Raw genomic sequence first — 242,261 nt, 5'->3', positions numbered from 1 at the left:
CTGGCCGTCGACTGCAGTAATCAGTATTCCATTAATTCGTATTTTGCCAGCAACTGAAATGAAATAATATGTCGATCATTCTGTTTTCGCAGTGAAATGACAAACATTGTGTAGTGTGATTCCCTACGTCTATGGCTCGTTCTTACGACAATAGGAAAGATGATTTAATTTGTAGCAATAAATATACCCTAAATGCTTCTCGCAATTAGATTTTTTTACGATAACGGAACAGACATTAAGATTTTGTTATGTATGTTCCTAATTCTGTGGCTACAGTCTTTAATTTCATGGCGTGAGAGAGGTTCCACTGAGTTGTATTCTAACAAATATTCGCAACTATTGTGCTCCCTTTTTAACACTGATGAAATATATCATCGGTTAGAAAAATGGCCAGAAATACGCAAGTCGCCTGACTACCTTTTGCTACGTTTTCTTGCATCAGTCATTGTGTAGGAGTTTCCTGTTAGGTATTACTTCCCACTTCTCCATGACCTTCCACTGTCATAGTGCCTGATTTTACAGTAGTAAACGTTCCACGTCCTTAGCAGAATATTCTGGGACATCACTATGAGGAATTTGGACAACATTTGCCCTGCTCACCTAGTACTTTCAATGTGTAAATCCACTTCCAACTGCAGGAACAATTTCATAAAAAATAAATAAGTAAATAGATTTCCAAATTCCACCGGCTTTAATTTGTATTGTTTTCTCCCATGGGGAGCCATGTGAATTGCAGCATCCTCTATCACTCTAGTATCATTTGGAATATTTGTCGAGAAAGTACTGCAACATTCACTATTAAGTTATGAAGTTTTGGAAAACTCATTCCAAGTGCCATGTAGTATAGAGTGATTGAAAAAGAGGCAGTTTGCTACCAGTAGACTGATTTACCACCCTTTCTCAATTGATAGGGCTGGAAGAAGCAACAGTTGCTTCCAAAATTATTATAAAACATATCTCGTAGCATGCCAAGTCACGGTCGCGGAAAGTGTCTGGCTATATGTAAGAGAGGACCTCTGAAGGCCCCAATATTGCCAGCTAAAGTAATAAGAGGAAATGGTCATAAAAACGTGTACAAAAAATCCATGGTAAATTAATATACTGTTAATAGAACTGTAATGTGAATGAAATTGCGATTAATTGTGATAAAAGGTCCACTGCTTTGATCTGTGAGTGATACAACCACAAAAAGGACATAAAAATTGTCTTATAGACATTATCTCTGTTTAGGTTTCTCTATTATATAGAATTTTTCAGCATACTCCCATTAGGGACAAGGCATTAAATAGGAAGTTTCTATAGATTACAATAAAATTAGAAAGGCACCTTTTTATCCAGCCCTGCAAATTGTCTTATTGTCAAGGAGTGTAAATACTAAGCTTGCAGCAGGATATAGACAACGTCATGAGGAATTTTTTTCCCCCTAAGGTAAGTCTTTCCGCTCCCAGGATTGGAAAGACTCCTTACCTTCTCCCTTAAAACCCACATCCTTTCATCTTTCCCTCTCCGTCCCTCTTTCCTGATGAAGCAACTGTTTGTTGCTAAAGCTTGAATTTTGTGTATATATTTGTGTGTCTTATCGACCTGCCAGCGCCTTTGTTTGGTAAGTCTCATCATCTTTGTTTTAGATATATTTTTCCCACGTGGAATGTTTCCCTCTATATATATAAAACAAAGATGCTGTGACTTACCAAACGAGAAAGTGCTGGTAGATAGACATAATAAAAAACTCACACTCAAATTTCAAGATTTCTCATCCCACGGTTGCTTCATCAGGAAAGAGGGAAGGAGAGGAGGGAAAGACGAAAGGATGTATGTTTTAAGGGAGAGGGTAAGGAGTCATTCCAATCCCGGGAACGGAAACTTACCTTAGGGGGAAAAAAGGACAGGTGTATACACACACACACAGATATCCATCCGCACATATACAGACACAAGCAGACATATCAATAATATATAAATAATGGTGGGTGCACGCGCGTTTATACCTGTCCTTTTTTCCCCCCTAAGGTAAGTTTCCGCTCCCGGGAATGGAATGACTCCTTACCCTCTCCCTTAAAACCCACATCCTTTCGTCTTTTCCTCTCCTTCCCTCTTTCCTGATGAAGCAACCTTGGGTTGCGAAAGCTTGAAATACAAAAGGATGTTGGTTTTAAGGGAGACGGTAAGGAGTCATTCCTATCCCGGGAGTGGAAAGACTTACCTTAGGGGGAAAAAAGGACAGGTATACACACACACACACACACACATATATCCATCCGCACATATACAGACACAGGCAGACATATATATAGGAAAACTTATTGTACTAATGCATCCAGTCAGATTTGATAATCAAGACCGGAAGATCTCATTGGTCTGTAATTTATTATATATTTTATTCCATTTTTTTCCATAGTTCACTTATCTCCAGCCAAGGACTCTGGGTGGAATATCCCAACACTAGAAAAGCATGGAATGTCACGGAACAGAAAATAAATTTTTACGTGAATATTTTTTAAAACAAAATGGCGATTTCTGTATATTTTTATTGCATGTTTTGTGAAATGCAAATTAATGGGTAAAATGTGTTTTAATTGATAGGTACTGAACTAAATATATTCTATGCTATTGTTTATCATATCTGTGTGCTATAGGAATCTCTTTGAACAGAGTTAAAACAGTACCGGTGTATACTATACCACCGATAACCCCGAAGGAAGTCCAAAATGCAATTAATGCCATGAAAAACAGAAAGTTGCCAGATTCGGGATTAATTCATATAGAACTGGTTAAAGCAGCACTGTCAAAGCTCTTTGAGATATTGGCAGTGATTTTTGACAAATGCCTTAGAGGTGACGAAGCCCCAAAGGAGTGGAAAAAGGTAACAATTACATCAATATTTAAGAAGGGCAACAAGAGAAATTGTGTAAACTATCGTGGTATTAGTGTGACGCCATCCATGGCGTGAGAGTATGGTTGTATCCTAAGAAAGGGGATAGAAGAAGAAATAACTGAATCTGAAGAACAAAATGGATTCGGATCTGCTCGCTCCTGTACTGATGGAATATTTACCCTTAAAATCCTAGTGTAGAAAAGGACAGCAAAGGGCCTTACTACCTACCCTGTCTTTGTAGACCTCCAGAAAGCTTATGACACAGCTCCACAGAACAAGCTATGGGCAAGTGTAATTGATAATGGCATGTCACCGAGCTTTGTGGAAGTTATCACACTCCTCTACCAAGAGTTTGAGGTGACAAAAGGACTACACCAGGGATGAACACTCGCCCCTACACTCTTTAAGATCTTCCTACAGGAGGCACTGAAATCCTGGAAAAGGAAATGAGGAGGAATGGGTATCTCCATAGACGAGATCTTGTTCAGTTTTTTTTTGCTGACGACCAAGTGTTAGTGGCTGGAGAGGAGGAAGATGCAAATTAAAAGAAGACTATGAAAAATGGGGTCTTGTCATAAACTTATCTAAAACAGAATATCTGAAAGTGGGAGAAAATGCTGTTGACGACTCGCAGCACAGTGCTGATACTGTTAAAAGGTGTCATAATTTTAAGTACATGGGAGTGACACTGTCATCCAATGGTAGAAGTATGCATGATATAGACAATAAAATTGGCCAGGGCAAGCAAGCCATAAAACAACTAAATGGTGTTCTCTGGAACAAAAACATGACGCACAGAACAAGACATACAATCTATCACACAGTTATTGAATATTATCTCCACATATGGGGTGGAGTTGTGGAAACTAATTCAAAGACAGAAAGATAGCCAGCTGGCTGTTGAGATGGATTTCTGGAGATGGAGTTGTGGATATTCCAGGCTTGATCATATTGGAAATGATAGGATCAGATAGGTTATGAATGTCGAAATCGCAATACTAGACTACATAGAAAGGAAGTGCCTAGTGTGGTATGGTCACTTACAGCGTATGCCAGTCACGAAATGGCCAAAACGTGTATGGCAATGGACTCCACATCAAAGAAGAAAGCGCGGTAGGCCTGTGAGATGCTGGAAAGATGCAGTCAACAAATCAATGGTGGTGAGAGGTCTTAATGAAGGAGGCTGGAATGACTGTGATCGATGGAGATTGGAATGTGAGAGGTGGCGGCAGCCGTAGAAACCTCGCTCATATATACATTGTTTATCGTACCTGTGTACCATAGCAGTGTCGTTGAACGAAGTTAAAACAGTACCATAGCAACAAACCACTCCATTTCGTCACCAGATAAACCCAACCCACCTCACACATTGCTCCCATCAGTATGTTATGTTTTCCCCTTTTCTTTCCTGCACATTCTAATATCTTACCAGTGAATATCCTCATATCAAAGAACAACTCTACTGCCCTCAGCACCATTTCTTATGGCCTGTTCACTCCCTGAACTCACACCTCATTATTCACAATTCCCATTACAATCACGTAAAGCTTCCATTTGTCCATTGCCCATGTCATTTCATGTTTTCTTAGCAACATCCCACCTCAAGTGGAGCTGTTCTCCACGTGTCAGTATCAGTTCAGGAAAGTATCACTATCCCTAGGTAAAACCAGTTTCACATACTATTCCTTAAATGCTGCTTGTGCCTTGGAAAATCCCCATCAGCCAAACCATAAAAATTCCCTTCTCTGAAACCTACCCCTTCTTTCATAATGATCTTCATGTTTTCGGATTACACCAGCCCCAATCCTCACAAACCTGGTACTGCAGAAACCACATTTTCATGGTGCAGGCATTCCAGAACCACCTCTGCTCCTCCTGGAAGACCTCATCAACATAGACTGAGATTGACTTTTTCCTGTAATTTCCATGATAGTTTCCTGCCTCTACCATGAATATTTCCAAAGAGTTGGTTTTTATGTGTAATGTCCACAGGTGGCAGCACTTTCGTATTGGTAGGTATTTTGTAGATACTCTTTGCATTTTGCATATCAAACAATCATTGTGACGTGAGAGAGGCAGTACAGCACAGTAAAGTTGTGTGTTTGCTAAATCATACAGCAACTGAAATTTACAAAAAGCTACAGCAGCTTACGATGAAGATGCATACCTCATACAACAGTGTTTAGGTGATTCAAGGACTTCAAAGAAGGCATACTTGTTTTGGTTAAGCAAGGCGGACCTGGTGTTTCAGCTTCTTCTGTGACTGAAGTCAACATCAACGCAACTGCTGTGATTGTCCATTGGGATTGGTAGATAACATTACATAGTGTAATGTTGGAAATTTCATACGGCAGTGTCTTTACGGTTATGCATGATCTCCATGTGCCTTGTGTTTGTGCCCAGGTGTGCCACATGTGTTGACTCCTGAACAAAAGACTGTGTGAATGGAGACAAGCTGTGAGATGCTATGTCTGTTTACTGATGGAGGGGATGCATTCTTGGAATTGGTTTTTATCTGTGATGAGTCATGGCTGCAGTGTTATGATCCTGAAGGAAAATGAGCTTGCACAGTGTGAAAATTGACAGGTTCTCCAACACCAAAAAAGACAAAAGTTGTTCCATCAACAGGGAAAGTGATTGTGATCACAGTTTTTAACTGTGATCCAGTCCCTCCTCACAATACTGTAACAGCAGCATACTACATGTCAGTATTGGCTACACTGAAGAACACATTACAAGGAAACGACTAGAGCTTTCTTGGACTGGGTGACGGCTTCATCACAACAGTGAGCGGCCTCATGTCGCAAGACAAGTCGTGCAGTTTTTGGTGCAATCCAACATTACCTGTGTACCGCACCCACGGCATAATCCCTTCTTGCACACTCTGATTTTTTTCCCCCAACGTCACTAAAGGCAATGCTTTGGGGCAAAAGTAAAGCTTTGGGGTAAAGACAAAGCTTTGGCAGAACTCTGAAGCAGTGCTCAATAAAGTGAGACAGTTCTCAAGGATTTGAGAAAGAATGGCCTGGATTATGTGTTTGACGACTGGCAGAGGCACTATAAAAAGTGCATTCAAATAGAAGGGGAGTACTTTGAGAAAGATCATATAAACATTCAAATGGAGTGATAAATATCTGTGGAAAAAAAATCAGTCTCTGTCTTCGTTACTCAGCCTTTGTTTGCATACTACATTTCCATTTCTTGCCTCCAATACCTGGAAGAGCACTCCAGGCACAATTTCCATAAAGTATCAAACTTCCTGACTTCCTACTGCTGCTTTGGAGCACAAGCTCCCATCAACGCCAATTCCACCCACAGTGAGCCCTCTCATCAACCCTAATAGCAACCCTATCCTGACTTGCTGATCTTTTCAGTTTGCCACATCCTTCAAAATTCCCTCCCACAACTACATGAAATCCAGAACCCAAACAAACCCAAAACATTGCCATTAATTTTTTCCTCAGAAATCTCAATCTAGAAGCTCTAGTCCTATCCAAAGGTCTTACTTTCAGCCCCCTTACCCAATTTTAACCATGCTGAACTCATCAGAAACCTATTCTCCCTCTCCTGTTCCTTAAAGGAAAACCCTTCTTTGCTACCAGCATCTTCAGCCAAAGCCAATTTAATCCCAACATTGAACGTTGCCTCTCCCAGTTCATACCAGCACCTAATTGTGACCCTTCCAACTAACCACTCCCTGGTCACCTTCCAGGAATTCCTTACATCCAACTTAGCCACACCATCCTTTCCCAGGCCCCTTCCCAATAACACTAACATCTCAACAGAAGAAAGGACAGTCATTCACAAACTCGAAACAGACCCCGATTTAAACATCCTCGCTGTAGTCGAAGGCTCCACCACTGACACGATAAGCGACAGTGATTACCTGTCAGAAGGCCTCTTTCAACTGTCTGACTTCACCAACATGCTCTGGCACAGTGATCCAATCCCAGAAGTCCAATATTATCACCAGTTCGTACTGAAATCCTTAGGACCAATACTGATTGCCTCCCCCGAGAACATCTCTCTCCTCATCCCACACAATCTACCCCAATCCTGTACAGTGCATTGTAGCTTATTATGGTGTTCCCACTTGTCGACCAATGCCTCCGATCAGTTGCCTGAACCCTAGCTTCTCATGTCAAGGACACCAACCAGCTCCTTCACTGACTCTCGACAATCCCCACCTCATTACCCCCTAGATCCCTACTGGTCACTGTTGATCCTACCTCCCTGTGCACCAACATCTCCGAGCTGATGGCCTTGCTGCTTTTGAACACTACATCTCTCACCATCCTTCCAGCTCCAAACCCACTAGGAAATAAGTCATACACCTTACCAACTATGTTCTCACACACAGCTGCTTCTCCCTTGAGGGGAAGGCATGTAAACAAATCTGTGGCACAGGCATGACCAACTGCATGGCACTCACCTATCCCAAATTGTTTATGGGCCACCTTGAGGAAACCTTCGTGACTCCCCAAAACCCAAACATCCGTGCTTGGTTCAGGTTCATTGATGAAATCTTCATATTTCAGACCCAGGCCCAAGACACCTCATCCTCAGTCCTGCACAACTTCAACATTTTCTCTCCCATCAGATTTATCTAGTCCTCAGCCCAACATGCCAACATGCTTGACATTGACCTCCACCTCCTTGATGGCTCTGCCCGCTCCTCCTACCATATTAAACCCACTAACCTCCAAAAGTACCTGCATTTTGACAGCTGTCACTCTTTCCACACCAAAAACTCTCTTCAATACAGCCTGGCCACCAGTAAATGATGTATTTGCAGTGACGAGAATTTCCTTGTCTGGTATGTTGGCCTCACAAAGGCCTTCACAGGCAACCACTATCCCCCAAAACGTAGTCCAGAAACAGATTTATCATTCCTTATCCTCACACGTCTCTAACTCTTCTGCGCCATGTGTGTTTAATATCTTTGTTGATATCGATTGTACTAGTGATGTGGCTTTTTGCTGGGCACTGAAAGGATCCTGGGCTTCGAGAGTGTGTGCATGAATGGCTGCAGTCAGGATTTGTGCCTGTGCTCGACTTGCTGTGGGGGAGTCACTGGTTTGCAGCAGTGGCAGTTGGAGATCTGTGTTGACTGAGGAAATGCGAGCACTCCGTGTTGGCCAAACATACTTGTAAGGCAGCCTCAATGTGGAGAATTATTGGTGCAATTGCACTAGTTGGGAACTTGACTACCTTCTTCTCGATTGAAGGAAGCGAGCCTGCCTGGAGAGCTTTGCATACCCGTACTGTGGACTATGGTCAGATCCTTTGGCAATGGCATTAATTTTGTGCATTCTGATTCTTACTGTATCTTCTTAATATTTGTGTCATTGCTTTGGTCTGAAGTTGTGGGTCAAAGCCATTCATTTGTATTTGATAACTAAGCACGTCCTTGTGGCTTGTGGAAAACGTGTTAAATAAAACAAAACTGTTGTCTGTTCACCACATTATTGAGCAGTGTAGTTGCCTTATGGTGTGTGTAAGAGGCACCTTCTGTTATATAATTTTGTAGATTACATGCCGTGTTCTCTGTATTGTGTTTGCCAGTTTTTTAATGTGGTACGTTGTTTGACGTTGAGGTTATACAGGAACAACACAGTATAGCTCAAATTCTTACAAGTGAAACAAGTATGCTCCTAAGTATAATTTTGGTTCTTACAAATATTTGGTTGTTTTTTACAAATGTGACAATGTGACATGGGTGTGTACCATGTTTTGTGTGTGTGTGTGTGGGGGGGGGGGGGGGGGGGGTGGGGGGGGGGGGGGGGGTGGGAGGTCTTGGGTATCATTGATCATTGTCTTCATTTGTTCTGTATAGCTGAAATGAAATATTCGATTCCAATTTTTTTTTCCGTTGGAGGAATTTTTGTGTGTTGTTTTTCGATTATGTGGTTCTCGACAAATGATGTTAGTCTTATTGTCATACTTTTAGTTTGTCCTTACCTGAAACCTCCTTATTCCTGCAGGTGTACTATTGCTTTCATTTTATTAGGTGACTGCAATATTTCACATGTTTTTATGTATGTTCATCGTCCTAATGGTCTGTCTTGCAGGTGCATCTTAAAGTATAAGTGGTCTGTTTGTAACTGTTTATAACAGAACAACTATAATAATAAATTTTTCAAAATAATTTTCAATGAAACTGTATGTCTATTAATCTTGATATGTATATCTTGTAATCTTCATAACTTATGAAATGAATTATTTATATATGTATTACTTTGAAAAGACAAAAAGTGTAACAGTTGTTTTTATGATTGTAAGTGACTGCACTATTCAAAGAGCTTAAATAATGAGTCAATTAAAATTAAATGCATTGCTGCGAAAGTCAAGGATTTTGATTGGATGATTCGCTTGGTGCATTTTATGGTGATGTGCGCGATAGTGGCAGGAAGCAGAATATAGTGAGGCTTTGAAGTGAGCGTATGCATTGTCATTGGCTGCAGATGTAAAATTAATACTGTGGTAAATTGGAGGTCGAAAATTCTTAAATTAGTATGGCATTTATTTGCATGCTATTAAGTTGTTTCTAAAATTCGCAAGTCACGGATGCAAGAATTTCTGCACTTTCGACAGTGTGGGTTTTTGTGAGCTATTGTGCCACTGGAATAATGGCCCCCGGTAGCTGAGTGGTCAGCGCGACGGACTGTCAATCCTAAGCGCCCAGGTTCGATTCCCGGCTGGGTCGGAGATTTTCTTCGCTCAGGGACTGGGTGTCGTGTAGTCCTAATCGTCATCCCCGTCGACGCACAAGTTGCCGAAGTGGCGTCAAATCGAAAGACTTGCACCAGGCGAGCGGTCTACCCGACGGGAGGCCCTCGTCACACAATTTAATAATATAATATGTTATTCGGTGTTAAATATTTGTCGGAGATGTGAAGAAGCTCTTTGAGATTACTGATCACCACTTTCTTGCAACACAACTATGATAAGGAGGACTTTTAATTTGTTTAGCAGACGTATACGGGGGTGATGGACATAATAGTGCAAGTGTGAACCTGAAAATAGCTTGTGTATTGCAGTTCATTATTAACACTGAATTGATTTTAATTTATCATATAGTCGAGTCACAGTCCTGATGTCTGTGTCATATACTGATCAGCCAGAACATTACGACCACCTACGTAATAGCCGGTATGTCCATCTTTGGCACGGATAACAGCTGCAACACGGGAGAGTGTGGCCTCGGTAGATCGCTAGGAGGAATTGGTAGCACATCTGCACACACAAGTCACCTAATTCCTGTAAATTCTGAGGAGGGGGTCGATGAGCTCTGACGGCATGTTCGATCACATCCCAGATGTGTTCCATTGGATTCAGATCTGGTGAATTGGGGGGGCAAGCACATCAACTGGAGCTTGCGAATGTCTTCCTCGAACCACTCCGTCAGTCTCTTGGCCTTGTGAAATATCACATTATCCTTTTTTAAAATGCCACTGCCATCAGCAAACATGATCGCAACCAGTGTACGATACTCCCTGGCTGTCATGTGCCTCGCACAATGTCCACTGGACCCACGGATGTCCACGCGAATGTTCCCCAGAGCGTAATGGAGTCACGGCCAGCTTGTCTTCGTCCCACAGTACAGGTGTCAGGGTGCTGTTCCCCTGTAAGACAACATATTCACGCCCTCCCATTGGCATATTGAAGAAGATATCAGGATTCGTCAGACTGTGCAACACAATGTTGCTGCACCAATGTGCGGTGCTGATGGCCACGTGCCCATTTCAGTCATTGTTGCCATTGTTGTGGTGTTAGCATTGGTACGTGCACAGGTTGTTGGCTGCAGAGGCCCATTGTTTGGAGGGTTTCTGGGCTCTGTGTTCAGGCACACTTGTGCTCTACGTAGCATTAAAGTCTGATGATAGTTCTGCCACAGTTTACTGCATTTCCTGTTTAACCAGTCTGCTCACCCTACGACATCTGACATCTGTAATGAGGAGTGGCCACCAAATCCCATGTCGTCCGGACATGGTTTCACATTTGTTTTGCCACATGTCGGAGACCTCACCTCGGCACTCTTCGAACACCCGGCAAGTCGTGCAGTTTTTGATGTGTTGGCAGAAGAGCCAACACTGTGGGGCAAGAGGAGGCCGAAATGCACGCGTCAACTCACACAGGTGCTTAAGTCTGAAACAGAATACGTAATGAATGCTATAAAGAAAAGTACGTAGCTTCTGGAATACTTAACTTTAATCCATCATTTGTATACAGCATTCTTGATGATACAAGTGAGACTCTCTCTAGAAATGGTTAATGGCGCCTTGCTAGGTCATAGCCATGGACTTAGCTGAAGGCTATTCTAACTATCTCTCGGCAAATGAGAGAAAGGCTTCGTAAGTGTAGTCACTAGCAAAGTCGTCGTACAACTGGGGCGAGTCCTAGTACGTCTCTCAAGACCTGCTGTGTGGTGGCACTCGGTCTGCGATCACTGACAGTGGCGACACGCGGGTCCGACTTGTACTAATGGACCGCAGCCGATTTAAAGCTACCACCTAGCAAGTGTGGTGTCTGGCGGTGACACCACAGTTTTTTAAATGATCGTTTTGAGCCTCCGGGCCATCAAAATCTGCCCTCTGTCAGACTCGGATAGATTGCGTGCCTTCCCCGTTCTACAGACAGACAGCACACTCACTGATACTACACGCACCGAACGTGTGTCTGACCAGCAGTCATTCCTCACCGGGTAATGCTGCTATCGCCTGGACAGATTTATATCGATTGTATGGTGGTGGTCATAGTGTTGTGGCTGATCAGCGCATATTGTAAATAATAACTAGTATTAAAATTATGATCTCAGAAATTGTATTCTCATCACTAATTCAAAGTATGAAGTTCATTTACAGTTCATTTAAATTGAACTATATTGAAGCTTTATCCAGTAGTCACCTTTGTTCGTCCATTTGCTGAAGTAAATTTACTAAAAGAAATTAACAGTTCAAATAAATAAATTTCAGTAATTAATTAAGTAAAATTTTTTAATATGGCTGCCTAATGTTGTGTTAAAAATAATACTGCTTGCTTCCATCTTGAATTTCTCAGTACAGATCACATTAAAAGTACGGATTATTAATTCACAGTAAATATCAGAATTAATAAATTAAATCAGCTCCTTCAGAGCTCGGTGACTGTAGAATGTAGTTGTAATATTTATTTCAGAGAGTTTAAAAAGGTGAGTCACAAATATCTCTTTTCCTGTACTAGCAGCAGAGAATGACTGTTCTACAAGCAGATCTAATCATAGAATCAAAATGACAGTGGAGGTAGGTAGTGTTCAGTTTGAGGCAGTACTTTTGAAATGGTGGATGAAATGTGACTGAGCCCCTATATCCACCAATTGCTGTGGTATGTCTTGTCATTTTTTTTATTATTTTTATTTATTTATTTTTGTAACAACAAACCAGTTAGAGTTGACACAGTTCAAGTTAGGTAAAGAGCGATTATTATCATTATTTGTCCTACTAATAATGGTACAAATACTCCAATGAGTGAGAGGTAAAGCTTTTATGTTTACTGCAGACTGTTGCAAACGCTAAACTTACGATCTACTTCACAGCCACAAGTGCACAGACAACCAGTGTAGCATCTGAATTCAGCATATAGTGGTAAAAAATGCATAACGGTGTCTTTTGTATCTCATAAAGGTCTTGGCTGATATTAATAAATCAACAAACAAAATTAAGACTAATTGGTCACACAGTATCAGTAATTCAGTAAATGATGCATAGAAAAATGATACAGTTGTGCACAATTTGTCGTATGTAAAATTACAAATAAAAATATCCTAAAATTGTGACGGGTCAGTCATGCACAGTTAAGCCCACATATGACGTCATGAGTCAAAGTGGACTGGTGGAACTGGAGCGCCCACTAATCCCGTAGCATTGCGTCACCTAGCCCACCTGCACAACATATTACTCCCAGTCCCCTCCTTTCATCAGAGAGGTCATATCCCTGGTGCGAGACCTATGCTATTCACTCACTCACCACAACCTACTTCAGTCCCGTCACAGGCTTATCCTATCCTATCAGGGGCAATGTAACCTGTGAAAATAGCTGTATTGCAATCACTGCACAGCATTTCATGTAGACATGACCACCACCCACCTGTCCATCAGAATGATTGGCTATTGCCAAACTGTTGCCAAGAACAGAGCTGACCACACAGTGACACAACACACTGCTGAGCTCAGTGGCTTCTTCACAACCTGTGTCATCTGGTTCCATCCTTCCAGGATCAGCTTTTCTGAACTACGAGGGCCTCTGAAACTTTTTTTGTGAAAAATCTTAAAGATTTTGAAATAAAACAAACTTTATTAGGGGTCTGTATCTTTATTCTTCACATCTAGATACTTATTGCTTAACATAGTCACCCTCGTCATGAATGCATTTCTCGTAACAAGAGACCAGTTTATTGACACAAACACTGTAGAATATTATGAGAATGTAAGTTGCTACTCGCCATATAATGGAGATGCTGACTTGCAGGTAAGCACAACAAAAAGATTTTCACACTGAAAGCTTTCGGCCAAAGGCCTTTGTCAACAATAGACACACAAACACACACACGCACACACACATGCAAATGCAACTCACACACACAACTACAGTCTCAGGCAACTGAAACCACGATGTGAGCAGCAGCACCAGTGCATGTTGGGAGTGACAACTGGTGCGGGAAAGGAGGAGGCTGGGGTGGGGAGGTGGAGGGATAGTATCGTGGTGATGGCGGACAGTGATGTTCTGCAGATTGGGCAGCGGGCGGGGGAGAGGTTGGAAGGGGTGGGTGGGAAGTAAGAGAAAAGGAGAAAAACAGAGAGAAATAAAAACAAAAACAGATGTCCTGTGCCTTATTTTTCCGGTCCCCAACACCTCCCAAAGCCCCACTGTCCGGCCACAGAGGAGCATTCCCCTCATAACTCAGCACCACCCAGGACTGGAGCAACTACATTACAAGGGTTGAAACTTTAATAGTGGCAACTATTTATTTACAGCTTGTACAAAATAGATATATGTTTCAAAGTTTTACTGACCTTCAAAGTAGTCACCAGCATTGAGGATAACCCTTTGCCAGTGATATGGAAGTCGTAGGATACTCTGAGCAGTGCCAATTGTGCTGACAGTTCGAGCAGCGCGGTCTATTGCCCGACAAATTTGTAGCAGTTCGGAAGTGAATGCTGTGAAGTGTTTCCTTCAGTTTAGAAATCGAGGGCTTAAGTCAGGGGAGTGCAGTAGGTGGTATAGCACTTAGCAGCCCCATCAGTCAAACAAATCAGTAACAGCTTGCACTGCACGTGTTTGAGCATTGTCCTGCAAAATGATGGTCAGGTCCTGCAGAAAGTGTCATCATTTCTGTCTCTATGCTGTTCATTTTTGGAACCCAACCTACGGCCAGCTTAGAGACAGAATGACACTTTCTGCAGGACCTGACCATCATTTTGCAGGACAATGCTCAAACACGTGCAGTGCAAGCTGTTACTGATTTGTTTGACTGGTGGGACTGCTAAGTGCTATACCACCTACTGCACTCCTCTGACTTAAGCCCTCGTGAGTTCAACTCGATTTCTAAACTGAAGGTAACACTTCACAGCATTCACTTCAGAACTGCTACAAATTTGTCATGCAGTAGACCTCACAGCTCGAACTGTCAACACAACTGGCACTGCTAAGAGTATCCTATGACGTCCTCATCACTGGCAAAGGGTTATACAGAATGCTGGTGACTACTTTGAAGGTCAGTAAAACTTTGAAACATATATCTATTTTGTACGAGCTATAAATAAATAGGTGCCACTATTAAAGCTCCAATCCTCGTACACTCTATACCAAGGTTTCGATTACCTCTCACCGTGCCTTGAAATGAGAACTGCCCTGCTCACTACCCTTCCCACCCCTCCCACAGTGGTATTCCGCCGTCCACTGAACCTACACAATATACTCATCCGTCCTTACACAACCCCTGCTCCCAATCCCTTACATCATGGCTCATACCCTTGTAGTAGACTTAGATGCGAGACCTGTCCCATACATCCTCCCACCACCACCTACTCCAGTCTGGTCACTAACATCGCCTATCCCATCAAAGGCAGGGCTACCTGTGAAACTAGTCATGTGGTCTACAGGCTAAGCTGCAACCACTGTGCTGCATTCTATGTAGGCATGACAACCAACGAGCTGCCTGTCTGCACGAATGGCCACCGACAAACTGTGGCCGAGAAACAAGTGGACCACCCTGTTGCCGAATACACGGTTTCCTTCATTTCCATGACTGCTTCGCAACCTGTGCCATACGGATCCTTCTCACGAACACCAGCTTTTCTGAATTGTGCAGGTGGGAACTTTCCCTGCAGTACATCCTACATTCTCGTAACCCTCCCGGCCTCGACCTTCTTCAGACACTGTCCTCACCCATCCAGCCCCTTCCCTGCTCCCATTCCAGTACTGCACAGCTATGATTCCACCACCACAACCAGTTTTTTTTAAAATTTATTTCTCTCTATTTTTCTCCTTTTCCACTACTGCCCCCTACCCTCCAACCAACCTATAGCACTTCACTGTCTGTCATCCCCACCATACTATCCCTCCGCTCCCTGTCCGAGCCTCCTCCTTTCCCCCACCCAGTTGCCACTCCCACAATACACTGGTGCTGCTGCTCACAGTGTGATTTCAGTTGCCCGAGATTGCAGTTGCGTGTGTGAGTTGCGTCTGCACGAATGTGTACGTGTGTCTATTGACAAAGGTCATTGACCGAAAGCTTGAAGTGTGAAAATCTTTTTGTCGTGACTATCTGCGACTCGGCACCTCCGCTATATGGTGAATAGCAACTTTCCTTCTCATAATATTGTTACATTCCAACACTGTATAGTGTCTGACTTTGTTGGTGGAGCCACAACCTCATTCCTGCTTGCACCACTTCATCACTATGAAAGTGAAGTCCTTGAAGGTGTTCTTTAAGTTTTGGAAACAGATGAAAATTGGATGGGGCCAAACTGGGACTGTACGGAGAATGATTAGTGACAGTGATCCTAGGGCTTCAGGTTATTGCAGATGTCAGAGCACTCGTGTTTGGTCTGGCATTGTCATGTTGAAGTAGAGGGTACTCCACGTGCGGACAAACTCTTCGGATTTGTGCTTTCAGTTTTCTGAGGGATTACAGCACACTGTTTCCCACACACTGAGGTAGTCGCGTTTCACACCGCCGTGTTACACGCTACAATTCAGAGCCTTCTACCGGCAGAGGATTGCAACTTGTGTCAGTGAAGGGGGAAAGTCGACTGAGTAATGTGCCCGACATGTAATCCTCATCCACTATTGAGAACGTAATAAAAAAATTTTAGGGCATTACTTTTCGGGGTGCCCTCGTACATTGATGGGAATTACCCTGGCGTCACATCCTTTACTTCTGTAAGCCTCCAGCTCTCAATATCCTCTAAGCCATTGTCCCCACACCCTCTACCCAACAATTCCTCCTCCTCTGTCCTGTCACCCTATCCCAATCCGCACTTCCACTTTCGTGCACTGCACCTCACTGCCCCTTGTACCCGTGTGTCACATACCTAGTCTGTGCAGCTGCCACAGCTCCTGCATTCCTATCCAGCACAGCTACCTCCCTCTGAGTAGCTACCTACCCATCATCAACTCCTCCTGCTTCCCGCCTCTTTCTCCCCTTACCCACCCCACCCAACACAACCCCACCACTTCAATCCGTCCACCGAACAGCTATCCTGGTACTGTCTGTGAGCTGGCTCAGTGTAGTTGCAGTGTGTGTGTCTGGAGGGGGGGAGATGCGCACACACATGCATATGCATGTGTTTGTGTGTATTCTGACTCATGAAAGAATTTCTTCCAAAATCTAGAAAACTCCTTTTTGTGCCTGTCGATGACTAACACTATTCAGTGTGTGGTCTCCTTTACTCCACACCTAAATTATTTACAATCTGCTGCAACTTTCCTTACTGTACTTAACAAATGCAACTTTATAATATGGGCAGCAAGAGTGATTGACATTCATGGTAAATTGAACTTGAATAAACTGCAAACAGATGATGATTTATTAATGACTGGTTTCACTACATTAGAGCAGCATCTTCAGGCTGTTTTACATAGGAAAGAAAGAATCTTTGTAATCTATTTATTAATGAGCTAAGGAAAGCTAATAAAAATATGCCTAAGTAAAACTACTTGCAGTAGTGTCACGTAGATAGGGACTCAGAGATGCCCCCAGTGTTCGTTGTCACATAATCCAAACCTATGAAGAGGGGAAGTGATCAACAAATAATAAGTGACAGAGTATAGGGGTGACCACTGCAGGGGATCAGGCACTGTGGCAAAAAGAACTGTAGTCAACATAACAAATATGATCAAAATGTGCTACAAGAAACATAAATAAGATGCATCAGTGGAGTGTCTGTCTAAGAACCGTAACCCATTAACCAGCCTTGTTAGTACAAAGGTAAAAATAAAACACCCCAGAAAGATAAAATTATGCAAGATTAAAAATTAGTGAGCCAGATGTTGATTAAGCTGTTGGGACTACATGTGCATCAGTGTGCAAATTGAATGTAGATGTAGGACTAACCTTACATCGTTATAAGCTTTATTTAAGCCGTTTACCAAAAACTAGTAAGAACTGAGAATAAACATCAGGTAATGAGGGACCCCATTTATAAACGCAAACTTAGGAACTGTAAGAACAGATTAATGAACCACCTACCATACCTTGAAAGTCCAAATATACCAGTACACGAAACTTACTTACCCTGTAATTGGTAATCACAAGGGTAAAGCACTGGAGGTGGTCAGCTGTATACTAATCCGGCAGCGATCACTGTATGACTGGAGACACTAGTGTGCAACGGAAGATGACATCACAGGATAGGCACAGCAGGATTTTGAACTCCGAAGGCCAGGAAGTGCCTTAACAGTAGAACACTAGATCCAGGAACCAAAGAACATAATAAGAACAAGACATGGCTATCACAGGACAGCTCATTGAATAAGTGGGAATGTTAGAAATATACAGAGTGAGCGATAAGGCACCAAAGTGGATACAACTAGTGTAAATAGTTTTATTTAGGTTTACTTTTATTGGCTATTCTTAATCAATTTTATAATATGTAGATTACAAGAATGCTTTCTTTCTATGTAGATCAACCTGAAGATGCTGCTTTAAGACAATGAAACTGGCCATTAATAAATCATCACTTAACAGATATTTGCAGTTTATTCAAATTCAGTACACTTAACAAAGCTAAGTAGTTTACAGGGATACACTACCCACCATCACAGTGTCATAAGCACTACCACACTGATTGTCCCCAGATACTAAAGGTGAATGGCAGCATGATTCCACTGCAAATAGCTCTGCTGATTTACTTACCCATCATTAATTTGAGCTCGTGCTTAATCTACAGTGAAGCCTTTCTTGAGAGAATGTGGCACCTAATCTTAGGCTTTATGCAGTCAGTAATTGTAATCACATTGTCTTTTAGAACACGAGATTTCTTTTGGCAGGAATGCAAGATACGTAGTGTCGAGTAATTGTTGGAGCCATTAGATCTGTTTGCTGTTAATGCCAATGTCATAATTAACCTTTATTTTCATATTTTTTGTATCTCTGTCCAATCCCAACCTTTGCTTCGATTTTAAATAACAGTCTTGGCACAGAGGGTGGAGGAACAGGAAGATCTTGGGAAACTGCCCATAAAGACATAATAATTAGGTATGATCAATGGCATTAGGATGCAGAAGGCAATGGAAACCACTGCATTAAAAGCACATAATGTATGCACACAGGACATGTGGCTCCTAATTGAAAAAAGTGTCACAACACTCTCTCTGATAACAAAAGATTTTGTAGTAACCCTCATTAAGATCTTCAGTAGGGGACTACCGAGGAGATGGGAGTTGGGAAAGGGGGGGGGGGAGGGTGACCAAAAGAAAAAGTCAGGAAAGTCAATGAAAAGATTCTACAATTGAATATCAGAAGTGTGATTTTGAGTACCTCAGTAGGCAGATGAGTTAAACAGAAACAGACATCTGTAAAAAAAACACCAACAATTGATAGACAGATAAATATAGATGCAAGCAAAGTAACTGCAAAAAAACCTTGGGTTAAAGGAGAAATGCTTCAATTGAGTGGCAAAAGAAGGAAATGGAAAAATGTCCAGGAAAAGCAAGGAATACATCAGCATCAATCAGTTGAGGATGAAATTGATAGGAAGTGCAAGAAAGCTAAAGTGCAATGGCTGCAGGAACAATATGAAGCAATTGAGAGGGAAATGGTCATCTCATCATGGGGGAAATGAATGTTGATTAAGATGACATATGAAAGTCAGAACTTTGGAAGATTTGTGATCAAACAAGGCAGAAGGGACTGGTAACATTCCATAGAAATTGGTTATGTGTAGAATCTATTAAACTGGAGACACACCACCAGATATCCAGTAAAATATCATCCACAAATTCCTGAAGAAAACTGTCACACAATCAGCTTGACAACAAACATATTCATGTTGTTGCCAATAATAATATGCAGAAGTGTTGCAAAGCAGTTTGATGATCTGTTAGATGTGATCAGTTTGACTTTAGGAAAGGTAAAGGTATCAGTGAGGTGGTTCTGATGAGCTCTATATTCAAGGCAGGACTCCAGAAAAATCAGAATACCATTGTAGGATTTGTCAGATTTGTCAACCTAAGGAAAGCATTTGACAGTGAAATAATGTAAGGTGGTGCACGAAAAACCGGCCCCGAGTACAGACTGCTCACTAATTATGCACGATTTGCAGACTGCTACGAGCAGAATAGATAAACATGTAATAATTAGGCAGTAAAGAAATAACAAATAAGCTAATGCAAACAACAGCTTCAGAACACTAGATGACGATTGACAGCCGAGAATGAGCAGTGTAGTACTCGGGGCCGATTTTTTGTGCGCCACCCTGTACCAACTGAAATAATATTGTAGAAGTTGTTATAATCTCTTTACAAAATGTGACACTGGACAATCGATTATGGAGTCTGGGCTTCATTTAGTTGTGAGTCGGTCTGCTTTCCATAAAAATGAACATGCTGTTTTACCTCGAATCAAAAAACAGACGGAAAATGGCCACTTGTGTGTGCTGTGCTGACTTCCTTTGCATGTGTAATAACAAAAAAACTTGCCTTTTTATAAATATGTCTTTTCCTGTTTATTGAAATAGTGAAGTAAGGTGATATTCCATTTTTTTACCTGAAAAGATGTATGAATTACGTACCACATAATTTTTATGTAACTTACATAATTATAAAATACATTTTAATTACCAGTCGTGGATGCTGATTAGAACACGAAAGGAACCAGAAATCCAGAGCTCAAGAAAGGTCCGAAACAGATCTGGAACGGTCGTGCACAGCGAATGAAACAAACAATAACTTGATACTGAGCTAACTCGGAGCAGTCGGCAGTGGAACTGCAACGAGTGGCCACGCAAAGAAGGACGAGTCTGGCCGAGGAAGACCGAGACTGAGACAGACAGGAACGGGACCGAGGCTGGAACGAGACCAGTTAACGTGCCGTTGCAGGAACAAGACTGACCATGTCTCGTTCCCGGGAACTATAAGTAGAGAGCCACAACTGAAGTGAACTGTGAAAGACCGTTCCTTAGAATTCGTTCCTCACTCCTTCCATTCATCCTGGGGAACTGTTACTTTGGACCCATTAGTTCGCAAACGACCCATCCCTACTATTGGTAAGATTCTTCTCGTTTCACACTGTTTCCAACTTCTTGAAGAGTATATGTTCTGAGAGTGAAACATAGTGGGAGGTCCAGTGATGATTTGGGCAGTCATATTGTGGTATTCCACGGGCTCTGCAGTGTCACATTACAGCCAAGGATTATGTGACCATTTTGGCTGACCAGGACCAGCCTGTGGTACAGTGGTTGATCCCCAGTGCTGGTGCTGTGTTCCAAGACGACAGAGCCCCTGTTCACACAGCCTGCATCATCCAGGACTGGCTTTGTAAGAACGAGGATGAACTGCAACAGCTCTCCTGGCCACCACATCTCAGTATTATTGAGCTTGTTTGGTGTACATTGGAGAGAAAGGTGCTTGATCGGTATCCAACTCATTGTTAACTGACCTTGCTGCTGTTTGCAGGAAGAATCTATAAGACTCCCTTGAAATCCATAAATGACATGTATGTATCCATTCCAAGATGACTGGAAGCTGCTTTGAATGCCACTGGTTTTTCCTACACCATATTAGGCATAGTAAAGTGTTCTGTTTGTGGTATTTCGATATTTTTGTCCGACCCCTGAATATCGTGACTCATTCCACATCCATGAAAGCTCTCCTTCATTAAGGAATTCAAGTAACACGATGTGCGAATGAGTGAATAATTCATGTTTTAATTAGAAATTGAGTTTACAGCATTGGAACAGGTCATTATTGGAAAATGACTGAGCATTGTAAAAACTGTAAGTGTAGAACAAACAGCACATGTTAGAGGAGTATACAATTTTCTTTATTTATCTCGGGGAGTCAGTTACAAGTTGCATGATATCCACATTGTATGCATATTTTTTCTATTAATAGCGAATCTGGTGATACAACTATAATAATCCAAGATTTTTGGCTAAATAGAATATTTGGTGCTAGGACTTTCCATTTCTTCTTGTAGCTTTCATATTTATTAGACTGAGTTCTGTGGATCATTTAGTAACAATAATAATGACTGTATAAATGACTGTATAAGATCTATTCAGAGAAATGACTTACACTGCACCTCAAGACTATTACATTTATCGGTGTTGGATGTTTGCAAAAGGTTTTTATGTAGAACAAAACATAACACCAATTTATTTATTTCATTATTCAGCCATCTAGGAATTATAACAGTCTTGCAACAGTGATAAGTATTTTAGTAAGAATTCAAACAGTGGAAACTCACTATTTTATTCAGTATTCAAACAGTGGAAACATCAGATTGGAAAAAGGATAGACTGCTATTCACCATAAAGAGGATATGTTGAGTTGCAGACAGGCACAACATAAAGACTGCTACACATTCAACTTTCAGCCAAAACCTTCTTCAGAAAAGAAAAAAACACATACACACCCCTTCATAAAACAAACAAACATGACCACCATCTCCAGCTGGTTGGACCGGAATAAATTTACAGAAAAATGCTTTTTGATGTAAATGATTCTTGCACTCTGAGAAGCTAATTCCACTTTTCTGGCTTTTGCTTTCAAGGCCCCTTTATATAGCCCATTGGCTGTAATCCTTTTGCCCATATATTAAAGCTGTTCATATATTTTGTTGTTGTGTATGTGGTGTTTGACTAGGTTGTATTGTTCTAGGTATTTGACATTGTTGCAGTGTCTTTAAAAGATATCTCAAATCTGTTTGTTCTGACACTTCTTTCCCTAACTTAAACAATGGAAAATCCAAGACGCAATGTAACCTTGTTATGAAAAGAAAAATTACTACTCATCATATAGCGGAGATGTTGAGTCACAGATAGGTGCCTGTGTGTAACTCAGCATCTCCGCTATGTGGTGAGTAGCAACTTTACTTTTCATAATATTATTATTTTCCCTAACTTAATTTGTTCTGTTACTGATTTAGAAACCTCCTGTCATTACAGATAAAACATCTGGAAAAGCTAAACATCCTATTTTCACACTGTTTTTCTTAGTCTCAAAGCTTAAAGTTTAAACAGATTTTGAAATTTTAATATCTTTTGGTATTGGTGTATTATTTTTTCCAATATACAGTTGAATGAGAGAGGTCACAGTCTGTCTTCCTCTTGCACTCCAGTTATAATTTCAAAAGTGTTATAGAAATGACCATGGAATTTTGTTTTGAATTTGTGTTCAGCATGGTTGCTCTTGTAGTTTTCCATCAAGTCCTTTTTCTGCCAGTATCGTAAGTAGACCATCACGGTCTATGGAGTCATATGGTTTTCTAAAATCTACAAAAGTAGATACATATTGTCTTCCTCCCTACTTACAATATCTCATTAATGTTTTCAGATACAGTATTGGTTCTACTGTTGTGTGACCTTTCGAGATTCCTGCTTGATGTTGTTTTATTTTACACTTAACTTGTTGTTGTAGCTGCGTTATGGTGAATAGTAGCAGTAATAATCTGCCAAAATAATTGTTCACTTATCTAGTTTTTCCTTTCTAATGCAAAGGATGTATCAAGACTATGCACCAGTCACCTTGTAGTTCTTCCTCCTGTCATATGTTTTCTGTGGTTTTAGGTAACATTTGTAACATATATTGTTTCTTCATTTGCAGGCTTCCATAATTCTGCTACTATCTAGTCTTTTACAGGAGCTTTGCTGTCTGTGGATATTGTATTTGTTGGCATTTGGGGAGGGGATGGAGAGGTGATGAGATGGCTCATTCTCATTCCTAGTTTACTGCTCTTATTGGATTAGTAGTTGTCACAATTTAAAAGTTTAATTAAATATTCTTTAAGGATTTCACAATTATCTGTATTTGTCATTGATAAGATTCTGCAGTTCAAACAAGAGGAAGTGGGTTTATTCACTTTTTAAATTTTTTTTTATTATTCATATCAATCATTTCTTTGATATTTTTGTCCTATGTTCTTCAATAGTTTGTTTTAATACCTGCACTACACACGACATATTTGCTTTGCCATTTGTGCCCATTGTGTGTGATGTATGTGCCAGTCTTCACCTTTCTCGGACATGTGCTACTTTCTCCAACATGATCCTTTGGTGCCTGTGCACTGGTATCATTTCACTATGCGTGTTTGTTTCTCTTCCTGATCACAATTTCAGTCTATAGCAGTGATAGTTTTGTACAGTCATAGTCTTTCTTGACCAGTTGACCTGACCAGTTGACCTAGATATCTCAATAAAAGAAAAGCACCAGTTTGCTTTTGTTCCACTGTATTACTTTTGTTGTGTTAACCAGTTTTTGGCTTACAAGACCATCTTCAGACATTTAATGGTGTTGTAAGCTGAAAACCAGTTAACACAGTAAAAGTAATAACTAAAGCAAACTTCATTTTCATGTACTATAATGTTGTTCTACCAAGAACCAATGGAAGATTTAGTTAACTAGGATTTCAATTTATTTTATTTTCCTTGCAGTTTCTCGATGTTGTATTCTGACACTTTTATTGTGTTGCTCTCTCCGTTGATGGAAATATCATTATTATTATTATTGTTGTTGTTGTTGTTGTTGTTGTTGTCATTTATCATCATCATCATCATCCAGATTCAGAATTCACTTCATTACTTAGCATTTGGAATCCTAATTAAAATGATACTGTACAGGTGTTATCATGAAAAAGTGTGTTATTGAAGATGTAGGATATTACGATGATGTTTCATTTGAGTGTGTAAATGACATATTGGAAAAAATTATCTTTCTTGATGTTTCTTGTTGCTATGCGGACGTGGCAGATTGTACAGAAACATGCAGGTTCCTCACTGACCATCCTGCCACTGCGGCAGTGGCTATTCTTAGGTGTGAAGGTCACACTAATGGGATAACTGAAGCCCGTCCAGTGGTCATGCAGACAATCCCCTTAACGGCATGACACACGTGACTGGCCTGGAATTTCACACATATATCAGGTCCCTATATTCAAGTCTTTGTGCAGTATATGATAACAAACTTTTTGTTTGTTATTCCTTTGTCTAACTAATTCCTATGGCCCCATAAACAAAGAAAAATAAATGGCTTAATGCTCCCAATCTTCTTTTGTGGTTGGGCCATTGAGTGTTTTTTCATCATTTCCAACTTTCTACCGAAGTTTGCTTTGTACAACCAGTAGAATGTCTTCCAACCTACAGTACTTGATAGAATGCCCCTACTACTCAAATACGTACACTGTATAATTGATGTGATCGGAAAACTAATTTCATATAAACTAGTTAAAGGAAATATGGTATGGAAAGTTCTGATAGAACGTAAATAATTTATGAGTAAAGCAACAAATCAAAGTTCTGGTAGAAATGTTGAGTCATTGATAGGTATACAAAAAGGAATGAAAAGTATTTTGTGATAATGAGAGGATAAAATTCTTTTGAACTGATTATTAGTAATTGGGGATATGGACAGTCAAGATCTTCATCTTCATTACAGTAATAAATTATTTTGTAACTCATTTTATGAGAATTTGAAGCAACAGTTTTAATGGAAGTTTGGCATATAATGATTTAAAAGTACTTGTGATTACATAAAATAAAGTCAGGTAGAAAAAATTATCATTTGAGAGATAATAAATGTCACTATGACTTCAAAATCTAACAGAGTTTTGTGGATTTGAGGAATACCAAACCTACTTACATCTGAGTAATATCACCAGCACTAAAAAAATATTCACGCGAGCCTAAAAGCACTGGGACATTCCTATTGAAGTTGTTACCTATATCCACTGCATCCCTAATATTATATTAGACCAAATTTATGGTACTTTGCAATTGAAAATATATTTGTTCTTTAAGGTGGTAAAAAAAATCTTTATTTTACAGAACAAATTAACAGCAGTACCTTAGTTTAAAAACATCTTATTTGCAATCTGGTGCTTATACACACTTTTCTAGTGTGTGACTATCACCAAGCAGTACTGGTTGAACAGAACCTTCACTGGTCAACTAGAGCAAAGTCTATGCTATTAATCTGGAAAGGACATATTAAATGTGAAAGATTGTTACACCATTAACTACACCTTATTTTAAGGCAGGGGGGATTCATTGAGGACTGAGAGAACTGAGTTATAAATGAAATGTAAAATTTTGGTGCACAGTATTATCAGACACTGCATGATACATCCACATACAGAGCTAATACACTACCCAGATATTCAGTACAGCTGCAAAAATTAGGTGAACAGGTGGAAGGGTAATGATATTGAACAGAAGGAAATAAAATTTAATCAAAAAGTATATATTATATCGAAGTGAACTTGTCATAGATCACAGATGATCCAAAAAAATTGATTTGGTTTGTAGAACTTAAAGTGGTACTACTTTACATGTTCATAATTTAGAACTGGTACTGTTTTTTAGGTATATTTGTTTTGCAAATTTTCTTTATCCTGTACTGCAGCTACATAATTTATTTGTGTCAGAACCTGTACAGAACTCTGTTCTACTCTTGAAAGAGAATTAACATTACATACACCATTTCAAATGTAGTTAAAATGGAAAGAAGTATCACCCATCAAGTTCATTTCCCATGCGTAGCCCCTCTATACATTCTTTTCACCTTTCAGCTGTGTTTACTAATGGTTTTCCATCTGAGCTCTTAATTTTCATACAGCCTAAGTACTGAACCCTGTGTCCATTTGAAGCTGCTTGAGTTTTGATCTTCCTCTGCAGTTTTTACCCACAGCTTTTCCCTCCATTACCAAATTGAAGATTTATTGACGCCTCAAGATGTGTCCCTTGCAGTCAGTTCCATCTTTTAGTCAACTTGACCTATAATGGCCTGTCTTGCCAATTAAGTTCAGTATCTTTTCATTACTTACCCAGTCTACCCATGTAAGCTTCACAATTCTTCTGCAGCATCACATTTCAAAATTTTCTATTTTCTTCTTGTCTCATTGCAAATACTAAAAAGCTGTATGTGTCAACTTTCATTTATTTCCACCATCTAGCCAAGTGTCTACACAACCTAGATCAAAAAATGAATGTGCCAGAAAATGTAAATGTGACAACACTTTTCGGTTTGTGGGTTCAATAGGACTTGAAAAATGGGACTTGCACATAAATAACTTGTCAAAGAAACTCTAATCCATTTGCTATGAACTAAGAATATTAATGTTTGACAACAAGCAGTGCTTGAGGCACACTGTAAACAGTTCCTCTTACTCCTCTGATGTGGACTCTTTATCTGGGGACATGCAACTCACAGCATAGATATTTCTAGAATTCAAAAAAGACCTGTAAGAATAATTTTGGCCTTAAATAGATGAAGTCCTCTAAATTTCACTTTAGTGCCCTTAGCGTTCTTAATGCCCTAAGCTTATTCATTTATGACACTCTTGTTCACTAATGACTATGTCTTGAAAATGGGCAAACTACTACAGAACAAGAATGTACACAGCTACTGTACCACCAGAGGAAAATCAAATGAACACCAGATATAGATAATTTAAGAGTAAAAAAAAAAAAAAAAAAAAAAAAACACTAACCAAATAACAGTTCCATTGAGCCAAGTATCCATTCTCTTTTGTATTTCTCTGTCAACAACTCAGTGCCTCTGCTATCTGCCTTTACTTCTAAATTATTTACATTCTGCCAAAATATTCCTTACTACAGATACACAATAAACATATTCAAGAACAACATCCTATCAGAGAAATGTAATTAAAGTTGGTGTCATACTATGCAATAAGATAAAACCAAGCAAAGAAGGGAAGCTGAATAGTGGAAGCCTATACAAGGGAAATGAACTTGGAAGGGCAGTATTATAGAAAGGCAAGAGGAAGTAGATGAAGATGAGATAGGAGATATGGTACTACGAAAAGAATTTGACAGAGCACTGAAGGACCTCAGCCACTGGAGTAGATGACATTCCCTCATAACTGCTGGTACCCTTTGAAGAACCAACCATGAAAAAACTGTTCCATCTGGTGTGCAAGATATATGAGACAGGGTAAATGTCATCAGACTTCAAGAAGAATGTAATAATTCCATTTCCTAAGAAAGCAAGTGCTAATAAGTGTGAATATAATGAACTATCAGTTTAATAAGCCACGGTTGCAAAATACTGACAGGAATTATTTGCAAAAGAATGGAAAAAATTTGTAGATGCAGACTTCAGTAGATATGTTAAAGAATGGCAGGTCTGCATTTATAGCTTTTGTAGATTTAGAGAGGGCTTTTGAAAGTGTTGCTTGGAATATACTCCTTGAAATGCTGAAGGTGGTAGTAGTAGTAGTAGTAGTAGTAGTAGTAGTATGGTATTCTGCCTTATGGCAGGTCTTGTCGTGGGTTAAGCCTCTTCCACTTTTATCTGTACATAGGTAGCAGTGGTAAAGGGAGCAAAAGATTGTACAGAAATTGGGCGGCAGTCATTAGAGTCAATGGGCATGAAAGGAAAACGGTGGTTGAGAACAGAATGAGCCAGGGTTGTACCCTATCACCAATATTCTTCAATCTGTAAATTGATTCAGCAGTAGATTAATGTTCAGGGAGAAGAAATAAAAACTTTGAGGTTTGGCAATGACTTTTTAATTTTGTCAGCGACAGCAAAGGACTTGGATGAGTAGACGAATGTAAGATGAGCATTGACAAAAGCGACACAAGGGTAATGGAATGTAGTTAAATTAGATGATGGAATTAGATTAGGAAATGAGACTAAAGGTAGTAGTTGAGATTTGCTACTTTGACAGAAAATAACATGATAGCTGAAGTAGAGAAGATATAAAATATAGATGCAATGGCAAGAAAATTGTTTTTGAAGAAGAGAAATTTGTTAACAGCGAATATAAACTTGAGTCTTTAGGAAGTCTTTCCTGAAGGCATTTGTCTGGAGTGTAGCCTTGAGTGGAAGTTAAACATGCAGTTCAGACAAGAAGGTAGCAGAAGCTTTTGAAATGTGGTGCTACAGATAAATACTGAAGATCAGATGGGTCGATTGCTTGACTGATGATGAGGTACTGGATAAAACTGGGGAGAGAAGAAATTTGTGATGTAACTTTGACTAACAGGAGGGATCTGTTGATAGGACACAGTCTGAGACATCAGGGAAGGGTCAATATAGTTGCAGAGGGAAGTACATAGGGTAAAAAGTTGTAAAGGGAGACCAAGAGATGAGAAGTAAGCAGGTTCTGAAGGATGTAGGTTGTAGTAGTTATTTGGAGATGAAGAGGTTTACACAGGTTGGAGCCCTCAGGGGCTCAGCATTTGTTTGCTGAGTATGGGCTTGGTGACCCTGGGAGACCTGAGCTGGGGACTGCTAACACCTCCAGTCCCACCACCGTAAGCTCTGGGCACACTTCAGTGACCACAGTATGACACTGCAGTGGAATGTTGTGTGTCACAGGGATTCGGGATCTTCACTTGACCACATGGATTGTGAGGATGGTAAAAACCTCTCTCTCTCTCTCTCTCTCTCTCTCTCTCTATCTCTCCCTTCACCTCAAAAAACTATCCAATCTCCTGGTTTCCCACCTCCGGAAAGGCAACTCACTCACCCTTCACAACCTTTCCAGCAAACCTCAACCACCTCTCATTGCACACAAACCCAGTCTCTCCAATCTACTCAATCTCCCACTTCCAGCTCCACTCCCTCCAAAACCTCAAAATTCCGATCAACACAATCTGGCACCACAACACCCTAATTCAGTAGTTAACCTTTCCTCCAAACCTCTCTCCCAATCCGAAACCTCTGTCCTATCCAAAGACCTCACCTTCAGCACCACTCCCAGATTCAACCAAACAGCCCTCGTCAAAGATTTACTGTCCTACACTCGTACTCTCTGCTGGAAGTATCACTTTGCCACGAAGAAAAATGATCCTAATCCTACCCCTAATGATCCAACTCCCCAAGACACTATCCAAATTGAACCCTGCCTGGAACAGTTCTGTCCTCCGTCACAGCGGGACCCACCTCCTCTTCCTCAAAATCACCCTCTCCAAACCTTCCAGGAATTTCTGACTTCCAGCCTTGCCTCTCAATCCTTTTTAAAAGACCTTAATCCTACTCCCAACATCACCACTGCTGAAGCCCAGGCTATCCGTAATCTGAAGGCTGACCGGTCCATCGTCATTCTTCCGGCGGACAAGGGTTCCACGACCGTGGTACTTGATCGTCGGGAGTATGTGGCTGAGGGACTGCGTCAGCTTTCAGACAACACCACATACAAAGTTTGCCAAGGTAATCCCATTCCTGATGTCCAGGCAGAGCTTCAAGGAATCCTCAGAACCTTAGGCCCCCTACAAAACCTTTCACCTGACTCCATCAACCTCCTGACCCCACCGACACCCCGCACCCCTACCTTCTACCTTCTTCCTAAAATTCACAAACCCAATCATCCCGGCCGCCCCATTGTAGCTGGTTACCAAGCCCCCACAGAACGTATCTCTGCCTACGTAGATCAACACCTTCAACCCATTACATACAGTCTCCCATCCTTCATCAAAGACACCAACCACTTTCTCGAACGCCTGGAATCCTTACCCAATCCGTTACCCCCAGAAACCATCCTTGTAACCATTGATGCCACTTCCTTATACACAAATATCCCGCACGTCCAGGGCCTCGCTGCGATGGAGCACTTCCTTTCACGCCGATCACCTGCCACCCTACCTAAAACATCTTTCCTCATTACCTTAGCCAGCTTCATCCTGACCCACAACTTCTTCACTTTTGAAAACCAGACATACCAACAATTAAAGGGAACAGCCATGGGTACCAGGATGGCCCCCCCGTACGCCAACCTATTCATGGGTCGCTTAGAGGAAGCCTTCTTGGTTACCCAGGCCTGCCAACCCAAAGTTTGGTACAGATTTATTGATGACATCTTCATGATCTGGACTCACAGTGAAGAAGAACTCCAGAATTTCCTCTGCAACCTCAACTCCTTTGGTTCCATCAGATTCACCTGGTCCTACTCCAAATCCCATGCCACTTTCCTTGATGTTGACCTTCACCTGTCCAATGGCCAGCTTCACATGTCCGTCCACATCAAACCCACCAACAAGCAACAGTACCTCCATTACGACAGCTGCCACCCATTCCACATCAAACGGTCCCTTCCCTACAGCCTAGGTCTTCGTGGCAAACGAATCTGCTCCAGTCCGGAATCCCTGAAGCATTACACCAACAACCTGACAACAGCTTTTGCATCCCGCAACTACCCTCCCGACCTGGTACAGAAGCAAATAACCAGAGCCACTTCCTCATCCTCTCAAACTCAGAACCTCCCACAGAAGAACCACAAAAGTGCCCCACTTGTGACAGGATACTTTCCGGGACTGGATCAGATTCTGAATGTGGCTCTCCAGCAGGGATACGACTTCCTCAAATCCTGCCCTGAAATGAGATCCATCCTTCATGAAATCCTCCCCACTCCACCAAGAGTGTCTTTCCGCCGTCCACCTAACCTTCGTAACCTCTTAGTTCATCCCTATGAAATCCCCAAACCACCTTCCCTACCCTCTGGCTCCTACCCTTGTAACCGCCCCCGGTGTAAAACCTGTCCCATGCACCCTCCCACCACCACCTACTCCAGTCCTGTAACCCAGAAGGTGTACACAATCAAAGGGAGAGTCACGTGTGAAAGCACCCACGTGATCTACCAACTGACCTGCCTACACTGTGATGCATTCTATGTGGGAATGACCAGCAACAAACTGTCCATTCGCATGAATGGACACAGGCAGACAGTGTTTGTTGGTAATGAGGATCACCCTGTGGCTAAACATGCCTTGGTGCACGACCAGCACATCTTGGCGCAGTGTTACACCGTCCGGGTTATCTGGATACTTCCTACTAACACCAACCTATCCGAACTCCGGAGATGGGAACTTGCTCTTCAATACATCCTCTCTTCCCGTTATCCACCAGGCCTCAATCTCCGCTAATTTCAAATTTCCGCCACTCATACCTCACCTGTCATTCATCAACATCTTTGCCTCTGCACTTCTGCCTCGACTGACATCTCTGCCCAAACTCTTTGTCTTTAAATATGTCTGCTTGTGTCTGTATATGTGTGGATGGATATGTGTGTGTGTGAGAGTGTATACCCGTCCTTTTTTTCCCCCTAAGGTAAGTCTTTCCGCTCCCGGGACTGGAATGACTCCTTACCCTCTCCCTTAAAACCCACATCCTTTCGTCTTTCCCTCTCCTTCCCTCTTTCCTGATGAGGCAACAGTTTGTTGCGAAAGCTTGAATTTTGTGTGTATGTTTGTGTTCGTTTGTGTGTCTGTCGACCTGCCAGCACTTTCATTTGGTAAGTCACATCATATATATATATATATATATATATATATATATATATATATATATATATATATATATATATATATATATATATATATATAAACTCAATTTCAAGGTGTGCTGCATGTTAATTGGATACATGGCTGTTGATGTGGAACAGGCATTAGTGGGCAACCTCCTCACCTCAATTGTATGAGTATTACCTAAGCACATGCGGATATGTCTAGATGGACATGTATTTCCCTTGTTGCGTGTGGGACCAAAATGGACCTTTTGAAACTCTCCCTTCCTCCTCCCTGTGGAAAGGTGGGCTACTGAAAGGTGCCAACACCCAGTCTAACAATAGGGCTCAGGTAGCCAGTCTTCCTGACTCAGTCAATAGTAACAGAATGCGTACTGTTTCTCAGAATGTGTTTGTTATAATTAAAAGAAAAAAGGTTAATTTCAATAAAGAATCTCCATTTTACATACAGAAAGGTTTAGAGGGCATTGCTGGAGCCTTAAAATCTGTTCAGAGGCTTGCACAATGGGACACTGTTTGTGGAAACTTCCAGAGCATGTCAGAGGAGGTTTCCTACACCTAATTGTATGAATTTATTTCCCAAACCCGATGTGGTGTTTTAAATGCCATCACTTTGGACGCAGTAATATTGGTTATGAAGGAGAGACTACTTGTGGCAAATGTGGTGAAACTGTCCACAACAGAGTTGGTTTTTCCTCTCCTCCCAAGTGTGTCAACTGCTCTGGGGATCACCGTGTGTGGAGTAGGGACTGCAGTGTTTTCCTTGCAGAATGGAAGATCCAGGAAATAAAAGTGACAAAGCACATCCCGTATGGTGAAGCAAAAAAGTTATATAAGGCCACGCAGCCACCCACATTCCCTGCCTCCTTTACTTCTGTTCTCAAACAGCCAGTTCAGAGAATCGATGCTGCTACACAAATGCAGGTTGCTAGTGTCAGTACTAATACCTGCGTTTGTCAATGCACTTGTGTTGCTGCAGTCCCTTCGAAGCGTGCCTGTCCTCCCCCAGAACTTCATAAAATGCAATGGTTGCCGACATTCTGGAACTCCCTGCCTCTCTGTAGATCAATTCTTGTTCACCGCCCAGCACAGCCACTATCACTTCTGAGGTTGTGGCTCCAAAGCCACCTCAGACAAAAAAATGAAGTCAAATGCAAAAATCACCAACTGACAGCCACAGGAAGTACACATTCGGATGATTTTGATGTCATCCTATCTGACATCTCTCTCAAATCTTCTTCAGAAGTAATTGGCCTCAATATCAGATTGGGGCAATCATCTCATTCCAAGACTAAGCCTCCACCCATTGTGGGCTCCTCTCCCTGACAGAAAGTCGGATGAAAAGTGCTACTCCTGTGATAGATAGCCGCTGTCCTCCAGTGGAATCTTAATTGATTCACGACACATGTGGAGGAAATTAAACCCCTAGCATAGGAATGCACGCTGTGCTTGTGTTGGCAGGAAACCCATTTTAAAGTGGATGGTGCCCCTGTACTTCGGGGCTATATGCTCTACCACAATGATGACCTGACTGGGGAAAGGGCCAATCAGGTGTTGCTGTGTTTGTTCCCTGCTCTTCCCCTAGCAATTGACCTGCAACCATTTACTGCTGAAATTAATGTGTGTCAGAGGATCACTATTTGTTCATAGTATCTAACCCAATAAGATGCAATAGACTCTGAGGCTCTCAAAGATCTTATGGAACAACTCCCCCAACAATTTCTCCTACTGGGAGATTTCAGTACCCATCATGTCTTGTGGACTCAACATCTACTTGACCTTGAGTCAGGTTTTGGAGAACCTCATGACATCTCACAAGCTGTGCATCCTCAACACAGGTACTCACACTCATTTCTGTGCAGATTCTGGGTCATTCTCAGCCATCAACCTCTCTTTCTGCTCTCCAGGCCTCGCAGGCTCTATTCAGTGGGAAGTCACTGATGAATTTCATTCCAGCGACCACTTCACACTCCTACTTCGCCTATGTCGGTCGATCGTCAGCTCAAAGCTGGATTATGGTAGCTTTTTATACCCCTCTGCATGGCCGTCCATCTTACGCCGCCTCAACTCTATACAACATCGTGGGTTACATCTTGCGATCGGAGCAGTCTATACTAGTCCTGTCGAGAGTCTTCATGCTGAAGCCGGTGAATTGCCACTCACCTACTGGCACAATATACTGCTTTGTCGGTATGCCTGTTGGCTATTATCAATGCCCGTTCCTTTTTTGATGACTCTCTTGACCATCAATACGGGTTGTATATACAGGGTGTTTCAAAAATGACCGGTATATTTGAAATGGCAATAAAAACTAAACGAGCAGCAATAGAAATACACCGTTTGTTGCAATATGCTTGAGACAACAGTACATTTTCAGGCAGACAAACTTTCGAAATTACAGTAGTTACCATTTTCAACAACAGATGGCGCTGCGGTCTGGGAAACTCTATAGTACGATATTTTCCACATATCCACCATGCGTAGCAATAATATGGCGTAGTCTCTGAATGAAATTACCCGAAACCTTTGACAACGTGTCTGGCGGAATGGCTTCACATGCAGATGAGATGTACTGCTTCAGCTGTTCAATTGTTTCTGGATTCTGGCGGTACACCTGGTCTTTCAAGTGTCCCCACAGAAAGAAGTCACAGGGGTTCATGTCTGGCAAATAGGGAGGCCAATCCACACCGCCTCCTGTATGTTTCGGATAGCCCAAAGCAATCACACGATCATCGAAATATTCATTCAGGAAATTAAAGACGTCGGCCGTGCGATGTGGCCGGGCACCGTCTTGCATAAACCACGAGGTGTTCGCAGTGTCGTCTAAGGCAGTTTGTACCGCCACAAATTCACGAAGAATGTCCAGATAGCGTGATGCAGTAATCGTTTCGGATCTGAAAAATGGGCCAATGATTCCTTTGGAAGAAATGGCGGCCCAGACCAGTACTTTTTGAGGATGCAGGGACGATGGGACTGCAACATGGGGCTTTTCGGTTCCCCATATGTGCCAGTTCTGTTTATTGATGAAGCCGTCCAGGTAAAAATAAGCTTTGTCAATAAACCAAATGCTGCCCACATGCATATCGCCGTCATCAATCCTGTGCACTATATCGTTAGCGAATGTCTCTCGTGCAGCAATGGTAGCGGCGCTGAGGGGTTGCCGTGTTTGAATTTTGTATGGATAGAGGTGTAAACTCTGGCGCATGAGACGATACGTGGACGTTGGCGTCATTTGGACCGCAGCTGCAACACGGCGAATGGAAACCCGAGGTCGCTGTTGGATCACCTGCTGCACTAGCTGTGTGTTGCCCTCTGTGGTTGCCGTACGCGGTCGCCCTACCTTTCCAGCATGTTCATCCGTCACGTTCCCAGTCCGTTGAAATTTTTCAAACAGATCCTTTATTGTATCGCTTTTCGGTGCTTTGGTTACATTAAACCTCCGTTGAAAACTTCGTCTTGTTGCAACAACACTGTGTTCTAGGCGGTGGAATTCCAACACCAGAAAAATCCTCTGTTCTAAGGAATAAACCACGTTGTCTACAGCACACTTGCACGTTGTGAACAGCACACGCTTACAACAGAAAGACGATGTACAGAATGGCGCACCCACAGACTGCGTTGTCTTCTATATCTTTCACATCACTTGCAGCGCCATCTGTTGTTGAAAATTGTAACTACTGTAATTTCGAAAGTTTGTCCGCCTGAAAATGTACTGTTGTCCCAAGCATATTGCAACAAACGGTGTATTTCTATCGCTACTCATTTAGTTTTTATTGCCGTTTCAAATATACCGGTCATTTTTGAAACACCCTGTATCTGCCCTGCTACCCCCTGGAGTTCATTTTTGTCGCCTCCTTCAGCACCTTGATTTTTCACCTCCTGCAACCTTTAGAGTGGGCGAGAGGCAAACGCCACCTTGGCTCCAGGCTCAGGTTCGTGTTCACCTTGACCTCAGCTCACTCCCAAAGGAGGTTACCCCAGCTTCGGTATACCGCTTGCGGTTTGTCGAACTTCGTTTGAAGTTCATTAATACGATCTTCATTTATACAGATGGCTCTAAGACCAAAGATGGTGTCGGGTGTTCTTTTATTATCGGGGCACACAGTTTCAAATACCGGCTCCATGGCCATTGTTCGGTCTTCACAGCTGAGCAATAGCTCTCTGCCAGGCTGTTCTTTACATCCGCCGCCACTGACATTCTGCTTACATCATCTGCTATGATTCCCTGAGCGCCATTCAGAGCCTCAGTGATCCGTATCTGGTTCACCCTTTCGCGCACCAAATGAAACACTCTCTTCAGCAGCTGGCAGACGACGATTCTCCGGTTACCTTTATGTGGGTTCCTGGCCGTGTCGGTATCCCTGGGAACGAAGCTGCAGATGCCGCGGCCGAGGCTGCGGTGCTCCAACCTCGGACAACTTCTTGTTGTGTGCCTTCATCTGATTTTAGCAGGGTCATTTGTCAGCACATTTTATCACTGTGGCATGCCGATTGGTCTACACTTACTGAAAACAAGCTTCGGGCCTCGAAACCTCTCCCCACGGCTCGGACGACCTCTTCACGCCCTTCTCGGCGGGAGGAGGTCATTTTGGCCAGGCTGCGGATTGGACACTGCCGGTTCAGCCACCACCATTTACTGACGGCTGTGCCGGCGCCATTCTGCCCGTGTGGGCAAGTGCTGACGGTATGCCACATTTTAACGTCCTGTCCGAATTTTAATACACTGCACGTTGATCTTGGCCTGCCATGTACTCTGGATGCAATTTTAGCAGATGACCCAGGAGCAGCTGCTCGCATTCTTCATTTTATCCACTTGACAAACCTGTCTAAGGAAATTTGATTATGCTGTTTTCTTTTAATCCCTTGCCTGTTAATGTGCCTTTTATAGTGTTGTCCTTTTTAGTTGCTGTTTTAACATTGTGCCTCGCAGTGCATTCATAATTTAGTCTGGGCGCTAATGACCACTGTAGTTGAAGCCACCAAAGTGGATGGTCTGTAGGACTAACTGGATGTTGTTGAGCCAGCTGGCTGTGTCCAAACACTGTAACAGTGTCCAGGAATGGGTGCACCACACCGTGCGAGTCATCTGTCGTGCTGCTGACTTTTCTGTCACAAAGTGTTCAGGTCAACTTAGGAGGTGACCTGTACCTCGGAGGACTGATGGGTGGATTCAGTGATCCAGGACAAGCGTGTGGCTCTTTGACAGTTTAACTGCCATCCAACAGCAGACAACCTTTCAGCCTTTCATATTACGAGAGCCGAGACTCGAAGCATAACTAATGAGAGCAGGGAAAGGTCATAGCAAGCATTCCCTGACTGTATCAACTGTTCCACTTGTTCTACAAAGTATTGGAAGCCATCCAGAAGTTTTCCAGTAAACAAAGACGTTTACCAATAGCAGCAGTGCTGTCTCTAGACAACACCTGGAGACATCTCTCAGGTGATGGCAGAGCATTTTGCAGCAATTATTGACAATGCTAGCCGGGATCTGGTGTTTTGCTCCTACTGTGAGACTGCAAAGATGGGCATGTTGGACTTCAGATCCAACAATTTTGAGCCTTACAACTACCCTTTGTCCATTTGGGAGGTGGAACTAGCACTGTCTGAGACTCGTGATACAGCACCTAGTCATAATCAAATCCAATGCTGCATGCTTCGACATTTACTAGCAGCGTTAAAGAAAATCTTCCTCAACTGTTTTGATCTTATATGGCAGATGGATAACTGTCCCAACTCGTGCAGAGAGGTGATTCTGATACCTCTTCTCGAACCGGGAAAGGGCTGCACATGTCCCAGTAGCTATAGGAGTGTGCATTAATGAGCTGTGTAGGAAAACCCCTGGAGCGAATGGTTAACTGTCATCTGCTCTGGTTGTTAGGGACCAGGCAACTCTTTAGCCAATCTCAGTGTGGATTCTGGAAATTTTGGTCCACTGTTGATAACGTGACATACTAGAGGCATTTATTCAGCAACTTTCCTGTGTAAACATCACTGTCTCGATATATTCTTTGATATCAATAAGGCTACTTGGAGACACAGTATTCCTGTGCAATGCCATCAATGTGGCTTTTGTGGCCACCTCCCCATCCTCCTACGGTCCTTCCTGACTAAGCACATTTTTAAGTTCCAATTTGGGGACGTGCTGTTGGATTGTTTTGAGCAGAAGAATGGTGTTCCTTAGGGCAGTGTTTTAAGTGTTACACTCTTTGCCATAGCCTTAAAGAGTATCACATGTACGATAAGGAGTCCTGTACAATGCTCCTTATTTGTGGACAATTTTGCTGTTCTCTGTTCCTCCTCCAGTGTTGCAACAGTGACCTGTCAGTTGCAACTTACAGGGCAGAGGTTAGAAGAGTAGGCTGCACAGATGGGTTTTCAGTTTTCTACAGGTAAGTGTGTGTGTGTGTGTTGTGTGTGTGTGTGTGTGTGTGTGTTCAATTTAATCATTCTTATCATATTTTTAATTTACCTGACTTGCATATGAGGGGCACTATTCTACGTTTCAGAGACTCAGTGAGGTTTCTGGGACTCATTTTTTACTCCAAACTGTTGTGGTTACTGCACCTGAGCGATCTGAAAGCTAGAATGCAGAAGGCACTGAATATCATAAAGTTCCTTAACTACAGGTCTTAGAGAGCTGACAGGATGTGTCTGCTCCAGTTTTGTATGGCTTTTGTGCATTCACAGCTAGTCTATGGCTGCACCATGTACTGGTCAGCTAGGCCATCTCACATGAAGATTATTGTCGCTATCCACCATGAGGGGTTTCGTCTAGTGATAGACGTTTACAGTCTCTGCCCTGAGGTGGGGAACTGCCACTCACCTTCAGGTGGCAGCTCCTCACGGTGCATATGGAATGGGAGTTCCTCGCTGCTCCGACTTCACTTGCATATCATACTGTTGCTCGTCCACCTCTGGAACACCTTTTCTGTAATTGTCCATAAGCAACAATGCCCTTTGGGATCCATGTGCAGTGTGTGCCAGAGACCCTTGGGGTGGATAATATACAGCCCCAAATCCAGGGTTTTAACTGCCTGCCACTATCGTTACTGCAGAGGCCCAGGGCAACTTTTGATTTAGTGCAGTACAGGAGAGATTCCATTCCTGCATACATTTTTACAGTTTATTTTCTGCCATTTTAACTTAGTGTCACAATTCTATAGCTGTCATTATGGACGGGACAAAACAGGCAGACCCTGTCGGTTGCTCTGTTATCTTCCCTGATCTTATCCTCAAGGTCTGACTGTCTCGAGAATTTACTATATTCATTGTGGAACTGTATGTGATCTTGAGGGCACTGGAGCAGATGGGATGTTCTTCGAGGGCTAAATTCCTTGTATGTTTCGATTCTGTTAGAGTCCTTCACTCTCTGTAACTTTTGTACCCATCAAATAAAGCAGTCCAAAATATCCAAGATGCCCCCTCCAATTACCATGACTAGGGAAGGAGGTGTCTTTCTGCTGCGTACCAGGGCACGTGGGTATTGTCGTTCTGCTGTGTACCAGGGCACGTCTTTACTGTGAGGAATGAAAGGGCGGATGAAGGAGCCAAGGAGGCTTGTAACCATCCTCAGTTACTTACTCCCTCTGCATGCTATCATTTCTCTGTTGAGGCACAGAGTCATGTGTCGATGGGAGATGAGTGGCTGGAAGTGACTGATAGTAAGCTGCATATAGTAAAGCCCACTACATGGCTGTGGCATACTTCCTTTCAGCCACGAAGACAGGATGAGATTTTGCTTACTAGTCTTTGCATAGTCCACATCCCAATCAGTGGTACGCACGTAACTATGTTTGCTGGTGACACAGATATAGTTGTAACAGACATAAATAGGGTACTGCCAACATCTGCAACCAGGGTTTTGGAATACGTACAAAACTGGTTTGAACAGAACAGGCTAACCTAATATTTCAAAAACTAATTATATACATATAGGAAAACAAAGTCTCATCCTGATGTGAACCTCAAAATTCAAAACAAACAAATTGAAAGGATAGCTGCCACCAAATTCTTAGGTGTGCAAATTGATGTAAATTTAGACTGGAAAGCCCAAATTCTCTACCTCAGTAGCAAGTTAAGCTCTGCTTGCTTTGCATTACTCATAATTAGTACTTTATGTAGTAGAGAGTGTAGCAGAACTGTCTACTTTGCTTACGTCCATTCTGCTATCACCTATGGCCTAACCCTCTGGGGTCACAATAGGGCAAATATGAAAACCATCTTCACCTTACAAAAATGAGCTGTTAGAATAATTTCAAACAGTAAAAGAGTAACACCTTCCAAACAGTTATTTCAACACACAAATATTCTACCCTTACCATCCCTCTATATAAAAAAAGGGTTGTTAATATAAAAATGCACGTTGATAATTACAAAACCAACTCAGATCTTCACTCATGCTATACAAGAATGTGCAATGACATCCGCATAAAAAGAGTAAACAAGGCTTCAACACAAAAACAAATCAACATTCAGGGTACTATTTTATACAACAAACTTCCAACTCAGCTAAAAGAAATAAGAACATTATCAACATTCAAGGAAGTAATATTTAAATTCTTAATGACCAACTGCTATTGTAGTGTAAATGAATATCTGCAGTAATCTTGTAGCAAGTAACTACATTCATTTACCACATGTTAATAGTACCATAAATCAAATGCTTGCCACAGCCTCAATGTTAATTTTTCTGTACAAACGTGTTAAATCAATTATGTACTTTTAATGTATTTCATGTAAAAGGGCCTGAACAAAAGTGTTAAATCAATTATTTACTCGTAACTTATTTCATGTAAAAGATCCTTCTCATACTTTTATATTATTACAGTAATCAAAGTTGTATTATGCAGGAAACTGTACACCCATATCTTATTTTTGTTATACTATGTTCTTCGACAAAATTTATACATTGTACATTGTTGCTGGATGAATAAACTACAACTACTACTACGACGACGATGACGACGACGCATGGCTTCTTGCTCCAGAGAGAGGAGCCCCCAGTGTGTGGTGCTTGTGGCATGCAGATCACTGTGCACCACATTTTATTAGACTGTGTTTTATTTTCAGATGAGAGGGCCAGTGGCAGATTTGGCAGCAGATCTGCCCTCTGTTTTAAGTGATGTTCAAATAGGTGTTGTTGGGCTTTTACGGTTTTGTGATTTGTCCAACCTGTTTCGGAAAAGTTTAGTGAGATGTTCTTAAATTGTTAAGGGGTGGCTGATTCACCCACTTTTTTGTTGTCACATAGTTGCATTTTCCATGTGTCTTCTTTACTAGGTCTTCTATGGTTTTAGATCTGTTTTAATCCTAGGTGTAGCACTTCTGCCCTTTTTTAGTTATCTTTAGGCCTGTGAAATAATGTAATTGGATGGCTCAATGTGAGTGATGAGTGAATGAGTGGTATTTTATAGACTTCCTCCTCACTGTGTAGGACTGAAGGCTGCAACAACAGCATTAAATATAGCTGTATCCTTATTTTGACTTGCCCGATATCAGTTGACAATTTGTGCTACATGATAAAACTTGACTGATAAAAAACAAATTGAACTGCTTATTGTGACATGTTTATTGATTGAACAGTCTACGGGTTTACTGCCAGTTCATAGTGTCAATTGGACACTATGGACTGACAGTACACCCATGAACTATTCAATGAACTGTTTATTGCCCACATTTCACTTCCACATAATCCTACGCTCTAGGTAAACACTTACAATAATAATTTCTTAATACTTAAATTTATATTAGATAATAACTTTTCTTGAGGCATTTATTTCTATTGAGAATTTGCATTTTATATCCTCTCTGTCTCTTTCTGAAAACAATAGATTGCTACTGACCACATGGAGGAGGCACTGATTGGCAGACAGGCAAAGTGAAAAAAACAACTGGAGTATTGGTGCTTAGTATGGGATCTTTACCAGATAGGATTGACAGAGAACACAAAAAAAGTTCAAATAATGGTACTTGTTTTGTATTATTGTGAAAAAGGGAAGATAGCATCATGGATATGTTATGTTAGTTGGGTCAGCAATCATTAAAATGCAGGCATTTCATGTTGTTGCAGGAGCTTTTCATGAAATTTCATTTGCTGATTATTATGTCTCCATGCTCGTAGTCAAATGTGTGGAGTCTAGGAATCCTATGTACTCAGTTTGCTGGACGAACAGTTCAATTAATGAGTTTTATTACAAAATGAAAAGATACAGTACTTAAGTTCGCTATTACACAGATGTGTTGCAAGCAAAGAGAGACCTACAAAATAATGAATCTCCTCCAGTATAACCAATTCCAAGTCTGTGCTACATAGAGTGTACAAGTGAAATAACTAGAGTTGATGCTTCTACCCAAGTTGCTAGTCTTTTTTTATTTAATAAAATTGCAGCCAAATAGCCATATACAGTTACTTTGCTTAACATTTTACATTTACATTTTACATTTTTGCATATTCATTTATCGATTTCACTCTTTTACTGCACAGTTCTATGCGATATCGTTCACAGGCATCGTTACACAGTTCACATACACATGTTGCGGTTGGGTCGTGGTAAGTTTTGTTTTTGCAGATTAGATGATGAAAGCCGTGAGTAGAAAGTCTGGTTACAACATGTCGCTGTTCAAAGTTTGGTGCTGTCCATGAGTGGTTCGTCATTGCTTCGGTGCCATAAAACTCCGGCCATATTTTTTCTCGTTTGTCCTCCATGATCTTCAGTTGCTTTCTGGAAGCCCTGGTGTGTGGCATCATATATTGAAGTCTGATGTCTTCAATTAGGAATGTCTCTCTCGCTAGCAGGTACACTAGTCTAGATCTTGTTGTCTTTGAGAGACCTAGTGCTCTTTTTAGATAGGTCGATTTTACCTTTTCTAGTGTTTCTAGATTTTTTTCTGTCAGGTGGTCCCATATAACCTCCATCCCATAGGCCAGGATTGGCAAGATTTTTGCGTTGAATAATTTCATGGCCGTTTCTAGACTGAGTATGTCCTGTATTGCTATTATTGCTTGGGCTGCACGTTCTGTTGTATGTTTTGTGAAGCATTTGGCTGTTGGTTGCAATGTCACTCCTAGGTATTTAAAGTCTGATGAGATTTTTATTTGTTGTCCTCTGATACTGATTTCCGCATTCTTGGGTGTTTTGCCTCCTTTTCTGAAAATTACCATTTCTGTCTTTGCTATGTTTGTGTGTAGTTTGTGTTCACTGCACCATCTGTCTATTTTCTCAATGATTCTCTGCAGCTTCTGTATATCTGTTGAACCTACGGCTATGTCGTCAGTGTATGCATATACATACACATCTTCTTCATTTTCTCCAATTCGGAGTACTTCTTCAGTGGCAAGAATGTGTAGCAAAGGGCTCATTGGGTCACCCTGTAAGACTCCGTTCGATTGCAGAATGAGGTTCGAAAAAGAGAGGTTGCTAGTCTTGAAGCTGCTATTCAACTGGGCCATCACCAAATGGTCACAGCACTTATGTATTCTTCACATAATGGCCACTGCTGTCATGTTGTCGTCCTGGAGAGGGGTCGGGCAGCGTGAGATTGGCTGACATCTTGTCACAGCCATCTTTTCTCTTTCATTCCCGATGGTGTGCTGGCACTTGCCTGTACATCGTACCACTGACTTTCTCCTTCAGACATGAAATCTATTCTTGACTCCCACCTACATAGGGAGAAATGACCATCAAAGTCGGAGCTTACACAGAAAGATTTAAATGTTCATTTTTTCCAGGTGCTACTCAAGAGTGGAATGATAGAGAGAGACAGACTGAAAGTGGTTCAGTGAACTATCTGGCAAGCACATCTTTGTGAACTGTAGAGTAGTCATGTAGATGTAGGAAACTAATAAATTTGAATTAGAATTAAAGTTTCATTTCAGGAGGTGAAATGTGTAGTACAGCCAATACACACATAAAGTAAAAGTGACTTGCCATCTACTTACATTTCTGAACAAACAGCTCCTTCCTTGTGGAGGAAGAAGGGTAGATAGAGGAAAGTTAAAGAGTGAAAGCAGGTTGCTCAACCCCAGTATGAGAGGGACTGACGTGTGATGTGGATGGTAGTAAACAAAGACTTAGATGGATAAGAAGAAGATGTTTAACTATTGCATATTTTAATCTTATGTATAGACTTTTCTGTTACTTCTTGGTAGAACAATGCCATATTTAAGGCTGAGTAACCAGTACATTGGTTTTGTTCTACTGGTACACATTTTAAGGTCTGGAAAAATTCTGTGTGCTGGTGATGCATTGCACTGGGCATGACTTATTTAATTAGAAGAACTCTTTACAATCCTGTTGAAATTCTATCAACATCTTACAAACTTATGTTTCTGAGAACTTTTATAATTGTATTAATTTCATTTGCTGGAATTGTTCAGAATGTCCTTCCAACAAATTGCAAACGGCTGTTGCACGATCACATGGCGCATCATTGTTTGGGAACATGAAGTCCGTTAATGGCTGCAAATGGCCACAAAGTAGCCAAACTTAACCATCTCCAGTCAGTGATCAGTCCATTTGGACCAGAGGGCTCAGTCCATTCCACGTAAACACAGCACACACCACAACGGAGCCACCACCAGCTTGCACAGTGCCCTGTTGGCAACCTAGGTCAGTGACTTCGTGGGGTCAGCACCACATTCGAACGCTACCATCGACTCTTACCAAATGAAATCGGGACTCACCTGACCAGGTCACAGTCTTCCTGTCATCAAGGGTCAACTAACACGGTTATGAGCCCAAGAGAGGCACTGCAGGCAATGTTGTGCTGTCAGCAATGGCATCAGCATCAATCATCTGTTGCCATAGCCCCTTATTGCCAGATTTCGCTGAACTATCCTAACAGGTACATGCGTCATACATCCCACATTCATTTCTACAGTAATTCCATGCAGTGTTGCTTGTCTGTTTCCACTAATAATTGCTCTCAATTGTTAAGTACAGGCTGTCAGCCACTGCGTTGTTCACGGTGAGAGGTAGTGCTCGAAATCTGATATTCTCAGCACACTCTCGACACTGGCTCTCAGAATATTGAATTCCCTAACAATTTCCAAAATGAAATGTTCGTGCATCTAGCTGCAACTCCCATTCTACATTCAAAGTTTGTTATTTCCCGTCGTGCAACCGTAATCGTGCAAGTCACCGGAGTACAAGTGACAGCTCCGCCAGTGAGCTACCCTTTTATACCTCGTGTACATGGTATCACCACCACCTGCATATGTGTGGATCACTGTCCCGTGGCTTCTGTCACCTCAGTGTAAAGCAGTAGTTCAGGAGGGAGTGAGGCACAATTGTGGCCTCTCTCAGATGTTATTCAATCTGTACCTTGAGCACACACTAAGGGAAACCCAGGAGAAATTTGGAAGCAAGGTTAATGTTCAGAGGTAGAAATAAAATTTTGAGTTTTGTCAACAATATTGCAACTCTATATCTCACTCCCTGTGGAGCTCCATCTGTCACCACAGAACAGAACATGTCCCACGGAAAACATGTTTTCAATGGGTTCACATACCACCTCAAATATATCAAGACACGTAGGTGTAACGTCTAATAGTTCCTCGTAAACCCGTTGTTTGGAGTCAACAACCTGCACTAATATTACAAGCTGTGCACAGTCTGTTACATCGGTGGTTTCATCAGGGGCTAATCAATAAGCAACCAAAGTCTGATCTTTCCACTTCAATTGGTTTTCCAGATTTGCATCCAAGTCTCGGATTCTACCAGAAACTGTTTCCTTGGAGAGGCAGACTCCTTCAGATTTCCTTACATCTCTTGGTGTCAAGCACTGTTCGACTGCCAGCAAACAGGATTTGAACAGGACCCCCATTGAAAATGGCACACCACTTCTTGCAGTGATGTGTTCAACTTTGTAGCTTGCTCATAATGCCGCATCAGTTGAGCACTCCTCCTCGTCAGCTGTCTAAAACTAATTACATAAAACGTGTGTAAAAATTAAAATTGGTGCATATGAAGAACACAGAAAGTCTACATTACAACTTTCTTCTGCTTCAGTATTATCTGTTGCTGTACTTTGCTCCTCAAGGTGGCAGCCGGTCGCTGTATTGCATTGCTGTCAACGTCATCAAACTGCACAGCATGAAGGGACACATAGTGACACTGGATGTACTTCTTCATTGTAGTAAGCATCCCATGACAGACTGTCTGTGGAGGCAATCCATCTTTGTCAACAAATGAAAATTGTTCTTCCTAAGGAAAGGCAAAGGGCAACAGGTTATTTCGAGATGTCATTGCTACAGCGCTACGTTCACTGCAAAGTGTGAAGCACTAATAAATTCTTAGATGCCAATTGTCAAGTGTGCACCCAATAGAGCACACTCTGTAGTCACGTAGTACAGTAGGAGTGCCTGACGGGTCGCGTGCCAAATCTGCGCCTGCCCGTGGGTCATCCTGTGCTTGGTGAGCCAGTTCTACAACCTGGTAGGGAGGATATGAATTGCAGACTGGCAGTAATAAGAAAAGCATTTATCAAAAAGGGAAATTTGCTAGCACAGAATAAACTTAAGTGTTAGGAAGTCTTTTCTGAAGGTGTAGCCTTGTAGAGAAGTGACACACGGGCAATAGACAGTTTACAATATTGCGCAGTGCCTATTTTGTTCATAAGTCAATGCAACATTACCTGAACAACACTATTGTTGCAATATCATATTTATCTGCCAAAACTGAGTGAGCAACTTTCAATTAAAATGTTTCCCCATACGGTAATATGCGTAATGGGTGTACGAGTGCAGGGTATAGAAAGGTGGTTGATGACATATGGAAATTTGGGTCTGGCTGTAGGGTACGCTCAGATAGCCTAATGGAAAGGCGATATGTGGGAAATCTGGGTGTGAGTCCCAGTATGGCACAATTATATATATTTGCAGGTGTGAATACATATTGTGTAATAAACAGTTTGGACAAGAAGAGAATAAAAGCTTCTAAAATATGTATCTATAGAAGAATGCTGAAGATTAGATGGGTAGTCTGAATAACTAATGAGTAGGTGATGAAATGAGTTGGGGGAAAAAAGAAATTTGTGGCACAACAAAACTAAAAGAAGCAACCGGTCAACAGGACACATCCTGAGACGTTGAGAAATCATCAGTTTGGTGTTGGAAGAAAGTTTCTGAGGTAGAAATTGTACAGTAAGCAGGTTCTAATGGATGTGGGCAGTTGCAGTAGTTATACAGAGTTGAAAAGGTGTGCACAGACTAGACTGTTGTGGAGAACTACAGCAGACCAGTTATAGAACTGAAGACCACAGTAACAACAATGTGATCTCTCAAGTTTTTGGAGCATGACTGATTTTCAGGAGTTCAGCATTCCCTGTAATGTTTCTTTAACATATGAAAGACCATATAATTTAAAATCTAAAGCCCTCAATCTCAGGCAGTAAGGTGAAAGTAATGGCAAACTGCATCTGAGTTATACACTGTGAAATACAGAAACCAGTGGAAAACCACCTGCTATCCTTAGAACAACTGTATAAATATTTATAAGTGTTGTGTTGTTTATGCTCATTACAGTTTGAAAATGATTTGAACCATTCTGCATTCAATAATTGTTAGATTCAGCATGATAAGTTTGATCCCCAAATAAAAAAAAATATTTCTTGAATTAAGTGATACAGTTGGCTTAGTTACAAATGATGGGTCAGTGAAAGTGTGTCAGTTATAAATTTGAGCATATCCAAAATAAATATTTTAATTTGTGGGGCCCACTGAAAATTCTCTCAAAGAAAGTGACTTACTTAGATTCTGCAAAAGCAACTGCTTCATATTTCACTAAATAATTTTCAGGAATGTTGTTAACAGATCCATCAATTATCCCTTCAAAAAATGTCAAATTTTTTAGCTTTTTACTGCTGTCAGTGTCTTATATATAATTAGTTTGAGGTTTAATGTGCTGTTGGGGTCCTCCAATGACAGCCAATAGCAAGATCTTTTGACATTCTACATCATTATTTGAGGGCATTGATCAAGTACCTGGGGAAAATATTGTAACTTTCAGTCATTCTTTCTGAAAAGGATACCTGAGAGCTTCACTAATGTCACCTTAACATTTAAAACAGGCCAGAAATTAATTAGCTGCAGGAAGTAGTGAAGAAGTTGCTGTAAGTATTGCCATGGACACGGAATCAGTCAGTGTGTCAAGCAGTTGTAACTTTTAAGTGTCAGAGAAAACACCGATCAGACAGAAAGAAGTACAAAAGAGAAGGCAGCATTAAGCGGCAAGGAAGCAATGGAAACTTGAACAGAAAAATGAATCAACAACAGAGAAGTCAAAGCTGGTGGTATATCCTTGAGTTTGGGGGAGGAGAGAAAGACAGAAACAATCAGAAAAACTGTAACACCCGAGGTCCAGGATCCAAGTAAGCAGTGTGGTCAGGAAGGTAGGTTAGAATATGTTGGGTGTTCAACTTACCTGCTTTCATAGAATGATTGTCCTTTTTTGATTTCATAATCATTACATGAGCACACAGTATATGAATAATTAAAATAAAAAGATAGTTAAGTTTGTAATTCTGAAAGCATTTTATTTAACAGTCAGCATATATTTTTTCTTTATCACAGTAATTCGTAAAACTGATTATCTTCCTTAATATTTACAGTTCTTACATGGACAAACAATAAATTTGCTCCTAGATTTTCCTAATTAATTAAAATACCATATAATATGGATTTATAATTTCAGAAACGTTTTGAGAACAAATTGTTGCTATTTACAGCTCTTGCCAGGAAGCCAACAGAACAGTACATTGCAATTGTCAATATTGTTAGAAGACATGGCACTGTTCCAACATCTTCTTTATGATGAAATCTCGGACAGTTGAGAATACTGCCTCAATGTTTTTTGTATCTGAAAAATGAAGAAAAGTGAAAATAACACAAACTGATAACGTAAATTCAGTTATTTGTATAAAGGTTGACTGGTTAATGCGTAGAGAAAGTGCAGATAATCTAGAGTTGAACATTACTATTTAATTTTTTTTTAATGGCTGGTGGTTTAGTCAATAATTAATCTCAAATTCTTTTTTATAGGAATGACCTGTGGAAACTGCATGTGGTCTCAACAGACGACTACAGGCAAATTCAGAATGTTAAGCCGTGCAGGCGACCATGGCCCTAGCAGACACAGCTCACATGACAACTGAACAGGCCAACAAGTAGCTCATAGCTCACCATTTGACTCTTAATCTCACAAAGATTCATACTGAGCAACTTCAAACAAGCAACAGTGACCTTTCTAGATGTTAATAACAAAAATCAATTTCAACTGAACTGTGGTATACAGGGTCACAAAACGAAGCACAAAAATAATTTTCACACAGGCTTTGATTTCTTCCTCATGGTCCAGAGTGGAGTTATGTGCTGTAGTGGAAAGACATTCAATGAACTGCTGTCTAACATACAGCAAGAAATTGGTAAATCATAGCAATTTAAAGAAAATTAAACACATACCTCATTATCTATTCTTTCTACAAATTATCTCAATATGTAGACTGAGGGACTGGAAAGTTCTATTAGCTACATCACAATGTTTGTTAAGAAGCTGCAAGACCACAAATAATCCATATCTATACTGACATGCACTGCTTGACAGTTGCTAAGGAACACAGACATTGTTCGATAGGAAGAAACACTAGTAATGATGGACAACGTGAAGACATATGTAATAGAGATGGAGTGCTATACTTATAATGGAAAATTGTCATGTGCAAGTAAGCCTCACGGACTGACGGTTCCACACAAACTTAATTATGAATACAGACAACCATCCTGGAAATCAAGAATTTCAACCATTTTTGCCTTTTGTTGACACAGATACCAGCAAGCTATTAGGAATTACAAAGACATTTGAGAATGTTATAATTTTAAGTTTGAGGTCAAGTAGCAAGTGACAAAATAAATTTTTTTCATGTATTATAACCACAAATTCACAATTTTTTTCCCTTCACATGTACCATACTGTGAAAACCTGCTTCTTGCCAAATTTCATGATAGTAGGCCAACGGGAAGTACCCTATAGGTTTTAATGAGTTAGTTTGCAAGTATCAAAATATGTGACATAAACGGCTGTATCTTTTGATTGCATTCAATTAGAAGCCTAACATTTTTACACCACCAAGGGACCATAAATTGTAGAATGTGATATAATTTTCAGCTTGATACATGTATCCATTCCTGAGAAGAAAGTGTCATAGCTGGCATACTGACAACAGGCAGTCTGGTAACAAATGCAAAAGAATTTTTTCCATGTGATATAATTACTAATTAAATTAAACAATGGAAAATCCAGGATGAAATGTAACAATAATATGAAAAGGAAAGAGGGAGAGAAAGACAGTGGGGGGAGCATGGGGGAGAAAGACGCAAAAGTACAGGGTGTGTCAAAACTAAAACTTCACAGGTTTGAAAATTAATACAAACTTATTTTTACAACATCTTGCCATCATTCTGTAAGAAAATAGTTCAAGTTTTGACTCACACGGGCAACGGCCTTGCCACAGTGGCTACACCGGTTCCCGTGAGATCACCGAAGTTAAGCGCTGTTGGGTGTGGTCGGCACTTGGGTGGGTGACCCTCCAGGCTGCCATGCGCTGTTGCCATTTTTCGGGGTGCACCCAGCCTCGTGATGCCAATTGAGGAGCTACTCGACCGAATAGTAGTGGCTCCGGTCGAGAATACCATCATAACGACCGGGAGAGCGGTGTACTGACCCCATGCCTCTCCTAACCGCACTCTCCCTGAGGATGACACGGTGGTCGGATGACCCCAGTAGGCCACTCGCGGCCTGAAGACGGAGTGCTTTTTTTTACTCACATGGTACACCAGTGCAGAATTATGCCACCGCAAGTGTTAGCTCCAGATGCAGCAAAGATGGCTGCAGTCCCAGGCAGGCTCACTACCTTTATGGGTGGCGTAAGTGTTTTATTGAAACTGGAATTACTGTAAGACACATCAGATCGTCGGGTCATACACAAGTGAAGATGTAGAGCAAGTGAGATGAAGCTTTGTGAATAGCCCTACAAAATCAGCCTGCATCTGAAGAGCTAGATGTCCCACAGGTGCCTGACTGGTGTGTGTTAAGAACACTGTTGCATCTCAAACAGTACAAGTTTACAATGGTGCAAGAATTAAAAGGCACTGACTTTTGAGTGGAAATGTTACATTGCTCAGATGAAGATTTCCTTGGAACAGTTACCTTTAGTGATGTGTTGACTTTTCACTTAAGTGGCAATGTTAATGAACACAACTGTAGGATTTGAGGCAGTGAAAATCCATAAAGATCTCTGGAACATGAGTGTGAAAGCCCAAAATTGAATGTGTTTTGTAACTGAGGAAGAGCAAAGTTTATGAACCTTTCTTTTTCCAGGTGAAAAGTATCAACAGAATAATGTACTTAGATGTGATGGTAAACTTTTTAATCCCCCATACTTGCAATGATGACCAAGATCACAGCATGCAGTTTATGCGAGGTGGTGCACTGCCATAATACTTCTCAAACACCAAGGATTTCCTAAATGCCGATTTGTTGTTTATTTCGGGAAGGGGCGTTCAACAAGAAGGTTATCGTGCGTGTCCACTTGTCATGTAAGTGGTCGGACTGAGGTGAGCCAATTTCACGGCCCCCTAAATTCACAAGAACTGACACTTGTTTTCTTTTGGGGAGGCATCAAGAATACCATGTTTGTTCGCCCATTACCAGCTTCTCTAACAGAGCTCAGAGCCAGAATCTGTCTCGTAACTGAAATAGTCACGCCTGACATGCTGCAGCAAGTTTGGCAAGAAATCGAATTCAGGTGGGATGTGTGCTGTGTAACAAGTGGAAGTCACATTGAACCTGTTCAGGTGTAAGGTAAAAAAGGTATTTTGCTATAGAAATGACACAAAAACCATGTCTGTAGGTTAAATGAATAAATCAATGTAAGTTTTCAGACTTGTAAAGTCCTTTTTGATACACTCAATACTGGTGGAAGTGAGGTGAGATAACAGAGGGAAGGGCACGTTATCAAATATTCTGGTTTATGAGACATTCAAAATAATACTATAAGCAGTATCCTGAAGAGGGAGAAGAAAGATAGTTTGTGTGAGAAAAAAAACAGTGCATATGATTTTGATAATAATAAAAATAAAATATATTAAATGTTTCAATGTAGGTTTCAATGTAGTAGTACTTTATTTACATCGGAGCTAAGTACACGGTTTTAGCATAAGGTCCAAGAAATTCTACAAGGTGTACAACTTTGCTTCCGCTGTTTTTTTTCCCCAACATTTGAGGTTTTAATGAAACAAATTGGTTACACATGTATCATTCAAAGTATTTACCATCACTGGCCACTACTTTCTCCAATCTTTTGGGCAGTGTAGGAATCCCGTTGTAACATTACATGAGTATGTCCTATATAGTCGGATCTACTTTGCGTCACGTGAGTGAAGGGGAGTCGAAACCAGTAGTGACCCATGACGTCATATCAACTTGGGATTTTTTTTTAAATACATGTCATTCATTTCATTTCTAAATTTTATTGATTATTTACAGAGTAAAGAATGTAATTATGTATGGTACAACATTCAATAGGCAATGAGTTTTAATGAGATAGATATAAATATGTTTGGACATAACAAATAACTTTGTTGCATTATGCCTGATATGTTTTCTCTTTGTAAGAACAAAAACTTCCGTGTTGCTCGAGTGCACGATCAAGAAGTCGTCGAGTGCGGATCTGCAGTAACTTTCATGAATGGGATTAGAATTGTCAATTTACAACCCGAAGTTGATTTAAAAATTATTCTAGGGAACCACGACCCGACTTTGGTGCAAACAAATCGCGCGCGGATTCTAAAATATCGGTGCGGAATTTAATATACGCGGCTGGATATCGGGCGTTATCGTCGCGTGTATGATTCAGTAACATTAACCGCAATTTACGGACATTAGCTTGATAATAACTATAAAAGACTTATATGAGTGGCATAGTAATCGTCTTGATGCTTAAAGCAAGCGAGAAGCGATTTACTGTCGGGACACGACAAGTATTAATCACTGCATAGTCAGCTTGTTGATACGTTGCTTGGCAACTGATAAACGGACAGTGATAGAATTACTGAAACTAACTTTAAACATCAATGACCGCTACACACACATCAGAAACTAATTACTCTAACTGTGAGTGACTTCTGGATTGGATGAGTCTTTTTTTTATTTCAGCTAATTGGTATTAATAAACTTCTTTTGAGGTTGAAACTTCATCAACGGTGTCGCGCTCATTCAGTTCAGTAGAACGATAGATAGTACTAGATACGCTACTATTTATAATGGTTCTGGCTCTGAGCACTATGGGACTTAACTTCTAAGGTCATCAGTCCCCTAGAACTTAGAACTACTTAAACCTAACTAACCTAAGGACATCACACACATCCATGCCCGAGGCAGGATTCGAACCTGCGATCGTAGCGGCCGCGCGGTTCCAGACTGTAGCGCCTTTAACTGCTTGGCCACCATGGCCGGCTACTATTTATAGTTTTAAAAGAAAAGAGTGCACATACGTGTTTTTCTTTTCAGAAATGTTCATACTTTAGTCATCAGTATTCTCAAACCAGAGGCACGAGTGACACTCCCTCACAGCACTACAATATCGTGAACCCCCACACACACATCGCCCCCTTCTCGCCACATTTCTGCATTGAAAACTCTGGGATATAGCAGTGGTACGAAGAAGGAAGAAAGAAGAGGAAAGATCAGCGAAAGAAACGGAGCAAAGAGAGAGAGGGAGGTCAGCGATCCACGAATCGATCCAATTTGTGATTTCTTCATGAGATCGTAAGTGTTGGTCAGCTAGGCCATGCGCCGTTGATCTAAACAGGTGACAGTCAGAAGGAGCAATGTCTGGAGAATACGGCGGGTAGGGTAGGACTTCCCATTTTAACGTTTCCAAGCATGTTATGACCTCTTTTTTTCAACGTGGGGTCGAGTGTTGCCATGCTGCAAAATCACTTTATCGTGTCTCTCACTGTATTACGGCCGTTTGTCTTTTAATGCTCTGCTCAAACGCATTATTTGCATTTGATAATGAGGACCTGTGATTGTTTCACTTGGTTTTAACACCTCATAGTACACGACGCCGAGCTGGTCCCACCAAATGCAGAGCAGAATCTTGGAGTAGTGAATATTCGGTTTGGCCGTCAACGTGGAAGCATGGCCGGAATATCCACATGGTTTTTTGCATTTAGGGTTATTGTAATGAACCCATTTTTCATCCCCGATCACAATGCGGTGCAGAAATCCCTTCCGTTCTTGCCTCAGAAGCAACTGTTCGCAAACACACAAACGCCGTTCAATGTCCCTTGGTTTCAGCTCACACAGGACCCAAGTTGTTCTTCCTGAATCGTGCCCATAGCCTTGAGACGTTTTGAAATGGCTTTCTGTGTCACTCCCACTAATCGTGCCAAATCTTCTTGAGTTTGATACTAGTCTTCACTCAGCAATGTCTCCAGTTCTGCATCTTCAAAAACATTCTCTCTTCCACCACTATGCCAGTCTATGACGTTAAAATCACCATTCTTGAAGTGTTGAAACCACTCACAACACGTTCTTTCACTAATAGCATCCTTATAATACGTAGTTGAGAGCATTCGATGAGACTCAGCCACTGTTTTTTTTCACATTGAAACAAAACAGTAACACCTCCCGCAAATGATGAAAATTAGGCTCGTAAATTGACATTTTCAATCAAGAACAACTTTCTGATGCAGACACTAATCCACAAATGTTTGAATGAGATTATATTGACCGAGGTCCAAGCTAACTTCCTGATGTCTGCGACCTGTTTCGTTCAACCACTACTTACCATTTTCGCCACCTATCGGCAAATGGCGGAAGCAAAGTTGTACACCTTGTAATTAAAAAAAATAAATAAATCAAAAATAAAAAAAGCATTTGAAAGGGATTCTTCAGAAACTTTGTAAAGTACATACACCATGTAGTAGATTTAAGAATCTTAATAGCTACATACTCTCACAACTTTGACCGTGTGACAACTACACGATATAAAATTGAAATGTGCACTCAGCAGTACCAGTAATTTTTAAGTATGAGGATTAGTATTACATGTGTGCAGATTATGGCTATTCAAGTGTGTCACTGAAGGGAATGGTGTTTCTTTCAGTTATATGAAACTTGGACTTACTCCATAGATGTACATCATAAGCTGCTAAATAAATAAATGAATTTCCGTCTTTGTTTGGGAGGTCAGTCTTCCTGTTTATCTCCCCACCGCCCCCCCACCCCCCCACCCCATCCCCTTCCCAGCACCAGCCCTGGTGGGAGACCCTTCTATCTGACTTCCCATACTCGGCTTTCTATGGTTTGCCAGTTTTACTGTTTGGCCACAATGGACTGACACTTCATGAGCATTGGCAGGAATGGTGGGGGACATGCCTTGCTCTCCATGAGGACAATTGAGGAGAGAGGAACACTGAAGGAATAGCAACACTAACACCTTTCTGCAGTGCTGGCGCTCTTACCTATGTTTTGTGCTTATATCAGGTTAGTGCATAAGTTTGTAGTGTTATTGTTTTGCATGTTGGTATTCTGGTTCCTATGAGTTTATTATCATTTGCCATTTTTTATTTGCAGTTCACTGCTACTATTTGAATTTACATTTCGTCCTTTGGCATAGTGAGCAGAGCTGTGGATGTGGTGTCACCGCCAGACACCACACTTGCTAGGTGGTAGCCTTTAAATCGGCCACGGTCAGTGATTGCAGACCGAGCGACGCCACACGGCAGGTCTAGTCTAGCGAGACTCCTGAGCACTCGCCCCAGTTGTACAGCCGACTTTGCTAGCGATGGTTCACTGACTACATACGTTCTCATTTGCAGAGACGATAGTTTAGTATAGCCTTCAGCTACATCATTTGCTACAACCTAGCAAGGTGCCATATTCAGTTACTACGTATCCTGAACAGATAATATTTTGAATCATGTACTGTCAAGAGCGGCGTTCATCATTAATGGATTAAAGTTAAGTATCTAACTAATTACGTCCGCTTTCTGAATTCTCATTCCTTGTCATGTTCCAGACCTCATGTCAGTATAGTTCTTCCCTCCTCATGCCAGCCTGCGTGAGCTAAAACGCGTGCATTTCGGCCTCCAGTAACACGGTGTTGGCTCTGCCAACACAACAGTGGATGCTAGAAAACCAAGTGCCAAGTGGAGGAATCAGAACATTTCTGACATATTCTTCTGTTTGGGTTCAATAGAGGGATGGCAGCAGTTGAGGCACAATGTATGACGATAATACCATTGGATAGAGCATGACAAGAAAATGGTTTTCTTATTTTAAGGAGGACTGTTTTGACATTGTGACTGTACACTGGGTTTGATGAAGATTGTTTGAATGTATTGATGCATAATGATCCATGTCAGTGTACCCAAAAACTGGCAATGTGATGAACTGTGGTCATTCCACCATTGTGTGACATTTGCATACAAAGAGAAAAGTGCAGAAATTGTGTATGTGAGTACCACATGGTGTAAGCCAAAATCAAAAAAATCAGTGGATGGCCATATGTGCATCTCTGCTGGCTCATGAACAACACCAACCATTCCTACCTATCCTGTGTCATTATTGGTGATGAGAAATAGCATCTTTATGTTAACATAAGGGAAATAAAGGAATGGCTGAGCCCAAACAAAGCAGAAACTCCTTGTATGAAAATCTGCGCACATCCACAAAAGATGCATCTAGTGGAACAACAACGGTGTGGTATACTATGAATTGCTTCCCAGAGTTATGACTATCACTGCTGACATTTACTGTCAACAATTCACACGTCTTGTAGATGCAATCCAAGAATAATGATTGGGAAGACTGTGTGAGGTAATGCTACTGCACAATAATGCCCTCCCGCCATCTGCTAGATTTACAAAAACACTGTATGGGAGATTGGTTGGGAAATCATTCCACACCCATGTTATTCACCTGATCTTGTGGCCTGAGATTTTCACTCTCTATCAATCTATCAAACACTCTTCCGGATGGATATGTGCTGCGAACAGCACTCTACAAGTTGTTCACCTCAAAACTCTGTGATTTCTATAGTCGCGGAATTGATAAGTTACCCCAGCATTGGCAGACAGTTGTAAATAGTGAAGGAGAATATATTATTGATGACTAAATTTTGTGTTATGTATGTATGTTGTCTTTATTAAACTTATGGAAAACTGCTCTGAACTTATGCACCAACAAAGCAGGGCTAGCACAAGTGGAAATCTTGGCAGCACTCTTCTGACTAGCATAAATTTTCTCCATTACTGGCAGCACCAATAAAATGGGTCAGCTTATTGTGATCAAATTGTACATGTGGACTGACGAATTGTGTCAAATTTATTGTTGACAGCAAATACCATCTGCCTCTGTTTGTGTGCCTTTACCCATTTGAAATATTAGTTGACAGACTGAAATCCCATCCACCCAGGCTAGCCCTCACTTGAGCAGTTGAAAAGTATTGTGTGTTAAACATACACTATGTGATCAAAAGTATCCAGACACTCCCAAAAACATATGTTTTTCATATTAGGTGCATTTTACTGCCACCTACTGTCAGTTACTCCATATCAGTGACCTCAGTAGTCATTAGCCATTGTGAGAGAGCAGAATGGGGCACTCCACGGAGCTCAAAGACTTCGAACATGGTTAGGCGGTTGGGTGTTACTTGTGTCATACATCCGTATGCGAGATTTCCAGACTCCTAAACATCCCTAGGTCCACTGTTTCCGGTTTGACAGTGAAGGGTCACATACACCACAAAAGCGTGCAGGCTGACCTTGTCTGTTGATTGACAGAGACCACCGACAGTTTAAGAGGGTCGTAATGTGTAATAGGCAGACATCTATCCAGACCATCTCACATGAATTCTAAATTGCATCAGGATCCACTGCAAGTACTGTGGCAGTGAGAAAACTTGAATTTCATTGTTGAGTGGCTGCTCATAAGCCACACACCACGCTGGTAAATGCCAAAGGACACCTTACTCGGTGTAAGGAGGGTAAACGTTGGACGATTGAACAATGGTAAAATGGTGTGTGGAGCAATGAATCATGATACACAATGTGGCAATCCAATGGCAGGGCGTGGGTATGGCGAATGCCCGGTGAACATCATCTGCTAGCATGTGTAGTGCCAACAGTAAAATCCTGATGCTGTGGTGTTATGGTGGGGTCGTGTGTTTCATGGAGGGGGCTTGCACCCCTTGTTGTTTTGCATGGCACTATCACAGCACAGACCTACAGTAATGTTTTAAGCACCGTCTTGCTTCCCACTGATGAAGAGCAATTCAGGGATGCTGGTTGCATCTTTCAACACAATCAAGCTCCTGTTCATAATGCACGGCCTGTGGCAGAGTGGTTAGATGACAGTAACATCCTTATAATGAACTGGCCTGTATAGAGTTCTGACCTGAATCGTATAGAACACCTTTGGGATGTTTTGGAATGCCGAGTTCGTACCAGACCTCACTGACTGACATTGATACCTCTCCTCAGTGCAGCACTCCGTGAAGAATGGGCTGCTATTCCACAATAAACCTCCCAGCACCTGATTGAACACATTACTGTAAGAATGGAAGCTGCCACCAAGGCTAAGGGTGGGCCAACACCATACAGAATTCCAGCATTACTGATGGAGAGTGCCACGAACTTGTAAGTCATTTTCAGCCAGGTGTCCAGATGCTTTTGATCAAATAGTGTATCTAGAAGTCCTTACCATTTGTAGACACTTTAGTTTTCATGCTACATTATTTCCTGAATGTTAGAAAGTTAACTGTGAAATCTGGAAACTGATGTCTAGGAGCATTTAAACCCTTACTCACCTAGAGCAAATCCATGTGGGTAACACAGCACCACATAACAGAAATCTCAGCATCCACAATAGCTTTCAAGCTCTAGCTCGTTTCTCCAACAATACTACACACCTTTACACACACATGCAAGTTTGCTTTTGGATGTCTGTGGCTTTGTGTGTGAATGTGTGTATTACTGGTGGAAAAAAGAACTAGTGCTCAAAACCTAATGTGAATGCTGTTTTCTGTTATGTGTCACTGCACTCCATGCATCTATCTGTTGTAGGTGAGTGGTTGCCATTCCCTTATTTTATGTGTTGCTCCATCCAGGAATTTCCACTATTGTTAAACTCTTCCATTAAAATGTTAATTGGGGAAGTGGCATCACGAGCTCACCCCCACCCCCACCCCCTCCCCTTCCTCAGAACTGCACCTGGTGAGAAGCAAGCAGGTGATCTGGGCAATACATCCTCCCATTTACTCCTCCATCTTAAATACTACTGATCTCTAGCACTCGAAGAAAAGCATATGTTAATATTGTGGTGTTCTTTTCTACACACATTTTATAAATACATCATTGTTTTCTCTCTGCCCTCTTATAACATACCATTGCTCCATTGTGCACCTCATATATTCCAGCTACTGTTGTACTGAAGGATAGAGAGTTTTCTCACCTGTCGCACAGGTGTAGCGTATGTAAACACCCTTGTTGTCATCGTTCCTTTCCTTTTCACAGCACTCCTGGAACTTATCTGCAATAAAGTTCTTTGCTGCTTCTGCATCCTGTTTGGGTCCTGCAACATATTTACTGTAAGTTATCTGCAGGTTTGCCAGAAAGACAGAGTTTTGTTGTGGAAGATGGTGTGATGTATTCTTATAAATGTGTGAAAAAAAGTCAGGTAAGTCATGGGTGTTTATTTATTTATTTATTTAACAGAGAGAAACTGTTCTGACTAAATTAGGACTTTTGACATGACCTGATGTTGAAGCAGAGCAAGCTGCTATTGTTGCTCTTCTATTAATAACTATACTTATATTTTTTCCCTTCTTTTCAATTTCAAGTCTAGTTATCTGTATCAGTATATGTAGTGTACACCCAAATCTGTCAAGATATTTTAGACAACATTTCATGCTAATGTGTTATTTGGATGCTACTTTTCAGTGTGCTGATTACAATAATGTGTTTAGTTTTAGTGAAAACCATATTGATTAAAAGTGAGGAATATTTTCAATTGTCATTACCCCATGGAATAGTAGTTGTGGATATACTGACACATACTATTAGAAACTTATTACTCCAGACTTAACAGCACATACTTTAAATTTCCAAAAACTAATTAACTTAACAGATAATATTGAACTCCACCCAAAATTACAATCGTCTTTTGTGCTGTTACACCTGTTGAATTCCCAAGTTCACCATCATTGTCTGGTTGCCCTAATTTATATGGAGGACCAAAAGACACCTATCATTAACCAGTTAAACACTAACTAGAAATTTTCATAATTTATTATTACTTCAGGTATGCGAACTATACTTGTAATTAGGTAATTCCGAGTGTAGACATACAAAATAGTTCCATAATCTTTTGTAATCTACCTACTTATTATGTGAACCAAGTCATTGTTGGAACACATAATGCAGCTACTATAATAGATCTCAACCTTACAGTTTTAGAACTCAATATGTGTTTTCCAAAATTCTAAAACGTCCCTCACACCACTTTATAAATATCCCTTCCAAACGAAAAATCCTCACTCCATGTGGAGCAATCTCACAAGTACTGTCTATGTACAAGAAGAGCACAAGAAAGCTCACAGAGGAGCAACAACTATGACATGAGTACACGCACCACAATCATTGTTTTAATATCTCCGTGTCAGTATCCACAATTTGTAAAGTTAGATCCTGGAAAATGCTTAGTTAATGTTTCAATGCAAGTTTGTGCTTATTTAGATCAAGTTTTGCAGTTTGAGATATAAAAGTCTGTCCACCATCTCCTGGCATTTTTCTTTTAACAATAAAAGTTAGTGAAATATTTTGATTGATACAAGTGTAAACGTTTACACTTGCATGAATGTCTGTCATGACCTACACAGAGTATCATGTTCATCTTACTATTTTGTATACACTGTCATTTGTTGAATGAAGTTTATGACAAATACTGCCACTGAAATTTCCTGATTGTGGAGTCTAGCCTGGGATTCTTGATATATGAATAGAAGTCTTAGGAAACTGGCCTTATCCAACAAGTCAATTCAAAATTAGTAAATGTGCAACCAAGTGAAATAAAAAACAATAGTGTTGTGCCCATTATTGAATATCCAAAAAGTTTTCAATTAGGAGGCAGTGAATTAATGCACTACCAAGAACCACAACATGAGGCTTGAACCAGTTTAGAACCTTCACAGTGTGTGTCATGCAAATAAGCTGATGCCATTGGTAGCAACTTTACTCCCGTATTTTAGTTTTAGATCTGAATATGGCCCAGTTTGGCCGAAACTATCGAGGTTAAATTAAAAATGTGATCTAGAATGTTTTCTTCGAACAGTGTAATCTTATCAGTTTATATCTAAATAGATTGCTACTCACCAAAAAACTGACATGTTGAGTTGCTGATAGGCATGACAAAAAGACTGGTGGACACTTAGATTTGTTGATATTTCAACCTGCAGTTTCCATTGTTAGATCTAAATAGAAGCATATGTAAGTGCCACACTGCTCTTAGAAGTTAACGAAGTGCGCAGAAGACATTAAACACTCCTTATTTTGAGACACTTGCTCTTCATATGAACACCCTGACCTTCCAATAAATTTGAGGCACTGATTTAAAGCATTGATGTGCAATGGCTATTCAGAAAATAACTTTCATTTTCATGTTTTTTGTTGACCTTGCAAACAATATTAATAGTAACTTTGGACTTTTTACAGACGATGCAGTTATCTGCGTGAAGTACCATCTGAGAAAACTGCAATAATATTTCAGAGTGGTGAAAAGCTTGGCAACTTGCATTAAATGTTCAGAAATGTGAAATTTTGCATTATATAAAACAAAATGATGTAGTATCCTGTGACTACAATATCAGTGAGTCACAATTGGAATTCATCAACTCATGTAAACGCTTGGGTATAACAGAGTATGGGTATATGAAATGGGAAGATTAACAGTATAGGACAAGATAGATTGCTACTTACCATAATGAATACACATCAAGTTGCAGATAGGCTTGATTAAAAGCTTTTGGCCGTAGCCTCCATCAGTAAAAACACACACACATACACAACGGGGAAGCGATGATAGGACATAGGGGGTGGAAAATGGTGGGTGGAGGGTGTGGAGACAGTATGTTACTGTAGGTTGAGGCCAGGATAATTATGGGAGCAGAGAATGTGTTGTAAGGACAACTTCCATCTGTGCAGTTCAGAAAAGCTGGTGGTGGAGGGAAGGATCCAGAGGGCTCCGGTAGTGAAGCAGTCATCGAAATCAAGTGTGTTACGTTCAGCTGCATATTGTGCCACAGGCTGATCTACAGAGTCCGCCAGAAAAAGGTATGCACATTTTTAAGGAACAAAAAGTATTACTTATGTGTTTATTTTACAATTAATAATTGATTACACATGTTGTACAACCTTCAGTTTAGGACACGGTTAGCTTAAATGTTCAAAATTTTCACTGTTGACGGCTATACACGTAACAGAACAATGAGCGGTTGCTACAACTACATCAGTCAATGTTACAGCGGAGATCACTGCAAATGTTGCTGTAATCTCCTGGAAAATTTCCTCCAGCAGGCACGGTTTACATCGATAGACATTATCCTTCACAGTTCCCCACAGTTAAAAGTCCATAGGTGTTAGATCTGGTGACTGTGGAGAGAACTCAATGGGCCCTCTTTGTCCAATCCAACGCCCCGGAAAATTGTCATCCAGGGAAGATCGTACAGCTAGGCGGTAGTGTGGTGGCGCCCCGTCCAGTTGGTAGATGACCTCTTCGTCAGTTCCATAAAGTGCACGTATACATTGCAAAATTGATGTGCGTAACATTTCAAGGTACATTTATCCAGTAACAGTAGCATCAAAGAAAAAGGGTCCTACTAAGCCCCTAGATGATAGTCCAAATCACATATGCACCCCTAGTAGATTGACAGCTTTATCCACGTAAACGTGCAGATTTTCCAGAGCCCAGTACAGACTGTTATGCCGATTCACGGTTCTGTTAAGTTTAAATTGTGCCTCGCCACTCGACACTACCTTCGACACAAATTGCTCGTCACCAGTTACCATTTGCTGATATCGTTCGCAAAACTGCATTTGGCGACCAGGGTTGTCATCATAATAGCGTGCAGTAAATGTGGAATGTAAACTTTCCACATTGCAGCTTTCAGAATTCTTCGTACTCTTGTACTGCTAACCCCCACTTCAAATGCACATTGCCTAGCAGACTTCTGTGGAGAATTGACAAACATTTCCAGCACAAGTGCCAATGAAGCTGGACTTGTAGCTGTACGCTGTCTTCCTGATCTTCCTTTGTGAATATCAGAAATCATTCCGTGCAATTCAAACTCGTCAGTGACGTATTTAATTATTAGGTGTGACGGCAGTTCTGTTTCAAACTCCCATTTCACAATACATTTTTGTCTCTTCAGTGTCAAGTGTGCTCCAGCCATCTCGTTTCTCAATAACAAGATGAAAGTACTAACATCTGTTGAGCCAATTACAATACACTCACAACTCAAATCGAATGACAATATCGATATCTCGATAGAGCCCGACAAAGAGTGAATACATTTTCCTGGCGGACTCTGTATTTTGCTCTCGGGCACAGTTTGGTGGCCGTTCATCCTGGTGGACAGCTGTTTCATAGTCGTACCAATATAAAAAGCTGTGCAGTGATTGCAGCAAAGCTGGTAAATAACATGTTTGCTTTCACAGGTGGGTAGGATAAACCTGTGACAGGACTGGAATAGAAAGTGCTGGGTGGGTGGATTGGGCAGGTTTTCTACTCGGGTCTTCCACGGGGGTACGATCCTCGTGGCAGGGGGTCAGGATTGGGAGTGGCACAGGGATTGACTAAGATACTGTCGAGGTTGGATGGGTGACGGAATGTGACTTTAGGAGGGGTTAGAAGTATCTCGGGTAGGATGTCCCTCATTTCAGGCACGCTGAAGGTAATCAAAGCCCTGGTGAAGGATGTAGTTCAGTTGTTCCAGTCCGGGGTTGTACTGGGCGATGAAGGGGACTCTCCTTAGTGGCTGGTTTTTGAGAGTGGTGGGAGGAGAGGCACAGGAGATCTGTCTGTGGGATAGTGCCTGTCTGTGAAGGCCTTGATGAGATTCTCAGCATACTGAGCAACAGAGTTTTTGTCACTGCACATACACCGTTCCTGGGTAGCCAGGCTATATGGGAAGGATGTTTTGGTCTGAAAGGGATGACAGCTGTCAAAATGCAGATACTGTTTTTACAGTTTCTAACTCACAATTCGACAAGAACCTATATTTTGATCAGACAGAATGGGCATATTATAAGCGAGACAGAACAGTTTGAGTTCCTAGGTGTTCAGATAGATAGTAAGCTGTTGTGGAAAGCCCATGTCCAGGATCTTGTTCAGAAATTAAATGCTGCTTTATTTACCATTAGAACAGTATCTGAAATAAGTGACAGTTCAACACGAAAAGTAGTCTACTTCGCATATTTTCATACGCTTATGTCGTACGGTATTATTTTTCGAGGTAATTCTTCTGATTCAAAAAGGTCGTTTGTTGTTAGCAATATTAGCTTATTCCCAAGAGTTAGCAGCTTTCACTCAGTTAATACTAGGCAGAAATCAAATCTGCATGTGGAATGCACTTCCTTGACTCTTGTGCAGAAAGGAGTGCAGTATTCTGCTGCATCCATTTTCAATAAGCTACCACAAGAACTCAAAAATCTTAGCAGTAGCCCAAACTCTTTTAAGTCCAAACTGAAGAGTTTCCTCATGGCTCACTCCTTCTACTCTGTCGAGGAGCTCCTGGAAGAGCTGAAATATTAAGCAAATTCCAGTGTTCCATTGTTGATTTTCTTTATTTAAACTTACGACTTGTCGCCTGAATACGTTTCTTATATTTCATTTTATCTGTTTCTACTATCGTGTTATAATTTCATGTATTGACTCGTTCCGTGACCGTGGAGACTTTTCCTTAATTTGGTCCCACGGAACAATAAATAAATAAACTGGTGGTTTTAATGTGGACAGAGGTGTGGATGCAGCCGTCAGAGAGGAGGAGATCAACATCTAAGATGGTAGCACACTGGGTTGAGGAGGACCACATCAAGTAGATAGGAGAGGAGGTGATGAGGTTGTGAAGGAACGAAGATAAGGTTTCTTGGTCCAGGGTCCGGATCATGAAGATATCACAGTGAACCTGAACCAGACTAGGAAAGTCTCCACTAGATGGCCCATAAAAAGGTTGAAATAGGACGGTGCCAAATCTGTGGAACAGCCACGGGCACTCGCATGGCACTACCTGGATCCTTCCCTCCACCACCAGCTTTTCTGAATTGCGCAGGTGGGAGTTATCCTTGCGACACACTTTCTGCTCCCATAATTATCCTGGCCTCAACCTAGAGTAACATACTGTCCCCACACCCTCCACCCAACAGTTTCCACCCCTATGTCCTATCACCTCCTCCCCAGTCTCAACTCCCATCCAGTCTATTTGCAGTCCTCTGTCAATGCATCCACCCATCTTTCCCCACTCCTCGCATTTTTTGTTCCTTTTTTCCCCACCTACCTGCCCCACAACCTCCTGACACTGCACCTGTTGGAGTCTAGTCCCTGCACACTCCACTAGACAGTGTTCGTCTCTCTCCCCACCCGTACACTTCTACCCCTTCCCCATGCCCTTCCCTTTCCTCTTCCCTACCATATCCAGATTGCTGCTTGCATCCCATGTCATGTTGCATTCCGGTCCGATATCTACATCTACATATATACTCCGCAAGCCACCCAATGGTGTGTAGTGGAGGGCACTTTACGTGCCACTGTCATTATCTCCCTTTCCTGTTCCAGTCGTGAATGGTTCGCGGGAAGAACGTCTGCTGGAAAGCCTCTGTACGTGCTCGAATCTCTCTAATTTTACATTCGTGATCTCCTTTGGAGGTATAAGTAGGGGGAAGCAATATATTCGATACCTCATCCAGAAACGCACCCTCTCGAAACCTGGACAGCCAGCTACACTGCGATGCAGAGCGCCTCTTTTGCAGAGTCTGCCACTCGAGTTTGCTAAACATCTCCGTAATGCTATCACGCTTACCAAATAACCCTGGGATGAAATGCGCCACTCTTCTTTGGATCTTCTCTATCTCCTCTGTCAACCTGACCTGGTACAGATCCCACACTGATGAGCAATACTCGAGTGTAGGTCGAACAAGTGTTTTGTAAGCCACCTCCTTTGTTGATGGACTACATTTTCCAAGGACTCTCCCAATGAATCTCAACCTGGCACCCATCTTACCAACAATTAATTTTATATGATCATTACACTTCAAATCATTTTGTACGCATACTCCCAGATACTTTACAGAAGTAACTGCTACCAGTGCTCGTTCCGCTATCATATAATCGTACAATAAACGATCCTGGAGTTGGTGGTCATATGTGTGCTGAAAGCTACATGTAAGTGTCTTTTAATTGTGCCTGTCTGCAACTTGACGTGCCTTCTTTATGGTAAGTAGCAATCTATCTTTTCCTACATTGTTGATATTCCTACCTGTTGTTTCCATTGTTTGAAATGGAAAGATTACATAGATACTGTTGTAGGTAAAGGAGGTCACAGACTTTGGTTCATTGGTAGAATACTAAGGAAATGCAACCAGAGATCGCTTACAAAATGCTTATACAACCCATCATAGAGTATTGTTCAAATGTGTGAGACTCTTACCAAATAGGACAAACAGGGTGTGATGTGGCAGTATGGTACAAGACAGCACAGTGATAAAACTAATACATACAAAAGGGAAACAAAGACAGATGAAAAAACTTTTGATGTAGAACCCTTTTATCAGTTATATCAAAAATATTTGAATGAGTTTGTTCACAGAAGATCATTCCACTTCTGAATGCAGAAACTTACAGACATGAAATTTTTAAAAAAGTGTGGTATATGGATGTTTGCAACTTATTTATCCACGTACCTGTGTACAATAAAAGTGATACATTGTCTTCTAGTCAGGTACTTACCAGTGTACTCTGGGAAGTAATTGCACAGATCATATTTCATTATCTTCTCATCAAAAACGTCTATTTTGTTCAGAAAGACAATGACAGAAGCGTATCTGAATGCCGAGCAGGTGAGCAGCACACTGAATAGCGCCAGGCTCACACTGAGACGATTCTGTTTTGGAGAAACATTGCAGTTAGTATGATTGTATGATGTAATTGGGTAGATTAAAAAAAATCTGCTCCCCCAACAGCCAGCAGGAGAACACACGTATAAAAGGTATCACAGTTCGAGAGCTTCTGAAGCCACTGATTTCCCTTTCTAGCAGAAGGGTTGAAGAGGAAGGAAGAGGGGTGACGGAAAAAGAACTGGTGGGGTTTAGGAAAAGGTTAAAAAGTCACCCAGAAGTCAGGGGAGACTTACTGGACAGGATGAGAAGGAAAGACTGATCAAAATGATTATTGTATGTTTTTCAGTATCAGCAGCTAGCTTCTCAAATACCTGTTACAGTTGTCTGATGAGCCAAAACATTATGAACACTTGCGTACTAGTGCACTGGTCTACCTTTGGAATATAATACGCCAACAATGCTACGTGGCCTGGATTTGACACATCCTCAGTAGTTTTCCTGAGTGTTGTAGTACATCTACATCTACATACATACATATATCTAAAAACAAAGTTGATGTAACTTACACACATATCCATCCGCACATACACAGACACAAGCAGAAATGTCTGCTTGTGTCTGTATATGTGCGGATGGATGTGTGTGTGTGTGCGTGAGTGTATACCTGTCCTTTTTTCCCCCTAAGGTAAGTCTTTCCACTCCCGGGATTGGAATGAATCCTTACCCTCTCCCTTAAAACCCACATCCTTTCGTCTTTCCCTCTCCTTCCCTCTTTCCTGATGAAGCAACCGTGGGTTGCGAAAGCTTGAATTTTGTGTGTGTGTTTGTGTTTGTTTGTGTGTCCATCAACATGCCAACGCTTTCGTTTGGTAAGTTACATCATCTTTGCTTTTAGATATATTTTTCCCACGTGGAATGTTTCTCTCTATTGTATACATACATACATACATACATACTCTGCAAGCTGCTGAATAGTGCACGGCATACAATACCCTGTACCTCTACTAGTCATTTCCTTTCCAGTTCCACTCACAGACAGAGCAAAGGAAAAACAACTGTCTGTATGCCTCAGTATGAGTCCTGGTTTATTGTAACTTACCTTCGTATTCCTTATGCAAAATGTATATTGTCTTTGTTTAATCTGACCTGGTGAAGATCCCAGACACTTGAGCAGTACTCACGAATATGTTGCACCAGCATCCTCTAAGTGGTCTCCTTTACAGATGAACCACACTTTCCTAAAATTCTCCCAAGAAACTAAAGTCAACCATTCACCTTCCCTATCACAACACTTAAATGCCCAGATATTTAAACTACACTCCTGGAAATTGAAATAAGAACGCCGTGAATTCATTGTCCCAGGAAGGGGAAACTTTATTGACACATTCCTGGGGTCAGATACATCACACGATCACACTGACAGAACCACAGGCACATAGACACAGGCAACAGAGCATGCACAATGTCGGCACTAGTACAGTGTATATCCACCTTTCGCAGCAATTCAGGCTGCTATTCTCCCATGGAGACGATCGTAGAGATGCTGGATGTAGTCCTGTGGAACGGCTTGCCATGCCATTTCCACCTGGCACCTCAGCTGGACCAGCGTTCGTGCTGGACGTGCAGACCGCGTGAGACGACGCTTCATCCAGTCCCAAACATGCTCAATGGGGGACAGATCCGGAGATCTTGCTGGCCAGGGTAGTTGACTTACACCTTCTAGAGCACGTTGAGTGGCACGGGATACATGCGGACGTGCATTGTCCTGTTGGAACAGCAAGTTCCCTTGCTGGTCTAGGAATGGTAGAACGATGGGTTCGATGACGGTTTGGATGTACCGTGCACTATTCAGTGTCCCCTCGACGATCACCAGTGGTGTACGGCCAGTGTAGGAGATCGCTCCCCACACCATGAAGCTGGGTGTTGGCCCTGTGTGCCTCGGTCGTATGCAGTCCTGATTGTGGCGCTCACCTGCACGGCGCCAAACACGCATACGACCATCATTGGCACCAAGGCAGAAGCGACTCTCATCGCTGAAGACGACACGTCTCCATTCGTCCCTCCATTCACGCCTGTCGCGACACCACTGGAGGCGAGCTGCACGATGTTGGGGCGTGAGCGGAAGACGGCCTAACGGTGTGCGGGACCGTAGCCCAGCTTCACGGAGACGGTTGCGAACGGTCCTCGCCGATACCCCAGGAGCAACAGTGTCCCTAATTTGCTGGGAAGTGGCAGTGCGGTCCCCTACGGCACTGCGTAGGATCCTACGGTCTTGGCGTGCATCCGTGCGTCGCTGCGGTCCGGTCCCAGGTCGACGGGCACGTGCACCTTCCGCCGACCACTGGCGACAACATCGATGTACTGTGGAGACCTCACGCCCCACGTGTTGAGCAATTCGGCGGTACGTCCACCCGGCCTCCCGCATGCCCACTATACGCCCTCGCTCAAAGTCCATCAACTGCACATACGGTTCACGTCCACGCTGTCGCGGCATGCTACCAGTGTTAAAGACTGCGATGGAGCTCCGTATGCCACGGCAAACTGGCTGACACTGACGGCGGCGGTGCACAAATGCTGCGCAGCTAGCGCCATTCGACGGCCAACACCGCGGTTCCTGGTGTGTCCGCTGTGCCGTGCGTGTGATCATTGCTTGCACAGCCCTCTCGCAGTGTCCGGAGCAAGTATGGTGGGTCTGACACACCGGTGTCAATGTGTTCTTTTTTCCATTTCCATGAGTGTACATACTCTGCAAGCCGCTGAATAGTGCATGGCATACAATACCCTGTACCACTACTAGTCACTTCCTTTCCAGTTCCACTCACAGACAGAGCAAAGGAAAAACAACTGTCTGTATGCCTCAGTATGAGTCCTGGTTTATTGTAACTTACCTTCGTATTCCTTATGCAAAATATATATTGTCTTTGTTTAATCTGACCTGGTGAAGATCCCAGACACTTGAGCAGTACTCACGAATATGTTGCACCAGCATCCTCTAAGTGGTCTCCTTTACAGATGAACCACACTTTCCTAAAATTCTCCCGAGAAACTAAAGTCAACCATTCACCTTCCCTATCACAACACTTAAATGCCCAGATATTTAAACTATGTGACTGTGTTCTATCAGAGCACTACTAACACTGGATCTGAGCAGTATGGATTTACTTACATTTTTCAACATTTAGAGCCAGCTGCCATTCATCACACGAATTAGAAATTTTGTCTAAGTCATCTTGCATCATCCTGCAGTCACTCATCTTCAGCATCTACCTGTACACCGCAGTATCATCAGCAAACAACTGCAGATTGCTTCTCACCCTGTTCACCAGATCATTTATGTATAAAGAAAATAATAGTAGTCCTATCATGGGGCACTCCTGATCATACTCTTGTCTCTGATGAGCAAGTGCCATTGAGAACATATTGGGTCCTATTACTTCATATGTCTCCTAGCCACTCACATATCTGGAGACCTATTCTGTATGCTCATATCTTGAGAACAACGTATTGGGTCCTATTACTTCATATGTCTCCTAGCCACTTACAAATCTGGAGACCTATTCTGTATGCTCATATCTTCACTAACCATCTGCAGCGGGGCACCATATCAAATGCTTTTCAGATATCTAGGTATATGGAAACTGCCTGTTGCCCTTCATCCATAGTTCACAGCGTATCATGTGAGAAAAGGGCAAGCTGAGTGTCACACAAGCAATGCTTTCTAAAATTTTGCTGATTCGTGGACATAAACTTTTTGGTCTCTAGGAAATTTATTATATGTGAACTCAGAATATGTTCAAGAACTCTGCAACAAACTGATGTTAAGGATATTCGTCTTATATACAGGAGTCACCTAACAACTGTTTATTTGCTCTTTCTGGCAGAAACGCTGTTGTAGCCTTCTCAACTGATTTATTAACTTCAGTAATTGTAGTCACTGTGCAGTCTATGTATAGGTCACGTAGCTCTTATAAATTAATTATAGGCTGGTGTCTTGTGGAAGTGGCGTCGGCATCTGTAGTGGCTCAAACACCAGCAGCCAGGACAACAGCTCAGCAACCAAAATCAGGCCATTTACCAACCAATACGCTGCCAGCTCATTGGCATTAGAAGACGTGGCTTCCACAACTGGCACTTCTGCGCGAGGGATGTCACGTGGACCCCCGTTGTGTGAGTGACTGACCTACCTATTACACTACACAGTACTGTCAGCCCCACTCCAGACATTTTGATGCAGCCTCAATACAGGGGAGGGGGCTTCCGTGGCAGTCAGCAGATGGAAGTGGGATTTAAACTGGCCAGAAACAGCCCGTCAGCAAGTCGTGACAGCTGGGCCGCCTGATGATGCAGAGTCCGTGTCGGTCGTAGCTGTATCTGTAACTCTGCCTCTACTGGGCCGCGAACCTGCGACCACTGCCCGAGTGTCCAACCTGGGCCCAGGGACATTTTCTACTGCCACAACACTACCCGACAGCCATCAGCTACACCTTCACACTGTAGTAGTGAGGCCACTGTTACCATTCTCGGGAATCGCCTGTGTCGGCACGGCTAAACCAGTGTTCTGGGGTCCAAATCACCTCCAATTGCCTGCAGTCTGCCTGTTACAGATATGATGGACTGTGCCTGTTTGTGATCATCAGTAAAGTGTTCTGTCAACTGACTCGCTACCTCCTTCACCCACTCCGTCACCAACCTCCAGCAGAGAATCCTCGATCACTCCTACCTCCAGTAAAAGCTGGTTTGATGAACCCTCTGCCAGACACGTAATTGTGAATTGCAGAGTAATCGTGAAGATGTAGGTGTAGTCTTAATGTGTTCTTTTCCAGCTACCACTAACATGGGCTACAGATGCTGACCGAACACCACCTGATCCAGGAACAGACATGTCTGGATTTTAGTTTCCAACTTTTATGTTAATCCTAAGAGCAGGGTTGCCTCTTCTGCCAGTTCGGGCATACCAGTGATATTCATCTCCATCTTCACTGTTATTGAGGACTTCACTCTAACCTTGACAAGGGGTAGTTACATGACACTGTCACCCAGGCCAGGTGATCTGTGGCTCTTTTGCGAGGTTGTTACTAATCTCCCTTCCTCTTCCATATCACTTGTGAAATGGGACCCTGAGCTTGAGACCAGCTCACTTAGTTGTTAAATAAGTTGGAATTCTAACCCCTCCAAATAAATTGCCACAAATGCCATGATCTTACAGCAGAAAGATTCTTTACAATGTTCCTTACTTCTGAACCAGGGAGAAACAGAAACACCTCACAAGAAAGATGATGAGATAAACAGAACCAATTACTGTGGTGTCACCGCCAGACACCACACTTGCTAGGTTGTTTTGTTGTTATGGTCTTCAGTCCAGAGACTGGTTTGATGCAGCTCTCCATGCTACTCTATCCTGTGCAAGCTTCTTCATCTCCCAGTACCTACTGCAACCTACATCCTTCTGAATCTGCTTAGTGTATTCATCTCTTGGTCTCCCCCTACGATTTTTACCCTCCATGCTGCCCTCCAATACTAAATTGGTGATCCCTTGATGCCTCAGAACATGTCCTACCAACCGATCCCTTCTTCTGGTCAAGTTGTGCCACAAACTTCTCTTCTCCCCAATCCTATTCAATACCTCCTCATTAGTTATGTGATCTAACCACCTTATCTTCAGCATTCTTCTGTAGCACCACATTTCGAAAGCTTCTATTCTCTTCTTGTCCAAACTATTTACCGTCCATGTTTCACTTCCATACATGGCTACACTCCATACAAATACTTTCAGAAATGACTTCCTGACACTTAAATCTATACTCGATGTTAACAAATTTCTCTTCTTCAGAAACGCTTTCCTTGCCATTGCCAGTCTACATTTTATGTCCTCTCTACTTCGACCATCATCAGTTATTTTGCTCCCCAAATAACAAAACTCCTTTACTACTTTAAGTGTCTCATTTCCTAATCTAATACCCTCAACATCACCCGACTTAATTCGACTACATTCCATTATCCTCGTTTTGCTTTTGTTGATGTTCATCTTATATCCTCCCTTCAAGACACCATCCATTCCATTCAACTGCTCTTCCAAGTCCTTTGCTGTCTCTGACAGAATTACAATGTCATCGGCGAACCTCAACGTTTTTATTTCTTCTCCATGGATTTTAATACCTACTCCGAATTTTTCTTTTGTTTCCTTTACTGCTTGCTCAATATACAGATTGAATAACATCAGGGAGAGGATACAACCCTGTCTTACTCCCTTCTTAACCACTGCTTCCCTTTCATGTCCCTCGACTCTTATAACTGCCATCTGGTTTCTGTACAAATTGTAAACAGCCTTTCGCTCCATGCTACCTTTAGAATTGCTACCTTTAGAATTTGAAAGAGAGTATTCCAGTCAACATTGTCAAAAGCTTTCTCTAAGTCTACAAATGCTAGAAACGTAGGTTTGCCTTTCCTTAATCTTTCTTCTAAGATAAGTCGTAAGGTCAGTATTGCCTCACGTGTTCCAACATTTCTACGGAATCCAAACTGATCTTCCCAGAGGTCGGCTTCTACCAGTTTTTCCATTCGTCTGTAAAGAATTCGTGTTAGTATTTTGAAGCTGTGGCTTATTAAACTGATTGTTCGGTAATTTTCACATCTGTCAACACCTGCTTTCTTTGGGATTGGAATTATTATATTCTTCTTGAAGTCTGAGGGTATTTCACCTGTTTCATACATCTTGCTCACCAGATGGTAGAGTTTTGTCAGGACTCGCTCTCCCAAGGCCGTCAGTAGTTCCAATGGAATGTTGTCTACTCCGGGGGCCTTGTTTCGACTCAGGTCTTTCAGTGCTCTGTCAAACTCTTCACGCAGTATCATATCTCCCATTTCGTCTTCATCTACATCCTCTTCCATTTCCATAATATTGTCCTCAAGTTCATCGCCCTTGTATAGACCCTCTATATACTCCTTCCACCTTTCTGCTTTCCCTTCTTTGCTTAGAATTGGGTTTCCATCTGAGCTCTTGATGTTCATACAAGTGGTTCTCTTATCTCCAAAGGTCTCTTTAATTTTCCTGTAGGCAGTATCTATCTTACCCCTAGTGAGATAAGCCCCTACATCCTTACATTTGTCCTTTAGCCATCCCTGCTTAGCCATTTTGCACTTCCTGTCGATCTCATTTTTGAGACGTTTGTATTCCTTTTTGCCTGCTTCACTCACTGCATTTTTATATTTTCTCCTTTCATCAATTAAATTCAATATTTCTTCTGTTACCCAAGGATTTCTACTAGCCCTCGTCTTTTTACCTACTTGATCCTCTGCTGCCTTCACTACTTCATCCCTCAAAGCTACCCATTCTTCTTCTACTGTATTTCTTTCCCCCATTGCTGTCAATTGTTCCCTTATGCTCTCCCTGAAACTCTGTACAACCTCTGGTTCTTTCAGTTTATCCAGGTCCCATCTCCTTAAATTCCCACCTTTTTGCAGTTTCTTCAGTTTTAATCTACAGGTCATAACCAGTAGATTATGGTCAGAGTCCACATCTGCCCCTGGAAATGTCTTACAATTTAAAACCTGGTTCCTAAATCTCTGTCTTACCATTATATAATCTATCTGATACCTTTTAGTATCTCCAGGGTTCTTCCATGTATACAACCTTCTATCATGATTCTTAAACCAAGTGTTAGCTATGATTAAGTTGTGCTCTGTGCAAAATTCTACCAGGCGGCTCCCTCTTTCATTTCTTAGCCCCAATCCATATTCACCTACTATGTTTCCTTCTCTCCCTTTTCCTACACTCGAATTCCAGTCACCCATGACTATTAAATTTTCGTCTCCCTTCACTATCTGAATAATTTCTTTTATTTCATCATACATTTCTTCAATTTCTTCGTTATCTGCAGAGCTAGTTGGCATATAAACTTGTACTACTGTAGTAGGTGTGGGCTTCGTATCTATCTTGGCCACAATAATGCGTTCACTATGCTGTTTGTAGTAGCTTACCCGCACTCCTATTTTCCTATTCATTATTAAATCTACTCCTGCATTACCCCTATTTGACTTTGTGTTTATAACCCTGTAGTCACCTGACCAGAAGTCTTGTTCCTCCTGCCACCGAACTTCACTAATTCCCACTATATCTAACTTTAACCTATCCATTTCCCTTTTTAAATTTTCTAACCTACCTGCCCGATTAAGGGATCTGACATTCCACGCTCCGATCCGTAGAACGCCAGTTTTCTTTCTCCTGATAACGACATCCTCTTGAGTAGTCCCCGCCCGGAGATCCGAATGGGGGACTATTTTACCTCCAGAATATTTTACCCAAGAGGACGCCATCATCATTTAATCATACAGTAAAGCTGCATGCCCTCGGGAAAAATTACGGCCGTAGTTTCCCCTTGCTTTCAGCCGTTCGCAGTACCAGCACAGCAAGGCCGTTTTGGTTATTGTTACAAGGCCAGATCAGTCAATCATCCAGACTGTTGCCCTTGCAACTACTGAAAAGGCTGCTGCCCCTCTTCAGGAACCACACGTTTGTCTGGCCTCTCAACAGATACCCCTCCGTTGTGGTTGTACCTACGGTACGGCTATCTGTATCGCTGAGGCACGCAAGCCTCCCCACCAACGGCAAGGTCCATGGTTCATGGGGGGACTTGCTAGGTGGTAGCTTTAAATCGGCCGCGGTCCATTAGTACATGTCGGACCCGCGTGTCGGCACTGTCAGTACTTGCAGACCTAGCGCCACCACATGGCAGGTCTAGAAAGGCGGACTAGCACTCGCCCCAGTTGTACGACGACTTTGCTAGCAACTATACTGACGAAGCCTTTCTCTCATTTGCCGAGAGATAGTTAGAATAGCCTTCAGCTAAGTCCATGGCTACGACCTAGCAAGGCGCCATTAGCCTTACATAGCAATTGATAATTATCGTCTAAAGCATGTCTCAACAAGAACGATGTATACCAAAAGGATGGATTAAAGTTAAGTAATCCCAAAGCAACGTTCTTTTCTTATTAGCATTCATTGAGCGTCCTGTTTCAGACTTGACGATATTCTGGGTGAGCTTATAGCGTGCATATCGGCCCCCTCAAAATAACACTGTGTCGGCGCTTCTGTCGACACATCAATTACATTAAGTAATTGCAATTAAGATTTATTGCAGATGTTCTACATAAATGCAACGGTGTACTGGATGATGCTCCATATTACGCAGTTCAAGGAAATAAAGCTCCTACCCTTATTTCCAGCAAAGAAAATTTGCTATTGTAGTTGAGAATAGAGAATTAGTGTGAATATGGTTTGATGAATCCTTTGCTAGGGACTTAAGTGTGATTTGCAGAGTAGCCAGTAACTGCAGATGTAAACGTAGATGAGAGTAGCAGTATCTCAATCACAGAACTCACAACCAAGTGAGAACTCCTAGAAGTTGTCATGGCAAACAAATGTAGGCTTGTTTACACAATGGAAAGGATTTTAAAAGGAAAGGGATTTTCTGTTGTACCTTACCACCCCACCACTGAGAACTAAATTCAGTTTAACTGCTAAGGATTGTAATTAAACAAAAAAGGGCAAGCAAAAAAAGTCAACAAACTCACATTAAAATCTTGAAGAGAGTTACACAAAGCAAAATAAAAGAAGCAACTGCTAAGGATGTGCAAAAGAGAGTGCACATGTTAAAGATACTGAAAAGACACACACTGTAATATTTTAACGGAGCAATAACTTGAAAAAGCTGTAATCAAGTTCATTTCTTGAAAGTAGTAATGAAGAAAGTGACCAACCACTGATGTTGTCACTTCCAGTTAATTACACATGAAATTTTTTTCATACACAACACAGTCTATTAATACCCTTGTTCACTGACACTGTGTTCTGTACATGCAATAATTAAAGAGGGTCTTCAGGGATGAGGATCAATGAAACAAGTTATACATTAATAGACAGAAGCAGCCACAGAAGCATTCTTCAGTAAAGTTTATTAACAACAAATTATGACTAGTGCTCATCTACCTACATTGGCAATAATGAGAATTATTTCTACATTACTTTATGTATATACACTACCTTAACAACTGCTGCTTCACTGGCATTTGCATAGTAATTGCAACAAAAATAATTTTATATACATATATTAGTCCTACAGGAAAATTAATATATTAAAAAGCTAATTCTTTTTCTATGAAATTCTGACAAAGGCAGTTGATCATGGTGACTGATAAATAGCTTTCTTTGGTTTAGTTCACAAATTATAACACCTTCCAAACCTTTCATGCTAATTAAGGCCATGGAAGCATTGTCTTTTCCAAATGTATTTCTCACCAAAAAGTGATTCTGATAGCTGCAGTCTGAGATTTTTTTAAATCTTGTTAATCCCGCCTTTTGCATTCACCTATTTATATTTCCATTGAAACTTTCATCCCATAATACATATTTCTTTATTTCCAACCAAGAAGTCAAATATCAATTTTCATAGCTGTAGCTTTAAAAATACTTTAGTAGATCTTTCATAATCATGTACTTAAAAAAAGGAAACAAAAAAGCACTTTCACCCACTGTTTTATCCACTTCGGAGCCAAATTTCCAGAAATGCTGCAACATGTGGTTTTTGTTTTTGGCTGAGAAACAAATACCAATCTTTGTAGATCTAGTTTCAAAATTGCCTTATTAGTGACATATTTTCAAAAAACCTTTCATCCCCTATTTATTAGTGGTGGTATTTCAAAAAATCCTTTCTTAAAATAGGCTACAGTATAAGATCAACACCAAATTTCAAGTTCCTATCCTTAGCAGTTTCGGCAGGCCCATAATATGTCTGCAGATCGATCAGGACAGTTCCTTTTATACACTGATGGAAAAAAAACTACAGCACCAAAGAATAATTAGTGTGGTGTAATGAAATTTCAGGTATGCATTTGTTTAGGCAACATATTTAAGCAATTAATGATATGAATATTGTGGTGTCACCGCCAGACACCACACTTGCTAGGTGGTAGCTTTAAATAGGCCGCGGTCCATTAGTACATGTCGGACCCGCATGTCGCCACTGTCGGTAATTGCAGACCCAGCGCCACCACACGGCAGGTCTAGAGAGACGTACAAGGACTCGCCCCAGTTGTACAATGACTTTGCTAGCGACTACACTGACAAAGCCTTTCTCTCATTTGCCGAGAGACAGTTAGAATAGCCTTCAGCTAAGTCCATGGCTACGACCTAGCAAGGCGCCATTAACCATGTCTAGAGAGAGTCTCACTTGTATCTTCAAGAATGCTGTATACAAATGATGGATTAAAGTTAAGTATTCCAGCAGCTACGTACTTTTCTTTATAGCATTCATTACGTATCCTGTTTCAGACTTAACACAAGCCGGCGTGAGTTGACGCATGCCCTTTCGGCTTCCTTGCCTTGTGTCTAGACTGTCTTGTCTAGACACAACAAATATAATAGAAGGAAACATTCCACATGGGAAAAATATATCTAAAAACAAAGATGATGTGACTTACCAAACGAAAGTGCTGGCAGGTTGATAGACACACAAACAAACACAAACATACACACAAAATTCAAGCTTTCACAACAAATGGTTGCTTCATCAGGAAAGAGGGAAGGAGAGGGAAAGACGAAAGGATGTCGGTTTTAAGGGAGAGGGTAAGGAGTCATTCCATCTCTGCCCAAACTTTTTGCCTTTACAAATGTCTGCTTGTGTCTGTGTATGTGCGGATGGATATGTGTGTGTGTGCGAGTGTATACCTGTCCTTTTTTCCCCCTAAGGTAAGTCTTTCCGCTCCCAGGATTGGAATGACTCCTTACCCTCTCCCTTAAAACCCACATCCTTTCGTCTTTCCCTCTCCTTCCCTCTTTCCTGACAAAGCAACCGTTGGCTGCGAAAGCTCGAATTTTGTGTGTATGTTTGTGTTTGTGTGTCTATCGACCTGCCAGCACTTTCGTTTGGTAAGTCACATCATCTTTGTTTTTAGATATATTTAAGCAATTAACATCACAAGATCACAGGTTAACATAAGTGTGAGATAAGCCATGAAATGCTAATACTTAAAAACTGGTGTAACTGGCAAAATGTTGAATACAAGCATGGAAATATGGAAACATGTGTTTTGCAGGTGCTAGTTGTCAGTTTCTGAGGTGGAGTCCCATGCCTGTTGCATTTTGTCAGTAAATACAGGGATAGTTAATGCCGATTGTGGACGATGCTAAAGTTGTCGTCCGATGATTTACTGTATGTGCTCGACTGGAGACATGTCTGGTGATCGACCAGGCCAAGGCAATATGTTGACACTCTGTATAGCATATTGGGTTTTGGCAGCAGTATACGGGCAAGAGTCATCCTGTTGGAAAATACCCCCTGGACTGTTGTCGACGAATGGCAGCACACCAGGTCGAATTGCCAAACTGACGTACAGATTTGCACTCAGGGTGCATCGGATAATCGTGAGAGTACTCTTGTTGTCATACAAAATTATGCTGCAGAGCATAACTCTAGGTGTAGATCCAGTGTGTTTAGCATGCAGTCAGGCTGGTTGCAGACCCCCAACTGGCCTTCTTCTAACCAACATACAGCCATCACTGGCATCGAGGCAGAATCAGCTTTTTAACAGGCTTGCAACCTGCCCTCCAATCAGCTCTTGCTTGACACCACTGAAGTCACAAACGGTAGTGGTTTGGGGTCAGTGGAATACTTGCTACCGGGTGTCTGCTCGGAGCTGTCCGCAAAGTAACTGATCTGTTACAGTTCATTGTGTCACTGTGAAGCCAGCTGCTGCTCAAATTGCCACTGCAGATTCAGTACGATGCACCAGAGCCGTGTGCCGAACACAATTGTCTTCCCTCTCATCAGTGCCGCTTGGCCATCTGGAACCCGGTGTTCTTGCAACCGTTGATTCCCGTGACCACCAATGGCACCGATCATGTACGCTGACTACATTCCTGCCGAGGCTTTCTACAATATCGCAGAAGGAACATCCACTTCTTGTAGCTCTATTGCTTGACCTTGTACAATCTCAGTGAGATGTTGACAATGGCATCTTGGTTGCCTTAAAGGCATTCTTGACTAACATCAATTCATCACATCCAATCTCAGAGGTAACTAATGCTCATGACCATTACAGCACGTATTTAAAGCACACCTGATCTATATCCTACCACTAGTGCCGCTCTTATGCGGCTGGTGTGAAATTTAAATAGGTGTCATCTTTCAGATGTAGTAATATGCCAGCCAACTTTTGTTTATTTCACACAACTCCTTCTTGGTGTTACATTTTTTTTCCATCAGTGGATATTAGGCCTACTGAAAAAATAATGTATTAAAGAGCTGTTCCTCTTTCCATGCAATTCTAACAAAGTTAATTTGTCATGGTGACTGTTAAATAGCTGTATTTTATTTAGTTCACAAATTGCAACACCTTCTAAACCTTCTGGTGATTTTGTAGCTGCAGTTGGAGGTTTATGTTAATCCTGCCTTCTTGTGGTGATATGTCTATAAGAAAACTTACATTCCCCGTCACTTGTTTCTTTATTTCTAATGAAAAGTCAATTACCAGATTACCGAGCGGGGTGGCGCAGTGGTTAGACACTGGACTCGCCTTCGGGAGGACGACGGTTCAATCCCGGGTCCGGCCACCCTGCTTTAGGTTTTCCGTGATTTCCCTAAATTGCTCCAGGCAAATGCCGGGACGGTTCCTTTCGAAGGGCACGGCCGACTTCCTTCCCCATCCTTCCCTAATCCGATAAGACTGATGACCTCGCAGTCTGGTCTCCTTCCCCAAACGACCCTCAATTACCAGATTTCATACACATAGCTTTAAAAATGTTTTAGTAGTTATTTAATAATCATTTCCTTAACAGTGTTTCAAACATGCAGTCAGGTTGGTTGCAGGCCCTCAACTTGCCTCCTTCACTGTTTCACCCACTTAGGGGTTGAATTTCCAAAAATGCTGAATTATGAATTTTTTTTTATTTCTGTCAGAGAAACCAAATACCAGTCTTTGTAGTTCTGGCTCCAAAATTGCCTTCACAGCAACATATTCTCGAAAAAGCCTTTCATTCCTTATTTACCCCCTTAGAAGTAGAATTTTGGACAATCCCTTCTTAAATGATGCCTACAGTATACAGTTAATACCCTCTCCAGATTTCAAATTTCTATCCCTAGCAGTTTGGGCTGGGCAATAACGAATGGGTAGACCACTCAGAACAGTTCGCTCGTGTAGATTTTATTATCTGAACAGATTTTCTGGTTTTCTTTAACTGATTTGTATGTTTTTATGCCAATTGCTCACATATCCACACTTCATCTCTGTGTAATCAGATGCTGCTGCACTGAGCTCGGCATCTGTACCGGCCACCGTGACAGAATTCTGCGGAGACAACCGTAGCCGAGTGTGCCCCCCACCCAGCGCCAGACGCTGTGCTTGTTCACCCGCCAGACTGCTGACAGTGTGACTCCATTCTGCTACCGTCTGCTCGGCAAGCTGACACTGAGGGAGTTGGCTGTGTCTTTGGAGGCCACATTCTAAGGTCAGCACCCTCACCGTACTCCAGTCCTGATATTTACACTGCTGGCTGTATTTTATGCATATACTGTAAATCAGTTAAATGATTTATTAGCAGACATCCACCCTACTCCCTGAACCCACTGCCTTGCTAATCAACTCCCCATGCCCATACAACTGTAGTAATACAACACACTTTTTCCCTTGGTCAATTTTGGTTGCAAAATTGCAGAATCTGTTGTGGGACATCGTGGAATATTCCTGCTTCAGCCTCTATAGTTGCACGACATTCTGATACTTGATGGCATTGTGCGTAGCCTTCAAAACAGTGTCTGTAACAGAGGTGTGTTCCAAGCAGGACTTTGTTTAAAAAACATCCACAACTCAGTTGCATGGTGAGATGGAAAATATCCACTTCACTTGTGACTTTGTTTTATTACAAACTTGACTGGTTTCAAAAATATTATATTCACAGCTTCAGATGTACAAACTTACTAGTACACACTATGGAACAGTGCAGCCTGGTGTCCACAGGTTGTGACTACATCGCAGCTGACTACTAGATTTGTAAACCTGAAAATGGGAATATACCGGGTGATCAAAAAGTCAGTATAAATTTGAAAACTTAATAAACCACAGAATAATGTAGATAGAGAGGTAAAAATTGACACACATGCTTGGAATGACATGGGGTTTTATTAGAACCAAAGAAAACAACCCATATTGGTAGCTGCCTGAAAGATCTCTTGCGTGCGTCATCTGGTGATGATCGTGTGCTCAGCCACCATTTTCGTCATGCTTGGCCTCCCAGGTCCGCAGACCTCAGTCGGTGCGATTATTGGCTTTGGGGTTACCTGAAGTCGCAAGTGTATCGTGATCGACCGACATCTCTAGGGATGCTGAAAGACGATATCCGACGCCAATGACTCACCATAAATCCGGACATGCTCTACAGTGCTGTACACAACATTATTCCTCGACTACAGCTATTGTTGAGGAATGATGGTGGACATATTGAGCATTTCCTGTAAAGAACATCATCTTTGCTGTGTCTTACTTTGTTATGCTAATTATTGCTATTCTGATCAGATGAAGCGCCATCCGTCGGACATTTTTTGAACATTTGTATTCTTTTGGTTCTAATAAAACCCCATGTCATCCCAAGCACGTGTGTCAATTTGTACCTCTCTATCTACGTTATTCTGTGATTTATTCAGTTTTCAAATTTATACTGACTTTTTGATCACCCAGTAATTTTCCTGAAATCTGTTGTGTTTGTAATAAAACAAAATCACAAGTGAAGCGCATATTTTCAATCTCACCTGCAGAGAGCTGTCATTGAGTGTCATTTGGCAGAAAACCAAATCATCACAGATATTCGTAGACACTTGCAGAATGTCTACAGAGACCAGGTAGAGAACTGAGTGTGACAAGTTACTGGGGAAGCATCTGTCAACATCACAATGAGGTCGCACAAAAGTGTCTGAGATCTCGTGCGCCATCCAGCCGCGTACAGCTGTGAGTCCTGCAATGTTGAAACACACGGGCATTCTCATTTGGGGTGACTGACAGCTCACTCAAACACCTCACTCCTCAGCCAGATGTCTCTGTTGGTAGTGCTGACACACTCAAGTGTGTGTTCCTGCTGGGTTCCTTACCACCTAACAGAACATCATAAAGAGCAATGGAGGACCATCTGTGCAGAATTTCTTGTTTATTATGGGGTCGAGTGTGCCAATATTTTGCCGAAAAAATGTGGGTTCATCATTTTGAACCGTAAATGAAATGGCGATCCGTGGAGAGGCACTTTACCACCTTTCCTCCAAACTAAAAGTTCAAAGCCGTACCCACAGCCAGTAAAGTCAAGGCGATGGTCTTCTGGGACTCTGAAGGTGTTATTCTGTTTCACGTTCTCCCATATAGTGTAACAATCAACTCCAAAGTGTATTGTGCTACCCTCAGAAACTCTAAGAAATGACTTTCACCCAAAAATGTAAATAAACTCCTCCTCCTCCACGACAGCATAAGGCGTGACATGTGTCTGTGCACCTGAGAGTAGCTCACACAACTTCATTCGTCCTCATCGACCTGTATGGCCTGGAACCCACACCTTCTGATTCCCATCTCCCTGGCCCAATGAATGATGCACTCTGTGGGAAGCAGTACACAGATGATGGGTAGATTACTGATGCAGCGCTATGTCGGCTCTGATGTCGACCAGTAGAGTGGTACCACAGGGGCGTGCACACACTTCCAGTCAGGTGGTGTAAGACAACTGCATTGAATGGAGATTATGTTGAAAAATAAGATTGTGTAGTCATTGGAGTGGGGGAGAATATGCTGTACTGGAATCCTTAAAAAAACATGTTTTCAGAAAAAAAGTACTGTGTCACTTATTGAACACCCCTCATAGTTACATTTGCCATACTGATCCACCTGCCTACAGTGGAAACAAAGCATTGCTCTGTAAATGTGTATTATGATATAATAGGTAATCAGTTGATTGTGTTTATTGTGTTGCCACATCATCTTACAGGCCAAATTATCTAGACTTTCTTGAAAACAATCTTTCAGCATTATTCAAAGAGGTTCCTTTTACTACAAGCATGGGTATGTTCTTCCAGCACGATGTATCCACTGAACGTTCTAGTGATCAGATGACACATCATCTAAATATAGCATTCTCTGGAAGATGAATCTGCAGAAATAGTCACATTTCTTGCCAATTGAAGTCCCTAGATCCTTCCCCTTTGAATTTTTGCCTTTGGGGATGATCAAAAGGGAAAGTCCACACAGAGAAAGTAACATGAGAGAAAAATTGACAGGACTATGTGCTGCCCGTATAAAAGTATACCGAGTTGATCTCAGAAGAATAATATGCGATGTTGTTAAGAGAATTTAAAAGTGACTTGAAGTCAGAGATGAAATTTGTTAAACCCAACTTTAAACTTAACCATTCACCTTTGCTTAACACCTTTTTGTGTTAGTTTCGGTTCCAATCTAACAGCTGTATCTTTCATAACAATAGAAACTGGACACATGTTATATGGAATGTTTTATCTGGATTGGTCTATACTATAAATATTTACAGTTCTTTCAGAAACAACCTTGGTACTGAGAGGAATGACTTGGTTCTTGTGTAATTTAAATATTCATTGCCAAAAAGGTGTTTCGTTTTAAATGAAGATGCAATATAAATGCAGGCCACATTTAGGTGTTTGATGTATCAGAGCATTGCAGGAAATGATGCCTGAGGCTGTGGTCTACATAAATCATTTCTGACTTTCTTCGTGTTTTAAGAAAAGAGGCTAACCAAAATGGAAATAACAGTGGCAAGTGATACAGCATGGAAAGGAGTTTAGTTTTGCTTCAATATTCTAACAAAATAGTGGTACAGCTAGAAGACTCTTCCAAGGAGGCATGTGATATAAAGTAATCAAAGGAGATTGGTTTATAGGGCTGAAGTGACAGGCTCTCCCACATCTAGTGCTCCAGAAGTTGATGCAGATCTCAGTCACATCTAATAAGGATGCCCTAAATATGATCCAGATTAAAATAAACCATGATAAAACCTTGAATAAATATGTAATCTATTGCCAACAAATGGTGAAACACTAACCAGTCAAACTAATCTCATAATTAACAGTTTAATAACATATTACCTGCAAGATGTAGATATAGTTTCTGATGCATCGAATAGTGAAATTTTAAAGTTATATATGAATAAAACACACTTTAAGGGGGAAAAAAGAAAACATTGCATCAAAAAGAAATTTTTCAAATGTGACAGAAATCAGTAGGTTTGATGTGCACATGCAGACAAACAAATGGTTACAGTTTCATAAAAACTGAATGATTTACTCAAGAGAAAGAACTCCAGGAAATGAGCAAGTCAATAACATGTTGCTCAATCTCTAGCCCTTATGCAAGCAGTTATTCAGCTTGGAATGAAGTCCGGCTGGTGGCTTACATCATCAAAATCCCAAGCTCTTTGAGTGTCCTGCCTACAATGCTCCAAGTTCTTTGAGTGTCCTGCCCAGAATGCTCCAAACATTCTCAATTGGGGTGAGATCCAACAAGCAGTTGAAACTTTCACCACATGTGGGCGGGTATTGTCTTCCTCAATGAAAGCTCAAAGTGGCATGCCACGAAGGGCAACAAAATGACACGGGGAATATTGTCGACATACTGCTGTGCAGTAAGGGAGTCATGGATGACAATCAAAAAAGTCCTGCTATGAAAAGAAATGGCAGCCCAGACCATCCCTCCTGGTTATCGGGCCTTATGACAGGTGAGACAGTCAGGTTGGTATCCCATCAGTGTCTGGAGAAGATCAGGGCACATCCTTATTGGTCATCAGGACTCAGTTTTAAACTGGACTCATCCCTGAAGACAATGAGATCTCAAGGCAAAGACATGTCTGGGTATGCCCTGGATAGTGGTGGGATACCAACCTGATTGTCTCCTGCCATTTAGCCTCTACAAACATGAGGGATGGTCTGGGGTGTCACTTATTTTCATAGCAGGACACTTTCGGTTGTCATCTATGGCCCCCTTACAGCACAGCAGTGCGGCAATGATATTCTACATTCCATTTTGTTGCACTTCTTGGCAAGCCATCCTGGACAGTTTCTACTGCTCGACTTCCTGCTTGCCAAACCCTACCTCGATCAGCAAAGTCACTGGATCTCTCCTGAATTGAAAACATTTGGAGCATTATAGGCAGGGACCTTCAATCATCTCAGGATTTTGAAAATCTAATGTGCCAATTGGACATTATTTGGCACACTATCCCTCAGGAGGACATCTAACAACTCTTTCAGTCAATCAACGCCAAGCCGAATAACTGTTTGCATAAGGGCCAGAGATCAACCAACACATTACTGATTTCCTCAATTTGTGAGGTTCTTTCTCTTGAGTAATGTATTAATGTTTTCTGAAATTGTAATAAGTGATTTTTTAAAAAATATGTAGTTTCATACTTAACCTAAATAAGCAGTTATAATGGCTGTAACAATTCCAGCAAAAGACCAATAAAATTACAAATTAAAGAAAGAATCTTTGTGGGAAATAACATTTCAAGTGAGCCGACACCCATGATAATATACAGAGAAAAAGAAACACTGCACATTGCAGCCAAGTGGAGCAGATAAAACTGTACAATGCTTGAAATTGTGGTCAGTTATTAGTTTTCAGTTGATACGATTATAAAACTCATATGTAATGTTCCTGATATGATTAATAATACAGATATCCTCCTCCCTTACTCACCTGTCCACGTTCATCCAGTTGGTTGTATTCACTTATTGCCGATATAAATATAAATGCGACACAGTTTTCAAAACAGTGAAGCCATTTGGGTCGTTCCGTTCTCTGTCCTCCCACATCTACAATGCTGAAATGTAAAAGTGGCCTGGTTAATCATGTTACTGATTATAGGAATGAAATGTCTGTACAAATATCCATGTTATAAATTTCAATGCCAGAAAAGAATGCAACACTCTAAAGAACAAAAACATTTAACTGACAAGTGATGTGAAAGGTAGTTCATCACTGTAGGTGTATAAGGTAAACAAATTCAGGCCTTATGAAATACATGCCACAATAAAGAATGCCCAGACAGTCACATCAATACACATTGTAGCTCCTCTACCAACAATGCTGGTGCTGATAAAGGTGTCAAATAGTATCCTGTGATATAGATTGTCCCAAGCATCTTGCAACTTTCATTGTAATTTGGCAATGGTTCTTGCAGGGCCCAGAGAATGCATAAGTTCCCACTTCAGCATGTCCCATACAAGTTCAGTTGACTGGAGAACTGGTGATCTTGCTGGCCAGGGCACTTTTTGCACACCACAAAGGGCACTTTGCATTGCAGCAGTTGTGTGTGGATGCATTGTTGAAGAAATGGAAGTAGCATGGGAATAACAGTGCGTGCAATGTAGTGGGCACTAGTTACTTTATCGTACAGAAAAATCAAATGTGGCTGTGATTTGTAATTGATGGCACCCCACAATATGAAGCCCGGAATGGGGCCTGTATGTCACGGGTAAATATGCTCTGGAATACACCACTCCCCAGGTCTACACCCTAAATGTGTACAGCCCCCACTCACATGCAGACAGAACCTACTCCTACATCGATACTCTGCAAATCACATTTAAGTGCCCGGCAGAGCGTTCATCGAACCACCTTAACAATTCTCTATTGTTCCAATCTCGTATAGCATGCAGAAAGAACGAACATCTTTATCTTTCTGTATGAGCTCTGATTTGACTTATTTTATCATGGTGATCATTTCTCCCTATGTAGGTTAGTGTCAACAAAATATTTTCTCATCCAGAGGAGAAATTTGGTGATTGGAATTTCGTGAGAAGATTCCATTGCAGCAAAACACCTTTGTTTCAGTGATGTCCACCGCAAATCCTGTGTCATTTCAGTGACACTCTCTCCCCTATTTTGTGACAATACAAAATGTGATGCCCTTCTTTGAACTTTTTTGATGTACTCCATCAATCTTATCTGGTAGGGAACCCACAATACCCAACAGTATTCTAAAAGAGGACAGACAAGCTAGTGTAGGCAGTATCCTTAGTAGATCTATTACATTTTCTAAGTGTCCTGCCAATAAAATGCAGTCTTTGGTCAGCCTTCTCCACAGCATTTTCAATGTGTTCCTTCCAATTAACGTTACTCAGAACTGTAATTCCTAGGTATTTAGTTGAATTTACAGCCTTTAGATTGGACTGATTTATCAAGTAACTGAAGTTTAACAGATTCCTTTTAGCACTTATGTGGATGACCTCAAACTTTTTATTATTTAGGGTCAACGGCCAATTTTTGCACCATGCAGATATAGTTTCTAAATCATATTGCAATTTGTTTTGATCTTCTGATGACTGTATTAGTCGATAAACGACAGCATAATCTGCAAACAACCTAAGAGGGCTGCTCAAATTGTCTCCCAAATCATTTATATAGATAAGGAACAGCAAAGGGCCTTAACACTACCTTGGGGAATGCCAGCAATCAATTCTGCTTTAACTTGGTCACTTTTGTCAATTACTATGAACTGTGACCTCTCTGATAGGAAACCACGAATCTAGTCACGTAACTGAGATGATGTTCGATAAGCACGCAATTTCACTACAAGCCACTTGTGTGGTACAGTGTCAAAAGCCTTCTGAAAATCCAGAAATATGGAATCAATCTGAAATCCTTTGTCAGTAGCACTCAACATTTCATGCCAGTAAAGAGCTAGTTGTGTTTCACAAGAACGATGTTTTCTAAATCCGTGTTGACTGTGTGTCAATAGACTCTTTCCTTCGAGGTAATTCACAATGTTCGACCACAATATATGTTCCATAATCCTGCTGCATATTAATGTTAATAATATGGACCTGTAATTTAGTGAATTGCTCCTACTACCTTTCTTGAATATTGGTGTGACCTGTGCAGCTTTCCAGTCTTTGGGTACAGATTTTTCAGTGAACGGTTGTATACGATTGTTAAGTATGGAGCTGTTGCATCAGCATACTCTGATAGGAACCTAATTGGTATACAGTCTGGACCAGAAGACTTGCTTTTATTAAGTGATTTAAGTTGCTTCACTACTCTGAGGATATTTACTTCTATGTTACTCATGTTGGCAGCTGTTCTTGATTCAAATTCTGGAATATTTACTTTGTCTTCATTTGTGGAGGTGTTTCGGAATGCTGTGTTTAGTAACTCTGCTTTGGCTGAAGACAACAGGTTGCCATTCCGCTCTCCAGTCAAGTCTTCCACCAGGCCAGTGTAGCTGTGTGTGTTGGTGTTGTGGTGTCAGTGTTAGCCTGGCCAGAGCCACATGATTGTAGTTTGCTGCAAGCATACAGTTCCTAATGGTTCATGTTGACAAAGCAGGTGCAACACGTGTCTATATTTCATCCCTGGATGATGTTCAGTCAGTCTCTGCTGCTCTCACATTGTGTCAATCTCGCCATGCGTCTGTACCGTGTGGATATATAGAACCTGCTCTGTGGATGGGGAATGTTCAGAGGCCACTGTCAAATGCAGCAACACACCACAGCCTGAAGTATGGAGCAATCTGTCGATACATCTGTCCAGTTTCCCCCAGGCACACTGTGTGACCATTTCAAATGGATTATAGCTGTTCGACAGGCGTATGTGCATGTGGTTGCCAGGGTTGTACCGATGATGATGATGATGATGTTTTGGTTTGTGGGGCGCTCAACTGCGTGGTTATCAGCGCCCGTACAATTACCCAATCTTTGCTCAGTCCAATTTCGCCACTTTCCTGGATGAAGATGAAATGATGAGGACAACACAAACACCCAGTCATCTCGAGGCAGGTGAAAATCCCTGACCCCGCCGGGAATCGAACCCGGGACCCCGTGCTCGGGAAGCGAGAACGCTACCGCGAGACCACGAGCGGCGGACAGGGGTTGTACCCCAGAGGAAATGGTGCAAACACTGTTCACCTCTAAACTCAGCACAGTTACTTCCTGCAGAGTCAAAACAGACAGCACACACATTACTTACTAAACAAACCCCATAAATATCACATCCAGGCTGGCTGGTATACCAGTTCTCACCTGTAATCTGTCAGGCATATTAAGGCCAGACCTGGTTCACCTCCCTCAGTCTCAGAAGTGACACACTGATGCACTTGGTTATTTGAGTGGCTCATTACCTAAGTACCGTAGTTACTCAAATCAAAGCCGCACTCGAATCTAAGCCGCACCTGAAAAATGAGACTCGAAATCATGGAAAAAAAATTTTCCCGAATTTAAGCCGCACCTGAAATTTGAGACTCAAAATTCAAGGGCAGAGTAGAGTTTTAGACCGCACCTCCAAATCGAAATAAAGTTGGTCCATTATAACACGAGACACAATTTAGGTCGAATGGATGATGATACAGCTACAGTAGTATGGTTCGAGTCGTAAGCTTAACAGTTAAGCTTTACCAAGTAGCCATTGCTATGCGTCAGGCACTCCGTCCGTATTTATATGGGTACCCTTCCTTTTTGACGTGCTTCGTCTGGTTTGAATCGATTGCTTTGATCTGGTAAGTGCCGTTCTCTTTGTTATAGGTGTTTACATCACTCTAAGCTGAAAATGCATTACTGTACTGTGTCATGCATTGATTGCACATTCTGATCATGAGTGTTTATGACCTGTTGTCACTCGTGGCATGGCTTGCTTTTGAAGCGCTACCGCCACTTACAATTAAAAAAAAGAGAGGAATTGTCTCATTAGCAAAGCAATGGCAACTGACTGCTATTTGTTGTTACTTACACTGCTGCTTTCTTTCATAATGATCAACAAGAACCGAATAATAGACTCCGTATGATAGAAGATGTTCTGAACGAGAGTTCAATTTTCTCCATTTGAAAATCTTTGCAGACGCCGCCTCTTTAATACACTACATTCTGCACAGAAATTAGAGTCATCTTAGATTTAAAAATCTAGTCAGTTGCCATGCATCATTTCTGACTGTATCACTATTCAGTATAAGAATAATACGAATATAAACATGACTTGATATGTATATTCTTCCGCATTTGCTGTTGTCTCACTCTAGTTTCGTAGTTTATTAGGCAGACAGAATTTAAATGAGATAGCAGCAAACACGAAAGAATAAATGGCATAATGTTTACATTCTTCTACCTTTTCTTTTAATTTATTTAGGCCTACTGATGCAGAGGTTTTGGCGCCAGTATTTATCTTTGTGCCTTCAAAGCATGCCTGTGTAGCGCTACATATATTTGACGGCAGAAGTTAGTTGTGGAAAAAAAAGTGCAGCTTAGAGTCGAGTAAATATGGTAAGTTTTTTTGGATCTGCTTTTGATTAACAATTTTTTGTCTCTGTGAGGATGTGATTTGTTTATTTGTTAGGTAAATCACCTGCTGATGTAATTTTGGAATAAACCATTAAATGTTGTTATAATATTAAACAGGAAAACACTTGCTAATGTTTGGAAAAATCATGTTTATTTGATAATATCTATCTTTCAGACTCTTATGCCATCATCAGGTGACAACTAAAGATGGCCTAAGAAACCAAAAGCCACTTCATGATCAGATAAACATAATTTTGCTGAACATTAGGACATGTTTTCCTATTTAATATTATTATAGTGTTCTGCCAAGCACCAACAGAAAATTCAGTTAATGTTAAACATTGTTATATATTTACACACTGGCTATGGTAGAAAAGACACAATGGCTGAACTTGCACTGACAACTCTACACAAACACTGCTGCTCTTGATCATTAAATGAAGGCTGTCAGCCACTGCGTTGTCCACAATGTGAGATAGTGCCTGAAATGCGGTATTCTCAGCACACTCTCAACGCTGTGAATCTCGGAATACTGAGTCCCGTAACGATTTCCAGAGTGGAATGTTCCCTGCATCTAGCTCCAACCAGCATTCCCCATTCAGAGACTGTTAATTACCATCATGTGACCATAATAACACCACAAACCTTTTCAAACGGATCACTGAGTACAAATGGCAGCTCCACCAATGCACTGCCATTTTGTACCTTGTGCACAAAATGGTACTGCCATCTGTATATGTGCATATCACTATCCCCTGACTTTTGTACAGGAGAGACATTTGATTCTGGCAGCTGTGTGAATACCTACCACGTTAAAGTTTCCTGAGATTTGCTTGCATGTGTGGCCTACATATCCATTTAATTCTGTGAAAAGTTAAATATTCTCGGTTTCAGTTATCTTTGGACTTATTTGCAAGAGAAACAAGGGCTGATGTGTCAGGATTCCTCCACTGTTATTGTGATGAGCACAGTCATTTCTAGTTATGCTATTATTTGAGAAGTCCTGTTTCATCACACGGTCTACAGTTATCACTGCCAACACTATTGGCAGTTGCCCCATAGTAGCAAGCTGCTATTTATGAGTGATTGTCGGATAGTTAAATGCCCAGTGTCTATAGAAATTCAGATTCAATACTCAACTTAAGAAGTGTGAAAGACAGCAGTCCAGACAGAACTCCATAGAGTAGATAGTACATTTCACTGTGTTAGATTAAATCAGGGTGTAGGACTTTAACAACCTCACTTAAAGTTAAGGGGGCTAGGACGTCAAACGGGCCACCTCGGAGCGGGAGAGGCATCACAGGACATTTTAATTTCCATTGTCTATACTTTTACAAATAAATTCATAAAACTTTGTCAGCATCACCAGGAAGGATTCAGGATTCACACTCATTGCAGCGGAAGTTCGAAAACGTAATGAAATAATTTTTTCTTATGTGCAAAATTTCATCATTTTTTCACTTACTAATGGCTGCATTTGTTGCTATAGGTGCACTTTTCTTCATAAGTTAGAGAGACTCTTTGATGAATTTTGCACAGCATACATACCGTACTTACAAGTGTACGAAACTCTAGAATTTATTTAATTTATGAAAAAATGAATGATCTGTTGTATTTTAAACTTCATGTTTAGAAAAAACACAAATTTTGTAGTTAATTACCTCAATTTTGACCACAGTTTTTAATAGATTTGGAAAAATATAGAGTTCCATACACCTTTAAGTATGGTTTGTATGCTGTGCAAAATTCATCAAACAATCTCTCTTACTTATGAAGAAAAGTGTACCTATAGCAACAAATGCTGCCATTAGTAAGTGAAAAAATTATGAAATTTCACATGTAAAAAAAATTTACTTCGTTATGTTTTTGAACTTCCACTACTATGAGTGTGAATTCTGAATCCTTCCTGGTCATGCTGACAAAGTTTTATGAATTTATTTGTAGAAGTATAGACAGTGGAAATTAAAATGTCCTGTGGTGCCTCTCCTGCTCCAAATCGGCCCATTTGACATCCTACCGTCCTTAAGCAGATGAGTGTATTTTATATTAATCAATGTTTATTATTTTTTATTGTTCAGTTTTCCTTATCTGCATCGTAGTCAGACTACCAGTAGGACAAATGTGGCAAGCATGCAACCCATATTACCTCGTACAGTGACGATATTTCTGTGGTAGGAGATCCATTTCCTTCAAACTCAGATGTCAGACACTAGACTTCCTTTACCAACTGAAACACTTTATCTCCCTTTATCCTCACAACATGTGGGTCTCTCTCTTCCTGCCCTTCCTAACCACGTACACTGTCAGGTGTCATCAGAATTCTACAGTAGTGTGTACTAGTGTGAATAACTAAAATATGCTACTGAAAATGCAACATCCACAGTGAAAATGAGGGCATGACATATCTGCTTACCAGAGCTTCCTATCGTAGTTCTCGACAGGCACCTTGTACTCGACGATGCTGGTTGTGGGGCTCCGGGACCTCACAACGTCCTGCACTGTAGGGATGTAACCGGCAGCCCCTATGATGTCGAGCCTCTCCATGTAACTGAAAAAAGGCAGATCTCCAAGTTCTTAAACTTTGGTCTTCAAATTACCTGTTATGTAATACACTAAAAAGAAGTGTGTGGAGGGGGGGGGTGGAGGGAGGGAGGGGAGGGTGTAGACATACACCATGAAGGAGTTATCTAAATGGGATGGAAATCAGCAAGTCCGAAATCTGTAATTTGATTCAAAAATTGAGCAAGTGAATAACTTGTTGGTTAACCTCTGATCCTTATATGGCTTGGCACTGATTGATAGGGTTGCTGGATGTTCTCCTGAGGGATACTGTTCCAAATTAAGTCCAGCTGGTGGATTAGAGCATAAAAATCTCAAGCTATTTGGAGGACCCTGCCCACAATGCTCCAAACATTCTCAATTGGGGAGAGATCCAGTGACTCTGCTGGCCAACGTAGGGTTTGGCAAACACAAAGACAAGCAGTAAAAAGTCTCACCATGTGCACGTGGCCATTATGTTGTTCAATGAAGCCCATGATAGCTTGCCATGAGGGGAAACAAAATTGGGCATAGAATATTGTTGACACAGCACTGTGCTGTAAGGGTGCCATGGATGACAACCAAAGAAGTTGTTGTTGTTGTGGTCTTCAGTCCTGAGACTGCTTTGATGCAGCTCTCCATGCTACTCTATCCTGTGCAAGCTTCTTCATCTCCCAGTACCTGCTGCAGCCTACATCCTTCTGAATCTGCTTGGTGTATTCATCTCTTGGTCTCCCTCTACGATTTTTACCCTCCACGCTGTCCTCCAATGCTAAATTGGTGATCCCTTGATGCCTCAGAACATGTCCTACCAACCGATCCATTCTTCTGGTCAAGTTGTGCCACAAACTTCTCTTCTCCCCAATCCTATTCAGTACTTCCTCATTAGTTATGTGATCTACCCATCTAATCTTCAGCATTCTTCTGTAGCACCACATTTCAAAAGCTTCTATTCTCTTCTTGTCCAAACTATTTACCGTCCATGTTTCACTTCCATACATGGCTACACTCCATACAAATACTTTCAGAAATGACTTCCTTACACTTAAATCTATACTCGATGTTAACAAATTTCTCTTCTTCAGAAACACTTTCCTTGCCATTGCCAGTCTACATTTTATATCCTCTCTACTTTGACCATAATCAGTTATTTTGCTCCCCAAATAGCAAAACTCATTCACTACTTTAAGTGTCTCATTTCCTAATCTAATACCCTCAGCATCACCCGACTTAATTCGACTACATTCCATTATCCTCGTTTTGCTTTTGTTGATGTTCATCTTATATCCTCCCTTCAAGACACCATCCATTCCATTCAACTGCTCTTCCGAGTCCTTTGCTGTCTCTGACAGAATTACAATGTCATCGGCGAACCTCAAAGTTTTTATTTCTTCTCCATGGATTTTAATACCTACTCTGTATTTTTCTTTTGTGTCCTTTACTGCTTGCTCAATATAGAGATTGAAGAACATCAGGGAGAAGCTACAACCCTGTGTGACTCCCTTCCCAACCACTGCTTCCCTTTCATGTCCCTCGACTCTTATAACTGCCATCTGGTTTCTGTACAAATTGTAAATAGCCTTTCGCTCCCTGTATTTTACCCCTGCCACCTTTAGAATTTGAAAGAGAGTATTCCAGTCAACATTGTCAAAAGCTTTCTCTAAGTCTACAAATGCTAGAAACGTAGGTTTGCCTTTCCTTAATCTTTCTTCTAAGATAAGTCGTAAGGTCAATACTACCTCACGTGTTCCAGTATTTCTACGGAATCCAAACTGATCTTCCCCGAGGTCGGCTTCTACTAGTTTTTCCATTCGTCTGTAAAGAATTCGCGTTAGTACTTTGCAGCTGTGGCTTATTAAACTGATTGTTCGGCAATTTTCACATCTGTCAACACCTGCCTTCTTTGAGATTGGAATTATTATATTCTTCTTGAAGTCTCAGGGTATTTCGCCTGTTTCATACATCTTGCTCACCAGATGGTAGAGTTTTGTCAGGACTGGCTCTCCCAAGGCCGTCAGTAGTTCCAATGGAATGTCGTCTACTCCGGGGGCCTTCTTTCGACTCAGGTCTTTCAGTGCTCTGTCAAACTCTTCACCCAGTATCGTATCTCCCATTTCATCTTCATCTACATCCTCTTCCATTTCCATAATATTGTCCTCAAGTGCATCGCCCTTGCATAGACCTCCTATATACTCCTTCCACCTTTCTGCTTTCCCTTCTTTGCTTAGAACTGGATTTCCATCTGAGCTCTTGATGTTCATACAAGTGGTTCTCTTATCTCCAAAGGTCTCTTTAATTTTCCTGTAGAGACTTTCCTTGGCTGTTCTGTGGTGTTCCCTGATCATGTTACCCGGATTCGCCTCCCTGCTGAATATACCGTTTTCGCAGCGGAGCTCCACGCGATCCTGACGGCGCTGGAGCAGATGCATCGTGTTCGGGGTGATCGATTTCTTCTCTGCTCCGATTTTCTTAGTGCCTTACAATCACTGCAGAACCTATACCCGACTGAAGAGATGGTCCAGCTGATACATGACCAACTGTACTTGCTCCAACGGTGGGGTAAAGAGGTATCCTTCTGCTGGGTGCCTGGTCATGTCGGCATATGGGGCAATGAACAGGCTGATCGGGCTGCCAAGGAGGCCTGCAGAGAGCAGGATGTGGTCCAGTGTCCTATCCCCTTGCAGTCAGTCATCGCTGCACTCCACAGGAAGTGCATGGAGTTGTGGGAGGACGAATGGCTGGCGGTGACGTCCAATAAACTGCGGTCGGTAAAGTCAACCACTCGGCCGTGGCGTTCCTCCTGCCGGCTTCTCAGGCGGGAAGAGGTGGCGCTCACACGTCTTCGGATCAGGCACTGTCCTCTGACACATAGCTATTTATTATGGTGGGAGGATCGTCCATTTTGTGATGCTTGAGGTGTGCACATCTCTGTCCGACACATTTTAACAGACTGCGTTTTATACCGTGATGCAAGGGCAGAAGCACAAGTTGATGGGGATCTGCCCTGTGTTTTAGCTAACGATGAGACGTGTGTGTCTAGGGTTTTTAAGTTTTGTGATGTGTCTGGACTCTGGCCTAAATTTTTAGGCTGGCGGTTTTAGTGTATTGCAGAGTGGCTGACTCCTCCCTTTTTTCCTTGCGGTCAGCCAGCCACTTCCATCTGCTCCATTGTTTTAGCTCCCTCTACCTTTTTCTTCCTGTGTTGTCCATGTTTTACTGCTGACGCCCTGCTTCATCCCACGCTTCGGTGTGGGTGAGCACATATTTTTTATGATTGTTCCCTGTGTTTTATGTTCCGTTTGATGTGAATGTTCTGAGTTTTTTTTTCTTGACACCCGTCTCACTATGATACTGAACGGGCGCTGAAGACCTTGCTGTCGTGCGCCCCCAAAACCCTTCTACTACTACTATTTAATTTTCCTGTAGGCAGTATCTATCTCACTCCTAGTGAGATAAGCCTCTACATCCTTACATTTGTCCTCTAGCCATCCCTGCTTAGCCATTTTGCACTTCCTGTTGATCTCATTTTTGAGACGTTTGTATTCCTTTTTGCCTGCTTCATTTACTGCATTTTTATATTTTGTCCTTTCATCAATTAAATTCAATATTTCTTCTGTTACCCAAGGATTTCTACTAGCCCTCGTCTTTTTATCTACTTGATCCTCTGCTGCCTTCACTACTTCATCCAAAGCTACCCATTCTTCTTCTACTGTATTTATTTCCCCCATTGCTGTCAATTGTTCCCTTATGCTCTCCCTGAAACTCTGTACAACCTCTGGTTCTTTCAGTTTATCCAGGTCCCATCTCCTTAAATTCCCAACTTTTTGGAGTTTCTTCAGTTTTAATCTATAGGTCATAACCAATAGATTGTGGTCAGAGTCCACATCTGCCCCTGGAAATGTCTTACAATTTAAAACCTGGTTCCTAAATCTCTGTCTTACCATTATATAATCTATCTGATACCTTTTAGTATCTCCAGGGTTCTTCCATGTATACAACCTTCTATCATGATTCTTAAACCAAGTGTTAGCTATGATTAAGTTGTGCTCTGTGCAAAATTCTACCAGGCGGCTTCCTCTTTCATTTCTTAGCCCCAATCCATATTCACCTACTATGTTTCCTTCTCTCCCTTTTCCTACACTGGAATTCCAGTCACGCATGACTATTAAATTTTCGTCTCCCTTCACTATCTGAATAATTTCTTTTATTTCATCATACATTTCTTCAAGTTCTTCGTCATCTGCAGAGCTAGTTGGCATATAAACTTGTACTACTGTAGTAGGTTTGGGCTTCGTATCTATCTTGGCCACAATAATGTGTTCACTATGCTGTTTGCAGTAGCTTACCCGCATTCCTATTTTCCTATTCATTGTTAAACCTACTGCTGCATTACCTCTATTTGACTTTGTGTTTATAAGCCTGTAGTCATCTGACCAGATGTCTTGTTCCTCCTGCCACCGAACTTCACTAATTCCCACTATATCTAACTTTAACCTATCCATTTCCCTTTTTAAATTTTCTAACCTACCTGCCCGATTAAGGGATCTGATATTCCACGCTCCGATCCGTAGAATGCCAGTTTTCTTTCTCCTGATAACGACATCCTCTTGAGTAGTCCCCGCCCGGAGATCCGAATGGGGGAATATTTTACCTCCGGAATATTTTACCCAAGAGGACACCATCAGCATTTAATCATACAGTAAAGCTGCATGCCCTCGGGAATAATTACGGCCATAGTTTCCCCTTGCTTTCAGCCGTTCACAGTACCAGCACAGCAAGGCCGTTTTGGTTATTGTTACAAGGCCAGATCAGTCAATCATCCAGACTGTTGCCCTTGCAACTACTGAAAAGGCTGCTGTCCCTCTTCAGGAACCACACGTTTGTCTGGCCTCTCAACAGATACCCCTCCGTTGTGGTTGTACCTACCATATTCCTAGATTTTCTAAAAGTGTTTGATGTGGTGGCCCACTGCAGACAGTTAGGGAAAGTATGACCATACAGAATAGGTTCCCAGATATGTGAGTGGCTCAAAAACTTCTTAAGTAAGAGGATCCTGTACATTGATCTCGATGGTGCGTGTTCATCAGACTGCAACGGGAAAGTGTGATAGAATCGCCATTATTGAAATATACATAAGATCTTGTAGGCAGGGTGGACAGCACTCTACAGTTATTTGCTGCTGATTCCGTGGTGTATGGGAAGGTGTCATCACTGAGTGGCTGTAGGAGAGTATAAGTTGATGTAAGACAAAATTTCACACCTGTGAAATGACATATGTCACATACCAGCTGTCATGTAAACACTGCTTGGCATTTTACATTTGCACGACTACCACCAAATTATCAATTAGGATGAATGGGCGTAGGCAGAGGGTGTACACTGGCAACGCGCAATATCCTGTTGCGGAGCATGCTCTACAATGTGAGAATTGTGACCTCCGTACCTGGTTCACCACACACACCGTCTGGATTCTTCCCCCAGACACCAGTTTCTCACTACTCTGCTGGTGCGAACTAATACTACAACATGCCCTCGGTTCTCGCCACCCACCTTGCCCTAATTTACATTAATTTCTTCCATCTCAGCATTTCTTCACAGTAACTACTATTTTCTTCATTCCATTTTAGTTTTCATCTTCCATTGTCTTATCCGTCCATTTTTCATAGCTCCCCCCCTCCCTCCCACCTATATGTACAATGCACTTAGCTTTTCACTCTTACCGCACAGGGTAGCCGTGCGGTTTCAGGCGTCTCGTCACCGTTCATCTGGCTCTCCCTCGTGGGAGGTTTGAGTCCTCCCTCGGGCACGGGTGTACGTGTTGTCCTTAGTGTAAGTTTGTTTAAGTTAGATTAAGTATTATGTAACCCTAGGGACTGATGACCTCAGCAGTTTGGTCCCATAGTCCTTACCACAAATATCCAAATTTTTTCACTCTTATTAATTCGTGCACGATGCTTAAGCAGTAATCTCTGTCTTGCATATTACCTTGTCTTCCATCTTTAAGCTCTCAGGTATTCAAACCTTGTCCAATGCAGTCCCCAACAATCAGTCTTTCCTTCTCATCCCGTGTGGTCTCCGCTGACCCGCAGACCTGGGTGACTTTCCTGAAATCTGTCCCTTTTCTTAGACCTCTCCAGTTCTTTTCCTTCACCCCTCTTTCTGCCCCTTCACCCCTTCTGCCCGAAGAAGGAGCCACTGGCTCCAAATACTTGCGTAGTCACAACCCTCTTTTATGTGTGTTTTCTGCCACCACTCGGTGAGTATATTTTTTATCTATCCAATTAAATTATTTTGTCACAAATTTGTAGTTGGTGTGATGAATGGCAACTAGCTGTAAATGTAGAAAAGCGTAAGTTATTGCAGATGAGTTGAAAAAATGACCTCACAATGTTTGAACACAGCATCAGTAGTGTGCTGCTTGACACAGTCAGGTCGATTAAATATATTGGCATAACACTGCAAACCAACATGAAATGGAATGAACATGTAAGGATTGTAGTGGGGTAGGTGAATGGTTTATTGGTAGAGTTCTAGGAAAGTGTGGTTCATCTTGTAACACCTCAGTTCAGTTTACAGCGATTAAAGCTACAGAAAGAATAATTTAAAATTAAGAATAGAATTTTTAGAGGGGAAAATAGTGTAGAATCAGAGTTCGGTAATTGAAGATCAAAATTATAGTATATCAGCAAGTAGTTTAACGCCTAAGTACAGCAAAGCAACGGAAGCTCCATCACGGAGAAGGCAGTGACATTAAACTCTTGTGATGAAAACCTTTAAAAAGGCCTGATTGTCATTATTGCCACCTTTTTTCCTCGATTGTTACATTAAAGGCCGGGGAACCAGTGTCATCAGCGAGACTATAATTAGGTTGGACTTTATCGTGTTACGGTTCACGATAAACTGTTAGAATATTACGGAGATTAAAAGTGATGTAGTGTACGATCTCTGACTGTTGGTAGCAATGGAGTATTAAGGGGATTTTAGGACTTTAGTGCTATATTGGAACTTTACGGACATATAGAGGACAGAAACTCAAATTATCTCCTGATACGAGTGAATTCAGAGGTACCGGGATTCAGATATTAACATGTGGACTTTTGAAAGTGTCGTGTGCGGTTAGTTGTGAATCTGGATGTATAGCGCGTGCATATTGGCATTTGCGGACTATTTAGATTCCTCCAGGCTAGGAACCTTTTAAACAGACCATCATCCATCACCATCTTTATCCTTGAATATAGAGTGAAAGTGAAATACAAAAGTGTTGTACTTATTTCATTTACCTAAAACTAATCAGTGAAGGTTTTACGGAACCAAAGTTATTCAGTAGTAATTCAGCACCATCTAGCGGAAAGCATAGGCATTAACTGACACGCTAATTGAAGTGAACGTTTACGTGTTTTACGGACTGCTGAATATGAACTTTTGTGGCTCTTTGACGTCCCACTCCCTCCGAAAGGTGGGAGAGTTTTAGCCAGGAAAATTAATAAATAAAAGTGATATTTACAAGACTCGCAGTAATAGCAAAACACAAGGCCCGCACCGGAAAACCTACCGACGATACGTATCTACGAGCAGACATCGACGTGGAGTACCTAAAAAGGGAACCACAAGAGAGTTGTGGATGCTTCAATCTGTAAAGGAGACTGTCTAGAGAACACTAGTGTGACCCATTAATGAGCATTTGGGATTGTCACTGTGTTAGTTTAAAGGAAGACATCACTGCAATTCAGAGTCTGGCTGCTAGATTTGTTATCAGTAGGTCTGATCAATAAAAAATTGTTATGGACTTGCTTTGGGAACTCAAATGAGCATCCCTGGAGATATGACAATGTTTTCTCTCTTTCTCTATCTCTCTCTTCTTCTTCTTCTTCTTCTCTCTCTTTTTTTTTTTTTTTTTTTTTTTTTTTTGAGGAACACTATTAAAAAAACTTAGACACTTGACTGCAGAATGATCCTACTGCCACCAATGTACATTTGCTTAAGGGCCACAAAGATAAGATACGAGAAATTAGGACTCTTACAGAGGAGTATAGACAGTCATTTTTCCATCACCGTGTTTGTGAGTGGAACAGGAAGAGAAATGACTACATAGTTGTATGCTGCACCCTCCACTGTGCACTGTACAATGGCTTGTGGGGTATGTATGCATATGTAGATGTAGATCTTACAGCAGCTCTGCTGTAATTTCTGTACAGCATTTATGTGGGCACAACCACCAACAAGCTGTCCATCCAAATGAATCGAACCACCAAACTGTGGCTGGGAGCAGACCTGACTACAGATCAGTGGAAACACTGCTAAACAAAAGTGTGCCAGGTTTAGGCCAGAGAAGATTGAAAGACAGACAGAGAATTAAAATTAAATATCAGTTAAGAGGAAGACAAATGGTGAGTGGAATGAATGATGAAATTAAAAACTAGGAAGAAAGTGGAGCAGTGGTGGGGAGCAGGAGGATCAAAGAAGGGAAAGAGAGACAGAGGGAAAGATGGAGAGGAAAAAGGTGATAAAGAAATAGAGTAAATAATTAAATTCTACCAACAGAGGGGAAAATAGGGGTTGGGGATACTAGGATATCTGTGAGCTCAAGTCTCCAGAGGCACTAGTATCAGGAGGTAGGATCTACATCACTTGTTAGCTGTCAGACTGCTCTTCTCTATTCACTCAGTTTGACTGTGGACATTACTATAGGAAATGCCATTTGGTGAAAACATATTAGTTAGTTTGTTTGTTTTTTCAAAAGTATCTGACAGCAGTACTTGAAATTTTACCTCCTGAAAATAATTATTGCTAAATAGTAGCATTACACTAATAAATTGCTGATGTTTGATGGGAGGGACTTGAATATGTTATCCTTGATCTCCAAACATCTATCTGTACAAGAAATGTACTTGGAATGTTATTCTTTTTCAGTCACACATCATCATTCATTTCTCAGTTGAATTCCGTAGATCCCATCACAATGGAGAAGCTGCAGGAATGTGATGGCAGTAACACAGAAAACTTGACATTATATATTTCTTGAACCCTACATTTCAGTAATAAGTCCTTTTATCTCCTCTGAGGAGCATGGAATTGTATGTAGATAAAATGTAAATGGATAGATAAAAACCTACTCACCAAGCATCAGCAGGAGAACACACATATAAATGTATTTAAATTTGCAAGGTTTCAGATCCAGTGGCTCCTTCTTCTGGCAGAAGGGTTGAAGAGGAAGGAAGAGGGATGAAGGAAAAGGACTGGTGAGGGTTAGGAAAAGATGGGGAGTTCAGAAAAGTCACCCAGAACCTCAGGTAAGAGTGACTTACTGAATGGGATGAGAAGGAAAGACCGATTGTTGGAGAGAGCACCAGATGATATTTGAAAACCTGAGACCTTAAAGGTGGACCGAGCGAGGTGGCGCAGTGGTTCACTGGACTCGCATTTGGGAGGACAACGATTCAATCCCATGTCCGGCCATCCTGATTTAGGTTTTCTGTGATTTCCCTAAAGTGCTCCAGGTAAATGCCGGGATGGTTCCTTCCAAAGGTCAAGGACAACTTCCTTCCCCGTCCTTCCCTAATCCGATGAGACCGATGACCTCACTGTCTGGTCTCCTCCCCCAAAACAACCCAACCCATCCCAACCCTTAAAAGTGGAAGATAGGGCAATACACAAGATAGAGATTACTACCAAAACATAGTGCATCAGGTAATAAGAACACAAAGCTAAATGCATTGTATGTGATAGACATGGGAGGGGACTGCAAAAACTAGACAGGTCAGAAATGAAAGATATAGAAAACTACAAGGGATTGAAGGAAGGAATAGAAACCGTGAAGAAATGCTAAGAGTGAAAATATTAACATAAATTAAAGCAAGGTGGGTGGTGAGAACAGAGGGTACGTTGTAGTGCCAATTCTCACCTGCGGAGTTCCGAGAAACGTGTCTGGGAGAAGAATCCAGATGGCACGTGTGGTGAAACGAGTACCGAGGTCACAACTGTCATGCTCCGCAACAAGATATTTTGTGTTACTAGTGTACACCAGCCTATGCCCATTCGTCCTCACTGATAACTTGGCGGCAGTCATGCCAATGTGAAGGGTTGAACAGGCTTTGCTTAACAGCTGATACACAATATGTGTTGTTCTTTCACTGGTGGCTCTCCCTTTGGTAGTATATGTTTTGCCAGTTATAGGGCAGGTATAGTTGGTGGTAGGAGGGTGCACAGGGCAAGTCTTACAGCAGGGACAGTCACAGGGGTAGGAGTGCAGAAGGAGCACAGAGTCAGACAAGGACACTGGCGAGATTGAGAGGGCGACAGAAAGCTATTCTAAGTGCGGTGGCCAAAATATCTTTCAGAATGGACCTCATTTCAGGGCACAATTTTTAGGAAGTCGTAGCCTTGTCGAAGTAGCTGATTAATACATTAAAGACCGGGATAATACAGAGTGATTTTTTTTATCCATCCAATTACATTATATTTTCAAAAATTGAGGATTTCGTGAAGAGAGATTTTTAAATTCTGTGGTCAAGTCTGTTAGAGCTATGTTAGTTTAGAAGGTTCAAAATATCATTATTAATAAGTAAACTTAGTTCTTCTTACTATTTTGTGGAATCCAGGAGGTATAGCTCATCTCGACGATCGTAGCAAATTTGTACGTTCGCATCGTTCCAGACCTCTCTGATAGCTGCCAAAAGTTCATCGTCCATTTCAGTCACATTTCCTACATTAATGTCCATGATTCTTCTTGCACATTCCTGTAAATATTTTACTTAATATTAGAGACATTAATTCATCAAAATGCTAAATAAATAAATTGAATGCAATGTTATCTGCAAGAAACTGCTGTTATTACAGTTTTTTTTTCACTTTTTAACCTTAGCTGGATGTTATCGGATACATCATTGTAGTTATTAACACTTTTCAGTGGATGATTTCATCACAATACCATCACCACCACCACAACCACCACTACTGCTAGCGCCAACAACAACAGTGAAGTGAAGAGTTTAGTTTTATGAGCACATAAGAAGAATGAATGATTCCAAGTGAACTGAATACATCTTTAACTCAAAACTGAAGACAAAGAATGCTGTGATAGATGAACGTCAAAAAAGATCTAGACAAAATTGGTGAACCTGTAGATTTGTGCCATCACGACATCTTCAGAAGAACTGTAGTGATGTTTCACACTTTCTGAGAAGATAATTGAGCAGATGGTGCCAAATGGTCAGATGAATGGTCTGCTTGATGAAAAACATCAGGGTAACAAAAACAAGAAAAACTGAACATCTGTCATAAAGGTTATAAGCTTATCACGGTCCTTAGATGTCAGAGTAATGAAGTAAATAATAATGATAACGACACTTGTGGTGTCACTGCAAGGCACCACACTCGCTAGGTCGTAGGCTTCAAATCAGCCGCAGTCCGTCAGTACACGTCGGACCCGCGAGTCACCACTGTCGATGCTAGCAGACCGAGTGCCACCACTCGGTCTTACGAGACAAGCTAGCACGTCGGTCGGTTCTACAGTCGACTTAGGAATGGTTCACTCATTATAGCTTCAGAGATCTCGTGTGCAGAGGCGCTAGTTAGCATACTCTTCAGCTAAGTCAGTAGCTGTGACCTAGGCAGGCACCACATACTGTTTATGCATTGACAATTGATCCACACGTGTGAAGCAATCAGCATTGTAAAGAAGTATTCACAGTTCAGTCTATAACTGCACTTGTAAACATTATTGTACAAAGTCAAGATTGACGTTCACCGCTGATGCTGAATTAAAGCCAGGTATTTAATTGTATTCCTGTCTACTAACTTTCTAATCGCCTAAGATGTTCCAGAGACATCCCATCAAATATAGTTCATTGATCCTCATGTCAGCCTACATGATCAGTGCTTGCAATTAATGGCCACACCTCGTGATCAGACTAAGAGTCAAATTGAATGAGTCAGCCAGGTCACCCTTTTTCCATGAGGCCCACAGTTTTGCCTCATACATAACATTGATGATGATAGTAAAGTTTTATTTTATACAAAATGCTTTCGAATATGCTGCACAAGCAAATACGCTGAGAGAAAAAAAATCACAACACGAAGAAGGATGTGTGTGACATAAAGTTGCTAGGCATATTTCTACATCTGAAAGATGATGACTATTCCAATTTTGCACCAGTTGCTCGAGGATGCAAATCAGGTTTGCCTTAAATACGTGTTGTAACATTCCGTACACTGTAGTTACCCCTGAGGTCGGTCACGGTGAGTTTACGTCAGTCAGGATTGCCATTGAGGTGACAAAGGCACCATTATCGACACCGCTTCGAACGAGGTCGTGAAATAAAACTACAAGGAGTTGAATGTTCTCCTGTGGTACTGCAGAGAGACTTACAGAATGTAGCCACCGTACACGATTGCCGGCAGCGGTGGTCGGAAGAACGTACAGTCGCGAGAAGACTGAGCTCCGAATGGCCGCGTGGCACTACCGAAATGGAAAACCCTCGTGTTCGGTGTACGGCTCTGGCGCACCGTACTGTATCTGCAGTAGCAATTTGCGCAGCAGTTGGCACCACAGTGACACAGTGAACCGTTACAAATTGGTTTCTTTGAGGACAATTGTGAGCCAGGTGCCCTGTAATGTGCAACCCACAGACCCCAAACCACCACCATTTGCGCCTTCAGGGGTGCCGAATGAGAGCTCATTGGAGGCCGAGGTGGAGGTCTGTTGTGTTTTCCAATGAAAGTCGGTTCCGCATCGGTGCCACTGGTGGCTGTGTGTTGGTTAAAAGCAGGCTAGCTGAGGGCTTGCAACCAGCCTGTCTGTGTGCTACACACACTGGACCTACAGCTGGAGTTACGGTCTGAGGTGCGATTGCGTACCACAGCAGGTGCACTTTCTCGATTATCCCATGCACTCTGACTACAAATTTGTTCCGACAGGATAACACTCCCCACATACCACTGTCGTAACCCAATATGCTCTACAGAATACCGATATGTCGCCTCGGAATGCTCGATCACCAGATCTGTCTCCAATTGAGCACGTACGGTACACCATCGGTCGACAACTCCAGAGCAGTATTCACACCCGGCATTAACCGTCCCTGCCTTCCTGACCGAGTGCAACAGGCCTGGAACTCCATCCCACAAACTGATACCCAGCACCTGTACAACACAATGCGTGCGTGTCTGCATGCTTGCATTCAACGTTCTGGTGGTTACACTAGTTATTAATGTACCAGCAGTTCACATTTTCAATGGCTTACCTCACACTTACATTAACCTGTCGTCTTGCAATATTAAACACTTAAATATGTTACGTAGACAAATTTATTCCTATAATTTAGTTACTTTACATTAATTAATTTTTTGGTGTTGCAGTTTTTTTCTGTCAGTGTATTAGAATCAACAGATATATTGTAATGTTTTGAATATGACATACAGTTCTTTAAATTATATGTAACTTATATAATTATTCTATCTCTCCAGAATGAGATTTTCACTCTGCAGCAGAGTGTACGCTGATATGAAACTTCCTGGCAGATTAAAATTGTGAGGGTGGGGCGGGAGTCATGCTTGGTTCGCTCAGATGGTCGAGCACTTGGCCGCAAAAGGCAAAGGACCCGAGTTCGAGTCTCGGTCTGGCACACAGTTTTAATTTGCCAGGAAGTTTCATATCAGCGCACACTCCACTGCAGAGTGAAAATCTCATTCTGGAAACATCCCCTAGGCTCTGGCTAAACCATGTCTCTGCAATATCCTTTCTTTCAGGAGTGCTAGTTCTGCAAAGTTCACAGGAGAGCTTCTGTAGAGTTTGGAAGGTAGGAGACGAGGTACTGGCAGAAGTAAAGCTGTGAGTACCGGGCGTGAGTCGTGCTTCGGTAGCTCAGATGGTAGAGCACTTGCCCGCGAAAGGCAAAGGTCCCAAGTTCGAGTCTCGGTCCGGCACACAGTTTTAATCTGCCAGGAAGTTTCATATCAGCGCACACTCCACTCCAGAGTGAAAATCTCATTCTGGAAACATCCCCTAGGCTGTGGCTAAGCCATGTCTCCGCAATATCCTTTCTTTCAGGAGTGCTACTTCTGCAAGGTTTGCAGGAGAGCTTCTGTAAAGTTTGGAAGGTAGGAGACAAGATACTGGTAGAAGTAAAGTTGTGAGAACTGGGTGGGAGCCATGCTTGGGTAGCTCAGGTGGTAGAGCACTTGCCCGCGAAAGGCAAAGGTCACAAGTTCGAGTCTCGGTCCGGCACACAGTTTTAATCTGCCAGGAAGTTTCTTATTCTATCTCTGTTCATTTCTTCTATTGAAGTTGATTTTATTGTTGTTGTTTCTTTCTTTTTTTCTTTCTTAGAAAGAGAAAATTACAAATACTTCATATCCAACAGGACTTTGTAACTAGCACTGTTCTTTTATACATCAAACAACAGTACTGGTCATCTGGGTTCTCACCCATTCTATTCATTCCATGTCAGATGATCTTATTTCCAACAATGCACTTCTCACCAGGAGAATCTGCTGAGATCTCGACATTCAGATGCTGAGGTAGAAAAACAATTTAAGCAATAACAGTGCCAACTGAAAGATCAAGTAGACTGAGTATATAGAATGTGGATGTTAGGTTAGTGGTGCCATTATCAGAGAAAACCAGCCATCCAGCAAACTAAGACATTTAACTACCTCAGCCCATTTATAATTTTGGGCAGTGATACATTCCCTGACACTAGAGCACAGATGAAATGGCACAAAGTCAGTGGAGAGCTGAGTGACAAGAAAAAATATCCCAACCATAAGAAGATGGTATCTGTTCTTTCGAACATGTCCAAAAGAATGGATACCATTGGTGACCGTGCATTTCTCTTAGAATGAAATGACAATTAAATCAAGACCCTAAGCTGTCAAACGGCATTGATATGCATCAATGGGGACAGTTGAAAATGTTTGCCCTGACTGCATGACTCAAACCTGGGATCTCCTGCTTACATGGCAGATGCTCTATTCATCTGAGCCACTGAGGGCACAGAGGATAGTGTGACTGCAGGGATTTATCCCTTGCACGCTCCCTGTGAGACTCACATTCACAACTTAATGTCCACACACTACATTTTTAGTGCCCCTGGTCATTACACTCATTACTCGTGGCAGACAATCTTACTGCATCCCGTAAGAGTCGGGCAATGTGCGTGCCTCCAGCACAGAAGAAGAAGGTCAATGGCCAGTTAGCCTTAACTATATGAAGATGGTATCTGTTCTTTTGGACATATCCAAAAGAACCGATACCATCGGTGACCGTGCAACTCTCTTAGAATGAAATGATAATTAAATCAAGACCCTAAGCTGTCAACAGGCATTGATATATGTCAACCGTTTTAAGGGAAAGCTTTATAGGCATGCCACCAACATGGAACATGCATAAGGCTATGTTGGGCAACAGTTGCAGAAAATAAAGAAATGTTACATTGAATGGAAATGAAACTGTTGCACTGGTCCGCATGTGTTACAAGTCTGGGCTGTACTAAACAAACGTGAGGAAATGGATGGGAGTGACTGCAATCACCAGCAACTTAAGATAAACATATTTTAGGTGGAACTGGCATGTCACCATAAGTGATAATAACCCCATGGCAAAAACTGCCCTCCCTTAGGAACCATTCTAGTGACAAAATGGAAAATCCATTGACATGAGTGACTTTGACAAGGGGCAGACTTTCATGGCCCGGCTCCTGGGAATGAGCATCTTGGGACAAATGATACCAGGTAGCTGTTTGCCAGCTACTGCAAAAGCAATGGCATCTTTGAGCGAGATAACTATCTGTGTCATGACAGCGTAATGGCATAATCATTATTCAGTGGTGTGAGAAGCATGATAATTAACTCATGTTGATGCCAGCCATCAAATTTGCATGTTACGGACCCAGCGGAACACGTCTGACATGCTTTTGTGCACCAGCTCCGCACCCGAAACCACCTGCCTCTAATTTATGGGAATTTTTTGACTGTCTGGTGCCACAAACATCTAGAAAATTACCAAGGACTTGACTCCATGCGACACAGCACCTCTGTCAGTGAATCCCATCTCATGTTTTTATGAATCAGTATTCCAAGAAATGTTACATTCAATTCTGTTTTCACCCCGGTTAACTATGCATACGTCCACACCATTGATTGTCATTTTGCCTCTTCATGTCTACAACTGGTATTTGGTGGGTGTCTACTCTGAGATGGAACTCATTACAAAATTTTAATTCATTGTATGCTTCACGTGCACAAACAATAGACATATGATCTGTGTATAGAACTATTTAGAACTAAAAAACAGTATTTCATAAAGTATATTAATGATGTCTCTCCTAAGAGCCATCAGGCACATTTTTTCTGCTGCTTTTGCAGTTATTTGCAATTTTGTTTTTGTATTGTTTAGCTGGAGTCAGCTGAAACAAATACTGGTCATTAGGTCTTTAATGATGGAAAACATCCATTTGTTTCCTGTTACAAACAAAATGTTTTTTGAAGAGTATTTCATGTGCCCTTTTGATAGAGCAGTCTCAGATTTGTCTAATGGAATATTCATTTTATCACTATGTACTAACAGACAGTAAGACATGAGGAATAACCAGCAGCAGTACTCCAGCACCTTCAGCACCATCCTGGCCCACACCGACTGCTACCACAAAGCATGCAGCGCTACTGAGTCGCTGCTGGATTGATGTTTATTCTTCATGTTTTACTGTTCCTATTAATACGTATTGCTAAACCAGATATAGCAGTAGACTAATTTGTGAGCACTCTATTGAATGGGCATGACAAATATGATTTTGTTTGTAATGAGAAACAAACCTACTCTGTATGCTTTCTGTTGACAATGGGAGTCATGTGAAAGGCGTGATGAGCTGTAATTGTTTGGGCTGGCCCCAGATACACAATACAAAAACAAAATTGCAAATAACTGCAGAAACAGCAGAGAAAATGTGCCTGACAACTCTTAGGAGAGACAACTGGTATAAAAAAGCAGAGTAGCCTGAGCACAGAAACATGACGCAGACCATATTTAATGTTAATGGTTTCAGATCTGTATTCATCATTTGATGTTCTTAAAGTAAAGTGCAGAATTCATCAATCTGAGGGTTGTTTTGAACACCACAGTGCGTTAACATGCACGATCCTGTCGGAGGTGGTTTACTGTTGCCTTTGTCTGACCTTTGAACTGACTCACCCAGCCACTTACAGGGGAACTAAAGGTTTAACCTGGACTCCAAATCATGATCCAAATTGGCATTATTCACATCAACAAACGTAGCCAGAGGTGAAAGTAGTAGTAAGTGCCAGAAAAGTTCTAGGACTGTCTGGGGATCAAACCTGAGACCTTTGGATTTGTAGTCTGGCGCTCTTATCACTGAGCTGCTACACCACAATCGATGTCCTCTTATTAGTCAGGTAATATTTTATCAGTTCACAGGTAGTACTTCTAATTCCAGAATTCCACAATTTATCTAGCAATATTGTAATACTGACCCATTTAAAAGCTTTTTCAAGGCTGAGATAGGATAATATGTCCTTTTCTTCCATGCCACAGATCAGTTCAACAAGGAATTGAGCAGCTGGTACACTCATGGATTTGTTTGTTAAAAACCATTATGTTATTCAAAAATTAAATTTTGATTTGCTCAGTAAATTTATGGCCTTATTGGTGATAGCCTTTCCTGTTGTCTTTAAGAAGACAGGTAGAAAAGAGATCAGCCTGAAATTTTCTTTTATGTTTGTCATATTTCTTAAAGAAAATGTGGTTACCTGAGATATTTTCAGTTTTTCTGGTATTGCACCAAAAGAAAATGGCACATAATATTAATAAAGTGGAGCATTGCACGGTAATTCACTTTCGGTAGCAGTCAAGGGCACCCATGCTCGGGGGAGGGGAGGCCGTGACCTACCCCTGGCTCTCAGGGAAAGAAAAAATACAGTGTAGTCGGGTGTTTTTCTTTCCAGAAAATGATTTAAAAGTCAGTATTATGAAGAGTTTTTCACAGGACCAGAACAACACTTTTTTGTGGCTACTAACAAGTTACCATTCAGCTTTCAAAATGTTAAAAATACTCCATACCCCCAGGTTTAGTTCCCCACCCCCCGCACCCACCCTCACAATACAAACTATCGTATAGGAGTCCTTGATAGCAGTGAAAATGTTGCAGCTGCATAGACCAATACAGAAGACTCCTTTAGCTAACTGGTTCAAACAGAAATAGCTTGGTACATTTCCACTGTTGCTGATAATGAATTAATGTATCATGCTTCACTTTATTAATGTGCTGTGTCACTTTGTTTTGCCACTCAATCAGTGCCTGATAGTACTGTGGTGTGGATAATTTACACACATCTCTAGAAAAAAAAACTAAACATTAATTATGAATTTTTTTTTCGATGTGATAATTACAACTTTATAACTACAGCATTGCAGGCTACCTCCTTTGAAGTAAATTTTGCTGTACCACCATGTGGTTTGACTTTGCCTTAAAAACACCATAGATGGCAATGTAGTGATACTCACAAATACTAATTGTGTCTTTGATGGCTCAGTGAATTACACATATATAAAAAAAAAAATTGCATCACCCCGGTTCCCAGAACTCTTGAAGACAGACATTGGCTGTGGATATTGTATCACAGACGCAGTCCCTTTTACTGTTCAGAGATGTAACTAAACCCACCCAAAGAAGTAAACAACTGTGCATTAGCAGCACTTATTAGACAGAAAGGGTCCAATGGCTGATCAGCTTCAGTCATTCCACCAGGAAGAAGGTACAATGCTCGTGTTGTCTGTAGTTCAACCACATCTAGACCATCAATACCACGGTTCAATCGTGTCCACATTGTTACTTTGTGCCAGGAAGGGCCCTCAACAAGGGAAGCCTCCAGGTGTCTCAGAGTGAACCAAAGCAATGTTGTTCAGACATCGATGAGATACAGAGAGACAGGAACTGTCGATGACATGCCTCGTTCAGGCCACCCGAGGGCTACTACTGCAGTGGATGGCCGCTACCTATGGATTATGGCTCGGAGGAACCCTGACAGCAACACCGCCATGTTGAATAACACTTTTCATGTAGCAACAGGACATCATGTTAAGACTCAAACTGTGCGCAATACGCTGCACGATGCGCAAGTTCACTCCCGACATCCATGGCAAGGCCCATCTCTGCAACCACGGCACCATGCAGTGTGGTACAGATGTGCCCAACAACATGCCGAATGGACCTCTCAGGATTGGCATCATGTTCTCTTCACCAATGAGTGTCACATATGCCTTCAACCAGACTATTGTCGGAGACGTGTTTGGTGGCAACCCAGTCAGGCTGAACGCCTTAGACACACTGTCCAACGAGTGCAGCAAGGTGGAAATTCTCTGCTGTTTTGGGGTGGCATTATGTGGGGCAGACGTACGCCGCTGGTGGTCATGGAGGGCGCCGCTACAATACGTGTATGCCATCCTGCAACCATATTGGCAGCATATTAGCTAGGCATTCGTCTCCATGGATGACAATTCACATCCCCATCGTCCACATCTTGTGAATGACTTCCTTCAGGATAATGACATCACTCAACTAGAGTGGCCAGCATGTTCCCCAGACATGAACCATATCAAACATGCCCGGGATAAAATGAAAAGGGCTGTTTATGTATGACGTAACCCAACCACTCTGAAGGATCTACGCCGAATCGCTGTCGAGGAGTGGGTCAATCTGGACCTATGATGAACTTGTAGATAGTATGTCACAATGAATACAGGCATGCACCAATGCAAGAGGACATGCTACTGGGTGTTAGAGGTACCGGTGTGTAGAGCAGTCTGGACCACCACCTCTGAAGGTCTCGCTGTATGGTGGTGCAACATGCAATGTGTGGTTTTCATGAGCAATAGAAAGGGCGGAAATGATGTTTATGCTGATCTCTATTCCAATTTTCTGTACAGGTTCCAGAACTCTCAGAATCGAGATGATGCTAAACTTTTTTTGATGTGTGTATTGTAGTTGTAATTTTTTGTGAGAGGTAGAACAGACAACAGAGTGCTTTCCGTGTTGTTCATGACCAATGTGTTTTCCACACCTGGTAGGGTGCATATGGGCTGTGGACAGTGTCACATATTGAACAGTCACTGTGAAGGACATAGAGATGCCACAAATGTGATATAGCATTATCGGCACTTGACACAGCCTGAACTGGATCTCATTGTGGATTCCTATTTGGCCAGTTGGTAAAATCATTTAATATCCAGATTTCTGGGGTATTCGGATGAGACAGTGCCTTGATGTTGGAGTGTGTGGGAATGTCAGGACAGGCATACTCATCCTCAAGATTCCAATGCATGATATATGACCACAACAGGGGGGGGGGGGGGGGGGACTGGTGTATTGTGCATGAGCACATCGTAACCCTTTCACATCTGCATGATGTAACATTCAATAACAAATAACAGACTCCCTGCAATATTCTGTCTCATCTCACACTGTCAGAGATTAGCATCAGCCAGACTAGGGAATTAGTGTCCCACATGTTGGCTGTGATTAACACCATGTCACAAATGGCTGCATTTGAAGTGGTGCAGTCATTGGGAAGTACGAACTGTTGATGAATGGTGTCACATTGAGTTCACTGATGAACTGCAGTTGTATACTACATTGTATGACCATTGTCAGCAAGTATGGTGGTGCCCTGGAAGATGTCCCATGCTTCCCATATATTGGAGAGGCACAGTAACATTGCTCCTTGCATCATCAGGTGTAACTTCAGGTCACAGCTGGTAGTGATTGATGAAAATCTGAACGCGCAATGGTACGGTCGTGGATGTCTTATGTATAACCTCTCATGTGACAATACTGCGGTGCCATTTTTCAATAGGACATAGCTCATCCTCATGTGGCAAGTGTCTCTATAAACTGTCTGTAACAACGAAAATAATCAATTTTTGACAGTGTAATGTAATTGGATAGCTAAAAGATCATACTGACCACATGCAGCAGGAGATCACACATATTAAAAAAAGTCTTACTTATGGAACCTTTTGTAGCCAGTGGCTCCTTTTCCCAACAGAAGGGTTGAAGGGGAAGGAAGAGGGGTGGAGGGAAAGAAACTGGAGAGCTTTAGGAAAAGGGGTAGAGTTCGGAAAAGACAGCCAGAATCCTGGGTCAGAGGAGACTTACCACACAGGATGAGAAGGAAAGCCTGAGTGTTGGGGACCGCACTGGACGAAACTTAAAAACCTGAGAGCTTAACGGTGGAAGACGGGGTAACGTACAAGACAGAGATTACCGCTAAAACACTGTGCATGAGTGAATAAGAATGAAAAGCTAAGTGCATTGTATTATTTAATTGGATAGACAAAACAATCTACCCACCAAGCGATGGCAGAAAACACACATAAAAGACTGTTGTGATTGGCAAGCTTTCGGAGCCAGTGGCTCCTTCTTCAGGCAGAAAGGTTCGAGAGGAAGGAAGAAGGGTGAAGGAAAAGCACTGGAGAGGTCTAGGAATAGGGGTAGATTTTGGGAAAGTTCTGGTGCTGGGTGACTTTCCCGCCAAGCATCGGTTGATCGTTCCGAAGATATTCGATAGACATAATGTCGACATCTATGGTCGAAGGTCGATATAGGATCAGTTGTCTCTGCTGTCTACGAACGAATACTGACAGTGCGTGCAAAATTTAAATGATTGAAAAATATTTTTACATACTGGTACGTGATAAGGAAAATAAACTTAAAAACGGGAAATAAACGGCCACTGAGCCTGAAAATGCGGGAGCCGGGAGATTATGAAAAAATGTCTCTGAATACGGGAGATCCCAGGAAATATGGGAGAGTTGGTCACCCTATGATTGGTGGGTAAATTGGAAATATACTTAACTTTTTTTATCTGTCATTCTACAGAAAAATGCCATTGTTTAATGACTCTTCCTGTTAAATCTTATGCCCAGAATTTATGACAGATAATTCTTACTTTTTGACACTTGCCTGTGTTCGACATCTTATTCATTGTTGGAGTGAGCAGACATGTGATGTAAATGATTAGTGTAAAGATAAACTGTAAATATGTTTGCTAAAACACTGTACACAACATATCAAAATTAAGAACACAACATATCAAAATTAAGAACACAACATGTTAATGTGGACCAACAGAAGATAATATTACTGTATGCATGAATTCGTATTTTTTAAAATTGTTTCCTTTTTCAATTAACTTTATATCTTTGATAATTTTTGCAAATTATCCATGGCTAAATAAAAACCTAACTCAATAAGTAACTAAATAAGTTATGTACGATACAATTATTCAGGTTATTCGGACATTATCTGGAGATAAATCTCTCTTCTCTCTCTTATCTCTCTCTCTCTCTCTCTCTCTCTCTCTCTCTCTCTCTCTCACACACACACACACACACACACACACACACACAATGTACTCAGTGTCTGTGTTCTTTAGGTAGTTACCTCTGTTGTCTCTAATTCATAAGGAAATCCATACAGCTCCATTGCCATTATCAGTTTTTGAGCTTCTGAGATAATGTTTTGGCAAATTATTGGTTTGTATGTCATTCGTTCAGCTTCTTGAAAACCACCTTCTTCAATAATCCTGACCTGCTTCATAAATGTCGATTTTCCCGAGGATCCACAACCTGTAATTAACACAAAAATTGCGGTTACCAAAATCTGGGTGCCATTTGAGTAGGGCTCGAAACATATGGAGATTAACGCTTTTTAAAGCAATAAAAGATGGGGCAAATACAATCAAAATGAGGAAATCAATGGAAGGACAGAAACTAAAGAAAGTGCTATGGAATATTACATGAATGCTCATGAAAATGGGGAGTTATTTTAAATGTAGTAGTGGCGATTAAGTCAAATTAGGTCAGCTGATGACTTATTATGATATAAAAACATTTAACAAGTTTCCAGAATGAAATCTTTACTCTGCAGCAGATTGTGTGCTGAGGTGAAACTTCATGGCAGATTAAAACTGTGTGCTGGACCGAGACATATGGTGTCACAGAAAACAATATTTAATGCTAATAAGCTCAACTTCGTTGTGTTCAGTCTGGAAACTAGTATGACACAGCTCTCCAAACTATCCTAACCTGTTCAAGTCTCATTATCTCCACATAAACTACTACAACCTGTAGCCATTGGAACATTGGTCTCCACCTATAAATTTTACTCCTCACACTTCTCTCTGTTGCCATATTAATGGTCCCTTAATGCCTTAGGACGTGCCCCATTAACTGGTCTATTCTTTTGGTCAGGTTGTGTCATAAATTTCGTTTTCCCACAATTCATTTCAGTATTTCATTATTAGTAATTCAATCTACTGATCTGATCTTCAACACTCTTGTAGCAATGTATTTAAGAACCTTCTACCTGTGTTCTCTACTTGCCAGCATTGCTTACCATCCACATTTCATTTCTGCCTGTGGTTACACCATGACAGGTGCCTTCGGAAGAGACTGCTTAATTCCTACATTTATATTCTATGCTAACAGATTTCTTTTTACCAGAAATGCTGTACTTGCTATTGTCAGTCTGCATTTTATGAGAGCATGCCTCTGAATTTTTATGTGAAAACTCTTAAAGCTTTTTAATTAAAACAAACTTTGTTAACATTCTACACATTTATTCTTCATGTCTGCGTATTTATTTCTCAACATTGTCACCGTGGCAACAAACACATTTCTCCCAACGAGAGACCAGTTTGCTGACGCAGTCACTGTAGAATGTCGGACTTTGTTGTTGGAGCCACAACATCACCTCTGCTTGCACTGCTTCATCACATCAAAGTGAAGTCCTCAAAGGTGTTCATTAAGTCCTGGAAACAGACAAAAATCGGATGGGGTCAAGTTAGGACTGTATGAAGGATAATGAATGACAGTGGACCAGAGGTGTTAGATCGTTGCAGGTGTCACAGTGCTGATTAAATGATCTGTCAGAGTCATGCTGAAGGAGATTGTGCTCAATGTGAGGACAAACTCTTCAAACTGATGCTTTTGATTACAACACGCTGTTTCTCATGCACCGACATAGTTACGTTACACACCATCATGTTACCCACTACAATTTGGAGCCCTCTAGCAGCAGAGAGTTGCAACCTGGGCCAGCAAAGTGGCAAAGCCAACCAAGTAATATGCATGTCTATAATACCTCAACTGATATTTAGATCATAATAAAAAATTTGGAGGAATTACTTTCTGGCATGCCCTCGAATAACTTCTCTACTTTGGCTGTTGTTAGTTATTTTGCTGCCCAAGTAAAATAATTCATCTACTAACTTTTTCATCTGATTTACTATTCTAATTCCTACAACATCACTTCATTGAATTCAACTACTTTCCATTACCCTTGTTTTACTTCTGTCAGAGTTCATCTTATTTCTTTTTTTTCAAATTATTTTCCTTTCTGTTCAGCTGCTCTTCGAAGTCCTTTGCCATGTTTAACAGAATTCCAATACCGTCAGCAAATCTGAAAGATCCCATTTCTTCTTCCTGAACTTAAATTCACTTTCCAGATTTTGCCGCGGTTCTCTTTACTGCTTGCTGTAAATATGGACTTTATAACCTGGGATCACGTCATCGTCTCACTCTCTTCTTAGCTATGGTGTCCCTTTCATTTTCTTGGGCAGTTACAGCTAGTCTGTTTTCTATACACGTTGTAGATAACTCTTCACTATCTGTACTTTATCTCTGGTAACATCATAATTTCACAACTATTTTGTTAATCGCAATTATTGTTACTCTGAACTACAGAACAACAACACAAAATTACACTATGTGATCAAAAGTATCAAGACACCTGGCTGAAAATGACTTGTGGCAACCTCCATTGGTAATGATATAGTGTTGGCCCACCCTTAGCCTTGATGACAGCTTCCACTCTTACAGGCATAAGTTCAATCAGGTGCTGGAAAGTTTCTTGGGGAATGGCAGCCCATTCTTCATGGAGCGCTGCACTGAGGATAGGTATCGATGTCGGTGGGTGAGGCCTGGCATGAAGTTAGCATTCCAAAATATCCCAAAGGTGTTCTATAGGATTTAGGTCAGGACTCTGTGCAGGACAGTCCATTACAGGGATGTTATTGTCATGTAACCACTCCACCACATGCCGTGCATTATGAACAGGTGCTCGATCGTGTTGAAAGATGCAGTCGCCATCGCTGAATTGCTCTTCAATGGTGAAAGCAAGAAGATGCTTAAAACATCAATGAAGGCCTCTACTGTGATAGCCCCAGGCAAAACAACAAGGGGTACAAGCCCCCTCTTTGAAAAACACTACCACACCATAACACCACCTCCTCCGAATTTTGCTTCTGGCATTGCACGTGCTCGCAGATGTTCACCGGGCATTTACCATACCCACACCCTGCCATCGGCTTGCTACATTGTGTACCGTGATTTGTCACTCCGTACGACATTTTTCCACTGTTCAATCGTCCATTGTTTATGCTCCAAATCGTCCATTGTTTATGCTCCTTACACCAGGCAAGGCATCGTTTGGCATTTACCAGAGTCATGTGTGGCTTATGAGCAGCTGCTCGACCATGAAATCCAAGTTTTCTCACCTCCTGCCTAACTGTCATAGTACTTGCAATGGATCCTGATGCAGTTTGGAATTCCTGTGTGATGATCTGGATGGATGTCTGCCTATTACACATTACGGCCCTCTTCAACTGTTGGTGGTCTCTTGTCAGTCAACAAACGAGGTCATTCTGTACGTTTTTGTGCTGTGCGTGTCCCTTCACGTTTCCACTTGACTATCACTTCAGAAACAGTGGAACTAGGGATGTTTAGGAGTGAGAAAATCTCACATACACATGACACAAGTGTCACCCAGTCACCTTACCAAATTCAATGTCTGCTCCCTCACGATGTCTAATGACTACTGAGATCGCTGATATGGAGTACCGGGCAGTATGTGGCAGCACAATGCACCTAATATGAAAAAGTATGTTTTGAGAGGTGTCCGGATGCTTTTGATCACATAGTGTATAATTAATGCACATGTATTTTAACAACAGTGCTGCAGAGGACATATTAACTGGAAACAAAAGACTAGCTAGTCCATTGTGCATTAGTATTCAGAGCGAAATTTTGACTTTGCTGTGGAATGTGTGCTGACACAGAACTTCTTGTCAGATTACAACAGTGTGCTGGACTGAGACTCGAACTCAGGATCTTTGCCTTTCATAGGCAAATTCTCTACAAATTGTGCTACCCAACCACAGCTTGTGGCCCATCAGTCAATAGAGCACTTGCCCGCAAAAGGCAAAGGTCCTTGATTCGAGTCTCAGTCCAGCACACAGTTTTAACCAGCTAGGAAGTTTCATATCAGCTCACATTGCACTGGGGAATGAAAATTTCACTCTGGAAACATCCACCAGGCTGTGGCTATGCCATTTCTCCACAATATCCTTTCTTCCACGGGGGCTAGTTCCGCAAGTTTCACAGGAGAGCTTCTGTGAAATTTGGAATGTAGGAGATTAGGTACTGGCGGAAGTAATGGTGCGTCATGCTCGAGTAGCTCAGTCACTAGTCCCGAGTTCGAGTTTCGATCCAGCACACAGGTTTCATCTGCCAGGAAGTTTTGTATAAATATTTCTAACAGCATTTATACTTCACTGCATCAGTTACAGCCACTACTCTCGTCTCGCTGATAATGTTAATGTACTTCTGTGGGGCCAGAATGTATAGGTCATTGGAATGGTTCATCACACTGCGGAAGTTTGAAGATTGGAGCCACTTGTTACTCGAAGCTGATGTGGACGATCCAGACAAGATCGCGGCGAGTGTAAAAGTAATTCGTGTATACACGCGAAAAAAAGTAAATTTCGGTAGTACAAAGAATACGTGTGTAAATTGTAAGGACGAGATCTCGTAGCTAAACGAACGAATATCCAGTTTACAAGTTAAAACTAGACATAAAGAAACTTCATGCGGAAAAATGTGAGTCGCTGAAGAAGCAAGAAGACTCGACCTCTGCAAACAAGTAGCAAACAATGTCGGGAGAAAACTGCACTCAGAAAGTACAATCCAAAATAGCAATGAGACTTCAGTATGTATAAACTGTGAAACTTTAATGCATAAAAACTGCACTCATAAAGTACAATCTCAAAGCAGCAGTGAAACTTCAATGTGTATAAACAGTGAAACTTTAATGCATAAAAACAGTCAAACTAGAACGTATAACGAACTTGTGGTAGTATTCACTACTGAAGATTCAATGAACACGCCAGCCGAAGTCGAAAAGTTACGAAATGAACCACAAAAAGTAAACAAACCGTTGCTCGAACTTCCGACTGCTAACATTGTAAGATACGGAAAAATATGTGTGTTAGGCGATAGCCACGGCCGTGGAATTGCCGCAGTGCTAACGGAAAAATACAATTACGGGGCAAACGGTTTCGTGAAGCCTGGGGCTCCATTAAGTGAACTGAAAAACCTTACAAAATTACGTGAAGTAACTAGTTTGTGTAAGGATGACTTTGTTGTATTGCTGGGAGGATCAAATGACGTATATAGAAATGAGTTGTTCAAGGCTAGCACAGAATTGAGAAAATGCCTCCGTAATTTATCTCAGACGAATGTACTCGTTGTAAATATCCCGCATCGTCACGATTTACCGAGGTGGTCGTGTGCAAACAGTGAAATTCATGCCGCAAACAAGAGTTTCAGTGAAATATGTACTCACTTCGTAAATGCAGACGTTATTGACATAAACAGTTTGGATCCAAGGCTCCATACAGTTCACGGCCTTCATTTGAATGCATTAGGAAAGGAAGTACTTACGGAAAAAAATTTTACTAGTATTTCGCGGTGCAATGAAGTACCGAGGACAAGTGGAAATCGATCGCAAGTAATAAAGCGTTCTTTTCATGCAGCAAAATTTTACTAGTATTTCGCGGTGCAATGAAGTACCGAGGACAAGTGGAAATCGATCGCAAGTAATAAAGCGTTCTTTTCATGCAGCGAACAATATAGCCATCAATCAGCGTCAAATCACTAAACGGTTTAAAACCAATAGGCCAGAAAGTAACATTCAAGCTGGGAAACAAACTCAAATTACGAAATGTTCAAACCAAAAAGAAATGAAGCACAAATTTTGCAAGCTCCAAAAATACTGGAAGACAAACAAGCTGCTGTATGCGTGTCTTCCAGAACAAGGAAAGCTCCAGAGAGGAGCAGTGATTTTTTATGGCTGGCACCATGGAAATCACTTCAGCACCATCCAGATCCAATGCCATCAGGAATATAACTATGGATGTAAGTACACAATATCAAAGTGATAAAGAAATGTACAAGCCAAGCGAGCAAGCTGATGGGCTGCTACAGAAGAATCCAGACCTACGCTTTTGTGAGGATGGCTCATTATTAAATATTAGGTCTTTAAAAAATAAAATTGATGATTTTACTAGTAACTATATAATGCATTGTAATATAAATTGGTTAAGTGCTGAATACTCATGTGACAGAAACTCTAAGTTAGATGAGCTACAAGTTTTTTTATCTGAATTTCTAAATCTTAAAGTAATTTGTTTAAATGAACACTGGCTTAGTAGTGATACCACAACAATCTTAAATAAAATTGAAAACTTCAAGGTAGCTACCAGCTTTTGTAGGATAAATAAGTAACGAGGGGCTTCATGCATACTCATTCATTCTGATTTAGATTACCATGTAAGATGTGACTTCAATTGTTTTAATGAAGAGTGTATTTTTGAGGGTTGCTGTGTTGAGTTAAAGGACTTAAATGTTGTTATAATATCAATTTATAGAATCCCAGGGAAGGTGACAACTGAGCATTTCCTACGTAAATGTCAAGAGTTTGTTAGAATACCTCAGTAAAGAAAAGAGGAAAAAATTGTAGTTGCTGCTGATTTCAACATCAATGTGTTGAATGAAACATGTGAGGTATCAAAATTTTCATACTTAATAAAAAAAATATGGCTTCAAATTAAATTTTTCTGAATCTACAAGAGAAAATGCTCAGTCAGCTACATACATTGACAATATTTTAACGAATTACGTATTTGAAGATGGATATAAATTTTGTCTAGATCTAGAAATTTCTGATCATTCAGCATTATTCATTGAGCTACCCAGAGCAGGTAGAGAAGTCAGATGTAAAAAAGCTTATGTAAGAAGGATCTTCAACCAAGAAACGTTGACTCTATTCCATAATAAGCTGAAGGAGACAGAATGGCACATTGATAAAAATATTTCATGCACAGCAAATTTTGAAGCATTTCTAAGCGATTTTCTAAGTGTTTTCAATGAAATGTTCCCACAAAAAACTTATTTTAATAAAATGACAAAATTAAAATGGATCACTAAAGGTATAAAAATCTCCAGTGCTAAGAAAAGGCAGCTACATAAGGAAGTAAGACATAATAAAAAAATTGAATTTATTGAATATGTTAAACAATACAAAGGTACATTTAAGAAAGTTGTCAAAGCAGCAAAGCAAATGACAAATAATAAATTAATCTTAAAACATGAGAATAAATCAAAGGCAGTGTGGTCAGTTGTAAAACATGAATTAGGTATCAAAGCCTCTAGACATGGAATTAGTACAATTAAGCTTGAAGATGAGATCATTGTAAATCTGGCTCAAATTTCAGAATGCTTCAATGAGCTCTTCATTAATGTAGTAAAACCAGAGGTTAATGTTGCAGATTATGAGAACAATGTCTGTCTCTTTGGACCAAATCATAATTCTGAATGCTTCACAAAATTCAAAACAGTGTCAACAATAGATGTAGGGAACATTATATTAAAACTAAAAAACAAAAATTCTGCAGGTTGGGATGGACTACCAGCAAAAGTCCTTAAATTTGTGTGTAAATTAATAGGATACCCACTACCTAAAATAATAAACCAATCCTTTGAACAAGGAAGCTTCTGAGAGGTGCTGAAGTATGCAGAAGTAAAACTATTGCTCCAAAAAGTGTCAAGAGAGGATATGGGGAATTATCGTCCCATCTCCCTCCTTCCAGTCCTATCAAAAATCTTTGAAAATGCTGCTGCTATGCAGAATCTAAATTTTATGGAGAAATATGATACTATTACGAAAAACCAATTTGGTTTCCAGCATGGCAAAAGTACTATTGATGCAATTAACAAGTTTATCGACAAGATCAGTACATCATTAAACAACCATAATAAAGTTGCAGGAATCTTTTGTGATCTCACAAAAGCATTAGACTCTGTAAATCATGCACTGTTTATCTATAAGCTTGACAAGTATGGGATCAAGGGTAATGTTCTAAATTGGCTTACTTCATACTTATCAAATAGGAAACAAGGAGTGATTGCCTCATCAAACGCAGCAAATTACTATTCAAAATGGAAAACAGTAGCCCAAGGTGTCCCTCAAGGCTCGATTCTAGGACCTATTTTGTTTTTGTTCTATGTTAATGATTTACTGAACAATGTAAATGCTCCATCGGTTTTATTTGCAGATGATACATCTGTATTAATTGAAAACCAGGAGCCAGAAAACATCCCTCTCTACATAATAAACACAATTAACAAACTAGAAACATGGTTCCAACCAAATGGATTAAGATTGAACATCCCCAAAACCCACATGGTCCAATTCAGAACAAAACAGTCAAAGCCCCAAGAAATTAAAATAACTCATAAAAACCAGGACATAGAAGAAGTGGATTCTGTGAAGTTTTTAGGGTTAAACCTAGATAAAAATTTAAATTGGAATAAACATGTTGACTACCTTTAACCAAATTACATAGCTTTGCATTTGCTATGCAAATATTAGCTGGCGCAACAGACATGAATACAAGGAAAATTGCATACCACGGCTACTTTCAATCAGTTGTAAGGTATGGTATTATTTTTTGGGGAAATTCAAGCAATATATTGCGCATACTAAAGTTACAGAAAAGAATAATAAGGGACATGTGTACTGCCCATCCAAGGACATCATGTCGCCCACTATTTGAAAAACAACAGTTATTAACAGTTCCCTCCTTATCATCTTTCAACACAGCAATTAAGAGTTATTCGAGAAAAACTTTTTCAATCACACGTATAACACGAGAACAAAGACAGTTTTATGCTTCCCAGTCATTGCTTAAACATATATGTGCAGTCTCCTCTGTATATGGCAATGAAAATTCATAACGAGCTAAAATGTTCTGAGTATGAACCTAGAGACACTGAAAAGAAAGCTATATGATATACTTGTCAAACGCTGCTACTACACTGTTGATGAGTTCATCAAGGATGAACTGAACATTTGAGCAGGATAAATTTACATAGTCTTGTGTGTAAATGTATCTGTCCTTCACAAAAGGGAGGAAAGAAAAATAAAAGTTTATATTAATGTTAATATTCTTTGTACCAATTAGGCCTAAGTTGCGTTATCCATTTTTTTGACGTGTCTCCTGTACACTAATCATATGATTAGAAATTGTATGTTATGAGATGAATAAAACACTATTCACTAGAATCCATAATTTTCAGCAGTAGGGTTGGTTCGAGCTTGTCATTGGAGACAGTATTCTGACTGTAAGGTGTTTCAACAACCAGGTACTTTTCAGGGCATCAGTGTGTCACATGTGGTATACTGCAGGTAGTTTAGAGCTTTGTATCTTATGAATATGTCTGAAGAGGTCATAAGTTCTGGACGGATCAAACAGATGCTGTACCATAATGATGAACATTTTTTGTTTAATTGCCCATGTACTGCTTTGAGTTGAAAATGAAAGTTGAAATATCACAATCCACTTGCGTAGGGTCAAAGAAAATGAACTTGAAGTCTAATTCTCATGTAGTAAGCGATTTATACATAACTGGCAGACCTCACATCCAACAATTTCTACAGTGGTGGTGTTATATTCTAGTATCACATGAGTAGATGGACCCATAAAGCTATTGGTAAATTGTCAGTCCAGTCATCTGAAAGTTGGGCTCCAAAACATGGAATCCATGATGATAAGACAGTACAGTACTGATAACGTATCTGCAGAAACGTCCTTCAGTGGAAATGTATGTGTTCGTTATTCTTAAGAGATATGTGGATCCTTGAGAACAAGGTAATGGCCCCACTAGATCATGACATATGTGGAATAAGTGAGTGTCAACTTCACTGAAAGTTCGTGTGTTTGAAGTGTTTGCTTGTTCAGAGCGAATTCATGCTTTTATTCAAAGGTTTACATCTTGTCTCGATGAAGGCATTATCATCAAAACTATAAATAGTGACTAAAGTATAAAGAAGTTCATAATTGTTCGTCCGCAAAACGGTATGAAACTCTTAACCCAACCAGTTCCCACGTCCTAATTTCACTTTTTAGAAGAAAGGTGGCAGAAGTGAGTTCTGAAATAAAAAAATGTTGCAGTGAAACTGCTGTTTGGTCTAATTAAATATTGCGCTAAATGGTAAGTATTTTATTTTCGCTGTATTACGTATTCAAATTAGTTTATGTTCACTTTATTCCAGTTTTACGTCATTTCACTTACCCTTTAATTTACTTTAGCTTTATTTTATTACCAAACTATTTTATTTTTGCAGTATCATACGTTCATGTCAATTTACTGTCGCATTATTTACACTCCTGTTATTTTTCCACTTTTTCTATTACTTTATTTTCGTGGTATTATATTTTCGCCTTATTTTACTTTCGCATTACGTTGTTTATAGGTTTTTTTTTGGTATCTTAATTTCTTTTTTTAACTTTTGCGCCATTTTACTTTCCCATTCCTTATTTTCGCGGTGTTATATTTTCGCGGTATTATATTTTCGCGTTAGTTTATTACCACAGTATTTCACTTTCGCATCATTATATTCTCCCATTAATATATTTATGTTTTGCAAAGTTTCACATTCATATTATTTTCGCCTTTTTTTCTTTTCATGTTATTTTATTGCTACATTAATTTATTTCCCAATTATTGCATTTTCGTCTTTTTTTACCGTATCATTATATTGTTTTCCGGCTATTACCAATTCGTGTTATTTTACTTTCGCTTTATTTTATTGTGCGTGGGATTTCTTTTCGCGGTATTTTATTTTTGGGTTTTTAATTTCAGCTATATTTTCGCTTCAGTTTGTTTACTGAATTTTATTTTTGCTTCTTTTGATTACTGGGGTCATGTTTTTTATAATTGTGGCATTAATTTTCGCTTTATTTTATTCCTGTGGTACTTCACTTTTGTGTCATTATATTCTCCCATTACTTCAATTTTGCATTATTTGATTTTGGCCCAGTTTCACTTTTATGTTATTCTCTTTTCGCGTATTTTACTCTCGCGTTATTTTAGTTCCCTGTAATTTTATTTTCCCATTTCAGTACTTACATGTTAGTTTTTCGTGATATTGTATTTTCCCGTTATTTTACCTGGGCGATTATTTTTTATGGTATTTTATTTTTGCCATACCGGTTTCTTATTTTCTCGTTTATAACTTTCACATTACATTACTTTCCCCATATTTATTTTTGTGTTGTTTTATTTTTGCGATATTCTGTTATTGCCGTATTTTGTTTTTGCGTCATTACATGTTCTCATTACCATATTTTCGTGTTATTTATCTTTCACCTTGTTTCCCCTTCATTTTATTTTCGTGCTTATTTCCTTTTCGTTTTATTTACTTCCCAGTTACTGCATTTTTTCCTCTCTTTATTATTGCATTACACTATTTTGCAGCTATTCCACTTTTTTTCGCTTTATTTTATTTTTGAACGGATTTTATTTTCGTAGTATTTTATTTTTGCATTTTTAACTTTCGCGCATTTTATGTTCTTTTTCAGTGATATTTACCTTTCCGTTACTTTACTTTTCATTGTTTGTTATTTTGCATCATTTTATTGCTGAAGTATCATATTTGCATGGTGTTAATTGTTGCATTATTTTATAACTGTGTTATTTTATTTGTGTGATACCTTGTCTTTATATGGCAACGGCCTTGCCGCAGTGGATACACTGGTTCCCGTGAGATCACCCAAGTTAAGTGCTGTCGGGCGTGGTCGGCACTTGGATGGGTGACCATCCAGGTCGCCATGCGCTGTTGCCATTTTTCGGGAGCGCTCAGCCTCGTGATGCCAATTGAGGAGCTACTCGACCGAATAGTAGCGGCTTTAGTCAAGATTACCATCATAACGACCGGGAGAGCGGTGTGCTGACCCCACGCCCCTCGTATCCACATTCTCTACTAAGGATGACAAGGCGGTCGAATGGTCCCGGTAGGCCACTCGTGGCCTTGAGACGGAGTGCTATTTTGTCTTTATATATAATTATTTCCTTTCATTGTATCCTTCTATTAATTTATTTTCGCCTTGTTTAACGGTTGCCTTGATTCACATTTATTATTTTCTTTTTGTGTTATTTTACATTCATGATATTTTACTACCCCATTATTGCACTTGTCTGTTGCTTTTTTTTCTGTGTTTCTTTACTTCCGTTCTCCATACCGTTACCTTATTTTCGTGTTTTTAACTTTCACATTATATTATTTTTGCCCTATTATATTTTTCCGGTATTTTATTTTCGCATCATTACATTCTCCCGTTACCACATTTTCACGTTATTTCTCTTTCGCCCTTGTTTCACATTCATGTTATTTTCGCGTTATTTTGCTTTTCGTGTTATTTTACATATGCGATATTTTACTGTGACGTCATTTTACTTCCTAGATGTTGCCTTTCCTCCTCTCTTTACTACTGCATTATTTTTATTTCGCTTTATTTTACTTTTCAATGGATTTTATTTTCGGATTTTTAACTTTCGCCTTATTTTACTTTCCCTTTCAGTTATATTTACCTTGTGATTACTTTACTTGTCCTTTTGTTTGATTTTCGTGTTTATTGCTTTCGCATCATTTTATTGCTAAAGTATTTTATTTTTGCAGTATACATTTTTGTATTAAGTTATTGCTGCAGTGTTTTATTTTCGTGATGTTTCGTCTTTGCGTCATTATATTCTCCCATTATTTTATTTTCACATTATTTAATGATTACCATGATTCAAATTGTTTTTTTTCATGTTGTTTTCATTTATTTCACATTAATGATATTTTACTGTCCCATTTTTGCACATCTCTGTTGTTTTATTTTCGTGTTTCTTTACTTCTGCATCATTTTGTTTTTACTTTGTTATTGTTTCGCGATATGTTACTACCAAGTTATTTTATTTTTTTAGGATTTTATTATCGAATTTCCAACATGCGCTTTATTTTACTTTCTCTTTCACTTTACATTACCTCTACGACATTTCACTATCCCTTATTTGTTTTCACGGCATTTTATTTACGTATTATTTTGTTATAGAGAAAATATATGGTAGCTTAAAAGTATAATAACGCGAAAAAAAATTATACACAAAAACAATACAGCGAAAATAAATAAGACAAAAGCTAAAAAACATGACTTGAAAAAATAAAATGGCGAAAATAAAATAATGCAAAAAGAAAATACTACGAAACAACACAGAGACAAAACAACTCGAAAATAAAATAACACAACACTATACCACAGAAACAAAAATAATGCGAAAATAAAATACCACCACATTAAACCACGGAAATAAAATTTCGTTGGAAAAAAAGATGAAAGTAAAATAATGCGAAATTTCAGTAACACGAAAGTTATGTAACGCAAATTAAAATAACGCGAAAATACACAGCCTAACAGAAAAAGTGAAGCACTCAGTACACATCGTCTGATCTCAATGTAATTTCGTGCAGGTATATAAATGATCAGAGTTGAATCTCTCTCGGGTAGAACAACCACCAGAGTGCATTAGTTTTGCTCGTGTTTAATGTTACCACGACCGGTTTTGTATGCAAGGGGTGTGAACAGCATCACATGTTGTGTGTTCACTGTTAGGAACACGTAGATGTTGAATACTTGGATGAGACAGCGTTATCAGCACCTGCCAAGAGTTTGAAAGGGGTCTTATTGCGGGTTTTCATTTCGTCGGCTAGTCTAGAGCATTTGGGTGTGACAGTGGGCCATTGTTGGACAGCATGGCAACGTGGGGGGAGGCATACAGGGTGTGATTCCCACTGCACGAACACCTTCTGGAACTCGCTTTCTGTGATCCTCTTTAGAGATGCCGTCACGGCGTTTTGGGTGTCTTCTATAAAGCCGAATCGGTATTTCTCGAGGGCACTCGGGGGACGTGTTTGCGGCAATCTTTCAAGCACTTCCACATAAAAGGGTGAGGGGGGGGGGGGGGAGAGCAGCTTCTTACAGGAGATAACGACACTTTATGACACCCTACCTAACGGATTGAGTGCATGCGACCAGGTCAGAGGGGGTGCAACATCATGCTGATAAGTGAGTTCCTACTACCAAATTCTTTGCAAAAGTGACTCTAGTTTGTAATCACTGAAGACGTTGAAAACTCAACCAACCATTTGCAAATGAAGGTTTATTTAGCCCTTGACCGTGGTTTCGAAATTTGTAAAAATATCTTCTTTAGAAGTAGTGGTCCTAAAAATGTATACTCCAGTTAGAACATTACTTTTACAAACATAATTAAATATTAATAGAAAAATATTTGTGAGGCAAACGTACTCACTTATTACATCACATGATAGCACAATAGATTACATGAAGCCGAGTGGCTCTTGTCATAAACAAAATTCATAAACAATGCCAGAGCACTGTGTTCGCAAAGTTATACCAGATGTGAAATAAGACATTTGTATGAAGAAAAAAAAGGATCAGATGAATAAGTGAATAAGGGGTTGTATTTAGACCTGTTAGCATTTTACAGGTTAGTAAGCCGGCAGCAATATGACTTGGCCCGCGAACACATTGAGGATGTAGTGAGACGTATTAGTGCTATACTTTACGATAAGCTAGGTAGGTTACGTAAGAAGGGCCGCCAGATTGTTGATCAGCAGGTCACTGAACGTCGTTTTGATTTTTACCCTAGAGTGCGTAATCTTTCTGTTATTAATTTTAATGAGAAAGAAACTTCATTTTTAGCGAAAGGATTACCATACAACATCAGTCATGCGACCAATCAACAGCAGATTAGTTCGATGATCTCCCACACCGTCTCCGCGCTAGATGGTGCCAACCTAACCACAATTCAACGCAATGAAGTAGCTTTGGCGTACAGACTGCAGTGGGTCCGGTTTATTCAAGAGGCGACTTTACAGTGATAAGGCTATTTTGGACTTTACTAACGAAAAACTCGATGAACATAAAGCACTAATTGTCCAGCTGGACAAGGGAAAAAGAGCTGTTATCTTAAGCGAAGATCAGTATGTGAATAAAGTGCAATCCTTCTTTGTAGATAATGACATCGTTAAGTCTAATGTAGACCTTACGAACAGATATTTGGCTAGTTTAAAAAAGACCCTTAATACAACCACAACCTTTTCAAATCCGTTCAGAAAGAAGAATATTGTTCCTATGAACCCAGTAGCACCAAGACTCCGAGCTTTGATGAAGCTACGTAAAGACGACTTGCCAGATCGCCAGAGTGTTAACGCACGTAGTGAGGTTGGTTACAATACTGAGAAGATGATTGCAAAGTACCACGATCAACATTACCATCACCCACTTTCCTTCTACATCCACAATAGAGGACAATTAACTAAAAACTTTGTAGGTTAACCATCCCACCAGGAACTCATCTGGTCTCCCTGGACGTCAACAACATATACTAGCATTCCAGCAGATCAGATGCAGGGTATTGTGGCTCAGAATTTAAGAGAGCATAGCGGACGACCCAGCAACGAAATCAATGACGTACTCAAGTTATTGGAAGTGGTTTTAAGGTTCAATTATTTCAAATTTGGGGAGGACAGCTTTTTTCAAAAACAAGGTCTTGGAATGGGGTCCCCCTTGTCATAGTGTCTCGCCAATATATTCATGAGAGCTTTTGAGTCGGATGCTATGACTAAGTTTCCAATATGTGCTAGCAAGATCGTAGCTTTGTATAGGTATATAGATGACATTCTACTTCTTTTCAATGGGACACGCGAGAAATGTTGTCAGTCCGTGCCCGCGTTAAATGGCTTACACGAGGACATTCAGTTCACTCCTCAGCACAATGAGGGGGCGATGTTACCATATCTGGACCTTAAAATTACCTTATGTGCTACTGAAGTCGAAGTCCATATTTACAGAAAGGCAACTACCACCGATATAGTGATCCATAGCTCGCCCAACCACCCTATTAAGTACAAAATGTCGGCTTTCAGGTCGTTTTTGTATAGGCACCTTAGTGTCCCGTTGTCAAAGAAAGCCTTTGATAGAGAGTTTCGGATAAAAAAAACGGCTATGACAGTGAGTTTGTCAATGGTATTAATCTGGGTATTCTCAGAAAGATATAATCGGGGTATCCTCAGAAAGATAAGAAAAACCAACGCAACGAATAGCATCCTTAGCATTGCCGATAGTCAGAAGGCCGCCAGTATCACGTATCATAAAATTCCGTATTTCGGCAGTATTTCCGAAAGGATCGACAGACGGTTGAGGTCAAAAAATATTGAACCGGCTTTCTTCATTCCCAGTAATGTTGCCACAAAGTATAGGCACAAAGAACACGTCACTTGTTCCAAATATAGTGCAACCGGGTTGTATTGCATTACTTGCAATGATTGCCCCATGTGGTTGTAATATCTCTTTATATTCGATGAATTATTCTGATACAATTCTACCCTTGAATGACGTTTACTAATTTTCTATCTTCATACTCGCAGAATCCATGCGAAAAGTAGTTCATACAATAGCTATGCCATGAGCGCATAAGTATTCTTTGTAGTACTCTCTCTGGTGGTTGTCAGAAAAAAAAAGAAAGGGAACTTCCGGGATTGTCTTCGTGCCGATTAGCCTGAGCTTGGTTTGGAAGAACTGTCATCTGATTATTGAGATTTATCACAGAAGATAACTGATACGAACTGTGCGATTAAAAGGAAATATATATAGATGGCTCCTTCAAATAAAAGGTGTGTATTTGAAATTTGAGAATTAATGATATTTATCGATATATTGCGTAGTTGTTAATCAGAAGGGCTTCCGAAAGACTGGATACGAACCTGCATTTAATAATCCAAGAGCTCCATTACTTCTTCGGAAGGTTAAACTTCATCAAAGCCAAATATCCGCTTGATCTGAGGTTTCCCGACTGATTATACAACGCTCCCAAAATTAGAGGCATTTTATTTGTACAGATTAGCAGACAGCCGCAAAGCATGAGCCTGCACAGAAGAAGAATCATCGCCTGATTTCATTCTAACAAGTAAAATTTCAGAATCATTTTGAGTGACTGAGCTATGACTGTGTTTCCTATCATGAATGATTGATTGCTCGAACGAATTGAGAGCTACAGAATTACGTAGATAGGAGGAAAAATTACATGGTACATCTGTGAAACCGACAGAAGCTTTAGCACCAGGCTTAAAGAACATCTTAGGGTTTCTAGCTTGAAATCTTCCTTGAGTATCCACCTTCGTGAGCAGAGGCATTCCGTCACCGATCTCACTAGTAACTTAAGAATTTTACATCGAGAAAACAAGGCCCACACTTTAAGCATCCTGGAGGAGGTAGAAATTATGAGAGCAATTAGTCGTTTTGCACACCAAACCCTGAATGGACAAACGGAGTTGAGACATCGTAGCATTTTGGCAGATATCGACTGCCTAAGCAACTAGACGTAATACTATCGTCACCCAGTCCCCTTTATTCCTCTTCGGCCTTTCTACTTTACTCACCTCACCACCCCACCCCCTATGCATCCGCCTTATTGTCTTAGGTTTCCCACGTCTTCCTTACAAGCATGTCTTTAAGGTTTTTGTAAATTTCCTTAAATTTTATCGACTGTTACTAAGCATCAAAATTCACTACACTCTTGGATTCTTTTAAATGTGAAAGTGGGCATGTTTAAGAAACATAATTTTTAGAATTTTAATGCACTCAAAATATTTTTAAAAGTTTTAAGGTGTTCAGTGGACTCAGCCGGCATATCTGTTTCGTTGCCCTACCATATATGCACGTGATGTTTCTCTTTTACACTCTAGTTTTAACATAACTTAGGGGCGATATTAACGAAAAATGTCACTGTCACTATTACACTACTGGCCACCAAGGCACCAAGAAGAAATGCAGATGATAACCGGGTATTCATTGGACAAATATATTATACTAGAACTGACATGTGATTACATTTTCACGCAATTTGGGTGCATAGATCCTGAGAAATCAGTACCCAGAACAACAACCTCTGGCCGTAATAACCGCCTTGATACGCCTGGGCATTGAGTTAAACAGAGCTTGGACGGCGTGTACAGGTACAGCTGCCCATGCAGCTTCAACACGATACTACAGTTGATCAAGAGTAGTGACTGGCGTATTGTGATGACCCAGTTGCTCGGCCACCATTGACCAGACTTTTTCAGTTGGTGAGATATCTGGAGAATGTGCTGGCCAAGGCAGCAGTCGAACATTTTCTGTATCCAGAAAGGCCCGTACAGGACCTGCAACATGCGGTCGTGCATTATCCTGCTGAAAGGTAGGGTTTCGCAGGGATCGAATGAAGGTTAGAGCCACGGGTCGTAACACATCTGAAATGTAACGTCCACTGTTCAAAGTGCCGTCAATGCGAACAAGAGGTGACCGAGACGTGTAACCAATGGCACCCCACACCATCACGCTGGGTGATACGTCAGTATGGCGATGACGAATACACGCTTCCAATGTGCATTCACCGCGATGTCGCCAAACACGGATGCGACCATCATGATGCTGTAAACAGAACTTGGATTTATCAGAAAAAATGACATTTTGCTATTCGTGGACCCAGGTTCGTCGTTGAGTACACCATCGCAGGCGCTCCTGTCTGTAATGCAGCGTCAAGGGTAACCGCAGCCGTGGTCTCCGAGCTGATAGTCCATGCTGCTGCACACTGGACTCGCATTCGGGAGGACGACGGTTCAATCCCGTGTCCGACCATCCTGATATAGGTTTCCCGTGATTTCCCTAAATCGCTTCAGGCAAATGCTGGGATGGTTCCTTTGAAAGGGCACGGCCGACTTCCTTCCCCATCCTTCCCTAATCCGATGAGACCGATGACCTCGCTGTTTGGTCTCTTCCCCCAAACAAACCAACCAACCATGCTGCTGCAAACGTCGTCAAACTGTTCGTGCAGATGGTTGTTGCCTTGCAGACGTCCCCATCTGTTGACTCAGGGATCTAGACGTCTCTGCGCGATCCGTTACAGCCATGCGTATAAGATGCCTGTCATCTCGACTTCTAGTGATACGAGGCCGTTGGGATCCAGCACGGCGTTCAGTATTACCCTCCTGAACCCACCGATTCCATATTCTGCTAACACTGATTGGATCTCGACCAACGCGAGCAGCAATGCCGCGATACGATAAACCGCAATCGCGATAGTCTACAATCCGACCTTTATCAAAGTCGGAAACGTGATGGTACGCATTTCTCCTTCTTACACGAGGCACCACAACAACGTTTCACCAGGCAACGCCGGTCAACTGCTGTTTGTGTATGAGAAAACGGTTAGAAACTTTCCTCATGTCAGCACGATATAGGTGTCGCCACCGGCGCCAACATTGTGTGAATGCTCTGAAAAGCTAATCATTTGGATATCACTGTATCTTCTTCCTGTCGGTTAAATTTCACGTCTGTAGCACGTCATCTTCGTGGTGTGGCAATTTTAATGGCCAGTAGTGTATATTGATATTCTACAGATGGTTAAAAAAGTTTATGTACTTTGTATCTCAATATTCCTTGTTTTCATTCACCATTCGTGTAATCCCCAAAAGGCCACAAATCATTCGGTCGAGCCCGCGCTTCATCAGCGCATGCGCGAGGCGTCCGCAGGCAAGTTGTTTACTTTCTTGCCGTCAGTATGACGGAGCACGCGGCCGCGACCCCTGTACGCGGTTCCATATAGACTGGAGAAGCGGTAAGTGCATTTCTCAGGTTCTGCTTTACCGCCGTTAGCTATTTACTTGACGATTTTGTCTAGGTAGAGCATTCCTCCACTTTGTGGCAACCACTTCTTGGTTTTTCATTCTGGCCCAAATTGGTTCAAATGGCTCTGAGCACTATGGGACTTAACATCTGAGCTCATCAGTCCCCTAGAACTTAGAACTGCTTAAACCTAACTAACCTAAGGACATCACACACATCCATGCCCGAGGCAGGATTTGAACCTGCGGTTCCAGACTGAAGCGCCTAGAACCGCTAAGCCACACGGCCGGCATACTGGCCCAAAATCGGGTTTTAATTGTATTCATTTGTTTTCTTCTTACCAACAGATCACTATGATACGATTTGTTTTGGACCCATGCACTATACTGAAATTCGGAAGTTTTTTCCATGATATACTATCTTTTAGCAGTGTTTTGTATTTGACAGACAACGAATGTTGGGGAAAAAAGATTCCGAGATTTTCCGCTCTAATGTTTTAATCATTTGAGTAATAACATTTTCATATTTTCATGTAAAAGTTTTTAATATTCTTTTAAAATCTTAAAACTATTTACCATACCAGTGTACGTGTCAGGGTTGTTATTTCTTCTGGATTTATTGTTGTACATATGTCACCTGAAGATGTGACTTTAACGCCACGAAACTGGTAGTGGTACTGTAACAAAGGACCAAATACAGCTGAAGCGATTATTAATGCCCAGGATGAATACTCATAGCTGTGGTTGCCACACCTATAAGGCTGTCTGCAAATGAAACAAGAATTATTGCAAGCCATGCCTTAAGATAGTGCCAGATTACAAAAAATGTTTCAAGTGGCTCTGAGCACTATGGGACTTAACTTGTGAGGTCATCAGTCCTCTAGACTTAGAACTACTTAAACCTAACTAACCTAAGGTCATCACACACATCCATGCCCGAGGCTGGATTCGAACCTGCGACCGTAGCAGCACCGCGGTTCCGGACTGAAGCACCTAGAACCGCTCGGCCAGAAAGGCCGGCATTCTGGCCCAAAATCAGGTTTTAATTGTATTCATTTGTTTTCTTCTTACCAATAGATCACTACGATACGATTTGTTTTACCCCATGCACTATACTGGAATTCGGCAGTTTTTAATCCATGATATACTGTCTTTTAGCGGTGTTTTGTATTTGACAGACAACGAATGTTGGGGAAAAAGATTCCGACCTTTTCCGCTCTAATGTTTTAACCATCTGAGTAACAACATTTTCATATTCTCATGTAAAAGTTTTTAATATTCTTTTAAAATCTTAAAACTATTTACCATACCAGTGTACGTGTCAGGGTTGTTATTCCTTCTAGATTTATTGTTGTACAGATGTCACCTGAAGATGTGACTTTTACGCCACGAAACCGGTAATAAAGGACCAAATACAGCTGAAGCGATTATTAATACCCAGGATGAATACTCATAGCTGTGGTTGCCACACCTATCAGGTTGTCTGCAAATAAAACAAGAATTATTGCGAGCCATGCCTTAAGATAGTGCCAGACTACATATATCGTACTTCAGAATAAATACTCATTAGTAAATGTCCACAGATAGAGGCTCTTGTCAACATGAAATTCTAATAGGCGCCGCAGGATAAAAGATTTGCATAAGTTACATGTAGAGACTAAGACCAACTGCTGCAAATATACAGGCTCAAGCGCCCAGGAAAAATTGACTGCAGAGGGCGCTAAATACATGCGCGTAAGAACTGCGTCTTGGTTAGGTTGAACAGCAGCGTTTTACAATAAACTAAGTATGAAATTTCCTCTACAAAGCTATTAAAATGCAATATATTTACAGGTATAAATTATGGGATAAAATTATTAATACGTATGCTGATAGAGTAATATTGTACATAAATACAGCGTGCAGAAGGTAGAGTTCTGTTTACAAAAGATCATCGTTACAAATGCATGGGGGAAAGAAGAGAAAATATAAGCTACAACATCCCTAACAAGAAAAAACTTCCGCTTAACACTACGGAAGCTTAAGCGATAGGAAAAATGGAAAAGTAGTGGGCGGGCGCAAGCACTGCGTCTTGCCGATGTTAAGTAGCATAATTTTACATTAAATCAATATGACAATTTCTTATAGAAAGTCACTAACAAACGCAACAATTTTAGAGGTATACATTAAATATAACATCTGTAATACATTTAGCCGGCCAGAGTGGCCGAGCGGTTCTAGGCGCTACAGTCTGGAACCGCGCGACCGCTCCGGTGGCAGGTTCGAATCCCGCCTCGGGCATGGCTGTGTGTGATGTCCTTAGGTTAGTTAGGTTTAAGTAGTTCTAAGTCTAGGGGACTGATGACCTCAGAAGTTAAGTCCCATCGTGCTCAGAGCCATTTTTTTTTGTAACAACTTTATGTAGCACAGTGATACTGCACGTAGCTTTACTGTGCACAAGATAACAGATACAAAGCTTTATTTCTGTTACGAAAAAGGCGGAGGACATAATAAATGGATAAAGTTACATTACAACATAAATAAGAGAATATTCTGTTAAACCATTCTTGGAATATCAACTGTGATAACATGTGTTGATAGGCCACGAGAAATCAAACCCAGTGATATGAAATGTCAGGAGCTCACCGGTAAAAAAAAAAAATATGTTTTCAAGAAAACAGCATGTGTTCAGACATTAGCGGAGATAGTATATACGTATATATTGACCGTGAGCAGCGGTTTAAATCCATCAAGGGAGTGCTTACTCGCGAGTTGCAACTGATCGTCCAAGATGTTACCATCTCTCTTAGCATGATGTTTATAAATTTCAAGTTGTTCTAATAAATCCAATTTACAGACTTTTATTTCCTTACGTAAAACTACGGTGTCTTCTAATTCCCTCGGAGAACTGTCTGAAATACGTAAATGTTCAGCAAATGTAGAATTATGCTCATTTCCCCCTTTCTTACGCAACAAGTGCTCCTTATATCTGTTTTTAATAGCTCTGCCGGTCTGCCCTGGTTGGCTGATGTTTCAACCTCTTCAGATTTGCACAGTTGCGGTTTGGAATAACGTAACTCCTCCTCTTCATGAGTGCTTCACCTTTTATGTCAGATAGTGCAGTGAAGGAACAGTCACCTTCGACCGACATACTCACTCATACGACCCGGTAATTAGAATCAGGAGATAATTTACGAAAGTCGTTCTCTAATACCTGCACAGCCCAACGAGCTAAGCCACAATGACCATATGATTGTATCTCTAACACTCGGAAATAAGGCAATCGACTCCGATGCAAATCTGAAATGGGGTATCTCACATTCAATTTTAAATAAAATTACGCGGTAATTTTCATAACTTTTGATGCAAATTACTACAAATCTGAAAAAATTTCACTGCCGAAATAATTAGTATTGCCAGCAGTAGATTTTGCAATTTGAGCAGACACACACGTTCACTATTATGTAAAAAGACATTGTGAATACAAATTGGAACTTTCTCTATCTGATTCGAAATTAATTTACTTTGCGACTCAGATTACAAGTAAATGAGAATGCAAAAGCGGAGCGATTCACTTACCGTTACACGACAGCAGTTTAAGCAAAACTATTGAAGTAACTTTCCTGAATAACGCCTAAAACAGCACTGATTGGAAGCCAGAATACTGCCTCCAAAGCCACAACAAGATTGATTCAGTACAATCACAGATGCAGGAAAGAGCAAATATGAAAAGATTAGTACCACGATGATTATTAGTAAGTAAATTTGAAACTTCCTGGCAGATTAAAACTGTGTGCCCGACCGAGACTCGAACTCGGGGCCTTTTGCCTTTCGCGGGCAAGTGCTCTACCATCTGAGCTACCGAAGCACGACTCAAGCCCGGTCCTCACAGCTTTACTTCTGCCAGTAAATTTATTTAAATTGCTTTAATGGCACTGATTACTTTCTCACTTCTAGAATGAAGGTCATTAGTAGATAGTTAAGCCTATTTAATGAGCAAGAAAGCTGCTTTTAAAATACAATTGCAAACAAATTTAGTGGTTCATTTATATAATAAATCGCCGGCCGGAGTGGCCGAGCGCTTCTAGGCGCTTCAGTCTGGAACCGCGCGACCGCTACGGTTGCAGGTTCGAATCCTGCCTCGGGCATGGATATGTGTGATGTCCTTAGGTTAGTTAGGTTTAAGTAGTTCTAAGTTCTAGGGGACTGATGACCTCAGAAGTTAAGTCCCATAGTGCTCAGAGCCATTTGAACCATTCTTATATAATAAATAACATGTATCATAATGAACGTCGAGAACTGATACTGGTGAAAATATGGATACTATGGTCCACTCATACCTTACATACCTCCAACAGTGTGTAATGATCGGAACAGATAGCTCACAACGGAGGAATTGAGCATCAGGGGCCCACAAAGATCAGTACTGTAAGCATTACTTTTCTCATTATAAGTTAATGATTTGTCGACTGCTATCTCCCATTGAAAATATAATTTCTACACCGATGGCATCCAGTTATATCTTACTGCAAGCCTAAGAAATGTGCGCTCAGCTATCCAGCACGTAAATGCTGACTTACTTGCTTTATCAGAATGGACACAGAACGTGGGTTTGAAACTTACGTAAAACGTAAGCAATCTTAGTCACTCGCAAAAGACTTATTATCCCTCAGTTCAGAGCATCACTTCAGTCCCTAATCCTGAACAGCACAGAAATAATCTTTTCTTCTTGTTCAAAGAACTTGGGGGATAATTCTGGACCATCACCTAAGTGATGGAAGGAAAACAGAACTGCAGTTTGTAAGGTGTCCACATCAGTTCAGTCATCACAGAAATATAAAAAAATATTTCGTTTGGACAAAACTACGTAGGGTTCCGCGGCTGGTGTCATGATGACCAAAATTCTTCCGGGTGTATAAAATATGTTAATTGTAAAACCTAAAACCAATGTTTCTATCGTATTACAACGGCCTTCCTCAGAAAGGCTTCCCGTGGTTTTAAATTTGTAATCAAAGTATTTTATTTCCTCTATAACTTAAAAAGAAAGTCGTAGGGTCACCAATGCTCTGCATCCTTAATTATGATCAGTCTACTCTCAAAGGGCTTTCGTATGACAGATCAAACCTGCTGGAACTCGTGAAGAATGCTTGCGTGCAATACGTTTGTGAAATACGCTATTTCGACCAAATCAGTATTACAATTATAATAACTATTATCAGCACTATTATCGAATTCCTCCAATAAATGAAGACTTTAGCAAATGACTCAATCGGCTTTTCTTCAGGTTCTTGTTCTTCCAATATGCTTTCATTCTTTCCCAGAAGCCTTGCTTACGTTCTCCCGATCACTTTGGTCTCTACTGTTTTGTTTTGGTTCCTCTGATGTAACTTCCCACTTGTCTACTTTGCGTCTGAAGGTCTCTTTCCAAAACATCGGTTGATCTTATATTTGGATTGTTGAGGTCCGTTCAAACTTCGTTCAGGCGAGATTTTGAGTTCTTAAGTGATGTTACATAATCTACTATCCTTTTTGTCAATCGCTTTTCTGCTAGTCTGTTGAGGTGACCAAAGAATTTCATTCGCCTTTTCGTAATGTCAGTTTCCATGTTTGAAAACTTTTCTGTTTTCTATAGCTACAGCTACATCTACATGGGTATTCAGCAAATCACATTAAAGTGCCTGGCAGAGGGTTCATTGAACCATCTTCACAGTTCTCTATTATTCCAATCTCGTATAGCGCCGAAAGAACGAACACCTATGTCTTTCCGTACGAGCTCTGATTTTCCTTATTTTATCGTGGTGATTGCTTCTTTCTCTGTAGGTCGGTGTCAGAAAAATATTTTCGCACTCGGAGGAGAAAGTTGGTAATTATTATATTGTAATTATAATACTAATTATTTTATTATTAATAATGCAAATTGATGTTATTCCTGAGTTTATTCTGTAATAATTAATACACTACTGGCCATTAAAATTGCTACACGAAGAAGAAATGCAGATGATAAACGGGTATTCATTGGATAAATATATTATACTAGAACTGACATGTGATTACATTTTCACGCAATTTCGGTGCATAGATCCTGAGAAAGCAGTACCCAGGACAACCACCTCTGGCCGTAATAACGGCCTCGATGCGCCTGGGCATTGAGTCAAACAGAACTTGGACGGCGTGCACACGTACGGGAGAGATCTGGAGAATGTGCTGGCCAGGGCAGCAGTCGAACATTTTCTGTATCCAGAAAGGCCCGTACAGGACCTGCAACATGCAGTCGTGCATTATTCTGCTGAAATGTGGGGTTTTGCAGGGATCGAATGAAGGGTAGAGCACGGATCGTAACACATCTGAAATGTAACGTCGACTGTTCAAAGTGCCGTCAAAGCGAACAAGAGATGACCGAGACGTGTAACCAATGGCACCCCAGTATGCCGATGACGAACACACGCTTCCAATGTGCGTTCACCGCGATGTCGCGAAACACGGATGCGACCATCATGATGTTGTAAACAGAACCTGGATTCGTCCGAAAAAAATGACGTTTAGCCATTCGTGCACCCAGGTTCGTCGTCGAGTACACCATCGCAGGCGTTTCTGTCTGTGATGCAGCGTCAAGGGTAACCGCAGCCACGGTCTCCGAAATGATATTGCTGGCTGCTGCAAACGTCGTCGAACTGTTCGTGCAGATGGTTGTTGCCTTGCAAACGTCCCCATCTGTTGGCTCAGAGATCGAGACGTCGCTGCACGATCCGTTACAGCGATGCTTATAAGATGCCTGTCATCTCGACTGCTAGTGATACGAGGCCGTTGGGATCCAGCACGGCGTTTCGTATTACCCTCCTGAACCCATCGATTCCATATTCTGCCAACAGTCATTGGATGTGGGCCAACGCGAGCAGCAATGTCGCGATACGATAAACCGCAATCGCGATAGGCTACAATCCGACCTTTATCAAGTCGGAAACGTGATGGTAGGCCTCCTTACACGAGGCATCACAACAACGTTTCACCAGGCAACGCCGGTCAACTGCTGTTTGTGTATGAGAAATCGGTTAGAAACTATCCTCATGTCAGCACGTTATAGGTGTGCGAATGCTCTGAAAAGCTAATCATTTGCATATCACAGCATTTTCTTCCTATCGGTTAAATTTCGCGTCTGTAGCACGTCAGCTTCGTGGTGTAGCAATTTTAATGGCCAGTAGTGTAATATCATTTCTAATGCATCCATTATTTTATCAGTATAATCAGTGTTATTATTATGATTGCCAATTATTACTTTTATTTATAATGCAAATTATTATTATTGAGATTGTTCTGTAATACACTGAGGTGACAAGTCATGGGACAGCTATGTGCACAGATACAGATGGCGGTGGATCGCGTGGTTTAGAAGGCAGTGCATTGGCGGAGCAGTCACCTGTACCCAGGTGATTCGTGTGAGAAGGTTTCCAGCTTCATCATGGCCGCGCGACGGAAATTAAAAGATTTTGAACGCAGAATGCTAATTTGACCTAGACGCATGGGCCATTCCATTCCGGAAATCGTTACAGAATTCAACATTCTGAGATCCACTGTGCCAAGAGTGTGCCGAGAATACCAAATTTCAGGCATCACCTCTCACCACAGACAACGCAGCGGCCGACGGCCTTCATGTAACGACCGAGAGCAGCGGCGTTTGCGTAGAGTTGTCAGTGCTGACAGACAAGCAACACTGCGTGAAATAACCGCAGAAATCAACGGGGTGTGGCAGTACACGAGCGACGCTAGTGCGCTTGCTAGTAACACGACATCGCCTTAGCGGCTCGTGACCATATGGGTTGGATCCTAGACTTTTGGAAAGCTGTGGTCTGGTTTCAGTTGGTAAGTATTCGAAGGTGGCGCAGACCCCATAAAGCGTTGGGCCAATTTGTCAACAAGGCTACATTACTCTAATCATCTTTTTATACAAATTCACTGCATTGCGTTTGTCCGAAATAGTAAAGTTAATATTATTATTGAAACGAGGCAGTCAAGGATCGGAAATTAAATTTAAGAAAAGAATTATATTTAAAGGCAAATTAAACGAATAAAAATAACCACAATCATTTTACATCTACATATATACTCCGCCAGCCACCATGCGGTGTGTGGCGGACGGCACTATTCGCGCCAAAGTCATGTCCCCCCCTCCCGCACCGCCCCCCCCCCCCCCCCCCCCCCGGTTCCCGGTTCACCCGCGAATCGCGCGAGGGAAAAACGACTGTCTGAACGCCTCTATATCTACATCTACATGGATACTCTGCAAATTACATTTAACTGACTGGCAGAGGGTTCATCGAACCACCTTCACAGTTCCCTAGTATTCCAATTCGTATAGCGCGCGGAAAGAATGAACACCTATATCTTTCCGTACGAGCTCTGATTTCCCTTATTTTACGGTGTCAACGAAAGATTTTCGCATTCGGAGGAGAAGATTCCGTCGCAACGGAAAACGCCTTTCTTTTAATGATGCCCAGCCAAAATCCTGTATCATTTCTGTGACGCTCTCTTCCATATTTCGCGATAATACAAAACATGCTTCGTTGAACTTTTTCGATGTACTCCGTCAGTCCTATCTGGTAAGGAGCTCACACCGCGCAGCAGTATTCTAAAAGAGGACGGACAAGCGTAGTGTAGTGTAGGCAGTCTCCTTAGTAGGTCTGTTACATTTTCTAAGTGCCCTGCCAATAAAACGCAGTCTTTGGTTAGCCTTCCCCACAACATTTTCTATGTGTTCCTTCCAATTTAAGTTGTTCGTAATTGTAATACCTAGGTATTTAGTTGAATTTACGGCTTTTGGATTAGAGCTCTAATTTCCCTTATCTTTGAATGCTGATCATTGCGCGATTTGAAAGTTGGTGGTGATAATATGTGCTCTACATCCTCGGTGAAGATCGGGTTTTGGAATTTAGTAAGCAGCCCGTTCCGTTTAGCGCGTCGTCTATCTGCAAGTGTGTCCCACTTCAAACTTTCTATGAGATTTGTAAAGCTTTCGCGATGGCTAAATGTAGCAGTCACGAATCTTGCCGCTCTTCTTTGGACCTTCTCAATCTCTTGAATCAGACCCAACTGGTAAGGGTCCCATACAGACGAACAATACTCCAAGACTGGACGAACTAACGTATTGTAAGCAATTTCCTTTGTCGAAGGACTGCATCGCTTCAGGATTCTACCAATAAACAGCAATCTGTAGTTTGCCTTACCCGTTACTTGTGTAATCTGATCATTCCATTTGAGAACATTTCGAATAGTCATACCTAAATACTTAGCGGTTGTTACCGCTTCCAAAGACTGGACATTTATTTTGTACTCGTACATTAATGGGGATTTTCGCTTTGTTATACGCAGTAGGTTACACTTACTAATATTGAGAGATAATTGCCAGTCATTGCAAAAATTGATTCAAATGGCTGTGAGCACTATGGGACTTAACGTCTGAGGTCATCAGTCCCCTAGAACTTAGAATTACTGAAACCTAACTAACCTAAGGATATCACACACAGCCATTCCCGAGGCAGGATTCGAACCTGCGACCGTAGCGGTCGCGCGGTTCCAGACTGTAGCGCCTAGAACCGCTCGGCCACTTCGGCCGGCCCCAGTCATTACACCACGCATTTATTGTCTGCAAATCCTCATTGATTTGTTCACAACTTTCGTGTGATACTACTTTCCTATAGATTACAGCATCATCGGCAAACAGTCTTAATTCTGTTGTCAATACCATCAATCAGATCGTTTATTTAAATCGTAAAAGGAGCGGACCTATTACGCTGCCCTGGGGCACACCTGATGTTAAACTTGTTTGTGTTCAGGACGAAAGACTGCTCTCTGTCTGTTAAGGCTAGTTTACACGACGACATTGGGTTGCGCCACTCGTTGCGTGGAATGAGTTGCACGCAAGTGGTTTCACATTTGTCTGTAGACACAGCGAAACCAATGTACACTTCAGTTTCGTCGTTTTGTGGGTTCCTGAGTCGTGTATGAAATGAAAGCTTTGGCAGCTGCACCTCGCACGAGTTGTGATGGAGTTAAAGCTTGTTTCGTGGAATCGCCGCATAAGAAAAAACATAAGAAACGTATTTCGATTCGTGACTGGATGAAGAAAAGACGTCAGCTCGGTTGCTCAGCATCCTTGCTGAAATAATTTGTAATGGAGGACCCAAGAATTTATTTTAATTATCTTAGAATGTCACCAAAACTGTTCACATTTTTTCCAAATAAAGATACTATAATGCATGAAGCACTGTCGCCAGAACTGAAATTACATATCAAAATTTGTGGTGTATTTTCTCAGAACAACTGATTTGTCCCTTACCATTTTTTACTGCCGAGCCCTTCAATTCTCTGCCTTATTTTGGTTACATAGTATTTCCCGAAAAAGTCAAAGCTGATTTTTCCCTGGTAATCTTATGAAAAACATTAACAATAACTTCCTCTTCGTCAGCCATTAGGGTGTTCTGCGCTTGTGTTTCACTATGAAACAGTAAGCAGTGTCCACGCATTTTCGCGGTAAATATAAACAGCGAGCACAAGTAGCGTGGATAGAGACTTCGACTGTATACGATTTATGAAATCAAAATTACGTAGCTAAAGTGTGATTAAGAAAACGTAGATGGCTGTTGATACATCAGAATGTCTTAAAGTTTCATTTTCAGTGACATAGTAATAAGATATCTAATACATAATTTGGACCTACTTCCAAGAGCGTAACAACACCAATGTACGAGAGCCACGGCTGTTGACATCAGGTTTATTCTTATGATGAACGAAGTATAGATCTGTATGCGAAAGAAGGGGCAACGGTTCCGCTTCCTTGTTTACGGGGTACCAGGACAGAAACACATCCAGTCTGGCTTCGCTCTGGCGGCTGTAGCCTTATGTGAGACGCATTAAGAAATGGCGAGTACTGCAAAAAAGCAAAGAACGAGAAATCTGTGTTCTCAGTCATTTAAACACGACTGGGAACGGCAATTCTTCTTTAAAGCAGTAGGTGAAAACTCAGTGTTTACTCCGTCGTTGAAGGTCAGGCGGCCAGCGCAAGTTCACGATTGGACGACACTACAAACTATTTAATAAAGATGAGTGTATTGTATTGAACAGTGAACAACAGTAAGCCAAATAAAATATATTTAAGAAAATGGATGAGGCACACCAAGAAATTTTTAATGTAAGTCATAATAATTGATACCTCTTGAACTCTTGTGTTACAATTGTATCTGTTTTACTGCACAAAGTACTGTCTTCAGTTTTCCAGACTGACAGTCACAGTAGATTTGCACTGCGAGCAAGTTTCAAACTGTGTTACGAAAAGCAAGATCAGGGAAATGATTTTGCGAAGAGGAGTTTGTAAAAGACTGCCTCAAAGATGCTGCTGAGCTTGTGTGTCTCACGACCATTCCAAACACACAGTGACACGACGTACAAGTGTTATGGCCGGGGATGTGCATAGGCAGTTAATACGCTGAAGAGCCAAAGAAACTGGTTCACCTGCCTAGTATCGTGTAGGGACCCTGCGGGCAGGCAGAAGTGCCGTGGACATGTCTAATGTCTGAAGTGTAGCTGGAGAGAACTGACACCGTGAATCCTGCAGGGCTACTGCCCATAAATCCGTAAGAGTACGAGAGGCTGGAGATCTCTTCGGAACAACACGTTGCAAGGCGTCCCAGATATGGTCAGTATTGCTCATGTCTGGGGAGTTTGGTGGGCAGCAGAAGTGTTTAAATTCAGAAGTGTGTTCCTGGAGCCACTCTGTAGCAATTATAGACGTGTGGTGTGTCACATTGTGCTGCTGGAATAGCCCATGCCCGTCGGAATGCACAATGGACTTGAATTAATGCAGGTGATCAGACAGGATATTTACGTACGTGTCACTTGTCAGAGTCGTATGTAGACGTATCAGGGGTCCCATATCACTCCCACTGCACACGCCCCACACCATTACAGAGCCTCCACCAGCTTGAACAGTCCCCTGCTGACATGCAGGATCCACGGATTCATGAGCTTGTTTCCATACCCGTACACATCCATCTGCTTGATACATTTGAAATGAGACTCGCCCGACAAGGCAACATGTTTCCAGTCATCAACAGCCCAATGTCGTTGTTGACAGGTCCAGGCGAGGTGTAAAACTTTGTGTTGTGCAGTCATCAAGGGTACATGAGTGGGCCTTCGGCTCCGAAAACCCATATCGATGACGTTTCGTTGAATGATTCGCACGTTGACACTAGTTGATGGCCCAGAATTGAAATCTGCAGCAATTTGCGGAAGGGCTGCACTTCTGTCACGTTGAACGATTCTCTTGAGCCGTCGTTGGTCCCGTTCTTGCAGGATCTTATTCCTGTCGCAGCCACGTCGGAGATTTGATGTTTTACCGGATGCCTGACATTCACGGTACACTCGTGAAATGGTCGTAATGGAAAATTCCCCCCTCGTCGCTACTTCGCAGATGCTGTGTCCCATCGTTCGTGCGCCGACTATAACCCTACATTCAAACTCACTTAAATCAGCAGAGTAGCCGATCTGACAACTGCGCCAGACACTTGTTGTTTTTTGTAGGTGTTGTCGACCACAATGTCGTATTTCGCCTGTTTACATATCTCTGTATTTGAATATGCATGCCAACACCAGTTTCTGTGGTGCTTGGTGTAAATAAGGCTAAGGATTTCGTTGCTTTCTCTGTTGGGCTGGCTGAAGCAACAGATCTTACAGATACAGCTCAGGTTGTGATATACTTACGAGCTGTCGATAACGCCTTGCGTGTAACAGACGACATTTTGGGCTTAGTGCGTTTAAAAGTGTCTACGACAGGTGCAGACTTACTCCAAGCTCTCGAGCAAGCGATTGATGGCGTCGCTATAGATTGGAATCGGTTAATCTCAGTGACGACGGATGGATCACCGGCTATGCGGGGCCATCGGAGAGGACTCATAGCACTGATGCGCAAAAAGCTGGGACACAAAGAAGGGACGTCGTATGAGTTTCACTGCCTTTTACACTGAGAGGGGCTTTGTGCAAAATCAGTAATGTTAGAAAGCACGATGCAAATTTTTGTGCACACGGTAAACTATCTGAAACACATGGGCTCACGCATCGCCAATTTCGGCAGTTCTTGGAGGAATTAGGGGAGGAGTTTGGCGGCCTTACTGTACCGGAGTACCGAGCGAGGTGGCGCAGTGGTTAGCACACTGGACTCGCATTCAGGAGGACGACGGTTCAATCCCGCGTCCGGCCATCCTGATTTAGGTTTTCCGTGATTTCCCTAAAGCGCTCCAGGTAAATGCCGGGAAAGGGCACGGCCGACTTCCTTCCCCGTCCTTCGCTAATCCGATGAGACCGATGACCTTGCTGTTTGGTCTCTTCCCCCAAACAGCCCAACCCTGTACCGGAGTGCGTTGGTTCAGTCGAGGTAAAATGCTAAAACGATTTTTTGATTTGCATTTGGCCGTAGCATATCTCTTACACGATAAGGGAAAGAGTTAACCGAAATTAGTACACCCTTGCTGGATATCGGACCTTGCATTTCTCGTGGCATTACGTCTCACATAAACTCCCTGAAAGTCAGTTTGCAAGGTGAAAATAATTTAATTTCTGACATGTTGGAAAAAGTAAATGCTTTTGAAGGGAAGCTTGATCTTTGGGAGAGCCAATTATTGTCTGAAAACACCTTTGTTTGGTCTACGAAAATGCTAGATTTTAAGAATACCTGTCAATAATCGTAAAAATTAAGGAGTAATTTCGAGCGCGATTTGTAGATGTTACAAGTGTGTCTCCTATCATTCGTTGCTTCGCACATCCGTTTCCAGCATCAGTTGAAGATGCTCGGAATCGTCTACAGATGGGACTGATCGACCTGCAGTGCAATACACGGCTGAAGGACAAGTTCTTTGCAGGACGAAGTACATAAGAATTCTGCGAACCTTTCACTGACTGTGCTGTGTGCAGTCTGTGGCTGGTTGGACGCACTGTTCGAATATTCGCTTGTGTAGTGTTGGGCAGTTGGATGTGAACAGCGCGTAGCGTTGTGCAGTTGGAGGTGAGCCGCCAGCAGTGGTGGATGTGCGGAGAGAGTTACCAGAGTTTTTTTTTATAAAATTGCAGCCAAATAGCCATATACAGTTACTTTGCTTAACATTTTACATTTACATTTTACATTTTTGCATATTCATTTATCGATTTCACTCTTTTACTGCACAGTTCTATGTGATATCGTTCACAGGCTTCGTTACACAGTTCACATACACATGTTGCGATTGGGTCGTGATAAGTTTTGTTCTTGCAGATTAGATGATGAAAGCCGGAATAGAAAGTCTAGTTACGACATGTCGCTGTTCGAAGTTTGGTGCTGTCCATGAGCGGTTCGTCATTGCTTCGGTGCCATAAAACTCCGGCCATATTTTTTCTCGTTTGTCCTCCATGATCTTCAGTTGCTTTCTGGAAGCCCTGGTGCGTGGCATCATATATCGAAGTCTGATGTCTTCAATTAGGAATGTCTCTCTCGCTAGCAGGTACACTAGTCTAGATCTTGTTGTCTTTGAGAGACCTAGTGCTCTTTTTAGATATGTCGATTTTACCTTTTCTAGTGTTTCTAGGTATTTTTTTTTGTCAGGTGGTCCCATATAACCTCCATCCCATAGGCCAGGATTGGCAAGATTTTTGTGTTGAATAATTTCATGGCTGTTTCTAGACTGAGTAGGCGGATGTTTTTGATGTCCTGTATTGCTATTATTGCTTGGGCTGCACGTTCTGTTGTATGTTTTGTGAAGCATTTGGCTGTTGGTTGCAATGTCACTCCTAGGTATTTAAAGTCTGATGAGATTTTTATTTTTTGTCCTCTGATACTGATTTCCACATTCTTGGGTGTTTTGCCTCCTTTTCTGAAAATTACCATTTCTGTCTTTGTTATGTTTATGTGTAGTTTGTGTTCACTGCACCATCTGTCTATTTTCTCAATGATTCTCTGCAGCTTCTGTATATCTGTTGAACCTACGGCTATGTCGTCAGCGTATGCATATACATACACATCTTCTTCATTTTCTCCAATTCGGAGTACTTCTTCAGTGGCAAGAATGTACAGCAAAGGGCTCATTGGGTCACCCTGTAAGACTCCATTCGATTGCAGAATGGGGTTCGAAAAAGAGAGGTTGTCTGATATTGTAATTAAGTTGTATTCGAGGATTGATTTGATTATTCTTGCCCATACGCTATCTTCTCCCATTGTGTTTTCCAGTTTTCGGACTATGAGCTGTCTTTCCAATAGGTCAAAGGCTTTGGTAAAGTCTATGAACACTGTGTAGAACATTTGTTTCTTTTGTAGCGCATCATCGATGTTGTTTAGAAGAAGCCTGACTGCCGTAAGTGTTCATCTTCCAGATCTTGTCGTTCTGGGGGTGCCAGAGTTTTGAGAGATTACTATGTGAGCAAGATCTGGACGTGTGTCCGTCAGAAAAAGGAAATTTGTTTAATTGGGTGTCATAAAATTATATATATGATTACTTTTGAACATTATTAAGGTAAATACATTACTTGTTCTCTATCAAAATTTTTCATTTGCTATCTATGCCTATCAGTAGTTAGTGGTTTCAGTAGTTAGAATCTTTTATTTATCTGGCAGTATTGGCTCTCGCTGTGTTGCAGTAGTTCGAGCAACGAAGATTTTTATGAGGTAAGTGATTCGTGAAAGGTATAGGTTATTGTTAGACAGGGCCATTCTTATGCAGGGATTATTGAAAGTCAGATTGCGTTGCAGTTTAGAAAGAAGAGAGAAATGTCTGAGTACGTTCAGTTTTACTCAGCTGTCTCTGTATCAAATAACGTAGAAGTTCACCAGCACAGTCATTCATAATTTTTCTAAGGGGACGATTCAAACTCTATAGTTTCTCGTCACCAACGATAAACATGCTTCGGATTTCTTTCCATTTAAAATTGTTATTTACTAGCTTGCCTCTTCCTGTTCCATAGGCGAACATCGTTATTTGAAAAATTTGCTATTAAACCGGATGTTCAGGATATACTTACATTCTTAAAAATTATTCTTTACTTATTGAGAGACATGTCTGATATCCGTGCCATGAAGTGTATTTAGGTACCTAAAGCTGGCATAAAACTAATCCAGTACATTTATGCACCATTTGTGTTTTTCTTTTTTTTTTTTTTTTTTTTTTTGAGCCGTGACGTTTGTTGACAGTGCTGTGGAATAACGCGGTATCTTCCTGTGATTGCATTGCACACTATGAAAAGAGCACGAGAATGCCTTAGCTTCTTATAGCTGTAGCTTTAGGAAACGTACAGCAGTCCTCAGCAGTTAGGGAGCATAAGTGAATTGCAAATTCTAACCAGAAAGAAGAAGGTTCTGCAGATAGGTAGTTCGCATGGGAGAGGAGCGGGCCAGCAGTTTGGAAATCTGTTGTAAGGTCTTACGGGACCGAACTGCTGAGGTCATCGGTCCCTAAGCTGACACACTACTTACTCTAACTTAAACTAACTTACGCTAAGGACAACACACACTCGCATGCCCGAGGGAGGACTCGAACCTCCGACGGGGAGAGCCGCCCGGACCGTGACAAGGCGCCTTTGACCGCGCGGCGGACAGCAGCTGCAGAATGTGTTGGGGAATGAGTACCAGGTCACCAGCGTTGTGAAGCCTACTGCAGCGTTGGCTCAGGTAGGGGAGTTAGGTGGGAATTTTATGAAAGAGGATCAGGTAGTGATTGTGGATGGAGCTGGGAATAGCCTTGATAGGGACGTGGAGTACGATGTAGGTGGTGACGTGGTAAAGATAGCTACTCAAACTGCTGGCACTAATGTGCACTTCGTGCAACTGTTTCAGTGACATGATCGGCCTCATCTTTAGGCCACGTCCTACGTGAGCGACAAAAACGACCGACAGCGAGCGACGTCTGGATACGCGACAAGTAGCAGCATCGGACGAAGAGCTTGGGTGTTCTGCATGTGAGCGACCATCCCGCGCTACAAGGTGGCTGCTTAGAGCCGGCCAGCTGTTTCTGTAAAACGGCGCCCCTGAACTGTAGAATACCGTGGCTTGAGAGTAGGGCTCTAAAAGTAGCTTTACTTAGGAAAATGAAACGAAAAGAAATGGTGTGCACGAAGTTTACAAAGCGAGGAATCTTCATGGAGAATTCCATAATTTATATCATCAACTACGAGGACCACCAGACTAATTCTTCGAGTACACGTGAATGAGCTGAGGAGCATTCGACGATCTCATTTGTAAATTAAAGTCGAATGTTTTTTACATCATCAAGAACTTCTAACAACCGATAAATGCGGAAGTATGACTGACTACACTAAATGTAAATAAGGGTGCAACCATTGAGAGCTAGCACTGGTGTAGCGGTAGTGTTCCCGGTTTGTAATTACGGTCTGAGTGGGGTCTGAGTGGGGCACAGTTAAATGGGGGATGCTCCAGGGATCAGTGCTGGGGCTACTCCTGTTCCTTATTTATATAAATAATACACCATCTAGTATTATGGATGCAACATTGGCACTGTTTCAAATAGTGCAGTTCAAGACATAAGTTCATGGCTTGTAGAAAATAAACTAATGCCAAATCGCAGTAAGACTCAGTTTTTACAATTTGTAACACACAATTCAGAGAACCCAACGATTTAATTTCACACAATAGGAATATGATTAGTGAAACTGAACAGTTCACATTTCTAGGTGCTCAGGTTGATAGTAAACTGTCGTGGAAAGCCCACGTTCCAGAATCTTGTTGAAAGGCTTAATGCTGCCATTTTTACTATTCGAACGGTATCCGAAGTGAGTGATAGTTCGACAAGAAAGGCAGCCTGCTTTGCTTCTTTTCATTCGCTTATGACCTACAGTATTATATTTTAGGTATCTCTTCAGATTCTCAAAGGACCTTTTTGGCTCACAAGTCAGAAGTGGGCGGTTCGGGCAATAAGCGGTGTAAGTTCGCATACCTCTTGTCGACCCCTGTTCATTACTCTGGATATTCTGACGTTGGCTTCTGGCCTCTCAATATACACAGGGTGGTCCGTTGATAGTGACCGGGCCAAATACCTCACTAAATAAGCGCCAAACGAAAAAACTACAAAGAACGAAACTTGCCTAGCTTGAAGGGGAAAACCAGATGCGGCTATGGTTGGCCCGCTAGATGGCGCTGCCATAGGTCAAACGGATATCAGCTGCGTTTTTTTAAATAGGAGGAGGAGCAGGATATTGGTGTTTAACGTCCCGTCGACAACGGGGTCATTAGAGACGGAGGACAAGCTCGGATTAGGGAAGGATGGGAAAGGAAGTCGGCCGTGCCCTTTCAAAGGAACCATCCCGGCATTTCCCTGGAGTGATGTAGGGAAATCACGGAAAACCTAAATCAGGATGGCTGGACGCGGGATTGAACCGTCGTCCTCCCGAATGCGAGTCCAGTGTGCTAACCACTGCGCCACCTCGCTCGGTTTTAAATAGGAACCCCCATTTTTTATTACATATTCGTGTAGTACGCAAAGAAATATGAATGTTACAGTTACACTGAAAATATTTATTACAATATCCGAGAATTTTATTGGACATTTTCTTTAGGTGGCCCACCGATAGTAATGTTCATCTAAACGTGTACACGCCTACAATATAGCATGGTGTGTTCTTCAGAGCGTACTACAAAAGCCCTGGCGTTTAATTTGTATTTAGGAACAGCAAGACACAGGGATTTTTTTTTTGTTTTTTTTTCTTTTTTGCGAGAAAGGGTGGGGGGGGGCAGTGTTTTTGTGGAAACTAGAGTCAGACGAGGGACTTTCCATGTTTATGTTGTGCGCCTGAGCAAATCTCTATTTGCAATGCGAATGTTGTTAGTTACAGGCGACTTCAATGCGTTATGTCATATGGGATTACTTTGTGGGTAGCTCATTAAGCCAAGCTAAAGTTTTCCGGGACCAAAAACGTATAATAAAGAGATTAAGAAATACACACTTGTTTCATAATTTGAAGTATTCCATTTCAGTGTAAGGGGCTTTGAAAATTTATCAGAAACACATCACCATTATCATTAAATGTCAATAACGGAACTACGATACAAGCCTTCAAGGTAGAACATGATAACCAATACCGGAGTTAAACATCGCATGGTTACGTGCTAGCATAATAAATAACGTCGTGGTTTCTGGAGTCGAAAGTTGTTCGTTCGCATTCCGTTACATGCAATTTTTTTCATGTTAGCGTTGTTAACACATTCTGTTACTTTATTATGAATGCAGTACAGGTATGTACTGCTATACTGGATGTTATTTGTTTTCAGTCTGATCTGAGAACGAAGGATGAAATAAATATTTGGCAATTTCAGAGTATGTGGTTAGGAAGGAACTTAATATGACAGCTTTAGATGCTGTGACTGAGACGAACAAAACTAAAATTCATATTCTTCCTTCTCACAAATACACTCATGGAAATTGAAATAAGAACACCGTGAATTCATTGTCCCAGGAAGGGGAAACTTTATTGACACATTCCTGGGGTCAGATACATCACATGATCACACTGACAGAACCACAGGCACATAGACACAGGCAACAGAGCATGCACAATGTCGGCACTAGTACAGTGTATATCCACCTTTCGCAGCAATGCAGGCTGCTATTCTCCCATGGAGACGATCGTAGAGATGCTGGATGTAGTCCTGTGGAACGGCTTGCCATGCCATTTCCACCTGGCGCCTCAGTTGGACCAGCGTTCGTGCTGGACGTGCAGACCGCGTGAGACGACGCTTCATCCAGTCCCAAACATGCTCAATGGGGGACAGATCCGGAGATCTTGCTGGCCAGGGTAGTTGACTTACACCTTCTAGAGCACGTTGGGTGGCACGGGATACATGCGGACGTGCATTGTCCTGTTGGAACAGCAAGTTCCCTTGCCGGTCTAGGAATGGTAGAACGAAGGGTTCGATGACGGTTTGGATGTACCGTGCACTATTCAGTGTCCCCTCGACGATCACCAGTGGTGTACGACCAGTGTAGGAGATCGCTCCCCACACCATGATGCCGGGTGTTGGCCCTGTGTGCCTCGGTCGTATGCAGTCCTGATTGTGGCGCTCACCTGCACGGCGCCAAACACGCATACGACTATCATTGGCACCGAGGCAGAAGCGACTCTCATCGCTGAAGACGACACGTCTCCATTCGTCCCTCCATTCACGCCTGTCGCGACACCACTGGAGGCGGGCTGCACGATGTTGGGGCGTGAGCGGAAGACGGCCTAACGGTGTGCGGGACCATAGCCCAGCTTCACGGAGACGGTTGCGAATGGTCCTCGCCGATACCCCAGGAGCAACAGTGTCCCTAATTTGCTGGGAAGTGGCGGTGCGGTCCCTTACGGCACTGCGTAGGATCCTACGGTCTTGGCGTGCATCCGTGCGTCGCTGCGGTCCGGTCCCAGGTCGACGGGCACGTGCACCTTCCGCCGACCACTGGCGACAACATCGATGTACTGTGGAGACCTCACGCCCCACGTGTTGAGCAATTCGGCGGTACGTCCACCCGGCCTCCCGCATGCCCACTATACGCCCTCGCTCAAAGTCCGTCAACTGCACATACGGTTCACATCCACGCTGTCGCGGCATGCTACCAGTGTTAAAGACTGCGAAGGAGCTCCGTATGCCACGGCAAACTGGCTGACACTGACGGCGGCGGTGCCCAAATGCTGCGCAGCTAGCGCCATTCGACGGCCAACACCGCGGTTCCTGGTGTGTCCGCTGAGCCGTGCGTGTGATCATTGCTTGTACAGCCCTCTCGCAGTGTCCGGAGCAAGTATGGTGGGTCTGACACACCGGTGTCAATGTGTTCTTTTTTCCATTTCCAGGAGTGTATTTGGCTCTTTGCCGCAGGGGATAGCGGCACGGTCTGGGGCGCCTTGCGACGGTTTGCGCGGCGGAGGTTCGAGTCCTCCTCGGGGATTTGTGTGTGTGTGTGTGTGTGTGTGTAGCCCTTAGGCTAAGTAGTGTGTAACCCTAGGGACTGATGGTCTCAGCAATTTGGTCTCATAGGAACGTACCACAAACTTCCAATTTGGCTTTTTATTTCCGAATATTCGAGTGTCTGGTTAGGCAGGAACCAGACAGTTTAAATTGCTGATAGCGAAACGAGGAGCATTAACGTTCATATTCTTCCTTGTCACAAATATTTCGCTGTTTATTTACGAAAGTGTGACGTTTACCCAGGTTGTGTATTGGCAGGAACCCAAGGGTACAGCTTTAATTGTTGCGGCTGCAACGAGCAGCAATAAAATTCATATTGTGCCCTTTTCACTAATATCCGGCTATTTATTTCCGAATATGTGGCGATTTCCGAGTGTGTGCTTAGGCTGGAACGTAAGAGTACAGCTTTAAATGCTGCGACTGAAACGAGCTGCAACAAAATTTGTACTTTTTCTTTTCACAAATTTTGTCTCCTTATTTCAGAATGTGTAGCGATCTCCGAGTGTTTGGTTAGGTAGGAACTTAACAGGACAGCTTAAATTGCTGCAAGTGATTGGAGGAGCAATAATATTTTGATTCTTCCTTGTCACAAAGCCGATAGCCGATCATGTGGTAGTCTATATTGCGCGTGGCGTGAAAATGATGTAACGTTTGCTGGAATTATTGTGAAAAGAGCATTACCCGTTATCGTCGCGTTCGTCAAGTAAAGCTTCGCGCGGCATCACAGACGATGTTGCAGCGACAGTGCTCCTTGTTCGTTGCCGTGTAAGGGAATAATGTCATTGGACAAAGCCAGGCAAGAAAATGGTTTTCTCGTTTTAACGGGGATCGTTGTGACAATAGTGACTCTCCAGGTTGAGGAATACTTAGGGGTCTGATGAAGATCGTTTAAACGCATTGATCCATAAATGATTCAGATCGGAGTATTCCAGAACTGACAAACGTGATCAGCTATGATCATTCCACTGCCGTGCGACATTTGCGTGCCGTGGGGAAGGTCCAGAAATCGAGTGATGGTACACCGCATGCTCTAAGCCAAAATAAAAAAAGAAAAAAAAAAACGGCTGGTGGCCATGTGTGTATTGCCGTTCTGCTTGCTCGTCATCAATTGGCTCGTGAACAACGCCAACCATTCCTGTCCTGTATCGTTGTCTTCATGCTAACATAAGAAAAAAACAAAGCAGCAACTCTCCTTATAAAGACCTGCACGTATCCACAAAAGATAATGTTTTGCATATGGTGGAACTGCGATGGTGTGGTGTACTACGAATTGCTTCCGAGAGGTGTAACCCTCACTGCTGACATTTACTGTCAACAACTGAGACAAATGGTTCAAATCGGTCTGAGCACTATGGGACTTAACTTCTGAGGTCATCAGTCCCCTAGAACTTAGAACTACTTAAACCTAGCTAACCTAAGGAAACTTCCTGCCAGATTAAAACTGTGTGCCCGACCGAGACTCGAACTCGGGACCTTTGCCTTTCGCGGGCAAGTGCTCTTCCAACTGAGCTACCGAAGCACGACTCACGTCCGGTACTCACAGCTTTACTTCTGCCAGTACCTCGAGGTCCCGAGTTCGAGTCTCGGTCGGGCACACAGTTTTAATCTGCCAGGAAGTTTCATATCAGCGCACACTCCGCTGCAGAGTGAAAATCTCATTCTGTAACCTAACGACATCACACACATCCATGCCCGAGGCAGGATTCGAACCTGCGACCGTATCAGCAGCGCGGTTCCGGACTGAAGCGCCTAGAACCGCTCGCTCACAGAGGCCTGCATATATTATTGATGAGTAAAGTCTCTCTTACACGTATCTCTTGGGTCTATTAAACTTATGGAAAAAGCTGCAAAGCACCAACCTAGAACTTTATTTATACAAAATTTATACTTATAAGAAAAATTTAAAGTTTTTCCAGGTTTCAAAAAATCTGTTGCCACAAAAAAATGGTTCAAATGGCTCTGAGCACTATGGGACTCAACTGCTGTGCTCATAAGTCCCCTAGAACTTAGAACTACTTAAACCTAACTAACCTAAGAACATCACACACATCCATGCCCGAGGCAGGATTCGAGCCTGCGACCGTAGCGGTCGTGGGGTTCCAGACTGTAGCGCCTTTAACCGCTCGGCCACTCCGGCCGGCGGTTGCCACACAAGGTATAATAAATCAAATAAATATCCATGAAGCGTAAAATACATGTTCTTGTGTCATCAGTACTCTGACTATTTTATGGGGCACGCCGCCATTTCCTCTCCTGTGACAAGCCTTTCATCTCAGAGCAGCAACTGCAACCTACGTCCTCAATTATTTGCTGGATGTTTCCGAATCTCTGTCTTCCTCTACACTTTTTACCCTTTACAGTTCTCTCTAGTACAATGGAAGCTAATCCCTCATGTCTTGTTCTTCTTGTCAGTGTCTTCCACACATTCCTTTCCTCGCCAGTTCTGCGGAGAACCTCCTGATTTCTTACCTTATCAGTCCAGCTAATTTTCAACATTCTCCTGTAGCATTACAAGTCAAATGTTTCCATTCCCTTGTGTTCCGGTTTTCCCACAGTTCATGTTTCACTACCATATAATGATTCGCTCCAAAAGTACCTTCTCAGAAGTTTCTTCCACAAATTAAAGTCTATGTTTAGTATCAGCAGACTTCTCTAGGGCAGGAATGCCTCCTTCTGCCATTCCTCAAATTAAGGCCTATCTTTGACACCAGCAGACTTCTCTAGGCCAAGAATGCCTCTTTTTTTCCAGGGCTAGTCTGCTTTTCGTGTCTTCCTACCTGCCTCCGGCGTGGGTTATGTTGCTGCATAGATATCAGAACTCCTTAACTTCGTCTACTTCGTGATCCACAACTCTGATGTTAATTTTCTCGCTGTTCTCACTTCTGGTACTTCTAATTACTTTCGTCTTACTTCGATTTACTCTCAATCCATACTCTGTACCCACTACACTGTTCACTGCTCTCAATCTGTATTCTGTACTCATTAGACTGTTCATTGCCAGCCGCTGTGGCCGAGCGGTTCTAGACGCTTCAGTTCGCAACCGCGGTGCTGCTACGGTCGCAGGTTCGAATCCTGCCTCAGGCATGGATATGTGTGTTGTCCTTAGGTCAGTTAGGTTTAAGTAGTTCTAAGTGTATGGGACTGATGGCCTCAGATGTTACGTCCCATAGTGCTTACAGCCATTTGAATTGTTTTAAGACCGTTCATTCCGTTCAACACATCCTGAAATTCTTCTTCACTTTCACTGAGGACAGCATTGTCATAAGAGAATCTTATTCTTTCACCCTGAACTTTAACCCCACTCTTGAATATTTCTTTTATTTCCGTCATTACTTCTTCGATGTATCAGGAACGAAAGACTACATCGTTGCTTACACCCCTTTTTAACCCGATCACTTCGTTCTTAGTCTTCCACTCTTATTGTTCTCTCTTGGTTTTTGTACATATTGTATTGTAACCAACTTTCGCTATAGCTTACCCCTATTTTTCTGAGAATTCCGAACATCTTGCACCATTTTACATTGTCGAACGCTTTTTCCAGGTCGACAAATCCTATGAACATGTCTTGATTTTGCTTCAGCCCTGCTTCCATTATGAAATACGTAAAGATCGACGAAAATCACTAGCACTCGAGACTAGCGACTGCTGGTTCGATTCTCGTTTCGGTAATTTTTTTCGTTTTTTGCCCAATCAATTCGAATACCTACATCATTTAAATATAAAATACGTCAAATGTTTGCTAAATTAGACACATCTGTCATTTTTATGGAAATGCAAATGGAACATGCACTTTTCTTTAGAAGTTTACCACTGCCATAAATCGAACCCATGCTAACCACAGGGTAAGCGAGCATTCTACCACAGAGACACGACGCCCCTCAGGAAGGTAATCTTGTTTTAGGGTATTACAGACGCTCGGATTACTTCAAAGCCGACTGTGTTGTCAATTTTTGAGAGTTGCATGGATAGGCTTTGGTTGACTGATGTTTAGCATCTGAACTTTACACACTGTAAATACACTGTCCAGCCATATTAAGGGAAGGTTTACTATCTTTTGGTGCAAAAAATCGATTTTTTTAAATTGCATTTTTGGGTCCATAAAAGTGTTTAGAATCCACCCCTGAAACGGTTTTTCCGAATACGGAACGGAAATGTTTGTTATTCGCGGTTGAACAAAAAAATGCACCTGCCTGAAATCGGCCTTTTTGACGCACCGGTTTTTTTTCTTTCGGAGGACGAGTTATTGTACCGGTGCTTGGGAGGATACACACAAAATTCAAATGAATGTTTGAACGCGTGTGTTTGCAAGTTAGCCCGCAAGCATTTGCATTCTGGTGCAAAGACTGTGGAGACTGCGACTTTCCTGGCAGTGAGCAGCTTCAACGAAGGGTATTCAGCAATTCTGAAGACCGTGACAACGATGGACGTCACCCTTGGACTCTATTCGACGCAGTCCGCCAAGCATTCGGACGACCACCGGAGTCGAGCGGCAGGAAACCTCTTGTCACCGGCCGTACGAGCGGCTCTGGAACAGCGCAGGATGGCCCAGATCGAGCAGAACGCCCTCTGTGAGGAAGAGGAAGGACTAGTTCATGGACCCGGAGTAGCAGATTAACGTACGTTGCATAATATTGCATTTATATGTAGTCAAAGCTTCAAACACGTTTTGCTCGAAATGACTATTTTTTTTACTTGAAATCTACTGAACCGATTGGCATGATTCTTTGTTTCTGACGAAGCTAACTAAATTGTCTATGAGTGGTGCCACTTTTATTCCGATCCATAAACTATAAATATTTTTACTTGGCCGACGAAGTCGAAAAATCGATGAAAAAACACTATTTTTTCAAATGGCCGCCATTTTGTTTCCTATGGTCCAAATAACTTAAGCGAGGTACAACTCCTAAATAATCTTATATACTTTGCTAACGTCACCTCAATTTTGATTTCAGACGAGCCGGCTGACCTGTGACATACCGCGTGTGGAGGTCTACATCGAAATTTTGTTTCGTTCCGAGGTCACTTTCACCTTTGCCTTTGACATTTCCGGTCGAAAAAAAAACCCAGTTAGTACAGGAAATATCAATAAACATTTTGGCCAAATTTGACATCTATATCTATAACACACCCCGAGAAAAAAATTCTCAAAGAACATGTTTTTTTCGGGTCAAAGATAGTAAACCTCCCCTTAATATGACCATCCATCAACAGCTTGAACATCTATCTTCCACAGCGCAGTCCGCTGCGAGACGTGCGGGAATAGAGTCAAACAGTCTCGAATGCACCGACATGGATGTGGGCGCATGCTGCGTTAGATTACTTGGTTGAGCACACATGGCGCGAACAATCAATCGTGTTAGCCCCACAGATTCTCGATTGAGTTTAAATCTGGGGAGTCTGGTGGCCAGGGGAGTACAGTAAACTTATCCTGATGCTCTTCCAACCATCAACGTACACTGTCACCCATGTGACACGTTGCATTGTTCTGTTGGTAGATGCCACTGTGCTGAGTAAAAACAAACTGCGTGCAGGGGTGAGAATTACTCCTCAAGTTAGATGCATTCTCGTTTAGATCCTTTGTGCCTTCCAGAATGACGAGATCACCCAGGGGAATGCCACGAACACATTCCCCAAGGCCATAACATACGCAAGAACTTTGCTTTCAGACGTTCCACGTTCGTGGAGCATATACTCGTACAGTCAACCGAGGTGACTTGTGCCACTTTTTTCCATTTTTGGAAAATCCTGGACCCAAAATAAGTTATACATGACAGTAGACATTCCAACATTTTATGTATACGCACTCAAGCGCCAAAGGGACTGGTATAGGCATGCGTATTCGAATACAGACATATGTAAATAGGCAGAATATGGCGATGCGGTCGGCAACGCCTATACAAGACAGTTGTTACATCGGTTACTGCAGCGTACGACCACTTCACGAGTGTACCGTGAATATCATAAATCCGGCAAAACATCAAATCTCCGACATCGCTGCGGCAGGAAAAAGATCCTGCAAGAACGGGAGCAACGACGAATGAAGAAAATCGTTCAAGTGTAACCGCTTCGCAAATTTCTGCAGATTTCAGTACTGGGCCATCAACAAGTGTCAGCGTGCGGACCATTCAATTAAACATCGTCGATATCGGCTTTCGGAGCCGAAAGCCCTCTCGTGTACCCTTCATGACTGCACAACACAAAGCTTTACGCCTCGCCTGGGTTCGTCAACACCAACGTTGGGCTGTTGGTGACTGGAAACGTGTTGCCTGGTCGGACGAGCCTCGTTTCAAATTGTATCGAGCGGATGGACGTGTACGGGTATGGAGACAACCTGATAAATCCATGGACCCTCCATGTCAGCAAGGGACTGTTCAAGTTCGTGAAGGCTCTGCAATGGTGTGGGGCGTGTGCAGTAGGAGAGATATACGTCTGCATACGACTCTGACACGTACGTCAGCATCCTGTCTGATCATCTGCATCCATTCGTGTCCATTGTGCGTTCCGAGGGGCTGGACAATGCGACAGCCCTCACGTCCAGAATTGCTACAGAGTGGCTCTAGCAACACCCTTCTGAGTTTAAACACTTCCGCTGACTACAAAACTCGCCAGACACGAACATTACTGAGCGTACCTGGGATGCTTTGCAGCGTACTGTTCAGAAGAGATCTCCACCCCCTCGATTTATGGACTGGCCTGCCAGGATTCGTGGCGTCTGTTCCCTCCAGCACTACTTCAGAGGTTAATCAAGTCCACGCCAGGTCGTGTTGCGGCACTTCTGCGTGGTCATGGAGGCCCTACACGATATTAGGTAGGGATACCAGTTTCTTTGGCTCTTCAGTGTAGTTAATAAATGCTTGCGAAAGTGAAAAGTACACTAACTATAGCCTATTGGAGTAAAATTTCTATTTTAATACTGGTACAAAGTTACACTGTTATTTGTGGTAACTTTAGACCAGTCTAATACTCGGAGTAACTTTAGATGATGCCAGAAAAAAATCAGGTGTCAATAAGAAGTGAAAATAGTGTTACTTCAGTATTGCAGGTTTACTTTGAAATATCAAGATATTTGCGTAGCCCTAACGTTGTTCAACTTAAATCACTGTCAGCAGAAGCTCTCTTCGTAGCCAGTGCAATTAAGCATAATGACAAGCCTTAAGGCGTGTAAGAAGATAGAAAGCCATTGAAATACTAACTAGACGCTGCAGAGGTAAATAATATTGTTACTTGTGGCACAAAATAACGCAAGTATGTGGAGCAGCAGCCATTTGAAACAAAAGTTGTAAGTGGTACTAAGACACCCTGACCGGTAAAAAGTTGCAGTGACTGACTTTAACGGGATTCATCTGGGAAGGCCAGCTGTCGCCCCTCGAATGGACGCCCAGTTGCAGTACTGCCGTGCACATTCAAGCCTTCGTTGGCGATGAACAGCAGTCAGCACGGGTGCATGTAGCAGGTGTGGTGTCACCGCCAGACACCACACTTGCTAGGTGGTAGCCTTTAAATCGGCCGCTGTCCGTTAGTATACGTCGGACCCGCGTGTCGCCACTGTCAGTGATTGCAGACCGAGCGCCGCCACACGGCAGGTCTAGAGAGACTTCCTAGCACTCGCCCCAGTTGTACAGCCGACTTTGCTAGCGAAGCTACACTGACAAATACGCACTCATTTGCCGAGACGATAGTTAGCATAGCCTGCAGCTACGTCATTTGCTACGACCTAGCAAGGCGCCATTACCAGTTAATATTGAGATTGTAAAACCTGTACCGTAAAGAGCGATGTACACCAATTATGGATTAAAGTTAAGTACTCCAGAAGCTATGTACTATTTTTGGCTACTATAATTCCTTGTCATTTTCCAGACCTACGCCAGCCTGCGTGAGCTTTAACGCGTGCATTTCGGCCTCCTCTAGCTATACGGTGTTGGCTCTTCTGCCAACACATCAGCAGGCACCTGCTGAAGAGATCTGTAGGCAGGAACACTCACCGAACGGTCGTTGAGGGAACACTATCGGTAGCCTCTTGGGTCATCTAGGTCACCACTTGCTCAACAGTTGCACGTCTATTCGCCCATACACATCACCATACGCCAGACACTGTGGCCGAGCGGTTCTAGGCGCTTCAGTCTGGAACCGCGCGACTGCTACGGTCGCAGGTTCGAATCCTGCCTCGGGCATGGATGTGTGTGATGTCCTTAGGTTAGTTAGGTTTAAGTAGTTCTAAGTTCTAGGGGACTGATGACCTCAAATGTTAAGTCGCATAGTGCTCAGAGCCATTTGAAGCATCTGAACATCGCCACAGCCGTCGATCGGCCCTGTGCTCTAAGGCCCGTGGTGCACCACATCTGCATCCGTGCCGGTTTTGGATAGCAGCATTTTGCATGTACAGTGTACTTTAACCACGGTCGCCTGCGAACAGTTTACAGATTCAGTCATTTTGGAAATGCTTCCACCCTTGCCCCGAAAGTCAATGATCGTGCCCTTTTGGACGTCAGAGACACTGAAGAGCCAAAGAAACTGATACACGTGCCTGATATCGTGTAGGACCCGGGAGAGCCGCAACACGGCGTGGCATGGAGTCGACTAATGTCTGGAGTAGTGCTGGAGGGAGCTGATACCATCAACTCTGCAGGGGAGTCCATAAATTCTTCTGAACAGCACGTTGCAAGGCATCCCAGATATGCTCAATAATGTTCATATCTGGGGAGTGCAGTGGCCAGCGGAAGTGTTTAAACTCAGAAGAGTGTTCTGGAGTCACTCTGTAGCAATTATGGATGTGTGGCGTGTCGCATTTCCTCCTGAAATTGCGCAAATCCCTCGGAATGCACGTTGGACATGAACGGATCAGAGTCGTATCTAGACGCATCAGGCGTCCCATATCACACCAACTGCACATGCTCCACACCGTTGCAGAGCCTTCACCAGCTCGCAGTCTCCTGCTGACATGCAGTGTCCATGGACTCATGAGGTCGTCTCCATCCCCGTACCCGTCCACACGCTCGATACAATTTGAAACGAGACTCGTCCGACCAGGCAGCATGTTTGCAGTCGTCAACAATCCAGAAAAATGGATCTAAGCACTATGGGACTTAAAATCTTAGTCATCAGTCCCCTAGAACTTAGAACTACTTAATCCTAACTAATCTGAGGACATCACACACATCCATGCCCGAGGCAGGATTTGAACCTGCGACCGCAACGGTCCCAGACTGTAGCGCCTAGATTCGCTATGCCATTTCGGCCGGCTCAAGTCCAGTGCTGGTGTCGATGGATCCAGGCGAGGCGTAAAGCTTTGTGCCCTGCAGTCATCAAGAGGCTTCGGCTCCGAATGCCCATATCGATGATGTTTTGTTGATTGGTTCGCACACTGACGCTTGTTACTACCACTATTGAAACCTGGAGCAATTTGGGGAAGGGCTGCACTTCTGTCACGTTGAGCGATTCTCTTCAGTCGTCGCTGGTCCCGTTCTTGCAGGATCTTTTTCTCGCCGCAGCAATATCGGAGTTTTGATGTTTTACCGGATACCTGATATTCGCGGTACACTCGTGAAACGGCCGTACGGGAAAATCCCCACTTCATCACTACCTCAGAGATGTTGTGTCCCCTCGCTTGTGAGCCGACTGTAACACTATTCTCAAACTCACTCACATTTTGATAACCTACCCTTGTACAAGCAGCAACAGACCTAACAACTGTGCCAGACACTTGTTGTTGTATATAGGTGTTGCCGTCTGCAGTGCCGTATTCTACCTGTCTACATATCTCTATATTTGAATCTTTCTTTCTTTTCTTTCTTTTGTATTGTCTTTTTCCCGTAATGACGCAAGGTTGGCATGGGTAATTGGATTTGGCAAGGTTTATTGAAGGGATGGCCGGATGCCCTTCCTGCCGCCACCCCATACCTCCCTGGGACAGAATGTGTGTACCCCAACTGTCTGCATCTAGTGTAATCCATGGAAAAGTGCTAACGTGTTCAGATGTCTGCGAGCCGTGTAACTGAGGGGGACGTGGGAACCAGCCCGGTATTCACCTAGTGGGATGTGGAAAACCGCCTAAAAATCACATTCTGGCTGGCCGTCACACCGGCCTACGTCGTTAAGCCGCCGGGCGGATTCGATCCGGGGCCGGCGCGCCTACCCGAATACAGGAAGCAGCGCATTAGCGCCCTCGGCTAACCTGGCGGGTATATTTGAATACACATGCCTATACAAGTTTCTTCGGCGCTTCAGTGACAGTTGCTCCATTTCCACATTCCGGCAACGACAGCGCTGTTTACCCTGTCCCCCTGACATGCTTTACCCCACATTGCTAGTGCTGCTACCTGCCATCTGTGAGTGGTTATTTCATGTTGACGTCGAACATAGGTGGTGCCAACATTAATGTGACCGGACTGTGCATAAAAAAATACAAGATCCGACTGCTGTGTATCAGTTAGGGCGCGCTCTTACATGTTTAAGCAAGTAACTATTGTGTAGTTGCTGTTCATTTTTGTATTCTATTGAGCTTATTCGTTCTGTTTGACGTTAGTAATGCCGAATTGTGCTGTGGCTGTGTGTGAAATCAGAAGGCTAAAGGTAGTAATGTTATCTGTAGTAAGTTTCCGAAAGATCCTGGTACGTATGCTAGTGTATTCAACAATGTAGATGAAGCGATATATTGATATTAAAAATGCTACCAAACATTAAAAAAAAGAAGATTATTTATGGGATCTCCAAGCCGAGTTAATGAAACTTCAGCCAAATGAGATGTTAAAGGCAGCGGCAATTTCTGAAATTGCACATTATTAGTGATGGGCAAACCGAAAATTGAGAACTGCAAATTTCACTTTTCCAAAGAATTTTTGTTGTTCTCGAGAACCGATGTCGTTTCTCGGTTTTCAATTCTCGCTTTGTAGTGTCATAAAATTGTTGACAGAAATGTTTATACTCTTACCAGTGGCGCTATCAGAGAAACTAAGGTACGATCGGTCGCGAAATGGAAACCACTGTGAAAATCCGATGAAGTTTTGCACAGGTGTGTTGGACAGGATCTCTAGTATGCCCGTCGATCGCGTTACGGCTTTCTTTTTAGTTCTTAGCGCACAGGGAGCACATAAAGATACCTACAACAACAGTGTCTCCTGTCAAGTACGATGGCCTGGTGAGAAATTTCGCCTGTAGCTATGCAGCCCACATCACATAACTGTCATGCGTTTTCTTCTTCAAGACAATTCTCAGCCGCATTCTGCAGGGCCAATGAAGATGCCCCTGCATCGTTTTCAGTTGGAAATGGTTTGATTACCCACAATACAGCTCGTAATTGGCTCCCTCTGAGTTTCAGCTCTGCTCACATGGTCCGCTGCCTATGAAGACAACATTTTGGTACAGACAAAGAGCTGGAGGCCAGCGTAGAGAATTGGCGGAAAGTACAGGCGGCTGCCTTCTATGACGACGGTATTCGAAGTTTGGTGCAATGCTACGACATACGTCTAAGTCGGAACGATGACTATGTATGTAGATAAGTAGCTGGAAACCGTAGCTGTTGTTGTTGTTGTTGTGGTATTCAGTCCTGACACTGGTTTGATGCAGCTCTCCATGCTAATCTATCCTGTGCAAGCTCCTTCATCTCCCAGTACCTACTGCAACCTACATCCTTCTGAATCTGCTTAGTGTATTCATCTCTTGGTCTCCCTCTACGATTTTTACCTTCCACCTCAGAACATGTCCTACCAATCGATCCCTTCTTCTAGTCAAGTTGTGCCACAAGCTTCTCTTCTCCCCAATGCTATTCAATACCTCCTCATTAGTTACGTGATCTACCCACCTAATCTTCAACATTCTTCTGTAGCACCACATTTCGAAAGCTTCTATTCTCTTCTTGTTCGTCCATGTTTCACTTCCAGACATGGCTACACTCCACGCAAATACCTTCAGAAACGACTTCCTGACACTTAAATCAATACTCGATGTTAACAAATTTCTCTTCTTCAGAAACGCTTTCCTTGCCATTGCCAGTCTACATTTTATATCCTCTCTACTTCGACCATCATCAGTTATTTTGCTCCCCAAATAGCAAAACTCCTTTACTACTTTAAGTGTCTCATTTCCTAATCTAATTCCCTCAGCATCACCCAACTTAATTCGACTACATTCCATTATCCTTGTTTTGCTTTTGTTGATGTTCATCTTATATCCTCCTATCAAAACACTGTCCATTCCATTCAACTGCTCTACCAAATCCTTTGCTGTTTCTGACAGAATTACAATGTCATCGGAGAACCTCAAAGTTTTTATTTCTTCTCCCTGGATTTTAATACCTACTCCAAATTTTTCTTTTGGTTCCTTTACTGCTTGCTCAATATACAGGTTGAACAACATCGGGGAGAGGCTACGAACCTGTCTCACTCCCTTCCCAACCACTGCTTCCCTTTCATGCCCCTCGACTCTTACAACTGCCATCTGGTTTCTGTACAAATTGTAAATAGCCTTTCGCTCGCTGTATTTTACCCCTGCCACCTTTAGAATTTGAAAGAGAGTATTCCAGTCAACATTGTCAAAAGCTTTCTCTAAATCTACAAATGCTAGAAACGTAGGTTTGCCTTTCCTTAATCTTTCTTCTAAGATAAGTCGTAAGGTAAGTATTGCCTCACATGTTCCAACATTTCTACGGAATCCAAACTGATCTTCACCGAGGTAGCTAACTGTTGCAAATAAAACATTTTTGATTTTCACAGTGGTTTCCATTTCGCGACCGATCGGCCTTACTTTCCGAATATGCCTCGTAGTTGGCACTTAGCTACACTTAGTGTTGATATACTAAATTTAATACTTGAACTCAAGACTGTCTCGTACCATGATATCTGATACTTTGCTACATCATTTTAATCATCGTATCAACTTTTTTATTTGTCCTCATTTTTTTTCTTCTTATCATTCTTTTTTCATTTTGAATTATTGTCGATGTGATCTTGTTTTTACGTACCGTATTAATTTCGATTTAATTTTTTCCCTTCTATCATTTAATATTTTCGTCTTGTTGTTACATTAACCTACAGGGTGTTTCAAAAATGACCGGTATATTTGAAACGGCAATAAAAACTAAACGAGCAGCGATAGAAATACACCGTTTGTTGCAATATGCTTGGGACAACAGTACATTTTCAGGCGGACAAACTTTCGAAATTACAGTAGTTACAATTTTCAACAACAGATGGCGCTGCAAGTGATGTGAAAGATATAGAAGACAACGCAGTCTGTGGGTGCGCCATTCTGCACGTCGTCTTTCTGCTGTAAGCGTGTGCTGTTCACAACGTGCAAGTGTGCTTTGGACAACATGGTTTATTCCTTAGAACAGAGGATTTTTCTGGTGTTGGAATTCCACCGCCTAGAACACAGTGTTGTTGCAACAAGACGAAGTTTTCACGGAGGTTTAATGTAACCAAAGGACCGAAAAGCGATACAATAAAGGATCTGTTTGAAAAATTTCAACGGACTGGGAACGTGACGGATGAACGTGCCGGAAAGGTAGGGCGACCGCGTACGGCAACCACAGAGGGCAACGCGCAGCTAGTGCAGCAGGTGATCCGACAGCGGCCTCGGGTTTCCGTTCGCCGTGTTGCAGCTGCGGTCCAAATGCCGCCAACGTCCACGTATCGTCTCGTGCACCAGAGTTTACACCTCTATCCATACAAAATTCAAACACGGCAACCCCTCAGCGCCGCTACCATTGCTGCACGAGAGACATTCGCTAACGATATAGTGCACAGGATTGATGACGGCGATATGCATGTGGGCAGCATTTGGTTTACTGACGAAGCTTATTTTTACCTGGACGGCTTCGTCAATAAACAGAACTGGCGCATATGGGGAACCGAAAAGCCCCATGTTGCAGTCCCATCGTCCCTGCATCCTCAAAAAGTACTGGTCTGGGCCGCCATTTCTTCCAAAGGAATCATTGGCCCATTTTTTTCAGATCCGAAACGATTACTGCATCACGCTATCATGACATTCTTCGTGAATTTGTGGCGCTACAAATTGCCTTAGACGACACTGCGAACACCTCGTGGTTTATGCAAGATGGTGCCCGGCCACATCGCATGGCCGACGTCTTTAATTTCCTGAATGAATATTTCGATGATCGTGTGATTGCTTTGGGCTATCCGAAACATACAGGAGGCGGCGTGGATTGGCCTCCCTATTCGCCAGACATGAACCCCTGTGACTTCTTTCTGTGGGGACACTTGAAAGACCAGGTGTACCGCCAGAATCCAGAAACAATTGAACAGCTGAAGCAGTACATCTCATCTGCATGTGAAGCCATTCCGCCAGACACGTTGTCAAAGGTTTCGGGTAATTTCATTCAGAGACTACGCCATATTATTGTTACGCATGGTGGATATGTGGAAAATATCGTACTATAGAGTTTCCCAGACTGCAGCGCCATCTGTTGTTGAAAATTGTAACTACTGTAATTTCGAAAGTTTGTCTGCCTGAAAATGTACTGTTGTCCCAAGCATATTGCAACAAACGGTGTATTTCTATCGCTGCTCGTTTAGTTTTTATTGCCGTTTCAAATATACCGGTCTTTTTTGAAACACCCTGTATACTAACTACTACATAAAACCAGATAGTTGTTAGTAGTTGTTACTAAAAATCTCGAATAGTTCTTGACCGATTTACTTCAATTACTTACACGAGACTGAAAAACATTGGGGCGTTCGTGAGCCATATATTTTTTAGCACGTATAATATATAAATGTTTATATCATACATAAATGTTGTTAGCTATAGTCTCGAAGCGTTCATGACAAATTTCCTTCTAATTTTAACACGATACTCCAATAATCATTCAGACGGATATATGTTATGTATTGTTTTAACAACAATGTGCACGTTTTCTGCCGAAAACGAATGCGAGAAAGAAAATGCTGACCTGTGCAGTGTCATTTTCTTTCGTAAAAAAAATTCGTTCAAATGTCTCTAAGCACTATGCGACTTAACATCTGAGGTCATCAGTCCCCTAGACTTAGAACAACTTAAGCCCAACTAACCTGAAGACATCACACGCATCCATGCCCGAGGCAGGATTCGAGCCTGCGACCGTAGCAGAAACGCGGTTCCTGATTGAAGGGCCTAGTACCGTTCGGCCACAGCGACCGGCTTTGTTTCGCAAACAGTTTTTACTACGATAGTAGGGCATTTAAATCTCGAGACACATTTTCTCCTTATATGTACACATTATGAACTGTTAATTTGTTAAGTTATTAATGTTGCCATAACTTTCTCTTTTACTGGTTCATAGAAATGACAGACCAATATTAAGCACCATGAAATATTTGTAGCGTTTTCTTTAATTATTTCGAATGGAATATCCGTTTTTATTCAAATATATCTATGCTTTTTAATGGCAATTTGAAAATAATTGATTTTGTATTGTCAAAACCAAGAATATTCTTTCAAAAAATTCATATGATGAATTTAGAGAGCATGCAAAATATAACATTTGCGAAGAAAATTTACATAACAGTAGTTACAATATCAGTAATGAATTAATCTGTTGGTCGTTATTTATTATCAGATCTGTTCACAAATGTCGTTCTGCGATGTATTGATATGTCAGCTGTCTCCTTTCATCAGAAACAATATCATTCAAAGACGATACCAAACATTTTTTTAACAAATAAGGGTTATTTAAAAACCAAAAATTATACCGCTACTGACTGATACATGGTTTTATACCCAGTTACCAGTGAAAAACTGGCGAGATGCGAGTAGGATTCGCGGATTGAAGGCTTCCGTGCAAACTTAATTCTGTATGTAGACAATTCGTACATTCCAGGAATCGAGCATCTCGATGATTTTTGCCTGTTATCGACATTGATACTGGCAAGATATCGGTTCCAGGGAATCCTAGACGCCGGCCGCTGTGGCCGAGCGGTTCTAGGCGCTTCATTCCGGAACCGCGCAGCTGCTACGGTCGCAGGTTCGAATCCTGCCTCGGGCATGGATGTGTGTGATGTCCTTAGATTAGTTAGGTTTAAGTAGTTCTAAGTTCTAGGGGACTGATGACCTCAGGTGTTAAGTCCCATATTGCTCAGAGCCATTTGAACCATTTGAATCCTAGACTTTCAGGAATGTTTTAATTTAAAGTCTGAAGTCAGATAACAAATGACAAAAGAATGTTTTTCCGTGGGATGTAATTACAAATGAACCATTTTCGGATTTTTTCCCTTACTTGTACTGTGGCACCTTCCTTTTTGCCAAGGCCGGCCGGAGTGGCCGAGCGGTTAAAGGCGCTACAGTCTGGAACCGCACGACCGCTACGGTCGCAGGTTCGAATCCTGCCTCGGGCATGGATGTGTGTGATGTCCTTAGGTTAGTTAGGTTTAAGTAGTTCTAAGTTCTAGGGGACTTATGACCACAGCAGTTGAGTCCCATAGTGCTCAGAGCCATTTGAACCATTTGAACCTTTTTGCCAAATTTCATGATTCGGGGTCAAGGGGAAGTGCGCTATAGGTTTAAATGAGTGAATTTGTGTCAAAATATGTGACATAAGTGACAGAACCTTTTGATTCCATCGACTTAAAAGCTTCACTTTTTTACATCACCAGGGATCCACAGAACTTAAGGAGGGGTCTTAAGAGATGGACAGACAGGGATATAGTCTGCTAACAAATGACAAAACAATTTTTTTCGTGTGATTTAGTGACATATTAACCATTTTCGGATTTTTACTTCAGTTTTACAGTGAAGCCTTGCTTCCTGCCAAATATCATGATTCTAGGTCAACGGGAAGTACCTAGTAAGTTTTGATGACTGAGTTTGCGGCAATCAAAATATGTGACATAAAAGCCGTATCTTTTGATTGCATTGACTTAGAATCTAATGTTTATTATACCCGCCGAAGGATAATTGACCTTAGTATGTGACACAAATTTCAACATGATACGTCAACCCGTTCCTGAGAAAAAGGGATTTGAAAAGTCGGACAGGTAGACAGATGGACAACAAAGTGATCCGTATTTAAAACAAAAATATTTGTTATAATAGAGACCAAACGAATACCGAAAAATACCGATTATTCAGAACTAAAATACCGGAGTCTTATTCCATTCCATGGTAGGCTGAATGGTACAGCGACCGGTTTCCATAACTGTATTAAGAGACATTCTCGGTTTCTAGGTTATTTTTAATACAGTTAACAAGTCTTCTGGTTTAGGATTCCTGAAATTTTCTGAAAGAAAAGGAAAACCAACTATGTAATTATATAAAATTACATGTTTAGGGATATTATTGTAACCTGCGATAAAATTTTAAAAACTATTTTACAAAATTTAAAAAAGGAAATTAGCGCTAACGATAGGCTACCAGGCAATTGCATATCACCAGCTGGTAGGGATGTTAGTGAAAGCGATGGTAACAAACCATCTAAAGGAAAAAGCATCGAACAAGACACACTGGGACAAAACCAGGTGTATAAACTAGGAAGGATAATAACGGGGATAAATGTGTGAGTTGTCTTCCTTTTGATGGTTCTTTATCGTCGTTTCCACAAACCGCCCTATCAGCGGGTGTTATGTAAAACTTTGACAGCCTTTCGTAGTGTTAATTCGCTTTTATAAAGTTTTTTAAAATAGTTTTTAAAAGTTTGGGGCAGCTAAGAACCATGCCCCTTATCTGGCAACTTTGTATAATTACATCTTTCTTTCTCTCTTAGATAATACGAGGAAGCATTAACGAGACGAAACGCGTGATTTGTATTAAAAATAACTTTGCAAACGACACTCTTTCTGTACAATACCGGTATCGGTTTTCACCGGGAGGTTTCTCCCATTCTTTCAAGGAGAGGTCCCCAGCAGTGCGATCAACGTTTTGAAACTACCTATAGAGTGATGCAGATTAAGATCCCAGGTTATAACACACCGCAGCCATTCACCCTTGTGGGCCCTCGCTTGCGAGTAATTGATGAAAACAAATATGTATCGCAATTTTGTGTGACACTCAATAGCGTTAAAAAAATTACGTTATGCAGTATGTATGTTTGTGTGGTGTGGAAAGGAAATCAGCTTGGCATGTAGGATGTGGTGGACTCGAATCGCGTCAAGTGTAGTAATTTCTTTATTTTCAAATCTTTATCTAAACGACTTTGATCATAATTTTTACTAAATTAATTGATTTAAATGTGATTTTTAATTCATTTCCTTTGTGACATAATTTTAATCACAGCGTCATCTTCTTCATTTGCTCTCGTTTTTTTCCTATCACTCTTTCTCTACTTGAAATCTATGTTCATGTGTTTTTAATTAATTTCATGTAATAACTCCGATTCAATTTCTTTTGTTTTCCACCATGTTTTTTCGTCTACATTATTGCGATCATTATACGTATTCCTCAATTTCCAATTTCGCTTTATTTATAAACCAGCCTTTGATTTAAATTTTCATTGCGTTATTTTGTCCATAGTACAGTAGGTATTTAGGCTATGATTTAAGTGTATGACTACTATCGTGCAAGAAATATGCACATCTGGTGACAAAAATACATTTTTCACATCAATGCACTGATATAAATAAATTATTTCGTCGTTTGTTTTTTAACTGATAGATCAAAATTTTCAATTGATTGAATATGATAACAGATAAATATAGTTACATTCATATATATATATATATAAAATTTACTACACCTGACACGATTCGAATCCACAGCATCGTGTCAGGCGTAGTAAATTTTTCTTATTTTTAAATCTTTATCGAAATGACTCTGATCATCATTTTTTTCAATTAATTGATTTAAATGTAACTTTTTAATTCATTTTGTTTGTCACGTAATTTTAATCATAAAGTCAGCTTCTTCATTTGGTCTCATTTTTCTTCCTATCATTCTTTCTCTACTTGAAATCTATATTCATACATTTTAATTAGTTTCATGTTATAATTACGATTTAATTTCTTTTGTTTGCCACCATGTTTTTTCGTCCACATTATTGCGTTCATTACATCTGTTCGTGATTTTCCTTGAATTTCGCTATACTTATAAACCCGTCTTTCATTTAAATTTATATGACTACTACGCAAAAAAAGACACATCAGGTAATAAAAATACGTTTTTCACACCACTGCAGAGATATAAATACAATATTTCGTCTTTCGGTTTTTAACTGTTAGATAGGAATTTTCAAATAATTTAATATTATAATATATAAATATAATTTCGTTCATAGTCACAAAAATTCCGATTTTGATATAGATGAAAAAGTTCGTACTGTTATTAAAATGATATGACAAAGGAATAGAAGCAAAAAATTATATTTAAACCAATTAATTGAATAAAAATGATGATCGAAGTAGCTTCGATATAGATGTAAAAATAAAAAAAAAAGTGCACCTGACAAGATTCACACCCACAAACTTCTGCACGTGAAGCTGTTAAAGCTATTATCCTGCCTATTATACCACACAACCGGAATGTATAATGCAACTTTTAACGCTGTTATCAAACAAAATTATGAGCTTTTTATTTTTTTCCTAAGTTGGGCCACTAGAGCTGCTGTGTGTGATACCTGAGATCTTAACCGACATAACCGTGTAGATGGTTTGAAAAGTCGATCTCTCCTCTGGGGACCTCCTCGTTAGTTCGCGGTACGCCAGGCTACGGCCACGTGAAACGTGGTGCACCGAGGCAACTTGCCGTCGGACCAGAGCCACTCGCGGCCCTACCTAGCAGGATGGTCTTGACGTCCTGCGACTTCAGCCTCAGGTAGGCTCGCCGGCTCTTCTCCAGCAGGCGCTCCACGTCCCTGCGCTCCAGGTAGACGCGCAGCGGGCTGCAGCAGGCGGCGTCGTCCATGTCGGCGCCTCCGGCGACCACTGCCCGGCGCCTCCTGCCCTGCCCTGTCCTGGTCGAGCGACAAACCGCTTCCTGCAGCAGCCTGCACTCCCCACTACATCCTCCACATAAACGTCCACGTCCCTAAAGCGATTTTCGCTCCCGCGCTTACACGTCGAGCCAATACCGGAGCAGTGCTGTACAAGTACTAAACTTTTCGACGTCTTCAGGGTGATTCTCGAAGATAAGCTAATATTTTAATATGTTATTCTACAACTACAGAAAAAAGTTCATATAAACATACCCTACTGCCCATTAAAATTGCTACACCACGAAGATGACGTGCTACAGACGCGAAATTTAACCGACAGGAAGAAGATGCTGTGATATGCAAATGATTAGCTTTTCAGAGCATTCGCCCGCATCTCGTGGTCGTGCGGTAGCGTTCTCGCTTCCCACGCCCGGGTTCCCGGGTTCGATTCCCGGCGAGGTCAGGGATTTTCTCTGCCTCGTGATGGCTGGGTGTTGTGTGCTGTCCTTAGGTTAGTTAGGTTTAAGTAGTTCTAAGTTCTAGGGGACTGATGACCATAGATGTTAAGTCCCATAGTGCTCAGAGCCATTCAGAGCATTCACACAAGGCTGGTGCCGGTGGCGACACCTACAACGTGCTGACATGAGGATAGTTTCCAACCGATTTCTCATACACAAACAGCAGTTGACGGGCGTTGCCTGGTGAAACGTTGTTGTGATGCCTCGCGTAAGGAGGAGAAATGCGTACCTTCATGTTTCCGATTTTGATAAAGATAGGATTGTAGCCTATCGCGATTGCTGTTTATCGTGTCGCGACATCGCTGATCGCGTTGGTCGAGATCCAAAGACTGTTAGCAGAATATGGAATCGGTGGGTTCAGGAGGGTAATACGGAACGCCGTGCTGGATCCCAACGGCCTCGTATCACTAGCAGTCGAGATGACGGCTGTAACGGATCGTGCAGCCACGTCTCGATCCCTGAGTCGACAGATGGGGACGTCTGCAAGACAACAACCATCTGCACGAACAGTTCGACGACGTTTGCAGCAGCATGGACTATCAGCTCGGAGACCGTGGCTGCGGTTACCCTTGACGCTGCATCACAGACTGGAGCGCCTGTGATGGTGTACGCAACGACGAACCTGGGTGCAAGAATGGCAAAACGTCGTTTTTTCCGATAAATCCAGGTACTGTTTACAGCATCATGATCGTCGCATCCGTGTTTAGCGACATCGCGGTGAACGCACATTGGAGCCGTGTATTCGTCATCGCCATACTGGCGTGATGGTATGGTTTGCCATTGGTTACACGTGTCGGTCACCTCTTGTTCGCATTGACGGCACTTTGAACAGTGGACGTTACATTTCAGATGTGTTACGACCCGTGCCTCTACCCTTCATTCGATCCGTGCGAAACCCTACATTTCATCAGAATAATGCACGACCGCATGTTGCAGGTCCTGTACGGGCCTTTCTGGATACAGAAAATGTTCCACTGCTGCCCTGACCAGCACATTCTCCAGATCTCTCATCAATTTGAAACGTCTGGTCAATGGTAATCGAGCAACTGGCTCGTCACAATACACCAGTCACTACTCTTGATGAACTGTGGTATCGTGTTGAACCTGCATGGGCAGCTGTACCTGTACACGCCATCCAAGCTCTGTTTGACTCAATGCCCAGGCGTATCAAGGCAGTAATTACGGCCAGAGGTGGTTGTTCTGGGTACTGATTTCTCAGGATCTATGCACCCAAATTGCGTGGAAATGTAATCACATGTCAGTTATAGTATAATATATTTCTCCAATGAATACCCGTTTATGAACTGCGTTTTTTCTTGGTGTAGGAATTTTAATGGACAGTAGTGTAGGTCCGCAAACGTGTAGTTACGGAGTTACGGCTTATAAAAGATTTTACCTGAAATTTAACAACTTCGCTGACATGAAGCCATCGAAAAACTGTACAAGGTTAAAGTAAAGCACGATTTCCATTTATTTTGTTGTTATTCGTCTGGTGAATCGAATAAAACGTGTCCCAGGCGTGTGTCTGCATTAGTTTTCTAGAACATCCAGAGAAGCAAAGATTATTATACAAGTAAATTTGTTTACTTTCCATTAAGAATGTAGAAACGTGTATGTCATTGCTGGCAACCGTTAGTGAGTTGTTTCAGTCGTTTCCTAAAATGCACTGAACCCGGTGGAAACATTTTTGAACATTTATTGTGAATGTATAGTGAAATAATATGTACACTGTACATCTACATTTATGTGGTTACTCTGCAATTCACACTTAGATGCCAGGCAGAGGGTTCATGGAACCATTTTCATGCTACACTAGAATGGCGCGTGGGAAAAAGGAACACCTAACTCTTTCCGTTCGAGCTATGATTTCTCTTATTTTATTATGATGATCATTTCTCCGTGTGTAGGTGGGTGTCAACAAAATATTTTCTCATTCGGAAGAGTAAGTTGGTGATTGAAATTTCGTAAATAGATCTCGCCGCAAAGAAAACCGCCTTTGTTTCAGTGACTGCCATCCGAACTCGCGTATCATCTCAGTGACACTCTCAACCCTATTGCGCGATAACACGAAACGAGCTGCCCTTCTTTGCACTTTTTCGATGTCCTCCGCTAATCCTACCTGGTAAGGACCCGACACCGCGCAGCAATGTTCCAGCAGAGGACAGACAAGTCTAATGTGGGCTGTCTCTTTAGTGGGTTTGTCGCATCTATGTGTTCTGTCAACAAAGCGCAGTCTTTGTTTCGCCTTCCCCACAATATTATCTATGTGGTCTTTCCAATTTAAGTTGCTCGTAATTGTAATTCCTAGGTATTTAGTCGAATTGGCAGCCCTTGGATTTGTGCGATTTATCGTATACACAAAATTTATCGAATTTTTTTTAGTACTCATGTGGACGACCTCGCACTTTTCTTCGTTTAATGCCAATTGCCGCTTTTCGCACCATACAGAATTCTCTGTAGTTTTGTTTTTTACAGTTTAACATGAATTCACGTGAGCTATGGTATTAATAAAAGCAGGTTATCTGACACATTCATACAGTTTCAGTTAACATCATTACCTTCATTTTTCCAAAATTAAATTCCCTCCTACTTCTATTGAAAACTTTGTGCAATTGTCTGGAATTTAATAAACAAATTGGGCCAAGTTGTTAGTAAAATTTTACGAAATTACATCTTTGCTGTCCGCAGCTCGTGGTCGTGCGGTAGCGTTCTCGCTTCCCACGCCCGGGTTCCCGGGCTCGATTCCCGGCGGGGTCAGGAATTTTCTCTGCCTCGTGATGACTGGGTGTTGTGTGCTGTCCTTACGTTAGTTAGGTTTAAGTAGTTCTAAGTTCTAGGGGACTGATGACCATAGTGCTCAGAGCCATTTGAACCATTTGAACATCTTTGCTTCTCTGGATGTTCTGGAAAAGTACTGCAGATACACGTCTGGGACATGTTCTATTAGATTCAACAGATCAATAGCAACAAAATAAATGGAAATCGCGCTTTACTTTAATCTCGTATAGGTTTTTTTCCCCTCTTCCTCTTCCTCTTGAGGTAGCTCCACAAGAAAAAATCACAAACGGATAAATCTGGCGATCTAGGGAGCCTGGGAATGTTACCGAATCGTGACACCACACGGTTGCCAAACAGTTCTCGCACTTGTGTCATTGATTGCCGTGCAACGTGTGATGTCGTTTCGTCCTGCTGAAACGAGACTTCTTGAACGTTTGGAAAGTTGTTCAGTGCAGGTGTAACGATCGGCATTGACACGGTCCGATAATCCCATGTGATGAAGCACCACACCATACTGTCACTTTACTAGCGTGTAAAGGACACTCATGAACGTCATTAGGATTTGTGTTTGCCCAGCAACGGTGAGCCTTGGTAAAAGTTTGCTGTTTTGAAGAGCGCGCCGCAGCGCGTAGTGTGAAGCAGTCGCCCTCCATTTCTGGCGGTGGCGCCGCTGTGGCAATCGCAGCTTTGGTGTCTCCCTCTGGTGGGAAAGGGGAAAGGCTGCCTGTTCACGTGCGTTTAAGGGGCGCTATGAGCTCGCCAGTCGGTCCCTTCCTCTCCACTCCCAACCAGTTGCCGCGCCTTTACCGTTGTGTCCCTCCCCCTCTCCATCTCCACACCCACCATCTCCTTTCCCAACACAACTTCCACCGTCTACCCCTCCCGGATGATGAGCTTCGCCCTGACGTCTACCCTTCCTACCAACTCTAACCCCCTCTTCCTGCCTCCTCCTCAGGTCTCCCTCTCCTCCCCCTCCCTCCTTCTGAGCGGATTTCCCCTCCTACTCCCCCTCCATCTCTTGTGCCTTCTTTCAGTGTCTCTGCGCTCCCTCCTGCCCTGTCTTCCCTCTTCCTCTCCCGCCCCATGTGTCTCCTGCCTCTTGGTGAACCCACGGTTGCCCCTCCTCTCTTCATCCCGCCGCTTCCCCAGCTGCCCCATGCTCTCTTCTCCTTTTCCATCCTCTCTGACCTTTCCCTCGGCAGGTCCCACCTGGTAGTTTTATTCTTCGTCGTGTGTGCTCCAAGTGGGTTTTAAGTGTGTTGTTTCGGAGTGTTTTTAATACTGTGGCCAACTTTTAACCTGTGCATGCGCATCCAGTGTCTTCTCTGTGTTTTAAGAATCGCCAACTGTGTTTTTTAACTTTCTGGTGACTTTTTTAACTGTCCCCCCAATGAACGTCTACGTGTCAGCGTATTTTTACCTCCCCTTACTCTGTTTTATGTTCCCCTTTTTATCTCCTTATGTATGTATTATTTTATTCTTGTTTTAGTTGTCATGTCACTCGGCTGAAGAGCGGCGGATTGTGCTGCTGACAGCCCTCCCCTGCCCATATGGGGCACGGGAATGAAATCACAATAAAGGAAAAAAAAACTCGCCAGTCGGTCAGTCTGGGTCAGTCTCTCGTCCCCAGCTTGCAAGTCTGTCTCTCGTCCGCATTTGTTAGGCAGTTCGTGTCTGTCTGTCGTTCGGTTCAACCTTTAAAGCCGGCAAAATGAGAGTCTTTCGACTCTGCCAGTAAGAGAACTCAGCGAGTGGTCGCCCGGTCAGAGCTTAGTTCCTGCATCTGCGCGTTAGGCCGCCAGTCTGCTCGAGTTTGCTCAGGCAGTGGGCATTGGCGGTTGGATCGATCGGTTGGTCGGTCGCGCACTGAGACACGAGATGACTTGTCCGCCTTGAGCGTCGGCGCATGTGAGGTCGCCACGTGAGTCCAGTGGGCCGCGCCGTATGGCGAGGGGTTGTGGCTTCGCGGTTCACACGAGAGCAACAGGAGTCAACCCACGACATCGGTCTGGCCGGTGCGAGCTGCGACGCCGTGAGACGGGAGATCGGCGCGCCTTCCTGCGTCTGTTGAAGCGGCTGGCAGCGGACGGTTCGTAAGACCGATTTGGGGGTGCTGCGCCAGGTCTTCTCGAGAAATCGCAGTTTCTTAGAAGTTAAGTGATTGGTGATGTGTTGTTTGATTTACTCTTGTTAAATTCTAGGTTAGGTTAGTGTTGTTTTAACGTCCCGTCGACAACGAGGTCATTAGAGACGGAGCGCAAGCTCGGGTTAGGGAAGGATGGGGAAGGAAATCGGCCGTGCCCTTTCAAAGGAACCATCGCGGCATTTGCCTGAAACGATTTAGGGAAATCACCGAAAACCTAAATCAGGATGGCTGGAGACGGGATTGAACCGTCGTTTTCCCAAATGCGAGTCCAGTGTGCTAACCACTGCGCCACCTCGCTCGGTCTTAAATTCTACTGGTTTTCTTTGTGAGGTCACCAGCCGCTTTGTTTTGTGGTCGTCCCACCATTCTTCTGCGTTTGCCCACCCGTGGGAAGGTGGTTGTTGTGAACTGGGTGGTCCGTTTTTCCCTTGTGGAATTGGGGAGGTTTAAAGCAATCTGCGGTTCGGGTTGTTTACTTAACCCCCCCCCCCCCCCCCCCTCCTGTCAATCCGCCATACGTTAATAGCTGGTTGTCGGATTCGGTGTTGACGAATTTATTGCTTAAAGGCCGAATTCTTGAAATATGTTTCTATCTTGCTTATCATCTTGCGAGGTGGTATATGTGTAATATAGAGCATGTTGTACATTCTATGTAAGTCTGCATTTTATGGGTTTTATTTAAATAGTTATTTTAGGTTGTAAACTTGCCACCCTTCCACCGTAAGAGTCTTTAAAAAAAAGGAAAAAAGAACTTTCGGTGGCAAATAATTTGAGGGTTGTACCATTTCCATTCCTCTAACGGGGTGCATAGTTTACATGTTTGTGTCAGTTGTTAAAAAGTTTTTGTTTAAAGTAATCTGGTGCTTTGCAGATTTGCACCATTGTACTATTTCAGAGGTTGTTGTGAGCGGCCATGACTGCGGCCGTGTTGAAAGGGAGCAGGCAAGCAGAAGCCCGAAGGCTCATACTGTTAATATTGTTCTTTGCCTCTAAATAAAACTGTAACTTGATATATCGAGGGTGCTTTTCTGCTTATAATTTTAAATCGGTTTTGAAAAAAGCATTTAGGAATAAATTCACATTTGTTAAAGATAATTTTCAATCAGTTACTTCCTGGCAACTACTTCCACGCTCCCTAGTGTGATTAAATGTGTCAATGTTCATGGCGCACACTCCGCTGCAGAGTGAAAATGTCATTCTGGAAGCATCCCCCAGGCTGTGGCTAAGCCATGTCTCCGCTATATCGTTTCTTTCAGGAGTGCTAGATCTGCAAGGCTCGCAGGAGAGCTTCTGTAAAGTTTGGAAGGTAGGAGACGAGGTACTGGCAGAAGTACAGCTGTGAGTACCGGGCGTGAGTCGTGCTTCGGTGGCTCAGATGGTATAGCACTTGCCCGCGAAAGGCAAAGGTCCCGAGTTCGAGTCTCGGTCGGGCACACAGTTTTAATCTGCCAGGAAGTTTCAATAAATAAATTCTTTAAAAAATTTGAAAGTAAATTCACGGTTCAAACGGTAGTTCTGTTTGTTTACATAACCTGTGAGATGAAAATGTGCATCTGACATCCACAACTTGTTTAGAAATTCATCGTCATTGTTTATTTTTATCATTTATTGACAGAATCCTAACCGTAACCGGTAATCGTTGTCCTTTAGTTGTTGCACTATCTGTAGTATGTGCAGATGAAACTTTCAATCAAGATGACGAATTCTGACAATTTTCTCCCGGGACATTCCAACCACTACTGCTTGCTTACGAACTGAAGGCCGCGGGCTCCGTAAGACAGACTAGCGTACAACAATGTTCGCTGGAGAACGCACACTTCTTGGTCGTCCTATTGGGTTCTTCTTGAGGGCAGATCCATTCTTTTCAAAGTTATTAATCCAACATATTATTGCGTGTTTCGACGGACCGGCATCATGAAGTCCTAAATAATAAAAACGTCGAAACTCTCTCTGCGCAGCTACCAAAATATGATTGATTTTATAAAACATTTTTATGGCTAATATACGCTGTTCGTTCCACAGATCCGTGATTACTGAAATGGCGGACTGTTTACTAGTTAACTGCCACGAACCCGCAGTGCTGCCACTTGCCCATGGCTGCCACTACTAATTTCAAACATTCCTGTTATTCTGTGTCACCCTGTACACCTGCCCGCGAGAATACAACATGAGTAGAGGGAGGGGAGGGAAAGAATCCACCTTGGTACAACAAACATATCAGGAAGTTGCTGAGAAAGCAGAGAATTTTGCACAGTCATTTTAAACATAGTCACTGCCCCACTGACAAACAGAAATTTAGCGAAATGAAAGAAGCTGTCAGAAGGACAATGAGAGATTCTTTTAACGGATTTGAAAGCAATATTTTATCTGCAGATTCTAAAAATAACCCCAAAAAATTTTGGTCGTACGTAAAATCTATGAACGCTACAAAAAATGTAATACCTTCTCTTGCTGACAGTACGGGTAAAGTAACTGATGATGATAAACAGAAGGCCGAAATGCTAAACCTAGCTTTCAAAAACTCGTTTACGATGAAGGACTGCAGCACCATCCCCCCTTTCAATTATCGAACAAACGAAAGTATGGCTGACATAGTGTTTAATGTATCTGGGATTGTAAAACAGTTAAGATCCTTAGACGTCAGAAAGGCGTCTGACCCAGACGGTATCCCCGTAAGATTTTGTGTTGACTATGCTACAAATATTGTACCATTCTTATCCGTCATCTATCAGAGATCACTGGAACGGCGGAAAGTTCCACGGGACTGGAAGAAGGCCCAGGTCATAGCAATCTATCAAAAGCGGAGAAAATTGGATGCAGACAATTACCGGCGAATTTCACTGACATAGATCTGTTGTAGAATCATGGAACATATTTTGTGTTCAGACATAATGACCTTTCTAGACTGTGAGAAGCTCATCTGCAGAAACCAACACGGTTTTAGGAAACAGCGGTCATGCGAGACACAGCTGGCCCTCTTTGTGCACGGTATACAGCAGGCTCTAGATACCGGCTCCCAGGTTGATGGCATATTTCTCGACTTTCGAAAGACGTTCGACTCAGTTCCGCACTGTCGCTTGCTCCAAAAAGTGGCGCTTACGGTCTATCCGATGATATATGCGGTTGGATAGAAAGTTTTCTAGCAGGCAGAGAGCAGTATGTCGTCCTGAATGGGGTGACTTCAACAGAAAGAAGCGTAACTTCAGGTGTGCCCCAGGGCAGCATAATAGGTCCTCTGCTTTTTACGGTTTACATAAACGATCTGGTTGATGGTATTGACAGCGGCATTTTGCTGATGGTGCTGTAGTCTACAGGAAAGTAGTATCACACGAAAGTTGTGAACAAATCAATGAGGATTTGCAGAAAATAAATGCGTGGTGTAATGACTGGCAGTTATCTCTCAACATTAGTAAGTGTAACATACCACGTATAACAAGGCGAAAATCTCCATTAACGGACGAGTACAAAATAAATGCCCAGTCTTTGGAAGCGGTAACATCCGTCAAGTGTCTGGGTGTGACCATTCGAAATGATCTCAAATGGAATGATCAGATTTCACAAGTAACGGGTAAGGCGAACTCTAGATTGCGGTTTATTGCCCCCCTTCTAACAGCCGTGTACCGCAAGTCTCTAGAGGAACGGTAGGTTCCAAATGATTGGAAAAGAGCACAGGTAGTCCCAGTCTTCAAGAAGGGTCGTCGAGCAGATGCGCAAAACTATAGACCTATATCTCTGACGTCGATCTGTTGTAGAATTTTAGAACATGTTTTTTGCTCGAGTATCATGTAGTTTTTGGAAACCCGGAATCTACTATGTAGGAATCAGCATGGATTCCGGAAACAGCGATCGTGTGAGACCCAACTCGCTTTATTTGTTCATGAGACCCAGAAAATATTAGATACAGGCTCCCAGGTAGATGCTATTTTCCTTGACTTCCGGAAGGCGTTCGATACAGTTCCGCACTGTCGCCTGATAAACAAAGTAAGAGCCTACGGAATATCAGACCAGCTGTGTGACTGGATTGAAGAGTTTTTAGCAAACAGAACACAGTATGTTGTTATCAATGGAGAGACGTCTACAGACGTTAAAGTAACCTCTGGCGTTACCACAGGGGAGTGTTATGGGACCATTGATTTTCACAATATATATAAATGACCTAGTAGATAGTGTCGGAAGTTCCATGCGGTCTTTCGCGGATGATGCTGTAGTATACAGAGAAGTTGCAGCATTAGAAAATTGTTGCGAAATGCAGGAAGATCTGCAGCGGATAGGCACTTGGTGCAGGGAGTGGCAACTGACCCTTAACATAGACAAATGTAATGTATTGCGAATACATAAAAAGAAGGATCCTTTATTGTATGATTATATGATAGCGGAACAAACACTGGTAGCAGTTACTTCTGTAAAATATCTGGGAGTATGCGTGCGGAACGATTTGAAGTGGAATGATCATATAAAATTAATTGTTGGTAAGGCGGGTACCAGGTTGAGATTCATTGGGGGAGTCCTTAGAAAATGTAGTCCATCAACAAAGGAGGTGGCTTACAAAACACTCGTTCGACCTATACTTGAGTATTGCTCATCAGTGTGGGATCCGTACCAGATCGGGTTGACGGAGGAGATAGAGAAGATCCAAAGAAGAGCGGCGCGTTTCGTCACAGGGTTATTTGGTATGCGTGATAGCGTTACGGAGAAGTTTAACAAACTCAAGTGGCAGACTCTGCAAGAGAGGCGCTCTGGATCGCGGTGTAGCTTGCTCGCCAGGTTTCGAGAGGGTGCATTTCTGGATGAGGTATCGAATATATTGCTTCCCCCTACTTATACCTCCCGAGCAGATCACGAATGTAAAATTAGAGAGATTAGAGCGCGCATGGAGGCTTTCAGACAGTCGTTCTTCCCGCGAACCATACGTGACTGGAACAGGAAAGGGAGGCGGTGACAGTGGCACGTAAAGTGCCCTCCGCCACACACCGTTGGGTGGCTTGCGGAGCATAAATGTAAATGTAGATGTAGAATCCTGAAGCGGTGCAGTCCTTCAACAAAGGAAATTACTTACAATTCTTTAGTTCGTCCAGTCTTGGAGTATTGTTAGTTTGTATGGGACCCTTACCAGTTGGGTCTGATTCAAGAGATTGAGAAGGTCCAAAGAAGAGCGGCAAGATTCGAGACTGGTACATTTAGCGATGGCGAGAGCGTTACGAATCTCATAGAAAGTTTGAAGTGGGACACACTTGCAGATAGACGACGCACTAAACGCAAGGGGCTGCTCACTAAATTCCGAAATCCGATCTTCACCGAGGATGTAGAGCACATATTATTGGCACCAACTTCCAAATCGCGCAATGATCACCATTAAAAGATAAGGGAAATAAGAGCTCGTACTGAGGCGTTCAGTCGTTTTTCCCTCGCGCGATCCGCGAGTGGAACAGAGGGGGGGAACTATGACTTTGGCGCGAATTGTGCCCTCCGCCACACACCGCTTGGTGGCTAGCGGAGTATATATGTAGATATGTAGATGTAGAATTTGGCCCTGTATTACTATTAATCTCTTTAATTAAACAAAATGGTTCCTGTGCGTAAAGGGGAGTTGGAACGTCCTATCCCGACAATGTTAAATTTTGTGACTAGCTTCCCTATATTTCAGGAACCACTGTTGCCATTGACAGAACTTTTACAGGACATTAAACTGTATGTTCTGAGTCTCCTCCGTCCGAACAGGCCTTGGAAGGCCCAACGGTACCGACCGGCCGCCATGTCAACCTCACAGGCAGGCGTCACCGGATGCGGATATGGAGGGGCATGTGGTCAGCACAACGCTCTCCCGGCCGTATGTCGGTTTCCGAGACCGGAGCCGCCACTTCTGAGTCAGGTAGCTCCTCAGTTTGCCTCACAAGGGCTGAGTGCGCCCCGCTTGCCAACAGCGCTCTGCAGACCGGACGGTCACCCATCCGAGTGCTAGCCCAGCCCGACGGCGCTTACCTCCGGTGATCTGACGGGAACTGGTGTTACCACTGCGGCAAGGCCGTTGGCACGTTCTCAGTCTACTGAACTGCAATAATTGCATTTCAGCCACTAATTTCGGAAATACAGTTTTTTAAATACACAGTTAAAATTTTATGTGCATTTCTTAAGTTCTCCTAAATAATTTTAATTATACATAACATTGTGTTCTTCTTTTAGTTCAGCAGACTCAAGATATGTATGTTATTACTCCCTGAAAATCTGAATACTCTACTCGGAGTGGTTTCTGAGATTTAGGGATAAAAGCAACAGAAAATGTAAATTTTCAGGAACGGCTTTTAAAGTTTCAAATGACTGTAACTCACCCAATATACGCTTAATTTTTTTTATTTTTAGTCACTCAGAAGCACCCTGCACCATACTGTATATCATCCTCTTGATCTTTTTCCTAGTTTTTTCTTCTTTTCTTCATTCTGGACTCCGTAGTGGCCAACTGTGCGGCATACTCTGTCCATGCGTTCAAGTTCTCTGATGCAGTTTGCTCCAGGATTAATTGGCAGCCGCCCGCGGTGGCAGAGCGGTTCTAGGCGCTCAGTCCGGAAACGCACGACTGCTACGGTCGCAGGTTCGAATCCTGCCTCGGGCATGGATGTATGTGATGTCCTTAGGTTAGTTAGGTTTACGTAGTTCTAAGTTCTAGTGGACTGATGACCACAGATGTTAAGTCCCACAGTGCTCAGAGCCATTTGAACCATTAATTCCCATACGCTGTAGCACTTTCACCCTATCAATGTTGCCATCATTAAAATCAATAACAGCATCACTGACCCCCCACTTTAGTGTCTTCATTCCAACAAAAATATTTTTTGGTAAGAGAACCCATATAAGATTATTAAACGACTCATTGCGATTTTGAGTCTATTTCTTCAGTATTTCAAGATCTGCCACGTCTATCTAAATAGGTTTTAAGATATCCATGACTGCTGCTGGGATGGAATGTTTATGGCTGTATGAATATTGTGCATTGCCGTAATTGCACCATGAATCAGGTCCAGGAGGGTGTACTGGTTCTTCATCAGTTGACAGTCTGTGGAAGAAGATAGCCCATACTGCCTGCTTCATTTTCAACAAATCCTCGTATTATTTCTAATGGACATCCCATAATGTTGCTTTACTTCATCAATCATTTTGTCTGTCAGCCTGCCTCTTATGGTTTTACCATCAGAAAGTTTCTTGCCTCTCAAACTTTTTCAACTTCCTCAACCTGGTGCCCATCCTCTTCTGGACATGACCTTTTATAACACAGCAATCCACAGCCTTCTCCATAAAAAATTACCGACTTTATTAGATCTTGGAGAAATGCATGTAAAAATTTTAACATTTTCATCTGGTGTAGATTATATTTAAAAAAAAATAAAATACCTCCCATATGAGTTTTTATATATATTATTGGTGTTTTACCCTTAAACAGCGCAGTTGGACTAAACTACATGGCCAGTTCCTTTTGCTGCCTTCCTTGCTGCACAAACTTCCCTCATTCGCTCGCTGTGTTTCTGTTTCCGGTCCTCTGTCCATGCTTCTTGTCGGCTTCGTGTCTTCGGCTTCATCTTGGTTGCATTTTTGAATGCCTATACTTCTTTCATTTTTCCGGCTGTGATCTTGTTTGCGTTCGTCGGTCCATTTTACGCCTGTTCGTTTGTCACAGTGTATCTCACGTAATTTACTTTTCTTAATGATGTTTCTGAATTTTATTCCATCGTTTATTGTGTCTGGTGTGATGTTGAATTGGTTCAGGTCGTTTTTTACCTCTGCCACCCATTTGTTGTTTCTAGTGGTTACCCAGTCAAAGATCTGTTTGGTAAGTCTGTGTGATGGCATTCTGTATAGGTGTCCATAGAATTGTAGTCTGTGTTTTCTAATCTTTACTGAGATTGTCTCCGTATGTTTGTGTAGTTCCTCTGTAGGTTTCTTGATCCATTTTCCATTGCTGTTTGTTGTCCCAAATAATTTCGTAAGTATTTTCCTTTCTCCTTTTTCTAGTTGTCTAATACGTGTATGCCCTAGGATTAGTGTGGCCTCTGCTGCATATAGTGCCTCGGGAAGCACCACCGTGTCGTACTGGCGTTATTTGGCTTCTTGTGAGATAGACTTCTTGTTGTAATGATTCCACACTACTTTGTATGCTTTGTCCAGTTTAGTTTTTCTTTCTTCGTTTGAGTGTCTGTCATGTCCCCTCGTTTGTAGTGTTTCACCGAGGTAATTGAAGTTCGCCGTTTTGTAAATCGTGCCGTACTTTGTGTTCGGAGGTAAAAGAGTTTCTTTGTGCTCGTAAACTATCTTTTAGTAAGAGATCTGTAGTCCAGGGTTGGAAGCGATTTCGTGTAGTTTTTCAATAGCTTCTTTTGTTTCGTTTATACCTTTCGTGACAATCGCCAAATCGTCTGCAAAAGCCAGGCATTTAATCTGTAGGTTTCCTAAGGTTACCCCTGTTGTGATATTTCGTTCTTTTATTACTTTATCTAACAATAGATTGAAAAGGAGAGGTGAGAGGCCATCGCCTTGTCGGACACCTGTGCGAATTTCAAAGGACTCTGATAGTTCCCCATAGACAGGTTCCAAATCTGTTCCGCACAAGACCGCCGTTTACGTAATCCTGCTTATGCCTGCCTGGTTGGCCGTGCGGTCTAACGCACGGCTTTCCGGGCGGGAAGGAGCGTCTGGTCCCCGGCACGAATCCGCCCGGCGGACTTGTGTCGAGGTCCGGTGAACCGGCCAGTCTGTGGATGGATATTTAGGCGGTTTTCCATCTGCCTCGGCGAATGCTGGCTGGTTCCCCTTATTCCGCCTCAGCTACACTATGTCGGCGATTGCTGCGCAAACAAGTTCTCCACGTACGCGTACACCACCATTACTCTACCATGCAAACTTAGGGGTTACACTCGTCTGGTGTGAGACGTTCCCTAGAGGGGATGGGGGGGGGGGCAGGGTGGGGGCTGAACCGCACAATAACCCTGGGCTCAGTGTGGGGCGGCGGAGGGGTGAAGTGGACTGCAGTATTCGTTGTGGGTCCCCAGTTAACATAACATAACATAACATAACATAACATAACATAAGCCTGCTTGGTATACCCCAGTCAAGTGGTCGGTCTGGCATTGTAGTCTGTTTAGTAAAGCTTTAGAGAGGATCTTGTATGTGACCGGTAGTAGGGACACTTCTCTGTAGTTGTTCAGGTCGGTCTTATCACCTTTTTTGTGTAGTGGGTGTATCCGGGCAGTTTTCCAGTCGTCAGGAATTTTCATGGTCTCCTAGATATCTTCCAAGAACCTGTTAATGTCTTTGGTGAGTTCTGGATCTTGTAACTTCCAGATTTCCTCGACGATGCCGTCTTCTCCTGGTGCTCTACGATTCTTGATTATTTCTTTAACTTCTTCTAGAGTTGGAGGTTCACTATCTGGATTGTACGTGCTCGTTTCATCTGGGACCATCAGTCCCCTAGAGCTTAGAACTACTTAAACCTAACTATTCTAATGACAACACACAAGGCCATGCCTGGAGCAGGATTCGAACCTGCGACCGTAGCAGTCACGCGGTTCCGGACTGAAGCGCCTAGAACCGCTCGGCTACCGCGGCCGGCGGGGGGGGGTCCGTGTTGAGGATTTTTTCAAAGTACTTTGCCAGAATGTCACAATTGTTTTTGGTATTGGTTTCTAGGATTCCATCCGGTCTTCTGAAGAACTGTTGGGTGGTTGATATCCAGTCATATTTTCTCTGAACGTTCTGTACAAGTTTCTTGTATTGTTTTCGTGAAGTCCGATTCGATCTCCGTCAGTCGGCGTTTGTCATACTGTCGTTTTTCACTGCGAATGATTTTGCTTGATTGTTTCTGTGCTTTCAAGAAGTTCATCCAATTCTCTTGGGATTTATGGCTACTAAATTTTTTCCATGCACTAATTCGTTGGTCAATAGCTTGGTCACATGTGTGGTTCCGCCAACGATGTTTCCTTGGGCGTGGTGCCTGTGCTAGTTTCATGGCCTCTCGGATTCTTCCTGAAAGTTGTGTCCAGTCTGTCTAACATTTGTGTCTGGGTTAAAATAAAGTGTTCTGGATCTTGTCTAACAATTTTTTTTTGTTCTGGAGCTTTTTTTTCGGCAAAAGACGAATCCTGATCTGTAGTAGGTGGTGGTCTGAGTCGAAGTAGTCTGTACGTGTGTCTGTGTTCAAAATTTCTTTTTGTGAGTCTTTCTGGACTATTACGTGGTCGATTTGTAGTTCTTGCTATCCGCCGGGGAATTTCCAGGTGGTAACTTTCCGTGTTTGTTTCTTGAATTTTGTTGACATAATGGCGAGGTCGTGGCTTTTGCAAAAGTCTATCAGTTGTTTTCCATTTTTGTTTGTGTTCTTGTGTGGAGTATGTTTTCCTGTAGTATATCTGAATTTCTTTTCTTTTCCGAGTTTGGCGTTGAAGTCTCCCAGTATTATTTTGATCCTATGTGCAGGAATTTTCCTGATAGTTTCTTCCCATTGTTGTCCAGAAGTCATCAATTTCGTCCTGGTTTTTCCTGTTGTAGTCATTAGTCAGTGCATGTGCGTTGAGTATTGTGTAGGATTTGTTGGCTGATTTCAGTGTGATGGTGCTGAGTCTTTCGTTTGGTGACGAAAAATCGATTACGCTGTCCGTGATGGACCTGTGTACTGCAAATCCTGTGCCAAAAAGCCGTAGGTTTCTCAGTTATCTCGATGGTTTTCCTTTGTATATTCTGAAGTTCTCCGTGTTGCAATGGTCTTCGTCTGTGAGTAGTGTTTCTTCCAGTGCACATATTTTGATTTGAAATTTTTCGAGAGTGTCAGTGAGTTGTTTCATCTTTCCTGTCTCCATCAGTGTGTTCACGTTGAGTGTGCCGAAGTAGTGTTTGCGTTTGGTCTCGAGAGAGTTTGAGGAGCTCCGATTCTTCTCATGATGCCCGTGAGCCCCTGGAATCCGATGCTCACGACGATCCCAGTCTATTGACTGGGGCCCGGGGTAATGAGATTTTTCTCGTTGTACCATCACGATGTTTAGTAGTTGGGTACATGGCATGCTGCCGAGTATAACCTGACTTTCCAGGTCAGGAGGTTGGCCACTGACTTGTGGAACAGACGCCTTTTGTAGCCGCCCACTGTGGGAACAGACGCTACTAGTAGTTTTGGTCCGCCCCGAGTATTTCATTTCCTCGGTACCACCTGTATCTAGGAGGCATTCCCCTATCCGCCACCTGCGGAGGCGCTGGGTTGCGGGTCTACTAACCGCCCCGATATACAGGGTGAAAAGTATTTAAACCGACAAACTCTGGGAGGTTGTAGGGGACATCAAACCAAATATTTTCCCCTAATGTCATTTTTCCCTATGAGGAGTATTTAAACCGGTAGGGGAAGATTTCTCTGGCAGCAAATTATTTAAACCAACAATCACTTTTCCATTTTTTTATGACAGAGACAACACATTAACGCAACCAAATTTCAATTACAGTAGCTTTTCAAAAATGCCTCCATTGACACGTAAACAAAGGTTATAATGTCGGATCATGCTCTGTCTGACACGGGCAAAAACCCCAGGAGTATCCTGAATTTTTCCTGCTGCTGCTACTATCCGGGCAACCAGATCCTCTTCTGACGCAACAGGAGTTGCGTAAACAAGGTTGCGCATCTTCCCACACAAAAAAGTCCAGAGGGGACATATTTGGGGATCGAGCAGGCCACGGTACAGGACCACCTCTGCCAATCCACGTTTCTGGGAACCGTCGGTCCAGGAATCGACGCACACGACGACTGAAATCTGCCGGCGCCCCGTCATATTGGAACCACACGCCTTATCTTGTAGGGAGCGGGACGTCTTCCAGCAATTCTGGCAATGCCCTGGCGAGAAAATTGTAATAGTGCCTGCCATTTAATGGCCTAGGTAGCAGATACGGCCCAATTAAACAGTCCCCAACAACACTGACCCACACATTAACGAAGAACCGCACTTGATGAGCGCTAGTAACTATGGCATGTGGGTTATCCTCACTCCAAACATGCGAATTGTGCATGTTGAAGACTCCATCAAAAATGGTTCAAATGGCTCTGAGCACTATGGGACTCAACTGCTGTGGTCATAAGTCCCCTAGAACTTAGAACTACTTAAACCTAACTAACCTAAGGACATCACACACATCATGCCCGAGGCAGGATTCGAACCTGCGACCGTAGCGGTCGTGCGGTTCCAGACTGTAGCGCCTTTAACCGCTCGGCCACTCCGGCCGGCGAAGACTCCATCATTCCCGAACGTTGCTTCATCGGTAAACAACACAGAAGATGGAAATGTAGGATGCATTTCACACTGTTCCAGGTACCACTGCGAAAACTGTGCTCTGGGTGGATAATCAACTGGTTCCAGGTTGTGAACACGTTGTAAGTGAAATGGACGTAACAGTTGCTCTCGAAGGACTGTTCTTACATTCGTCTGATACGTCCCCATCTTACGTGCAATTGCACGAATGCTGATCGAAGGATCCTGCTCCACATGCTGCAAGACAGCTTCCTCAACTTGCAGCGTTCTTACCGTGCGACGGCGTCTCTGTCCAGGTAATCTGCTAAATGACCCCGTCTCACGCAGACGCTGGTACACAGCAGCAAAGGTCGTATGATGCGGGATACGGCGATTAGGATATTGTTGTTTATAAACCCGCTGTGCAGCTCATCCCTTGTGGTGCGCTACGTAGTACGTAATACGGCCTCCACCGGTTTAAATAATTCTCATAGGAAAAAATGACATTAGGGAAAAATATTTGTTTTGATGTGCCCTACAACGTCCCAGAGTTTTTCGGTTTATATTTTGACTAAAGTTCAGTCTTGATCACACTATTTTTGTTTTAATGATATAGGTAACCGGTTTCGGTTCTTTTTACACAACCATCATCAGACCCATGGCTCCCTTAGGATGGTAGGCGGAGCTCTCCTCGCTGCTACGCAGTCAACTGATCAGTTATCTGCTCTCCATGCTACTCTATACTGTGCAGGCTTCTTCATCTCGCAGTACTTACTGCAACCTACATCCTTCTGAACCTGCTTAGTGTATTTATCTCTTGGTCTCCCTCTACGTTTTTTACCCTCCACGCTGCCCTCCAATGGTGATCCCTTGATGACTCAGAACATGTTCTACCAACCGGTCCCTTCTTCTAGTCAAGTTGTGCCACAAACTCCTCTTCTCCCCAGTTATATTCAACACCTCCTCATTAATTATGTATCTACCCATCTAATCTTCAGCTTTCTTCTGTGGCACCACATTTCGAAAGCTTCTATTCTCTTCTTGTCCAAACTATTTATCGTCCATGTTTCACTTCCATATATGGCTACATACAAATACTTTCAGAAATGACTTCCTGACACTTAAATCTATATTCGATGTTAAAAAATGTCTCTTCTTCAGAAACGCTTTCCTTGCATTGTCAGTCTACATTTTATATCCTCTCTACTTCGACCATCATGAGTTATTTTGCTCCCCAAATAGCAAAACTCGTTTACTACTTTAAGTGTCTCATTTCCTAATCTAATTTCCTCAGCATCACCCGACTTAATTCGACTACATTCCGTTATCCTCGTTTTGCTTTTGTTGATGTTCATCTTATATCCTCCTTTCAAGACAATGTCCATTCCGTTTAACTGCTCTTCCAAGTCCTTTGCTGTCTCTGACAGAATTACAATGTCAGCAGCGAACCTCAAAGTTTTTATTTCTTCTCCATGGATTTTAATACCTACTCCGAACTTTTCTTTTGTTTCCTTTACTGCTTGCTCTATATAAAGATTGAATAACATCGGGGAGAATCTACAACCCTGTCTCACTCTCTTCTCAACCACTGCTTCCCTTTCATCCCCCTCGACTCTTATAACTGTCATCTGGTTTCTGTACAAATTGTAAATAGCCTTTCGCTCCCTGTATTTTACCCCTGCCACCTTTAGAATTTGAAAGAGGGTATTCCAGTCAACATTGTCAAAAGCTTCCTTAAGTCTACAAATGCTAGAAACGACTTCCTGACACTTAAATCTATACTCGATGTTAACAAATTTCTCTTCTTCAGAAATGTTAATACTATAGAAACATGCGGGCTAATTTTGTACGTCGCGCAATATTTTTTTTGTTATATCTCAATATACTACATACGGTCCTTAGCACGTTTAAAATGTTAGGTCTTCAGTTGGTTGTCTGTTTCTACAGAAGCCGAAATATGGCTTATCTTGTCTTTAAGCGAGATGAACGTCGGTGGCAAACCGCTTCCTGGTGGAATCTCCAAAAATGAGACGCGGTTCCGTCTTCCTTCACCGCAATAGACGGCCTCGTCAACAGTGGCTCCGCTGGTCCGCGCTCCACAAACCCAATAACCTCTAGAGTCTACAGACGCTTCACTGGCGAAACGAAGCAGGAGTGGATCTTCATACATCTACATCTACATGGATACTCTGCAAATCACACTTAAGTGCCTGGCAGAAGGTTCATCGAACCACTTTCACAATTCTCTTATTCCAATCTCGTATAGCGCGCGCAAAGAACGGATACCTATATCTTTCCGTACGAGCTCTGATTTCACTTATTTTGCCGTGGTGATCGTTTCTCCCTATGTAGGTGCCAACAAAATATTTTCCCATTCGAAGGAGAAAGTTGGAGTTTGGAATTCCGTGGGAAGATTCCGTTGCAATGAAAAACACCTTTCTTTTAATGATGTCCAGCCCAAATCCTGTATCATTCCTGTGACACTCTCTCCCATATTTCGCGATAATACAAAACGTGCTGCCCTTCTTTGAACTTTTTCGATGTACTGCGTCAATAGTATCTGGTAAGGATCCCACACCGCGCAGCAGTATTTTAAATTCATAGGACGCACTCGAACCATTTCCACACCTAAATGACTACTCTGGAATTCACAGACTAGTGCTTTACACAAGATGCTGAACACCACTTCAGAAACGAAAGTTTTACTATTCCACTCTCAAGCAGCACGTGTGATTTTTTTATTGGTTATTAGCTGGAAATAATATAGCTATTAACATTTGCGGATTATTAACGCATTTTAACGTTACGTGATTATCAATAGTTAAAAATGTCTAGCTTCATCTTAATTCAGTCACATGCTTAGAACTATAGGCCTCAAAGATGTCACACACGTGTCAAGTTTCAGAAAGTAATGCATGGTCGCCAGTAGTGCTTGTTAAGGTTAGTTGAGGCAGTTAAGGGGGTGGTAGGACGTCAAACGGGCCGACTTAGAGCAGGAGAGGCACTGTAGGACATTTTAATTTCCACTGTCTATACTTTTACTAATAAATTCATAAAACTTTCTCAGTATGACCAGGAAGGATTCAGAATTCGCACCCATAACAGTGTAAGTTCAAAAACATAACAAAATAAAATTTTTTACGTGTGAAATTTCATTGTTTTTTCACTTACTATTGGCTGCATTTGTTACTATAGGTACACTCTTCTTCATAAGTAATAGAGATTCTTCGATGAATTTTGCACAGCGTACAAACCATACTTACAGATGTATGAAACTCTAGAATTTATTTAATTTATGAAGAAATGAATGAGCTGTTACATTTTAAACTAAGTGTTCCGAAAAAATTCAAATTTTACAGTTAATTATCTTAATTTTTACTATAGTTTTTAATAGATTTGGAAAATTCTAGAGTTTTGCATTAAAGACTTTTGTTTAATAAGCATATCAAGTTTGAAAGTAATAGGATACCTTTATTTTGGATGTTACATGTGCCTAACTACAGAAATTTGTGTTTTGTGGTAAATGGCCGTCAAAGTTTCTGCTTGTATTTGGCATACTTTTAGAACTCTCCAGCACCATAAGTAGGTTCTTTTTCATTTTCTAATTCAGTTTTCTTCCTTTTCACATTCCTATGATGCACTCTTCTTGATTTTACCACCTCCAAAAATGATTTATCTGCTTTCACTACACGCTCTCTGTCTCTCACATACAAAGCTTTGATGCAGTTCACTCCGGGCTTAGTTTCTATTTTCTCTAAAACATATTTCCTGCTTTGCAAACCATCATAAAAACATGAAACTGTCATAAACACAAATAGCAACTTCATTCTTTCCCACAAAAATGGTTTTTGGCAATCTATCCCATACGCGTTGCTTACAACTTTCATTTGGGTTTTGGGTACCGCCATGAGGACATTTCTTCAATAAATTTTCGTTTGCAAGGTCCCTGAATATAGGTTTGATGGCTTCCATTACAGCAGCTAGTAGAGAATTCCTGCGAGATTTTATTCACCACCCGCAATTGATCTTTGGTTGAAGTCTTGAGCCACTGGTGTAACAATTGTTGCAGCACCGTTTACTGAGGATTTGTTGTGCTGGTGACGTTGTTTGCGGCTGAAGCAACGAAGTCTAGGCAATCTGTGAGACAAGATGCCACAAACGAACACAAAACAACGCAGCCAAATGAAAATCGTTTCGAAATTCACAACACCACACTCCAAGCCTTTCAAAACAGAGAGCAAACAAAATCAGCGATAAAAACAATGCACGTCGATAGCAGGAGAGAAAGTATCTATATCAATAGTCCTTTGTTTCACGTATGACAATCTCTGGCGCAAATGTAAACATTCGAATTCTACAGAGCGAAGTACACTTACGTATGACAGAAGAATGCTGTGCAAAGGGTGTGGCGCTGCATCTTGGTACACTTAAGACCAAATAATGTACCTTTTCTCAAATATATATGTATTACACATCAAACTATTCAGAAAGACGTGCGCTATTAATTCGATTTTTGAAAAATCGAATTTTTTAAAATTTTTTGACTTCCTACTCCCCTTGAACCTAAGGTATTTACTTATTCATACATGTTGTGTCTACATATACATGTAAGTTACATTACTAATCTGCGATTCACACATAAAATCCTTCCAGAGCGTTCTTTGAACCACCTTCAGAACGTTTCTCTACCAGTGCATTCTCTAACAGCGCGTGGGAAAAATGTACACTTAAATACTTCTGTGCGAACCCTGATTTCTCTTACTTCATTGTGATGATCATTTCTCCCCATGTACGTTGCCGACAGTATTTTAATGATTGCCACCCCAACTCGTCCATCACATCCGTCACACCCTCTCCCCTATTTCGCGATAATACAAAACGAGCTGCCCTTCTTTGAACTTTTTCGATGTTCTCCGTTAACACTATTTGGTAAGTAGCCCACTAGTCTAGCAGAGGACGGACAGGCAGTGTCTTCAGGATACCTGTTCCATCTCCCATGTGTTCTGCCAATAAAATTCAGTCTTCGGTTTGCCTTCCCCACAACATTACCTGTGTGATCGTTCCAATTTAAGCTATTCGTAATTTAATCCCTCGATATTTAGTCGATCTAACCGAAATTTAACGGATTTCTTTTTATATTCATCTAGGAATTAAAATCTGTGGAGATGAAATAAAACCTTTGATGACATTGTAATTCTGTCAGAGATAGCAAAAGACCTGGAAGAGCAGTTGAACGGAATGGACAGTGTCTTCAAAGGAGGATATAAGATGAACATCAACAAAAGCAAAACGAGGATAATGGAATGTAGTCTAATTTAATCAGGTGATGCTAAGGGAATTAGATTAGGAAATGAGACACTTAGAGTAGTAGATGAGTTTTGCTATTTGGGGAACAAAATAACTGATGATGTCGAAGTAGAGAGGATATAAAATGTAGACTAGTAATGGCAAGGAAAGCGTTTCTGAAGAGAAATTTGTTAAAACCGAGTATAGATTTAAGTGTCAGGAAGTCTTTTCTAAAAGTATTTGTATGGAGTGTAGCCATGTATGGATGTGAAACATGGACGATTAATAGTTTAGACAAGAAGAGAATAGAAGCTTTCGAAATGTAGTGCTACAGAAGAATGCTGAAGATTCGATGGGTAGATCACGTAACTAATGAGGAGGTATTGAATAGAAGTGGGGAGAAGAGGAGTTTGTGGCACAACTCGACAAGAAGAAGGGATCGTTTGGTAGTACACGTTCTGCGGCATCAAGGGATCACCAATTTAGTATTCGAGGGCAGCGTGGAGGGTAAAATTCGTGAAGGGAGACCAAGAGATGAATACACTAAGCAGGTTCAGAAGTATGCAGGTTGCAGCAGTTGTTACTCGGAGATGAAGAAGCTTGCACAGGATAGAATAGCATGGAGAGCTGCGTCGAACCAGTCTCTGGACGAAAGACCACAACAAGAACAGATGACGTTACGTATTTCGTTATTGAGAGACAATTGCCACTTTTCGCATCGTAGAGATATCGTGTCTAAATCATTTTGCAAATGGTTTTGATGTTCTGATGACTTTACTAGACAGTAAATGACAGCATCGACTTGCAAATAGTCAAAGAATGCTGCAAAAATTGTCTCCTAAATTGCTTGGTTAGGTTGGGAGAAACAGAGGGCCTATAACTCTTCCTTGACGAACGCCGGATATTACTTCTGTTTTACTCGATAATTTTTCGTCGATTACTACGTACTATGACCTTTGTGACAGGAAATCGCGAATCCAGTTGCACAACTGAGACGAAACTCCACGGGCACGCAATTTGATTAGAAGTCTCTTGTGCGAAACGGTGTCAAAAGTTTTGTGGAAATCTAGAAATACGGAATCAATTTGAGATCCCCTGTGGGCAGCACTCATTACTTCGTGCGAATAAAGAGCTAGTTGAAACAAATTTTCTGAATCCGTCCGTGCTGACCGTGTGTTAATAGAGCGTTACCTTCGAGGTAATTTATCATGTTCGATCATAGTATATGTTCCAAAATCCTACTGCAAATCGTAGTGTGTGATAAGGATCTGTAATTCAACGGTTGACTTTTATTGCCTTTCTTGAGAACAGGAGTTACCTGCGCAACTTTCCAATATTTGATACGGATCTTTCACCTCGCGAGCGGTTCACTCACGTCTGTAATGTTGATCAGCTGATAGCGCAAGAAGTAGTCACGTGATCGTTGTTTCATTTCAGTCACACCGCATACACATGTTGCAGACCCTCTTTTTAAAAGTGCTACAGTGAAGAGGTAAGGCAATGACTTCGCCATTCAAATAAACCACTAACTATTTCCGAAATGACCAAAATGTTTAGGATTATCTGAAAGTACAAACAGGAGAAATTGTAGCTAATGCCATCCATAATCGCGACGGGACTTTAAACACTAATCTTCCATCCTGCAGTCAATGGTTTGAGCCAGAGGGATATAGCCTCCCGGCAAATAAATCTTTACTGAAGCGAACTACTTCAAGAATGAAGTAAGCTGTAGCTCGTTACCGCAGCAAAATGACAAAGAACACCCTTCCTAAGCCTTCGCATCTACGCCGGGAACATCTGACGTGTCAGCCACATTAATTCAGGGAGCGTCAACGAAACGGGTGGACCAGATCGGCTGTCAGTCCTTACGACATTGCCCCTTTTCCTACGGCAAGCAAAGTTAAACGCAACAAAGGACGTAAGGCCTCAGGATCTGTCCTGATAATTGCCACTCCTTGCAAAACAATGTTACGGAAAGGTTCTACTGAAGAAACTTCCCAAACGAAACGCTGTGGAAAAGAAAGTCTGAAAAAGAAAATGAAGTCTCAGCCAAGGCTGAAAAAAAAACAAAACAACACGAACAGCAACGGACGGAAAAGGCAAGAAGATACGCTATGTGATCAAAAATATCCGGACACCCTAAAAACATACGATTTTCATATTAGGTGCATTGTGCTGCCACCTGCTGCCAGGTACTCCATATCAGCAACCTCAGTAGTCATCAGACATCGTGAGAGAACAGAATGGGGCGCTCCGTGGAACTCACGGACTTCGAACGTGGTTAGGTGATTGGGTGTCACTGTTGTGATACGTCTGTACGCGAGATTTCCACACTCCTAAACATCACTCCTAAACATCCCTAGGTCCACTGGTTCCGATGTCATAGTGAAGTGGAAATGTGGAGGGACACGTACAGCACAAAAGCCTACAGGCCGACCTCCGCTGTTGACTGACAAACATCGCCGGCAGTTGAAGAGGGTCGTAATGTGTGATAGGCAGACATCCATCCAGACCACCACACATGAATTCCAAACTGCATCAGGATCCACTGCAAGTACTATTACAGTTATGTGGCAACTGAGAAAACTTGGATTTCATGGTCGAGCGGCTGCTCATAAGCCACACATCACGCCGGTAAATGCCAAACGACGCCTCGCTTGGTGTAAGGAACGTAAACATTGGACGATTGAACAGCGGAAAAACGTTGTGTGGAGTGACGAATCACGGTGCACAGTGTGGCGATCCGAGGGTGTGGGTATGGCGAATGCCCGGTGAACGTCATCTGCCAGCGTGTGTAGTGCCAACAGTAAAATTCGGAGGCGGTGGTGTTATGGTGTGGTCGTGTTTTTCATGCACCGCTTGTGGTTTTTCGTGGAACTGTCACAGCACAGCCTGTTTTAAGCACCTTCTTGCTTGCCACTGCTGAAGAGCAATTCGGGGATGGCGATTGCATCTTTCAACACGATCGAGCACCTGCTCGTAATGCACGGCCTGTGGCGGAGTGGTTACACGACATCCCGGGTTCGATTCCCGGCGGGGTCAGGGATTTTCGCTGCCTCGTGATGCCTGGAGGTTAGTTAGGTTTAAGTAGTTCTAAGTTCTAGGGGACTGATGACCATAGATGTTAAGTCCCATAGTGCTCAGAGCCATTTGAACCATTTTTGGTTACACGACAATAACATCCCTGTAATGGACTGGCCTCCACAGGGTCCTGACCTGAATTCTATAGAACACCTTGTGGAACGCTGACTTCGTGCCAGGCTTCACCGACCGACATCGGTACCTCTTGTCAGTGCAGCACTCCGTGAAGAATGGGCTGCCATTCCCCAAGAAACCTTCCAGCATCTGATTGAACGTATCCCTGCGAGAGTGGAATCTGTCATCAAGGCTAAGGGTGGGCCAACACCATATTGAATTCCAGCATTACCAATGGAGGGCACCACGAACTTGTTAAGTCGTTTTCAGCCAGGTGTTCGGATATTTTTGATCACATAGTGTAGTTCTGATGAGACACAGGTAGATGGTCCGACTATGTCACTCGCTGATGAGGGCTTGAGTGATATAGACTTCCTTGCTGGAGAAAACGAGCTAGGCACTTGGTATATGATGCATTTTTTTGTGAAGGAAACTATTCTGGCGCGTGCAAGGAGAGCTGTGTTACGTGTATACGTGGGCACACAACGAATCTGAGGGGACTGACTGCTAAGAAATTTGATTGTTATTTTTGCCAGGAGAATATAAGAGGCTATTAAAAAGTTTTCGTTCAAAGGCTACTCTAAGCCCTTGTCATGTTTCGGGGAAAAAACTAAGCACCTTGAACGACTTATGCAATTGGTGCTGAAATCGGTAGACAGATCAACAAATGATTACAATTTCAAAAAAATTGGATGATTTATTCGAGAAAAAGACTTTGACCCTTACAGCACAGCAGTACGTCGACGATATTCTACGCCCCGTTTTGTTGCCCTTCATGGCAAGCCATGCAGGGACCAAGCAGCAATCGGTATTGTAATTGTAAACTGTCGAAGCTGCGTTGGTAAAGTACCGGAACTTCAAGCGCTGATAGAAAGCACCGAAGCTGAAATCGTTATAGGTACAGAAAGCTGGCTGAAGCCAGAGATAAATTCTGCCGAAATTTTTACAAAGGTACAGACGGTGTTTAGAATGGATAGATTGCATGCAACCGGTGGTGGAGTGTTCGTCGCTGTTAGTAGTAGTTTATCCTGTAGTGAAGTAGAAGTGGATAGTTCCTGTGAATTATTACGGGTGGAGGTTACACTCAACAACCGAGCTAGGTTAATAATTGGCTCCTTTTACCGACCTCCCGACTCAGCAGCATTAGTGGCAGAACAACTGAGAGAAAATTTGGAATACATTTCACATAAATTTTCTCAGCATGTTATAGTCTTAGGTGGAGATTTCAATTTACCAGATATAGACTGGGACACTCAGATGTTTAGGACGGGTGGTAGGGACAGAGCATCGAGTGACATTATACTGAGTGCACTATCCGAAAAGTACCTCGAGCAATTAAACAGATTGGTTGGTTGGTTTGGGGAAGGAGACCAGACAGCGTGGTCATCGGTCTCATCGGATTAGGGAAGGAAGTCGGCCATGCCCTTTCAGAGGAACCATCCCGGCATTTGCCTGGAGTGATTTAGGGAAATCACGGAAAACCGAAATCAGGATGGCCGGACGCGGGATTGAACCGTCGTCCTTCCGAATGCGAGTCCAGTGTCTAACCACTGCGCCACCTCGCTCGGTAATTAAACAGAGAACCGACTCGTGGAGATAACATCTTGGACCTACTGATAACAAACAGACCCGAACTTTTCGACTCTGTATGTGCAGAACAGGGAATCAGTGATCATAAGGCCGTTGCAGCATCCCTGAATATGGAAGTTAATAGGAATATAAAAAAAGGGAGGAAGGTTTATCTGTTTAGCAAGAGTAATAGAAGGCAGATTTCAGACTACCTAACAGATCAAAGCGAAAATTTCTGTTCCAACACTGACAATGTTGAGTGTTTATGGAAAAAGTTCAAGGCAATCGTAAAATGCGTTTTAGACAGGTACGTGCCGAGTAAAACTGTGAGGGACGGGAAAAAAAACCCACCGTGGTACAACAACAAAGTTAGGAAACTACTGCGAAAGCAAAGAGAGCTTCACTCCAAGTTTAAACGCAGCCAAAACCTCTCAGACAAACAGAAGCTAAACGATGTCAAAGTTAGCATAAGGAGGGCTATGCGTGAAGCGTTCAGTGAATTCGAAAGTAAAATTCTATGTACCGACTTGACAGAAAATCCTAGGAAGTTCTGGTCTTACGTTAAATCAGTAAGTGGCTCGAAACAGCATATCCAGACACCCCGGGATGATGAAGGCATTGAAACAGAGGATGACACGCGTAAAGCTGAAATACTAAACACCTTTTCCAAAGCTGTTTCACTGCACTGCAGTTCCTTCTCTAAATCCTCGCACAAACGAAAAATTGGCTAACATCGAAATAAGTGTCCAAGGAATAGAAAAGCAAATGGAATCACTCAACAGAGGAAAGTCCACTGGACCTGACGGGATACCAATTCGATTCTACACAGAGTATGCGAAAGAACTTGCCCCCCCCCCCCCCCCCTACTAACAGCCGTGTACCGCAAGTCTCTAGAGGAACGGAAGGTTCCAAATGATTGGAAAAGAGCACAGGTAGTCCCAGTCTTCAAGAAGGGTCATCGAGCAGATGCACAAAACTATAGACCTATATCTCTGACGTCGATCTGTTGTAGAATTTTAGAACATGTTTTTTGCTCGAGTATCATGTCGTTTTTGGAAACTCAGAATCTACTATGTAGGAATCAACATGGATTCCGGAAACAGCGATCGTGTGAGACCCAACTCGCTTTATTTGTTCATGAGACCCAGAATATATTAGATACAGGCTCCCAGGTAGATGCTATTTTCCTTGACTTCCGGAAGGCGTTCGATACAGTTCCGCACTGTCGCCTGATAAACAAAATAAGAGCCTACGGAATATCAGACCAGCTGTGTGGCTGGATTGAAGAGTTTTTAGCAAACAGAACACAGCATGTTGTTATCAATGGAGAGACGTCTACAGACGTTAAAGTAACCTCTGACGTGCCACAGGGAAGTGTTATGGGACCATTGCTTTTCACAATATATATAAATGACCTAGTAGATAGTGTCGGAAGTTCCATGCGGCTTTTCGCGGATGATGCTGTAGTATACAGAGAAGTTGCAGCATTAGAAAATTGTAGCGAAATGCAGGAAGATCTGCAGCGGGTAGGCACTCGATGCAGGGAGTGGCAACTGACCCTTAACATAGACAAATGTAATGTATTGCGAATACATAGAAAGAAGGATCCTTTATTGTATGATTATATGATAGCGGAACAAACACTGGCAGCAGTTACTTCTGTAAAATATCTGGGAGTATGCGTGCGGAACGATTTGAAGTGGAATGATCATATAAAATTCATTGTTGGTAAGGCGGGTACCAGGTTGAGATTCATTGGGAGAGTCCTTAGAAAATGTAGTCCATCAACAAAGGAGGTGGCTTACAAAACACTCGTTCGACCTATACTTGAGTATTGCTCATCAGTGTGTGATCCGTACGAGATCGGGTTGACGGAGGAGATAGAGAAGATCCAAAGAAGAGCGGCGCGTTTCGTCACAGGGTTATTTGGTAACCGTGATAGCGTTACGGAGATGTTTAAGAAACTCAAGTGGCAGACTCTGCAAGAGAGGCGCTCTGCATCGCGGTGTAGCTTGCTGTCCAGGTTTCGAGAGGGTGCGTTTCTGGATGAGGTATCGAATATATTGCTTCCCCCTACTTATACCTCCCGAGGAGATCACGAATGTAAAATTAGAGAGATTCGAGCGCGCACGGAGGCTTTCAGACAGTCGTTCTTCCCGCGGACCATACGCGACTGGAACAGGAAAGGGAGGTAATGACAGTGGCACGTAAAGTGCCCTCCGCCACACACCGTTGGGTGGCTTGCGGAGTATAAATGTAGATGTAGATGTAGATCCTTGGCTTGTATTTTAGGAGGATAACGCCTTGCCAGCACACGGCGAGATTTTCTACTGGTTGTCTTCGTGCTCGCCAAGCTTTTTAAGCTACAAAGTTGCCGGATCTCTCTCCAATTGAGAACGTGTGGAGTATCACGGGCAGGGTCGTCCAGGTATGTCGGGATTTTGACGATCTAACGCACAAGTTGGAGAGAATTTGGCACGATATCTCACAGTAGGACATACAAAACTCTGTTAATCAATACAAAGACAAATAACTGCTTGCATTAGGGGCAGAGGTGGACCAATGCATTAGTGACATGTTCAATTTATGAAGCTCTTGCTCTTGAACATATCATCCAGGTTTTCTGAAATTGTAATCATTTGTTTGTACATGTGCATCACACCTATCGATTTCCGTCGCGTTCGGATAATGCCTTCGTGATGCGTCGTTCTCTTTCTCTTGGATTATATGCCCCCACCAGAGTCGCTCTGGATTGGATGTACGCTGCACCAACGCCCGCAAACTGAAACTTTTTGATCGTTCCTTGTAGAACGTTTTACGTTATGTGACCAGATTTTTCCGATAAATCATGATGATTTAAAAGTAAAAATATGCAGTATTTTCCTTTTTTTGACTTACTGATTGCTCTCGATCTTCCACATAATCGAGTCCATCAACATGAGGTTTGCAAATATGAGGTAGCCAACGAGGTGGAAGCGTGGGTTCTACTATGCCAAGACTGCTTGGTAGTTACAACAGGAAAACACAATTAATTAACAGGAGTACAAAATAAGAAAGTATTTATTACTTAAGTTTGCTGCAGTCCACGATCACTTGGTTGACAATTATAGGAGACGCGACTAGACTAAGCGTCTGTAGAATGACATAATTTACAAGTCACAAATCTTGCAGTGACGACTTAATCTCTCGAATGTCTAATCCGGTGAGTTTGAAGACTAACTTGGAACGGCAGCAATGACTGAGCTGCAGACGATGACTAACATCGGCGCTGGCCGATACCCCCGGGATAACAAGGCCGCGCAGCAGTGTTAGTGACGTCACAGTAAGCGGCCCATAGCCGACGCAGCAGTCCACGAACACCTCCGTACAGACGCGCCTGATGCTAACGATCTTCTGTCCGTCATACAGAAAGGAGCGAACTGTAATTCGAACCAAAGACCAAATTATATATATTCTTGTAAACAGCATAAAGGTTCATAACGAAATACCGATTACATATACGGGCAGGAATAAGTTTAATCGATTGAGGATCTTTGCCACTATTTTATAATTGTCAGAACACTATTTAGCTTTAAAACCCGCATACAGGTGGTGACAAATGCCAACTGACAGCAGGACTTAACATTTTCAAGCTATTACACTGAAAGTAAATTATCTTAAACACTGTCATACATAGCAAAACCCTCACAACTTTCGTTTACAATAAGGTAACAAGAGTTCGCTTTATTTTATAAAACACATGACTATTGTGAATTTACTCATATGTTCATGGTGACAGCTCTTTTCAAGAATTTTTACGAGTGTATCTCCAGTAATAAAGAATGGAAACAAAAGATAGATATCAAATATTCTCCTTTTAACATAGACATCACCGAACACAAGATTCTATCTTGCACTGTGATACTAAGGGACTGCTCTTTCCTTTAAGAAAAGCCTGACAATTTGAAGTTCACTCTGCTATTGAAGATACACTTCTTGAAACAATATTAAAAATGTTATGAAAGGTAAGGAAATGAAAAAAAAACCAAGTGCATTACATGTAAGAATGTGAGCAAAAGGCTGAGGCTCTCTTTACTTACCATTTTCAATCTCTCTACAGCTTATTTCCTTTTCCACGTAGAAATCACCAACTGAAAGTCTCATTATTGCTGCCTGTTACTAACAAAGTGCTTTTCTATTTAGAAAACCTGACAATTTGATGTTCATTCTGGTACTGAAGATAAACACTTTTCAGAGGAATTCTAGAACCTATTCCTGTCCGTATATGTAATCGGTATTTCGTTATGAACCTTTATGCTGTTTACAAGAGTATATATAATTTGGTCTGTGGTTGGAATTATAGTTCGCTCCTCTCTGTATGACGGACAGAAGATCGTTAGCATCAGGCGCGGCTGTACGGAGGTGTCCGTGGACTGCTGCGTCGGCTATGGGCCGCTTAGTGTGACGTCACTAACACTGCTGGGCGGCCTTGTTATCCCGAGGGTGTCGATACGACTGTCTGACCACTGAGCGCGGCTACGAACTGCGGACTGGCACAGCTGCACTGCTCTCCTGCTGCACATTCAGTGGCCTAGCGGCGCCTCGCGGCAACACCGACTCAAAGGAAGGCCTCGGCGCTTGTTGGTGACGTCACGCCAGCTGGGCACGGCGAACGCCAGGTCTGTTGCAGGCATACTCATAATGGTGGTGTCTCCTGACACAGGAAAGTGTGAAACTATTGGCGGCAGTTGACCAACACACATTGTTCTGAGAGATTTCTGCAATCAATTAATTGTGCAATTCATTACACTTCTTAACAAATAGTGTACTCCTGAACTTAAATTTCCACCTGTTTTAAGGATTGACATACAAAAAAAACTTCATGTTTCAGCAGCAACAGAATTCGTGCTTCTTTACATTATTTGTAAATCTGAGGAAGTTACGTTTGTACTGGGTTGCTTTTACAAGAAACTGTGAAAATATTGGTGCTCTTCTTTGGGTGTCTTGGTTGACTACGGGGTGAGGAGCACTGAATGTTAATGAAATATCTTTCGATTGTACACGTTGGGGGAAGGGATGGGGGACAAAAGAAGAGGCAAAGGAGAGATACTTGTGTTATCAAATAAAAATTTTTTTCTTATAAAGTTTCTCCTTTCAGTTGCAGGAGGGGAATATTTATGTTTTCTAATGTGCATGTTTAAGAAAGTTTAAGCTCGGCAGTATTTTCGATGTATGAAGCTATTTTGTTTCTGTTTAGAATTCCTTTCGTTGAAAATGACTGTAATCTATTGACTGGCAACAGTTGGACATTTACACATGTAAATTAGTTCACATTTCCAGTGACGATGTCAAACGAAAATAAATAAACAAATAAAAGAAACGAGTTCATTGTAAGGGGGTTGGGGTAAGTTTCGATAACAAAATGGATCAAGTAAATGTAGTTACTTCAATGTAAAATTTCCGACGCTTGCAATGGGGCAAAGCATCTTCTCATACTGATCTACGTTCGTTTCGACAGGATTCAGTAATACAGAACTATGATCTTCATTTGTACCTTTACGATGGTAAGAAAATCTTTCATATAAATAAAACTGCAGAATCCAAAACAATACCAAACATTTTGTCCAAAAATAAGAGACTTATAGTGATAAGCACGCCCAGGCGTTTCTGCCAGCAACAGACCTGGCGTCCGCCGTGCCTAGCTGACGTGACGTCACCAACAAGTGCCGAGGCCTTCCTTTGAGTGGGTGTTGCTCGCGGCGAGCAGAAGTACTGCCACTGGCTGTGTACTCTTTGGTTAGCACAGCTGTTCTTCTGTTCCGTTTATCGAGAGAATCGCATCCGGCGGATCGATCCCTTAGGCGGCGGTGTGGTCGTATGACTGACGACATCACACTTACATTGCTATGCCCAGTTACGAACTGCTGCTGAACTTACACTCCTGGAAATGGAAAAAAGAACACATTGACACCGGTGTGTCAGACCCACCATACTTGCTCCGGACACTGCGAGAGGGCTGTACAAGCAATGATCACACGCACGGCACAGCGGACACACCAGGAACCGCGGTGTTGGCCGTCGAATGGCGCTAGCTGCGCAGCATTTGTGCACCGCCGCCGTCAGTGTCAGCCAGTTTGCCGTGGCATACGGAGCTCCATCGCAGTCTTTAACACTGGTAGCATGCCGCGACAGCGTGGACGTGAACCGTATGTGCAGTTGACGGACTTTGAGCGAGGGCGTATAGTGGGCATGCGGGAGGCCGGGTGGACGTACCGCCGAATTGCTCAACACGTGGGGCGTGAGGTCTCCACAGTACATCGATGTCGTCGCCAGTGGTCGGCGGAAGGTGCACGTGCCCGTCGACCTGGGACCGGACCGCAGCGACGCACGGATGCACGCCAAGACCGTAGGATCCTACGCAGTGCCGTAGGGGACCGCACCGCCACTTCCCAGCAAATTAGGGACACTGTTGCTCCTGGGGTATCGGCGAGGACCATTCGCAACCGTCTCCATGAAGCTGGGCTACGGTCCCGCATACCGTTAGGCCGTCTTCCGCTCACGCCCCAACATCGTGCAGCCCGCCTCCAGTGGTGTCGCGACAGGCGTGAATGGAGGGACGAATGGAGACGTGTCGTCTTCAGCGATGAGAGTCGCTTCTGCCTTGGTGCCAATGATGGTCGTATGCGTGTTTGGCGCCGTGCAGGTGAGCGCCACAATCAGGACTGCATACGACCGAGGCACACAGGTCCGACACCCGGCATCATGGTGTGGGGAGCGATCTCCTACACTGGCCGTACACCACTGGTGATCGTCGAGGGGACACTGAATAGTGCACGGTACATCCAAACCGTCATCGAACCCATCGTTCTACCATTCCTAGACCGGCAAGGGAACTTGCTGTTCCAACAGGACAATGCACGTCCGCATGTATCCCGTGCCACCGAACGTGCTCTAGAAGGTGTAAGTCAACTACCCTGGCCAGCAAGATCTCCGGATCTGTCCCCCATTGAGCATGTTTGGGACTGGATGAAGCGTCGTCTCACGCGGTCTGCACGTCCAGCACGAACGCTGGTCCAACTGAGGCGCCAGGTGTAAATGGCATGGCAAGCCGTTGCACAGGACTACATCCAGCATCTCTACGATCGTCTCCATGGGAGAATAGCAGCCTGCATTGCTGCGAAAGGTGGATATACACTGTACTAGTGCCGACATTGTGCATGCTCTGTTGCCTGTGTCTATGTGCCTGTGGTTCTGTCAGTGTGATCATGTGATGTATCTGACCCCAGGAATGTGTCAATAAAGTTTCCCCTTCCTGGGACAATGAATTCACGGTGTTCTTATTTCAATTTCCAGGAGTGTAGTTCGCTCCTTTCTGTATGACGGACTGAAGATCGCTAGCATCAGGCGCGTCTGTACGGAGGTGTCCGTGGACTGCTGCGTCGGCTATGGGCCGCTTAGTGTGACGTCACTAACACTGCTGGGAGGCCTTGTTATCCCGGGGGTGTCGAGCGACCCACCGTGTTTGTATGTCGCCTTACAATTTTCCATCCACCCTCTAAGATGACAGATCTTTTGTCATTGTTGAAGCACAGCTTGTTATTGTAGAAGTGCGGAATTTACAGAATACACTGAAGCAAGAGAAACTGCCTAATATCGTGTAGAGACCCGGCGAGCACGCAGAAGTGTCGGAACACGACGTGGCATGGACTCGACTAATGTCTGGAGTAGTGCTGGAGGGAACGGACACCATGAATTCTGCACGGCTGCCCATAAATCCGTAAGAGTACGAAGGGGTGGAAACATCTTCTGAATAGCACATATCACGGCATCCCAGATATGCTCAATAATGTTCATGTCTGGGGAGTTTAGTGGCCAGCGGAAGTGTGTAAACTCAGAAGTGTTCCCGGAGCCACTCTGTAGCGATTCTGGACGTGTTGTCCTGCTGGAACTGCCCTAGTCTGTCGAAATGACAATGGACATGGATGGATGCAAGTGATCAGACAGAATGCTTACGTATCACCTACCAGAGTCGTATCTACACGTATCAGGGGTCCCACATTACTCCAACTGCACACGCCACACACCATAGCAGAGCCTCCACCAGTTTGAACAGTTCCCTGCCGATATGCAGGGTCCACGGATTCATGAGTTCCTTTCCATACCCGTCCGTTCCCTCGATACAATCTGAAACGAGACTCGTCCAATTACGCAACGTGTTGCCAGTCATCAACAGGCCAATCTCGGTGTTTGTGTGCCTCTGCAATGTGCAAAGCTTTGTGTCGCGCGGTCGTCAAGGGGAAACGAGTGGGCCTTCGGCTCTGAAAGCCCGTATCCATGATATTTCGTACAATGGTTCACACGCTGACGTTTATGGCCCAGCTTTGAAATCGGCAGCAATTTGCGGATGGGTTGCACTTCTGTCACGTTGAATGATTGTCTTCAGTCGTTGATCCCGTTCCTTTAGAATCTGTTTCCGACCGCAGCAATGTCGGAGATTTGATGTTTTACCGGATTACTGATACTCGCCGATACATCCGTGAAATGGTCGTACGGGAGAATCCCCACTTCATTGCTACCTCGGACATGCTGTGTCCCACCACCCGTGCGCTGAACATAACACCACGTTCAAACTCACTTCAATCCTGATAACCCGCCATTGTAGCAGCGGTAACCAATCTAATAACCGCGCCAGACAGTTGTCTTATATAGCCGTTACCGACCGCAGCGCCGCATTCTTCCTATACAGGGTGTTACAAAAAGGTACGGCCAAACTTTCAGGAAACATACCTCACACACAAATAAAGAAAATACGTTATGTAGACATGTGTGCGGAAACGCTTAATTTCCATGTTAGAGCTCATTTTAGTTTCTTCCACCTACGCTCAATGGAGCACGTTATCATGATTTCATACGGGATACTCTACCTGTGCTGCTAGAACATGTGTCCTTACAAGTACGACACAACATGTGGTTCATGCACAATGGAGCTCCTGCACATTTCAGTCGAAGTGTTCGTACGCTTCTCAACAACAGATTTGGTGACCGATGGATTGGTAGAGGCGGACCAATTCCATGGCCTCCACGCTCTCCTGACCTCAACCCTCTTGACTTTCGTTTATGGGGGCATTTGAAAGCTCTTGTCTACGAAACCCCGGTACCAAATGTAGAGACTCTTCGTGCTCGTATTGTGGACGGCTGTGATACAATATGCCGTTCTCCAGGGCTGCATCAGCGCATCAGGGATTCCGTGCGACGGAGGGTGGATGCACGTATCCTCGCTAACGGAGGACATTTTGAACATTTCCTGTAACAAAGTGTTTGAAGTCACGCTGGTACGTTCTGTTGCTGTGCGTTTCCATTCCATGATTAATGTGATTTGAAGAGAAGTAACAAAATGAGCACTAACATGGAAAGTAAGCGTTTCGGGACACATGTCCACATAACATATTTTCTTTCTTTGTATGTGAGGAATGTTTCCTGAAAGTTTGGCCGTACCTTTTTGTAACACCCTGTATACATACACTACTGGCCATTAAAATTGCTACACCAAGAAGAAATGCAGATGATAAACGGGTATTCATTGGACAAATATATTATACTAGAACTGACATGTGATTACATTTTCACGCAATTTGGGTGCATAGATCCTGAGAAATCAGTACCCAGAACAACCACCTCTGGCCGTAATAACGGCCTTGATAGGCCTGGGCATTGAGTCAAACAGAGCTTGGATGGCCTGTACAGGTACAGCTGCCCATGCAATTTAACACGATCTGGAGAATGTGCTGGCCAGGGCAGCAGTCGAACATTTTCTGTATCCAGAAAGGCCCGTACAGGTCCTGCAACATGCAGTCGTTCATTATACTGCTGAAATGTAGGGTTTCACATGGATCCAATGAAGGGTACAGCCACGGGTCGTAACACATCTGAAATGTAAGTGCCGTCAGTGCGAACAAGAGGTGACCGAGACGTGTAACCAGTGGCACCCCATACCATCACGCCAGGTGATACGCCAGTATGGCGATGACGAAACACGCTTCCAGTGTGCGTTCACCGCGATGTCGCCAAACACGCATGCGACCATCATGATGCTGTAGACAGAACCTGGATTCATCCGAAAAAATGACGTTTTGCCATTCGTGCACCCAGGTTCGTCGTTGAGTACGCCATTGCAGACACTCCTGTCTGCGATGCAGCGTCAAGGGTAACCGCAGCCATGGTCTCGGAGCTGATAGTCCATGCTGCTGCAAACGTCGTCGAACTGTTCGTGCAGATATTTGTTGTCTTGCAAACGTCCCCATCTGTTGACTCAGGGATCGAGACGTGGTTGCGCGATCCGTTACAGCCGTGCGTATAAGATGCCTGTCATCTCGACTGCTAGTGATACGAGGCCGTTGGGATCCAGCACGGCGTTCCATATTACCCTCCTGAACCCACCGATTCCATATTCTGCTAACAGTCATTGGATCTCCACCAACGCGAGTGGCAATGTCGCCATACGATAAACCGCAATCACGATAGGCTACAATCCGACCTTTATCAAAGTCGGAAACGTGATGGTACACATTTCTCCTCTTTACACGAGGCAGCACAGATACGTTTTTTCAGGCAACGCCGGTCAAGTGCTGTTTGTGTATGAGAAATCGATTGGAAACGATCCTCATATCAGCACGCTGTAGGTGTCGCCACCGGCGCCAACCTTTTGTGAATGTTCTGAAAAGGTAATCATTTGCATATCACAGCATCTCCTTCCTGTCTGTTTAATTTCGCATCTGTAGCACCTCATCTTCGTGGTGTAGCAATTTTAATGCCCAGTAGTGTATCTCTGTATTTGTATACGCATACCTGTACCAGTTTCTCTGGTGCTTAGCAACTAGTCAACAAACACTCCTTGCTTAATCGTGAGTAGCATGTTTTTCTCGCTGTTGGAGGGATATATCAGTTTGTTACTAGAAGATGTTCCAATAGCAACGTACTTGCTGCGTACCACGTTGTATTGTAAATTACGGAACGAAGGAATATTTGCGTTACTTAAAGACACAAACACTCAGGCGAACTCTTTTACACCCGGGAAGAATTCTACAGTTTGCGCTAATCACTTCGTCGAAAAGTACGTTGTCACTGAAAATAAAATGAAAAGAAAAAATGGTTCTGAGCTATTCATAGGAAAATTCCCAAGTTGACACAAGTTGCTGCTCCTTTTTTGTTTCGTGGACAATCGTCCTAATACACATTCATTTTTCTGCTGAAATGAAATCGCCAGAAGTAAGAGGAAAAAGTATTTTGTACCGAGAGGAACGAAATTTTAGTGAAAGGTGTAAGCAGGACGAGACTACAATCTTTGGTGACTTCACGAATAGCGTAAATGATACAGGTTTAAGTGACTTTTCTATACAATTACGACGAATTTTGTATTTTATATACTTTGTCAAAAACATCGAATTTATTGTGTGCTCTGTTAAGCTTTTAAGCGGTTTAAGAGTAGAAATATGTCAGAATAGCTATAAGTTGTCTTCCAGCAACAAGAGGCGCATATTGGCTTACCAATATCGGCACCTGCATCTAAACATACTGGGAAATTGACATGGGATTCATTTTTTGCTTGCTACATAAAACAACAATAACCATTCATTTAATTGAATACGTTTTCATTACTCTCGTAGACTGAAAATAATTTTCATTACGTAAGTTTCAGACAGATCCTGTAGAGGGTAGGTTTGGTCGCTTCGGGCAAATGTGTCGTGCATGCTACCATGTGTCTGTTTCGCCGGTCTTAGACTCCGAAAAGAAACTGAAAATGAGTGTACTAAAAATGAAATCCTCGTTGTTTGGGGACTTCTGCGAAAGGACCTGTCACTGAGTCCTGAAGAAACACTTGATCAACAAGTGTTAGGACATCTTCAACTTTTATAGTCCTGTCTTCTTCAGTTGCGTGTAATATTACGGTATATTAATAATTTTTACTTATGGACCGTCTGACAGCAACTGAATAAAACACAATTTTAGTGCCATACGCGTTTCGCCTTTATTTTCCCCAAGGCATCATCAGTGGCAGGTTGCGTGGACAATTTCCTACATATTACGCTCCTGTTGCATTTTTGGTGTTGTTCTTCTTATGAACGCCAATTTGCGGTTTTTTTCCCCATTCCACAACACTATGCACTGAACGCTTGTTTTAAAGCAATGTTTTTATTCAGTTGCTGTCAGACGGTCCATAAGTAAAAATTATTAATATACCGTAAAGTGTTGGGAATCTGAGCACGTTAATGAATGTGCAAAGCACTAAGAGACCTATCGAATGGGAGACGGGAATTTTACCTGCAGAGATGTGCTCAAAGTGCATCTTGACGGTTCCAGGACGGAAACTAACGTTGTGACTGTTATCTATTGTTCTGGAAAAGAAGCGGATAAACAACTACAAGTCGTGCCATATAACTGTCTGAACCACATATTTATGATTGATATTGTAGTCCCATTCTTTATTACGTAGTCGTAACCGACGCTCAGTTCATATCTTACAAACCACATCAATAATTTGCTGGTTTCATTTTCATACTTATAGCTTCAGAACTGGAAGCCGACCTCGGGGAAGATTAGTTTGGATTCCGTAGAAATATTGGAACACGTGAGGCAATACTGACCCTACGACTTATCTTAGAAGATAGATTAAGCAAAGGTAAACCTACGTTTCTAGAATTTGTAGACTTAGAGAAAGCTTTTGACGATGTTGACTGGAATACTCTTTCAAATTATGAAGGTGGCAGGGGCAAAATACAGGGAGGGAAAGGCTATTTATAATTTGTACAGAAACCAGATGGCAGAGATGGCAGTTACAAGAGTCGAGGGGGATGAAAGGGAAGCAGTGGTTGGGAAGAGAGTGAGACAGGGTTGTAGATTCTCCCGGATGTTATTCAATCTGTATGTTGAGCAAGCACTAAAGGAAACAAAAAGAAAAATTCGGAGTAGCTATTAAAATCCATGGAGAAGAAATAAAAGCTTTGAGCTTTGCCGGTGAGATTGTAATTCTGCGAGAGACAGCAAAGGACTTGCAAGAGCAGTTGAACGGAATGGACAGGGTCTTGAATGGAGGATATAAGATGAACATCAACAAAAGTAAAACAAGGATAATGGAATGTTGTCGAATTAAATCGGGTGATGCTGCCGGAATTAGATTAGGAAATGAGACACTTAAAGTAGTAAAGGAGTTTTGTTATTTGGGGAGCAAAATAACTGATGATGGTCGAAGTAGAGAGGATATAAAATGTAGACTGGCAATTCCAAGGAAAGCGTTTCTGAAGAAGAGAAATTTGTTAACATCGAGTATTGATTTAAGTGTCAGGAAGTCGTTTCTGAAGGTATTTGCGTGGAGTGTAGCCATGTATGGAAGTGAAAGATGGACGAACAAGAAGAGAATAGAAGCTTTCGAAATGTGGTGCTATAGAAGAATGCTGAAGATTAGATGGGTAGATCACATAACTAATGAGGAGGTATTGAATAGGATTGGGGAGAAGTTTGTGGCACAACTTGACTAGAAGAAGGGATCGGTTGGTAGGACATGTTCTGAAGCATCAAGGGATCACCAATTTAGTATTGGAGGGCAGCGTGGAGGGTGAAAATCGTAGAAGGAGACAAAGAGATGAATACACTAAGCAGATTCAGAAGGATGTAGGTTGCAGTAGGTACTGGGAGATGAAGAGGCTTGCACAGGATAGGGTAGCATGGAGAGCTGCATCAAACCAGTCTCAGGACTGAAGACCACAACAGCAGCAGCTTCAGAATCACAGTACTTTTCACCTAACTGTGACAAATATTTGAAATATTTCTTTCTTTCTTAACTTTCATGTCAATGGCGCTTATTTTACCTGCAGTTTGTACATTCACTTTCTTCTTCTTCTTCTTCTTCTTGTCGTTTTGAGCATAGCTTTTTGGATCAGCTTCGTTTTTATAGTCTTTCGCCTCAGTTCCAGAGGTCGCTAATGCACACGCATGCGATGGCACTCACCTCAGAAGTAACCCACTTCGAATCCTGGTGGTGGAAAACTTTCACTTGCAGGTATTCGGCCAACAAGTCCATTCTTGCCAGCCTTTGCGCCAGTGCCCTGGATTAAATTCCAACGTTCACTGAAAAATGTTTAAATGTGTGTGATATCTCTTGGGACTTAACTGCTAAGGTCATCAGTCCCTAAGATGACACACTACTTAACCTAAATCATCCTAAGAACAAACACACACACACCCATGCCCGAGGGAGGACTCGAACCTCCGCCGGGACCAGCCGCACAGTCCACGACTGCAGCGCCCCAGACCGCTCGGCTCCAACGTTCACTGCAGTGTCTCTTGGCGTCACGGCATATGATGATGTTGATGGTGATCCGTCCATCGGATGGGGACTCTGCTTGGTGGTTGGTTGGTTGTTTTGGGGGAAGAGACCAAACTGCGAGGTCATCGGTCTCATCGGATTAGGGAAGTACGGGGAAGGAAGTCGGCCGTGCCCTTTCAAAGGAACCATCCCGGCATTTGCCTGGAGCGATTTAGGGAAATCACGGAAAACCTAAATCAGGATGGCCGGACGCGGGATTGAACCGTCGTCCTCCCGAATGCGAGTCCAGTATGCAAACCACTGCGCCACCTCGTTCGGTGCTTGGTGGTCCTCCTGGTGCTGTTCAAGGGTAGTAGGCTGTGTGTCGGCGCTGGGTTTCGATCTCTTCCTTCCTTTCAAGCGTAACAACAAAAACCCAACACTACAGTGCAGCAGAAACCTCTCAAAATGATCTAAATGCTCTGTTCTACATTGGGGCTACGTATCTCCCTGCTTTTTAAAATTTAAGTGGGTGCAATAAATATAAAGCTTTGTCGTCAGTGCTGACGAGTTCACTCCAAGTGGGGCAAACAGTGGGATTAACTCATACCTAATCTGTGTAGAGGGGCTTTAAAGCAACCATATGATTCCATATTTCAAATCGTCCTTGATGGATGCAAGCAGTTCTAAACACCTACAATGATCATCCAGAACATTATGACCCCCTACCTAATAGCCAGTATGTCTATCTTTGTACGAATAACAATGATGGCGTTGTGGCATGGAAGCAAGGAGGCCTTGGTTTTTATTTATTTATTTATTGTTCCGTGGGACCAAATTAAGGAGAAGTCTCCATGGTCATGGAACGAGTCAGTACATAAAATTATAACACGATATTAGAAACAGATAAAATGAAATATAAAAAAACATATTCAGGTGACAAGTCGTAAATTTAAATAAAGAAAATCAACAATGTAACACTGGAATTTGCTTAACTTTTTAGCTCTCCCAGGAGCTCCTCGACAGAGTAGAAGGAGTGAGCCATGAGGAAACTCTTCAGTTTGGACTTAAAAGTGTTTGGGCTACTGCTAAGATTTTTGAGTTCTTATGGTAGCTTATTGAAAATGGATGCAGCAGAATACTGCACGCCTTTCTGCATAAGAGTCAAGGAAGTGCATTCCACATGCAGATTTGATTTCTGCCTAGTATTAACTGAGTGAAAGCTGCTAACTCTTGGGAATAGGCTAATATTGCTAACAACAAACGACATTAAAGAAAATATATACTGTGAGGGCAATGTCAGAATTCCCAGACTATTGAATAGGGGTCGACAAGAGGTTCTCGAACTTACACCACATATAGCTCGAACAGCCCGTTTTTGAGCCAAAAATACCCTTTTTGAATCAGAAGAATTACCCCAAAAAATAATACCATACGACATAAGCGTATGAAAATACGCGCAGTACACTACTTTTCGTGTTGAAGTGTCACTTGTTTTAGATACTGTTCTAATGGTAAATAAAGCAACATTTAGTTTCTGAACAAGATCCTGGACATCGGGTTTCCACAACAGCTTACTATCTATCCGAACGCCTAGGAACTTGAACTGTTCCGTCTCGCTTATAATATGCCCATTCTGTCTGATCAAAATATCGGTTCTTGTTGAATTGTGTGTTAGAAACTGTAAAAACCGAGTCTTACTGTGATTTAGCATCAAATTATTTTCCACAAGCCACGAACTTATTTCATGAACTACGTTATTTGATACTGTTTCAATATTATACACAAGATCCTTCACTATCAAGCTGGTGTCATCATCAAACAGAAATATTTTTGAATCACCTGTAATACTAGAAGGCATATCATTTATATAAATAAGAAACAGCAGTGGCCCCAGCACCGACCCTTGAGGAACACCCCACTTAACAGTCCCCCATTGGGACTGAACATCACTACCACTCTCAATATTGCGGAGAATTACCCTCTGCTTTCTGTTCTTAAAGTAAGAGGCGAACCAATTGTAAGCTACTCCCCTCACTCCATAATGGTCCAACTTCTGCAGTAATATTTTGTGCCCAACACAGTCAAAAGCCTTCGTTAAATCAAAGAAAACACCTAGCGTTCGCAACCTTTTCTTTAATCCGTCCAAAACCTCACAGAGAAAAGAGAATAGAGCATTTTCAGTCGTTAAACCATTTCTAAAACCAAACTGAACATTTGACAGCAAATTATGTGAATTTAAATGCTCCAGTAACCTTGCATATACAACATTCTCGATAACTTTAGCAAACACCGATGGCATAGAAATAGGTCTAAAATCGTCAACATTATTAATGTCTCCCTTTTTATAAAGTGGCTTCACTACCGAGTACTTTAATCGGTCAGGAAACCGACCACTCCTAAAGGAAAAGTTACATATATGGCTAAGTACTGGGCTAACATACATAGAACAATACTTCAGTATTCCGCTAGATACCCCGTCATATCCATGAGAGTTCTTGGTCTTTAGTGATTTAATTATTAACTCAATCTCCCTCTTGTCAGTATCATGGAGGAGCATTTCAGGTAACAGTCTCGGAACACTTTTTTCTAAGAGCGCTATATGATTCCCTGTTGGTAGGTTGCTGGAGTGAGATGGCACCACATCTGTAGTCACGAGTCACCTGATTCCCCTAAATTCCGGTGAGGGAGGCGATCAGCTCTGACGCCACATTACATCACTTCCCAGATGTGTTCGATTGGGTTCAGATCTGGCGAGTATTGGGGCCACCACATCAACTGAAACTCGCCACTGTGTTCCTCGAACCACTCCGTCACACTCCTGGTCTTGTGACATGACGCAGTATCTTGCTGAAAAATGTCACTACCGTCGGGAAACATGATCGTCATGAAGGGATATACATCATCTGCAACCAGTGTACGATACTTATTGGAGGTCATGGTGCCTCGCACGAATTCCACTGGACCAATGTATGCCCACGTGAACGTTCCCCAGAGCATAATGGAGCCGCCACCAGCTTGCCTCCATCCCACAGTACAGGTGTCAAGAAGGTGTTCCCCTGGAAGACGACGGATTCTCACCCTCTCGTCGGGTCCGTGACGAAGTTATCAGAATTCATCAGACCATGCAACGCTTTGCTACTGCGTCAATGTCCTGTGCGGGCAGTCGCGTGCGCATTTCATTCGTAGTTACCGACATCGTGGTGTTCAAAAATCCTCTCCGCAGTGCCGTATGGTTGTTCGCCTGCCTGGCTTGCTTCCCTTCAAGTGGACTCTCCCAACTCTCCACAGTTTCGTTTATCTCAGCCAGCGTGAGTAGTATCGTTGGTGTTTGTCGTTACGTGTTGACGTGAGCGTTTAAGTTTAGTTCCTTTGTTCGTTTGTTTTGTTTTTGTCACAGTCAAAATGCTAACCATTTAATTACGTGTGACTGTAGTCGAACAAGTGTTCAAAGCTCGTGGTAAATACAATACACGGTTTCAGTTCGTCAAACATTTTAATTCAATTTTCCCGGAGACAACACTCCCCCATCGCGATACTGTGCGAGATTTGATTAACAAATTTCGATGCACGGGTTCAGTGACAGATGCACCGAAAAGTGGTCGTCCTAGCGTTTTGTCTGAGGATAAACTACACGAGTTCGAACAAGCCAGTAAGAAAACTCTCCCAGGAAATCGATGTTAGTGTCGGAACGGCCCACATAGTTGTAAGGAAAAAATTGGAACTTTTCCCATACAAAGTGAAAGTCGTGCGAGAACTGAAAAATACTCATCATGGGAAGAGACTGCATTATGGTCAATGGTTCAAAAATTTCGTTCAACAAAATTGAAGGGATATTCTTAATGCAACGTTTTTCACTGGTGAGGCGTGGTTTCATTTATCCGGATACATGAACCCGCAAAATTCTCGTATGTGGATACTGAAAATCCATTGTGTGTTCATGAGGAACCATCTCATTCTGAGCCGGCCTAGGTGACCGAGCGGGTCTAGGCGCAACAGTTGGAACCGCGCGTCCGCTACGGGCGCAGGTTCGAATCCTACCTCGGGCATGGATGTGTGTGATGTCCTTAGGTTGGTTAGGTTTAAGTAGTTCTAAGTTCTAGGGGACTGATGACCTCAAATGTTAAGTCCCATAGTGCTCGGAGCCGAGCCACTTCATTCTGTGAAAACAGGAGTTTAGATTGCAATTTCTAGACGGATGATTGTGGGTCTCATATTTTGCAACGAAACAATAAGTGCACAACGATATTGCTGTGATATTCTGTACCCATTCATAGGAGAAGTTGTGTTAAGTGAAATACTGAACGTTTATTTTCAACAAGATGGTGCAAGCGCGCGTACAGCTCGCGTTTCAATGTCACTGCTTGCTGTTGCTTTTGGTGATGGCATAATTTCACAGGGACTTTGGCCTCCACGATCGCCTGACCTAACACCACCTGACTTTTTCTTCTGGGGTGCAGCGAAAGCAACTGTCTATAAAAACCGTCCAAAATCCATCGATGAATTGAAAACTGCAACATCCACTTTCACTGCTTCTGTTTTGTTGTGTTTGGAAACATGATTATACGAATTGAATTGTGTATTCAACAACAGGGGGGACACTTTCAACATTTAATGTGAAACTTGGTAAGTAAAAATGAATATTGAATAAATTAATAACTTGTATTTCAATGAGTTTCATTTCGGTATATTCAGTGCGGCATACGGTACTGCGGAGAGACTTCTTGAACACCCCGTACATTGGTCGTCGGCTGCGGGGGCACATTGTGTCTTCAGACACACCTGCACTGTGCCCAACATTGAAGTTTTATATTAGTTCTGCCACAGTTCGCCGCCTGACCTGTTTTAGCAGTCTGCCCAGCCTACGACGTCCGGAATCTGTAATGAGGGATGTCCGTCCAACCCCACGGCGTCTGGATACGGTTTTGCCTCGGTTTCGCCATGTGCTGACGGCACTCACCGTAGCACTCCTGGAACACCCGACAAGTCGTGCACTTCCAGAAAAGCTCGGGCCGAGTCTCCGGGCAATCATAATCTGCCCTCTGTCAAATCAGACAGACCGAGCGCCTTCCCCATTCTACACACGGACAGCACGTTCGCTGGTACTACGAGGTGCATTCAAGTTCTAAGGCCTCCGATTTTTTTTCTCCGGACTGGAAAGAGATAGAAACATGGGCATTGTTTTAAAATGAGGCCGCGTTCATTGTCAGTACGTCCCAGAGATGGCAGCACCGTACGGCAGATGGAATTTTACCGCCAGCGGCGAGAATGAGAACTGTTTTAAATACTTAAAATGGCGACGTTTTCCTTACTTGAACAGCGTGCAATCATTCGTTTTCTGAATTTGCGTGGTGTGAAACCAAGTGAAATTCATTGACAGTTGAAGGAGACGTGTGGTGACGGAGTTATGGATGTGTCGAAAGTGCGTTCGTGGGTGCGACAGTTTAATGAAGGCAGAACATCGTGTCACAACAAACCGAAACAACCTCGGCCTCGCACAAGCAGGTCTGACGACACGATCGAGAAAGTGGAGAGAATTGTTTTGGGGGATCGCCGAATGACTGTTGAACAGATCGCCTCCAGAGTTGGCATTTCTGTGGGTTCTGTGCACACAATCCTGCATGACTACCTGAAAATGCGAAAAGTGTCATCCAGGTGGGTGCCACGAATGCTGACGGACGACCACACGGCTGCCCGTGTGGCACGTTGCCGAGCAATGTTGACGCGCAACGACAGCATGATTGGGACTTTCTTTTCGTCGGTTATGACAATGGATGAGACGTGGATGAACATTTTTCAATCCAGAAACAAAGCACCAGTCTGCTCAATGGAAGCACACAGATTCACCGCCACCAAAAAAATTTCAGGTAACCGCCAGTGCTGAAAAAATGACGGTGTCCATGTTCTGGGACAGCGAGGGCGTAATCCTTACCCATTGCGTTCCAAAGGGCACTACGGTAACAGGTGCATCCTACGAAAATGTTCTGAAGAACAAATTCCTTCCTGCACTGCAACAAAAACGTCCGGGAAGGGCTGCGCGTGTGCTGTTTCACCGAGACAATGCACCCGCACATCGAGCTAACGTTACGCAGCAGTTTCTTCGTGATAACAACTTTGAAGTGATTCCTCATGCTTCCTACTCACCTGACCTGGCTCCTAGTGACTTTTGGCTTTTTCCAACAATGAAAGACACTCTCCGTGGCCGCACATTCACCAGCCGTGCTGCTATTGCCTCAGCGATTTTCCAGCGGTCAAAACAGACTCCTAAAGAAGCCTTCGCCGCTGCCACGGAGTCATGGCGCCAGCGTTGTGAAAAATGTGTACGTCTGCAGGGCGATTACGTCGAGAAATAACGCCAGTTTCCTCGATTTCGGGTGAGTAGTTAATTATAAACAAAATCGGAGGCCTTAGAACTTGAATGCACCTCGTACATGCACCGTGCGTGTGTGTCTGACTAGTAGTCAGGTGACGCTGCTATCGCCTGGTTGATATCGATAGTACGTCGGTGATCACAATGCATCGCTGGTTAGTGTGTATCGTTAGCGACCCACGTGTTCGATAGGCAATCATTACTGCAAATTGCCGACCGGTTTTATTGGCCTGATTAAGAGAACGACAGGCCCGTGGCCAGGTTTTATGTCTAAGACAGTAAATTAACGTGGTGTGTGCACATCGACCTAGCGGGCGTTAATCGATCCCGTCTGGCGTAAAGTTTGCCTATACAGCGCGCGCCTGAGGCGAGGCACGAAAGAGAAACACTGAGCCGCTGGAAGGTACACTCCTGGAAATGGAAAAAACAACACATTGACACCGGTGTGTCAGACCCACCATACTTGCTCCGGACACTGCGAGAGGGCTGTACAAGCAATGATCACACGCACGGCACAGCGGACACACCAGGAACCGCGGTGTTGGCCGTCGAATGGCGCTAGCTGCGCAGCATTTGTGCACCGCCGCCGTCAGTGTCAGCCAGTTTGCCGTGGCATACGGAGCTCCATCGCAGTCTTTAACACTGGTAGCATGCCGCGACAGCGTGGACGTGAGCCGTATGTGCAGGTGACGGACTTTGAGCGAGGGCGTATAGTGGGCATGCGGGAGGCCGGGTGGACGTACCGCCGAATTGCTCAACACGTGGGGCGTGAGGTCTCCACAGTACATCGATGTTGTCACCAGTGGTCGGCGGAAGGTGCACGTGCCCGTCGACCTGGGACCGGACCGCAGTAACGCACGGATGCATGCCAAGACCGTAGGATCCTACGCAGTGCCGTAGGGGACCGCACCGCCACTTCCCAGCAAATTAGGGACACTGTTGCTCCTGGGGTATCGGCGAGGACCATTCGCAACCGTCTCCATGAAGCTGGGCTACGGTCCCGCACACCGTTAGGCCGTCTTCCGCTCACGCCCCAACATCGTGCAGCCCGTCTCCAGTGGTGTCGCGACAGGCGTGAATGGAAGGACGAATGGAGACGTGTCGTCTTCAGCGATGAGAGTCGCTTCTGCCTTGGTGCCAATGATGGTCGTATGCGTGTTTGGCGCCGTGCAGGTGAGCGCCACAATCAGGACTGCATACGACCGAGGCACACAGGGCCAACACCCGGCATCATGGTGTGGGGAGCGATCTCCTACACTGGCCGTACACCACTGGTGATCGTCGAGGGGACACTGAATAGTGCACGGTACATCCAAACCGTCATCGAACCTATCGTTCTACCATTCCTAGACCGGCAAGGGAACTTGCTGTTCCAACAGGACAATTCACGTCCGCATGTATCCCGTGCCACCCAACGTGCTCTAGAAGGTGTAAGTCAACTACCCTGGCCAGCAAGATCTCCGGATCTGTCCCCCATTGAGCATCTTTGGGACTGGATGAAGCGTCATCTCACGCGGTCTGCACGTCCAGCACGAACGCTGGTCCAACTGAGGCGCCAGGTGGAAATGGCATGGCAAGCCGTTCCATAGGACTACATCCAGCATCTCTACGATCGTCTCCATGGGAGAATAGCAGCCTGCATTGCTGCGAAAGGTGGATATACACTGTACTAGTGCCGACACTGTGCATGCTCTGTTGCCTGTGTCTATGTGCCTGTGGTTCTGTCAGTGTGATCATGTGATGTATCTGACCCCAGGAATGTGTCAATAAAGTTTCCCCTTCCTGGGACAATGAATTCACGGTGTTCTTATTTCAATTTCCAGGAGTGTATGTCGCGCATGCATTGAGTTTGGAAGCACCCTGGGCTATAAGCTGGCCACACGTAGAACTGAGACTGTTGGTTCAGGCGTTGGTGATTCTGGCGTTCATTGGTTGACGAGACTCTACGTGGACAGCCTTGTTTCTGCTCACGACGGCATTGGAATCATGGACAGATTTTTTGGAATGAGCAAAATTTCAGCCAATGAACTGTAATAACGTGATTTAATGTACTGCTGCCTCTTGCTGCCCCATTCGAAATTCTTTCCAGCTACTGCAATCTGTGCTGTGGGTATTGCCAGCTGCCAGTCCTGAACGATTTCCTTAGTAGAGAAATGCCTGTGTTATGATGGTTTATCAAGTGTCGTTAATTTTTTTATTTTATTTACTGAACCAAATGGTTGCTTAAAGTTTCCCAGGGCGTAGTTTAAATTGTCGTTATTGTCTGGCCTGTATTCCCTGAAGCACGTATGAACATGTTTGTGTGCTTGTTGAATTAACACCATCTGTTTGTGTGTTTTAGAAGCTTGTCTGGTTACTTTGTGTTCTCTCCTGTGTGTACAACGACCTGCCTTAGGTGTCGGGCGAGCTGGGCCTGTTGATTGTTGGAGAGTACAAGTGTTCGTACCAAGAGCGGCAGTTCATGTGTAATGAAAGGAAACCTGTGTAATCCTGCTTTGAGTATGCGCCTCCAATTATAAACAGTATCTCTTGATGCATTTGTAGTTGCGTGAGTAGTGGCTTAATTGTAAAACCACGAGTTTGTTTAATGTTGTTTAATGACCCTGTGTTGAACTATTGCAGAAGTTAACTCTAAAAGTCATTTACTTGTCAGCTTGAATTTGTTTTAGAGATTTCTGTATTTAATTAGAGTAATGTCGTTATGAGAAACTTTGTCTCAAAATTTTATGCTCTGTGGTTTTTTTACCTTGAGCTCATCGGTAGATGCCGGCTTAGAGTAAGACCAAATGTTACATTCTGGCCTAGTTATTCTTCTAGTTGAAGTACCAGCCTTATTGGATTCTGATTGTTTTGGTAGTGGTTGTTTAAATATTACTGCTTGGTAAAATATATTTTAGTCTTTTATTTTAATAGCTTGCCTAAAAGTTTAATGCTAAATGAGCTGATGTTTGTCTACCTTTGTTTAAGATCAGGTCTGGAAGCGCGATGATTCTGTATGTATATATTTCTTTAATAAGTGCCAAGGTATGAAACTTGCTCGGAGTTATATTGTAATAAAGTCAAAGTTTGAGAATTGTGGCCTAGTCCTTTCGTTAACTGAACTTTTCCTCTGCTAGCGTAACGTTACGCTACATAACGAATGTATATAGGGCGAGGCAGAGAGGCAGTAGAATATATCATGTTACAACCCGTCCATGCTATCAACGGCTGTTGCACAGTGCCGGCCGAAGTGGCCGTGCGGTTCTAGGCGCTGCAGTCTGGAACCGCGAGACCGCTACGGTCACAGGTTCGAATCCTGCCTCGGGCATGGCTGTGTGTGATGTCCTTAGGTTAGTTAGGTTTAAGTAGTTCTAAGTTCTAGGGGACTAATGACCTCAGAAGTTGAGTCCCATAGTGCTCAGAGCCATTTGCACATTGTCTTTCCCAGTGTAAATTGAGATACGAATGTTTCCAGTGCAGGAGAAGGATGCAACAAGCATAGTGAAATTGCTTGCCAAGCGAGCGACGGGTGACAGACCAATGTCGCATCCGATGTAGATAGTGAATGGCCTTTATCACAGTCGCAACTGTGACGTCGTATTTGGATGTCCCATTAGGAGATTCCGCAAAAGCGCGTCTGAGCGAACGCCTGAATGTCGGCCACCGCGCGCTACAGACAGCCTCTCCAGTGTCACTTACAGACAGGGGCAGGAAAAAATCGTTTTATTTTATCGCCAAATCCGCTGTTTTTTGCCGAATTAGATGTTAATTTTTGCCATATTCATTTTTTTATTTATTTTGCGTATGACTTACCGTATTAAACAGGGTGTATCAAAAAGAATGATCCCATTTAAGAAAATCATAACTATTATGCCGGCCGTTGTGGCCGAGCGGTTCTAGGCGCTGGAACCGCGCGACCGCTACGGTCGCAGGTTCGAATCCTGCCTCGGGCATGGATGTGTGTGATGTCTTTAGGTTAGTTAGGTCTAAGTAGTTCTAAGTTCTAGGGGACTGATGACCTCAGATGTTAAGTCCTATGGTGTTCAGAGCCATTTGAACCATAACTATTATGTTATTTGAGGTATGTGCGTGAACAACGTCTGTTGGAAAGAACAAGCTTTCGAATTTTTCGCGGTTGCCGCTAGGTAGCAGTAGTGAGCGCCCACTTCAGTTCTAGTGAAAAAAGGTGTCGGGACAAGAGAAAGCGTTTCGTGTTGTACGTTTTACACAGTGCGGGTCAGCGTGACTTTGGTACTAGGTATGCTGTGGATCCTCGTACAGCAGAGAGCGTTAGACGATGACACGAACAGTTCCGAGAAACAGGTTGTTCGAGTAGCGGCAAATCGCAGTGCCGTCCCCGAGTGTCTGGCACAGACATCCAACACATCCGCCATAGTTTCACAAGGAGTCCGCAGAAATCGATTTGCCGTGCTGCTCTGAAGCTCAACAGGCCCCAGATCTTCGCCTGGCGTGTGTTGCGTCGACGTTTACACAGGAAACCATACAAAATTCAGTTACTGCCAGCTCTTCGTGAAGGTGACACACAACAACGTGTGGAGTTCTGTAATTTCGTTCTTGGCAAGATGGAGGATGACAGTTTTTTTCCACACCACTGTTTCTATGTTTCGATACAGTGTACCGATACGTCGAATTGTTTCAGTGTTTCGGAACGGCTGTGGTTCACTGTTTCGAAACAGTGGTGTTTCATTCCGCCCCTGTCTCGGGTAACCGGACCAGATTCGATCTCGAGCCAGACACAGAAACTGTATCGTTGTTTCAAAATAGGGCTGTTTCAGTCCACCTCTGCTTGCAACGGACTAATTGTATCGAAACAGTGATGTTTCATTCCGCGCTGTGTCGGAAGAGATTCGGGCTCGGCACAGGTACTGAAACTCAACATACCACTTCGTGAAACACTTTCAAGAGTGTCGAAATCTTTTTGACAAGCAATAGCATGAAGCTTAAGATATCCGAAAATAAAGATTCGTTTCTAGCTGACTGTCCTATTCGAAATGGCGTAACATCTGCTTTATAAACACTAACCAAACAATAAAACAACGTATTCTATTCACATTCAAAATAATAAATATGTGAAAATCATTCAATTAAATTACACTTTTTTTTACAACATACGTTTCTCTGGTCATGTACAGTAATCATATTAAGAAACGCAAGTAAGCCTACAACATCTTGAATAAAAAAAGCGTAAAGTGACAGTTATTAGACATATACATAAATTTGATGTAGGTATAACTGCTAGCAATCTGTTTGACGTATCACTGATAGTGTAATGGTGAACGGCAAGGGCTGGGAAGCATAGTCAATTTATAGTAACGGTTCGAAACACCTTAAAAGACAAAATTTTTTCTGTTATATTTTGTTATTTATTCGAATTATTTGGCATTATTTGTGAGTCTACAGTCACTGTGCCTATTATCCACAATGATTCCCTTTGTGTGCATGGAAATTAGCAAGATGGGTATATTACCCATACTAGCGGAATGTGGGAATCCCAGTAGCATATCCGTTGTTTCTGGGGTTTGCTCCCACCTCCAGTTCGTTCATGGTGGCTCTTCTGTCTTCAGCTATGACTGTCCTCGGCCAATTGAAAAGTATGAAAGTCACACGACACGAAAGCAGCGCACTTGCTTCAGGAAATATCATACTTTCTACGATATGATTAGCGCTCTCGCACCTCATTTATGTTTATGTGGACATACTTATACAGTAAACATTCGTTTCATTTCTTTCGAAACAGTTACGCTCATTTATGTTTATGTGGACATACTTATACAGTAGACTTGGCCACTGTTTCTATGTTTCGATACAGTGTATCGACATGTGGAACTCTTTCAGTGTTTCGGAACGGTTGTGGTTCACTGTTTCGAAACAGTGGTGTTTCATTCCGCCCCTGTCTCGGACCAGATTCGATCTCGAGCCAGACACAGAAAATATATCGTTGTTTCAAAATAAGGCTGTTTCAGTCCACCTGTGCCTGGAACGGACTAATTGTATCGAAACAGTGATGTTTCATTCCACTCTGTGTCGGACGAGATTCTGGCTCGGCACAGGTACTGAAACACAACATACCACTTCATGAAACTCTTTCAAGAGTGTCGAAATCTTTTTGACCAGCAACAGCATGAAGCTTAAGATATCCGAAAATAAAGCTTCGTTTCTAGCTGACTGTCCTGTTTCGAAATGGCGTAATATCTGCTTTATAAACACTAACCAAACAATAAAACAACGCATACTATTCACATTCAAAATAATAAATATGTGAAAATCATTCAGCTAAATTACACTTTTTTTATAACATACGCTTCTCTGTTCATGTACAGTAATCATATTAAGAAACGCAAGTAAGCCTACAACATTTTGAATAAAAAAAGGCGTAGAGTGACAGTTATTAGACATATACATAAATTTGATGTAGGTATAATTGCAAGCAATCTGTTTGACAAATCACTGATAGTGTAATGGTGTACGGGAAGGGCTGGGAAGCATGGTGAATTTATAGTAACGGTTCGAAACACCTTAAAAGACAAAAAAATTTTGTTATATTTTGTTATTTATTCGAATTATTTGGCGTTATTTGTGAGTCTATAGTCACTGTGCCATTTATCCACAATGATTCCCTTTGTGTAGATGGAAATTAGCAGGATGGGTATATTACCCATACTAACGGAATGTGTGTTTCTGCAGTTTGCTCCCACCTCCAGTTCCGTTCGTGGTGGTTCTTCTGTCTTCAGCTGTGGCTGTCCTCAGCCAATTGAAAAGTATGAAAGTCACGCAACACGAAAGCAGCGCATTTGCTGCAGGAAATACGAAACTGCCAAGACGCCTAAGTGATAGTTTCATACTTTCTGCGACATGATTAGCGCTCTCACACCTTTTGTTTCAAAGCATCGTATCGAAACATTACATTGTACTGTTTCATTTCTTTCGTAACAGTTACGTGTTTTGACGAGGCAACGTTCCATTTAAATGGAAAGGTGAATTGTATAACTGCGAGAAGTCCAACGACAATGAATGAATTGCGAAATCGCATAACAGCAGCTATGGACGCTGTAACTGAAGACATGCTCGCTATAATTTGAATACTGCATTGACATATGCCGTCCATCTCAAGGGAGTATATTGAACATCCATGAAAAGGCATCAAAAAGGAATTATTTTTAGTTTCCCGTATTCATTGTATATGTTTATTAGTTTCAGAAACATACATGTGCCAAATCGGATGATTCTTTTTGATACACCCGGTATAAATGACTCAAATGGACCCAAGCACTATGAGTCTTAACATCTGAGGTCATCAGTCCCCTCTACTTAAACACACATGCAGGCCCTAAGCAGGACTCGAACCTGCGACCGTAACAGCAGCGCGGTTCCGGACTGAAGCGCCTAGAACCGCTCGGCCACAGCGGCCTGCATACACCCTGTATAATGAAAGCCAGAAACAGGTAGCATATAAAAGAAGATAATATATCCATTTTGCATCATATTTGGATATCCTTTGCTCCAGTCTGATTCCTGCAGGTGTTGCGTCTTCGAAGTCTTTCCAGCTATCCACGAATTTTCTCTTTGGTTAGTGGTGCGAAATGTGGTGTCGTGTTTGTTCTGATGTTACGCAGTTCTATTCGTCACCATCGGCAATTCCCCTGCTTGTCGAGGGAGCTCCATATTTTTGTTGGTTGGCTCGCACTAGTGAACGGAATGGTCGGATCTGTGTTCCCTAACTTCTTACGACCACGGAGAAGCGTCCACTTATTTTTCCGTTAGTCTTTTAGATTACAGATTTCTGGGGCTAATTGGCCAGTATTTACCCAGATTCGTTCTCTAGATTCTAGTAGGGTACCTGGAAAGTTTTTCAATGTAAATAAGTTACATAAAACAGCAAACAGTCACTTTTTGAATAATTATGTTGTATTCCATGAACCGGTTTTCGAACCTTTTCAGGTTCATCTTCAGATGATTTCTGGAGGTTACAAAATTATTTGTCGCATAATGCTGGGTGCTGGCTTGCGACAGTATGGGCGGATTTTTTCGTTAGTGAGCATCTGTCTGCTTCCATTTTGATGGTTAGTTAGTATATCACTTCACACACTTTAACACTGTATATATTAATTTACACTTTGGCTGCGAAACTTTGCCAGCATCCAGCATGTGCTGTACAACTGATGTAACCTACAGAAACCACCTGAAGATGAACCTGAAAAGGTTCGAAAACCGGTTCATGGAATAAAACATAATTGTTCAAAAAATGGCTGGTTGCTGTTTTATGTACTTATTTACATTCAATTAACAGTCACGCGTTCTAAAATATCCGTAATGAATAAGCTTAGTAAGTTTTCCAATGTTTCATGAAATAAGTATCTGGATATTTTGAGTGTCATCCATATGTGTTACTGTTTCTAGTCATTGGAGATTTCGAGGAGCATTATTGACAAGTACTGACAGCTATGGTATTACATTTGCCAGATTCTTTATTATTTTTGGAAGACACAGTGAAGTTTTTGCCAGACTCGCTATTCTTGCCAAATTTGGTGTCATTTTTTGCCACATTTTTTTGTCACTTTCAGCGTATTTTTATCAAATTTGGTGTTATTTACTTTGCCACATTCGGTGATATTGATTTTTCGAAATTTAGTGCTATTTATTTGTCTTTTTTGATAAATACAGTATTTTTTGTTAAATTTGGTGTTGTTTTTTTGTCAAATGCGTTATTGGATTTTGACCAAATTCGGTATTTTTTGGTAAATTCAGTGTTGTTTTTTGCTAAAATTCGGTATTGTTTGTTGCCAAAATCGGTGTCATTTTTGCTACATTCGACGTTTTTGCCAAATACAGTGCTACTTTCGCCGTCGCATCGAAGTTTGTTATGGGAGAAATGAGCTGTTACTTTAGTATTGTACGCGAACCTCATCCTTGAGGAGATCAGAAGTCAAAATGCTACTTTCACATTCGATAAGCATCGGTTACCAATATTAGTAAACTGCCCTCCTCAGATTTATAACATTTCGTACAGCAAAATTACAAATTTCGATTTCACGTTATGTCATTAAAAATCGATAATTTGTCGTTATTTTTCGTGTCATCGCCACTGCGGTCGCTGCTTGTAGAGACTGCCCGGGATTTCGCGATGACGCAACCGGTGGCGCGCCGTCAAGGACGGCCGCTGCAGGCAGTGACGTCACGTGTCTAGCCCACTCTGCGCTACAGATCCGCGCGAGGATGCATCTTGAAACTTTTCGACAGAAAATGCGATAAATTATATATGAATTTAAGGTGGAGGGGGAGAAAGAAAAGGAAAGGGATTACTGATGTCAGCTGCATGAGAACATTACTCTGGTTCAGCGGCGACGAAGGGGGTTCAAATTACCGATTATATGAATGTCCGAAAGAACAGACACCACCCATTCATATAACTGCAATAATGTTATTACTTGTAAGGTGAACAGTAATGTTAATTTACGTACAGAAGAAATAACACAAAGATGATAACTCATTTTACGATCAGGTATATATCAGTAATGTTAATTGTAGTCCTGGAAACAGTTTACTTTCTTCGCACCATCAAGACCTGTGACCATTGACGTACTCCTGATAAGTAGACAACGAAAGCAATTTCGAGACACTCAGCTAGGTAAAAAGTTATACTTGTGGACACGCTCTTCAATGACATTTCCTTGAGAATATTGAGGAAAACTCGTTCGGTGGACGCGTCTTTGAACAGACGTGAACCAGACAATCGGAAGTTAAGGAAAACGGGAAGCACTTGGCCGACAGATCGACTGGTTATAATTTCATGCAAATAACAATTTACTGATAAGTTAAATTTTAACTTAAAATCAAGAAATAACTACTGCAATTTAACTCTTAAGGCCACATTTTAAGAAAAATATAACATGCTTTTAATAATAACAATAAAAGGGCCAGCTACCCAAACGTTCAGGTGAAATTTGCAATTTAAACCTTAAGGCCACAATTTGGGGAAATATAAAATGCTTTTAATAATAATAATAAGGAGAAAAGCGCCAGCTACCTAAAAGTTTAGGTGAAAAATTAAAATGTAAATCTTAAGGCCACAGTTTAGAGCAATATAACATGCTTTTAGTAATTTTAATAAGAAAAGGGCCAGCTATGTAGGTTCAGGTGAAATTTGCAATTTAAATCTTAAGGCCACAGTTTGGAGAAATATGACGTTTTTAATAATAATAATAATAATAATAATAATAATAATAATAATAATAATAACAAGAAAAGGGCAGCTTGTGAGTGTGTGGGTTTAAATTTTTGTCAAGCTGCACAATGGATTGATCCAACAAGTACCCTTTGTCTCCTGCCAGATACAATTTCCACCTCACACAACTACAGAAGTCAGACAGACAGACAGACAGACGCTCCTAATGTACCAACAAGAACTGCTTGAAAAACATTCAGCAAGTAATATCTTCTGGAGTCGTCCGCTCTAAGGAAAATGCACAAAAATATTCTATATTCTTACATAACTAGTGGAATACTTGGGTACTGGAGTATTGCTAGTTAGTGTAAGAAAAACATGAAACGAAGGAAAAATATTATTTATTGCAAAAAAAGTTCTGAGAAATCAAGTGAAACTTTTTCTTATACATTAATAAATTTCCGGGTTCTTTTCGGAACAGTAGATTGCCTCTTATGGATAGGAATGCTATTATTTTACAACGTATGGAAAGGTTCTTTTCTCCCTTTTCTTTAAGAATGTTATTTACTTGGCAGAATGGCTGAGAGCTGCGCCTACACAAGTTGAATAATTTTTCTAGGTACAGTCGAGGCTGTCACATGAGAAATGTAATGGAGTGTACTGTTAGGGAGGAAAGATGGGGCTCACATACGCTGTAGCCCACAATACCCTGAGCTGCGATGTCTGCTGCCTGCGTCGCTCACTGCTTAAAAATAACACAACTATCTCTTTCTAGCTGGATTGACCTTCGCCAATCAAACTCTCCCTATGCCTCGATGAAGTCAAGGACTACTATCCGCCCCTAGTCTAACTATTGGCGTGGTACACTGGTAAGATAACCAGTCCACCGCGATGCCACTCAATATTCGCTCACAGGCGTTTAACTAGTACTCTGTCCGTGTTTGCACTGCACAATAAGTGTGGCAGCCAACACAGTGAACAACTCTTAATCACGAGCGACTCAGTATAGAGTATCACTCCGATTCGCTAACGACAGATGTGCTCTCCCAGTGAAGTACTGAGAAGAGACTTTGTTCCTCGCTCTTTGCGTACACGTATGACTGCACTCGCTCTCGTTACGTGTTCCCGCTCCAAGAGCGACAACGGAACGGCCCCTTTTTCTGGAAAAATCGCAAGGGTGTATCATTCGCTGTCTTCCCTCACTCCTCTGGCTCGTTGCGTCAGAAATATTCCGCCAATCAGCGTTGCTCTTTTAAACGGGAGAACGACGTTTCGTTTAAGTTGACCAATGCAGAAATATGTAGCATCTCCATTAGGCATATACTGTCCTCCTGTGCAAACTCCATAACTACGCAGACGGTCCATCAAAAAATGCATCTTCTGGGCAGTCCCACACAATGTAACGGAATTTGCTTTTAAGTCGAACACGGGGTCGTTATCCCTTCACTCTGGCAAAAGCTGTCCTCTCTCTAGGCGGGCACTCGGGCCGAAGTAGGTGTGTGTTGACTCACCCTTCTGAAGGGACAGGCCACCCAGCGGGATGAGCACGAGTATTCTTCCGTAGCTTAGCCAGGGTCCGTGGACGACTGCTAAACATCAAGGATGTAGGATAACCCCACAGGGAAAAGTCGCAGCGATCAAAATCTGACCACTTAAGATCGTCCCTCAAAGAGATAAAGGGGTCGGGGAAGTCTTCTCGCAAGAGTGTTATGGACGTTCGCGTCATGTGAACTGTGTTGCCATCTCGATGGAACCAGATATACCAGAGATCCATTTCTTCAAGTTTAGGAAGGAAAGAACTCTCAATCGTCTGGACATAACGCTCAAAAGTGACCGTAACCGCTCTATCGTTCTCGTTGGAAAACTGTTTTCATTAATGAAAAGCTAACAAACACACGTTCTGTACGTAGGTGCAGCTCATGATGTTCTCTAGGGTTCACGCCACTCCAGTATCGCGCGTTTTGTTTATTCACACATCCAGGGAAATGAATATGTACTTCATCGCTGAAGAACACGAGGGCGTCATGAGAAACGTTTTCGAACACGAAACAAAATCGCTTCGATTAATATACGAATATATGCAATGAGATTTCAAGTATTCATGACGGCACAAAGGAATTACAGACAGTGGTTGCGAATGGGCTTTGGATTGAATCAATGAGCAAACTTGCAAATCTGTGCTGGACTGGAATTCGAACCTGTCTCTCGTTCTTACTGGGCAGACGCTTTGACCACTAAGTCGACCGAACACAGCGCCGTTGCACTGCGTGGACCACTCTAGCACGCTGTCCATCCGACCCAAATCCTCAACTTATCCACACACCACTGATGCAATACCTCTTGCCCATTATCCTCATTACTCGCGACATTTCGCCGACTTCGAGCCTGATGTGCATCCACACTGAAGAGATCGTTGGCTATACCTCCTTAATAAGACACTGAAGAGCCAAAGAAACTGGTACACCTCTCTAATATCGTGTAGGGCTGCGGCGGTCACGCAGAAGTGCCGCAACACGACGTGGCGTGGACTCGACCAATGTCTGAAGTAGTGCTGGAGGGAACTGACACCATCAACCCTGCAGGGCTGCCCATAAATCCGTAAGAGTGCGATGGGGTGGAGATCTCCTCTGAACAGCACGTTGCAATGCAAACCAGAGACGCTCAATAACGTTCGTGTCTGGGGAGTTTGTTGGCCAGCGGAAGTGTTTAAACTCGGAAGAGTCTTCCTGGAGCCACTCTGTAGCAAATCTGCTGGAATTGCACAAGTCCGTCGAAATGCACAATGGACATGAATGGATGCAAGTGATCAGATGTACGTATGTACAGTCAGTCCAAAAAGTATTCGTCTAGCTGCGTATCTTTTAGAAAACAAAGTCTGTGTAACATGAAAAGAAATGTATACAAAATCTAAAGAGCCAGTCATGTAAGAAGCACCTCGGTATGTCATTTTTGTTGAAAAGCAAGGAAAGAAATACATCGAAATCGACAGCAAGGTTAACAAAATAGAAAATGTAGTACAATAGCTAGTTCATAAAGTATTCGTCCACCACCTGAACACGCCGAAATTCTGCGTGCAGTGATCAAGCTATAACGCTGATCCACGGCACAAACTGGAGTCAACGCTGCGCGGCTCCACTCTATCGCCTGTTGTGGTTCTAAACGGCGCCGATACAGTGCAATTAGCGCCGCCACGGGCCGTATGGGTATTGAGACGACGGTGATGGAAAGGGAACTTATTTTGCGCTGACACAATGAGTGCAAATCTTACGAGATCGCTGAAGTAGTCGGTAGACCTAGACCGACGGTTGTCGATAACAGATCGATTTTGCGCAACAAAATCATTAAGAAACCAACCACGTACCGGACGCCCTCACACTGTGACTGATGCAGACGGAGTTTTGTCGTGAGGGAAATGAAGAAGAAACCTAAAATGAGCGCTCCTAAGTTGGCTGCGGAGTTAGTCTGTGGGAGAAAGAAGGCATGTCCCAGCACAATCAGAAATACCTTCAAAACGTATGGGTTGTAACCTCCCCACAAAAAAAATTGTTATTTAGTTAATGATTCTAATTTTAGTGTAAGCTCAGAACAAAATTGGTTCCCATTTATAACCTCCCTACAGAAATTCATTCACATTTAACCTCCACACAAAATTCGTTCTTTCACATTTAATGTACCCACAAAATTCTTTTCTCACTTAATGTAAGCTCGAAACAGAAAAATTCTTAAACCTCGTAATAAAAAATAAATTCAGTAACCTGGTAGAATTTGGACGACAGCAGCGCTGCGTCATGGCCCTGTAACATCATTCTGAATAAAAAAAGGAAAAATTCTTACCTCAATAAAAACGGCGAATATATCTGCTGTTATATAAAATTTTTTCCGGGACAGCTCTGTGCAATGCTGGCCGATAGATTTGTCATTTTATGAAAGGAAGCAACTGATTTTTCTTTTTGCAACAATAGGAATGATCATGGATTGAAGAAATTAGTAAATTCTTTAAATTGAAATGAATGTTTTTTTAGAAATTACTTTATATCACGAAGATTATTATTAGGACATTTTTAAAAGATTTACATGGGATTTCACATAACATTACTAGATATGCGCGAGGCTGCTTTTTTTTTACCTTATACAATAATACTCGGACTCCGGCATCGCTGCACCGCGACCGGCCCAGCCAACACGATACACCAGACAGGACTGACAAGCGCAGACAGGCGACTGCTCGCTAGCAACAACTTACTGCTACTGCTACACAGTTCGTACTGCAGCCAACACTGCTCTTTGGTCTCAGATTCTCTGATAGCTTACATATCGCAGGCAGCACATACCTCTTACAGGGTATCACGGCCGGGTAGCGCGCAAAAAATTTGGGTCAGTGAACAGAATCGAAAGAAACATCTTCATTTTGCGATGGATCATAGATTCAAAAAGAAAGACTTCTGGAATAGAGTAATATTTTCTGATGAGAATAAATATGATGTAACTGGGTCCATCGACTCGTTAATCGTTGCGGCCGAATCTTCTCACGAAATATCAATCACCAACTTTCTCCACCGAATGCGAAAATACAGGGCTATTACAAATGACTGAAGCGATTTCATAAATTCACTGTAGCTCCATTCATTGACATATGGTCACGACACACTACAGATACATAGAAAAACTCATAAAGTTTTGTTCAGCTGAAGCCGCACTTCAGGTTCCTGCCGCCAGAGCGCTCGAGAGCGCAGTGAGACAAAATGGCGACAGGAGCCGAGAAAGCGTATGTCGTGCTTGAAATGCACTCACATCAGTCAGTCATAACACTGCAACGACACTTCAGGACGAAGTTCAACAAAGATCCACCAACTGCTAACTCCATTCGGCGATGGCATGCGCAGTTTAAAGCTTCTGGGTGCCCCTGTAAGGAGAAATCAATGGGTCGGCCTGCAGTGAGCGCCAAGTGTGGGAGGAACTTGATTATCGGCTTGATGTCTGCCGAATCACTAAAGGGGCACATATCGAACATTTGTGAATGCCTAAAAAAACTTTTTGAGTTTTTGTATGTGTGTGCAAAGCACTGTGAAAATATCTCAAATAATAAAGTTATTGTAGAGCTGTGAAATCGCTTCAATCATTTGTAATAACCCCGTATTTATTTCCCTGTCCATCCATAAAAATGACTTACCAAGGTTCGTTGCATACGACTGGATGTCCACATTTTATGTTCCCTTTCTTTCACGTCATACATACCAAGTTTTAAAAAAAAATTTGGAACTAGAATACTTTTTGGACTCAGTGTACGCATCACCTCACAGTCGTATCTAGACGTATCAGGCGTCCCATATTACTCCAGCTGCACATGCCGCACACCATTGCAGAGCCTCCACCTCCGCCAGCTTGAACAGTCCCCTGGTGGCACGCAGTCTCCACGGGTTCACAAGATTGTCTCCATATCCGTGCACGTCCACCTGCTCGATATAATTTGAAACGAGACTCGTCGAGGTAACATGTTTCCAGTCCAATGTCAGTATTAACGGGTCCAGGCGAGGCGTGAAGCTTTCTGTCATGCAGGGATCGAGGGTACACGAGTGGACCTTCGTCTCCGAAAGCCCATATCGATGATGTTTCGTTGAATGGTTCGCACGCTGACACTTGTTAATGGTCCAGCATTGAAATCTGTAACAATTTGCCGGACGGCTGCACTCCTGTCGCATTCAACGATTCTCTTGAGTCGTCGTTGGTCCCATTCTTGCGAGATCTTTTTCCAGCTGCAGCGATGTAGGAAATTTGGTGTTTTACCTGATTCCTGATATTCAAGGTACATACGTGAAATGGTTGTAGGGAAAATCTTCACTCCATCCACACTTTGGATATGCTGTGTTCCACCGCTCGTGCGCCGACTACAGTAGTACGTTCAAACCCAGTTAAATCGTGATAACCTGCCACTGTAATAGCAGTGACCTATCTAACAACTGCGCCAGGCACCTTGTTGTCATATATAGGCGTTGCCGACCGCAGTGCCGTCTGTTTACATATTTCTGTATTTGAATACGCATACCTTTATCAGTTTCTTTGGCGCTTCAGTATCTGTACATAGTGTGTATTCTTTTGGACATGTCCGAAACAACAAACACCACAAACACACACATCAAACAAATTTTGCATCACCCCGGTTCCCAGAGCTCCTGAAGATAGACGTTGACTGTGGACATTGTATGACACACACAGTCCTTTTGACTGTTTAGAGATATCACTAAACACGTGCGAAGATGTAAACAACCATGCATGAGCAGCGCCTATTAGACGGAGGGGGTCCGACAGCCAATCAGTTCCAGTCATCCCACCAGGAAGCAGGTACACGGCTCGTGTTGTCTGTAGTTCAATCATGCCTAGGTAGTCAATACCGCGGTTCGAGCGCGTCCGCATTGTTACTTTGGGAAGGGCCCTCAACAACGGAAGTGTCCAGGCGTCTCGGACTGAACCAAAGCGACGTTGTTCGGACATGGAGGAGATACAGAGAGACAGGACACTGCAGGAGCCTCCACGAAGATTGCGTTCACCACTCGAACAACAAGCAATCGGGCGTCCCCTGGAAACGACCTACTCGGCCAATCCTGCAAACACCGGAGCACCAAAACCAAAGATGACAAAACAACTCTCCGAAGAGACTCAAAAAAGGCCTTTATCAAGACCATCACTAGTGACAACTTCCTGCAATATTGAAGGCTTATCTGTAAATAAAGAGATTTTATTATCTGACATGTGCAAACGAAACAACTGTGATATTTTAGTGTTACAAGAAACACACAGAGCACCAACTAGCCATAGACCAAAAATACAGGGCATGAAATTAGTTCTTGAGAGACCACACGAAAGGTACGGAAGTGCTATATTTGTGAAACCGAACTTAGACGTATGCTCCTGTGCTCTGACCTGCGAAGAAAATATAGAAATTTTAACTATTGAGCTACATTCATGTACTGTAACATCCGTGTACAAACCACCCAGTGCGAGGTTCAAATTTACGGAGCCTGGAAATTTCCATTCAAAAAACATTAAAGTTGTACTAGGAGATTTTAACTGTCACGGTCTCGCATGGGGTTATAAAGAGACAAATGACGATGGCGAAATGCTGGAGACCTGGGCAGACCAGGCTAAACTGAAATTGATACATGACCC

At 42.3% G+C, this 242,261-nt stretch overlaps 1 protein-coding gene and 2 pseudogenes across 2 annotated transcripts; 2 read left to right on the top strand and 1 right to left on the bottom strand.

Moving 5' to 3' along the window:
- Window positions 1-48,405: 48,405 nt before the first annotated feature.
- LOC126109666 (guanine nucleotide-binding protein subunit alpha-11-like) lies at window positions 48,406-176,543 on the bottom strand. 2 transcript variants are annotated; one of them, XM_049914710.1, is made up of 8 exons: window positions 176,411-176,543; window positions 116,318-116,502; window positions 104,448-104,602; window positions 93,742-93,876; window positions 86,758-86,881; window positions 66,902-67,055; window positions 59,357-59,476; window positions 48,406-48,697 (listed from the first exon to the last, which is right to left on the bottom strand). In XM_049914710.1, the coding sequence occupies exons 1-8, from the start codon at window positions 176,538-176,540 to the stop codon at window positions 48,615-48,617; spliced, it is 1,086 nt and encodes a 361-aa protein (XP_049770667.1). In that variant the 5' UTR covers window positions 176,541-176,543; the 3' UTR covers window positions 48,406-48,614. The 2 variants fall into 2 exon arrangements, with proteins under 2 accessions (XP_049770667.1, XP_049770668.1); XM_049914711.1 differs by lacking the exon at window positions 66,902-67,055.
- On the top strand, window positions 50,330-50,447 carry LOC126109954 (5S ribosomal RNA; annotated as a pseudogene).
- Window positions 127,783-127,900, top strand: LOC126110033 (5S ribosomal RNA; annotated as a pseudogene).
- Window positions 176,544-242,261: the final 65,718 nt, after the last annotated feature.

The sequence above is a fragment of the Schistocerca cancellata genome, chromosome 12 (assembly GCF_023864275.1).
Source record: "Schistocerca cancellata isolate TAMUIC-IGC-003103 chromosome 12, iqSchCanc2.1, whole genome shotgun sequence".
Classification (NCBI taxonomy): domain Eukaryota; kingdom Metazoa; phylum Arthropoda; class Insecta; order Orthoptera; family Acrididae; genus Schistocerca; species Schistocerca cancellata.
Note: the sequence above shows the minus strand (reverse complement) of the source record. Positions and strands in the feature narration are given on the sequence as shown.

Excerpts from the sequence above, each read along its gene's own strand:
- LOC126109666 (XM_049914710.1), bottom strand. The coding sequence starts at position 176,540 with ATGGACGACGCCGCCTGCTGCAGCCCGCTGCGCGTCTACCTGGAGCGC. Across the intron at positions 67,056-86,757 it reads AACTGGATGAACGTGGACAG|AATCGTCTCAGTGTGAGCCT; the intron begins GTGAGTAAGGGA and ends TCTCCAAAACAG. Across the intron at positions 48,698-59,356 it reads ACGCTACACCTGTGCGACAG|ATACAAAAAACATTGAGGCA; the intron begins GTGAGAAAACTC and ends TTCATTTTTCAG.